The sequence below is a fragment of the Athene noctua genome, chromosome 20, assembly GCF_965140245.1.
Source record: "Athene noctua chromosome 20, bAthNoc1.hap1.1, whole genome shotgun sequence".
Lineage (NCBI taxonomy): Eukaryota > Metazoa > Chordata > Aves > Strigiformes > Strigidae > Athene > Athene noctua.
In genome coordinates, this window is record NC_134056.1 from 3,190,526 (window position 1) to 3,471,020 (window position 280,495).

Sequence of the window (280,495 nt, forward strand, 5' to 3'; positions counted from 1 at the left end):
TGACTGACGAGCTTTAGCAAACAGCTTATATCACAGCAAGGACATTATTCTAGTAGAATTATCTTGCAGTAGATTACCAGAAGCAGTATTTTGCAACACCTCTTCCAGTGTTCCTTTAGCTATACTGAGTGTTAGCAGCTAGAATAATGCTAAGTACTTGCTAATAGGAGTCAGCCTACAGAACACTAGAAAAGTTTAATAATAGTGCTTTAAAAATACCTGATTATACATCTTCTTGCTTTCTGTTTCCAAATCATTCCCTGGGAGATCATTACATTCAAAGTGCTTTGGCACACTGAAATTAGAATATATGTTTTCCGGGATCCATAATTCTTCTACAGCATATGCAGACAATTTTTTAACATATGAAGTGTAATGTGGTATCACAAGAGGAACTTCCACAGTTTTCTTCCAAGGAGCTGAGTGCCACTGATCTAATTTGTACAAGTATTGCTTTTGTGTTTGCCTGGCCAGCATATGTTGGTCAGAATTAGGCTGATCAAAATCTTCAGAGCTTCCAAAAACACCAGCATCAAGGATTTTTAAAAGGAACTTCAGTAGAGAGAAAAAGAAAAGCCAGGTGACGTACTCCATATTTCCCCACAATTTTTACAGGTATTGAGATTATTAGCAACTGATTAGGGTTACACTTTAAAGCCATCTTCATACTCATGTGATGAAAGAAAGGCTTACTGATGTGTCATTTAAAATACCTATTTTAACTGTATTTGGCAGAATTCAGAATTGTATAGAACTCCAAATTTGGAATTCTTTCTAAGTTTTTGACATTTTGAAGCATTTTTGTTCCAAATGTGAACTACTCTCCCCACTCCCCCCAAAGCAAAACCTTTAACTTTTTGTGTTAATACTTCCTGATGGACTATTTAAGTATAAATTAGACACTGTGGGATTGGAAGCAGCAGGTATCAAAAGCTTCCATTTCATTTGGAGTTCCAGTCTCCCAAGGGGCTGAACAAAAAGGGAGAGTCTGGCAGCTCTGAGGGTCTTGACTTTGCTAGAAGCTGCCTGCAGAGTTAATACCAAATTAAAAAGCTGAAGGTCTCACAGCCAGGAGCTGCAGAGGAGGCAGGCAGATGAGCTGACAGGTGTCCAGGTTTGCTCTGAAATTAATCAGAATTGAAGTTTGTGCAGATTTATCAGTTTTCACTGACAAATTCCCACAAAAAAAGTTGTGTTTGCTTTGTTTGGACTAGCTGTAGTCATGATCCCCCTGCTCAGCTCATCCTTGTCCCCCCATACACTTGCTGTCTACTGGCTGCAGGATAATTCCTTAAATGTGCCATCAGTCAGATTAAGTCGAGCAATCTGGTTCCAAATATTGACATGATGTAATTTTTATGGATAATAAAAAACAACTGGGCAATACAATGCATAGACCCAATTTCAGGTCCAATGCTTTAGACAAAAACTTTCTCACTGTACTTACTGGCAGAGCAGTTGGAGAAGTCTCTGAAGATGAATGAAATATCTTGTCTGCTTTTGATCCGTGTTTTCTTTTAATCTTCTTATATTCTTTAACTGCATCATCTACAAATTTAGTTACAATTCTCTCTGCTACCGTGTGACAACTATGAATGCTAAGCATATCAAAACCACACAGTAAAACATCAGAAACCTTTGCTGATTGTTCAGGTAAGATAGCAACTGAATTTTCTTTGAGGAGAAACAGTTTCTGATTGTCTTCTTGTCTTAGGCCTTTGCCATAATTCATTGTGTCTTTTTCAAAGGCACTTTTATATTTGTGTTGAGCCATTTCAGAAACTGCAATTAAAGTGTCAAACAGAAGCTTTGTACTGAGTTCACTTGCAATGTCATCAGCAAGTTTATTTCTTTTCTGATCCTCTACCAAGCAACAAATATTTTTGCTTGTGTTTACCTCATCTCTGTTGCTTTTCGTTAGAAGCACGTCTGCAAATATCCTTTGTTTTATTTGTGCCAGTTCTGTTTTTTCTTTATCTGATCCCAAGCATATTAAGTTATTTGGACAGAGGAACTCTTTACACTTACACAGGTCAGAATGTGGAAACTTTTGCCCTTTTCCGGACTGCAAGGCAGTATGTAACCTAGACTGGTTTTCTTTCACTTCTGATCCTCCTGCACTTTTTGTGTCTTCTGCTTTCTCCTCTGTAAACCCTGCTCTCTGCTCACCGTCTTCAGAATATTTGCAGTCTCCATTGAAGGATTCATCATCATTGGAGTCAGAGTCTTCATCCCCAGTGTAATCGGAACCATTTTCATTAGCCCCCAAGAGATGTGAAATCTCGTCAGGTCTGACAAAGATGCCACAGTGCTGAGCACACTCAAAATACTTCACCCCTTGAAAAGTTCCAGCGTTATCACCTTCAGCTTTGTCAAGTGCAACACCAGCCCAATGGCCACTATCAAAAGAAGTCTGTCCTTTGAACATCAGGGTTCCAGGCTGGGTCTGCTTTACTAACACCCTGTCCCCAATTTCAAAAGATAATAGTGGGTCATCACTGTCCTCCTCTGCTTTGGGCAGTGTTAAGGATGTTTTGCATTGTTTCATCATGAAGTCAGGACTTCTACTGGCCTGATCAGAAGAAACAGTGTTTGACGCAGGCAGAAACTCCAAACGCTGCAAAGCTGCCTCCTGTTCTCCTTGTTGGTATTCTGAACCCTCCTTTGCACTGGAAATAGTTTTAACTAAAGATTGTTCCAAGAGACTACCATCCTGAGTTGAAAAAGCATCAGTTGTCTCTCGGTTGAGCAGGGGAAATTCTTTAAGCAGAGTGTTATCGGGTAATGGGGGTAACGCATCCATTTTCAGTGATACATCTTCATCCATACACTGTCTAGTCTCTGAGACTGTCATTTGTTCTGGTGGAGATGGGAAATCATCCATACTGAAGGTAGAATCATCATTTTTCATTGCCTCTGCACCTAAAGGGGGAGGAGGAAGATCTTCACTTGGAAATGACAAATCCTTTTTATTAGGGGATGGCAAGTCAGCACTTCCATAGGACAATACTTCGTCAACAGGAGACAGGATTTCTGACAAGGTATCCTCATCAGTTGGAGGGAGACCCTTGTCACTAATAAAAAAGGTATCATCTTCGCCTTTGGAAGAGCAGTTCTTAGCTTGAAACAATTGCCTTTTTGAGGAGAAAGGAGAAAACAGTTCCCTCCTTGCTTCCTTTATGGTTTGCCTTTCACTTGTTGAGTTGTTTTGATTTCCTGTGGCCACCTTTTGCAAAGACTCCAGTGAATTGGTCTCTGGGTGGACTTCCTCAGAAATTCCTGGCACGGATGTGGGCAGAGATACAACCTTATTGAGTTTACTGGGTGTCAGTCTCTCATTCAGAAGCTGTGCATGATTATTTTTGCCTCCTGAAACTGATAAGTTTCTTGAAGATAGACATGTTATTAATTTGTTATTTGTAGTATCTTTGTCAGGAACACTGTCTCCTTGCCACCTAAGTTGGTCAGTAACCAAATCTAGATGTTTCAAAGAACCTGTCAGTGGAAACCCCGTTAGGTCTCTATTTTGATCTACAAATAATCTGTTAATTCCACCATCCTTTTTCACTCTGCTAGTTGTAGAACTAAGTTTCATTGTGTTTATTTTAGGTGAGTAAATATCATCACTGCCTGAAGAGCTGGCAACAGCATCTTTACCCTGTTTTGTGATCTGCTGAGAACAGGTTTTGTTTTTATTGTAGTTTTCAGAGGTACCCAGGTGTGCCTCATCCATTCCCTTGGCAGGGTTATCAGGTTGGGAGGAATCTGCTGACTTTGGTTTGGAGGCATTTATTTTGCCTGATGGAACGAAAGCAGGCAAATCATCCGTGCAGCCACGATCTGAAACATCTCCAGGGTATTTCTGGGAGTGTGATGAAGTCTCAGTGCTGTCATCATCAGGCACTTCATGATCATCATGTTTGTCACTAGGTAATGTTTCCTTTCCATTACTTATTGCTATTAGCATCTCTTTTGAAACATTAGGAAACACATCAGCGTTGTCAGAGACAAACTCTTCTGGGATGCTAACATCTGTGTTCTGTCTGTCTTGCAGCTCTAACTCAGAGTCTGAAATGGAGCTTTCTGAGATATCAATCCAAATTGCAGACACCTTCTGAAACTCTGGGAGTGAAGAATCTGATCTGGCACTTTCACATCTCAGAGAGAAGTTGTTGGACTTGGATGATGATTCAGTAGAAGCTAATCCTTCAGAAAATGCTTTTAAATTCAGTTCTTCATCAGAGGCTTCACGAGAAATATGGTCCAAATGCTTCAAACACTGACTAGCATCCACCTGATGGATCTCATGAGGAACAGGTATTTCCACTTCTTTAACTGAAACATTTAAAAGACATTAAAAAAAAATTTTAAAAAATCAGCATTTCAGAAAAAAAATGTTTAATAGAAGAGGTTGCCAACAGGTAGTTTAGGATGCAAATCCAGTAATCCTGAGCTGTAAATTGCATTCAGAAGACAGTAGCATTAAATACACAGCCAAGATTAGGACTGATTTTAATATTATTGTACCCCAAAAAAATTTAAAAAAAAGACATCAAATAAAGATGAGGAACTCAGTAATGTAGCAAATACAATAGTGTCCAGTGTAGCTGATCAGAAGAGTTTGAGTGCAGGATTTTTATAAAGATCTGTATTATTTTAGCCCTATAAGTAGCTTCACTACCTGGTACAAGTAGGAGGCTATTATCCTCTATGGACAAACTCCAGGAAGAGCCATTACTCAAGCTGTACATTAAATAACAACAGAAACCCTACTGGGAAAAGGTATTTCTTACCTTCTGACAAAGAGATTTCAGAAGGTGCTTTTTCATCTATACGTGCGATTTCCAGTTTTCTCTCAGAGTTTGTGCTAAATCTGAAAACATAACATTATAGTTGAATTACATTGAAGTTACAAAGTGTATGGTACGCACGGTCATTCAAGAATGTTGAGTAGAACATTAAATATCTTTGGGTGTATTTGCTACCTACAGACAGCGTAATGCAAAGTGTTTTACCTGTTACTTCAGATGCTTTCTGTCTAGCCCGCAGCCTTCTGAAGGCAATTCCACCCCTGCCCAAAACACCCCTTTGACTGTCTCCATAGAATTAAATCATCTGGTAAAGCTTGGCAGAGAGTGCTTGATGAACGTGACAAGAATTATGTCAAACTCCTTTTATAAAAGAATTTTTGGTGTTGGATTTTTTTTGTTTGTTTGGTTTGGCCTCTGTGTGTTGGGCTTTTGTGTTTGGTTTTGTGGGGGGGGGTTAAGCTCTACAAGACAAAAAAAAAAAATCCCAGGCTAATGTCATTCAGGTCTGCCTCTGCTTTCCAGAAGAGGACCACAGCCATGGGTATAAAACAAGCAAGGCAAGGTTTGCCATGTCAGTAAGAGAACTGGAAGGTAGGACTGAGGGTTTCAGCCTTGACAGGTACAGTACCTCTGTTCTTCTGATGACCTTTCTTTTCTTAACTGGGTTTTCACTAAGGTAGCTTCATTTGAAATCAATGTTGATCTTCTTTCCTCATCTTCATTATCAGAGGAAGGATCCTTCTTCTTTTTCCCAGCCTGCAGAGAGTAGGATTGAGAATCACTGAATATACAGCAGACCTAAAGAATACCAGTGAATTGCTACTGGACTTGCCCAAAACCTAAGAGCACTATTTGAACACGATACAACAAAACCTCAGTACAACTTCAGCTTCTCTGTCTGCAAGCTGAGTACCAAGCACAGTATCTCCATGACAGCCAGTACTGAGGATTTCTTCTGCCAAACGTTTATGTGAGAAAAACCCAGTTAAATTATAATCTTGCCACATGCCTGAAATGGGCTGCAAGGGTCCTGCTCTTCTCTTAGACTTTTATGACTTCTTTGATCCTCATGTGCTTTCTCCACTTCTTCCAAGGATGATGTAGCAACACCTGAAATACACAGATTATTGGCACAGAAGGCAAATACAGGGTGATTATCTCAGCTACACAAAGCAGCCATGACTACAAGGATCTAAGGCTTGCTACTGGAGTTTATGGCAGCCCACGGAAAGATTTCTCTTTGCCTGAGGTAAAGGATTTCTTTCAGGCAATTTGATGTCCACATGCTCAAAGCTAGGCTTAAGAATCTAGTTAACATGCAGCCTATGCCAGACTTCTGTCATTAAGACCGCTGTTTTTAAGTCTTAATTGCACAATTCTATAGTCTCCCTCACTGAGGTCTCTAGGAGTAAATACAGAAAGATAGTTCATTGAAAGAATAACACAAATACAAAATATTGCCACAATATGTAAATATTTATAATGCAGAGATTATGCATACCCAGAACTATGTAAATGATATAACTGGCTCATATATAAACAGCCAGTTTTATTTGTATATGTCCTACTGAGAGGAAGAAATATGAACTGAAGATAAAACCTGGAAATAAAAATAACTCCAGCGTGTCCTGTCAAAGTCTATCTTCGACTGATCTATGTTCTTTTAAAAAGAACACCCTTAAATTATTTTTAAAATGCCTCAAAAGAGAGTAAATTGTTAATGACACAATCAGAATAAGTTATGATTTTGTTCTGAGGAAACAGCGTAATCATATCTCATAATAAACCTTTGAGAGATCTCCACCATCTTGCCTAGCAGTGATTTATATATTGGGTCTAGTGAGCAAGACACTCAGGTAATAAATGAGAAGATTGTCTCTCCTTCTGTCTGGATTAAAGTTTGATGGAAGTGGTTGAAACAGATTGGACATAATAGCATTAAATATGATTTACCAGTTCCTTGAGGAGTATTTTCTGCCTGAACCAGGCATAAGTTACACAAAGTAGAAAGCATCCCCAAGCCTTTCACTGTGAACTTGCTGTCACACGGATTAATATCTTCATTGTCTTCAGGATCTATCTTTGGGTTTGAAATAAGCACCTCTTCCTCCAGCACAGATTCCTACAATGTAAATATTTAAGTGACAGAGTTCATGTCTTAAGGGAAAAGGACTTTGCTGGCAGAAAGAATAATTAAGAGATCAGAAATTAAATCTGCATGTCCACGCTGAGATATATAAGCACGTATGGACCCCTGGGCATACATACCCACACTGGGGCTGTGTCACTGGTGTAGGAAATAGGAAAGGGACTAGTCTGTGCAGCTGCTATGGGTAAATAATAGTTTACTGCACTTTTAGTTTAGTTTCTCCCGGAGCAGCACAGCACGTACCCACAGATGTCTTAAACACATTGTCACCAGTTAGCCACATGGAGAAAATGTAAGGGGCAGGAAAGTTGTGGTAAACCAGCCTGCGTCAAAATTGAGACTTTAGCTGAAGGGCACATCATCAACACGCAAGTCTGATTTTTACTTGATGTTCGTAACTGCCAAATGAGTCTTGTGCTGGTCCTATCTTAAGGCAAATCTAACCTGGGGCACCATTTCTTCAGGCAGAACTGGAGTTCCAGAGGTGATCCTTACTGGAAACGGACACTTTCTGCCTTCTCCTGTAATGGGGGTAGATGCAGGTTCATCCATTCTAGCTGAATTTGCATGTTCCAGAGGTAATAAAACATGATCCTGAGCATCAAGCTCTGAAAGATACAAAATTAAGTTATGATGTGTCCAATGCTGCATTTTTTTTCCCCCTGATAAATTTATTGTCATTTTGTGTTTAGCTCTGTCAAAAAAGGCTTAAACGTATTTATAGTTTGAGTAACTTGGTTTTACTCTACATGTTCCATGTCACACCAGCAGAAGCCAAAAGGACCTTAGGTATCATCCAGTTACATGGGAGCAACTGTAAAGCCCACTTCCAGAAACTTTTCCACTCTTTCTCTCTTTCTTCATCTATGCATAGCCATTACCTCAACAAAACAATTTACACCTTTGTTACACCTTCTTCTTGCTAATCCTGAACAGATCCTGGTACCAAAACCCACCCTGGTGGTAACCAAGGAACAGATCAACATCACAAGTTGCCTCTCGTGGGCGGATTAGCTCAACAGTCCTCTTCTGAGCTGTTCTTTGGAGCAGTTCAGATGATCTTTCAGACTTCAACTTTTGCCCCAAGTCATTCAGTCTGACTGAGTAGTCACAAACATGGTTTGCTACAGGAGTTTTCTTTATTGGGTACCTGTGTTTTTGCAGTCTTCAGACAAAAAGACCGAGCCTGTGGTTTGACTAGTAGCACCACACACTTTCTTGGCCATCATTTCAGATGCGTCAGGACCTTGTACACCAAGGGTCTGCTCCAAACCTGGGGACTCTGCCTGTTTCTGGTACTGTACCAGTGTTTTCTTGTTGTCAGTAGAAAAGCTGTAAACAGTTAGATGAGGAATTAATGATTGGGAGTTGGTTTTGTGTTCCCATGTTAATCATGACCAATCTATATGAAGTCAATAAGGGTATGAATTAAATTCTTCTGGTAGTGCTTGATAGTACTAGTAGAGTGCTTACATACACATATGTTTATAAACCAGCAAATTAGTAAAGCCAGAAGCACTCTGAATAGGGTATTTATTTCTCCATTACCCTCCCTCTCACTTGATACTGTATTTTTATATAGTCAGGTTTCTAATCTTTATAGGCAAGAATAGGAGAAGACTGAAGAAATCATCAGCACTGAAAAGGCAAAACCAGAGTCAAACTTTGAACCTGTGTGCCTCCCACATTTCCAGTCGATGATACCATATCAGATTCCAACAGATCTCGTTAAATTTTCCACTTTAAATACAGCATCACAACTTTATGGACATCAGCTACCTATTGTGATGGTGACTTTGAACTTTCTAAGCAGTCTCCTTACTGCAGAAGCACAAGGCAACACAATTCATACCACAGACTTTTCCGTTAGTGGTACAAGTTCTAGAATACACAGGTGAGTAAGTTACTCTGTCCAGAAAAAAACAGCAGTCTACATGTGGGCTTTTTGTTTTGGTTCTTTGATTTTTACTAGAAGCATACTTTAAAGAGCTAAATATATTCTTGAATAGAATATAATTAACAATATAACAGGGTCTAGAAGCTAAAACCCTATTTGTTTTTCTTTAATGTGAAAAAGACAGGCCTGTGTACTATTCAACACCACTAATGTTTAATAACTTCAAAATAAGGATCCCAATTCAGAAGATATATTCCCAGTTCTTAGCTAAAAGCCTGTCCATCTACTATAATCACAAGTTTCTATATTCCTTCTTTCTAGTATTTAACATCCATTAACAAAACCCCAAACCAGCAGCTTTTTCTGCGTATTGGTAATCTATTATTTCAACTTGCTTTCATTTTAAAAGTTATTTCCCCAACGCTTTCAGCCCTGATCATTAACTGTTCTCCTGATCAGTGTATGATGGGAGCATACCTGCGCTGGTGGATGGACAGTGTCATTACCACCCTGCACTCTTACACAGGAAAGATCTACCCACAATCACGGTGCAGCCAGAGTCTGGATGCATTGTGAGTTCCACCAGGCCCCGTCTGCTCTAGACTGACGCCAATATTCACTGTTCTCCTATGAGCAGCCTTGTCAGTAATAAGAAGTGAAAGCACAGCCAAGAAACCTTTTAAAGATTCCTGTGACTTGTAATCAATAACACCATGAATTATAGATCGGTTCCATGCAGGGATTTATTTGAAAGCCTTTCCCTGTGGGGACTTAAGTAGATGCACAAACCTGACTCACCAGTCTGCTAAAAGTCTGGCTAACACTGAATGAAAGGGTTTTTTAAATTCATATAGATATATATTTGTCTTTAACTGACTTTTTTTTTCCTGAAACAAACTAGATTTTTTTTTTTATCTGAGCCTGCTTTGGAAGACTGCTGTTCTGAGCAGTGTGGCTGCTGCTGGGTCCTCACCTGCACTGCTCAGCTCCTCCAGCTCAGCGGGAAGCAAATGGGGACGCAGGGGACACAGCACTTTCTCAGAGCAGTCTGACTGAGCTCCTGAATTACCTCTGACTGGAGCAGTTTACATGACACCTCCACGCTTCAGTTTAAGCATAAAATTAAGCCCTGTGTAGTACAAAAAGCCTTCCGTGGTTAAATCCTAAGTGAAACACAAACCTGCTCTGAGGGGTTAAGTGATACATAGGCTTAGAGCCAGAGGATGACAAAGGAGCCAATTTCACCAATTAAATCAATACATTGCTACTCATTCCTTATGGGTATTTTGAAGTCTAATTAATATATAGTTGCAAAGTGTTTTGAGTTTGTACTTAAAAGCCACCGTGAAAATGTGAACTATCATTAGCAGTTATGTGGCATCATTAAACAACATCCTGGTTATTAATGCTATGTAAATTAGCTTGCCTAGACCTGATGTCAAAGTTACACTTGTTCCTAACGTGGCAGCGGCAGTCCCCAGCCCCACAGACTGGTAACACTGCTTAACGTTTTACAGGGGAGATAATTGCAGTGAAATATGTTTACCTGCTTGCACAAAAATGCAGAGTTTAAAATTATTATATAAAGCCTGCAAGGATTAGCTTTCTTAAAGCATGGAGGATTGTGACACTGAATGCAAGAGCAAGGAGCCAGCCTAATGAAATCACAGCTGCCTGGGGAACAAATATTACTCCACCTTTATTAGGATTAAATTATTAGGATAGATATATTATATATATCTATATATATATTAATATTAGATTTATTAGTATATTTAGGATTAAATAGTTTGTTACCCCGTGTAGCCCCTTCCAGGGGCAATAAGCTTATGATGGCAGACCAACATGGCTTTTTTCAGCATGAATCAGACTTGTCCAACTTCTAATGATAAATCCAAATCACAGTACTAGATGATTACATATGCACATGTATAGACACAGACAGATATATGTGGATACACAGACTCGCTGAATTTCAGGATTAAGGCTCAGATTTAGCTTGTTCTACTGAAGGAGTTATTTGTGACAGAAGTACTGAAATCATAATTTAACCTATAACCACCAAGAGGTTTTGGAAGGGGTTTTTGGGTTGTTTTTTTTGGGGGGGTTGTTGGTTGTTTTTTCTTTTTTCTCTCCAATCAGAAGAGTCCCTGATAAACAGTGCAGTTGGTGTAAATACCAACTCAAGCAGCTTTCTGGTAAAATTGAACATTTCACTTAAAACATTTTTTCTCCTTGCAGAGGAGGGTGATACTTCTTAAAGAATGGAAACAACCTGAAATAAATACACTATTTATTACTGATATATTGAAATGATGAATGTATTTTACCTGAAGAATTTACTAAGTGATATGGAAAGGATGTCCAGCTATGGAGCCAGCCAGACACCTTAATTTACTCGATGCTGTTCACATACCTTGCAACAAGCTGGTCCTTGCCCTGAGGAGTTAACCATTTTGGACACCAGCTGGTAGGTTGGACATATGGAGGACACAAATAAATAATGAAGCAATATTGGTCAGAATGGTAAGCAGTGATCTTGATGCATCAACTGCTTGAACACAGAGGTTTTAAAAATTTATCATTATAAAACTCTCTCTTGGGAACATTTAAATACGACACAGTTATCTAGGGCATAACTGCTTCCATCTTCTCCACTGGATTGGTTATCTTCAGCTATTGCTATTGTTTTTACTTACCCCTCCCATTTCTTGCTTTGTTTACTCTTTAGCTGGACACAGCTCATGCTATTCCCTGAGAGATCAGGCCTTCCTGGGTGGACTGTAGACTCTGCTGAAGAGTAGTGTAACTTTGGACTAGAAATAAGTTTCATTGTCTTCAGATTTATTGCTTCTTCAGTTGCTGGGGTCCTTGCAAGCTAAAAGGAAAAGATAATACATAAGGTTTCAGATGGGTTCCTCGGCTGTTGTGTCAGCTCTGACTTCAGCCATCATCCACTCAAAAAACCCACTGAGACATCTAGTGACTGTGACTCAACAAGCTCTTGCTTCTCAGCCAAATTGTGCATCTTTTCCTGGAGTTGTGCTGTTGAATCCTGCATCATCAAGATTTCTCTTTGCTGCTTTAGTAAGAGTTTTCTTTCTTGATGGGCTGCCCTGTACATGTTTTGCAGGTGCTGGATTTCTGCCTAAAGAAAGTAGAAAAAGAAAGGAGGATAAGAGAGCTAAGATAAAAAGAGACCTACTTAAAAATGTGTATAATATTTCTTAATATAAGGCCATACTACTCATAAAATATCCTGAAAATTCAAACTGCAGGTTTTGTTCTTTTTTTTTGTAAACACTTTTTGCAGTTTTATTTTTCACTAATGCTGACTAGGGGTTACCTGTGAAGACTAATGACAGGTAAGGGGATATTTCACTGCCTGAGAGATGGGGTGTCTGAGAGCTGAGACCTTTAGAAATGAATATTATAAATTCAGGTCATCCAAAACTACAAGATCCTTGTGGTTTGCACTATGTTTCCATAGGAATTCCCTGAAGTAAAGGAGAGGCTTGTACTACATAAAGAGTAGGACAAATTTTCTGACTACAAATTGTAATTACGACCTCAGCATTCCTCTCAGTAGCAGGAGAACTGAGACTATAAAATTAGCTGTCAGATTTATTTAATATATTTCAACATCAGAAGCATAAATCTGCATAAATCAGTGGAAGCCTACATGATATAACCTGTTTGTTATGGCACAAATAGAAAAATCCACAATAACAGTGGAGTAACAGAAAAGAAAAAAAAAAAAGGTGTTTTCATGTTTCCTTTTCTCTAAGATTTACAGTGCTGACTTTGGCACAAAACCCACCTCTCTGAATGTAGGAAGCAAAGCAGAATAACACATGTGAAATCACACCAGTGACTTTTTTTTTTTTTTAAAAAATAACAAACCCCACTTGCTCCAGCAGCTCCAGACACCTCCTGTGCTGCATCCTCCTGCTGTTTGGAACATGAAATCCAGCTCCTCTGGCTGCAGTATTACCTGCTCCTGTCTCAGCTCCATTAGGACTCTGCGCTGTCTTGCGGCCATGGCAGAGGCTCCCTTACTATCTTGCAGGTTTTCCAGACAGCTGGAGACCAGACAAGGATGGGGATCACAATCAGATAATTAAATGCCATGAATTTTATGCCCTTCAGAAAACAATGCCGGGGATAGGAGCAAAGCTCTTCTCGGAGTAGCAATAGCTCCGGAAGGCTCTGCAGGAAATTCTGCTGGACTCGGAGGACATCTCACCCCCCTGGCGCCATGTCACCCCGACCTCTGCCAAGGCAGCCGCCCTTCCCCGAGCACTCGGTACACAGCACCAACCCCTCAGGGACACCATGAGCTGGGGGGGCTCAAACTGTACCTCACGGTGCCCCAGCCCACCGAGGCCGCCTCACACGAGGGGCCCTCAGCCCAGTCAGCGCCGGGGAGGGGCTCACACCCCACCTGAGGGAGGCTGCACAGGGAGCTCAGCTGTGCCCTGAGAGAATAAAACTGTGCAGACTCCTCTCCTGCTTCACCTGCATTTACTCCGTAAGAAAAGGATTTTATGTTTGCTCTCTTCCCCTGAGCCGGGACAGTTTTTCTTCCTTTAATCAGAGACACCCCCTCCTCCTGCTGGAGGACTCGTCCCCGTGAGGGCAGGCCTGTGGTGTCCTGCCCACGTGTCTCCCCCTCACCGTTTCTGGTGGCCCAGCCAGGCCAGCTCAGCTCTGGCTTTCTCCCGGAGAGCTTTTTTGCGGAGTTTGAGGAGGGCAGCCTGGTGTCGAGCTCGCAGCTCTTCTCCCCTCAGGCACTGCTTCACCATGGCCAAGCTGAAATGGCGGAAGCTGCTGGAGCCACCATAGTGCCGGCCGACTTCGCTCCACTGGGGACAGAGCAGAGCCTCGTGATTACCACAGAAATGCTGTGCAGATGACAAGTGGGGACTAGAAGCCAAAAAATCCCCCCAAAAACTCAACACCCCCCACACTAATCCAAAGGCTTGGCGTTACCTGGCTGTTGGAGCTGGCCTGCTCGCTGCTCCCTCCAGAGTCGTCCCCACAGGGCAGATTCACTGGAGGTGGCAACAGATTCAAGGTTTGATGATCGGTCAGCGGCTCCCCATCTTCTGCTGGCAGGGTCCCTAAGGAGAAGATTTAAAGTCACATTTCTCTGTAACAAGGAAAAAAAGACCCCCAAATGGTTCCCGTAGTACATGAGTTCAGTTCGCATCCATCGGTGAATTCAAGGCGCCGTTGCAGATACTTGGCAGCCAGGTCTGTGCATTGGCCTCAGCAAGAGCCTGAGGGGAGTCACCCCACAGCTGTTCACTTACAGGAGAAAATTATGAACACCAACCTCGCTTTCAAGTGAGATTACGGTAAACAGGTAAAAAGAAAAAAAAAAAGGGGGGGCCTATAAATAGGGTAAATAACTCCCAACTCCCAAGATTATTTTCTGTAGAAGGGTTAGGAGTACAAAGGGAGAGTGCTACAGTTTAAATCTGCATAATGAATATAAGTATTTAGGTGACAATTTTTAAAAATCAGTTAACAAATTAGTGAAATTTGTGGTTATGTGTTCCAGCCCCTGGATGCTGTGCTGTTTCCCGTGCTGTGCTAGGAAGTGGTGTTTGCTCAATACCACCAAGTTCTTTAACTTAGTGTTCACCTTCTTGAAGCGCTGAGCAGTAGAAAACCTCTGGGATGAGGGGGTTCATTTCTCCCCCTATTTTGGGATCCACTGGGCTGCCATCTCTTTTCATCTTCAGTGTAGATTTTTTCAGTGAATGCATCTCTTGACTACTGAGGTAAAAAAGAAAGGAAATATTTTCTTGTTTCAGTCAGATATACTATTTCTATTCCTAGCTTTCATAGCAAAGTGCTCTATGGGGGCTGACTCTTTCAAACTAACATGGTGCTCATTTTTATGCAATATTGAGAGTTTTACCTGTACAAAGGTGCCTTTCTGGTAATTGTATCTGTAAGACTCTAGAAGTAGTTCTCAGGTCTTTAATCTATGTCACTTTAAATGAGCGTAAAAATGTTCATAGGCCAAGGTATATTATGGTAAAGCAAAATGAGGAAAATCATATTGTCCCATAAATTTCAAAGGGGCTTCTAACTTTTAAAGAATGCAACATCTCCCACAACATTAGAAAAGTGTTGATACTATGGTTTGTGCATAAATCAGAGTAGACTGTATCGCAAAGATGGATACCTCACAGCAGAGATCTGAATGAATAAAACAGTTAGGCCATAGTTTTAAAGACAACTTGACAGCCATGTAAACTGTTCTTAAATGGCTTGAAATGAACATCTATTTTAGAAACACAGTGCAAAGGCTTTAGTGCCCCAAGACATTCCTATAGTCAAACCACAGGCTAAACCATCAGTGCCTTGTTGTATACTGCCTTCTGTACCTGCCAGCTGTGTTGTCACCTCCCAGTTGGCATCCTCTCCGTGTTTGCTCCGCACAGTCCAGTCTTGGCGCAGAAGGATAACTGCCTCTGGAGCTACTGCACTCCTGCAAGCACAGAAATTGTCAGTAGACCTGAATGATTTATTTGAAAGGCAGAATTTTTAAGCCTTCTTTTAAGCCTTCTTCCCTCATCCTCTTGGGAAAGCCCTCTGTAGTAGAGAATGCTTTTCACATGCCAATAATTCTTAAAGAGTTGGATACTACTCACAGTGAAATAACTGTGGGCATATGGAAGTAAGGTAGTATAACAGCTCACAAACTGTTGCATGTTTAGAGCTGCTTTCATGGGAGTCAGGGTACTGTGTTCATCCTAAGAGCTTTAAAAAAAAAGAAGACTTCTGTCTGAGGTGTTTAAACATACTGATTATATTAATTGAGCTAAAATATCCTCCAAAGCAAATACTCAACGGCGTTATCAAGAACTTGGAATTACAGATGAGATCTGAGCTTGTGCTTATGCATGTGGGGCTAAATTCTTACTCTACAAATAGGCACTGAAGTCCATAATTTCCTAGCTGACTTCAGAATCTGAGGTTGGAAACTAAATCACAAATCAATAGTATGCTAAAAAAGTTTTGTTGGGTTTTTTTTTTAAATGTACTTTTTGGTCAAGATTAGCATCTCACTAGGCTCTTGTGTCTGGGCAAGGATCACAGTAATTATCTCTTGAGGACTTAAGAGCCTTTCTAGATTTTACAGCAAAACCAGCTACAGACACCAAAAGCTGGAGTACCTGAGTGATTTCACATCAACAGTCCAAATGATAGCCTAAGAGACCTGGGCACTCCCAAAAGGTTACCCTGATCTACAGTTTTTATCAGTCAAAACCCCCCTTTTGATTAAGGCACTCTGAACGAGAACAAAAAAAAAGTCTGAATGAGAAAAAAAAATGTTCTTCTGAATGGAAGAATATTTTGCCGAATCCAGAAGCAGTAACACAGGATCTGAAATGATAACTTGCCTGGGAATTGTGCTGAAGCAGGTCACTCAAAACCCTCTGGCTTTCTTGAACCTCTAGCTTTGCTTTCTCCCTCAACACTGTAAGCTGCTGTTTCTGCTGGAGCTGATAGACCTGTGTTGGGAAATGACAGACTACAAATGATATTTTTTAATATCCAAATAACAAACTAAGGCTGGTACTTCTCCTTTACAGCTACAGGGATTTTATAAACCTGATGCAGAGGCAGCTGGTGCCAACTGATTGTAGCCTACGCACACCTGAATCGGGGGACAGCTAGCACCTTTTGACCTGGGAAGCAGAACTTGAAGTGCTCTTTGCTTGTTCTGTGGGTTGCTTACTGTACCTTCAGCTTGTGAGCCAGGAGTAGGGAGGTTTGCCTCAAATTGTCCAGGTGGCTTCTGTATTTCTCTTCCAGTTCTGTGCAGCTAGGGTCTCCCTCACCTGTAGAAGCTTAGGAAATAGATGGTAACAGTCACCATTTCTTAATTTTAAAAAATTGTGCTCTGTTTAATAGGTGCCAGCTGAAGAAAGTACCAAATTTAACCAGAGGGAGTCAGTGGCAGTAGATTCCAGTTGCTGCCCCAAAAATGTGTTTCTAGACTGGTAAAGTTCTTTGGGATTTCAGCATTTGCTGAGTGTTTTGACAGTAGGGCTGACTTGCTGCATCACCCCTGGACCAGTGTACCTTGTAAATAATCTAACACTATCATGGTATTTTCAATGGGGTGCCAGGACATCTGCTTCTCGGCTGCATTTCAGACCTGACTCTACTTCTCAAAGCATGCCCTAGTACTAACGCATAGGGATCACCGAAAGGGGAAGAAGGTATGTGTACATTGTTCCTAACTGCATTTGCCATTTGAATTCTCCCTGGGCTTGTCTTTGGAAGCCTCCCAAATCTGACATCTGCCTTGATTCCTGGAATAACTTCCCTGCATAAATTTACTTGTTCTACCATATCTGAAGAAGGAAAATGTCACTACCTACATCCTGTCAATCTGTTAGCATGAAATGCTGCAAGTATTGGGAGAGGGAAAGAGGCAGGACTCAAGACGGCCTGTGCCAGGAAGGAGAAGGACTGGCGAGCAATTCCCATTCCAAGTCTGTAGTTCAGAGCGTGGGTTGTGGTCACTCTTGTTCCCACTGCTCCTTCACACCAACAGGATCAAACCCACTAGTTCCAAAAGAAGAAAAGCTTCCCAACCTGGTCACCTCTTTGGGAACTCTGGCAGCATTGCATGTGCCCCCTCCATCTTGCAGCTTCTCTCTGTACGGGGGTGCAGGCTTGAGTTCTCTCTTTTGTCACAGGAGGAGACAAACCCATGTAAAAAAAGCTTTTGCTTTTAAATGGGGAAAACAACTCTTGTTCCAGAGGCACCTGTTTCACTGCTACTTCCTTATTGTAACTCTCCTGTCTGTCTTTTACAGTATAGATGATGTAATGTTTACCCGTGAGATGTTCTTGGCTGCTCTGAGCTTCTCAGATGAATTGCTAAGCTTATGCAAACAGGTTGTGTGTTTACTCTGTGCTGTGCCACTGTCACAGCAACCAGAGTCATAAATGATTTGAAGTGTGGGTCATAAATAGAAATAGGTTTGACTTGGAAACTTGAGATAAAAATCTGTATCCCTATCCAGATTGTCTGAATCCAAATTACCCCGTGCCTCAGGATAAGCCCACGACATGCAAAGTTTGGTTTTTGCTTTAAATACTGAAGGATAGTTAACATGGAAGGAGCAGAGACATGGGCTTCTTTGCATGCCAGGATGCTTTTTGTGTTTATGTGGATGTGAGTGAAATAAAATGTGAACGCTTCAAGCCTGATGCAGATTTTCTATTAGGATGCTGCTGTTTTTATAAACAGCTTGACTGCAAATTTCACTTACCTCTCACAGCGTTACTATAGGAGGCTTTTCTTAAACCCCTAGTTTTCAGAATCAAGCGACTGGATGAAAACCTCATCTTTTATTTCAGTAATGTGTATCTTCTGGTTCTGGAGGGTTGTTTGAAAAGGCAAAATCATACTGAATTACCTAAAAATCACATGCCCAATAAAGAGTTCACTCTTTTAAAAAGATTTTTTTAATCCCCAATCTTTCTAATTTTAAGGACTGATTCAGACTCTTTGATGCTTACAGTTACCAGAGATGATTTGGTGAAATGGTATATTTAGGGAAAATCCTGTGGGGAAAAGAGCGGTTATTTCTACGGGGAAGTTTTGCTACTGGTTTTAAGCAATGTAATAGAAAAAAGACAAGTGGATGGTTCTTCAGCAGGAATACAGAGAGCTCATCACTTTCAAAAGCCAGATGAGGATGCCTCCATCAATAGTAAGAAATATGGTAATTTTATTTTTCAAATTTACAAGCTAAATTTATTGATGCTAAGTTATCTGAGTAGCTTTTAATACTAATATCTGGGCCGTTCTGAAGTATGGCAATCTATTATGATATAGTTTAAAACTGGCAAATATTTTCAATTTATGCCTCAAACTGAACAATGTTATTGTTCTGCTCAAAGCCTAACCAATGATATTGATCTCAAAGTGAATAAAAAGTTTTCTGATCTGTTTTCACTCCTTTTGAAAATAATTTTCCTAATTGTGGCTATTTCCATATGCATTTCTTGTGTTGCAACATCCTGCATTAAAGAAAATACCATCTGGCTAAACTTCATGTCCTCTTACGTTATGATGAATGGCATTTTACTGCATACCCAGAGAGCTTCAATGTGCACACACTCAGTCTTTTTTAAAAAAATGCTATTTATTAAATCACTTTCCGCTGCACCTGCAGAATCTTAGTACAGCCCTGTAGAATCTCTGTGACATATAATTAAAAAAGCCAGGCTAAAAGTCTCATTTTTCTAATCACTTGAAGCTAGGCAGAAGCACTTACTGCTGCTTTACTCAAGGACAGCTTTTTCTCTTTCTGCCCACATCAGCAATCAGTCCAAACCAGTTATTACAAAAATACATACTTGCAGCTTTAGACATAAGCACAACTTTGACTACATTATTGCCTAGAGGTGTATGAAGATGGGGTGTAGAGCCTTGAAATGCTGCTGTGGAATGGGGCAACCCCATTTGATACCCAGGTTAGGGCAATCCTTCCCCTCTCCAAAATTACTGTGTTAGCTCAACTGCTTTATTATTTTAGGATGCTCTTCAGAGAAGGGGAGGGATGGGTGAGATACCACCAGCACTTCGGTACTTTGTTAGCGTGCAGGAACTGAGCTATAGTGATGGCAGGTGAATGGAGATACAGAAAAGAGGTTTGCTAGCTCCTGGTCACAGCTGAGATACGCAGCACACGTGAACAGGATGGCTGTTTGGCCCTTCTTTAGCAAGACCTGTGAGCCAAGAGCGATCCCTAAGCAAGAGACTCTAAACTTGAAGGCTATACTTGTTTACTCAGGAAAATCAATGGGCTGATCTGCATTCCTGAGTACCTTGGAGAATCTCTATTTCCACTCCTGCTGAATCAGTTTCTTCTCTATAAATACGTCTGTATCCCACTCGTCATTAAGGAGTAGCTGCTTGCTAAACAAGGGGATTAATGTGGCCTGTGCTGCTCCTGTCCTCCACATATTTTGTGTCTATATCTAAATCCCCTCGTGCAAAGGGTTGGCTAGAATTCAGCTTCCAACCAGATGTTGCAGCACATGGCAATACCTCACCCTGCTGCTGCCCCTTCCACATGTGGCATGGCACATAGAGAGCAGCTGAGCAGCTCTTGCCACAGGCTAGCAGGAGAGAGCTGGGCCTGAATCTGGACCTAACCAGAACCCTGAATTTCCATGGGATGTTCCTTCTATTATTCATCAATTATACTACATTCCCTCAGCCCACTCCACTTGCAGTATGGATACCAAAGCCCCAACCTGTGGCAAAGCATCACTAGACCACAGAGAGCGAGAAATGCACATGTGTGTCCACAGGCTTTGCAGTTGTATTTTACAAGGAGCAGCACCACTGTGGGGTAGCAGCATGGAGAGGGACAAAATCCTGACTTCTTGTGCACACGCAGGCTTTAGGGTGATTTATCAGCCCGCTAATAAGCAGTGCAAATACAGGCTCTGTGGGTATGGGAAGAAACTAGTTCAGAGAGAGAAAACTGGTATCAAAGGAAGTGAGAGGAATTCTCAAGAGCAGTTCTTGTGTTGCCTGTCACAGAGTTGAGAAGCAGGCTATGCTTCAACACTGCCATCCTTGCAGGCCAGAGATGTTTGAAGGCTGATGATGGAGCTCACTGAAGCTTCACCAGGCAGAAGCTTTGTAAAATACAAAAGACAGTGTAGGATTTTGAAGCGAAACACAAAGAGCTGTCTTATCTCAAAACTATCAGAGGACAATTAGCTGAAACCATGCTGTTAGACTTCTTTGCTGATTCCACTGATTTAATAATCTCTCTCTGCTAGAAGCAAGAAGGCAGCTCCCTCTAGTGACATGAGAAAATATGTCAATCAGCAGTTAAGGGGAAAGATGTTACCTATAAATACATTTTCTTTGTAATCCAGGTTAAAATTCTGCCTTTTAAGAATAATGAAGAATATTCCATTTGCTTTCCTAATGCAAATTACTTCAAACTAGTAGCTACACTTAAGCTTCAACATTTAGAAAATATCTTTTTTAACAGTACATTGCAGCTTAATCCTTGTTATCTCATATACAAAAATGAAGACAAAAGCCTGGCCCGATGAAATGAGATTATGGCTCATTTAGTCCAGTCTGGCTCATAGTCCAATCACAAGGAAGGGGCACGGGCAAAATGTTGGTTTTTTTTTTCAATCACCCAGTTCCCTTATTTAATAGCAATACAGAAACTTGGGTGCTGTGGGCTGTATTCAGAGAGTGTGCTGCAGTAGCAAGGAAAGTATAGCTCATCTTCTCAGCTCCCTGTGGAAGAAACCTGGTTCTCTGCCAGGAGTGATGGAAAGATTTTATGTAGATAAGTAGAATGTGCGAACCACTTCCTCATCAGCTCGCTTGGTTATACCAAGTTTTGTGCCTAAACTGATTAGAGATGCATGTAAGAGCTATGTAAAATACTTTCCAGTCATGCCTCTGAGATGATTTGTGTTCATCACAGCATGTGCTTACAGCATTTGCAATTCTGGATGTTATACTGGCTGCGTTTAAAAAGAAAATTCAACAGTTCAGGACGAGTTCACTGTCTTACTCCAGGCAGTAAATAATTACAAATATTTTGTGAATACCTGCTTTATTATGTGCTTTATTATGTTTGAAAATGAAATTTGTTATTTTGCCAAGTAGGTTTACTACAGAAAATTTTTCATGTCTTTGGCATAGCAATTAGCGGTTAGGTGATGCATGTATCTTTTAAAGGTAAATAGTTCTGGTTTGCAGCAGTTGTAGATAATTGCACATTATTATGCTGCATGTGCACGGTGACTTCTGTGTTCTGTGAAAGGGAACAGACTCAACGGCGGGTGTGATGCGTTACAGCAGACAATACAGCCTTGTGTCTGAATGCCCTTTTCCTGATAAGTGGTGAACAGATCCACTTGTGACCCATATTTCAAAACCACATTGTCTTCAGAATGACAGTTCTGTGCCTCATCTGCAGCAACATGGCTGGAACTGCTGGCTTATAGTCAAACCTTGGGCTTGAGCTCACTCAAACGCCGTCAGCCCCTGCAAACGCTCAGAGAAGGTAAAGGTTTCTCCTGGCATAGACATGAGGCAGCAGTTGCTATCGTTCATGTGATGAACAGTGGACGGCAGGGTCTTTTTGCTAGATAGCTTTCAGAATTCGGGCCCTTAGTTATTAATATTAACTAAATACAATGTCTTTCTCTTATGGTAAACACTTCAGACAACAGACTCACTGCCCCACCCTGTAAGATGCCCTCCTAGTCCCTGGGGGGGGTAGGGAGAAGCGTAGTAAACAATGCTGGCTTCTCCACCACCTCAAAATCCAATATTGCATATAAAATTTTGTGGAGAAAACAATGAAGAATCCTTAATAAGAGCAAAGGCTTTTTGTAAGTACCCTCTTTGAGGAAAGGTTATCTGATCTTGTTCTTTTGTCTCAGAAAAGCCCTTAAAACAATGCACCATCTGCTACTGTTTGGTGGAAGCAAGCAGAGATCTCCAGGCAGATCGGCATGCTACTGTTTGCCATTTAACCCCTTCAGCCACAAACTTGCCCCTGTCTCTCTGCAAACACGAGCTCTGAGCAGAAGTGGCGGTGCCACGCTCCCTGCCCTTGCCTCGGCCAGCCCTGCAGCATCCTTGAGCAGATCTCTCCGTTCAGCCTGCTGCATCCTTTGTCAACCCCTGCAAATGTTCTGTGCCTTGATGTCTCTTGCTGTCCAAATAGGATAATATCTGACACTTATCTGATGTGGTAATTATGAAGAGTTAATTGCAAGGTTCCCTGAGACTGTCAGGTGAAGCTGTAAGATGCTGAAAGTGTCTGTGAGCTGAGATATTTCAGAGACAAACAGCGGGGTTTGTTCCAGCAGGCCGTGTGGAGCTGTCGCTGTGTAACTCCGCACAGGAGCAACCTGTGAGGTGACGCTCTGCTGAATTCACACCTGTGAGACAGCACAGCGCTGCATGGAACAGGCAAAGCCTTCCGATTGCCTTCTTTAGTGGGGTGTATCTGTTAAATTGGGGACATTTTTGCATATATTCATTCTTCACCTTTGAAATCCGGAATACGAACCAGCTATTTGAAATTCCCCCTCACCCTCAAATGTTTTTCAGTCCTAGCCAGAATGGTTAAGCAAGAATTCTCTGGCAACGACAGACTGTACTTTCTTCTCCAATAGCATAAGAAGTACTTTGGGAAGTGCACCAAGTAACCACTATGCTCTGACACTTTAGGAAATGCCACCTTACCAAAGTCCTGCTTGAAGCCATCGTGAGCCTTGGCTCCAGTGCTCGGAGTGCCAGAGGGCTGTAATCTGAGGCTGTCCAGTGTCTCCAGGCTCTCTCTGGGCGACTGGTTGGAAATTTCCTCTTGGTTCTGAACTTTTGAAATAGTCTCACACCAGTAGTGATTCCTCTGAGCTGTGAGTTCTCTCTGTGGGCTGTGTCAAGGTAACAATAACAATTACTCAGAGAGTTTTTGCGATCATACATGTGTATAAGCAATCTTTTAAACTAAGAAATGGTTCATTTTAAAAAAGCTATCATTTATTAAATTTTATTAAATGGAAACCAAAGACTCACTGAAAAGTCCTACCTGTCAATGTGCAAAATTCTTTCTTGTACCTTGATGTTGTCAGGAAAGCTAACACCACTTGTCTACCTACTCTAAAAACTGCTCTAAAAGATCTGGATATTTTTCAGCCTGGTGGCAAATAGGAACAACAACCTTGCAGTTTTGAAGCTTAATTTATGAGGGCTGCATTGGACAATCTGTGCCATTGTTAGGACTTGGTTGCACAATCCAAGCTCTGAACCTTGGCAAAGGTATCTGAAATCTTTTTAGAAACACAAAGTACTGATCTCTGTTCCAGTGTTTCTGGGACTTGTGCTGAGCATGGCTGTGGTCCAACTAAGATTTGCTATTGATAAATATACTTTAATATTTCAAAACAATGTCAGCACCAAGACCTGCAGTCCTGATGAAGATCTCAGATAACTGGTTTTACTGTGTTTTGATCTGTAACTATCTGAGCTTAACTAAAAAGATTAGGAAGGAAGGTGTGAAAATGGGCATTTATTGATCAAGCCTCAGCTGAAACACAAGCAGGGACACTGAGACACAATGAAATGGTGACAGATGTTTTCTTTTTATATAGAAAAATGAACGTGGAATTTTTTTTTTTTTTATCGGCAATCAGCTTAGGGAAATCTTATTTCATTTTTCTCGTTAATAAGCTTTTCTTTGTTTTTCATGACCCAGAAACTGCTAAAATGATTAGAACAGCTTCCACTAACATGTCTTAGAAAGTGGGAGCAAAGGTGGATGAGAAAGAGAAGAGGTAACAGAGATTTCTTAAAAAGCAGTTCTAATATTTGTTGGGCAAATGAGCTGAGCATTTGCTCTGCATTTGTGTTGTGACAATTTTTTGGTCAAAGCCACTGTTTCCTTTGGCTCTTGAGAAATGCCTACTTCTCTTTGGAGAGACTGATGCTAAGGTCCAAATCCAACCCTGAGAAAGCAACTGCCAACATCAGTGGAAGTCAATGCAGATTCTACAGAAAATACTGGCATTACACAGGAGTGGCCAGCAACGCCTCTTCTCCAGACCCAGCCAGCTCTGCAGTGGGCATAAACCATCGCAATTCCCAGATGAGGCTCTTTGGATTTGCACTGGCTAAAGAGAAAGCATTATTGGGCCCGCGGCAGGAGGCAGGGCTGTGTTCTAACAACTCACTGTCTCGGGACGTCAGGCCTCTGCCTGGCTGCTTGCTCTGCCCAAGCCCCTCAGGCTGCCCGCTGCACTTAACTTATGGCACGAGCGGTATGATCTTTTTGATTCTCAAGAATGTAACGCAAAGCTACTTATATAGGTAACTGCAGCAAAATAAGGATGACATTGCATACACATTTTCTGGCGGTTTGGAGGATTCCCATCAGTGAGTCATCTGCATTAACAACAAATCTCCGTCAGCCGCCCCTGCGGACTGCAGAGCAGCCGTGCATGAAATGGGAACATTTCTTATGGAGATGCACCTGCGGGATTTCTTGCATGAACATGAGTCACTGTTTTGGCAGCTATAATTAAACATGTAAACACATAACTGTGCTGTAGAAACTGGCCGTGGAGAAGATCATGTTCAAGAGCGCTGATTTTGTAACACTGGCTGGTTTGTATTTGTGAATGAGGCCGGCAAACAGTCAGTTTTTAACAGGTGGCTTTGTTTAGATGAACTCTTGAGGAGAGTATCTGTTATAGCCAACTGTGGCCTCATAACTCATTATCACCGGTAGCAACAGTGGAAGTCAGAGCATAGTCCCAGTTCAGCTGCTTTTACTACCACATTCTCTAAGCTAGCTCTAGCTACACTGGTGATGGGCTGTACAGGCACGTGTTTACCAAGGGCTAAGAACACAGCGCTACCCCTGCCTGTCAGCACAGTCCTGTAACGTTTTGTATGCTAGCCAAGAGACAGGCTTCCTTCCCTCCCCACTAACACTTCCCATATGGAGCTCATGCACTCACAGTGCAAACGAGTCTGGAGCAGGAGAAATTATGACCCTGGAAAGTGTGTTCCTCAGTCACCCCCTCAGCACGCTGGTACTCCTTTACCATAGGGTCTGATCAGATTGTAGATGTATGCGCTCAGCAGGCGTGTGAATGGGTTGATACCCAAGCAGCTTCAGGAATAGCTTGATCATGGGGCGCTCCCGTTGTCCTTAACTGGCATGTGCTGCCCACTAGTGCGTCCAGAAGGACTCTCACCCCCTTTTGCTTCCCGTGAGTGAGTGTGCAGTCTTCAGGACTAGGTGCTAAATTAGAATCATGTGCAAATGAAAGCTGAGGACAATTCAAAGATAGGCTGTTACTCTGAATCTTTGTATTATCTACTTTACCAGTAGCTAAGAAAGGGTTAGACATAGGGTGGTCTTTCCTTTATATTGTCCCCTTACTGTCACTACTGCTCATCAGAGGGAGCCCTCAACCCACAAGGAGATGAGTCTGGAGTCATTCACAAAATAGCAACACTTTGCACTTCTAATCTCTAAATACAGTGATATTTTATCTGCAAGTAGCTCTCCTCATCTTTTGAAACAGCACATGCAAGGTGTTGTGATTTATTGTTTGAGAGGTTTTATTGGTGTTTTTTTTCTGTGATGCTCTGAGGAGTTTGCCTGACTCCGCTGCTCAAACACACGGGAGCTTTGCTTTCTCAGTAATTGCATTGTTCAGGAGATCAGTGCAATCTGTCTTATTTCTACTTTGCCTGATGCTTGTCCATTACAGCTGAGGGTGTATTTCCTCCAGGGCCCACGGGGGTTCTGCACCTACCTTCCATTACTGTGAATTAGAGTTGCATATAAACACACACGCATCAAGACAAGCGTGATGGATCCCACCCTTTCCTTCAGACTGGTGGGCTGCGCTCTCTGAGGTGCAGTGCATACGCAGCTCTGACTCTCTTCACTGCACACACTGAGTGCTCATGTTTTATACATTTGCCATCTTCTGCAACAGAACAGCTCCATAATCCTTGCAACCGATCTTTCGGAGCAGAAATCAGCCCAACCTTTGTGAATGTGGTAGTTGTGCACAAAGAACAGGGGTTTAACTCTCAGTAATTCCAGGAATTACTGTTCATAACTTTGGTAAGCTGAGCTGTCTGGATTTATCTCTGCAATTTTCATTTTCCTCTTGGTTACTTTGCACTGTAAAGCTGTAAACAATTTTCTTAAAAAGAATGCTGTGCCTTATATCCCACCTTCAGTTAAAAAACCCTGCTCTTCTTCTCACTAGAGCTTTCTGCAGTTTAACTGCAAGTAGGCTGGCACAGCCAGTTCGGTCCTGGGCTGCTGTTAAGGAGCCTCATCCATCCCCACCTGGGCAGGGATCCCACAGCCCCGGCACCTCATCCTTCACTCCGAACGGGAAGCTGGGGACACGGTGGCCAGTTTGCTGCACATATGTCCTTTCTTTGGTATTGCCTGGCCAGGTCATATTTAATCTTCTCAGGCTCAGGGGATTTATTCTCTAAGGGAAGACCTCTCTGCAGAGATGTGTGTCCCCTATGGGGGGGACTCTGGCTTTGTCCTCCATGGCTGGACAGGGGCACTCTCTGATCTGCAGATTGTCCCTCTGTGGTCCGTCCTGTCACCAGAGATGACCCACCCGGGGCAGTTAGACTAATATGTCTTTGCTCTCTAAGATACAGAGATAAACACAGAGGGGTTTCTGTTGACTGCCATCTACATTAAACATTTAATTAATGTAGGCTGACTGAAAACAAGCTGTGTTAATGTAATCCTTTTTTCAAAATTTCCTCCTTCAAAACCTATTTTCCATAATAATCACCATGCTCCGACATGTGCTCTGTTCAAGCAAACTCAGTATTTGTGAGTAGGTGTTGCTCCACAGATGCGCAACCTGTAAAGCTGCAGCAATCAGAATTTTTCACCCACTTTTGGAGCAAAGTGAGTGCAAACAATCACTAAAAATGAATTATAGTATTCAGTGGATTAAATCACTCTTTAATCTCCTGCAAAAAGGAGATCAGTGGAGATTTAACTAGGTACTCATAAAGATAATCAATTTTTTCTTCTGCCAATGCCACGTGGTAAAATACCGAGGGGTGTATTTGGCTGAGGTGGGGAGGGAGGCACGAGCTATGTGTTACTTCTCAGACCTGGAGGTCTGGGGACGCTGGGCCCCTCCATGCTCCTGGAGCCCTGTGGTCAGCAGCAGGCAGAGCCGGGGGGGACCCACCTGCTCCTGGGGGCTGCCCCTGCTCCCAAGAGGGGTGGAAAGCCAGACCTCCCTCGGAAAGAAATCTCCCATCGGCTCCCAGTCTCCTCACAGTGCTGGGAGGTTGCATCTAGGGCAAAACTCCTGTAGGGGAGATCCATCTCTCCAAAAAACCCCAGCTGAACCTTTCCTATTGATCTTCCAGCTCTCTACAAATAGGTGGTTCCCTCTTTCAGTATATCTTGTGTCAAAATCTGCTGACTTGGCAATTTGCTGGGCAAGGAGTAAAGCGTGGTCTGCCTCCATGCTGAATTGGTGCTATTTATTTTAACTACGTGTGTGCGTGGCGCATTTAGCAGAGAATAATATATCCAAATTTGTTTACCTTCTAGTGAGGAATCTGTGAGATGGAGAGGCTGGGCTGGTTATTGGCTTTTCATGCAATAGGCTTATGTCCACCTCAGAGTCCTTATTCACAGGAAAACCTTTTAAAAAGACAAATGAGGGCATTTAATAAATATGCTCTTTGTAGAAATGAAATGGCCCAAGATTTGGCATCTATTCTCTACCTACTTATGTTTGAGCACTTAACTTCCATATAGGTCTTCTTATGCAGAGATTTCTAAGTACATGGGGTTAGGTTTATAATTTCTTTCTTCTGGGAAAACCTAGGCACCAGGGAGTGAAGTGATGTGTCTGAAATCAGTAGCAAAGCCACAGATAAAATTAAGAGATGTAGTTTCACAGGTGCAATGAGTGGAGAAGAAAGTAATTGGATCATAGACTCACAGACTGGTTTGGGGTGGGAGGGACCTTAAAGATCATCCAGTCCCACCCCTCTGCCATGGGCAGGGCCACCTTCCGCTAGCCCAGGTTGCCCAAAGCCCCGTCCAACCTGGCCTTGAACCCTTCCAGGGAGGGGGCAGCCACAGCTGCTCTGGGCAGCCTGTGCCAGGGCCTCACCCCCCTCACAGTAAAGAATTTCTTCCCTATATCTAATCTAAATCTGCCCTCTTTCAGTTTAAAGACATTACCCCTTGTCCTGTCCCTACACCTCCTGATAAAGAGCCCCTCCCCACCTTTCCTGTAGCCCCCTTTATTTACTGGGAGGCTGCTCTAAGGTCTCCCTGCAGCCTTCTCTTTTCTAGGTCTAATAATCTCTAGATCATTACCCAAGTTAGCTCATTAGTTCTTAATGTGATAAGTTCTACCCCAGTCCCATCTCTCCTTTCACAGGGGGGACTGACAGACTTTTCAGTGCTAACCAAACAGACAAATAAGTAAAATCAGTCACTGCTAACATTCTGGCAACCTTCTGATCTGAGGAGATTTGCTGCAATTTCATGGTTCTGCCCTACTGATCTAAACATACTGAACAACATATGGAGTGGCACTCGTACTTGCTGCTGCCAGCGGGTCCCTAGGCTGCCTGTGCTGCTTGCTGAGGGCACCTGTGACTCTTCTTGGCATTAGATTTGTGAGCTGTGCAGAGAGCAAGCCTGCAAACACTGAAGGCTCCAGCAGCTGCTCCCTCTGAGCAGCACAGATACAGCCTAGGTGACCCACTGCTCGTGGATTTCCCAAGACACAATACTTCATTAGCCAAGGGGAGATGAGGCTTAAACTGCTTTGTAGCTTTGAAAGGCTTGGGCTACAGCATCGGAGTCTCACTGCTGCATCGTGTCAGTATGATCTTCCCTGGCGTTGAGATGCCTCTGTCCTGTGCTATGAGTGATCCATGGTAATTCTTTGCTTGCAGCATTCCTACCACTGGGTATTTCCTTCTGTCTGTCCAGGCCCGTTGCTCCCTCAGTGCTACCCACAAGGCTAATCCTGCCCAGTCTGTGAAATCTCCTACCTGGTGACACATGTAACACATCAGGATCTGGGGTGTCCAGAAGCATCTGTATAGTCATTGTCCTGTCTTGCTCATCCTTGGATGTCTCAGGTTCTGGGACAGAAGAAGACTCATTGTAAAGGTCCAAAGTTGTCCCTGTCAATGTTTTGTCAGCAGAGTCTTTAACCCAGCTTGCTGCATTCAGCCTCTTAGTTGCCACCTCAATCTTTTCTGCCAGTTCTCTGGATAGGCTATGTATGGCTTTCACTCGATCCTGTTTACTTTTGTATGGAGAAAGACCAGAAATCAAGTCCTTGGAGTAAGGTTTTGCATCTTTCTGAGGAAGGGAAAAGCTCAGAGGGGGTGTATGCAGAGCCGGGGAAGAGAAGTCCCTCAAATCTTCACATTTCAGAGGACTGAGAAACCAGCATTCAGATTCCAGATGTGCTGGAGAAGCTAATACCTCTCTTTTTTTAGGTGGTTGAACTGTTTCTAGAAGTTGATTCCTGTTTAAATAAAAAGAAGAAAGACCATGTTATAAAGACAAAGTAACAGTAGCTTTCTGCATAGTACAGTATCCTCAACTAAAGCGCTTCACAAAAAAAAAAAAAAACACAAAAAAACACCAAAACAGATTTCCCTGTCTATAAGTACATTTGTCAAACGATGGATTCAGGATGGAGCACGAACTGCTGACAGATGTGGAAAAGAATCAGCCTGGGGCTAGCAAGGAATAATTATTATTTTAAAATATAAAGCGTAAAAGTAGGCTGAAAAGTTTGCCTCAAGCTGGGGAGCCAGATCATCGGTGTCCTTCCATGCTCAAAAGCACTCCCAGGTGCTCCCAGGTTCCGTAATCCCTCTGGACTGGGTGCAGTGTGGCTTTTAAGGTGATTATAAGGGTGAACATCAGTCCATTGCTCTACTTTTTATAGTTTATAACAGAATATTATGAAAAGTCTGCAGTGTGTGCTTAGAAAGAGGCTTTCTAGGATGCTTTTTATGTCTGAGTACCTGTCTCTGTGATCTTTACTTAAGGGAGTACAGGATGTTTTATCCACCCAGGCCATGAAACTCCTCTCCAGGATTCCACCACTGGTTTGGTCCTGAAACAGAAGTGGCTATTAGTGTAAGCACTAAATAGCTAGGCAACATGAGGGTAATACTTGGCTTTTGTTCCAGTTAATAATTGGTTTATGGAACTGAAAAACTGCACGCACCAAACAACAAACCTAATCTTTTAGCTCAAGCAATGGAGACTTGCAGGCTTTTGGCCCTGAAATTAAGGGTTCCAGCCTTATTAATGAGCCCAGCAGTTCTTGCCGTAATTAGAAGTTAATTGCTCTATTTTTCCACATAAAACTTTTTCTCCCTGACACTTCAGAGCATGTGTATGAAGTCTTTCATCTCCTATGTAGTGCTGTCCTGATCAAGACCGAAGGGTTTTCAATCTGCCACTCCTTCATGACTTACTTGCTCAGTTTTACACTGAAGACTTTCTTTTGCAGAAGCTGTTTCCCTGATGAGCTTGTGCATCTGGCCAGAACACCTTTTTTTTCCAATAGCTTCTTTCTGTTTCCTGTATACTTCTTGCAATCTCTTATTTCTCATCTCCATGGCTTGCACCAAAGACTTTTTCTCTTCTATGCTTTTTTTCTTTCTTTCTGCATTCTTTCGATACATAAATTCCTGAACAATTTCAGGGCTGTAGAGGTGAGGTTTTTTAATGTTTACCCTCCTCTTTGAAGGGTGCTTAAGGTTTTCTTTCTCAGATCCTTTCTGTGCAGGGCTGCTTGAGCCTTTCTGTCTCTGAGGGGATGTGCTTTTTCCTCTGCTGCAGTTTCCTGAGCTGCTGGGCTTGGCTCCAGCTGTCTTTAATGAAGATTCTATCTCTTCCCCACTGAAGACAGAGCGAGTTCTGTCCCAAGGTCCAGGTGAAGGAGAATGGATCCCTAGATATCGCTGCAAAACTTGTACCTTTCCTTTTGCAGCATCTTTTGGGAGCCTGCTATCTCTGTGTTCATCATGATACTGGCTTTGCAAATGTAGGTTCCTGAGTATTTGTTTTTTATCCTTGGTTGGTGCATTGCTGCCCCTTCCAGTAGTTTTGCTGGGGGGAATCACGCAGCTTTTGAATTCCAGGCTTTTCCCCACAGGTTCATTTTCCTTTTCTCTTGAGCTGTTTTCCATCGCTGGCATTGCTACAAATCCTCTGTCAGGTTCTGGGAAAAGCATTTGGAAACAACAGTGGTGTTATTACTTCGGAGATGTAGCAGTTCCTGTATCTATTACGTGCATCTCAAAACCTGCTTCCTACTATAGGTCTGAGGACTCTCTGCATGTGTAGCCCAGGCTTGTATGTCTGTTGTAAAATCTGCAACGTTCTAGGGAGAAGATAAATCTGTAAGGGTGAAATTTGAAGTGGCCAATTGTACAAATGACGTGTAGTGTGTGGCCCTTCAGTATAAATAAAATGTAGTATACATAGGCAGTGAAACCCTTTAGCTCATAAACCTCTTATGCTTGTCGTTGTGGCACAATGAGAACTCAGTGGCCAGCCTCAGCTATTGGTAGACCCAGGGAAGCTCTACAGCCGTGTCTGGCAAACCAGCCCAGCTAAACAGCAGAGTGTGCTGGTATGTGCAGGACGTGGAGCTGATGCTGTATTGCTGCGGGATCACATAACCCGTGTCGCAATCCAGACAAGTCTCATTTTAAGGACACAGTGCATTTACATTGTCTCTTCAAAACCACAATGAATTCAGTGTGCCAGCTGACCACGGACAACAGCTTTAGTAAGTATTCTGGGTGGCTGTTAACCTGACAAGTGAGTTATTGCCAGAGTCATTAAAAATAGATGCTTAGAAGGGCCTTGAAACATTTTTTTTCAACTAGTTTTAATAAACCACTTTTTTGTTTGGGTGCCAAAACAGCTAGTGTGGTAGAGAAGCAACTGTACCAAAGGTTTTTGCTGTGGTCTGCTCTTCAGCTGTGCTCCTCAGATTTGGAAATGTAGGGGGTCGACCAAGCAACTTTCTAGCTAACTTCTGACCTTCTCTCCATGCAGAAACCCCAGGTAGCTTCGCACCTGAAACAGAGGATTTGTATTTAGTTCTTAAACCCTCACATGTTCTTTGAAAGAAAATTGTAACTCTATTATAATTAATGGTGACTTCCAGGAACCATACTCAAGGTGTGGGGAGATCTAAAATGTCTCAGTCAGAACAGGTTTAGAAAGAAAGTTGATGCTACTTTGATAACAAAAAGGTTTTAAAGCACTCAAACTTTGGAGGCTGTCACTCTGCTAGGGTCTATTCGCTGACTGACAGAGAGCCAGTTCATGAATCCGATGAGGGCAACAAATGAAGGTTTGGTGATTTCCTAAGGCTTTACCACTAGCATTTATATAATTTAATACTTGTAGCATGTTCACACAGTTCTTACAAGTTTTACTTAGAAACCATTGACTCCCAGAGTCCTCAAGAACACCAAGAAGAGGTCTGAGAGCATCTGAGATCATCCTTCTATGATGGGAACTGCAGATGGCTGGTACTTACTGGGTACCAGCAGATTTGAGAACTAGAGGGAGGGGGATAATGAAAATATTATTTTCCTTGTGTTTACTTCAAACTCACTAGAGTAAATTAATTCATTTTTAAACTGGTGAGAATCAGCAGGATGCAGTGTGGAAGAATCAATGAATGATACAGGATGAGGGACAATGTATAATGCAAAAATAAATGATCCAGTATGCAGCACAAACAAATTATTCTTTCCTAATAGGCAGTGTCACATAATAGACAACATTTATCACTGTTTTACTTCATAATTTCAGATTGCATTCACAGCATGCCGATACTTGCACAGGCATAATTATGTATTTATTGCAAACACTTCTCCAGCAGAAGGTGACTAAACAGGTACTTACTTGGGTTTTACATGGAAATCCTCCCTACTAAATTCTCTCCCAATTAAAATGTTCAAGGTTTTTTTTTAAAGAAAAGGTTTTACTCTTAAGTCAGTACCAGCATCTGCTCAAAGATGTGGTTCAGTACTCGGTCAACTGACTGAGTTAGGCTTTTCTAGCTTCTGTTGACTAAACTTGTCTGTGCTGAGCTGACTGTGCAGCACCACTGAGAATCATCCTTTGGACACGAAGCACTTTCAGAGACTGACTGGTTAATGGGATTGTCCTGAGATTCTCCTTGGCTTTGTGAACAACAGCTGTAAGGCAACACCTCAGCTAACAGCCCTGGGCTCTGAGGTGGCCACTGATGGACTCACAGCCACTTACATCGGCCGAATTGGCAGCAGACTCTGAGATGCTCTGGAGGCTTATCCTAATCGTGCAGTTTAGGTCATGTCATAAGTGGAATGTTTTTTTCAGACAAGGAAGAGCTTCACTCTCTGTGGGGCTGAAATCACTTCCTATAATCACGTGGACTTACTTGGGAGGCCTTCGGAGGAATTATTCACTAGGTCTATGCACTTTGGTGTCTGACAGCAGGAACCACAGATGGAATTGCCAGAATCTGTTCGGCTCAGGAGAGCTGAGATCCATCAGTGTCTTTAATGAAACACCTTGCTGTATTACTTTGTTTTCTACTTTAGCAGTATTAAAAATGCAGGATGCATTTATTTTGTATGCTGTCTTAGTTTCTCTGAATGCAGCTGACAAATTAATATGTAGATCTAACAATCTTTGCTTCACCATGTTGTCTGATTTCAATTAAATCTTTTTTCATCTACACAGTCTTTATTAACTAAACTATTATGCTAAAGTTCAAGAGCAGCCTGCATTTCTGATGAAAACGGTTGCTAGAAGAAAATCTTTTGATTTAAATATTCTTCTGCTTTTTCTACCTATGAACAGATGAATATTTTATAGCTGTTGTGACTTAATTTTTTGTTAACTACAGCAAATTTATAATTCATCAAATTCCTGAGTACTCTGGCTCTGACCCCTGCCCCTCATTCATCTCTTCGTAGCCCTGCCTTGGCTCTTTCACTGACAGAAACTAATAGCCAATAAAGACACCATGACACTGGCAGTTACAATGATGAATGCTTCATGTGGCATGGTCTTATTATGACCCACTCTCAGAGGAAGATCAAGCCATTTTTCAAACAATCCATTAAAACAAAAAAAAAAAAAAAAAAAAAAAAAAAAGAGGGAGAAGGAAATTATTATATATTTCATGCATTTTAAATAGTACTTAGGTAGTAGAGCACATGATTCCACTGTGCTCATAATTTCATCTGCATGGTATTAGATAGCTTGGGTTTTTTTCTTTCTGTTTCACACAAGTTGCACCCCTAGTACCTTGGCTAGTGTAAAATACAACAGCTTTGAGTGAGCAGTGCCCATGGCACTTTCACTGTGTGCCTTGTTCCCCACAAAGTCTGAATGCAACCATTTCCTATGCAAAGTAATAGCATTAAATGGGTAAAATTACTGCAGTAATTCAAATCTGCACTTAGCCATACCGGTAAAGACAACTGAGAACTAGTGATTTGGACTCCTGTTCCTGCTGCTGACTTTGTAGTAAGCCTGTGGATAATTTATCTGACTTTTCACTACTTTGATTCGGTCCCGAAATCCCTGCCTTTCGGTGGCACTCTTAATTCATTAGGGAACACAGATCTGAATAGGTGACAGACCATTTTTCGCACCTAGGATGTATGGATTATTTTTCATTTCTGATGATTTTTAGTCCTGTCAGATCTGGAATTCAACTTCTGCAGGCAATGGGGTGACAACCTGTGAAGGGTAACAAAGGCTGGTTCTTGGGTAATGCCTGTAGGCACAGGCAAATCCCTTGCACATGAAGTGCCTGGGGGGGGGGGGGGTGTATGTGTGCATGTGGAAGAGACTGGCCAAACTTCACCCAAAAATCCAGTGACAGACAGTGGTATCAGGTGGCCAGTCTGATACCCCATCCTGGGGGCCTCAGCACGATTCACCTGCAACTAACCCAGAAATAAAGCCTTGTGTTCTTGAGCTGCCAGTGGCCCTCTTCCACCTCCTTGAACAAATGTGGATTTTGTCTGTTCTCCCAGTGGTTTTCTTTGTTACCTGCTTTGTATAACTAAGCTGTGGTCCTTGACCATGGTTCCTAGGATTTGCTATTTTAATAACACGCTCAAGATTTTGGCAAGTGAGTGCCCAGATGCCACTGACCTCCTGTAGTTTTGTCCATCAGCCTGTGGAATTTCTCATGATTTTCATCCTTACCTTTACCTGTCACTGCTCTCTCCAGACCAGAGGACTTGGGTGAAGGCTGCCTCTGGCTTTCCACTTGAATTCTCCGTGCTGAGCTTCTCTCTCTTTGGTCTTTAGTCAGGAGGAAAAAAAACCACAGGAAATAATTAGTGTGCAGCTAAAATCAAACTTTGGACATGTCTGCTGTTACTAACAAACCCAACCCGGTCCCATTCACTTGGAACACAAAAGCAGGAGTCTTTATAATGACGCTGAACAAGCGGGACTCCTTTTTTTGTGGTGCTGGAGATGTCCCAGCAAAGCAAGCATGGGCCTGGGTCTCTGGGGTCATGTCTGTGACCCCATCTACTCACACAACAGTGTATCATGCAAACGGCCCTGACCCAACTGGCACATCCAGTGGGTGCAGGGGGTCACCCTCCCCTTGGTGTCCCTCTGGAGATCCAGACTCACCTTCCTCTGCAGAAACACTGCATTCTTGGGCAAGTTGCCTGTAAAAAGCTGTTACGATACAGCATTGCTAACCTGGGATCTTGGGGGCTTTTTTATAATTCTTCCCTTGTCCAGGGATGGTAAATTCTTCTCTGCCTCGTATTCTGTGCTCTTCATCAGACAAGGAAAGAGCAGACCTCGGGTTCACAGCACTAAAACCTAGACAAACAGACATTTGAAACCTGTTAGGCTACAAGGAGCAGTGTAAATGCTGGTACCCGATAGTGCTGAAATTCTGTATGTGTGAAAAGCAGAATCAGGTTCCCTAGGCCAGACTGCAGATATCTGACAGAGGTAATACCTAGCAAAGCAGCTGTGACACACTTTTTTTCAGCTGTAGAGTACAGTCAGACAAACTGAACAAGCTGCATCCGAACCAAGCGTCTGGAGCTGCTAATCTTCAGAAGCTGCCTCTGTTCTGCAAGTTGAATTGTTTGTCTGGTAGTTCCCTAGCTCAGTTATGTAAAATGATCTGGGTTAAAACCAAACTAAACTAGCCTTCCCCCTGAGAATGTTCAAAAGAGGCCCAGCAGGGATTGTGGCTTTGGCTTCTGGGTGTTAGGAGGGGTAACGCTGTGCAGCGATGACCGAAAGCACTGCCTGGTTCAGCTGAAAGGGGGAGATGGCAGCATGGACATGTGCTCCCGCAGACCCAAGGTGAGCACTGTGAAAAAACCAAATCTAAGGGAAATGCCCGTGGAAGCTGGTGGTGTGTAGCAGGGATTGTAGCGCCCAATGAATTAACGCTAATGCTATTATAGCAATAAGATATATTATGTACAGCTTTTCAGCTCGTCTCCTCTAGTCCCATACACCCTCAGTAATCCCCCACTGCCTGAAGGGATTGGCAAGCGGGCAGGCTAACGGGGCTAGCCGCAGGCAGTCCTTGCTCTGAGTCCATGCATTACACACAGCGACCTGAGATCTTCAATCACACTGAACTAAAGTGACAGCTGCAGATGAATGATACTTCAGGTCCAAATTTAGCAGCAAAGCAGGATAAGGCAGTCTAATAATACTCACTTTCAGATCCACACTAGTTTCACTGAATGAACTGCTAAATCCCTTGTAATGCCTCTGAACTACACAATTTCTGCTTTAAATACCTGTGATGTCTATCCACCCTACTGTGCTGCTATTTTCCACTTCATGCTTTCTATCTGGCAAAAACATACAATGTGGGAAGAGAGGGGAGGAAGGAATATATTTGTAGAAAATTCTTTACTATTACATGGAAAGAAATGTATGCATTTGTGCATGCTGGGGAGTAAATCCAGCGGAGAAGTGAACTCAGTGAGCAGGTGGATATGTACAGCGCAGGGAGGTTTATAGTTCCCCAAGGGCTGCAGAAGTAAATGAATTCATCACATGAACACGGTTTCTGCCCAACATATACCGAAGTGTGGGGTGGAAGCTGTGTGGCTGGCTATTCAGCTGTGCCAAAGCACTGCCAGATTACACACAGTTTCAGCCTTTCTCTGTAGATGCCAGACTACTACTGACCTCTGTAAACTGGAGCAGGAGGAACAGATGCCATTTTGCACACCTTTCTCTTCAAGGGTCTTTTTTGCAGTGGCTCTTTAGCGTAGGCAGAAATCAGGCACTTCGGCTCCTGAGAGGCTGCTTGCTGCTTTTGCTTCTGCTCTTGGATTCTCTTCTTGAGTTGCTCTAACTTTTTTGGGGGTGATTTTCTCCACAACTCTTCCCGTTTCTGATCCCTGGGCCTGCTGGCTGATGAACAGTGGTACGTAGGGAGCAGGACAGCTGAGAACGGACCACTCCCTGCAAGGGAGTGAGGTGAGTGATGCAGAGAGCAAGATTTTTCCTTTTGTACTGTGCAACCTCTTGATTCTGCCTGCTGCCTTCTTGATCTGTACAGACTCTTTGCAGGAGATCGTGTCCCAGGTGTGCCTTTGCCATCCACAGCCTCCCTCCTGGCAGGGCTGCAAGGGGCTGAGCGTGACTCTCCCCTGAGGGACAGAGGGACCATTCTGGAGGGGCCAGAGCTCACAGCAGGGCTTTCGAGGAAACAGGTCTGTGACCAAGCAGGGGAGAGAGCAGCACAGTTTCCCTTTCTTAAAAAAAAAAAAAAGACAAGTCTGAATATGCAGGGTGTATTATTAAATTATTCAATAGACTGCTAATGTGAATGAATGCTGAGTTTCTACAACATGCTCCGATGATGATCTCAGTGTCTCCACATATCAGCATTTTGCCAGTTACCAGCAGTTTGGCAAACTCAGATAATATTAGGAAAGTGCAAAACAAACTGTGGTCTGATAAGAGTTCTTACAAGCGTGGGCAGATAAACTTAACACAGAATTGATGGCTTGTTCCACTGGCTTGTTGGGCAGTGTTTCTGAGGGTGAAATTATTTGGTGACTTTTTCTTTTTTTGTAATAAATAGTAAGGTGCTAAACTTTTTCTGAAGTCCTGCTTCCCAGAATTTTAAATCCCTTCATGCGTGCCTTTGTCTCTTCATCCACCGAGTGCTGTACACTAAGGTTATTATTTACCTGCAGGCTGAAGGACTCTCATTGCTCTTTTCCTCGTTCAAAGCTGTTTCATCTTTGTTCCTCTCACCATCTACAGCGTAGCAAAATTAAGTCAGTGTCAAAATGTCAAAAAATGTTCCTTAACCATTAGATTAAACCAGTTCCTTTTAGTGTAGACTATTCCCCAACCAAATCCGGCCCTTTGGACACCCGGATGCAATTGCAGTCAAAGTTGGTAGGGAGCCTTGCCAGCATTGCAGTTCTGGGATGGAAAAGTGAGTTTGTTCTTGGGTGTAAAACTCTGTGTACGCTGTCTCCATGCCACCCAGGTCTGCAGGGCAGACTGAGTATTTGGTTACAAGCTTCCACAGAAACTCTTGCTGCCTTTAGTACCGTGTCCCAGCTACCTGAGTGCCGTAGTATAGGGTATGAAAATGTGCTCCAGCAGGTCACATCATGCCCCTGTCACTTGAACCCAATGACAAACATTCTTCTCATCTTCCCTTCCTTGTTCAAATAGCTTGGGAGAAAGTAAAAAGATTCACATGCAAAACCACAAGGTCGACCAAAGCTTCTAACAGATCGACTCAACACACCTCTCTTGTTGTCCTTGTTACTGGGGTCCAGGCAGTGAGCCATCTGCACGAGCACAGCGCAGAGCCCTACTGCTTGGGGAGGAAAAAGCAGCCATAAATACTAAAGGCTGGCAGCTTAAACTGTTCCCAGACAATAAGCCATCTCAAAAACAAATACCCAGCAGATGCAAAAATAATAAGTGAGGTCTGCTCTTGTCATTAGTTTCTAAAGAGTCTAATGGAATTTGGTTAAGTTTCCTGCTTTTTTCCTATCCCACTTTGTCTTTTAGGGATTATTTTAAACACATTAAGCATTTCCTGCAAAACTAAACAAACAAAACGCTGTATTTATATCACTTCTGCTGTGTCCAGGAAAAAACCCTCAGAGGACAAGCACAAGTAGCTTTTACTTTGCTGTAGCTAGTGGGTATTAATGCTGCATCTTTTGCCTGAGCTCTCTCCAGCAAGGTGTGACTCCTTGTGCATTGTGATACTTTTCTGGGAACATTAGTAGAAAGCTGATGAAAATACACACTTTCATCAGTAAAAAGGTCCTTTCACTTCTATCATCACCTACCTTTCCCTCCAGCACCAAAGCAGTTCCCCTCATCTCAGCAGTTTCCCAGTAACTCAGAACTCACCGAAGCGTTTTTCATGCCAAAGATTTCTTCTGGCTGCCTGTGATTTGGCACAACTCCATGTTTGATGATAAAATTTGTTTTCAATCCTTTGTAGCTGTGAAAAGGCAGATTTTTCTTTTGAAGGGAGACATATGTTTGTTATTTTTTTTTTTTTTTACGTGGTAGCCTTTTGCTGGCACACACTGCTTCTTTGATTAATTTTGCAGCTCCTAGCTACTCTGTAAATACTGGCATGTCGGAGCATGTTCCGTGTGGTATTTCCTACAGTTGGAAAGAATGCAGTTCACTGGAAAGATAAGAGATGAAATCACCTCTCTCCATTATTTAACTTTGTATGTATGCGTGCCTCAAATTTTAGCAGAGCTAAATGTTTCTAAAAACGGTGTAAACTGGAAGTAACCCCAGCCAACAGCAACTCCACCAGTGTGATACTGGTGTCAGGCCTTGAGTGCACAAGCAGCGCTGCGTGCGTTTGGATACCATTATGCATTCATCCGAGCAATTTCACTGTTCTCATTGCAGCTGTTGTGCCTGGTATAAACATTATTATCTTTTCTACTAAGCAGACAGTAAGACAGGAGGATTTCAGAGGATGTCCCAGCTCAGTGAGTATCAGCTATTACTCTGCTCAGGGTTGCAACCACATGCAAGGCAAACCTTTATCTGTTTGTGTCATTAATTCTGAAGAGTGTTGTGAAATTTGGTAAGATTCCTTGCTTTTCTCCTTGTCCTTTTTTTTTTTTTTTGTCATTTAGCAAATGTTTAAAGATATTATATGTTCATTGCAAAAGAACAAACAAAATGGCATTTTTACATTGCTTTCTGTTACATTATTTCCATGAAGGAAAACTCTGTGGAGGTGATGCACAGGTAGCTGATAAAGGCATGTGACAGCAAGTGGTCCCTGAACTGCACGTACCACTGCTTTGGCTTTCTGAAGACTCTTCCAAGCCAAGGCCACATCTGCAGAAGCAAGAGATAAAAGACATGTTTTAGCATCTCTTCACGCGTGTCTTCACTATAGACAATTTCCCCTCGTGCCCAAGACAGAACAGATTATAGAGCTGGTGGCTGAAACACAGAACTGCTCCTGAAAAATTGTGTCTGGACTGCTTTTATATGTGGCTTTTTTTCAATATGTGCTTAGTTCCATCAGAGCTGATGTTCTTTGAGCTATGTTAGTGCTTATTCAGCAAAATTCTCATTGATACTAGCTGCTAGTTTTGAATGTGTTTAAGAAAGACTGAACTGAATTTCCCAATTCAGTCCTATTTGGTAGCAGTTACTTACAAAAGAACTGTACAGGATTACTTGTGATGGCTTGTGTCTCTTTACAGAAGAAACAAAGCCACACCAGATAGAGGGAAGCTCCTAGAGTTGAACTTATTGCATACATTCAACAGTAATTGAGTCTTGATGACTTCAGGCTGAGGAAGATTCATAGAGCAGTTTTCTATTAGAAAGCAGCACGAAATGGGGAGTTTTGGTGTTGCTGTAAGAGCTACAAGCACAGTTATGAAACTGTCCAACACTATCCAGGCTTCAAAATATTTGCTCCATTATGTCTGAAGTCATGCAATCCAGATTAAACTAAGCACTAAAGTCTTTCAATAAGTGATAAATCCTTGGTTTAAAATAAAGTTATCCAAGTCTCTGCTATGACCGTACAGAGGAAAATGGAAGCTCATTACCCAGACACCAGATAGAGGATCTAATTCTTCAGATGCAAAACTGTTATCCATCTTTCAGCAATGCTAGAGCTCTGCTTACTTGATATCCATGTCTGAAATAACCATGCAAAAGGACTAGTCATTGCTGCCCTTTGAGAACAGCCTATTTCATTTTTATGCCTATTTTTTTTTCTCATCTATAATTGCTGACTGCCCATAAAGACCCTCATCATTTACATTTCTGTGGTGTTTGAAAACGTTACCTGTTATCATTAGTTTTCTCAGCCTTGTGAGAAGAGGCAGGGATATAACACTCCTGGTAAAAGTCCAGCTCTGGGGCAATACACCCCAAAGAGCTGCCTTGGGAGTTCAGGAGTCTAGCACTCTCACCTGAGGCAATGACTGTATGATCAGAGAGTCAAGAAAGTCAGCTCCTGCCCATGTTCCCCTGTTACTGCCTGGTGAACACTTACCTTTTGAAGCCTCATCCATGCATGGAACAAAGTCTCCACTTCGGAGCTGTGCAAAAGCGCCTAGCAAGCCCTTTAGAGATGATCTGTGGGAGGGCTGCAGTCTTGCTACAGGGGCTAATCCCAGAAGCCACTTCCAAAGGGAGATGTGAGAAAGATCTCAGCCCTGAGCATCCCCCTCGCTGCTCCTTCCCTGGGCTGAGCCATCCGCAGGCACCAGCTCCCTGGCACCAGCTGGGAACGCAAAGTTCCTCTGAGACAAGCACCAGGGCAGTCCCTGCCCTGCCCATGAGCACTGGGAGGTGCGGGAGGACATCAAGAGGAGTCTCAGCAGCCCAGCCAGCCATCAACCATCGCCACACCTTTGTTTGAGCCCCTCTGTGAAGGGCGACGGTAGAGACAGGACAAGGAGAGGCTGTTAGGAACAGAGGAGAAAAACAGCAACAAGAGGAGCCTGAAGGCTGATCTCAGCTTGAAAACACGTGGCAGGATGCCAGCAGCTTTCTTGACAAGCCCTTGCGTCCTTTCCAGGGTGTCTGGCATCCTGGCGATGACCGCTCCCAGGGCTGGATGGCTGCAGAGGAGAGGGCAGGGAGCAGAGGAGCAGGGTGACCAACCTGGGGTCACCCAGGGAGTGCTTCACCTGCGGGTGGAAGCGGCTCCACAGCTCTGGGATGGAGAGAGGATATAGTGCCAGAGCAGGGGGAGAAACCAGACCTATCTGAATCCTCATCACAGGACACCTTTCCTCACTGCAGAGCACCTCTTGTCATCCCAGGGCACCTCTCCTCACACCTTCCGCTGTCATCTCACCCAGCCTTTGGTCCTGCTCTCAGCTGCGCTCTCTGCCACACCTGAATCCCTGGTCTCAAGAGAGCAGTGGGCTTAATTCTGAATATTGGCAATTATTTAGTGGGAAATGGAAAAAAGGGTTTCTGGTCTTTGTGATTGTAAAGAAAAGCTTGAGAATATAAAGTGTCTGCTAAAGTCACAGAAAAAGATTTTCCCCTTTTGTGGGTGTCACTTTTTTTAAGTGTCACAGTTTTTAAACTTAAGTATCTGAAATCTAGGGGTAACCATTCTGGTTCTTCAGTTCTTGGTGTTGTTACCCTCCCTTTTTGGATTAACCAGAGGGAACAGTTTATCCAGCAAACAGCAGAGGGCAAACTCAGCTCGCAGACGGGAGATGAAGCACTCAGTGCTGGGAGGCTCCGGGCCCCAGTTTCTGCCAGGACAACCCAGGAGAACAGCAGTTGCCACCTTGGTCAAAGACAACCTGGAATGGGTAGCAGCAGAAAAACTCTTGCTATAGCAGTGATTCATTCGCTTCTTTGTTTTCATACTATTCACAGAGCATCTTTTCTGGTGGATTTCAGCAGACAGGGATATCCTGGACTGAGGCCTGCCAGTGCATTTCTCAAACCTGCCTGAGATTATGGCTGCAGATGGCAGATGGCTAAGCACCCCTTAAGGCATTTCTCAGTGGTGAATTTGCCTTCTGTTTGCATGCTGCCCGTGCATTGCTTTGGCAGACTCGGTTTCTGTAGCTCTTTGCGCCAGTTACTCACAGCTAATTCCTGGATTTGTGGTTACAACCAAAACGTGAAATTTTTCCATTTCTGAACTGTAAATCTGCTTCCTGCAAATAGCCTCTTGTAGACGCTGAAGTGCTGCAGGTCCCAAGGCTCTATTTGCCATTGGCTCAGATATTCATGGAAGCCATGTGAATACGAGAAAGACAAACAAATAGGTACAAAACTCATTTGTTGTTACCTTACAGCAGTGGTCGCCGCTTACTGCTGTCACAGGCTGAATTTCAGTCAGTACCCTAAGAAGAGGCTCTGTCTCCTCTTCTAGGTCCCACCTCACTGCAGAGCAGAGGACACTGATATACTGTTTCATCAGCATTTTGGTTTATATTGAATCTGTCTCTTTTTTCTGGTTTATGTCCTCCGTTATTTGTTCGTGCATTATAATTTTACAGATTTGCTTTAAGCAGCGATGTCAGCATTGTAAGTGTTCGTTACTACTGGAAAGTACTCAGATGGTGAGGCAAGACACCAACACCACATCCTTTCATGTACATGGGTCCTTGTGGTCTCTAGAGAAGTTCTCTTGAAGGAACAAACTTGGACGGCTAATCTAACAAATGTCACTGCAGTCTGCGCTCAGATATCCCCAGCATTTCAGCTTTTCAAGTCTAACCAAACAAGGAATTCCTGAGCTGCAGACTGGAGTCACAGAGTTCCCATTTCAAGCTGTTCCAAGCCAGTGTTTTGGCCTGATTAGAGGTTTCAGTGTGAGGAATGCAGAGATGGTCCAGAGGGGAGCCACAGATATTCAGGGTGCACAAGTGCTAAGAGCCCTAATTGCAGTCTTGGGGGTTCACAAGCAGCCAGCGTGCCAAGTGAGCTGGTCCACCGAAGAGAGAGAACAGTAATGTGAAGCCTCAGCAGTGGGAGGGCAACTTGCAGTGAAGATTTGGTAAGTTGAGAAGCTTCGACAGTAACCAGGAAAGCCCAGGGCTGGTCCCAGCCTGCTGGGTTGATGGAGGAGCCAAGTGGAGCAGGAATGCACGTGCTGTGACAGGCACAGCTTTCGGCTGCGCGCAGGCAAGGCTTCCCAAGTCCCTCAGGTCGGACTGGCATCTATTTTAGCACTGTTTTTTCTCAGCAAGCTGTTGGAGTTGACAAGAGCCAGGAGAGTGACAGATTGCCAGCGTGTTATGCTGCACATCTTGGAGTGTTAGACCACAAATCTGCTGAGAGATGAAGTGAAACCTATCATTGGGCCAAATCCCACTTCTGTGGCATGTGAAACTCCCAAGTCAGGGAGCCAAGTGTGAGGCGAGGCAGATAGGAGCAAATCCATTTGGATTTGTATTTTAGATCCATATGAGCAAAATGAGCCAGTCATGTACGGCTCTGGCCTGCTGACTCCACAGCTCCTGTCACATGGAGCTAAGACAGAATTAGGCCCCAATGTTTTCACTCATATGGCAGTTACGATGCATCAGCCCTCAAACACTGAGTTTCCCCTAGAGAGGTACTTAGACTACCACCTACTTGTTTTAGCACATGAGACTACAGGCTATCGCATACCCAGTGGAGGTTTTACAAAAGCCATTTTAGGCTTTTTCTGGAAAGGATATTGTGCAAAGTTTCTTGCAGCTAAGAATCTGCTAAGGGAGATGCTGCTAATCCATCGCATAGGATTATCCCACGGAGAGCACATTGCCTAGATCCGAGTCTCTGCTTTTTCCCAACCAGCAGTTTCAACTGTTGTTACACTTGCACGCACGGTGATGAAGTGGGACAAGAAGCGCCCAGCTCTGCCACACTGTGGCACTCGGTGGTTTTCTGGTGGTTTTGCAAGGCAAAGGCCAGTGGGTTTGGTAAACGCTCAACCCTGCACAAGGCTGTTTGGAGCCTGGAGGTTTGTTTGACATCGTTCAGGCTGCAGGCTCACCTCCCAGAGGCTTCACTTTCCACTATTTTGCACTGTCACTGTTTAGGAAATACTTAAACCAATAACCCACAAGGCCTAGAAAAATTCAGGAAGTGCATACATATGTGAACCAAACCCAGGAATTCCTCCCAAGTCTCTGTGTTTTGAAACAGCTGCATATCATACAGCTATGCTTTTGCACCCACCAGATATACTCCAAGGATCTTAAAAGATTATAAGTAATAATTTGCAGCTCTGGCAAACACACTCCTTTCTTTTGCTGGTTTGCTCTCTGTGCCTACCTCTGTGAGTGACGGGAGTTCCCTCACTTTGGGAAATATGTCCAGCTAAAAGGAAATTAAATGGTACTTGTTTGTTGATTTTTTTTAGTGTCTGACTAAGCAATTTACATTGTAAACCACTTTTCACAGCAATTCTCAGTTAGCAAACAATCAAAGCACAAATCTAGACTTCCATTGCAAGCTGGATGTGACATGAATTTTATAGTAAGCATATGGTGGGAAGAGGCAGTTGATTAAAAAAAAAAAAGTGTACTGCTCTGAAGTCTGACAGCCAAGGGCCTGATCCTGCACCCACTGAAATCCGTGACAAAACTTGAGCTGAAATTAAGAGGGACAAAGATAACAGCACTAAATAAATTGGGATTTGATTTGAACCTGCAACAAGCATAGGGCTGACTACCACATATTGAAGTCATTCTTGAGGGTACTTACCATCTCTCAAATCAGCAGCAAAATAAGACTGAGATAAATGGGCTGCCCCATGAATGATGCCTTGTCACAGTTCCTGAGATAATTTCTTCCTCCACAGGTAATGTCGTAAAATAGCTGTATTCATGTAAAACATTCAGATACACAGATGGAGGGGTCTGACCCTGGCTGTAGAGTTTTTGCTGATATCACTGATCTTATTTCCTCTTTTTATAATCCCAGTAGCTCATGCTGTTTCCCATGTTGTTAGGAATAAGCAGATACTTTTCCCGTGGTCTGTGCCATCCACTCCGTTACTGAGGTGTACTGAGTGCTGTACAGAGAACTGCTCAAATGCAGATGGGAGGGGACCGCGAGGCTGCCCCAAGCCTGGGGAGAGATGTGCTGCAATACAGAGATACATTTCTCTTGCAGTGATTACAGTCAGAAACACAAGGAAATGTTAAGCTTCTATTTTCCTATTGATGTCCTGAAATAACAAGAATAATGTGTGTCAGAAAAGAAGTAAACCTTCAGAATATCTGGATGTTATGCTACATGCTGAATGATGTCTGGAGAAGGGCAAGTGTTCTCTCTATGTGCTAAAATACATATATATCATCCACTTATTCAGAGAAAGTGTGTTAAGATAGGAAATAGCGATCCATGGCCCATTTGTGAGTTTTTTTCCTATCAATAGGAGACTATGTGAATGGAATCTGAAGTGAAGAAGGTGGGGGGGGGGGGGGGGGGGGCAGGGGGGGCTGCCTGCACTGTGCAGCTGAATGTGGGAGAGCGCAGCATTGCCATGGAAACCCGCTATAGTAAACGGGGCTCTCCAGCTGCATGAGAGGATTTATAGCACCAGGCTGGGACTAGGCAATTTAAATCAACAATCTACAGGTAAAATGGCACATTTCCTTGCACATTGTCTCTGTGCACTGTCAAATGAAAAAGGAAGGGTAGGTGGGTGGGGAGAATTACAGAAGTACAAAGTTATGAGGTGCCTTAAAGCCTGACCTAAACCCCCCAGCTGATGCAAAGATTCCTGTGGCTTGTGATGGGGTCTAGACCAAGCATGCAATGAGCAGGCATATGCGCCCTGCGCACCAAAACAGAGCTGTAGGCACAAGGAGGCACCATACCTGTGCCCAAGAAACTCAGAGAGGAGGAGCAGAGTCCATCCCCTGCTTGCACAACGCTGCAGGTGTAGATCCTGCAGCTCTGGAGTGCTGCCCGGTTTGTGCTTTTGGTTTGGAGCTGGGGAAGAGTCCACCTGGTAAAGGCCCCAAACCGACTTGTTACACCTGTAAGTGAGACAAAGCGTGCTGTGAGCCACAAACAGTGCTTCTGCAACAAGGGATCAGACAAGTGGGGGATGATTTACTGTTTTCAGATTCTCTCATTTATTGACATTCAAGCTCAGTGATATATGGAGTGGTGTGAGACAGCAACAACATTATTTTTGCAGTGCTGCCTTCATCACCATGCATTATCAAGACCTGAGTGACAGGGCCGCATAATATTCTCCTAGATCAGACACCACACACCTGTCTGATCCTGCTCCCAACTAAGCAAAATGGTTAAATCTAACTTATACGGAACCCCCATGGGGCCAGTGTGATCATTAGCTCCTACGGAACTCCTTGCGCTTGAGTAACTTGCCTTGTTGCCATATCGAGTAACAGAGCTCAAGATCTCCTGACTTACCATGTGTGTCCTGGGCTTAGTGTGACTGGATTTAAAGATGCAGTTTAGTACACACCTGGGTATATTTGTGACAATAAGCTTTTTCTTTAAATGTTACTTTGTTCTACTTCAACCTTTCAACAAAGCATCAAACAGTTACCAAGAATGTCAAGATTTCGGCCTCTTCCTTCAAGAAGATTTTTATCTTCAAAACCCAAACAGTGCAATCAAAATCTGTGAATTGGGTCCTCCTGTCCTTCCTCTGCTGCTGCCTGTTTCTTTGCCATCGAGTCCTGCCCACACAGAAGATGCTGCCAGCCAGAGCTTCCACTTCCCTTCTGCAGGTTTTCCTCTCCATAGGGCTTTCCTTGAACCCTCAGTGGCTTTCAAAATCCCTGCGGCCACCTTGCAGTTCTTTATTTCCACTCAGCAATTTGCAGGCCATTAATCTCAGAGCTGCATCATTTGCAAATGTCATAGTGAGAAGCTTATCTAATTACCTAGGTAGAAACTCTTGGGCAGGATCGTACACTGTGGTGTGTACAGATGAGAGCCCACCTCTGACGCGCATCTGTCTGGCGTCAGAGCTGATCTGCTCAGTCCTGGTTGGGACACCAGTATGGGCAACTAGAAGAGGTTATGAGAGCAGAAAAGCTTTATACAGCCCACTTGCTAAGAACCGTTCCTGGAGCCATTGACCCTTTGCTCATAAATTCAGCCAATTTCCCCGTGATTATATTTGCTTTACCACTAAGTGCCAATCTAGAATATTGTCCATGGAGAAGCAGCATGGTAAGCTAACACAACAGCCTGTCTTTTGCCTTGTTATGCTCTGTCAAGTCAGGTTGCCCTCAGATTTGCCAGAGTTTCACTGCTGCTATCCCTTGGGATGCTAGACAGCACAGTCATTTAACCCAAGATCATTTATGACTGTGACTGGAATTTGTTTGTTTAGGCTTTTGGTCTTTCCTGTCTCTTCAGATAATAATGTAAACCAGCAAAAATATTGCCTTATTATTGACAAGAATTAATCTATGTGGAGCTAAGTGCAAAGGAAAATAGATAATAGCTGCATACCCATCTCCAATGGAAAATAAACATAGCATATGTTTGAAGGATAAATTCTCTGCTGATGTAAAGTGGTGCAGCCCTGTGCCAGTAAATAGAGCTATCCCAGTTTATGTAAGTAGAGAAGCTGACCCTGAGGAACGTGTGTTTGCTTGCGGCAAAGTTGGTGGGCGTGTTACTTCACTGAGAGAAAGAACAGATCCCAGACACCTGGAAATGATGGTTATTTAGGGGCTGAGCCACGGTGAGCAAGGAGTGCCATCACGATGCAATAATTTGGTAGGAAAACGTGAACTCGGTTAATTGTGCTGTCTGGTAGGAAAGTGTTTAGTTTGTAGAGACCTAGATAGATGTAAGTGAAGTGTGCTGTCCTGTGCATAGCCCAGACTGGGAGGGTTTCCAGATGCCCCTTTTATGTTTCTATGACAACATAATTTAGCAGCTCTCGAGTGAAAGTCAAAAGCAGAGCCAGGAGACAGACACACTGTTCTGAGAAGCAAAGCCACTACCTTCACTCCCTTTGGTTTTCCAAGGAAAAGTCAGGGGATGGGATTGTAAACGTAGACTAACACCATTCTTTGCCACTCCCAAACCTTTCACTCAGAATCAGGACTCTGTTCTTTTCCGAGAGGCCAATGCAGCCTTCAGGCTGCAATCAACAAAGGACACAAATATTTGATCTCAATAGACAACTTGAGCAAACGTTAATATTCATTTTGTCCCTTAGGCAATACAGGCTGTTAATCACATACTGTGATCAATACTGGAGTACGTGTGACCCTAAAAACACGGCTGTCATGTCAACCATAATGTTGAGATTTGCCAGCCCAGGAAAAATATCAAATATCAGTAGATAAAACTGATCAATAGGTAAAACAAGAAGAGTGGTTTTACAGACAACAGAGCAGATTGTCTAATTAGGGTTCTGACATAACACAGAGCAAACACTCTCACCCAGTGAATGCTGCATCAGACCCAGAACTTGTGTTTGAACTGCAGCAGATTTAAACACTGTTCTTACAGGTATCAGCCAATGCAGGGCACACTCCGCTCCTAAGAATTTAGTTGTTCTGCTGTTGAATTATCTACATTTAAACATCACATCTTATTTCCAGTCTGAATTTGCCTAGCTGCAAGTTCTAGATGTGCCACTTTCTACTAGACTAAAAAGCTTTCTATGCCCAGAAATTTTGTCTGTAAAGTTAACTGCCACCTAAGATTAAGTGACACCTTAAAATTCACTTAAGCAAGCTAAATCAATTGACCTGCTAATTTTGCATCACTCTTGGAGCTGATATTTATGGCCTTTGCTACAGCGTTGCTTTGTGGTTTCACGCTTTGTTAGCTCCCAGTACCCCGATAGCCTTTCCACAGCCCCTTCATTTCAGCATTTGCATTTTCATCTTGTTCTTGTCATCAGACCTGTAAATGCAGTGATGTTTGGCTGTGCGGAATGCACGCTCCAAAGCAGCCCACCCCACCAAACAAACCAGTCCCACCTCTCCCATTAACTGTCACTGTTCTTCTAAATTTCATTTTTTAACACAAACTTTACTGGTAATGTCTTTATACTTATTCTCTAGACCATTGATAAAAATGTTGGATAACGCCGTACCAAAAGTAAATCCTTTTGGACACATGAGAAATTCCTCCATCAGATAATTGCTTTTAGATGCATGTTACCAAATTTTCCATCCATTTAATATAAGCTGCATTGATTTTGTTGAGTACTATTTTTAACAGAATGTCATGCAAGATTAAGTTAACTGCTTTGCAGAAGTCTAAGTCTATTATGTCAGCAGAATTACCTTTATCAACTGAATTTATAATCTCCCCAAAAGAAAGATTACTTGTTTGATGAGCAGTTTTCTGGAGGAATGGACTGACATTCCAGAGCCCTTTTGACTGTGTCCCATATTAGTATGGCATCAGTATTGGACTAATGAGGCTAAAGTTACTTGGGTCACCTCAGTAAATTTTTTAAGATGGTTCGTTTCACTATTAGACTCTTTTCAGGCCTTTGAAACTTTACTTGTATTCCGTTATTTGCTCAAAAATCAGCATTAATGGTGCAGAGAGTATGCTGTGTGCCAGTTATTAGTGCTAAAATGAGAATTACTACTTTTAGAAAATGCTGCTTAATGTTGCCATAATATTGTCCTAATATTTTATTAGAATGATAAGAACAGACATCTTCAGGTGAAAGAAATGTAGGAAAAAAGAAAAGCATACCCTGCCATAAACACTTAGCAGAGTTGAGCTGTAAAGGGTGATATTTTTGCGCTGGCTTTCATTGCTGATTAAGAAATTGATGGGTTTAGACCTGAGCCTGTGTGGTTAGACTGCAGCTTTGGTTATAACCAGAACGTGTTTCCTGTCACAAAGAGCTGATCTGGGGACTGTGAGGGGCAACGCACTCTGGTGCTACTGCAGAAGCCTCTGTGACCTTGTGGTGCGGTTGGCGACAGAGTCGCTTTGCCTGCTCCTTGTGCCCCTTCTGTCCCTGATTCCCTGAGTTGTTGGTTAGTTAAACAGAAATAAAGCTTGTCAGTCACATGGTGAGTGTTTGGAAAGCACTTGCAGAAGCTTGACTAAACAATGCAATTAAAGTGTAAATATTGGCAATCTGGTTTAAAAACAAACCCAAACACGGTTGCTTGTAATTAACAACATTACCAACAGTTACAATTTTAAAAAGAAATAAAGCCCCCTTCAAAGGTGAAAATGTGTATTTTCCCCCCTGGGCTTTCAACCATAACAAAAGATTACTTCTTATTTCAGCTAATGCTAACAGGAGGTTTTCCCAGACTTCCAGCAGGAGAAATTGGGTTTTTGTCTGTTGACTATTGGAAATTGAAGTTGGTTAAACAAACCCATTGCTATCATTGTAAATACGAACTGATCACGACTAGGAGCTCTGGGGTATTTACCCGAGCAATAAAGCTTTGATAAAGTGCCTGCAAGAAAAGCTCCCTGTTACTGCCATTCAAGTCTTCCAAGCCCATTAAAAAGCCAGCATATTTCTGACGAACCACAAGCAAGACTCATATCACTCTCTTGGGGTTTTGGCTGATGTCCTAAGAAGATCTCTTGAAGTCAGCACCTTGCAGGCTGTTAAACTCTCCTGCAGGAACGACGAGAGCATGTGCCCCCAAGCAGTGAGAAGCGATGGGGATTTACCAAGAGATGAAAAGGCAGCAGAAATCCATGCGCTGCTCGAGCATGTCCAGCTTGCTGCAAACATCACTGAGATGCCTGGGGGCATGTGTGACAGGCAATTAATAATGCCAAGGCTCTTCACATCCCCGTCAGCTGGTTATCAAATATCATCCATCTTGGTTGGCTATTGCAGGCAGCTCCAGCTTTTCCCCTAGGCCCATTAGTCGGGTCAGGTCTTGGGGAATTCATGGCTATGGCGAAGCTGAGCTGTATCGCAGACCATACCAGCAGCCGGTTTTGATTCTAGGAAAGGAGATAGATGAGTGCTGAGCACCCTGCCCTGGGGTCAGAGCAGCACTGGGGCTGCAGTGCCAGGATGAGCTGGGCCAGTGTCCCCTTAGCAAGCTGCCCCCAGAGAGAGCCATGCCAGCGCAGAGGGGGAGGCTGGCATGAGGGAGAACACTGTTAAAACATGCATCAGTAGCCTGGGCTTGAAACTTGCTGAGCTCAAAAGCCTTCCCAGGCACCCTGAACAAATAGACATTCTGCTCTGAGGTAACGAGAGACATTTTGGCTGAAGAGGAGGTGCTGGGTTTTTGGAAACGAGGCATACATGACAAAGCAGTTAAGGTAATCCTCTCTGGCCTTGCCTAAAAAGGTCCCCATCTACCAAGCAGGCCAGTGCCAGACCGTAGGGTTTCACTGCAAAAAAACCAAGCTACAAGGTTGAGGGGAAGGGAATTTTAAGGGTCTCTTGCTATTTCTTGAATGAAACATTTTCAGTCCAGCTTGAAAGCTAAAGGAAGTGGGTAAGTTCTGCCTCTTTGCCTCTTCCAAGGCAAGAGAAGTATCAATGAAAAGGAAATTCGGGACATCAGAGACACAGGATGTATAAATATGCACAAAGATGGAAAGGCCAAATCCTCAGCTGCTGCATGCACCCGGACATAAAGGAATGCAACTTGTGAAAACTGTTAAGGTCTTGATGTGTGTTTTCCTGCTGTACCAGGAAAAGAGGGGTGGGCATGAGGGGCTTACCTGGCGTGGGGAAAGAAAGTTAAGAGCACGCTTGCTGTGTTACTACCTAGGTTCTGAGAAGCAGTTTGCATTCAGCTTTACTGCCCGACAGGCGTCTTACCCACCACACCGCTGGCTAAGCTGGGCAGTGTAGCTCTGGGTGTGAATATGAGCCCCAGAGAGGGTTTCTTTGCTCAGCAGTTGTGGCAGTTTCAGGCATGCATGCACACAGCTAAATTATTCAGAGAAGCTCGTTACTCAGAGCTTTTACCGAGTCTCTGTGCTCCGGGAGGTTTTAAAAGAGACAACCACAGTCAGCAAAGCAACTCTTCACTCTCAGATGATCCTCCTTATTTCAGGTATGAATAATATTCCCGGCTGTGAGGCTCTATTACAGGTTATCTGGAGATTGTAATAACCTTTTGTGTTTCTACTTTGGAGAGGAAATAATGGTTCCTCACTGAGTCCCACCGTCTGAACAGAGGAGTTTTGTTGCCTTAGGACCAGATTCAGTGAAGAGAAGGATTGCAAAAGCCCTTGAAAACTCTAATTCTTTTCCAGATCCTGAAAAAAAAAGCAGTGTGGCACAGCAATTTTATTTAGACCTCTTAAATCTTACAGATGCATGCAGGGTTCTGTTCTCCAAAGAAAGATATTGAACCTTGGTTTTAATGTTGTTTTAAATAACAGGAATGGCTAAGTGCTCCTGCTGAAACCCATCCCTGTCCCCTCACGAGATCCTGCATGGCTCTGGGCTGTTCTGAGGAGACTGTTGTTGCAACTCATGTAATTATGTTTTATGAAAATCCCGCAGCCAAAGCAAACGTTTCTGGTTCAGACAGGCTGTGTGTGGCCGTGATTTGCACGACAGCCTTTGCGCCCTCCAGGCGCATTTATATTACTCCCTTTTTCTTTATCAAGGCTAACTCCTCTCTTACCCATCTTCACACTGGTTTCAGGCTTATTCGAACTATTTTGCTCGCAGCTCAGTAATACATTTCAGATCTTCAGACATTAATTCTTATTCCTCCCCCAGGAGGGATAGGTAGAAGTTATTTTATCTCCACTTTACAAAGCAGCATATGGCAGCGCCAACAGTGATGTTTCACAAGAAAGCAGTGCTGGCCAAGGCTACGCTGCCCATTGTCCCCTCCCTTCCAGTCCTGTGTCCTTTGCCTGGTGTCAGCATCTGTGCAGACACTTGTCCAACAAACTGGGAAAGAAATGGATCAGATTGAAAAATACCCACCATGACTGCATGTGCAGAGCATTTGCTGTGTTACTGGGACCAGTTCTCTGATTCAGTCCAGCGTGTGGCCACAAGAACACTTGTGTTGGACCAGTGCTCTTGAACCACAGGGACAGGCTAGGAGAAAAGGTGAAAGCTTTACTGGCTTAGCTGTTTCCCGATCTACACAAAGCTCGAAAGGTTAAATGACCCGTCTGTGGCACAGCCCTGCTCCGTGACTGAGAAGAGCAGAGGTGATGTGGATATAAATCTGCGTTCGGAACAAGAAAACTCACTTGTTCATTATGTCAAGGTCTTTTGAGATCTGTGGATATTTTACTCTACATTAAAAGTTAAATATAAACAACAACACAACACACACATGTTAGAGTTTGTCTGGAAAGAAAGAGCACGTGCACCAGCCTGATTTATCCTGTCTCTGCAGGGTTTTGTCTCTTTTCACCTTTACCATAGAACTGCTTTTTGACAGCCATTGCTGCTTGCTTGCTTATTCACCTCTACTCACTGTAAACTACTATTGTTGATTTTAAAGGAATTCTGCTAATAATAATTTGTCATCTATCCCCCCTCTCTACACTTCCTGCAACTCGAGCTAGCATTTATTTAGAAGCCTGCATACAAAAGGAAGTTACATCCACTGGGGTATTTTGACATTAAAAAGGTGCAAACTTCCTCAAAGATATGTTTATCTCCATCTAAATTCACAGCTGTAAAACCATCTGATATAAGCCAAGACAAAGTTTCCTGAGTTTCACTGTGTGACTTTTTTTAGGCTGATTTAAACCAGCAGTATTCTGTCTCTAGGCTAAGATCATCAAGTTGCCTAAAACATGAAGGAAGGGGGTAGGGAAATTATTACCATGCCCACACTGTTGTGGTTTTTCTACTTTGCCTGACTGATAGCAGATCATTTATAGCCTCTCTATCCTTCTCCAATATGATAGCCGCCAACTTTTAGCCTTGTTAATAGTTTCATGATATTTTGCAAGTGAGGGACTCTTTGTTGAGTACAAACTCTGAAACAAGCCCTGTTTTGTACCTGCCCACTAACATCTTCAGCCACATAGCAGAATTGGAGTTATCCTTGCCCCCTTGTCTCTTCATCTTAATATTTTCAGGAACCTCATATCTTCAAAACCCTTGTCTTTCTGCAAAACTTGCTGAAAGAGAGTTAGGAGTTAAGTGACTGTTAGTGAGGCAGAAATTGGATGCACCTGCCCATAGACAAGGATCACCTGTGCGTTCTTTCACACCAAAAAGAGCACAAGAAAAAATGTTCAGTTCTACGACCACAGAAACAGAGACCGTAGCCTGCATTTCCTTGCAGACTGCTTTTAAAGGTCTTTAGAAAACGGCAAACTTTTTCCAGCATGCTGGACAATAGCAAAGTGTTTTCAGAACCTGCCAGTTTGGAAAAAAGACAGTGCAGGGTGAGGGTGTTTAATTACAGCTGTTGCCAGTAAGAGCTGACAGTTAGTGCCAGTTCAGTAGGGGTTTCAGCTGGGGTCTGTCAGCTTTGGAAATCTGAATTGCAGTGCTCTCTTTGCACATAAACCCCAGCAGAGGCCACCAGCAATCCATTTCATGAGCTCCAGGAAAGCTTTCATGCTAATTAAGAGAGATGTTTGTGTTTTGAAGGAAGTGCCTGACTCCTTAGCGCGTCTGGGTGACAAAGACATCAAGGCAGCAGAGGAATATTCCTACATCCTAGTAAACCTTAAATGATTGGCAAAATTTCCTTCTTGACCATTGTATCATGGTTCTGTGCTGCTGTCTTCAGCTTTCTGTGCCTTACTGCTTTCATAGTTGTCTCTTCCAAGTGGTGGGAGAAGTGACAATAGTTAGAGCTCTTTCACATCATGTTGTGATAGTTTTGGATATTAATTTTTAAACGAATTGTTAAAAACTGCGCAAGAAGCTTTAGGATTGCAGGCTCCTTATTGCTTAAGCGTTGTGATTCTGCCTATGTGAAGATGTAGAGACATTCAGCAACTAGAAGGAACAAGGTGATGTGCCTTAAGACTGCAGAAACAAAAAAGCTGTTGGAGGTGCAGAGGTATGTGTTGTCTAACTAGAATGAACCCTGCATCGCCTTTGAAGGATTCTAGCCCAGCTATTTTGTATCCTACTCTTTTTTTTTCATGATCATGATCCGTTCTTCTTTTCTGCTGCTCTTCACAGCAGCCCTTTTCATGTTTAAAGATTACTACTCCGCTTCCTCTTGATTTTTATCTGAACAAATCAATTTCTTGTACCTTTTTCTTGTAGGTCACACTTGTCACATTCATCCAAGTCTTTCTAATTGCTCTATGTCCTTCTCGACACATGACACTGTGTGGACACAATTCACCAGATGGGTTAGTGGCATTTTTAAAGTATTGGGGTTTCTTTCTCTCTGTACTCTTGCAATTTCCCTGTTTCATTGCAGCTGAGCAATGGATCGGAGTTGTGGCTTAGGGCCAAGTACTTGCAGGAAGCTTCTTGGCATGAAGGTGTAGGGTTAACCAAACCCAACCCACAGCAAAGTAATTGAATTATTTCATCTAATAAATTCAAATCTATTGTGACCTGTTTGTCGCTTCCACAAGAAGAAAAAGAAGCTGAGTTTGTCAGATGAGATATTATCCCTTGCAAATTCATGAATTTGAAGGCCAAAGGGGACCATTATGCTCATCTTAGTCTGACCTCCTGCATAACCCAGGCCATGGAATTTGACCCAGCGATTCCTGTGTCATTAATGTGTGGGTGACCCGTTTGCCCAGAGCTCTGTGGAATACCATATAGCTGGCTGGAGCCCAAACTGGAAGCTGGCCTCCACCCTCCTTTCTTTTGCTCCCCTTTCCAGCATTGTTTCTCTGAAGGGCAATTATTCTATCTGCCCATGTTCATTAAATGTCGACCCGGCACTCTGGGCCTGGAGCAGCAAAGCACCCTCTGTCTCCTGCGGTTGAGGAAGGGCTGTAGCCAGAGGGAACAACAGCTGGTTTTCATCTTTTGCACTAGTATTCTTGACTTGAAGAGGGATTGGGGAGGGAGGAGGCATGGGCAAACACCCCCTGGAAATACCGAAATCTTGTGAGGATGAACAGATCCTTGTCTCCATGTGCTGTGAGGAGCTGCTTGCGCCAGGATGTTTGTTGCTGCTGGCAGCGAAACCACAAACCTGGGTAAAAACTGGCTGGTATGAGGCATGGTGTCCCAGCCTGGTGCAGATCTTTGCCTGCAGCCCCTCCAGTGGGGCCTCTCTAGTTGGTTCTTGGGGGTGCAGAGGGGTTCCTCTTCTTGGGGTGGCATGGCACGTATCCAAGACACCGTTGCACCTCCCTGGGTAAGAAGGCAGGTCTTGGCAGGATTGGTTTCATCTTTCTTTGCTGTGGTTTATCTATGGAATTGAGACTATTCTAAAGCTAAGACACGGATTCAGGTTTGTTTATGGGTTTTTGTTTTGAATTTAAATGCCCAATCAATTAGCTCTTGGGAAAGAGGCTTTTGTGGTTTGCTAGTGGGGTGTTACGGATGATGTTTTTTCCTGAGCTGGATCTCTGCTTGCTCTCGAGATGGGTTTTTGTGCAGGTCCCCAGGGTGAAACAGTCCAGTAAGTAGGGCATGGCTCTGGATTCCCTCTGACCACAGAGTTCTTGCATCTGCAGAGCAAGTTGCTAAAATCTGCTTAAACCCATGACTTACACCTGCACTTCCCCGGGGTATCTGTGACAATAATGCTGTTTAATTTGGTGTTGCTGGGTAAGTGGCACTAATTTACAGGCAGGCCTCTGCTCAGTGCCCAGCTCACTAACTTTTACAGGAGCATCTCAAGCCTTGGAAAACAGAGAGCTGGGTGCAGTGATTGAAGGTGATCTGCATCCACCTGGAGACATGTGGTTGACAATAAACTGTGAAAGCCCCAAGGTTCCAGAGGACACAGTTAACACAGAAAGCAAGCTGCTGCAAGCCAGAGGGAAACATCCCTTTTCCTGGGGGATTCCTTGCTGCTAAAAGTAGTAGCCAGACTTCACTTTGTGGCCCAGTCTGCTTGTGCGGACTTACTGGGAGGGCATGGGCCTCTGTGGCATCGCCCTCCTGCCCCGTGTAGGGCAGACACAGCTGTGCCAGGTCCCGCTCTCTGCTGCCCATCCCAACCGCCTCCAGCTGTAGGTGTTTACTTTTGAGGACAAAGGGGCTTAGGCTGAGCAAAACCAGAGTTTTCTTATCGTGGGACTCGGGGGGTACGTATGGCGTGGCTCAGAAATCGGCAGTGCTCTGCTATCTTCCTTTCTGCGTCCAGTTGTAGGTGTGGGGTGTGCGGGGGGCTCCTGCGGCAGGTCTGGGGGCAGGTGTCGAGGCAGGGCGATGGGGTGTGGAACGCGGGGCACCCGCAGCCCACCCTCCTGCCAGGGCGGCCGCGGGGCTGCCCCGCGCAGTGCCCGGGGAAGGGGGTTCCCTGCCCGGGGGCTCAGCCCCGCTCTCCGACCCCGTCCCACGGCGGGACCGCGGCCCCGGGCGGGCGGCAGCGCCGAGCACGGCGGGCCGGGAGGAGGAGGAGGAGGAGGAAGGGCCGCTGCCCGCCGCGGGGCTGACATCAGCCGGAGGAGGGGCCTGCCCGCGAGTTTCTTTGCTCGGTGCATCACTTCCCGCTGCTGCCATACTCCGCTGCCCGGTGCCGGGCTGCAGCCGCGCCTGCCTCCGCCGCGGCGGGCGGCTCGGCGGGCCGGTCCCATGGCGTGTCTGCCCGCCGGGGACAGCCCGGGCTCCGCCGCCCGCCGGCTCTACTCGAGGTGAGCGAGCGGGGAGGGGGGGGGAGCCCGGCCGGCCCCGGACCCTCCCGGCCGGCCCCGGAGCTCCGCGCCCCGCAGAGCCGCCGCGGGAGGGAGCGGGGCGGGGGGTGGAGGGGGGCTGGCGGCCGCGGGGGCTCCGGGGGGGGCACGGGGCGCCCATCCCTGGGGAGTCAGAAGCTGTTTCCCGCCTGGGGACCCGGCGGCGGTAGAGTGAGCGAAGGCGGAGGGGAGGGACGCGGTGTTTCCTCCGTGGGGCAGCTCCTGCTTCGTGCCTGGGGTGGTGGGGGCTGAGGCTGCCGAGAAGGAAACTGGGGTTTTCCTTGGCACCAGCCCGGAGCCAGCAGCTCCTCCTGTTAAGGAGGCTGATGCTGAAACCTGGTCTGTGCTGGGCGTTTGCATGGGAGGCTCTTGATCGCACTGCAGAGACTTTAAGTCTCAGCTTTAAAATCGGGCGCTACAGAAATTCACACAAGGCTGGAAAAAAATAGCTCCAGGCTGGCTGGCGTTCATGGAAATACCAGATCTCGCCCATTCTTTTCGTTTAGATTAAAAATAAAAAAAGTCTAAACTGGAGTCAAATCCGAGGCCTTACAGAACGTTGTTTGTGCTGTTCATCGTCACTGTGTTTTATTTCTCTCACAGAAGTGCAGGTAATGCAGTATCTGGACTAGAGGGGAAAAAAAACCCTAAAATGCTTGAAGTAGATGCAGTATAGTAGCTTTTCATCAAGTCTCTTTGCATGCTTTGCAATAATTAGAAGCTAGTGGGTTGCCTGGTTTAATGAGTATTGGTTCATTAGGACAGCAAGTGTTTCTTGGTTTTGTTGTGCTGTATAGCAACTCTTGGGAAAATGAAAAGGGAACGGAGAGTTAAAACCATTGGTCTGCCTACCCTGGTGGAGCTACAGCTGCGGAGACACACTGGTTTTTCATTGGAATGGATCTTTTTTGTTCTTTTGCTTTTGTTTTGCTTGAAAACTTTTTGGGGACTAGACTTTTGGTCATTTTTGTGAAGGAAATCTTAGCGGGGGGCTGTATACCGCAGGCGTGTGCCTGCCCAGCACAGTATGCTCTGCTGCCAGCTGTTCAGTGAAGAGAGAAGAGAAATGGGAAGGACCTCTCCTGTGGCTTGGTCTGGGTGGCTCTGGTAGGACACGTGGTGTTAAAATTCCCTGCAGTGCTCTTCAGGCTTGCTCTGCAGGCCTTTAAAGTACACATCGATGGAGCCTCTCTGGCTTTATTGCATTGCTCACTGGAGTTGTAACTTAGAGTTTCTTACTTAACTTCACTTGTTTTAAAGTGTAGAAACTTCTAGCTTGAAGTAAATGACTCTAAACTCCATGCAGTAGGCATATCTGCGGTGACAGGTGGAACCTCAGGGGCCTGTTTGGGTGGTAAAGCTGCAATGATTAGTATCAAAGTCTTTCTCAGTGTGTTGGTTGGTTGGTTTTGTTTTGTTTTTTTTTTTTTCTTGGGAGCACTAACTCAGGTATAAGAACTGCAGAAGGTGCCTGTGCCGGCAGGCAGTGCCAGACCCCTTATCTGGTGGGCTGGGGTGGAAGGAAGCGTGCCACAAATAAATAAAAGTGTTTGTTCATTGTACTACATCCCTTGGTATTTCCCTCAATTTCAGCCCATCCTAAACAAAGGCGTCTGTTCTGTTGTTGTGCTCGCAGCAGACGAGCTGTGTGCTGACTGGGCCAAACTCTTCTATTTACAGAGGCCAAAGTCGGGAGTATCTCTGCTACATCAGTAATATCCCGTGTGCATTTTTGCCGAAGGGGTCCTGCGCAGCTCTTTAGATCCGCTCTTGCTAACCTTTCTGATGCCATTTATTTCATTGCTGTTGCCACAGCAGACTGTTAGTCTCGAGGGAGACTTGTTGGAAGTACAGGGTTTTGGAAGCAGTTGAGCAGTCGTGACTCTCTACAGGGCTGGTGTGTCCGTGGGGCCCAGCTCCTGGTATTGACCGTAGGATCTCTGGTGGGGCTTGTTGGAAACATCAAGCTCTGTGGTAGCGGACTTGAGTTGAGCAAGCATTACGTGGGCCTGATTTAATGCTTTACCTTCCTTCCGTGGGGTTTGGATCTGGTACTAGTTTAAGTGCATCCAGTTCAACTGTGTGTAACCTCTGAGGGCTTTTTGTAGACAGAATCTGGGCTGTGGGAGCTGTGAAATACCTCCTTGCTGCAGGTGCCCTTCTCTTCCCTGCTGCTGCAGGTACGGTCTCACCTTTTTGCACCGGCTGCCTGACCTTGAACATGTAGGAAGCACCAAGCCCACCAAATGATTCTCGTGGACTGTGGTTCCTGAGAGTGTGTGCGTCAAGCTCATGCTGGGGGCAGGTCTGCCGCTGTCCGGAGAGCTCCACTGGATTTGGCCCTTTGCTTTTAAAAGGCCACGCTGGAGATTTCGGAGTCTGGGAGTGAGGCACGGGCATGTTCTGGGGAAACCATCAGCACTGACATCACGGAGACATTATTGATCACACACATTAGATAATGCTGCGATCAGACCAGAAACGTGTAAGTCTGACATGAAAACTCAGCTAAAAGTATGTGGTGTGCCTCCCTTTCCCTTCTCTTGCTGTTCTCTTGCAGTGCTACATGTTTTCAGTAGAGCTGTTGGCTTTGTAATGTTTACTAACTTCTCTTGATTGTGTCATAAACAGTCTCCATCTCGCTCATTAATGTCACTACAGTGGGTACCTGACCTGAATGCGCAGTGGGCAATTAGACCGTGCTCTGAGCACTACAGATCTTCCTAGAGAAGGCAACTTTCTCCTGTTCTGATGGGAAAACTGAGATGGAAGAATTGTTGGCCTTCTCACATGGAAGGCAGTGAGAGAGGGTGTAACTCGGCACGTGGGTTAAGGCAGAATAAACCAGTGTTTGCAAAGCAAATTGGGAAGAAAGTCCATTGTTGGGGTGGACCTTCCTCTGGAATGGTTCCTGGTTCATTTTGTACGTATCCAAGGGATCACACCACCGTGAAATATTCTGATTATTTTCCAACTATTAGTACTTGTAAACTTTTAAAACTTTAAGCCTGGACTTTATATAATGCTAAAAGCAGTGTTGCCTTTTGTTCATTCAAAAGAAAACCAAAAAAGTTACATATTGCTTTATTTTAATATACAATTAAATACCACCTCTTATAAAGAAGGTAAATATTTTTTATCCACCTCCGAGGTAAAACTTAGCACCACCCCAGCAGTGCTAGTTTTGATGTTTGTTGGGAATTTTACTGCGTACTCAAGTGAATAAGCCTTCTGGTGACAGCTACTGGCACGGTATTAACTTGGGCTGGATTTGAGCAGCAGTGTGGTGACAAGGAGCTTTGTGCCTTGCTGCAAATCCTCTGAGCCTGAGGGCTGGAGAGTTGCTGGCTCACAGGAGAATGGCAGAGGAAGAGTGTGATGAGCTTGTTCTGCGGGACTGGGAAGGGGCTCAGGTGAAGGGACGGAGCTTGCTGAAGATACCTCTGAACTACTACGGCAGCAGCTATCGCAGACCCTGGGATCAGCTGAGGGGGTGGCAGTGTTCAGGGGAAGGGAACGCACCTCCTGAGGCTGCTCTGCGTCGCTGGGGCTGTGTCTGTGTCCGAGCGAGCAGCCAGGCTGAGCGGGGGGCAGCGGGAGCAAGGAGCTGGTGGCACTGGCTGGGCTGCTGGTGCCGAGGGTAGCTCTTGATGGATGGATGGGAAGTGACTACTTGTACGTCTTTGCCTTGTCAAAGCTCTTGGAGTTGGTGCGGATGACATCTGTTATGTAAGCAGGACCTACATAAAAAATACCTCTCCGTGATTTTAACCTCTTTGCAGGCTATTTTACCTGCTGGTTGTGTCTTTGACTTCCTGGGAAATTTCCCATCTCCCTATTCTGATGTTCCAAATTGCCACAGCTGTTCTCTTCTTGTCTCCAGGCAAGGACTTTCCTGCTGAGAATGACAGTGCTGTGACTGAAGGTGATGGGTCCTGGATGGGCGGGTTTGTGAAGTGGGGGCTAGTTGGCATCACCGTGAATATGTGGTGTTCTGCCCTGCCAGAAAGCTGGGAATGACCATTTTTTGTCTCTCTTTACTCCTTAGATCAAACATGAAATTGCTCGATTATTACAGTTAAGAATGCTGGCTTAGAGGTTTCTAAAAGATTACAATTTTTCTCTTGTAGGCCTATGCAGTCAGTCTCCATTAGGCAGAAGGATGTGAAAAACGGGACAAACATTTCTAAAATAGCTGTGCTGCATAATAGGTGGCCTGAGCAAAAAAATTATATGATAGCTTAGCATGCAGCATTGGTTTTGTTGACATCTGTTTTGGGACATTTTGAACAACTCGCTTGTAGTTCCAGCATTTGTGAGTAATGTGGTCATCCCAAAGCGGAGCCAAGCAGAACATTTAGTCTCCACTGCAGTAGGAGGGGGGACCCTTGCGCTCAGACCTTGGACTGGGAATGGGTGTCTGGCTTTGCTGCAGGTTTCCCCAGGACCTTGGGCATCCTTTTTGATTCTTCTGCCTTTCACCTGGTGGGATGCAGGGAGAAAAGCTCTCTTTCCCTTCTCCCTTTGGTCTCTGAGGTTAACTGGGTAGGGCATATGCCTTGCACCTGTACAGTGCCTAGCACGGTGTGATCTTCATCTTACTTCTGACCTCTAGGTGCTGCTGCAATACAAACAATTTTCACCTTCGAGGCGTTAATTTGACTTGAATGTGCGCTCGTAAATCACGTTGAGATGATTCACGTTGAGATGATACGCTGCTTTTTCCCTGTGCTGACTTGCACTTTGCTGACTCAAGTTATGCCAGACGTCCTGCTTGTTGTGTCTACTGCTCCTGGGGTGAGAGCTGCCCCTCTGGATTTTTTTTTATTCCAAAATACTTCATATTGTATGAGGCTTTTGTGCCTAGAGATTAGAAAGAGAACTTTGTTCATTGGCCACATGTTTGTGGGTTATATGGTGTTTGCTGCTGTGTCAACTGAAGTCAGAGAAGTCTGTGTGACTCGTGTGTGGCCTGAGGGCACCCCTTGAAGCCAGTTCCCTCTGAGATGAACATTAACAGTCTATTTGGTCACCCCAGGGCCTAACTGAACGGAGAGCTGGGTCTGGAAGCCAGGCCGCCTTTGACCCTTCCCGCCTGGGATGATGGCTGTGAAGCACGAGTGAGCCGTGCTACCCGGGGCTCCATGAGAAGCTCCTGAGGTGCCTTTTGCTAGTTTTTGCATTAGTGCATCCCTCCTGGGAAAGTATCTAAAAGAGCTCATGGCTAACAAGGGCGAAAGGACATTGTCTGGAAAGGCTTCCTATAACAGATCGGTGAGGGCTTGGCTGGGGTACTCTGAGGGACAGAGAAAGTCCTTGGGGTTAGTGGTGGTAGCAAGGACCTTGTACCACCGGATCGTGGTTGGAATGTGGTGACCAGGTGTTGTGATTTACTTGCCTCCATGGGTGGTGGGTCCCAATCTGACTCCTGCTGGATACAGGTCTTGTCAGAGCTTTGGCTGGTGTCTGCAGCATGACTTGCTTATGCCACATGAAAATCTTGTGTGTAATGAGTTTCTGTTTTCCTGCTAGATGTAACTAATTAGGGATCTGCTGCCTTTTATTTTTGAAGTTAGGGGAGCAGTGCCTATTATACCAAAGGATAAAAACTCTTCGTGAAGGATGAGAAATTGCTTTGTTGTAGAAGAGTGATTTTAAAAATTCCTTTGTGGCCATTCCTCTCTTCAGCCGAATACAGATGAACCATGACCGCTCTGGTGACTAGAAATACCTGGGAAAAGGAGATGGGAGGGGGCTGCATGGCTCAGTTGGCATTCTCCTCCAGTTCAGTGATGAGAGTGTCCCAGACATCAGATTTATTCCTGAGACGTTGCATAAACCACAGGGGAAAGCCTTGCCTTAGTGTGTGTCTTAAGGATGAGCAAAATCTTGGCCAGCAGCAGGAAGGCTTAAAATTGGGTATGTTGGTAAAAAGATGGAGAATCAGCTTCTTTCCCCAGTGATCGAGGCCTGCAGGCTTGGAGGAAAACATCGTCAGTACGTTGTTCAGATTCGAAGGGATTTTTTTTATGGACTGAGGCTAAAAGGATGACTTGACTTTTTAAATGAAGCTAAACAGGATAGACGATCCTGCCTAGACTCAAACCAGGAGTGTGTGTGTATATGCTTCTCTTGGAGCAAGAGGTCTCCAGCCCTGAAGGCTGGACTGCCCTGAGGGGTGATGTTCCTGGTTCCCTGCACTGAGCTGGCAGCTGTGCTTGGGATGTTGGGATGGTGCTTTCAGCTGGAGGTTTGCTTGAAGCTTGAGTGAGGCCAGAGGAAAGGCAGTGGGGAGATGGCAGTCCTGGGGCAGGGCAGACTTTCTCTGGCTGCTCTGCAGGACCGTCCTGTTGCCACCTGCCCAGCCCTCCTCATCCTGCCCTGAGGTGGATCTGGGGTGACCCTGGCTTGTGTTCTGGGTCACCTGCACAACTGGTGACTTTCTAGCTTGTCCTATGGCTTCCTGCATCCATCCTGTTTGAATGTGTCCCCAGGGCTTTGTCACATGTGCTGTCTGTGCTCTCCCTAGAGCAAATACTGCGATGTCTCAAGCTTCATCTCCCCATACTCTTGTGTTCCAGCCCTGCTTTCTACTCTGTGCTCTCTTGCCTCCTCTCCAACAGATCAGGTCTTCTGTCACCAGAGAATATAAACTGTATTTTTTGTGCTGGTGTGGTTGCTTTTATGTTGTCTCGTATTTTTGCACTTCAGGTGCAAAATATATCCAAGCTTGCCTTCAGCCTTGCTTGAAGAACAGGTTTGAACTCTTACGAGGTTTTACGATGCAAGAAGCCACCAGCAGCAAGTTTCTTGAAGTGAAAGGCTGCATCTTATTTAACTCTTGATGCTGTTCTGCTTTAAGATCAATTTTATCTCCAAACTGCTTTCAGGTATGCCTAGTTTCCTTCCCTTCCAGTCCTGCTCCATGTATTGCTTTGATCAGCCAGCCCAGCTTCCAGAATTCAAAGACACTTCCCTGTTATAAAAAAACCATGCCAACTGAAGCCACAAAACAAAAATTCCTCCTATCTCTGGGCACGCAGGCTGTGTAGCCTTGACCACAAAGTGAGGCTGTTGAATTCTGGGCCTGGGCTATTTATATTGTCAGTGGGAAAGCTTTCCATTGACTGAGCTGCTGCCTCCCTGAAGATACTTTTAATTAAATGTTATTTAACAGACCTGACTTTCTAACTGGCTTAGATTTAACTGGTATAAATGGGATATTGTTTTTCCCAACTGAAAGCTAAAAAAAGTAGGAATAATCTTGTTGGAAGGCTACTTGTATTGAGTCACATCTGTCTGTTGTTTAATGTTGTAAGCTGATAGAGTATGAAAAAAACCCCACACAAACCAGAACACCAAACCCCACAATCAGAAAGGGGTCCTGCAGTGCTTGGTGAGGAGAAGGGGAAAGGGACACCAGCTGCCTCTGGCTTAGAGCGCAGCAGCTCTCTAAACAATGCTCAGCAATGTTATGCAACTACCTGGGGAAGGAAGTGAAAATTTATCATTACAGCGCAGTTTCAAGGGCAATATTAAATGAACAATTTGCAGCACAACCCTGTACTTAACTGACTTAACTAACTTCTCCTGGGACAAAATGACAGGGCTAGTAAGGGCAATAGCCATGGCCTCTGCTCCCACCATGAGTAGAGTAAATACAGGCTCTTTTTAGAACTGAATCTGAGGCACTGGGCTGAGAGCCCTCAGCGTTGGCAGCCAAACCCCAAACCAGTGTAATGGCCTCGTCCTGCAAGGGCCTGACTGATCCCTGGCCCATGGAAGCCTGGGAAAGGGGGAAGCAAGCATGTGTTGGAGGATCTTATTGCTCTTCCTTTTTTCAGTGGAAGCAATGAAAAGACCCCTCTGCAAGGCCCTAGACATTGGGGCAGCAACACAGACCCTGACCGAATTACTTGGAAGGCAATGCTACTATCTGATCACTACCTTCGGGGTACAAATAAACAGCTTAATCTTCCACTATTCCCAGTTTTCTTTCGGCAAGAGGGTTTTGCCCAAGGATGACAGGCACTGTAACCACAGGCCTTTCCTTTCTGATTCTGAGATTAGAAATGATGTATCTAAAGAAGCTTCCTCTGCTGCTGTGAGTCAGTAGCTCTGTGCAGCTGCTAAACCTGAAGGAATTTTGAATGAAGAATGTTGGATTGTCTTGTCTCCCCTCATGCTTTTCTGTTACCCTTTGCATTTACACCCTCTGGAGCAGCCAAGGAGGCTCTTCTCTGGGAGTTTGGGGCTTATGCATCTTTCCTCCAGATGCTGCAGGAGAAAGATTAAGAAAACAGATTTAAAAGGGGGAAAACACCTATGTTATTAGTATAACATAACTTAGTGTAGAAGCCATTTCACGCTGTGCCCTGGCTCCACCTGAGAGCGGATGTTTTGTCTTGGAAGCTGCTTTTAAAAATGTATGGATAAAACTTAGTGCCGTCAGTTGATGTATGCAGTTTGCTGTGAGCTGCAGAAAATAACGGCTGTGTGATGTTCCTGGGAAGGGCTTTGAACACGTGCTGTGTGACAGAGCTCCTTTCCTGCCCTGGGGATCCAGCTCCATTTCCCTCCCACGCTCTGGCTGCCAGGGAGCAGACAGAGCTGGCTCATGCGCCAGCAAAGAATCGCCCCTCTGAGCCCCTTTCCTGGACGCTCTGCGCTTTGCTGAGGACACAAGTCTGGCTGCTGATCCATGATGAGACCTGGGGCACGTTTTTTGATTTGCAGCCTCGCTGTGCTTGCCTGTCCTGTCCAGCCTCTGGAGGGATGACTTCTGCTACAGGACCGCAGCAGACTCAGCACAGTGAGACCAGCTTTGCCATGGGGTTTGCAAGTTTTGTGGCCACACAAATGATGAATAGTTGTGTTGAGTTCCCAAGGGGGGGAAGCTCCAGCATGCTGCTGGGATGGACAAGTTCCTCCCATGTGTGTGCAGTGGAGTTTCTCCATGTCCTGATTAATAAAAACCCATGAATGTTTACAGGTAGAATGGAGGGGTTTGCTGTATCAAACGACTTTGCCTGATCATCTGTTTCCGTGACTTTCTTGATGCCCCTGTTCTGCAGACTGCTGGGCTGTATTTGCTCTGTGGCGGGTATCCCAGCAGGTGCCTTTGCTGAATCTCTGCTCCGTGCAGCACGCAGGGGCTTGGCTGGTGGTACCTCCCTGGGCGCTTTGCTGTGAATCGCTACAATTTCTTCTGCTCTGGCTTGAAGCTGCTTGAGTGCAAATTCGCTGTGGGGTGGGTTTCTCCTGGGATCCACACTGCGGAGTTGAGGTTGTTCTTTGTGCACTCCCATCTGTGGAGTATCCGTTCATGCCTGAGGAGAGCTGGAAAGTACCAATTAATATTCATCTCTCTGGGGCTATTTGTTAATTACTGTTATTCGTGGTTTGTATTAGAGTACTTCCTAGTGTCCCACACTACCGTGCCAGACTGAGTGCATCCTGGTTGGGTTATATCCGTTCCAGGATTTCAGATTGCTTGGTAAACATCAGTATTTTATTGCAACCTTTCTGGGAAATATTGTTGCTGTTTTCAAGGGTAAGAAATTGTACAGTCTTCAGGGTGAAAGAGAATGTTAAGTGGCAAAGCTAGGAGCTGAATATCCTGACTCCCACTCCTTCCCTTCAGCACTTCCTTACCCGTGTTACACTGAGGTTAATTGTGACTTGAAGATCTTGGCTTTGTCTTTCACTGAATGGTCCAGGGCAGCGCAGCGCTTGCATTGCACAATATTACAATGGTTCTGCTGTTCTGCTTAATATAGGAGGGAGCACAAGGCTGTTTAAAAGGAAGTTACCAGCTAGTGAATTAAATACCAGGCTCTGCCCATTTACAAGGTGTGCCTCGTCAGTGTGGTGGGAACACTGCAAACCACAGGCCCCGGGAGAGGAAAAGGAGCAGCCTGGGTGGCTGTGGGGTCTGGTCACCGTGAAGAGCCCAAACCCAGGTATTGGCTTGAAGAAAGAACAGCCCTGAGTTGTGAGGATTGCTCAGGCACTTGGGACTCCACATAGTTATATGTCTCTCAGGCTTTGGGAAGAGAGCGGTTTGAAAAGGGAGAGAAGAACACAGACACATGTTTCCTGTTGGAAAATTGCCTGCAAGTTAAATCACAGAAGCTGAGTGGCATTCCTGGATGCCCTGACTTGAGGGGTGGTTGTCTTTGGGGCATGGTGAAAGATGGAGAGAGAAAAACACACATCTCAATTCTTACAGTCGGGCAGGAAGCTTTTGGGATGGGCAGTGAATGCCAGTGCTTTGGGGAGGGTCCTGTTGTTGCAGTACTCCAGCTATGCTCTTGTAAAGTTACCGTATCACAGGTGATACTGCCTCTGAAAACAGCCCCTTTTTTAGCAACTGTCTGTGGAAATTTGTATTGAGATTTCCACCCCAACCATGGCACTGGGGGTTGTATCTTGCTGCAAAACACAGAGACCATCAGATCTGACTTGTTCACTGGCCAAGCTTTCTGCAGCATGAAGGCAGGAATATAAACTATCAGTGACTAAACGGATGAAAATATCCAGCGTCATAAGCAATGTGTGTTTCCTCTCTGACAAGTAAGCCCTCCTGATTTCACTGAGGAGTAGCCTGCTTGTGAAAACCATGGGCCAGCATCTCATGGCGAGTGAACAGGGACTTACATACATAAACACAGATGAATGTCCTGGAATCCTAAGGTTCCACATGTGCATTATAGAATTTCTTGGCTTCTGAGTTCAGCGGAGCATCTGAGCTCCTGGTCTAAATAATAAAACATATGAGTTCACTGCAATGTGCCCAGAATTTTAAGGCTGCAGCCCTTGGCCAGCTCTTTCTATCAGTGGCTTCCATCAGGGCTGTAATCCAGGAAACTGCAAGCATGAGCTAGTCGGTTGATTGAAGACTGTGGTTTGGTGCTTTCCTGGGTAAAGGCCCTGGAGAAAGGGAGGTGGTTGCATTATCTGCATTTACCCGTTTCATGTGCACTACTGGGCATGCAGACAACAGTGTGCCAGCAAATACCACAGGCTCTGCGAGGAGATCGCGTTCCAGAGGGAGCTTTGACAACATGTTCAGGTGTTGAAGGAGTTAACGATGAAATAGTTGAAAATACCCACTTTTTTTCTCTGCTGCTCTGGAAGAAAATGAAAACTCACTCTACAAAATGTACATTTCCTTCAGTAAAGCTGTTCTTTGGCGTTAGTGTTTCTGGCCAAAAGCTGTCATCCATCATGCCATTGAGTGAGCATTTTGTGAGAGATCAGCAACGGAAAAAGGAGGAAGCCTGTGAAAGCTGCCCGGGTGTCTGAGACGCTGGCCTCTGACAGCGGTGTCCTGCCGGGCCATATGTCTGGGGGAAGGAGTGCTGGGGCCACCTGCAGTGGCTCTGTCTTGCCACATGGCTGCTGAGCGTGTTGGTCACCAGTGAGCAGGTTCCTCCGTTACTCTCTGCTCTCTCTGACCAGTCTGGTCCTGGCCCCAGCATCCAGGACTCTCCCTGTTTTAAAGCCCAATACAGTGACACAAGGATGAGGAGTGAGCAGAGAACACTGTTGTGTGCCCTACCCTTGGCTACCCCCCACTGAACAAAATGCCGTTCTCCTGTGGTGGAAATCTCTCTTTCTCAAGGACCCTGGGTGAGGGTGATTTCAGGGAGTCGTTTCAGGTTTGCTAAAGCTGGGGCAGCCTCCAGCTGGACTCGGTGAAGTTCCAGGCCCATGTGCAGAAGGCAGAGCTCACCTGCCCAGAGCCGGAGTGTCTGTGCTAACAGCAGCCTTAGGAAGGGAAGGAAGGAGATGCTTTCCAGACCTGGCTCCAAATGAGAACTGAGTCATTTGTCAAGGCTGACGGCTCTCTTGGAGCTGGTTGCCTGAGGCTAACATGGCACACAGACAGGAGACGTAAAAATATATCTATATACACACACAGAGGAGAGAAAAGTAACAGCTCAAAACATGTGACTGGAATTAAAATTTGAAAAAAAGAGAATTCCCAATTAAAGCCATGTGTGTTGGAGGATGTAACTGCTCCTGAAAGGCTCGTTGAGGCTGTTTGCACAGCACAAATGCAGCTATTCCATAATGCCCTGGATTAGAACAGGCAGGCTTCTCCAGCACACGAAATCGGTGTGGAAGCAGTGTCGTTCCTGTACGTCAGCCGTTTCCACAGCCCACCACCCTTAGTGGTTAAGGTAAGGAGCTGTCTTGTCACCTGTCTCGTCCTCCCAGTCACTGCTGCTGGTGCTCCTGGAGCGCGTTTCCCTGTGCAGCCGGCTGTTGTGCCATGTCTTTCTTTCACTGCTAGATGATGATGTCTCTATGCAGGAACAGAGATTTTTTTTCAGAAGACATGCATTATTCAGTAGTCAGGATAAATGAACTCCCTTGATTTGGGCGTGTGTGGAGCCCTGATGCTATGTTCTCCCTTCTTTCACCAGTGTAAGGGAGGAGGGGAGCAGTGAATTCTTCCCGTGCTACAGAGCAGCCTGTGTTCTGTATAAAGCCATTGCAACACCTCTGAGGTTGTAAAAAGGAGTGAGCCTAAACATAAAATAGGTCTGTGGAGAGATCTCCACTATCCGTTCCTACTCATTCTGTCTCCTTTAACTGCATGTTTCCATCAGGCAGGTAATATATGATATAACATTAAACTTTTGGCTTCATCTTTTCTGTGTGCACAGTAATAAATACTTGCCATGCCAAGGGGGACTGGGCAGCAGCAGGGAAGGTGAGGGTGAGAAGGAAATATGGAGGATGTGGGGCTAAAAAAAAAGTAACTGGGAGTCAAAGCCATAAAGGACACAGCCTTAGGAAGCTCGGTTTGGAAAGGGTGTCTCCTTTCCAAAGGACGTTGGGTGCTGCCTCTAACCCTGCAGGCATGGCCGTAGGTGTGTGCAGCTGCGTGGCTGGGTGCTGCTGTGCAGCGAGGGCAGGAAGGGCATCCCGGTGAGCTGAGGATCTGCTCCTGCGCTCAGCTGGGCTGGAAACCTCACCTGGTGCCCTAGGGATGGGAGAGCATCTGCTGTGGCGTAATGGTAGCTGTTGTGGTGGATGGGAGAGAGATGTGCTGAGGTTTGGAGGAGTTGGATGTGCTGCAGACCTTTACCCTACTGTGTGAGGAAAACAGAAGAGGCTTTTTGGCATAGGAAAGCTTAAAAAACAGATGCTTCATCCTTTTATTCCCCTTACCAAAGGCTCAGTTCTAAGAAACTTATAAAAGGACATAATTTTGTTATTTTTTTTATAACAACTTTTGCAATTTGCTTAAGAAGCAAATCATTATATGAACTAACATGATTTTGTGATAGCAGTGGAGAAAATTATTAGGGAGAGTATTAGCATTCTTGCTGTATCCAGGGAGACTTTCCAAGAAACAAAATGTTTATACGAATTCCTTCTATGGAAGAACAGGACCAGAGTCCGTTTCACAGATGCAAAGATGTATCATGCTTTGATCTATGTGGCAAACTCCTATCATGATATTTCCTTCCCTGCTCTTTGCCCATGTTACACTAACACCACAGCGTCGGAGCAAAGCCTGGTGTGGTGTCGGGGAGGAGTGAGGACTTGATTCATACAGTCATTCTGTGCAGCGGTGCCAAGCGTTTCCAGGGTAGATGTTATCCGTAGAGCTCTACTATGACAGAAGTGCTAAAAATTTGGGAAAATGTGGTGGAGGACTAAGCCACGCAATCCTCTGGAAGAAGTGAAACCAGCTTGCAGGATGCTGGAGCTCCAGGGTTCCCCGCAGAGGCAGCAGACACCCGCTGCTGACTGTGCCGCACGGTGCTAGACGGTGGGTCTGTTCTCCCCGGATTAGCAAAGCAGAGCATAATTCTCACCTTGAATGTGAGCGGTATTGCTGTGAGGAGATGGCCTGGCCGCCTGGGAATCCTGCCACACTCTGATTTATAGGCTTGCAGATTAATCTGATGGCACACATAGATTTTTTTTTTTCCATAATGCCATGAGGAACCCAAAAGCACTTTTGCTGCGGTCCTGCTGCATCTGGGTTTGTACAGAGGAGCTGCAGAAACTGTCTAGAGATGGTGGCAAGGGCAGGAGAGGACCCCTGACTGATGTCTGAGCTCTTGGGGAGCCTCTTGTCTCCTGTTTTTTCAGACAGATGTGGAATATTATCTTTACAAAATCCACAGGGGTGCCCTATGGCAGTGTCCTGCACCTGAGCTCTCATGCTGTTTGCCAAGGCAGCCTTTTAAATGTGCGAGTGTGTCTGGGCTTATTTCCGATTTTAAGCACCCCTGAAATTTTCAGGGAGAGCATGACAATGCTTCTAACAACCCTCGGAGCATGAGACAGCTGCAGAAAAACAATATAGAATCGGTTCAATCTGCTGTTACAGCTTTGCCAATGAAAATCTGTCCTAGTGTCTGGCATCGCTTCCAGCCTGGACGGAAGCTCTGCCCACCAGCTCCTCGTGACCTCGGAGAACCACCATGGCTGTTTTCCTTTGTGGCTTTCTCTGGTTAGGGCACAGAGGACTGTAATCTCTGAGGGAGGAACTATCATGGGCTCTCACTGATGTGCTCTGGCTTGATGTCATCCTCTTTACTGGCTTTACCAAGTAGAAGTTTGAAAAAGGAGTCGCTGGTTGTTTGGATTTGCTGGACTTGATCACTTGGTCCTCCTAATCGCTTTTCTATGAGTTCTGCAGAAAGTAAAGAAGGGCCACGTTTGTGCTGTTTCTGTCACTAAGATCACGTCCAAATCCCTTTTAGATGTGAGTGTTGGTGCAGAACATCCTGAGCAGTCTCTTGGTGAGCTGCAGTCGCTCAGCAGCTTCCTGGCTCAAAGCCTGGATGGCCCAGGAGCATGAGATCCTGGGGTGTGTGTTTTCAGATAGATCCCAAAGGCCTCTCTCTTGCTTTTAAATACTTGGCCTGGGGCTGAGGGGAAGCAGATGAAGCAGGAAGGGAACAAAACCAAATTGGCTTTTGGTTGCTGAGGAGTCAGTGGAAAAACTGTGGTGTGAACTTTGTCATCGCTGCCTTTTACCCTGCATCCCGACGAGAGCCCATTTGCGGCGGTGTTTGTGTGGGTAGGGCAGAGGCAGCGTGGGCAGCCTCCCCGGCTGCTGGCGCTGGGCAGAGGCAGGGCAGGTTTGGGATGAAGCTGTGCATGTGGAGGGGGCATGGGCAGAGACGGGGTTGAACTCCTTAGTGTCGCTGGGACTTGGCAGCATCTTTTCAATATGCAGTTGTTTTCCTGCTGCGTGCTCCAGGGCAGGAGCAATTGGCAGGTTGAGAGAGGAAGGAGAAGTGGGGGCTGCAGCTGGAGGGGTTTCCAGGCAGCTTGAACTGAGAAAAGACTTGGGCCTGTGGCCTCTGTATTTCTGGGAAGACAAGACTTGCTTTCACTTGGCTTCAGAAAAGCAGCCTGGCTGTAGAGGGAGGGAAATCTAAGGCCCCTCAGCCTGTGCAGTTATGAAGTGCAACTGGAACAGTTGTGCTGGGTGGCATCTGTGGAGCTGAGCGTGACCCTGCCGGCAGCTGGGGGGTGGCAGGATCCTGGGGCAGGAGTTAGGGAGAGGCTGCGATGCCTCCCAGTCAAAGCTGTCTCATAGCTCGAGTCCTAGGCTGCACGGTCCCTTCGGCTCGCCTGCGCGGGCACCGCTGGCTTGCAGCTCCGCTGTGGTCCGTGAGGGCTCATCTCCAGCTCTGATGAGGAGGACAGGACTGCCTGGCCCCTCTCATTCTGGGAGAGCAGCCGGGCTGGGGGCCAGGCAGTTGTAGGGAGGAGGTGTCTGAGTCTGCACATCTCTCGTCTCATTTACAGCACTTCTGAATTTGGAGAGATAATTCCCCCCAACCAGAATCCAGCCATTTTCAGTAACAAGTTTGGCATGAATGAACCCCTGTCTATTGGTGGGTAATAGAAGTTGAACAGCATAAATAAAATGAGTCATAAAGAAATAAATCAGCTGGTTTCATTGTATAGCTGTTGATGACTGTTCTTCTACTGTATATCATAATTGTAACCCAGTGTATTTTGTAGCAGGAGCAATATGCTGATTTAAATCACAGCATATATTTTAGTGACCTAATTGCCAAAGTAATGTTATAATGAAAAGCCATTCAGACTGCCTGTCCTCTCTTGCCCCTCTGGTTTCTGGAAGTGACTGAAGGAAATAGCACTTCACTTCTGGTGAAATCATCCCAAGAGTCTTGTTTCATTGCAGTGTGATGGATTAATTTCACTGAAGGCACTAGCATTGTACAAGAAAGCAAAACGCTCTTGGAAAACTCAGGAAGTTTTCCTCCTTGTGCTGAGCTCATTTCAAGCATCCTCAGTGACATAAGAAGAATGCCCAGAAGGCCATCCTGCCGCGGGTGCTGGCTTGCTCGGCACTCTGTGTGGCAGATGTTAGAGCTGGTACCTTTGACTGCGATCCGAGGGAATGAGACAAACCACTGACAGCACAGATTGAGCATCCTCCTTTGTGCCTCCTGGGGAGGAAGGAGCATCCTCAGACACGAGAGCATCGTTAGTCCACTGGCGTTTGGCAAGCTAGCGCTGTGGCCTCTTCGCTTGTTTTCCTTTAGCTGAACTGGCTGGTGGTGGTGGTGGTGGTTGGGTTTACACCCTGCTGCTGAGCCACGCAAGGAGATTATGTTCCAGGCTCTGTGGAAGGTTTCACACTCTCTCTACTTGTGGGTTCTCCGGCACAGTCCCGCTTCAGAGGCATTTTGATAAGTTCCTGTTTGGTGTGTTTACTTTTTTTTTTTTTTAAATTTGGGAGTCAGAACACGTTTTAATGAATTAATTTTTCAAATTGGTATCTCCTTAATCATAATTTCCTTAGAACCTGGAAAGTATTTGCATCTTATAATTTAAGTGCTTTGAAACTGGGCATCAAGTGAAACTGTTAACCAGGATGAGATGAAATTCACATTTGCACCTTAATCCCATTTGAGCTTTCTCAAGTGCTGCAAGGTAATTACATCCCATCATGCTCCTTTGATAGTTGAGTAATTTTAGAGCATAAAGGCTTAAATTTGTGCTCATTGCCTTTTAGAGGTTTCACTCCTCAGATGACACAGAAAAATGTCATTGTATTCTCTGTTCTTGCTATGGGTTAAGCTGTATTTGTGGGAAGGATTTGGTACACGGATTCAAGATAATTATTACCAGTGTATAATTTATTGAAAGCTTGATCCTTCCAGGTGTAGAGAAGGTTTCTAGAGGTCATGAGTATCTGAAGCTCCTGGGGTTAGGGGCATTTCTTTGGGCAGGATTAGATCTTCAGTGATTGTTTGGCATCACGTTTAGCTGGTGGCACGAGCTGTGCGAGCATCCTTGCCTGGGTGGAAGATGCTGCACCTCATCCCCAACAGAGCAGCTCTAGTTTGAGTGGTTGGCTTGGACTTGCAAGGGAGGACCTGGCAGAGGTGCTGGGAGCCAGGGCTCCTGGCTTCCTTTCCATCCTCTACAGCTGGCTCACTGCAAGCAAGTTATGTCTTGCTGTATCTTATCTTCCTTTCTACAAAATGGGGTAATAGCTACCCTCACACCTTTGCAAAATATTTTGTGGTCCTTAGGTTGAAAAGTTTCTATGCATACCAGTTCAGCATGATAAATTGCTTCAAAAAACTCTACTTAAGTGAGCAAATAACTCCCATCTGCCTTCAGTTCTCACTGTCCTCATGGATCAGAGCCACAGAGGTAGTTGTTCTGCGTGGCCCTTGGTCAAATGGGGGAGTTGCGTGCAGCCTCAGGGGAGTTGTCAAAGCAGCGGAGTGCTGGATGACTTTTGCTTTCAAGCAGGCAATGGGGAGTTTGAATTTGAATTTCTGACAGTGACGCAGCTTGTTGGAGCCATTATGAATTGAAATGGGGTCTTATTCAGCTCTGCTAATAAGAGGGTAAATGCAACTAAATACAGCTGTCTTCCTCACTGTCATTTGGTATTTATTAGCAAATATGCAGTGGAATTGAATCCCTTGTAAGTACTCTGCAGCTAATGGTAGATAGCAATTAACTGAAATGACTACTGTTGAGCACTGATGCTACCATCAGTGAGTGAGTGGAAGAGGAAATCTGGAGCCAGCACACAGACCCAGCGGCTTCCAGAATTCCCTGTAGTTTTCCCCACTGGATTCTCTGTTTTATGCCCTTATCAAAGACTGTCATGAAAACTGCTTCATCTTGGTACTCCCTGGAGCTCTAGCTTGAGCAAACACTTCTGAAGCAGCAGTAAGTATGTGTGTGTGTATATATATATATATATATAAAATTTAATTATTTTCAGTACAGGGGTCACTGAAAGGACTCACTAAAATACTACCAGTGAAAATGTGTGCAGTGGAAACCTTCTCCCCTCCGGATGTGCTGGTGGAACAGAGCTGCCTCTGCAGCACCTCATGTTGTCAGATGTGAAGGAAACTGGCCCAGGCACGTCAAACTAATTCAGAAGCTGAGAAGGACTGGGTGCAGCACTCGTTGTTTCATCTTTGACCTTTCCTCTCCAAACAAAATAAGAGGTTTTGTTTTCTTCCCCTCACTAATAAGGTGACATGTAGGCCAAGGGGCCCCTGAGGTTCTGCCCTCCATTGACTGGAGGGAAACCACCTTCCGTGTGCTGGTTTCAAACTACCAAAAATAGCCTGAGCCAGGCGGATTTCATGTATATCTTGATTTGTTTGTCACCCTTCCCTTCCAGCCTGTATTTGATACGGTGCCTTGTGGGGAAACTGCTTGTCGGGAGGGGATTAGTGCTTGAGTTGTGACGTGGGTGTGAAACGAGGGGCCGTGCTGCAAGGAGAGCTGTTGGCAGGGTGGAGAGGCAACGCCGGCCACGTTGCACAAGAACTTGTCTCAGGAGTGAGCTAATTGAGTATTTTCATTAGTGCCCTCCCTGTACAACAGAGCAGGTTGCTAATGGGTGTGTTGGTGATCCGGAGGTACGAGCAGTGCAGGGGAGGATGAGTATTGAGTAGGAGGAACTGAATGACTGATAGGTCTGGTGTCACGGCAATGTGATGATATGTAATGGTAGGAAGTTGTAAGCACGTGTGCTAGTAATAAGATTTTCTTCTCAGAGATGGAAGCTCATCATTTGGGAGCAGGTGAGAGAGAGGCAGCTGTGCGTGTGCTGGTGGTACAATGAGGTGAGCCCCAGCCTTGCTTGACAAGGAGCAAGGACCCTGCCTGGGGCAGAGTAGCCAGAGAGAAACTGCCTGAAACACGTTGGGAGAGTCCCCCAGGCAGAGAAGAGCGGTCTAGTCCAGCTTGCAGTGCTGGGCCAAGGCTAAACAGGTATAAATCACCACAAGTAAATTCGGGCTGTGCGTCAGGAGGATCCGGGATAGCTTTTCTCAAGCCCTGGAAAATAGACCCTTTGTGATACGCTGTGCGGACCTGGGCACTGGAGAAGCTTCGTGAGCTGTTGGTGTGGGATGGGAGCTCCCTCCGTCGTGGCCCCGTGCAGTGAGGGGGACAGTCCCTGGGGAGCTGGAGCAGCTCCTACCTGGCTGTGTTAGCTGGTGGATCAGAGCCATCGGCTGCTTTTCATGTGCAGGAGCTCTGCAGCGCCTGGGAGAGGAAATTACTAAAGGGGAATAATTCCTAGCTTGATTACTTTCTTTAAGGATGTGCTGCCAGTTAATTATTTAAATGTATATTTAGTTAGTTAAGCCAGAGAATATACATTTACACTGAGCACCTGATAAACTTGATCCCTTTTTGATTGGGAAAAAATGTTTAATTGCCCCTGTCATCAGTGCTCTGAAATCACATTTATTTTTGTATAAAATTCAATCAGATTGCAAGTAAGATGCTAAAATCTATTGCTTCATTAATTCATATCAATAGATGTGAATTATTTTTTTTTTACTATGGTTGGGTTTTTTTGGTGGTTTTTTTTTTTTTTTTTCTGCTTTACTTCCTATCTAAAAGCTTGGGTTTTATTCCTGACTTTAAAACTATAGCAGCTCTGATTGGGAATGAATTTTGCAATCGCCCCCACTAATATGAATCAAATCGCTATAAATATATTTTTCTTTTTTTTTTTTTTTTAAAGGCAGTTTCACCTTGAAGGCAGGAAGAGGGTCTCTTGCCCTGCGAGATTTACAGTATTTTAAGGCAGCAGACAACTGTCTCCTAGCTCTGTCTTGTGACATGATTATTTTCTGTGCAGCTTGATGGATTTGTTGTCAGCAGGGTTAAGTGCTGTGAGCAAAACAGTCCAAACAAGGCAGCCCTGAATGTGTGAAAGGTGGGTTTGGAGTAAGACAGGTTTAACTGCTGGACACTGTATGGTCTCTCCTTTTTCTGCCCACCTGGAGCAGACACAGGGCTGAGGTGCAGACCTGAGAGGTGGGATGTCACCGTGTCCTACTCTGGCTTCTGTGCCCCTATCTCCTGGGCTGCAGGAGCTGCAGCAGCCCTGAGCTTCAGGTCAGCGCGTAGCCCGTGAGCCTGCAGAATAGCTCTTGGCTAAAGGCAGCCTGGACTGTTGTTTTCCAGCCTAGCAGCGGGAGGACAAGTGTGATGTTGTCCATGCAGTGTATTTTCTTGGAATATTTGGTGAGGGTGGAGCAAAGATTTGCAGGAGAGCGTGGTGTTGGGAGGTGTGACAGTCGCTCCAAGCTTCCGAACACGCATTATGAGTAGCGTTCCCCCTTTGGGGACCTACATCATCACCCAGGTCCTAATTATAGTGGCTGTTTTGACAGCAGTCATGGTGATTATGGTTAATGGCACTGATTACACCTTGTGCAGTTTGCTTTGTTTCTTACTTGGCAGTGTTGTCAGCATCCCCAGTGCTCCCAGGGCCATCACTGCCTTCTCCATATTGCTGTGTTGCTTGAAAATGTTTGATGCGTAAGAGTCCTCACATTTTACCTGTGTACCTTTTCGTAAAGGAACATTTTTGCTCTTAAGGCAAGGCAGCCAAAAGGCAATCTGTGATACAGATCATCATTAGCTGCTGTCCGACAGTGATGAATGACCCTGGGAAATGTTAAAGGCAATATCTGCTCTTCTTGTTCTTTTCAGCTCTTTCTGCCTTCAGATCATTTATCCTTTAAAGAAGAAGTTGAGGAGGAGGGAGGGTGGCCCTGCCCTGTGCTGTATTGGAAAGAGACTTCCTCATCCCTGTCACTGCATGGTGGAAGGTCACCCTGTTCTGCCTCATATGAGTGTCAGAAGCAACATCCATTCTCTGGTTTGAAATATCGCAGCTGTCGCATTGATGGGGGCCAAGTGATCTGCCAGCGTTATGCCACTCACTCACTCCTCTGGCAGAATGCTGTGCAGATTGTCTAACTCATTTGTGGCCAAACACTGGGTTTATATTTGGCCTCTTACTGATTCTGAAAAACTTGTTCTTTCTGTTGTGTTTGCCCTTTTTGAAGTACCTTTTGCAAAAGGATCTCAGAATCACAGAATCATCTAGATTGGAAAGGACCCTGGAGATCATCTAGTCCAACCGTTCACCTAGCACAGTTCCCACCTATAGCATATCCTTAAGCTCCAAATCGACCCTACTCTTGAACACCTCCAGGGATGGAGACTCCACCACCTCCCTGGGCAGCCCATTCCAACGCCCAACAACCCGTTCTGTGAAGAAATGCTTCCCAGTATCTAGTCTGAACTTTCCCTGGCGCAACTTGAGGCCAATTCCCTCTTGTCCTGTCGCTTTCTACTAGGCTAAAGAGGCTCAAACCCAGCTCTCTGCACCCTCCTTTCAGGGAGTTGTAGAGGGTGATAAGGTCTCCCCTCAGCCTCCTCTTCTCCAGACTAAACCCCCCCAGTTCCCCCAGCCGCTCCTCATAGGACATGTGTTCCAGACCCTTGACCTGCTTTGTAGCCCTTCTCTGGACATGTTTGAGTAACTCCGTGTCCTTTTTGTAGTGAGGGCTCAAAGTGCTCTGGGAGCCACCTTCATTGCTGTTTTACAGATGTTGTGTAACCCAAGGTGTGGAGAAGCTGCAGGACTTGCTTAACGCTGCAGTTGGGAACTGATGCTGGGACTCACTGCTGTACACTCCGGCACTGTTCTGATTTCCAGATCACAACTGCTGTCTGTGTCAAGTCTGGCTGGATAAGAACAAAGTTTTGAAGACATGTCATCTCCACGCATTCAGAAGAAAACATTTTGCTATACGTGGTATAGTCTTGCTTTGGTCTGGGACTTGATCTGACAAGTTTGTCAGACCTTCCTGGCTGCTTGTGGTGGGCCTGGAGTCTGGGATGTGACTTCTGAATACTTGGAAATCCTGCTTATCTGGAGGAATGCACAAATCTGTATGAGCGGTTTGCACTGATTTAGGGTGAGGCTTAAGGGACCACTTCAAGTGAGCTTCCCCCACTCCCCATATCTTTGTTCAAACCCACAGTCAGGGACATACTGTGCTGTTAGCTGAAAGGTTGAGCGTGGTGGGAGAATTGCATCAACAAGCCCCAGCGTCTTAGCTGTGGAAAAGCAGCTCATGTTCTGCAGTATCTCTCTTCTGAACCACACCATATGGCCAAGCCCAGCACCTTCATCTTGTCAGCAGTAATTTGCTGGCTCAGGAAGGACTGAATCTTCTTTTCTGGTATTAAGATATGAATAGTAGGTGCTTGCTGAGGTGGTACAGGCCTGTGTGTCAGCAGAGAAGAAACTGAGGGGTAGAAGGCTTTGCCTGCACAGATGGGGATGGTTTGGGGCCCATTTAAATGGGCAGGGATGTGCTCTGTGGGATCTGCCATCTCCTGCTTTTCCCCAGTCTGAGAACAGCTCAGATCATTTCTGGAACTTGCAAAGCTTCCTGGGTGGCAGGTGGATGAGGCCTCTTTGGAGTCTGTCAAGCTATGAGTGCTTCTGCCCAAAGGTGACCCTCTTTTGGAGGAACCCTGAGCTCCTCACCTGACAAGGAGAGGTTTGTAGCAGCAGAAGTCCTTCTGCTCTTGGAGCAAAGAGGCGCCAACAGAAATAACTGATGTGACCATAGAGGCAAAGTGCTTTGGGAAGACACCAATTCAGAAAGGAGGGAGCTGCTTGCCTTTGACCATCTTGTGGACTCTTCTAGGGCTCTTTTCCTTTGGGCAGCACTGAAAATATGTGAGTGAATCAAGATGTTCCCTTGTTCTGGGATTTCAGCTGTGAACTCGCCCATCTGCTGCCTGAAACCAACAGCGGATGAAGGATATTGTGTTTGTTAGAGGAAAGAAGACGTTACTTTCTGTAGGTCTGAAAACAAAAGCAATGCTCCTTTCCCCTTCCCTTTCAAGAGCAGTGTACAGAGAGAAAAAGAAGTGTCCCGGATAAATACAGTTCAAGATTCCAGCAGCTTAATGATGTTGCCCACACAGATGGAGTGAAGACTGGAAAACAGCTGAAAACTGGAGAGCAGTGCATGTTGTATGGACATAAAGATGCCATCAGCATCTTCAAAACCCTGGGTCCTGCCTGTGAACTTAACAGAGAGACCTGTCTGCAAAATTGTTCCAAGTAGACCTCAGCCCCGCTGCTTCCTTCTGCCAGTGGGCTTGGAACTCTGGGTTTATGTTCAGAAAATGCGCAACCTGAAGAAGAAGAGGTAGGGGAGGGCTCAGGCACGTGCTGTGGGAGGTATTGGGGCTTGAGTCTGTCCTTATTGACTGTTTTCCCTTCCCTTTGCCAGTCTGTCGAGGTGCTTCAGGTTGGCTGCCTTGAACAGCAGATTCCTATCTTCTGCCTAAATTGCCCTTGTAGTCTTCTTCGGGACAGTTGAGCTATTGGAAGTTGTTGTAGGTGGCGTCTTTTAGTGTGCTTGAGTTGTTCATTGACCTTTAGTTGGATCTTGTGTTGTGTGTCTGAGTGCTTTTAAGCCTGCAGTGACTGAACTGCATGTGAAGTTGCTTCTCAAAACTAGCTCTGGCTGTGGGGCCCCAAGGATGTGGGAAGGGCAGGTGGGTTTTAGAAGTGGGTTATGTTTCTAATAATAATTACTATTCTTGACTCTTGTCCCTTTACAGGACAGCAAAGGCTTGGCAGAGCACAAGGTGGAGAAAAAGCCTCCTCTCTCTTCCCCTTGTTTGCTTAGGTCCCAAACTGAGCAGTGATGTTAATTAGATAAGTCAGATACTCTGCAAAGCAGCCTGGTCAAGGACAAACAGATTTTAATAAAAGGCTGTGTGCACTGGAGGGTCAGGTCACTGCTTTGGGCCTGAGGAGTTACTGCGGGAACACCAGGAGAGCACCCAGAGAGTGCAAGAGTGTGCAAGTGTGTTTGAGTGTGTCAGGCCCTGAGGCACAGATTTCATACCAACTGATGGGAGTTTGGTATCATCCCACAATGTGTCCCTCAAATTCAACATCCTGTAGCAGAAGCTCATTCTCACTAATTTTCCTGTGGTCTGGCAAGAGGATCAGTAGAGAAAAGTTAAACGTTTCTAGTATTAACAGTCTTAATATTTTTATTTCCTCTATCAAACAGAGGTTGAGGCAGGGACTGATGCTGCACTGGCACTGCAAGCAGCGTTCTTGCACAAGTAAAATAGCTGCTCACACGTAGGCTCTGCAGTGAGCTTGAAACCAAATATTTGTGTGGGAGTTTAAGGTGGGAGCTCAAATGAGGTGCTTCACAGTCCCGTTCTCCCTCTTGCTACTCGGTGGTTTTGGGGACAAATGAACAGTGAGACAGGGGAGGTCACAAGTGTGTTCGGAGGGAGAGTCTGAAACCAGCTCTTTCACCTGTTTTTTTGTTTGTACAGTCCTTGTGGGTTGTCCTGCTTTGGAGGATGCTGTTGGGCTGCCAAGTGTTGGGTGTTTGGAGCCATACAGTGCCAACTCAGCGGGGAGATTGCCAGGGATATGGGGTTGGATTTTACACAGTTTATGCACTACTCAAAAGAATTGGCTTTGTTTCCTGGCAGCTGAGAAAACACCATTCTGCCTGTTTGTAGGAAAAATGTATCAGGATTGATATTTTGTACGTGCATCTCCCTGTGCCCCTTTGCAGCAGGACGCAGCGAGTGCTGGGTGCAGACTTGGGCAGAGGGTGCTGGAGCACAGACCCGGAGTGGGGGGAACTCTGCCCTGAAGTCATTGTGCCTGGGAGGTGTGTGGGTGCACGGTGGCAGGTTGTACCCTCAGGAGGAGAGGCCAGAGCAGCACAGAGTGCCCTAGTTTGGCCAGCACACCCCAGTCTTGGTCCCTGGGTGCAGGGGCTGGGCTCATGGTAAGGTTGGCTTTGGGGGGAGCATCTCCTAGGGCTCAGTGTGAAGCTGCTCCTGGAGGTGTCAGCTGGGCTGCTGCTGTTGCAGTGGTGATGAGAGAGTTGTTCTCTTGGTCTGGCTACCACAGTCAAACGTCCTGCAAGTGCTCTTTGCCTGAGAACAAATAGAAAACACCTTTGGACACTTACTATCTTTTTTCTGACCCTTGCTTTTCTGACTCTATACAAGTGAGCTATGTTTTTTGTGAGCAGATAGCCACCTCTGACCTAGATAGTTTTGACTTTTAAAAATGCATTGAGCAGAAATGAAAAAGCCAAAAAGAGCAAAGAGAAGCATCTGAATGGAGGAGCAGGAACATGCTGTGTCCATCCGCCTCACGAAGGGGCTGACTTTGCAGCTGGCAAGATATTTCCAAATGTAAGCTTTCCAATGTGTGCTGTCCCTTCTGAGAACTTTGGATACGCATGGTCTAGCAGGGACAGCTGTAGCTTAGAGGACTTGGAGCACTCCAAGGAGCCCGTTTCCTTTCTCTTGAAGCAGCATTGCTGGTCTTGCTCCTCTCTGCTGGCTCACAAAGCGTTCACACTGACAGCACAGCACTGGCCATTGCCAAAGGTGTTGAGAAATGCAAGAGAGGAAAGCTAGCCCGGAGGCTAATGTGCAGAGCGCCTGTGGAAAAAGTGACAGCAGGAGAGTTAATGAAAAGCAGACATGGAGCACTGGAAGCTGCATAGCCAAGAAATTCTGCACAGTCCAGGGTTTTCTCTGGTATCCAAATAAAAATGTGTTACAAGTTGGCTACTGCCTCTGTTACCCAGGGGAAAGCGGTGCAGGCATGAATAGCCTGGGTACGTGGCTTCTGCATTCTGCATCACCTGAAGAAAAACAGATGCCATGTTACTCTTGTGGTATGAGTGTGTGTCTTGAGAGCCGGGAGCCCCCAGTTTCTTGTCCAGGTTCCCACTGGGAACCCAGGGGCTGCCCTTGGCCACATGTAGATGCTGTCTGTAAATCTGTATGCTCCTGTGTCTCACGCTTGGGATGCTGGTTTCACAGAGGTGCTGAGCGCCCACCATGCCCACTGCAAGCTGGTGTCCACACCTCTAAGGTGCACTAGCTGCATGTCCCCAAGTTATTATTGCCCAAACAGTGTTAGACCCGGGGCTGGGGCCATGGTGCTTGAGCTGAACGCAGAGAGGCAGCTGCTGCCTGGAGGGTGGCTCCCTCCAGGGTTTTGTTTTTTTTAGTTTTTTTTCTGGTGCAGTGAATAATTAAAGGTGTAAAAAGTAAACTTTTTGCAGTCTAACTCCTCTAGAAATGACGGTCTTGCTTTTGGCAGAATGGAGGCGTCCTGCTTGGAACTGGCCCTGGAAGGGGAGCGCTTGTGCAAGGCTGGGGACTTCAAGGCTGGGGCAGCATTCTTCGAAGCAGCGGTGCAGGTGGGGACAGAGGACCTGAAGACTCTCAGTGCCATCTACAGTCAGCTGGGCAATGCCTATTTCTACCTAAAGGAGTACTCCAAGGCCCTGGAGTACCATAAACACGACCTTACCCTGGCCAGGTACGCACGTCAGCAGTGCTTCGTCCTAATCAGGCTCAACCTGTCTGGGCTTGAGCGAAGGCAAGTCTGTAGCGTCTGAACCCAGCAGCCTGAGGGAATCTGCCTCAGAAATAAGCATCAAAAAGTAGCCCTGAGGCATGGGGTGACTGTCTCATGGAGAACTCTGGAGGCAACAAGAATGGGCCAGCTACCTTCAGAGCAGGAAGGTGGAGAAAGGGGTATGGATGTGGGGAGGGTGCTTGGAGCAAGCGCAGGGCAGCGTCCAGTTCTCCCATCCCCAGGTACTTGTTGTGAGCACACTTGAAGTCATTAGAGCGGTTCAGATGAGACCGCAAAACAGGGAGCAAGGATCTGCTTCAAAATTTGAGAGTGCCTGTATGAAGCACCCCGGCCAGGCGTGTGTGCTAGGAACTGCTGGATGTGGTGTACATTCCATGCAGCGCTTGCTGCAGCTTGAATTCTGCCTCCAACAGTTGGTGAATAGTAGTCTGTGCCTCTCTTAACACCTCTCCTCCCTCCTCTGGTCATCTTGTAGAACCATCGGGGACCGCATCGGAGAAGCCAAGGCAAGTGGCAACCTCGGGAATACATTGAAAATCCTCGGGCAGTTTGATGAAGCTGTTGTTTGTTGCCAGAGACACTTGGACATTTCTCAGGAGCAGGGAGACAAGGTAATTAGTTCATAGCATCCAACAGGAAATATTTCCTAGCTTGAAAAATCATCTGTCTGCAAATGTGATATGGTGAAGGTGGGCTGTGGAAGGAGGTGGAGTGTAAAGCTCTCCCTTCTGGCTGCCCTCACAGGTCTCATGCTGCTGACAGTAACAGCTGCCATGACAGTGAAGATGGGAAAGGAAAATGTGGGCCTCCTGGCTTTGACCATCTCTGCCCAGCAATGGAAAGGTCCATATTGGGATGTGAAGTGTAATACCTTGCTGCTCCCTGTTCTTCCTCCCTTTAGGTAGGTGAAGCCAGAGCACTCTATAATATAGGAAATGTTTACCATGCAAAAGGAAAGCACTTATCTTGGAACATGGCCCAGGATCCAGGCTACCTGCCTCAAGAAGTCAAGGAGACGCTTCAGAAAGCTTCAGAATATTATGAGTAAGTATTCAAGCTTGGCCAGCCCTTTCTCCTGCAGGGAACAGAGAGCTAGTCAGGCATCAGTGATGGCTAAAATGCATGCTGGCACACCTTTGTTCAGCTTATCCCACTCGGATCATAATCTGCATTTGTGCTGTTCCTGTTCTGCTGACAGCTTTCAGGGTCTGCAGGTCAGCTGAGCTCTGATAGCCATTAGGCTAATGATAGCTACTGGAGGTGCAAGATGACAATTTTACCAAGTCATGTTGGAAGCATTTCTCATAGGGGGAACTTGTTTCCTGGGCCACTGAGGATGTGGGAGCTCTGGAAGATGTTTTTTGCAAAGAATGAGACTGTGGGCTCAGCATTGTTGAAAATCAGGTCACTGAATGAGATTTTGCACATGGTAATGAATTAGGAATATTCCCCTGAGATGCCAAGTTACAATGGCAAATTAATCTCAAGGAAGGTGAGGGAGGGACTGCAAGCTTCTATAAAATTAGAGCTGAAATTCATCCTGGCATTGCCTTGGCAAAACTCACTGTAGTTTGAAGCATGATCATGCAATTAAGGTCAGTAGTCTGCTCCTTCTCAGACCTAAGGAAGCTAAACTGTTAGCTCCTGTAGCCCCTGCTGCTCTCTGCTGGCCTTGAGTAGAATGGATCCTTGCGTGTCTCCATCCCTGGGGCCACCAGCAGACTCCTTCACCCAAGGTGTGGTGGTTCCCACAAGGCAAGAAGCTTCCACTTGAAGTCCAGGTTGTCCTTCTCATGGATCTGTAGTTTATCTTGCTTGTAATATCCTTTCTTAAATAGTTTTAACAATCACTCTGATGTCCCACAGAGGGAGGTCATCACTAGACTTTTGGGCTAACATTTTTCTCCTCGTACTTCAGAGTTTTGCTTCAATAATGCAGGCTTTTTAAAGTAGCCTTTTTAAGTTAAGAGAGTGACAAGATCTTATATCAATCTCCTTATATCTGAGGATGTGACAGCGTCTATATAGAGCTCGCAGTCCTTTTTACAAAGGATGGTGCACGTAGCATAGCCAGTGGGTAAATTTGTGCCAGCTGGGAGCTCTACGCTTCCCTCTGTGTGCTGTATATGTAAAGGGGGGAAAAAACAGGGTAAAGAAATGCTGGGAAGCTCCATGAGCAGAGCCCTGGCACGGGACTGTGGATCTTGCCCCTCTCCCAGGTTTGTCCCTGTTCTGCTGTAGGTAATCCTTTCTCCTGTGCTCCTGGCTCTCCCCCGTACAGTGAGGTGGCCATTTCATATTTATTGTGGGATCCTATCAGCCCGTTGGGGTGTGAGGACTTGTGCAAGCAGGAGGGACTTACACCACTGGACCTGCAGGAGCTCCCAGAGCTGGAGCTGATCAGGCTTTCACCTGCCAAGGGGTGACCGCGCACAGGACAGGCAGCTGGAGGGGGGAGAGCTCGCCTTTCTTCACCCTGCAAGTTTCTTCACTGCGTCTCCTGCAGGCTTGGCTGTGTCTCACCAGATGTAACTGCTCTGATTTCTTCCAGGAGGAACCTGTCCCTGGTGAAGGAGCTGGGGGACAGAGCCGCGCAGGGCCGCGCTTATGGCAACCTCGGCAACACCCAGTACTTGCTTGGCAACTTCAGTGAAGCTATAGCCTTCCACAAGGAGGTAGGAAACCGCTGCACCTTCCTCCTGGGGCAGGGGCTGGCTGGCTCTTGGGGAGCTGCCTTTCTTCTCACCACATCCCAAGTACAGGGAGATGTTTTCCTCCAGCTGTTTCTCTCCCTCGTGTGTGGTCCTTCATGTCTGGCCCTGTTGTACTAACTCATGCTAAGCAACATCTTACTCCAGTCCCCATCAGCACCTAATCAGCAGCTTGAGGGAAGGGTGCTGTTGGCTTGGAAACCAAAGGCGATATCTAAGGGCAAATTGCAGCTGGGCCTAGCAAGGCTTTTCTGCTCTTAATTTTCTGTCAGTCTAGATTTTAATAAAAGCAAGCCATGAATTTAATTAAGCTGCTGAAAGAGCTGTTGATCAGGAATAAATATTGCTTGTAGAACATAATAACTTTCTGTAAAGCTGTACAGAGGGGTGAGGTGACAGCCCCTGCCCCAGTTCAAATGCAATTCAGCTTCTATACCAAGTACATAACAGGTTCCTTGCAGTGGAAGGTGCTCAGCACCTTGGAAAGTCAGCCCTGTCGCGGCTCTTCTGCTTGGGGAACGCTGGGGAACAGCAGCCAGCAGTGCTTTGGGAGAAGGGGCTGGAAAACTCCGTGCAGGGTTTGGGACCAGGAGCAGGTGCTGCAAAGTGGAGGGTGAGAGGTGGGGGAGCAGGGGGACATGAGAGGAGAGGCAGGACTGAGGCGTGGGTGAGGGCAGAGGTCTGGGATCAGCGCAGACGGTGAGATGGGGACACGCGTGTGCACGCTCGTTCTGTGCCACAGCACCGTGCAGGGACAGCCTCGGTCCTGCATCAGCCACATCCCTTCACAGCCTGACCTACAGCTCTCCATTCTCCTGTTTATTCAGCTGTTAAGTACGTGTGTAACTCCTTTTACACTTTAGCTAAAGAGATGTGTACTGCCCAGGCTGGAGTAGGAGTTAGGAGGCTGCAATATTACTCCCGCTTTTCCAGAGGTCGTTCCTGAATTGCAAAAGAGGGAGAGATTTCCTGCTGCGTCCGGCCCCGATAGGCACGTCCACTGCTGTCTTGCTGGGTGGGAGCTTTGCAAACCAAGAAATTAATCTCTCAGAAAAGTTGCTGTGTCAGAGAAACGTATCAGTGGCCAACCTGTACTCACTAATCCGTGTCTGCTGCAGCGCCTTGCTATTGCGAAGGAGTTTGGGGACAAGGCAGCCGAGCGGCGAGCCTACAGCAACCTGGGCAACGCACACATCTTCCTTGGGAGGTTTGACATCTCTGCTGAGTACTACAAGTAAGTGCTGGGGGCTAAGGCAGATTCAGGGCACGTGTTCCCTGGAAATGTTGACCTATTGCAGTGAATTTGTAGGCTCAGAGGGATGTGACAAGGGACCCGAAAGCTGACTGCCTGTGTGGCGCTCAGCAGTGGCGACTAGTACGGGCACCTGACAGCCTGCAGCCTGTTACAGGCATCAACTCCAACGCAGCACGTGCCAAAGCTGTGACTTTACTGTCCCCTTGCAGAGGTGCCCTGCAGTGACCAGGTCTCTTCATTCCCACCTGTTCCATGCAGGAAAACACTCCAGCTCTCCAGACAACTCAAAGACCAAGCAGTAGAAGCCCAGGCTTGCTACAGTCTTGGAAACACATACACACTGCTTCAAGACTATGAAAGAGCCATTGAGTACCACCTAAAACACCTGGTGATAGCACAGGAGCTGGGAGACAGGTAAAGCACTGCCTCAGGAGACGGTGTCTGCACTGGTGGGCTCAAGAGCACTACCCTTCCCTGTTGTTCTCTGCTGCTGGGGTTAAACAGTAGTGACATCTATTCTTGCAAAATCTTTAGAAATCTCTCAGAACCCAGGCCTTAATCCAGTCATCCATCAAAAACATAACATGATTGGCACCTTTATCATGTCATTCAAACCTGGAGATTGGTGCCCTTAACGCTACGCCTGCGTGGGCTGAGTGCGATTTCTAGTAAGAGGGGCTTCAAGAAAATGCTTTGTATTGAGCACTTTGCCGTGTGGCTACTGCTGTTTTAACCCAGAACGGCCCCTCTAAAGCTCCCTCAAGTTCATAACAATTGTATCTTCCTTAGAAGCTGTGTGGTTAGGGCGGACACACATGCCACTTTGTTCTGTTGCTCCAAGAGGATGCTGGAAACTTCCATGTAGAAACAAATGATGTTACATAGAGCATGTGGAGATGATAGATTCTGCTTCTCATTCCTTCTTCTTTAGGAAGTTTAGCCACTTTTTTTTTTTTTAATTAATATATATTTTTTTGAGTGGTGGGTTCCTTTCTCCTGCATGCTCTCTATGATCTTGCAGCCTTCTTGCAGCTGAAGTGACTGCAGCCACCGTGTTCAGTGCCACTGCTGCTGGCTCTTGGGAAACTGGGTGTCCTCCACTAGGTGGAGCAGAGACATCAGAATGGGAGATTTGTGGCCCGATCCGGGCAGTATCTGCTCAGAGAAGGTATAATCCCACCCAAGGGTGAATCATGCTGTGGGGGTGCAGGCCTGTGGGCTCCTGCATTTCTGGGAACACACCCTATGAGCAGAAGGTATTGAACAGGGTGACAAGAAAAATGTTTAAATGCTGATCAACCCGCCCAAACCTCTGAAGAGGGAGTTGCAGTCATGCCGAACCTCCCCCTGCGCCCCCATGTGCTTTTTTTATCCCATCGCCCCCCACATCTGCTCGTTTGCAGAGCTGAGCAGGCTCTGATGAGCGGTAGGTCTCTGCCTGCTTGTGCAAACAGGTGCTGAAACCTGCTCCAGAGAGACCCGAGTGTCTGGCTCTGGCCGGCCGCACTCAAGGGCTGGGGGTGAGGGCTGCCCAGGGCGAGTTTCACAGTCCTCTGCTTCCCCTGGCTTCTGAAAACAAGCAGCAGTGCCCTGGAGACCTTGTGGAAATAGGTCAATATTTGCTTGGCTGTTGCATGCAGTTTCAGCTTGTGCGTGCTTCCTGGGCGACGCACGCTAGTATTTAGCAGGAGAACGTTGCATGCCTGCAGCGTTCTCTCCTTGCCACATTCTTGGTAGTTTAGCTCTGGGCTGTTGTGGAATAAAAAGGCTGGATGTGTGTCCCTGGAGAGGAATCCTTGCTGTGTGAGGTGGAAGCTGGACGGGAGCTCTGACTTCTGCTCTCAGGCTGGCACTCACAAATGAAGCCAAACCATTCTGGGCCCTCACTACACTGCTTAGCTTTTTGCCGCTGTGGGTGCAGGCCCATTTCTGAGGCTGTTGCTCATCCCCTGATCTTACTGACCTAAGCATAAGAAGCGTTTAAGATGTGCAGTGCATTTTTTTTCCTTTGTAGACCCTTTCTGTAGGTGAAAGCATAGCTAGGAGCTCTGGCAGTTGGTGCTCTCGAGAGGGAGGCCCTGAAAGGGCTGCTGTGCTCCTGGGTTTTGCCCAGCATTTCTGTGGTTGACAGTTTCCTGTTTTGCAGGGTGGGAGAAGGAAGAGCCTGCTGGAGTCTCGGAAATGCCTATGTCTCCCTGGGGAGCCATGAACAAGCTTTGCACTTCGCAAGGAAACATCTTGAAATCTCCCAAGAGGTAAGAGAAGCTGGTTCAGATCAGAGGGAATCAGTCCTGCCTGTTGAGAGGAAGACTTTGTTTTATGCCAATAAGTTATATTAATGTATTCTTCTCTTGCTGTCACCGCTCTGAAAAATCCCTTGTTTATGTGCTTTTTCAGTGGTGTCTTTAGGAATTGCAGAACTTGGCTGGAAAATATGGTTTGAATGGGAGGCTCCCAGCCTTCCCCTTAATTACAGCTACTACATTTGCTGGATGTTGCTCTGAACTGATATTCCTGAGTGAGAAAGGACCTGAGAGGACTAAGCGTCTGGTCTGGCCAAGGTGGTGTGCACCAGCCAGTGTGAAGGAACTCAGATACCTTTTGGTGTCTAGTCTGTTGTAAGACCTCGCTTTTCTGAGCACAAGGCTGTGAGATCCTGAGATGGGCCTTGTGATTTTAGCTGTGGTCTGACCCAATTTGCCGGCAAGCTAAGTACCTGGAGAAAACAAGGCCAGCCTCTAGTCACGGGCTGGGTGCTCTGAACCTGCCGTGTCTTGCACTGCAACACAGTGTACACTGGAGAAGTTATTTCCCCTCAGTGGAGCTGGCAGGGGGTCCCAGCTGTGAGGTGGTAAACTCTGGCACTGGCCTGATGAAATCAGTGGCTGACACTGGATGAGCACAGCCTGCAACTAGTCCTGTACCGCTGCTGCACCGTTTGGGTTTCGTGTGCAGAGCTACTCTGGTTTTCACAGATGTGCTTGCCCAGCTAGCTGCAGCTTTCCTAGTGCAAGAACATATGGCATTTTTAGGTGGCTCAGAAGTACAAAAAGCAAAAATTCCATTGTTTGCTCTTTCCAGTGTATTATGAGGAAATTGGCTGTGGCCTCTTTAGTCTCCCCCAGATGAAGAAATTGCCCTTTTGAAGGACTAATTGAAATCACCGTATGTAAGTGCTTTGTGTGTTCTCCTGCCTATTAGGTTGGCTAAATCTTCGGGGTAGTGCTGACATACCAGCCTAATTATGTGTTTAATTATACTTATCAGACACGCAGAAGAAATACTGTTCTTTGGCCCTGTACATTTTGGGAAAAATTAACTTTTCCAGCTTTAGTCTGGTAGGGCTGCCACAGCGTGGGGCTGATTGCGCGGAGCCGGCTGGCAGCTGGCGGTGTGCGGGCGAGGGGTGACGGGGGGACAGGAGCAGGAGCTGGCCTGGTGACTCCTGGGGGTGGAGGGGAAACCCAGCAGGGCGGGGGCTCACAGTGTTCCCATTCTGGGGTGTTGGCTGTGACCGCGGGGCATGGCAGGAGTAGGTTACTCATGGCAGGTGGCTAATAAACTCCCCCACATCATTAATTATAGAGCAGTGTAGAGACTGTCCATTTGTGAGGAGAGCCTGCAATAGCTTCTAGTGGCTAGTGATTCTGTTATAAAGCTGGTGTTTTATTTTAGCTTTGGGAACGAAGTGAGCTTCTTGTGCTGTTGTGGCAAGCACGAGCTTTTTTCCCAGGGGAAAACGAGTGAAGTTAAACCTTTGCACACTGATGTTTGTAACTCACTTCCCATCACCATTTTCCCCTTCAACCCCAACAAAAATCTGGTGGTGACATTTGAATCCAAATGACATCTGCTCAGGGTAACCACATTAGAAGCTGCTGCAGGGTGATCGGAGGTTATTGAAAAATTTCCTCTGGATCAGGTGGAATAAAGGATGTTGTACCTAAGAAACCTTGGAAGCTGCCCCAGCTCTCAGACACCACTCTGGTGTGCCTCTTCCATCTCTGCATGTGGCAGGGGGCTCCTGGGAACCTGAGGCATCTGAGCTGAGGGTGGAAAACTGGGCTCTGCTGTGGTGTGTGTGGTAGGTCCTGCCTAGGATCCTTGTCTTGCCAGTGTGTTTCTCTGATGTTAATAGGGCCTTGGAGAGGATCTGGAATGAGTGGAAATAAGGGAAGCATTTAACAGAGCATCAAGGACTGCGAGACCTAACCAGGACATAGTAATTTCTCTGGAGATGATGTCAACAGCAAATCTCTTGTAATTGGCAGGGGATTTGAGCCTGATGATAAGCTGTTTGATCTGCCTCCCTTTACTAGTGCTTGGGGCTTTGTCATAAATAATGTGCGGATTTATGATTTTGTTCTAGGATGGCTCACACTGCAGTCTATCTCAGAGGACCACAAAAGAGCTGTTGCAAGGCATTTAGTAGGGAGTTGCGCCTCTCTGAGGGAACAGCTGAGGTCTTCCTCTGTGACAGAGGCTGCTGTTCCTCTGAAGATTAGGGGCTGTTTCTGAGTGACCTCTCTGTGTTCGCTGGTGATGTGCAGCACAGTAATTTTCTTGTCTGGTTAAACTTTGAGATGGGCCCAGCAGCATGTCCTACAACTTCCCCTCTTAAGTAGCAGGAGCTGTTGGACAGATCTCTTCCTGGACACCTAATATCGGCTTCCTTGGCCTCAGGCCAGGGAGAGATGGGAATTTGGAAAAATTTGGGCTCTGAAAGATTTTTGGAGTCTCATGTGGGTAAATCACTAGGACCAACTCAAAGCTGTATGGATCTGAGCCAGGAAAGAGGGGCTTTTGGAGCATGCAAGCCCTGAGTGTGACACTGCCCACGTGGCTGATAGTAGTGTGGCTGTCTGATGCTCGGTAACTATGGAGATGCTTGAGGAAGGGGGCTGAGAGTTTCAGGGCTCTCTGCCAAGCCATATGTGGCTACAGGACAGACCAGACGTGCCCGTTTACCTCTGTCCCAGTTCGGTAGCAGTGGGTGAGCTGTGCCCCCTCAGTTCATTGTACTGAACTCTGCAGAGCTGCCTTTGGAGATGCAACCAGTGCACAGCACAGCATGCGTGGACCCTCTCCCAAATTACCACTGAGGAGGAGATTTGGAGAGTTGCTTTGGCGTTGAAACCTGGACTGTATGGTCTCTCCGGGTGTCTCCAAGTTCTCTTTTGGCTGGCTGTATGTTTACTTATTGATAAGGGACTCGGCAAACCGTTTGCTAGGGGCTGTTTTCTTTAAAGCATGTTGCCTTCTAACCAGCTGCCCTGTTGGTTTTCACCCTGTAGATCGGGGACCGGAACGGTGAGCTGACGGCACAGGTGAACATGGCCCAGCTCAAGTCAGCCCTTGGCTTGGGCCCCGGGGATGAGGACATGGGTACAGCTCATCACTATTCTGGCTATGAAGCACAAGGTGAGTTTCTGGGCTTTTGCTGGCACTGAAGGGCCTCATGAAAGACGGGGTGTAGTGCGTGGGGAGAGGAGGTGTTTGTTTGCAAGTGGACGAAAGAGGAGGGAATATGAATGCCAGAGCAGGATGAGGCTATCAAATGTCTTTACCAGAAAGGACACTGTGGTATGTTTGCTCGGTGCCTTCCATAAGCTGCAAGGGCAAGGAAGGATCCGCCCCAAAAGGGGCACGGAATGAGTTAATGGAATTAATCTGCATTAGGAATGAAATTCCATGTGCCAAGCAGCAAATCAGCTTTTGTCTCTTTTAAAGCTCTGCAGGGCCCTTTTAACTGATTTGACTGATAAAGCAAGCTTTCAGAAGGTGACTGGCAGGGATTTTTGGCTGTTCTGTTCTCATTAGCACCCAAGAACAAGCCTACAGCATGGGCTGAAGGCAGGTTGTGAGCATCAGCACGCCGGTTGCTGCCTCACCCCTGGAACACCTGCAGTAATGCCCAACCTGGAAACAAAGATGTGGCAAAACTTGGTCCACGGTGAACGAAATGCCTTTAGTCACTTCACTGGGCCCTGGGTCGTTCTGCCTCCGCTCCTCAGGGAGCAGGAGAGCAGAGCCGAGTTCTCACCGCGGCGTGCTGTCAGCCTGCCAGCCTGACGTGTGTCCCCGGCTCGGGGACCGTCTGCCTGTCCTGGAACTGCCCGCTGCAGACACTGGGGGTGCCTGGCATGGGGCACTTCCAGCTGGTTGTTCTGTCGCTGTGGACAGACTTATTAATTCACACAGACGAAACTGCATCCCGGGAGGTGCTGACTGATTAAATATGACCTTGTTAGTTGCAGACACGTTTTTCTCAGGCCGTGTGTCCTCTTTCCTGGTGGTAGAACTGACGTAGAGAAGATGATGCTCGAGTTGAGGCACGGTGTTCTGGGAGGAGGAAAGGCTGGCTGCTCGTGTTTGCTCTCTCTGTTGGTTTTGAAGGTGTAGCCTGCTACGTCAGCGCTGAAGCTTTTCCCGAGAAGTTGAGGTGTGGGTGAGGGAGCCAGCGTGCCCTGCCGTGCCCCACTGGGGCCTGAGCTGTTTCCTCAAAGGTCATGTGGGCCACAATGGCTGCCCCAGCCTCCTCTTGCACCTCAGGTCCACCTTCATAATTGCTGAGAAACCTGGGCCTTCTGCTCCTTCCTGGCACCCTGTGAGGGGCTTCCTTTTGGCAAATTATTTTCCTTTGAAAGGGGAACAGGAAATTAACCTTGATGCTGTTGCTGCTCCTGGGACAGAGTGAAGTGTGGAGGAAATGAGCTGATGGGGTGCCAGGTCCCTCAGGCTGGGGAGCGGAGGGGTGCAGGGCAGTGCCAAGGACCACATGGGCACGAGCACGCTGCGTGCCCAGGCCTGTCTGCATGTGTGAGCACGTTGGGTGAAGACCTGCAGCAGAAGGGGTCGGGAGGGATTTATCTGGGAAAGGGGCTCTGCAGCTCTGACTGCGTTGCATAGCCAGGAGTGCGCAACCTTTTCTTAGCTGGGAATAATAAAAAAAATAGAGCAAGGGGGCCTCTGCTCCCATAACACACTCCCCATTGAATCTGGGCTTGAATGCAGCCTGCTATGGGCTGGGCTGTGTCCTGCCGCTGGCAGGACAGTGAACCTTGGGGATCAGGAGGGTCTTGGTCAAAGCAGAGCCCTTCCTGGGGAGAGCTGAGCCTGGTGTGTGGCTGTGTCCCCCACATGGGTGGTGGCACAGCCTCGCCACCTCCCTGGCACAGCCCCACCGGCCACATCTCACAGTGTGAGACTCACAGAGCGTGTGGCACTGAAGGCTTGGGGTTTTTTTCTTAAGGCACATCAAGCCTGGTCAGTCCCGGGGCTTAACTCTGAAGGTGAGGCAGGGCAAGGCAGAGCCAGCATGTGTCCGTGGGCTGCTCGCTGCCCTCCAGTGATCCAGATGTGCCTGTGCTGTGTTAACATCTGGAGCCAGTAGTGATTTTTCTCTCATCTGACAGCCAGAGCCACGCTGGTCTGTGTGTGTGATCGCTGGAGGGTGGGAAGAGGGGCTGAGCAGCTGTAGTCAGAGCCAGTGTTCGCTGAGGTTGCAGTGACCTCGTTAATCTGCGGTGCCATTGCTCACATTCCCAAGGCTGGGGCTGTTGTCAACAAAAGGACAAAGCGTTCTCTGGAGGAAAAACACCAAATGACTGGGGCCTGCAGTGCAGAGGAGGGAGGGACCACAGGACCCCGGGCAGGTTTCCTTGCAGAGTAGGACTTCCCCAGTTGGTGGGACATGGGAGATGCTGCCCCTTGCTGGGTCCTGGGAACCTGCTGGGGAGGTAAAAATCAGCTGCCACTGTCTGTCGTGGGCTGGGGCCGTGCAGCAGCATCTTGCCAGAGGAAGGGAGTGCGAGTCTTGCGGCGCTTAGCCATGTGCATGCTTTTACACATACATCTCGGGTGGGAAAGGTGCTGTCCCTGTTGCGTAGAGCTTTAGAGAGAGGGTGGGTGTGCAGGACAGCCTGTGGAGAGGAGCCTGGTTCTCTTGATTGCTCCTTAGCTTTTATTCTGGCTTCAGCTCTCTTATTCTGAACTTCAGTGGAGGATAAGAGAGGCCACCAAGGTGTCTCTGAGCTCTTGAGAAGAAGGGAGATGTATTTAATGGCTGCAAGGAATTCTGGTACCCTCCTGTGCATCTATTAAATGATTAGAAAAGCGTAATTATTTATATTATTAATAGCAGCAATTTAGAGCAAGAGGAACATCTGTTTCTGTAATAGGAAGCAGGTGAGAGAGTTGAGATTCAAGTTGACTTCTGAACCAGCCGTGCCTTTTGATGTCAACAAATCTTGTGGTAAGGGGAGCTTTCAATTTTTTTCCCCTTCAGATTATTTTCCCTGCTTAAGGTTATAAAATGGTTGCATATTCAAAGGATGCTAAAATCATCTGATAAGGCAGGCATGTTATAAAACATTAATTTCAACAAGCAGGTAGAATAAAGTTTCAGAGCAAACTTGAGTTCTGGGAAAATCTGTACCATTGGCTGAGAAACCCTGAGCCAGACCATCAGACCAATGTCCTTCACAGGTTACCTTTGCTTCGAAGTCTTGGGCATTGCCCTCTGCCGGGGGCCTGGGGGTGGAAGGAGTGTCTTGATGTTTTCCTCTGCTGTTTCGGCTCCTCTTGCTGAGCTCTTTGCAATTTTAATTAATATTCTGAGAGCAATTGGACGTCAGAAGACAAAGCTGGAGGCCAGGGAAGTGGGGCAGTGCTGCAAAAGCCTTGTGAAAGCAATGACCTTGTCAAGAAATGCAAACACAGAGAGCTTAAAGCAACAAACTGAAAGAAGCTAGAGAGTAGCTAAAACATGGAGCAAATAAACAGAGGTTCTGTTTCTCCAAACAACTGCAAACGTGGCCCTGAAAAATGATCTCGTCCTCTTTCACGCACGGCAAGTTAAGAATTGAGTATTGGTGGGCTCTTTGCCTTTGGAGAGAAATCAGGGAACTTGCTGGGGCTATAAGGGAGTTGATTTGTAGGGGTGAAGGCAACCATGAAGAAGCAGCAGTGCTGCCTGGTGCTGGGAGATGTCCCTGGGTGCAAAGAGCCAGCTGTGCCCTCGGTACCGCTGCTGGGCCTGGGCTGGGAGCACTGAACGTCCTTTTCCAGATCAGTTGGTTTGGGCTGAGGCTTCAGCATCTGCTCAGCAAGGACTCGGCTGCGCCTGGCGCTCCTCGGGCAGCGATGAATGGCTGAGCTGAGCCCTTCCTAGGCTGAGCCTGGTGGCAGTGCCTCCCTGGGCGGGTAACTTGTGTCTCTGGTGTACACTAAACAGGATGCTGCCTTGCAGGGTTCCCCTCTTCAATCCCTCCTCGCCAGCTCTCCTCTCTGGAGGCTGGCACCGGCTGGGGCTCACCCACCGCCAAAGGGGTGGAGGGTGCTGGACAGGAGGCAGAGAGCAGCCCGGGCTGGCCTTATTGCCTCTCCGAAGTGAAAACCAGCTCTGGGCTGCTTTGCTTTTGCTCTCAGCAGCGTGGCAGCTGCTGATGGCAGTGGTGGTGGTAGAAAACACTGAGCAACAGCTCTCCTGGCAGCTGGGTGTAGGTGGGGAGGGATGCAGGTGTTCCAGGAGGCGTTGGCATGTAGATGCTTTCAGAGCATTGTAAGCTGGTTCCTGGCATGGTTTCTGTGCCGTTTGCTGTAACGCAGACGCTGCTGCCCGCTCAGCAAGCTCTGAGGGCAGGGAAGGGCTCGGCCACGAGCCTGACTTCCTCCACTCTCTGCACGTATTCTGCTGAAAAAGGGTAGGCACAGGGCTACTCAGCTTGTCTGGGGTTCAGGAGCCTCTGTGCTGGGTACTGCTTATCCCTGTGGGAGAGGCAGCCATGCTTCAGGTGGTATTCTCAGGTGGTGAAATGGGCAGCTGAGCCTGGGTGGGCATGAAATCCCACTCCTTCCTGAGCAGGGATCGGCTGGGTGGCTTTGGATGTGGGTCTTTGTATCCCCAGTGCAGTTTTGAGCTTGCCTCCTTCACAGGAAGCTTTGAACCCTTGGATCAATTAGACAGGGATAGAAGCAATCTGCTTTTATGTTTCCCAGCCTGTTTGTTTTTGTTTGTTTGCTTGCTTTAAATATCTTTGAAGTATCTGTTAGAGCTGCTGAAATATGCTCGACTGACCAGCCCTCTCTCGATGCAGAGCAGGGAGGCAGCAGTGCTGCTAACCCATGTCAGGCTGTGCCTCGGGCCGGGATGCTGCCCAGGGTCAGGGATGTTCCTTCTCTGTGGTTTGTGCAATCCTCCTGCGAAGGACAGTGCTGGGTGACAGCCGAGGGATGTGGCCCTCTGAGACCAGCATCTTTCTGACAGCGGGACAGCCCTGCTCGCTCAGCCTGGGATTGCAGCGTCAGGGTAGCCTTTGCCTTCTGCTGGCAGATGGGTGCAGAGATCACGTCGCTAATGGCGTCAGCGGGGAACGCGACCTGTGCTTACTGGTCAGACGGAGTGAGCACAGCAATTGAAATGGTTTAGTATTAAGTATCCTCAACTGTATTTGCTTTTTCCCCGAGAGCTGATGAGCTGCAGCTCAGCCTTTTTTCATTCTGAAAATGAAAGCCCGAGGCTGTGCTGGTTAATTGTACCTGCTTATGTGGGGTTTTGATGGATGAGGTTGTTGACTGAAGCAGAGTAGCTTTTGGCCGAGTGGAAGGCAGAATGCAAGGTGGTCTGGTTGCTTTATTGTGCTCTAACAGATGCTCAGTGGAGCCGTAGCTTCTGAGATCAGAGGAGTGCTAGCACCAGTGTTCCCCTGTGCCTCCCAGTATGGAAGGTGTCCAAAAAGACCCGACTCTGTGGTGGTCCTTGCTGTGGTGCTTAAGGGAGCAGTGCAGGAAGGACATGGGGGGCTTCTTGGGTGAAGATTTAGGACTTCTAAAGGATGCTGCTTCATTATCTTTATAATGAGTTTTTTCTAAATCTGAGTAACCTCTGCAGTTACAGCTGTTAAATCATCCCAGTAGCACTGATTGGGGGGATGAACTTCTGAGTCATTTGGATTTAAACCGAGTAATTTAGCACTCAGTTCAGACTGCCCCAGTATTGGTTTTGTGAAGTTTTAAAATATTCCTCTCAAAGCGTTAAGAAGTATTTAATGTTGTTCTCTCATCTTGCTCTGTACATGGACCTCCTTTCCAGTGTCAATGTAAAATACAGCAAGACTTCTCAGCTCACAGCAGAGGAAATACTCCAGGACTGGAGGAGAAGATATTGTGCTAATGAAACTCAGGTGCTTGTTTTATCTTGATGCCAAGGGAGACGGCAAGTGCTGGAAAAGAGGACGAGGAAGAGGCCAATTCTTGAAGCCTGTGGCGGAGAAGGTACAAACGTGGCTTTTGGCAAAGCCATCCATTAAATCAAAGGATCTCTTGTTGTGGGGAGAACTTTTTGGAAATTGTTAGTTCCTTACATAAGCTCCTGCTCTGAGCTAGGGAGCCTGAAGTTCCCTCTTGGCTGCTCTTCCAGGCTCCTGCAGCCTTCCGAGCTCTGGTGTGTGCGGTCTGGTTCCCGAGTGCTCTTTCCAGAGACACTTTCCTTTGGTGGCCAACGCATAGGAAACGCCTATGGTTATGATGTTCTTCTGTCTGACAGTACAGTATTACTATTAGGAGCAAGATGCTTCTGCTTACTGATTTTCCTTGCAGCACAGAGCACAAAAGGGACCGAGAAGAAGAGAGTTGTCTTTCTCACCCAGCTACAATTACTTTTTAATCTTTTAAAGGTTTTTGGATGGATGACTACGGTCTGCTTTGGCACTTCAGTGAGCAAGGCAAAGCCAGACCCTCAGCGTGAGTCACCATTATCTCTTGACTGACCTCGGGAACCATCCTCCTTCACTCAGCAGCAAGGCTGGCCCCCAGCCTGGCAGGGACAAGCACTTGGGCAACAGTCCTTTGCTTAGCAAAGAGTCCTGGCTCAAGCAGAGACAGAGCTCATGAATTCAAAGCCCAGCGTGGCCAGCCGAGTCCCAGTAGCTGGAAAGTGCCTGGCTGCTGCAAGCTGTGACATTCACAACAGCATCCAGGGGGAGGGATCAAGTACATTGCTCCTCTTTTTAAAAGATTTTACTGTGAGTGTTTGATCAGCCCAAGGCTCTGACACGTGGGTTGCTCTTTCCCTGGCCCTCCCTGAGTCAGTGTTTAGGACACAGCTGCTGTAATTGGGCTTGTCTGGCTGCTGGAGATGTTGCCTGTGTTAATCACTGTGTGTCACTTGCTAGCTCAAACTGAGTTTCTTTCTGATCTCTGCTTGTTCAACACAAGCTGATAATGGAAGGTGGGAGGTCGGGAGGCTCTGCTGTATACTGGCAGAGAAAATCCTGCTTTTAGAAGACAGCCAGGTGTTCCTGCCAAGCCTTTCATGGCCGTTCTTAAATTAGCCCTGAGGTTACATGCCTCCTCCCAGCCTGCTCCACCCAGTTCAGTTTATCTTCCAGAAAATCCTCCTGTCCCCACAACTGTTAGTCTATTAAGCAGACCATTGCCTGGGGGAGGTTATGGTTATAGGAGGCCTCCTCTAGCACGGCTCCAAGCTTCCCACAAGCTCCGAGGCTTGTATCTGACTGTTAGGTGTCGCATGATTAGGCGCTCTGCATTTTCTAGATCCTGCAAATACACCCCAAAATACTTGATTCTTTGGCCTGAGTTGCCAGCACTTTATTTGCAAATAAGCCTTATTCCAGCCTTGCTCAGTTAGAGAATCGCTAATACCTGTTGCACATGTGGGAAAAACTGGAATCAAAGATGTGCCCATTGTGGCAATTCGTAATAGTTTGCAAAGCTGCAAGTTGTAAGATCACCCGGTTACTCAAAGACTGAAGCTCTCCTGAGCTACACTGGTTCTGCCCTCTCTGGGGGAAAGTAACTCCCTTGTGCCATCTCTGTCTCCAAGGAAGGACTTTTGCTCCAGGCCTTACCTCTTCCACGTGAATGTGAAGGCTCTTCGGGGGTGTGGTTCAGAGTGTCTCCTTATTCCTTCTCCCCATCTGAGAGGCCTCTGTGCTGGCTGCTCACCCTGCGTGCTGTCAGCCCAACGGCGAGGGGCTCCTGGTGCCGTGTGGACGTGCAATGTTGCTGTTATTTTCAGCCAGTTGTTCAGCTGTCAGACTGGATTCTGGAGGATGCGAAACTCGGGTGACACATATGCAAAGCATCTTCTGCCAAATCAAGCAGACGAGCATCTTGATTCAAAAGTAACTTCACTTTATTACCGCATATTGTATGTACTTTTTTTTTTTAATAGGAACAGTTTTGCCACAGAGAAAAAAAAAAAAAAACCTGCAAAATTGTTATTCTGGAGAAGGTTTTTGTAGTGCTGAGGATCTGTCTGGAAGGTTGATATTTGCTCAGCTGTGTGCTGTCTGTGTGCCAATGAATACAGCATGTCAGAGCAAACATGCTGGAGCCCGATCTTCCCAGCAGAAGAGGTTTCATTCCTGTCCGTTTGGCTCCCAGTTCTGACACTGGAGAAGTGAGGACGGAAGGTCTTGCATGGCAGCAAAGCATTCCTGAGGAAGTCTGATGTATTGAATCTGAAGATATTGAAAACAACCTCCCCGCAGCTTTTCCTAGCCCTTGGCTATGAGTTGACTTTATTATTTTCATGTCTACAATCCTTTCTGCTGTAAGCCATACCTGCCCGTGGCTGTTGTCTAGACAGTGCAGCCAGAAAAACCCTCAAATAACTGATGGAGAGAAAAATGTTGTTTTGCCCATCTAGCTGTATCCTCAGACACAGAAGGGGCCAGAGCTGTTGGGATTCCCCTGGTCCTTTCCTCTCTAAAGGATTGGGGGGGGTAAGCAGATGGTCCTTCCCATGGATTGACACACAGCAGCTCAGTGCCAGCGTTTTATGGTGCAGTCATCATAAATAACTGATATTATTTGCTTTCTCTATTTAGAGAAAAGTATTGTTCTATCCCAGTAACAACTGGGAAAACAAATGCCAGCATTTATCATGCAAGTGCTGGCAATAATAGAGGTCAAGTGGATTTATAGTGCCAGAACCCATTATGTGTTTGAAGACTAATTAAAGCCTTAAATGAGATGCTTGTCCTACCGGAGGCTGCTTTTTATTTTCCTCCTTTCTTTTCTTGCTGCTGTGATTGCTTTTTTTTTTTTTTTCCTTCTCCTCCCCCCCTTCCTCTTTGAAGAGCTTGCTATAATAATGGAGCACTAATGACAGAGCTTTCCTGATTAGATGTCAGTGTATGATTTGAGATCCTCTGTAAGCATTCAGATTCCTGGACCGTATCTCCAGTGTCACTCCCGAGCTTGGTGGGGTTTACAGACCAGTCTTCCACCCCAAACAACGGCTGGCTGGTCTAATTTTGAACAATATTTAGAGTTCTCTGCCAAAATCAAGGTTCTAAACTGCTGGGGTCTGTACAAATACAGGAAGGCACTGTCCTGGGCTGAAAGAACTTGCCCAAAAGACAAGCCAGTATCTCAGTTAATACAGGTGCAGAGAAAAATGACCTTTTCATGAAAATACAGTAAGAGTTTATGCTGAGATTTGTCAGGTTTGGGGTGCAAAGCTTCTGCTTCTGTGTGTGCTGCTCAGCCAGGAGCGCTGGAGGCAGAGGGGGGACAATGTTGGCCGTACAACCTTTTCCTGTTGGTCTTCTGTGGAGTCCACTGTCAGGTTTAATTCTGCTTCCTCTGGTACAGCCACCCCAGAGGGATACAGCGTGTTCCCGGCCTGCAAATAGAACTGTCGCTTCATCTGCGTCAGGGGGGGGGTTTGCTTCATCTCAAACAGGGATGGAGTAGGCAGCTCTCCAAGCTGCTGGAGATGGGGGAGAGCCTAAGAGTTCTCAAAGCACGTGTCAACTTGATGAGAGCTCCTGGCAGGGCTCCCTGAGTCGCTGCTACACATGTTCTGCTCGATCTTGTCAACTCCGAAATCTCAGGAGCTCCAGTTGGATATGGAGACTGGCCGTAGAGGAACAGAACTCTGCCCACACTGTCTATCCAGCTTTGCCCTACTGCAAGCTTACATGGAATGATCCCATCACCATCCTACAATAAAATGCTTCCTTGTGTATTCTGTGGCTGCATCTCCCTTTGTAGAGGGTACTGCTAGAGAGTTTTTGCTGCGTGAGCATTTCTTCTCTAATTACACCCTGAAAACCGATGACTTGCCTGTTAGAGGGCCTGCCTGTGGCACAGGAATAGAGTCCTTCCCTCTGGAGTCCATTCTCCTTGGATGGAGCTGGTGACGGATACCAAGGGGATAGGAGAAGAATGGGGGATGGAGATGCTGTGCTTGCTGCGTGCACTGTATCAGCCCTCTGGGTTAGCCTCTCCATCAGACATGCAGGGTCCGGCCCAGCTCTACACTGGTCATCTTAAAAAGCCCAAGGCAAGTAGGGAGTGTGCACTCCCAAACTTCTGGCTGTGATAAAGAGATTGTAGATTAAAGGTTCCTGTATCCATGTTATCACAGGGAGCACAAGGATGTGTGGAGGGGCCATCCCTGTCTCTGCAGGGTGGAGATGTGAGGAAAAAAAAAAACGGATCTAGGGTGGGTATCTGACATGGATATATTGGGTTAGTGTCCCAAAGACAGAAGAATAAGAAGTGTTTGTGAGATGGGGGGATTGGGGAAGCAGGGGGAAGCAAGGATGTCTCATATGCATGCCAGACAAGCACACAAGCATCGCCCTCTGCTCTGTTACAGTGAACTTCTCCTTCCTCAGAGTCCGTTGCTCCCTTCCAGGGAGGGAGGTGACTGCTTCACTGAGTTTTAAAATACAAGAATGTGAAAACCGTTAAACTTGCCTCAGGAACCAAATTGTAAAAGCAAAAAGAAAAAAAGAAAAAAAAAAAAATTTAAAAAATCCCCTTGGTTTGTGGTGGTGTTGAGATCACGGATGGGGAGGGAAGAGATTTTGAAAAAAAATATTTTAAAAAGAAATGACAACCCTGAGTCTGAGCAGCGAAAAGAACAACATCCGAGGAGCTCCAGGAAATCAAGGCATGAATACAGGCAGTCAGTCGTGTTGCTCAGCTGATGTTCACAAGAAGGTTTCAGCTTGCTCTATTAGAGACCTCAGTAAACCTTAAAGACAGAGAGAGCATTTAGAAATGCCCCTGAGGTTTTCCGTTACTCTGCAGTAGACTTGGTAAACATGCCAATAAATACTGAAGGGAGAGGAAAAAGCCTTCCAGAGGAACAGACCCAGGTTTTCAGCTGGTCAATCTTTTGCATCCACGACTGCTGCTGCCGCTGTTGATCGGCGCTGAGGAGAGAGACAGAGTTGAACTTTTGCTGAGTATTAAGCGGTGCTGCAGATATTTCTGGGAAAAATAACTTCAGGAGGCTGAAAGTTACATCTGGAGCCATCTGAGGGAATATGTCCTGGTCGGAGTTGGAAAGTTAATGGGACTCCTTGTGTCGTGGGGTACTTGTGAGTATGGAAATCTCTCTGCTCTCCTGGAAGATGGGTACGTGCAGGCTACCGAGCCTGTCTGCTGGGGGGTAAAGGGGAGAAGCTCCCACACATGTGCTGGGAATTGCTGCCTCTATCGATCCGTTTTATGACAGCCCGTAGCCTCTTAATTCTTCTAGCTGCTTGTTTTAATGGTGCTGCTCACTCCACCTGTGGCTCATGGTGAGTGGGGATGGCAGAACCGTGGGCTTTTGCGAGGCGAGCGTTTGGCTCCGGTGCTGGTTGTGTTCTCTTCTGGAAGAAAACAGCTGAGTTGGGTGGCTCTGAAGTTGACTTTTTAACTCTTAACTTCTTCCTCTCTTAGCTCAAACTGAATGTGAAATCCACACGGTAACAGAGGAACACCAGCATCAAAACCACGGAAAAAGACAAATTGTTCTGCATGCCCTAATTGCTGGGGTAGTCTCGGCTGACTACATATATTAAATTAACAAAAGGGAAGGCAGGTTTTCTCAGATCAGAGATTAATGGTTTCTGGCCAGCGGTCTAATGCTATTGCAAACGTACAAAAGCACCTGAGGATGGAGGTGTATAATTAACAGCTCTTTAGACTGTTGGAAATTACGTGTGTTTATCTAATCAGGCACACTTTGCTTCTTTCTTGCTTTCCTGGAAGTGGCCGTTAAAAGCCGCTGTGACGCACGATCACTTCCAGATGCTGGCTTTGCCTCTTGGGCATTGCTTTGAAACCCAAACCTGCCATCTGATTGTTTGTAGGTGGCTTTTGTTCCAGACCCACCTTCCTGCTCCACGCATAAGCCTGTAGGTTATTCTGAGAGAAGCTGTGAGCAGCTATAGCAATGTCCAGAACGTCACCGTGTGTAACCAGGAGCCACTGGGCACAATCTGCCACTGCCTTCCCCTCGCTGAGCTCCTGCCTGACCAGTGTGGCAGCAGCCAAAAGCCCTTTGCTCATTTGGCAACGTGGGAGGAGACCTGGGGCAACCTTCTCCACGGGTGGCCGGTGGGAGCACGGTAGAGAGACGGGAGCTGGGTGTGGGGTGTCTTGTGGGTCCTCCCAGGTGGTATCACTGATACCCTGTGGGGTGCAGGCTTGGGTGGCATTTAGCACATGGAAGGGGAGTCCTGTGTGGAGTGACCCGCTCTCTGTCAGGGTGATGGGTTCTGCCTACCCACCAAGAGTGGTGCAACACTTTCTATTTTGTGGTGGGAGAGGGCTCAGGCTGGATGGTTTCAGCTGTCTTCATGGCTGAGCGCACATCCAGCCTGTGGATGTGATAGGAGATGTGCTCAGCCACCAAATAACCGTATTGTTTCATTGGTATCCAACAGCACGAGCCTTTCCCAGCCTGCTCGCAGGAGGTGCTTAAGATATGTTAGCAAACATGATACCTTAGATAATAGATCTTAGTGAACGTAAGCAAAGACTGAAAGAAAAATGATAAAATCAAGAGTTCTGCCTGCTTTGTTGAGGGCAGCAAAGTCCTTTTTTCCTGCCTGCTCCAAAGGGACAGCAGCCCCGTGTCTGAACCCTTGCCAGAGTCAGCAGCAATCGCTGACCTTCCGGGATCAAATCCTGTTGTTACTGAGCCGCTGCCAAGTGAGCGACCGGCTTTGCCGTGCGGGAGGGGGGAGACTTTGGCAGAAATAACGACTGCTTATCATTACGGGTTCTCCTTGCTCTCTGTGTATTCGCATCAATATCTGTTCTGCCCCTATTCACCAGCCCTGTTGTCAGTGCCTGCTGAACTCAAAGCCTGGTAATGAAATCACCTTAAAATGAAGCTGGTGCTAATGTGCTTTTTGGAGTGGGGGGACAGGAATGTGCAGAAATATTTTGCTGATTTGAGTTTTTATGGCTGCAAGAAGTAAATCACTTCAGGGTAAGGAGGGGCAGTGAAATTAACTTTAGGTCATTTATAACTAAAACGTGATATATGTGCGTGACCCGTAGTGAAGTCCCAGCTGGTCTGAGCTTGTCTTGTATCTCACGAAGCTGAGCGAGGTTGAGTTTTTTGTTGGAGTTGGTACAGTTTAGATTGAACTGTGCTCGCATCTGGAGCCCTGACTGAGCTGGATGTGCGTTAGTGAAGGAATCCCTGCTACCTGGTGGCTTTTTCCATTTAATCACCATGTTCTGCTTACAGTCAGCCTTGAATTGGTTTATGAATTTTGTGCCTCCTCTCTCGTTAAGTTTGTCCAGTGAACAGCTCGGTGACACCTTGGGTTTGAGCAAGGTCCTGGGGGGCTGCTGTAACATCAGCAACGGTGCTGTTCGGTGGTGGGAAACTGGTGAATCTTTAGGTTTGGTGAGTTTGCTGTTGCAGGAACCGCACAAAGCTCAGTGGTTTCCGTTCTCAGGGCTCACCAGGGGGATGGGTTTCAATCCACATGCATTCATTCACCCTCCCCCAGGATTTCCCCTGAAGCTTGGGAGTTGTCATGGGACCCTGAGTCCAGAGCTTTCGTTTCTGCCCTGTTCGGTGTTGCTGCTGTGGGGTGTCATGTGGTGCTCAGCTAAACTGAACTTTCAGGAAAGATCAGGGAAGAGGAGCAGTTTTACCAGGTGTGGTGAAGGCATCCCAGGGCCATTTTGTAAATCCTGGCTGTTAGTGAGCAAGGCAATAGCAGCTGGAAGCAGGTTGGAGGGAGACACGAAGATGGAGTTTGGAAAGCAGGAGTCAGAGCTGAACTGTGTTTCACCAACTCTGTTACTGCTGGAATACTACATTAAAATGAATTTTATGAAGTCTCAAATATCATGTATGGTGCCAAATTTTGATTTATTTATCAGGTTCAGGGCAAGGTGTCTCTCCCCCTTAAGGCTGGGCTTATTATAGTTAGAAAATATTTGCTCCTTCACTTAGTTTTATAGACCTTGTGACTGTAGAGAAGAGCTCAAAGCTGTGTCCCAGACACATTCTTTAAGTTAAAAACATGAAGATAAAGCAACAAATCCCAGATGTATTAAACTATATTTTTGTTATGATTTTTCTCAATGCTAGTCCCATGACTTGTGGCTTAGAGTGGGGTTTGTAACTCCTGAATTCAAGAGACCTCAGTTGAGATCAGGGTCATAGTGTGACCCAGCTACTGGTTCGATAGCAAAAGCTTCACGCAGCCCTTGCCGTTGCTGACTGTGCTGTGATAGTGTTTTGAAAAAGACCCAAAACAATAGAGAAAAAAAACCACGTTTGAACCTCAAGGACAGCACAGCTGCAACATCCCGTCCTTTTGACTTTGTCGTTAACAGGAGCAGAGGGTCTGCCGTGGTTTGAATTTTATCTGTGTGACATTAGTGCTGTCGGTGAGTGACACCCTCCTGATGTGCGAGTGCGTTGTTTTGCAGGAGCCAGGCCAAAGAGACTCCAAAGGAACAGCATGGACAGCTTAGACCTCCTGAAGTTCCCTTCTGAAAAGGTAAGCAAAGATGTCTGGCCTCCGAGATTAAGTATCAGTAGGAATCTGTAATGGCTTGTTGACTGGCTTCATTTGCAGGGAAGTATGCAATTAGCAGATATCATTGGAGTCAATGGGATTAACCAGAGAGGGTTTCTAGAGAGCTTGGAGGAGAGAACAGCTGGTCTAACTAAAAAGGCACTTAACAACTGAAAGCTGAAAAAGCCACTTCGATGCTTTTTTGAAAAACCAGCCCTTTATTGAGAGGATAATCATTAGCATTTTAGCCCCTTTAGTGGCTGGTGGCAAATCTCAGGGCCTTATTAGCCCAGCGGAGTGCTGCATTCAGCACAAGTAGGGAAGGAGAAGTCAGAAGCCGGAGATGGTGCGTTGCAGGAGGCAGAGGGTTTTGGTCCAAGGGGCTCTCAGGATTGCCTCTGCTCTGGTTCGCTGCTGGAAATGTCAGATCCAAGCAGATCAGCGTTTTCTCGGTCTCCCTTGGGCAAATGCTGTTTCTACAGTCAGCTGGGAAGCACTGAGCCTTTGTACCTACTGGGATCACTTAAGTTTTTCAGAAAATCCTGTGCAGGATTGCTGGGTCTGCCCCAGAGCAGGCACTGGTGCTGCCATGGGGCTCAGTCGTTGCCAGGCAGGCAGCTGGGCTTTGCCTTTTCGGAATATCTTTGGCACAAATAATTTACTTTCATCCAGCGCTTTCCAGGCACAGCCTGAGTGTCCCAGGGAGCATTTCCCCTTGTCCAGAACTATCAGGGAGAGAAAAAACCTCACCCATGTTGCAGGTAAGTGCAGTCGGTCAGTGGGGAACAACCTCAGGCTTGCAAAACCATTTTGGGTGCCTAAACCTCCCAGGAGGCTCTGAGATGGCCAGACAAAAGCTCCTCCCTGAATCGACTCGCTTTGGGAGTTAAATGCCAAACACATTTATGTATTTTTATTAATTCTCCCAACTGCCCACTGGCCATTTTGGCTCCTACCTGCTTTAACCAGTGCAGCCCCATCTCTGGGGTGCTGGTAGCAGGGGTGGTGCCCAGTGCCAGGGAGACATCCGATCGTGTATCCTCATCGAAGCGGCCTGGCCCAGGGGATGCCGGCAGGGAGAGTTTTGCTGATGTTGTGATTTGCTGCTAATGCTGTTGGTTTCCTGCTCTTTGCTGTAGGAGCTCAGCCTCATTCAACAGTTCAGGCAGGGTTATGGGATTTCAGGGATTTCACAGGCAGGATGGAGTAAACAGGAGCTGCAAGTAGTCTGTAACTGGAGTCAAGACAGGACTTGTCCCGTTCCCCCTGCAGTGGTCCTGTGGGGTTTGTGTGAGTTCATTTCTCCTTGCAAGTGTGTTTTGGATGCAATTCCCCTTCCTCTGCTGCTGAAGCTCCTTGGGAGAGATGATTACAGTCATGGGAGAGTGTTGTTTGCTTCAGGCTTGCTATGGTGAGGGTGATAAGATTTTAAAGACTAAATCAGTGGCGTGAAATATGATCTTTCCAGCACCCTCTCGTTATTGTTTCACCCTCTCTGCCCATCATCTCTGCCAGAGATTGCCTTCAAGGTCAGCAGAGACCCCTGTTGCCACAGAGGCCAGGAACTTTTGTCCGATGCCTCTGCACAGAGTCAGTGTCGGGGCAGAGCGTGCTGCCAGGACGCACCCATGTCAGCTCTGGATGCCCCAGCGGATGGTGGGAATGCTGCTTCCCTGATCATCCTGCTCTCTTCAACCTGTGCCTGGTTCCTTGTTTTGAGCTTCTCTTGTTTTAGCTCCCAGCCGTTGGTTCTTGTTTATTCCTCTCTCTACCAGACTAAATATCTCTTTATCACATGCTGGTTTTTACCCTGAAGGTGCTTACGTGCTGTAATTGAGTCATCTATTCTTTTTGTCATGAACTAAACAGTTTGAGGCCTCTAACTAAGGCAGTAAAGCATTGTAAGGCAGTTTCTTTCCAGTTCTGAAATCCACTTTTGTGGCTGCTTTTCATAATGTGGACACCGGCCTGGCTGCAGTTGATCCCATCAGTAGCATCTGGGGAAATGAATCTCTCCTTACTTGTTCTCACTATTCCTGTTCGTATTGCAGCGGTTATTTGGAAAAGTCCTTTTGGCTACAGCATCCCACTGTGCTGTTGAACAACTTCAGATCTTGTTCGGTATCCTTGACTTTTCAGTCTGTGTGCCCTTAAATCCCAACCTCGTGTGCCCTTGGGTCATCTCCTGAGCTGTGCTCGAGCTTCTTTCTCCTGCATGTAGCTGCTGCAGTGAGGACACCCTGGGGAGCCCCCTCAGTGCTTTATGTATGATAAAGAGGTGGTTTGCAGCCTGGAAACGCTGGAGCCCAAAGCATCAAGCAGGTTTAGGCACTCAGTTCCCACCGGTTATGTGTAAAGGGCCTGATGCCTTTAGTAAGTATCTCTGGAGCTCAACCCTGAATACTCCTGCTGGTGCTTCTGTACGAGGGCCTTGTCCGTGTGACAGCAGTGATGAGGCTGTTAGGATAATCCAGGCAGGGCCATTAACTTGAGTCTTTTGACAAAGAAGGGATAAAAACTAAAATTCAGGAGATGTGTAATCTCTGTCACCTCAGTTTCCCCATGTGTTACACGGGAGTGATAATCCTGTATTTTTATGTGAGCACTGAGCACAAGCTCAGTGAGGCAGCAGTGAGAGAACAGGGGATTGCTTGTAACCATCTGCTGCAGTTAGTCATGTTACCCTGCAGTCCCCACATGCTTTGGGTAGCAGGAGCAAGACAACTGAATGGGACTCCAACCATTCACGTTAATCTGCCTTCGGGAAAGCCTTGGGTAAGGGCCCCTCTTGCTGAGGGCAGTGGGAGATGCTGAGGCAGGCAGTGCTCCATCTGTGCCGGGAGCCAAATCCTAGAGGTGGGAAATGCTGTGGAGCATCTAGCGTAGCCGTGTTCCCTGGGGTGTGGTTGGGCTATCGGTGTGGGCTGCGGCACGGCCGGGCGCTGGGGAGAAGTGAAGATACAGCAAGTGGAGGGACTTGTGCCAAGCGTTTGGTATCCTGGGTGAGATGAGCTTGCCACTCTGTCCAGAAGAGCTTTTTATGAGTGTAGTTGCCAAAAATCACTAGCAGCAGTGACTGCTCCCAGACCTTTCATCCATCATTCCCTATGTCTGTAAATAAACCAGCCGTGCTTGTACCTGCACACTTGAGGTTTTTAAGAGGATGCTCCTTCTCCCTGTGGAGAAGTTGACTGCTCTGTGTTGTTTGGGTGATGCTTCCTCTCCGCTTGTTAAAATCACACACTGCAGAGATAGACAAAATGTCCTCATTCAACCCCGCACATGACAGGCGTTAACTCACACCATCTAAATTCTGCATTAACTTCTTGCTTCTGTGTGTCTCCTGTTCCGTAGATACTTGCCAACAGATCTCCACGTAAACCTCAGACAGGCAGTTTGTGCAATGACTGTTTCTTGCTTTCCCAAGGACCAGAATGGGGACAGCCATCATGTGGGAGACATGAAGATCTCAGGAAAAGAGTTCTTGTCCTTACCTGCGAGGTCAAAGAAATACCGAGAGCACCAATCCAGTTCAGAGAGAAAGTCCCAGGGGTCAAGTACATCGCCACTGGATACCAGTGAAGTCCGAGTCCAGGTGTCACAGTCGGTAGGAAGATGATTTTTTACTCCAGTACTGATCTGAGAGGTTTTTATAGCATATTTGTTCTTATTTCATTTCTAACCTGGTATGGGGGTGGCATTGGAAAACAGCCTGTACCTAGCTCTGCTGTTGACTGTTTGGGCAACTGTAGGCAAATCTTTCCGCCTTTTTGAGCCTCAGCATCACTGTCCATTTAACAGAACAATGGTACCAACCTCCATTATTAGCTGGTTTGTGAGAGCTCGGTATTTAGTGGAGGTATTTGTAACCTTCTCTTGAGGGACGGGAGTCTAGACCTGAACTTTCCCGAGTTTGGGACTGTCAGGATGTGATGCCTTGAATTCCAGAAGAACACAGCACCTTCGGACCCTTTGCTTTGTGGAGCCTGGCTTGATCAGCCTCCCAGTGTTCACAAGGAGTGAGCTTGTTGCCTTCAAGAAACAGAGCACTTCTCAGGTTTTTGATGATGAATCGATGTCGGTTGCCTTTGTCAAATCTGGGACCTTAGATCCTTGTTCCCTCTCAACTCCTGATCACATTGATGGTCTCCAGAGCGGCAACGTGCAGAGTGGTCTCTGAATTCATCAATCATTAGGCAGAATGATAGAAGATTGTTGTCTCAGAGCTCCTCTTTGGAAGCAAGGTAGGTGGAGCGTGATTCCTAAAGAGCAGAAGCTGGCAAGAGGAGCTGGCCCTGCTGTCAATGATTTATGGGTTACTGGCATGCAGCAAGTCCTGTGTTGGGTGTTGAAGAATTCTGACTCAGTCTCTGCTTGGCTCCCTGGAAGGTGGTGGGGATCCGTGCCCTGGAAAGCTCTCCACATGCCTTTTTGATGTCTTTAGCCTGAACAATCGAGCTGTTTGTTAGGCCGTTATGTTTGTGTTTGTTGTGACATGTGGCAAATACAATGTACTGGGGAGGCTTCCTGCAGCTGTGTTGGCTTTGTTCTCAGTCCTGGAGACAGGGAGCACACCCACAAACGATGGCATGTTTCTGGGTCGTGGGAGGGTCTTGGAGGTATTTGAACTTGGTGATCTCCAGCGAGAAGCCCCAAGTCCTCAGCTTGTTGTTGCCAGGAGATGGAGGGTAACAACAAAGATCTAATGATCACGCTGGTGTTTGAAAGTATTTGGGCTCTTGCTTTGTACACTATCACAGCCCTGTGATCATGCAGTGATTCCAGATGGAATAAATCCAAGCCAGGAAAGATGGGCCTATTTTTTTCTTGGCACTTAAGAAAAGTGACATAAAATATTTTGGTGCTGAGTAAGAAGGGGTCTGAGCTGTAGAGCTTGGGATGAAGCCTGTCTGTAGAGAGGGGGTGCATGGCAGTGTTCTAGCATTGAGTCATTTGTTTCTGGTCTGCAGGTCACGGGGGGAACATATCCTGCTGTACCTGTGTGCATGTGTGCACATACACATCCCTTTTTGACCACAGACATTCCTGGTTTCCAGTTCTCTGACCACTGGAGACAGGATCTTTACACCAACTGGGTTTTTTTTAGACTTCTCTGAGCTCATTCTTCATTCCCAACAGTGCTCATGGAAATGTTCTAAGACGAAAAGCGTTTCCTACTGCTCGTCGGTGCAAACATGATCATTGAGAAGGAAAACAAAGCTCATCTGAGCCAGAAAGGAGACAGCAGCACAGGGGCATCCAAGGCAATACAAAGGCAGAAAAAAACCCGACTTCTGCCAGAAATAGCCCTGTATTTTTAACTCAGACGTTCAGCCAGAAACCAAACAAAAGCCGTCAAGAGCAAGGCAAAAAACATTCCTCGGGAGTGTAGTTGCGAGTACACGGGCTTGTCTAAGAAAAGGCCTCATGGGATATTACCATCCACCAGTGACCTCGTGACAGTACACGTGGGGTCTTGGTGAATGTCCGTGAAGGAGCAAGTGGAGACATTCACGCTCCAGTCACAGGAGGTGCCTCTCGGGCGCCTGCAGTTCGTGCTGTTCCCAACCCTGATGGGAGTGTGTGAGCAGGAAAGGGACGTGCTGCTCCTCTCCCCGTCAGGGCATGGGGGACAGTGCAGCAGGGCTGCAAAGCCCAGGGTTTGCTCGTGCGGAGGGGTGGCTCAGGCTCTCCCTGACTGCTGCAGGCAGATTCTTTCACCAGCTCCTCTCACAAGGCCTCTTCCCTGGGTGCCCTGACTTTGCAGCGTGCGTGTGTCCACTCCTTCTTACTCCAGATTTGTGAGCTGAGCCCCGAGAGTCCATTTTTAGTTCAGTTCCCAGGCATGCCTGGTGCATGTGGTAGGAAAACAGCGTGGAGTGAATTCAACGGGATATGCAGAGCAGCAGCGTGTGGGTAAAAAATGGTATCTTCCTCCTTGTGGACACTGAGCATCCCATTTTATCCTGAAGGTTAATGCACTCAACAATGCTCATGGCTGGAGGAGAACGGTGACTGCCTGTCTTCTGTTTTAAAGAATGCCCCTTATTTGGCGTCTGATGGACCATATCTCATAAAAACGGCAGGGACAAGTGTTCCATTGCGTTTTTCTTCAGGCCAATAGCCATGCAGTTACCTAGCGTGGTCAGGGTTGCGGTCTTCGTAGGCAGATGCTCGGAATGGCAGAGGGGAGTTTGCTTGGCAAAATGTAGGTGGGACACCGAAGCCTCCTGGTGTGGCTCTCAGTGGGGCAACCTGCCATCCTTCCTTCCTTGCCAAGGAGACTGGAGCTCTCAGCTAGGTTTTGCCCCTGCCTGTGCACCCCCAAAGTGAAGGCAGGTGTATTTATATCCCTTTTCCTATAGTTTTCTGAAACAGCCTCAGAAATGCAGAAGCTGGAGGGGCTCGGGAGGCATTTGAAATTCTGCCCTGATCCCTGCAGTGCCTGGCAGAGCAGCGTGCGTGTTCAGGAATAAACGGTCCGTCACCCCTGTTGCAGGCTGAGTCTTGCCGGCACATGGCTTACACCAGCTGGTTGTCTTCAGCCTGTGCCCTGCCACACACGAAATACCCTCCAGAAAGGGCTCTCCTGCCAGCAGAGCGTCTCTGCAGTATGTTCTGGTGGACGAGGCTGGGTCACTTCAGGTGAGTTTCAGTTTGTGCTGGTGCTCCCAGCTGACAGTTACACCAGCCTGACTTTGCAGCATAGGCCAGACCTCAGAACCTTTAAAGTCAACGTCGCCTTGCAGGTACTTGTCAGAAGCGAAGCGTTGTCCTGTGTTCTGCGTTTGTCCCCGTCTGTCAGAGGGCCACCAGGGCCACATCGGTCTGTTGTATGGGAGTGTGGGTGGGCTTATTTGAAAAGCTGTAATTCCCATCCATGTGAGACTCATTAAATCAAATGTAGCAAACCCCACCCAAGATGGGAGAGAAGCTTTCCCTGGTCAGGCTGTTCAGACAAGAATCTCCCCAGATTCCTCATTTGTCACTGCTCAAAGGAAAAATCCTCTTTAATTCATCAGTAAACAGCAAGTCCTTAATTAGAGGTGAGCTTGATTTAAGGTGCTTTTATGGGATGCCACAATACCCGCTGTCCCATCGGAGGCGTGGACGCAGGCTGCACAGTCCTGTGTGCTGCTCTCCCACGGTCCTTCTGCAGAGCTGTGCTCAGGGATGCCCGGGACAAAAACTCATCCCAGGACTCCCCAGACTGTGCAGGATAAGTCCTGCTGTCAGCACAGCCACTGGCCTCCTTCTGAAGGGGCCTCTCTGCAGCGGGCAGGTCCCTGGGACAGGGAGTCCTGCGGGAGCGGTGCCTGAGTCAGAGCTCCCGGGTTTGCTGCCCGTCTGCCACCACTGCCTCTTGTTTACCACCTCCTTCCCCATCTGTGCGATGGGGTAATGCTGCTTCCCTGCCTACCCCGGGGAGGTTACAGAGGCGGGATGATGGTTGTAAAGTTGTTTGAGCTTTGGATGGCAGGAGCTGTGGTGGTGTTATTAACATTGGTGGTGATGATGCTAATTACTGAGCTGCTGGGAAACTCCCTATGGGAGGAGGCGGGAGAGGGGAGGGGAGGCAGGGAAAAGTAAGGGAGGCAAAGTGAGCTTGGGGATGAAGAGGAGCCTGTCCCTGCTGGCAGCTCTGTCGGGCCCTGGGAGAGGGGCTCAGCCTGTTGGCAAAGCCGTGGGCATGCTGGGATGGATAGGAGAAGCCATGGCCCAGGTGCTGCATAAGGTAGGAGAGCGTGCCAGGGCCTGCGGCAGGTCCCTCTGTGCAGCTGAGACCTTCCTGCCGCTGCTGTGCGAGAGCCTGGGGTTGCACACGATGGAGAGCTCACGCCGGGAGGGTTGTGTCTCTGTGGAGCAGAGAAGTGGGCTTTCTTACCCTCCTGTGGCTCCATGAAGTGGGGACATTTCCCAGCTGTAGCTGATGGTCGCCGGGAGGAGAGGGACCGGCACTGCCTGGGTCTGGGGGACGGGCAAGGGCAGGGTCCTCTCCACCTTTGGGGTCAGGTCTGGAGCTCCTGAGAGAATACTCAGGGCTGTGGGTGCCTGGTTTGGTCTGGGAGAAGCTGGTGAAGGTGAGACGCGTTTGGTCACATTTTCTCTCCGTTCCAGCAGAGCCCAGGGAAAAAGTAGCTGCATTAGAGCTCAGTCCCTGTGTCTGCAGTCGTGAGCAGCCAGATCCAGGTTCTCCCTGGGACTCGTGCACTGCACATCTGAGGTTCCTCTCTTTTAAAAGTAACATCAAAGCAGGTTTTTGTACCACATGAAGCTTGCAGACATCAAAGGTTAGCTCATAAACGTAACCCCTCTGCTCCGCTGTGGAGAAGGTCATAACGCTCCAGCTCTTGATTGACTTAGTAACAGCTGTATTTTAGAGGGTTACTAGAAGGATGGGATTTTTCTAACAGCTCAGAAATAGCAGAGGTTGTGTCCCCCTCACTCTCTCCTCTGAGAGAGCAACCACTGTGGAAAAAGGCGAGGGTCTGTGAAAGAAAGGGGCTGTGTATTCCTGAAAAGACTGCCTGGGGAGGGGCTGGGCACCTGCCCCAATTCTGGGCCTTGTGTTTAAGGTCAGCACTAAGCTAAAGTCTGAGATCAGTAGGATGTGCGTGTGCCAGAGTTTAAGGGCTAAAGCACTTTACTGGGTCCAGGTCCAACAGCTGGAGCTAAAAAATCATGGAGAGAGGCAAGGATCAAACCCAATTCTCTCCCCTCCTTGGGGATCTGTGCTCTGGAAATGGTTCTGTTCATCTGGACTCTCCTCTTCCCAGGGGAGTGCATCAGCTCGAGGGAGCACTTCCTCGCTCCTCAAACCTGTCCTCAGCAAAGACCATTTATAGTCAAGAGAAAGAAGAGCTGTGTTTGATTGCAGTGACGACTTGCAGAGATGGGTTGCTGATGTATTTAGACACTGAACAATTTGCAAGCATGCTGCATCGCCAAACATTTCTTAGGACAAATGTTTTTATTAGACCTTTTTTATGATTACAGTGAGAAGCAAGCATAAAAGCAGGGAAAATTTTGTAGATCATACCTCCCCCGCCCCAAAGGCAGGTTACCAGAGGTCTTTTGATGGTTTTCTCTCTCATGATTTCCTAGGGGACTGTCAGGTTGCAGGAGCGATGCCCAGAGCAGATGCTCATGGTTGACCCTCCGCCTGCCCTGCACGTTCAGTTCCTGGTGTCCGTGGGCAGGGAGCGGAGCTGGAGGGCTCTGTGGCAGAGCCGGGCAGGGAGGTCCTGCCTGTCCCTGCTGAATCTTGTGTTGTCCAGGCAGCGCTGGGATGTCGGGTGCCCCCATACACCCCTGGTGACTTCACTGTGGCTGCAGAATTGGCCAGATGGATGCCGGGGTGCAGGGATAAACACAGCCTCGGGGGCTTCCTCCCAGACACTGGCTCCAAAGCATCTTTTCCCTGGTTGTCTTGTGTTGTTTGAGTGAAGAATAAACTGATGCTTCCTTGCAGTCCCTCGGGAGCTTGAACATGGTGGGGGGTTTGCACCAGGCAGCCTTTGCTGCTCCGTGGTGGCTGTCTGCATCTTTCCTCTCTTATAAGATGAGGAAGCCTCTTTGTCTCATTGATGTGTAAACTACTGCAAGGCAAGGGCAGCGCAAATGCACGCCCTCCTTTATCCCACAGCCTTTATGTTTTGTTTAACTGCACGGGTATAATTATGCCATTATCGTTGGTCAGACTTTCTGGTGTAAACGTGCTCTGAGAATCTGAGAGAAAGGGGGATGGAGAGGAAGAGAGAAGCCAGAGTCAGGGAGAGGGAAGGCGGCTGCTGCTAAATTTAAGACTGTTCCTATGACACCTGGAGGCTGCTGTGCTGGTGTCAGTCCTGTTGGAACTGAGCAGGTAAACACTGAGCTCGTTCTTGTAATGCTTTATCTTCCTGTTCAGTTTGTGGGACCCTTCTGTAGCGTTTGGGCCAGACGCAGGCCTGGGAGAGAGGCTGCGCTGAGACATTTCCTAGCTGGAGGCAGGATGCGCTGGAAAACTTTCTGGAGGGCTCAAGTCTGACAGGTACTGGGAGGCTCTTCCAGGGAGTTGGGCTGTTTGGAGAAGCAGCCAGTGATCTGGTTGGCTCCCCAGCGTCACCTTAAATTGTCTGACCTTTCTTTCCATACATCTATATCAGTCCTTTTTTTAAGCTCCAGGGCCCTTCTTTTCTTCGGCTCCTCTTTTCTGACTCAGGTGGGCTGATTGCACAGATGCTGCATGAGCCAGGAGGGTTTTAAGAAACAGTCTCCCAAATCTTGGGGTGCAGCAGAGCCAAGACTCCGAGTTTTGCAGTGCAGAGCCCTGACACACGCTGTTTCTTGCTGGGACTTTGGTGCTAGTACGGGAAGCAGGGAGCTAAACAGGTAGATAGAAAATCTCTGCAGAGTAACTGCACAGAGACGGGGGGGGAGGCAATAGCATTTTCTGGCTTGCACTGCCTCTTCTGCATTCATTGCCTCAGAGGTAAATTATCAGTTTCTTCCTTAAATATTAACAGCTGCCAGGTAATGAATTCCCCCTCTCTGTTTTATAATGGCACTAAAATTGGGATTTGCCTTGGTTTTCTCTGTAATTATCCAATGTGAGTGTGTGAGTGAGAGGGAGGCACGGCAGAGCTGGGCCTTGCAGGCTCTGCTGCAGGCAAGTGTCGTGCCTGGGGGACTGAGCCACGCAGCTCCGGCGTGTGGGGCTGGGGCTGCACGAGCCCTTATGTGAGGCTTATGGTTTTATGATCCTTTGTTAAATTACTTTTTCTCATGCAGAGGGGTGGGTTTGGGAGGTAGGCTAGCGTACACAGTTGGAGTAAAAGCCAGAATACCTGCCAGGCTCCTCAGCATCCCAGGGAGGAGAAGCTGGTCCTGGGATGAGGTGTGTGGGAAGGGAGCAGCATCCCCGGCAGGGAGAGGTGAGGCAGGAGCCTCTCGGGGTGACCCCCTACTCGCTGGGGGTGGCACCTGCATTTCGGACAACTCTGTGACTTGAGGTTTGGTTTTGTGAGAGACCAGCTGTCTTCAAGGAGCTGTGCACAACAGTCTGCGTTGTGCTAGACCAAGGCTTTTCCTCTGCCTTCCTTATCTGGGTGGCCAGAGGAGGCTTCCTAAAAATTAGCCCTGCAGAGTCCAAAATGGAGCCCAGAGCCTCTGCCTTGGGCGCAGTGTAGCCGGCTTGATTTAAGAAGCAGCAATCATCTCTTCTACCCACAGCTTTTGCTTATGAGAAGGGTACGGGCACTGGGTGCTTTAACCACCCTTTGCAGCTGAGTCCCAGGGGTGTCTCTGCTCAGAGCAATGGGCTTTTCAGCACCGAGGAGCCTCAAGTTGATGCTATTTTCATTTTGGAAATATGACTGCTCTGCTATTAAGTCCCTGGAGGTGCACTGGATGGTTTTGACATGTCTTAATTTAAGTCAGAAAAAGGCCAGACTGTGATCTCTGGGTCTGGATCCCTGTGAATATTTGACCCCCTTGAGTGCTGAAGCAGGAGACTTGACCCCTACAAGATGTGCTGTGCAGCACAGGACAAGTGTTAACTACTCTCTCCCCTTTGTCCTACAGATGATATGGGGGACAAAAGCTAAGCAGAAAAGAGAACCTGTCACCACTTAAGAGGCAGATAACTCCCACGCGCTCTGTGGGGCAGGACCAATGTTGGCAGGGCAGATGGTATCTGTATGGGCTGCAGCGTGCTCAGTGGCCTTTATCTGGGGCGGCGATGGGTTGAGGTCTGCTTGCTCAGAACTGGTCCCAGAGCTGCCCTTGCAGCGTCCTGCCCACATTTTCCTCCAAACAGAAGCAAGGCAGAGGTATTGCCGCCTCTGTGCCTGTGTGTCAGCCCCTAGGCCTTGTCCTTGATGAGTTGCTTTAGTACTCAAGGTCCCAGAGATAAAGCTGAATTCCTTAGCTTCCTGTCTTCTGGATGTTCTTGCTGCTTGGACACCCTTTGTCTGCTTTTTCCTCGTTAGGTCTGTCCCTTGTTTTTCCTCCTCCCAGACTGAGATCAGGTTGTGAATCAAGGCTGTGCTGTGAAAAGGAGATAGGACGCAGGATTTAACACAAGCCTGTGCTTGTGCATCAACCACAGGCAGAAAAAAGAAGGCACTGGCTGCCACATGTGTCCGATGGCTGTCCAATCCCTCAGCTTTGCAGAAGTTACACCAAAGACCCCCAAGGTCTGGATGTTCTTTGGATCCCTTGGGCTGAGGATCAGGGAGATGTATGAAAGCATGTCTGAGACCCCATATTCCATCCGTAACTGGCTAAGTGTGAGGTTTTGGAGCTAGAAGACTGTAAGAAAGAGCCTCTTACCAGAGGAATCTGCTCTAGGAAGGAGGTAAAAGCTGAACTGGTTGTCTGAGGTCCCCCACCAGACCTTTGTTGGAGGTTGCGACAGAAGGACTGCAAACAGGCTAGTCCGGTGGTCTAGGCTGGAGCTGACTAACCAAGCTACCAAAATACATTCTTCTTCTCTTGACTCATTGTAACTGAGTTTTCAGTTATTGGTACTTTGAAGCCATAACTGAGGTCTGCTTTCCTCCTTGCACAGCCTTTTCTCCCGGCAAATTGTCAGCCGTCAAGTGGTTATGAGACAGTAAAAGAGATGTTACACTCACCATTTCCTAGAAACTGTCACTTTAAAGAGAACAATACTAAAAAGAGGGATGAATTGAAGCCAGACCCAGAACAATAAAACTCCAAATGTTTGACTTCTCTCAAAGTCTGGAACTTTTCATTCATTTCTAGAGTCTCTGCTGTGCCTGGGGCATTTTGTACATTCACAGTTCCGGCCTCTCACATTTAATAAACTGCACATGCCAGAAGAGCTTAAAAAAAAAATCATAGTCCAGGTTCTCTTTGGATGTAAATCAGCGTAACTCCACTTAAATCACTGGAGCTAGGATGACACCAGATGACACAGGGGTGTCTGGTGACGGGGGATTTTGTTTAATTTTTCTTGCACGACTCTCTCTTGCTCAGGCACGGGCGAGTACAAGAGGCATCATGGCTGTGCCGGTGCTTCCGTGGGGTGCCAGCAGTGACCTGTACCCCTGCCAGCGCCAGGAGCTGAGCTCCCGGCCATGGCTGGTGGGATCTGGCAGGTCAGGCAGCACCTGATGGACCCAGGCGGGGAAAGGGGCTGTGCGTGCTGGCGCCGTGCTGTGTGCTTTTCCACCGCTTGGTGGGTCTGCGTAGATAATCTTTTCTGTACCAGTAACATGTTTCTCTTTATACAAAGTATACTTAAAACCAGGGAAAGGCACCCTAATAATGTGGGGCACGATCAGACCAGTTTTGTCTGTACCTTATCTTTGACAGCGGCTGTGAGCAGCCGCTGGACAGGGCTGTGACGCTGGAGGCTCTCCCAGAAGACCCAGACACAGCACAACCTTGAGGCAAGTTTGGCTTTTGTCTGTTATTGCCCAGCTTTGGGTGGGCCTGGATCACAGCCTGTGAGCAGCGTTGGTCACCTGGGCGTCCTGCCCAGAGGCCTTCGTTCGTCCCCAGCATTTGTTTGTGATCAGGCAGGAGAGTTCAGTGATGGGCAGTAGCGTCCTCTGGTAGTAGGTTGTTCTCTAACCCACTGCTTATGGATAGACACGGTCTCAATCCTCTCTCCTGGATTTAGGATAGCCTCGGGGTGAGCAGAGATGTCAGGGTCTCTCTGGTCTGTGTTTGGAGTAGGTGTGGGAAACAGGCTCCCGGGGAGCTGGCTGGGGGTCCTCCACGGCTGTGGGAGTAAAGAGAAGGTGTGAATCCATAAATCAAAAGAGCTTGAAACGAGGAAGGTTCAAGTGCTGATTCTTGGAGCTCTCACGATAAAAAGGCTCCCTCTGCCCCTGTATGAGTGTGAACGGAGCTGCTGGGGGTGTCAGGGTTAGGGGTGCAGGTGACAGGAGAAGGTGTCCCCGCTTTCGGCAGTCGCGCTGGCTGCCTGCTGGGCAGGGCACAACCTGCGTCCGGGGTTAATGTGGCAATCACGAGCCTCTGCTCACACCTCGCCTTCAGCCTGCCACCACGTTTCCCATTAGCAGTGCTATTTTTGAGCCTCCCAAAGCAATTAACACCAATTAATCTAAAAAAGCCTAAATAATGGTTTTTCAGAGCCCTCGGCTCCTGCCTGTTCTCCATGTGGCCCCAGAAGACTGCAGCCCGAGCCTGGCAGAGAACTGAGCCCAGTTAAGTGCTTCGTGTGCTGGGACTGCTGGGGAAGCTTCTCGGGGAGATGTGCAATTAGGGAAGGGCCCCGAACGATCCCACAGATCCAGGTTTTCCATCCTGGATCATGGTGTCTGTGCCACAGGAAGAGCTGCAGTTACCCACAGGGCTCATTATGCTGGAGGAGAGGGGGAACCGGCTTCTGCAGATGGGTGCAGCCCTCTCCTGAGAGCCAGCAAAGAGTGAGACCACCGAACGGGCTTGGGTGCAGGAGGTGCAACTCCCCTGGGATGTGCAGAAAAGTCCCTGGAGGACTTTTTGCCTGTATCTAAAGCCGTGTGCATCCTGGTATTCTCTGGGCACTGTCCTGCGGAACAAATCAGCGTCCCCATCTTTGCCTTCCCCAGACAGGGCGTAGTTTCATCTTGCCCTTTTAAAATAGCACGTACCAGAGCAAGAGCTGCTTGCTGCTGATAAGGAGAAGCTGTTCTTTCAGCGTTTCGTGTGATTTTTTTTTTTTTTTTTTTGTCTTACCTGTTTAAGCTCTTCTGAGCAGGGCTGTGTCTGACCATCACTGCAGTGATAAACCCACTGGTACCGGCCCCAGGATCCTCCCTGCCCCCAGCAGGGCCAGGATTTCGTGTTTTGTGGGGTGCCTTGCGTAACAAGGCCTTGATCTTGAGCGCGGCCTTCAGGCATTACTGGAATACGAGTAAATAATAATTAAGATTTGGGCGTTTGCTGCAGCGAAGGGTGTTTATGTGGAGGGTAGATGTGCGTTACGGGTGCTAATGTAGATGGGTGTGTGCGGATCCACCAACTTCACCCGATCGCTGCCACCCCTGGTAAAGGTGCTGCATCTGTTCAGCTGCTTTTTAAAACAGCGCTGGGCTAAGAGCAAGTAGGTGTCTAAATAAAAAGTACGTTTCAAGAAAGCAGCGCAATTTTGGCAACCCATAGACAAGTAGGCTTTTTTTGCGAAGCGTTTTCAAAGCAAATTGTCGCTAGGTTCCAATTTCAGAGGCACCGAGCGCAGTATATTGTGGGGGGAGGAGGGCATATCTGCTGCTGGGGGAGCGTTGGATCATTTCCATCGACGAAGAGGAGCGTGTCCTTCGCTGGCAGCGGGCTATAGGCACCTGTCTCCTCCATCACCTCCTACTCCTCGGTAGGGCTGGAAGTTGGGAAGGTGGTGGTGCAGTCTAGTGGATAGAGTAGGTGACTGGGAGTTAAGCACTATACATTAACCTTGGCTTCTGTGCTAATTAATCAAGAATATGGGTTATATCCTTTAAAGCAAGGCAGTTATTTCGATTTAGCAAATTACTGCTGCTCAGCTGAGACTCAACAGCTGAGCGTGGTCCTAGTTCCACCCCCCCCTCTAACTGCAAAGTAAATCACTGCAACTAGTTTCAGCTAAAACGTTGTGCTTTGCTGCCTGGGTGTGTTACAGTGTGCACAGCCCTGTGTGAGGGGGAGCATCAGTTGTGCTCCGAGAACTTACTGCTTGCTGGCGTCTGCGTATAACCTGGGTTGTTCACTCCCAGTGTTGGTATTTAAGGGATGCTCCAGGTTTCTAATGGGCTAAATTGGCCTCCGGAGCTTCCCATCTTCTTCCGTAGACTGGAGAGACTGACCTGGAATACTAATGCTTTTAACTTGTCTCCTTAGTTAGTAATTTAAGCTTTAGGTGCTAAATCTGGGCTTGTGAGTTTCTGTTAAATGGTGACAGGAAAACCCAGCCTGGCAGGGTAAATGCTGTCAAAACCTATGTGGAAAAGTTGCTACATTAACTACAGAGTATTCCTGTAGCTCTTTGAGGACTGTTTGAATACACTGACTAAGACCGTTGCCTCCCAAAAAGAAACCAGAAGTAATTTCCATGCTGTGGATGCGCCGGGCTCAGCAGCGAGGGCTGGCTACCTGACCTGTGCTTTCAGGGTAGGTGACGGTGTAGCAGGGAAAAAAGTGTAAATCCAGAATTAATCAGGTGGTTGCACAAAGCGGCCAAATCTGAGCATGGTGGCACTGGCTTTCGGGCAGTCGGATCGACGCTGCGAGTAGCAGAGGTGTCGGTAACACTTCAGCCAGACACCCACACAGGCACGCTACGCCCTGTCTCAAAATAAAATAAAAAATGGTATTGTCACCTGCTGTTGATTTAAAGGCAGGGATTTAGGCTGAGTGTGGCAGTAGGGCACACTCCCAACAGGTCAGCAGTTACTGTATTAGGGAAGGAGGGCGCGTGGGTGAGTTATTTTGATTTTGTTTGAAACAATAAAACCCAAGTTACTTGAAATCTTAACAACAGAACCAGCTTTTAGCACTGGCGTTTATAGGGATGAGTGGGTGAGTTGTTTAAAGGGAAAAAAAAAAAAAATCTTTGAAAACAGTCCAAGTAAGGGTGATAATTTCATCCTACAAGGGAAGCGCCGTGTGCACGTCCTGTGTTTGAGCAGCGTTGTCTGGTCTGCACCAGGGGCTGGGGCTGGGCTGTTTGCAAAACACGCTGAAGGGCCCACGTGTGCCGAGGGCACACTCGGGGCACACTCGCAGCTCCCTGGCACGAAAGCTGGAGTCTGGAGTTGCAGGTGATGTCTCTGCAGATCACGGACATCTCGCTCACTCCCCTCTGCTGCATCCTAAACCCAGATGCAAAAAGTCAGTTCCTCTTGCTGTTCCAAGCACTGATCTCTTGTGCGTGGGCTCTGCTCCGGCGTTGTACCGGTCTTCTCCGTTTCACCCTCCATACCAGCTTCAGATGCCCCGTTTCGTAGCTGTCCCAGCTCTTCACAGAAGGGGCAGAGTCTCAGCTCTGGTTCATTCCCCTCTTGCCCCTCTCCACCCTTAGCTCAGCCCCCAGCACTGCACCAGCTCACAGGAGCTGTGGCAGCGTCTGTGCCCCCGCACCCAGCCTGACAGCAGCAGGTCGGCTCTGCCGGCCCCTTGCCCTTCCCTGCCACTTGTTTCCCTCAGTTGCTGTAGCATTTCTGAAAATTAAATCACAAACTAAATTGAAGTTTAGTGTGTGAGCTCCCCAAGGCAGCAGCTTAGTTTGAGGCCAATTCCCAATTGTCTTTTGCCTTCCATAGCCTGTGGCACCAGAACAAAATAGGTGCAGAGTAATTGCCTTTTGCCTGCTCCGTCCTGGTATTGGGATTTTGCAAGCTCCTGCGTGATGGAGAGTTGCCTCTTCTCCTGGCACATGACAGATGGGGCTGCCCCCCAGCACAGATCCTGGCTGGCGTACTGGTGCTCGGGGGGGTCCATCTTGCACGTCTGCAGCATCCCCACCGTGGCAGTTCTGCCCGTGTCTTGTCAGCACAGGGCGTTTTATCACTTGTTGCTTTAGAGCTTGTGTTTGCCCCTGAGCACAGCCCGACCCCCTCCCCGTCTGCCGGATCAGCCTCGTGGGCACCGATGGCTTTGCAGTCCCCAACCGTGGCTGCCCCAGCCCTGCTGCTCTCCTTCTGGAGGTGCTTTATGCTTCTGTCATCCTTGCCCATGGGTCTGGGCTCGTTTCACAGCCCCCCCGGGGACAGGAGGGGTCGGGGGGCTGAGACCTGCTGTGCCCTGGGCACAGCCTGGCTGCGGGCAGGGCCAGGTACCGAGCCAGGAGTCCTGATCTCGGGCCCCACACAGTTTCCATGTTTCTAATTACTGTGTGACTCCTGGAAATAAATTTACTGGCATGGAAAGGCACAGCCAGTCCCTAAAAACTGCATTTGTTCAGGATAAAGGAATTTCCTACTTTTGCAATGAAAAACAAAAATAAAGTGTAAGAGGAGAACGTGGACAGAGAGCCGAGAGAGCCAAGGGGGCTCTGTCCCCATTTTGCCACTGCCCTGCCAGGTGGCCTTTGGCAAACTGCTTCTCTTTCCAGCGACCCATTTCACTGTCAGAAATTCACATTTCACAAATGGGAGGTAAAAACAGCTCTTTGGCTGTTGCGTAGCATTTCCATCTTCCCCTGTTTAAAACCTTGTTGCAATTAGAAATTTCCCCTTTGTTAACAAACACTGGTACGTTTTAAATTAAGAGATGCTTATGGCTGAGCATCCTTGGCTCTTGCAATAGGACAAAAAAAAAAAAAAAATCATGTATCTAATAATATGAGGAGCAGGAGGACTATCGGGAGCTAAAAATGGTCCTTCAATATTTTGGTGCTTTAAATCGGAGCGATCATATTGTGTCTGTATGTGCACAGTGCATTTACTGTCGTGGTGCGTGTGCCTGTAGAGCTGAGTGTGTTTGCAGATGTAGTTTAGGAAAATTGATCCCAATCTATTTTTAAGGTAAAGTGTGTGTGGTGGGTAGGAGGTGAGGAGGTGGAAGGAAAGCTAAATATTCACATAGCTCCACTGTGTGTTTAAGAGCATCATCTAATAACACTGGGATCGTGGCAGCGAGGTGAGGGAGAGCCGAGCGCTTCGCTGGAGTCCACCCCCTCGTACAAGGGCACGGGAGTGACGCCGGGAGGAGCGTGGCGAGCCGGGCTGCTGCTTTAAGCTGCATCTCGCACCCAGCGGGTCACTGGCGCTGGCGACGTTCTGCACATGGCTGCGCGCTCCGCATAAATCTCTGCTCCGGCAGCCGGAGCGGAGCTGGGGAGAGCTCGCTCTGACTGCTAGCGGGAGCTGAAGAGCATCAAAGCGGCAGCCCCGCATCGCCAGCCTCTGCCCGGCGAGGAGAGGGTCGTTCTCAGCCGTGGACATGTGAAAGCTGGAGCCTGGGGAAGAGCTGGCCGCTGAGGTCAGTAAGTAAAACTCGTTTTTTGTTTGTGTTTCCCTTCTCTCTGCAGTGAGAGGCTGGATCGGGAGTGAGAGGAGGAGGTAAATACAGAGATACAGCAGAGAGATTTACTCGGGCCGGGGCTTGGGTATTGCCTGTGTACACTTGTTTGTTTTAAAGTTTGCAGGTAGCTTCAGTTTGAACTTTCTATCATTAATATTTTTGCAACTTTCTGAGGAATAGACGCGAGCAATGCACAGGCTGCTCGAGCGCCTGCCCACGTCTCGCAGCGGAGCGTGGTGAGTGCGGCTGGCGGGTCTCTGCCCTGGCCGTGGCTACGGGGGGAGGACGGGGGGGGCCCTGCCTTTCCGAGGGAGTGTGACAGCAGTGCTTAAGGACTGGCATTGAAAGGGAAGTGCTGTCCTCAGCAAAGACTGGACGAGTTTAGCAGCTTTTCTGACTCTGAAGATGACGGTTTCATCAAGGAGCAGAGACTCTGGCCGAGGCGTTGGTGGCCAGGGACTGGGAGAGCCCCGCTCCCGAGCCCAGAGATGATGCTCCAGAGATTTCACCTCCTGGTAAAACAGGCTGTGGGTTTTGGCCAGGGGTTTGCTTCCACTCCTCTCCTCCAGCCCCCCCTTGCCTGCCAGATCTCTGCAAACCCTGCTCTGGTGCCTTTCACCGGGTGAAGCGATGAAGGAGGGAAGTTGGTTGTGCCTGCTGGACCTGCGAGGTGAGGGTTTGGGGTTGTGGTTGTGTCAGTGGAACTGGCCCCCACGGTGGGTTCCTCCGAGACAAGGTGTTGGGGTGATGCAGGGATAAAGAAAAGCCACGTGCAGGGGACTGGCAGGCAGCAGGAGAGTGCTCCCAGCACTGGCGGACACCACAGCTGCCCCAGCCCTGCTCCTGCCTGGCGAGTTTGAGGTCGGCTGCCTGGGAAAGAGAGGAGGTAAGCAGTTGTGATGTATCTGGTTTATAGAGGGAGAGACAGATGAGGCATGGCACATGGGTGTAGAAGCGTTGGGATGAATATTTGCCAGGCCCTGGGCAGATAAGCGCCTGATAGATCAAGGGGTACAATTTTTCTAAGGCCTTTCTGCAGTCGAGAGCTTGGCCCTGGGGACCGATTGCTGGGTCCTGTCCCAACTCTGCCACGGCGGCACTGCAGGACTTGGTCAAGTCCCTTCATATCCAGGTTGTCTCTTCCTTGAAATAAGGCGAGGAGGAGGAGGAGGAATCATGGTGGACACGTTTAAATGCCAAGGCAGCGCGCTCTGAGGGAGTAACGGTGAAAACTGCTGCGTTATCCCTGAACCTGCTGCCATCCTCACCTCGTCCCTGACCTGGCCCAGACCTCTTTGAGCAGCAGCTCCTGAGCTGGACACTCTGTGCCAGCCCTGCCGGGGTCCATCCGCTGCCGAGCAGGTCCTGCCCGCAGGTAGGGCAGCACCGTGCCCCTCGGAGGGCTGGGCAAAGCCAGTGTGAGTGGTCCTCGAGCTCAACAGCTCCTACCCGCGTTCAGGGCAGGTCTGCAAGAAGCTGAGCCTGGAGGAGAGGGAGGGAACTAAAGGCGCCCTGAGGGGACACCAGCTTCTAGAGGAGAAGCTGATCTGACAGAGGAACAAGGTTTGGCCTTTTGGGTAGCTCGCAAGAGCATCTGTTTGGTTTGGTGGGCGAAGCTCCCTGCAAAGGGAACGTTTCCCCCATGCCAGTGAACATTTCACCTTTCGGCCTGTGGCAGCGGCAGGATTTGCTGGGAGACGTGCCGTGGCTTTGCCAGCACAGGAATCATCAGCTGTGGTCCTTGGGAACCTCTGGAGCCCCGTCCCAGAGTGACCCAGGCACGTGTTGTTGCGTGGCCGTGATCAGGCTTTTGGTGGGGCTCAGCAGCGAGTGCAGGGGGAGCTGGATCCCACCCCGGCTGCCGCCCTCCTGGGAGCCCTCCGGCTCTGCCCCAGCTGGCCTCAACCCCTGCGGGGCAGCAGGAAGCTGTGGGAGAAGCTGCTGTCGGCAGAGCCGTTGGGTTGAGGGCATTTCTACCACAGGTGCTGGTGCGCAGCGGCGGGTATGGGCTGCTCGGGTGTTGAAGTGAGAGTGGGGCCAGGGGGCTGCCTGGGAGCTGGAGCAGAAAGCCACGGCCCTGCGCCAACCAAGGACCCACTGCTGCTGGCCCGGGATGTGTGCGCCCAGGCATGAGGACCCCCGATCTGCCTGCCAGGGAGCACCGTGCCCTGCTCCACAGGACCCCGGGGGACCTCAGGCATGGGAAGACCATGTAAAACTAGCACGGAAATAATTAAAATGTCCTCTGCCAGTGCCGGGATGGGGCGCGGGAGCGTGACAGGGAAAGGCTCTTCTCTGCAGAGACCCCGGTGGGCAGTGGTGTCCAAGGGTGGAAACACTGCAGGGAGTTTGTGGGCTGTGGCTTCACGAGGTGTTGGGGAGCTGGAAAGTGGTTTAGTTATTGCAATTGGGGCTTCTATATTTGTTTAATGGCTTTCCTGAATCTGGGTGAAAATGGCCAAGGGGGTTTAGGCACAGGACTCTGTTCTTGTTTTGCTTTGCCTGGGATTGCTTCAGCCTTGGCCTTGCCTGCGCAGCCGGAGCAGCCAGTCCGAGGGATTTCCCCATGAGATGCTGCTCTGTGCCCTGCACTCCTGTGCTGGGGGGCAGCGCCAGGCAGCCCAGGACCTTCTCGGCCAGAGACTGTGAAAGATTTTATTTAACATAGTGAGAGTTTATCACACTTGTGCTCCACAAGGCAGTGATGGGCAGCCTGGCAGGCAGGAGCTTGGGGCAGCCCCAGCACTGGGCTCCCCCGACCCAGCCTGAAGAGCCACCGGTCCCGGCTCAGCAGAGGGGCTCCCGGGGGGACACAGCTGCAGGGAGAGGGGAGAGCGGCAGCAGGTTCCCTGTCCCTCCCTGCAGCTGCTCTTTGCTGCCTTTCCAAGGCTTCAGCTGTGTTTTACACATCCTGGATCCAACCTGGCAGGTTAAACAGCCTGCTCATCCACCAGCAAATAAGTGTATGCAAAAGCCTGGATGCCTTCCAGTGCGGGAGGCCTGTTTCAGGTGAGTCCTGCTCCCAGGCTGTCCGTAGCCAGGTTGCTCAGCTCTCCAAAGAGCTGGCAGTGTCCATGTAGAAATACCACTCACAGAAAATGGGAACAGAGCTCTGACCCCACAGATGGGACCTCCACCTGCCCGGGAGCTGGAGCAGAGGCTCCACGCTTGTCCTTGTCCCGGCGTGAGGACAAGGGGGGTGTGTGTCGGAGGGCGAGTGTGTTTGCAGCCAAAGCTGCCCCAGGGGGGATCCCTGCAGTGCCAGCAGCCCCCAGGTCCCCCCGCCCATTGCAGAGGGGGTTGGTTTGCCTCTTTGCCCATGATGGAGTCTGGCAGACCAGAGGAAAATCACAGTTGGCAGAATTTGGGCAGTTGCAGTGCTAGAGGCAGAGGATGGGGGGTGAGGCCAGGCAGGGGCACCAGCCATGGGGCGGGAGGTGGTCTTGGGGCTGGAAACCAAAGCTCTTGCCCAGGAACCATTGAGGGATCTGGGGCTTGGGCCCATGGTGACTGGTTGCTGTGTGTCTGTGCTGTGGCAGGACCGTTGTCAGCCCCGTTAGGGGATGCCCTGGCTCTCGGGAAGCCTCCTGACCGACCTGCCTGTGCCAAGCCCTGGGCAAGCACAGCTCGGTCGCAGATGGTGGCCCCCAGGGTGCAATTGTGCATCCATCTGCCCTCTCTGCTCCTTCCTTGGGGCTAGGAGCAGACTGAGGGGAGGGAGCCAAGCGCTCCTTGCCTTGTCATATTTGGGCATTTTAATTAGAGAAGTGCAGGCCTGGGGCAGCACTGGAGGGAGCCTGGTGTCAGCGGATGCTGCCATGGGCCCTGCGGCACCTCCAGTCCTGGGCTAGTGCAGCACGTGCAAGCCCTCACACTGGCCCATGGGCACCGGCCTCCTGCCCCTCTGGGTGCCACCGTACCGGGAGGCACTGGGCACGCTGCCAGCCCTGTCCCACACTTCACACACACTGGCTGCTCTTCCTACTGATTCAGAACGTCCTTTCCTCTCCCGGGCACGTTTTGAGCAGAGATCCTGACAGGTGAAATCGCAGGGTCCCTGGCAGGATGCACCTCAGGGGAATCTGGTCTCTGCTGGGAGGGAAGCCCCGAGCTGGGGGCTCTGACCAACGTGCTGCCCGGCTGCTCCCTGCAAGGCAAAACTTCTCCTGTGGGCCCACGATTGCTCTGATTTACCCTCTGAGGTTGCAGGGAAGCTAGAGGGAGGCTTGGTGTGAATGAGCCGGCTTCCTCCTCTAGCCCGAAATTTAGGTCACGCAAACCAACACAGCAGAGCTGTGATAGATGTAGTTCGTCCTTGGTTCAAGCCCAAGCAGGCTTTGGTTTCCAAGGTGCAACTGTTGATGGTTTGGAGGGTCCGTCTGAGCCACCGTTTCATTAGCGATTGGCACATGGAAAGAGGTGAGAGGGGTTTTTCCCCTCCCCGATCAGCTCCCACATTGCTAATGTTCCTCTCTGGCCCGCTGCTAATTTTGACGCTGCCCTAAATAGAAGCTGAGTGCATCTCATCTGCTTCGCTTAGCATACAGGAAAATTGTTTTCCTTCATTTACTGAATCCAACTTGCGGCTTTAACCCTGTCAGCACAAGTCTCTCCCCGTTGCAGACCTCCCTTGGAGGGCTTCGCCTGCCTCTGCCCCGGCGAGGAGCTCCCTGATGGGAACTGGGAATGGCACCGCACGTGGTAGGAGAGGGAGGGCTCCCGGGCCGCCCGGGGTGGCCACCAGCAGAGGTGGGAGAGGGGCTTTGCTTCAGGAGCAGCCAAGGAGATCCCTTTCTCTGCTGAAAGGTCTGGCCTCTGGGCCAGCTCTCCCTGTGCTCTCTCCGGCAGGACCCAGTGCCCCTTCCCAGACCGGCCTTCCCCAACCCCGTGCTGGAAAACAGCTCAGCACGGGCAGATGCAGTTGTAGGAGTTCTGGGTTGGTTTCTGTTGTATCTTTTCCAGCAGCTGGTGGGACCAGCTCAGCACACAGGGACCCTTCCTGAGCCTGGCAGATGCCCCTCTTATCACTGTCTAATTTTATATCCCGTCCTGAGTAGCTCCTTGGAAAGATCTGCTGTTCCTGCTCCATCACAGGACTCTGGGTTCCCCTCGCAGCTCAGGGCACGTGGCCCCTCTCCGTGCTGGAACTGGACACAGCACAGCGCCTTCGAAAGGCTGTCGTGAGCGTGAACCCTTCTGCGGCATGACTTAAATATATCACTGTCTAGTGCAAGGTGCTTATTTGGGGCTCTTGTGCAAGAACTGTTTTCCTGAAAAACTTGTAATTTTGTGGCATTTGCAGCTCGGTGACTGTTAGAACAGGCGGTGTGCTGAGGACATGGCAGCACCAAAAGGAGGCATTGGGGGTGCAAGGGGCAGCGGCCTGCAAAGGTTAAATTTAGCTGGTTAGAAAGGACGGCTGAGTGCTGGGTGCCTGAGCTGGAGCTGAGCCTCAGCTGGACACACAACAGCACTTCAGCCAGGGCATCCACACCCTCCCCTCTTGTCCCTTGCACTCCTGGCTGTGGTCTCTCTCTGAGCCCACCCCTTCGCCAGCCCGGCTGCTCCTCTTCCCCGCAGAGCAGCGCTGGGGGGATGCTGGCCCTTTTCCTCCCCTCTCAGCTTCCAGTTTGTTCCGAGTGCTCAACGCTCTGTGCAGCCACAGAGGCTGCTCTGCACAAGGCTCGTCTGCTCTCTGGCAGGAGCCCAGCTCCGGTTTCAGCTGCAGAAGTGCCCAGAGCCTCTGGAGTCAGCCCCAGCATGAGTGAAGCTGCTGGAGGGGCTGCAGCTCGCCGGGGATGTCCCAGTCTCACAGAGCAGCTCTTGACCCCGCTCCCACTCAGGGGTACCTGTGGCACAGGCGACCTTCTGTGGTCCCATCCAGGAGAGGGTGGCATTAGATTGTCCACAAGAGAAAAAAGAGAGAGGTTATTGAGAGCCAGGAGACAGAGGGACCAAGTGGCAGTGACCCCCGGCAGGCTCCAGGCCTTGGCAAACCTCTGAAGGGAGCTGGAGCGGCCCCGATGTGTCACTGAGGCCACGCCGGACGGAGCGACGGGACACAGGGAGTTGTTTGGGGCGTTCTGACTCTCTTCTGTATTTTATTGTCTTTTCAGAAAATCAACCGGACCCCTTCGGATGAGGAATGCTTCTTTGACTTGTTGAGCAAGTTCCAGAGCAACCGGATGGATGATCAGCGCTGCCCGTTGGAGGAATGCCCATCGGAGGCTGCCGAGGCAGCTGCCACACCGGTCCCTGCCCTGGAAGAACGGATATGTAAGCACCGATGCGTTTATAAGTGGCTATTCCTGTGGGAGCGATGCTGCTCCCGTGCTGTGGCCAGCTGTCGTGGTTTTACCATGAATCTGGTGATGTTTTCCCCAAGCTTCAGCTCTCTGAACTTAGCAGTGCTTTGGCAATCTCCGTCATTATTTAAGGAAGAAAGAAACATTCTTATGTTAATGGTTGCTGAGGGAAGGGCTGGAGAATATGAACTAAGGCTTGGAGAGTCAACCAGCATGAGAAATGTAAAATATACTCGGGACTTTTTCAGTACAGATCTTCTTTTGAAGGTCTGGCCTTCTGAACAGTGAGGCTGGCACGAGTTGTTCTGCCTCTGCCAGCATCTCCAGGAGGAAGATGTTGATGGGTATTACTGGGAGACCTTGTAAGAGCCTGGGGGGCTGGGGTGGGCTTTCACAGGCAGGTTAAAGTATCACCAGTTCTTCTCATAGCGTTGCCATGGAGGAAAAACTTCTGGATTTTGTATGATTCTTGGATGCTGTGGTGATAGGCGCTGTGTAAGAACGGAGGGGCCAGGAGGATGGATAAACAGGAGGAAGCTCCAGCAGGCAGACAGCTAGCTCACCCATAGGAAGAACGGGGATAAATTGAGGAAGCTGTCTGACAAATAGATGGGACAGGAAAGGCAGGTTTAGGTCTGTGTCTGCACTTCGGTTTTGTGTCTTCTTTTTTATGATGCAGTGTTGAGGTCCTTTGTTTAAACCGAGCTGGAGAGAAGCACTAAAATGTGCAGGTCACACTTACACAATTCAGCACTGCTGCAAAGGGCTCAAAACCCTTCATTTGAACTGACGGATTTGTTTATTGGTTTTCAAAATGGATGTGAGGTACAAACAGGAGAGGAGGAGACCCCCGACATCCCTCTGAGCACAGCAAGAGCCGCAGCGTGAGGCCGCTCGGAGCAGCGGGCGCCAGGAGCAGGGGCTGGAGCGGCAGCGAGAGCAGGGCGGTGCGGGGGGGCAGGCTGTGTCAGAGGGCAGGTTGGCTCTGAGGTGAGCAGGTTTTTACCTTCTAAAAATAGGGTGGAAACGAGCATCGCTTTTTCAAGATCCACATTTCTGATACAGAAGTGCGTTTGGCTGCAACAGCTGTGTAATTTAGGAGACTGAGTTTAAAATACGAAGCTTTATAAAGAATGTACAAGTAGGCACACGTTCTGTTCAGCTCTCGTTTGGGCTCTGAGCCTTTTGGACACGTTATTTTCAAGGTTTCTTTGTGAGCTGCAGGGGAAGAAACTCATCTTTGCGTCAGCACTGAGATTTTTATGCATTTCTGCAACTCCACGAGCTGGGGCTCTAAAACAAGCACGTCGTGTCGGGAGGCTCGGGGCACCCTCTGCTCGAGTGCTTTATGCTCACTGGGACGGTAACACCCATCGAGCCACGTTTCTTACAGTTTTCTTTTACTTGTCCCTGTCCTGAGTGCAGTGTCTGTTGTTCAGGAGCCTTTCACTGCACAGCAGCTGCCGGGAGCCAACAGGCTCTTTCCACTGAGCACTGCCCGAGGGGTGTTTCCAGGGCTGGGGGGCGGCCTCGCTCGCTCTGCCCAGGTTCTGGCATCGTTTCTGGGCTGTGCTGGAAAATCCTCCCTTTGTCCCATGGTCGCTGTGACCGGCGCGGGGCCCGACAGATCCTCCAGCACGCCGTGGCTAGAACACACCGGGCGTGCTGGGAGCCTGGATGGGGGGCAAACTCCCCCCTCCAGGGCTTACAGAGTGTACATTATATGTACAGGTTCTGAACTGGGACCTCCTGACTCCAGCTCAGGCTGGCCCAGCCCCACGAGTGTTTTCCTCACGGTGACACAGGTCCTGCAGCTCGTGATGGGGCTCCCAGCTCTGGAGCTGGCCTAAAAAGGCCGGGCTTCCAGGGGCCTGGGACGGGTTTGCTGCCAGGTGAGCAGCTTAGCCAGGCCTGAGCTGTGCGGGTTACCTGCCTGTCCTCCAGGGAGCTGTACCGCCTGTCCCCGAGCCTACAAGCGCTCAGCACTCCGCGCTCGCCCACAGTTGCCGGTGGCCGTGCCCTGCCGAGGTGCAGGTCGGCCCCTGGCAGCGCGGCCTCTCGAGGCAGAAACCTGAGTGGAAGCAGCGGCAGAAGCTGCCTGTAGCGCTGGCAGCAACAGCACTAACGTCGGGGCGCTGGGTCTTCGGTGGCACCTTGGGTGTCCTGCCGGAGCGCAGGAAGGCACCCGGAGCCCCCTTGGGAGGTTCCAGCAGCACCAGACGTGTAGGTGAGGTTATGCTCTCTCCCTGTCGGTGGCAGGTTTGCTGCGGGAGGCCGCTCTGGAGCTGGCCGTGCCCTTTTCACGGCCCAGCCCCGTAAACCAGCCGTGTCTGTTCGCTGGCCAGGGGTTGTGCTGGAGGCAGCACGGCCCTGGGGAGTGGAAACTGCGGCTCTGCTGAACCGGAGCTTTTCCGCTTCCCCCTGGGCAGGGCAGGGCAGAGGGTCCCGCTGAGGGGAGCTGGGGGCAGGTGGGTTTTGCGCCCTGTAGCTGGCGTTGCTGTGGTGGCAGGGGTTTGCTGGCTTGTGTAGCTGGCGCTGGCGTTGCTCCTGCTGCCCGGGGTCCCGTGGCTCAGCACTGGGGGGGCCCAGCTGCACGACGAGCCCCTGGGGGCCGCAGCCCGGCCGGCTGAGCAGCGCCTGGGCGAGGGGAATTTGGGTTCTGCGCCGCGCGGGCGGAGCCGTGACCCCAGTGTGGCTCCTCTTCCCCCCTCACAGCACAGTCCTCCCTAATGGCGTCTCCGCAGACGGAGGAGTTCTTCGATCTCATCGCCAGCTCCCAGAGCCGACGGCTGGATGACCAACGCGCCAACGTGGGCAACTTGCCTGGCCTGCGGATAACACACAACAACCTGGGGCACCTGCGCGTGGAGGGGGACGCCCAGGAGCCCGGGGACGAGTTCTTCAACATGCTCATGAAGTGTCAGGTACCGGCGTGGGCTGCCGAGCTGGAGGGGGGAGACTGGATTCCCCCACCTGAGCAAACACCGTCCCCTGATCCCCCCCCGCTGCAATCAGGGAGGGGCCGTGGTCAGTAGTTGCCCACCCGGGGCACCCAGGCAGGCGCTGGGCTTTGCCTCCCCCCGCAGTGCCCGCGCCCTGGGCTGGGTCACTGCTCCCCCGCAGCGGGTGCAGCACTGCACGGGGGCAGCCTGTGCCCTGAGCCCCCCCCGGGCACTGGTCCCAGCCCTTTCCATCCCGGGCAGGGCTTTGGTGTCAGGGCTCAGTCCTAAGGCCTATTCTCCTCCTTGCACAGTCCTCCAGGATCGATGACCAGCGCTGTGCCCCCCCAGACTCCATCCCCCGCGGCCCCACCATGCCGGATGAAGATTTTTTCAGCCTCATCCAGCGCGTCCAGGCCAAACGCATGGATGAGCAGCGGGTGGATTTGGCCTCAGCCCAGGAGGAGGCAGCAGAGGAGCAGCAGAGGCCTGGTTCCAGCTAAGAACTGGGGTTTGGCTTGGGGAGGGGGTTGTTTTGGTTTCATTTCTGTTTTTAAAAAGGAAAAAAAAAAAAAAAAAAAAAAGGTGTAGGTGGTTTCAAAGCCGAGTGTCCCTGCGCTCCAGGAGCTGCCCCCGGCCCCCAGCACAGCAAGGCCCAGCTGCCGGGGGACGGGTTTTAAACAAGGGGGTTCTTAGGACACGCGGCCGCTCTAACACCGGGCACAGCACAAGGGAAGACAACTTTGGCAGCCCCTTTGCTGATCACCTAAAAATCCAGAAACTTCTGTTGATGGCCAAAGGAGGAGCCCAGAGTGGGTGGTTGACTCCAGCCTGGATGTCTTTTATTGCCACAACACTTCTAAGTTAACAGGGGAAGGGAAGAGCACCTTTTCCATTTTGAAGTCCTCCTGTCTTGCCTGCAGCACAAGGTGACACAAATTGCTTTGGATCCTTCCCTGGAACATCTCGCTCAGATTTGTTCTTCCTACAGGAGGAAATGAGCCCAAGTCAGAGGCCACACCAGTCCTTTTAAACCTCACCCCAGCCACAGTCGTGGTCCTACACACCTTAAAAGTTTATTTTAGGTTTGCTGAGGCCTCTGCAGCAAGCCCTGTGCCACCCCCGCTGCTCCCCAGCCACAGAGCTGAGCCAGGGCCCCCGAGCAGGGGCAAAGCCTCGCTCCCCCCGAGCTTTAGTGAGCTCTGGTCACCTCTAGAGAACAGCCCTGCAGCAAAGCCCAGCCTCTGCCTGGGACAAAGCCTGAGGGGCCTGTGGGGGGCAAGGGGGCCTCTGCCTGTCTGCTCAGCACCGGGCAGACGGGGGCAACTCACCTGAGGGTGGTGCTGAGCCCCCAGCCCCGGCAGGACTGTCCCGGGTGCAGGTGAGCGTGCCCGAGGCTGGCGTTCAGCAGGGACCCGCTTCGGGAGCCAGCAGTTTTCTGGCCAAGGACTATCGGGAGAGCAAGTGGAACCAGCCCCTCCCTCCTCCCCGTGGGAGTCAGAGCCCTTCCCTCCCCTCGCTTCTCCCCAGACCAGCACCCCGCAGGCCCTGGCTCTCGGCGCAGCACCCCGGTTCTGCCCCCTCTGTCTCCACACACGGAGCCTCCCGAGGGCTCCAGACCTGGTGCTGGCTGGGAAGTCGGCTCCACCCCCAACACAAGCCAAGAGTCTACATTTACTTTCATTCCTTCTCCTCTTGGAACAGTTGGAAAAGCCAAGCCCAGAAGGAGGGGAGCAGGAATCTAACTTCAAGGAGGTGGAGTATTTTTTCTTTGCTTGACCAGATCTTGGACTTCAGAAACTCCAGTACCGAGTCTGCCAAAGCAGATTATGTTCCTTTAGAGAACAAATCAGCACTTTCTATTTGAAATGCATTTGATGGAAACATTTCCAACCAGCAGTAAGATTTTTTTTTTTTAGACCAGTGATGCTGCTCATCGGGCATTTAACCTGCCTGCACTGACCCTGAGGAGGGGGAGCTGCGTTCTACCTGCTGCCAGGGAGGCTCACCTGCTCCAGGCTGCCTGGCCAAGGCCCGGCCTCCTCCCTGGGGCTGGCAGAGCTCTGCCCCAGCTCCACTTTGTGAGGAGGAGGAGAACAGTGAAGATGAAGATGATGACGTGACCAGCTGCAGGCTCAGGCCTGTGCAGCTCTCGGCCAGGTGGTGAACTGGAATCTGACCGTTAAGCTTTCAGAGGTGTTAATTATTTGCCATATACTTGAATGTATGAGCTTATTTATTTTTTACATGTGCATTTGCTAATGTCATTTTAATGGGGAATTTCCAACCCACAGGTACTTTTTTTTCTAAAAAATAATCTGCCAAATGAATTAATATATTAGAAATGAATACAGCGCAAGGGGAAGGGGAGGCTGTGCTTAATAAATATTTGTGTCTAAGCTTCAGTGACAGCTAATTTCCCTTATTTCTTGGCCAGCCTGCCTGCTTTGCTGACCGCTGCCCCTGGGAACGGGGCTGGGGGTCTTGTGTGTCAGTGTCGAGGGTTTATGCCCCCACCTGCCTTAAATGCAGAGCGTGGCTGTGGCCAAGGGGCTGGGGCTGTGACGGGGACACAAAGCCCTGAGCATTCCCTGCCCCGAGCAACAGCCCAAGCCTAGAAGTTACCAGGACGACCAGACAGACCCACAGCCCTGCAGTGTCCCAGAAAAGACCCGCTTGTCCCCGCTCGAGGCGCGTGGCTGAGCCTTCCCTTTCAGCCCTGCCCGGGGGCTCCGGCTCAGCCCAGTCTCGGTGCCTCGGCGGCGCCTGGCCCAAACCCCAGGTCTTGTTTCCCCGTTGGCAGCTGCTGGAGGAAAAGGGCAGCGAGTGCCGCCGAAGCCCTGGCACCAGCCCTGGTGAAGGTACTCACATAGCAGCAGGCAGCAGCGCTCGCACGTTCCAAGGCGGCAGGCGTGAGCAGGCCCTTAGACTTCGCTAGAAAGTGGCCCGAGAGCAGCAGATTTTGGATCCTGAGCCCTGTGAGGATAAAGCCAAGTCATAGCTGGTCTTCCCACGCCTGACTAACTTGTGCTGGCCACTGCCAGTCCTGGTCAAGGATTAATGAAGAGCCACCAGCTCCTTTTCCTAAGGCAGTCTCGTGCCTCTTGGTGCCTGGATGCAAGAAGTTTGGTGCTAGTAGTCTCTGTGTGTGACTTGGGGACAACTCTGCCCCCAGGTACACAAAGATTCCTAGGAAGAGGTGAAACCCTTGTGTGTGTTGGGGTCTCACCTGCTGTCCCTGTCCTTCTCTGGGGAGGGAAGCAAATGCTCTGTAGTAAACATTGTCCCCTCGAGAGCCCCTGGGAGCAGAAGGTGACAGCTACAATGCTGTCCAGAGCCACCCACAGCCCGTCCCCTGCAGTAGCAGTCAGTGGCCAAGGCCAGCCCTCTCTCCCAGCTGCAGATGGACACGGGATTGCCAGGGCCGAGGTGCTGATCTCTGCTGCTCGGCTCTACATGTGCCCCGAGAGGCACCTGCAAGCCAGGGCTGATGGCAGGCCCGTGCAGATTTTTGTATCGCTCTTCTGCCGAGTCAGGCCAGGGCTGCGTCTCCGCACTTACCTCAGCCCTCCCCAGGGCCTCGTGCTGCTCCTGCTCCTGCCATCTCTGCTCTCCAGCTGTTGGAAAGGTGCTCAGCAGGAAGGGATCTGCTGGCCCCAACACCCAGGCACTGCACATCTCAGTCTGGAGTTGGACAGCTTCTGGCTGCTCTCCATAGCAACCTCCTGGGACTCTGCTAGGCCAGGACACAGCCCGTGGGCTAAGTTAACTCCTGCTCGGCTTTGCAGTAAGGCAGAGCCACTCTTGCAGTGAAAAGCCCAGCCCAGCCCCCCCGCACCGCCGTGAGACCCCGTGTGAGTGGTGATTCACTTCACAGCCCCCAGACCCTTCCTCACAGCCTGCGATGCTACAGGAAAATAAACAAATGTACCTGCCCCATCGCCACTTCAGCGAGCCAGGCAAATCCCCGAGAGGCCCTGCGGTACAGCTCAGCCCTCCGCAGCACACCCAAGCGTGGTGGGGTGTAGAACAGCCACCTCTGCGGGAGGCAGAGTCCAGCGTGGCGCAGACGACATGTTCATGCACGCTGGTAGCAAAAAGCAGCGGGGGGTTATGTCAGGAAGCCCCAGCAAACGAGTCCCTGCGCCCCAGCCACCCTCTCGGGCCTGCGCAAAGGCCTTCCCGCAGCAAGTCCTGTCACCACTCGCTCCCCCAGCCCCATCTCACCCACTCCACCCAACACTGCTGCCTTCCAACCACCAGTAACCCCTGCAGCTGACAGACACAACCCACCAGAGTCCCACACCGGCCAGATTAACTCTGGAATCTGGCTGCACTACAAAAGGAGGATTTGCCTGAAGAGGCAGAAAACAAGAAGCAAAGTACTGAACTACAAAGCTCTAACGGGACAGGATTCAGGAACAGGAGCCTTCCCTTAACAGCCACAGTGAGATGCTTCAAGGACCGTGCAAACGAACAGCTTTATGTTTGGTGCCCACCCTGTGAATGCTGCTTTGCCCCTCCCTGGCTTGAAATCGCCACCTCCCCCCCACACCGCAAAGCCTTACCCGGGTCTGCCGCACCCGCAGTGGCTCTCCCCTGCACCAGGCCCTCACGTCACGTTTTTCCCACCTCGACACACCCCAGCTCAGGAGAAAGGCTCCTTCCCTTCTCCCCGCTGCCCCGTCTCTGCGGTGCTAAAGGGCTGCTGGGCTCCTCCTAGACAAGGCACGCTCACCTCTGTCCTCTTTCAAGAACAGACACGCTTCTCTGTGACACATTTGTCAGAAAAACCCACTTCAAAAGGGAGCACAAAAATCCTTTTATACCTGCAACCTATGAGCAGCAAATCCTTCTGTATTATATGCAAATTCCCTCTCCCAGATAAAAGCCCCAGAATGTTTTGTCATGAGAAGCAACAGCTCGGGAAATTGGTGTTCCCTGTAATCTGCTGCCTCCTGTTCTGTCCAGATGTTGGCCTGAACCTTCAGAGAAGCAGCGAAAATACACCCCCCTCCAGCCCCCGACGTGGGTGCTGCAGGGCCAGGCACACTGTCCTGCCTCCACAGCACCTGGTGCCAGAGGACGCTGGGCCGAAGGAACAACTAAATTCTAGTTAACAGCCATCACGGATGGATTTTATGACAGTTTTTACTGTAATGCAGCAAAAACAAGCCCCACCTTTCTGTAGCTGGGGCTCAGTAACAGGTAAGAAAGGTAAGGAAAACAGTACAGAAAGTCAGGTTGTAAATGTACCGTTTCCGAGGCAACACAGATCCTGCAACAGCTGCTCAAAGGCGTTAGTGCAATGGAAGCAGAATGTCGGTTTTCAGGTAAAAGGCACTAAAAATCTTCCAACAGAGTGCTAATACGCGCCAGCAACTCACAACAGGGTGAGCACGCAGCAACGTTCCAAGATGCAAGACTCCTGTTTCTTAATTATTTCATCTCTGGCATGGAGCTGTCTCGGGGTGTGCTGTACTTCACTGAGATCTGAGCACACACAGGGATGAAGTTCCTGACCTCAACGCTGCCTCATCACTCTGAATTTACGTACCAAGAGGAAAACAGGACCGTTGTCCTGCCGCTCCCATCCCAGCTTATAACACAACACGCATAAAAAGATGAACCAACTCATTACTACTCATTAACACATGCAATACTCTCACTGAATACTTTGCTGATTAAGGACACGAACACCTGGACACGTTGGGCTTAAAGAATTGGGTCTGTTCAGCTCTGAGACACAAAGGCTAAGAGGGATTTTACTGCTTTCTGTAGCTGGCTAATGAGAGGGCGCAGGGAACAGAGACAGGCTCTCCTCAGAAGTGGATGGTGTTCGGGAAGAAGGTAACGGGTGCAAGCTGAAATGCAGGAAATTTCAGTTAGGTGTTGGTTTTGTTTGCTTGTTTTCACTATGGGATTGGTCAAATACCACAACACAGGTCCAAAGAGGTGCTGGGATTTCAATTCTCTGAGATATTAAGACAAGCCCTGAGCATCCTTATCTAACTGGACCTTCTTTGAACAATAGGGTTGGACTAGAAACCTCCAGACATCCCTTCCAACCTGAATCATTCTTTGATTGCAAGTTTAAAACCAGAAGAAAGCAGACACTTCACTGTACTTCAGGCTAACAGTCCTTGAGAGAAGTTAAGCTTTCATGCAGGCAGAGGAAGTAAGCCCTAACAAATGCAATATGATCACTCACTGCCTGGTCCATCACTACCCGAGCATTATACGCTGGTAAACCCCAACGTCTTTCATGTATGAAATTATTGTTTTTTTCTCTAACTGATCTTAACACACAGCAGTGGCGTTAATAAGCACCTCAGTGTCTATCAAGTAACTCCAAGACAACTTTATAGGTGTTCTACTTATCTCCGACATGCTTCACAAATACTAATTTTGCCTTCACGCCCATCCTCCCCCTCCCCAACCAGGCAGTTGCATAACCCCAACACTGCTCACCGACTCACCGCCCGAGCGTGGCGGGTTGGGGATGACGCTCCCACCAAACCCGACGGCTTTCAGCCCTGATGCGAGGGGCACGGAAGCGAAACTCTGGAAGATGACACGGGAAAGAGAAAAAGCAGCACACGACTGCAGTTAAGAGCTACAGATCTGACCCTCCCCGCAGGGTCCTTCAGGCTCTGCAAACGCACGCAGGGCGGGGTGGTACCTCCTCAGGTGGTACCAGTTGCCTTGTTTGCTCTGCAACCAGCTGGTGCCACACACAGCTGGGCCAGGCCAGGAGCCATTGCTAAAGCCTCTCCAGCCACAGCTGCACCTCCCCAGGCCAGAGCACACGGTCTGGCTCCCCACTCAGCACAGAACAAAAAGGGCTCCTAGCACTGCTGAAGCCCCGAGACTTATCTTAAATTCAGCAAAACAAGCACCAGGAAAAATATCTACGCTCCATCTCGAAGAGCATTAGCCTGATCAAAGGCAGAACTACACAAGACAAAGACAACAAGAGAAAGACCAATGCCCAAGTTTATTTTAAACACAGAAATTTCCCATTGAAATCAGAGAATAAAGATTAAGAGTCTCTCTTGCCATCAGCAGAACGACACAAATCCCATTTGTCAGGTCTGTCCCTTGCCGCCAGTCTCAGGGGGGGCTTCCCCACTTTCTCCCTCTGTGGTCTGGCCTTGAGACCCGGTATCTGCCGAGCTTTCCAGAAGCAGTTCCAAGGCTTCCTCACCAGCCACACGTCTCACCTTCTCCCCTTTGGCTGCCAGGATTTCCTCGATATTCCTTAACAGCAGCGATTTGAAAACCAACAGTGACACCACAGCAAAGGCCAGACCTAAGAGTTGAGCCCAGGCTCGCTCTCACACTTTACTCTCAGGATTAACACACCCAGTGAATCACACACAAGCATCACGACGGTATTTCTCCACAAAGAGTCTGGAAAGCAGATAAAACCACCCAAACCTTCCAGGACTATTTTCATCCATGAAGATCAATAATTTAGTAATTACAGCTAAAAAGAAATTTTCAAAGGTATCTGTTGGAGTTAGAAATCACTGAAATTCAGCAGCAGATGAGCTGACACCTTTGAAAGGCTTAGCCATGGAAACCTAGCGGGGATCTGACAAAGCCCAAGGGAGAAGAGAACCCCACACGCAGTAACTCACCTCCTGGCACTAACAAGGATGCCTGTGCATCACCCAGCTTCTGCTGCTTTACACACCATTTATTTGGATGCTAGGTAGCAACGGTCAAATTGCAGGAGATTATAAAACGCTGGTTGTGTTAAGAAACCAGATGAAACAGAATTACACCCATCAAAAACTTTGGTTTTCTATGAACCCCATTTTAAAAGCATCAAAGAAATAATGTATCAGCTCGGGAGGATCCAGCTGTAACTCAGCGGTCCCTTCCCCTTAGCAAGAGCCCTGCCGGCACACCCACCTCTTTCCTTCCAGGTCCGAAAACCAGCCCAGGTTATCGGCAATGACATGGTGATTCCCGCAGCCCGGACACTTCACTATCACCACCCCGTTATGGTAGGCTAACTTGGAAATTGTTTTTGCTGATCGGGTCTGGCAGACCTACAAAGCAAACAAAACGGATTTTATGACCACGGTAACTGCAGGTTCTAAATCTTTTAAGAGAAAAACGTTGTATTTACCTGATTAAAAGGTTTCCTTCCCCCTCCCTCATCTCTAACAATTGCAAGGCGGCTTTGACCGTGTTACGGTGGTTTCGTACTAACGTGCTCCACGGACCGGATCCCGGCGGAGGCCCCGCGCCGCGCCCCGGCCGGGGGATCTTTCCCTGGGAAGAGCCGTTTTACCTCAGCCCGCGGGCCCGGCGCCGCCCCGGCCCTCACGCCGCCCCGGCCGCGCCCTCCCGCGCCCACCTTGCAGGTGTACACCAGGCGATAGTGCGTGGCCCGCGGCTGCCCCGGGGCGGCGGCGCTGCAGGCCGGGCGGCGCGGAGGGCGGCGGAGCGGCGGGACGGGCGGGGGGCGGCGGGGCCGCCATGGCGGAGAGGCGCGGAGAAAGGCCCCGAGCAACGCCCGCGCCGCGCGCTGCATGGCGATGGCGCAGGCGCGCGGGGACGGCGCGCGTTGAGGCGGCGGCGGCCATGTCGGGTGCGGGCGGCGGCCATGTCGGGTGCGGGCGGCGGCCATGTCGGGTGCGGGCGGCGGCCGGCCCCGCCCGCCCCCCCGCGGGAGGCCTGACGCCAGGAACCGAGCAGCAACCCCGGCCCTTCGGTCCGTGGGACCGGCGGCCGCGGCCCGGCACAGGCCGAGATTTCTCCAGCGGCCGGTAGAAGCGGGGGCATCACACACCAGGGTCCTGCCTTCAGTGACAGAGCAGCGGACCCGGGCCTTGTGGGGCACAGGGCAAGTGCCTCAGACCCTGCCCCAGGGCTTCGGACCCACAAATATTTAATCGTGTTTTATTTGTGCACCACCCGCCTCTCACATCAGTGCAGTTCTAGAGAGGTGGAGCAAAAAAATGTCTCATTCCCAGATAATGTCTCATAATGTCTTATTTTACCAGAGCAAAAAATAAAAGTCTCATTACAAACATTAACTTTTGATAAGTGTTCGTTTAGATGGTATTAAAATGGAAGGAGTCCATGGAGAGAGAAAGACAGAGGCCAGGGCTGCCTGGCTGCTCTTCCCCCCGCAGGTCGGCTCCCGCTCTCAGGAGCCTTCGGTGTCAGTGTTGTCGCTGCCAGTGGTGTTCTCCCAGTCTGCCTCGTGGTGTCGGCCCTTCAGTATTCTTCGCATTGCTCTTTTTCTGAAAACAAGACTAGACGTTTCATTTTTAGAAGATGTTTTCTGCAAACAAGTGGCGTTTGAACGTTTTGGGGAGTTGAGGGCGGAGGGGGGGTATGTGTCAATGCACTGAGCGTTTAGCCGAATGCGATGGTTCGCTCACACAGCCAGCAAAGCCCTGACTGGTAGCAGCATAAAGAGAATTCATCTAAATTGGTGAAGACATTCTTACATTTCTTGAAGTGTGGTGTATTGTTGATATTCAGTTGAAGCAGCCAAGAAATCCTACCCTGAGTCCGTCCTTTATATAAAATAGAATTGTCAACAGCCAGAAGAGTAGTTTACAGTGCCATTATGAGCACTTCCAGCTAATGCTAGAACTATGCTCCTAGTTTCATACTGTTTTCATCACTCTCGTGCTCCATAAAGGCAGCAATCAGTGAAGACACCAGGCATTGAGAGAACGGGCCTTCAAACGAGCATTTGAAGAGGACAGAGGGTGGAAATTGCTCCCATTCACAGTCCTGGGAGTTTGGTCTTGAATGTCAGCAGTATGTCAGATGGATAGTGAATGTCAGATTTCACTCACACATGGGAGAAATCGATCAAATTTACTAAACTAGCAATTTTTTGGAGCGCCCTCCACTGCCTGCTGTGGAACCATCTGCATCATCAAGAGCAAATGTGATCATTGCTATCTTGGCTACCTCTGGTACTAAAAGAGGAGTCTCAACCAGTTCAGCTAGAAGTATAAGCCTCTGAAGATAAGATCTGGAAGGCATTTATACCCTCCATGAATCAAGGTTGGGAACAGGGGAGGGACAGAAAAGAGGAACTACATAAAACAAGCTAATCAGTTCAGTCACACAGGTTATGTCTACATTAGTCCCGCCTACTAAAGTCCAGACCTTCGGTAACGCTCAAAGCAGTCCTTCATCCTCCTCCGCTCCTTTTCTGCCAGTTCCTCATTGGCTAAACCACACTCCTTGAACTAGAAAAAAAAAATCCACACAAAAAGGAACTTGATTCTTCTGAAGATCAGATCAATGTTAGCACCAGGTAACGCAAACCTGCGCTGCAATGGTGGCTGATTTTGAGGCTGATGTACTGCAGCTGGTCTCTGCAGAGTGAAAGGCTGCAGACCACCCAAATAAACTTGATCATTTCTCCTGGCTTGTTTGTGCAATGAATCCGTTTACATTTAAATGAAGGAGAAAAAAACCCAATGTGAACCTATGCCTTCAGATGACCGAGAACAGTGTTCACTCCCCAAACCCGCACCCAGGAAAGCGGCCCACTGCACACAGCTAGCTTCCCACAGCTGCTTGGGCCTGCAGAATGAAGTACAGCATGTCCATTTCTGTAATACACCTGCTTCACATAGTTTTACTATCTTTATTCTCTCCCATTTGTAACCTTGGGACTCTTTCCTGTACCAGCAGTAATACTGCAGACAATTAAACTGGAAAACATCCATACCCAGAAATGAAGGCCAGGAAGTAATTAGAAGAGGTTTCTAGGCACAGATGGAGAAATATACTCGTAAGTGTTCTGCTGTTCAGAGTTCACCCTTTTTGGAGGTTGAATTCTGTACAAAGTGCTCAGATTTTGGAAAAGCAGTAGCTGCTTAGATGCTTCTCAAAGCTGGTAAATCCATCATTAACAAGAACATTAAAGGTCACAAACCCCCGTCATGGTAAAGAAGAGCCCACAGAGATTCTCTTACACTGGGTGACTTCGGAGGCAGACTGCTCTCTCGAGTGCTGAATTGCTGGTTTTGTCCTTCAGGGCAATCTTCTAAGAAAAGGAAAAATCCCAGCTTTAGTCATAGTTGCCATTGTGAAGTCACTTCTCCCTCTACCAGTTTGTCAAATGGCAATAGCTGTAATGTAAGAGCTGCCCAGCACTACACAGAGACAACAGCAGAACTGAAACCAAGCCTCAAGACGTTCAGGATTCAGTCCTGTGATCAATGCACGAGTCACTTCTCATTTTACTTGAGCCCCGATTCTTGCTTAGGGTGATGGAGTTCCCCCTCAGGCTCAGAGATATCAGCTTTCTAGTTTCTGGTTATGCAGGAGCCAAACAAATTGCTGCAAAGCAGCACCTCTGCTTAGTATTGTTTAAAAAAAAAAAAATAAATCATGTTAGAGGTCACCACAAGAAATCACGTTAATCATTATTTTAACCATAATTTGTCCCTGTTCCCCAACAAGTTGTGCATCTAAGGCAGTTCAGACCATATTTTAGTGAAACTCCTTATGTAGTGATCAGGTATCATGATACATGTTTTTGAACTGAGTGAGATAGAATAATAAAAGGTTTTTTGGATCAGTGTTGTTTAGCTTTTGTGAAAAATCTCCCATCTCAATGAATAAAGAGATCATTCAGATCTTCTAAGAGATCAGAACAGAAAGTTTCTTCTACTGTGCTAGTTTGCTTCCTTTCTCAACGTGTTTTGAAAGAGAATTTCAAGTTGTTAGAGGAGCCTATTAATTCCTTTCCACACTGCTGAATCATTTCCACTGGGGATGCTACAGAAACAGAACCAGTGACAGTGTTAACTACGTGGTTCTGCTTTTGTGAAAATAGCCTGCAACATAAAAGGGAAGAGGGGAGGGAAAAATCCCTGGAGAAAGCCACGTGGTCCAGCTGAAGTGGAAGGATGTTTGCTCTGTTCTCAGCTCTGCCACAGATGCAAGAAGAGTTTAAGGGGAGGATGGGGGAAGCACCATGTACCAGGTGGTTTTTCCTGGACAAATTCAGTAGACAGATTGTCTCAAAAAAAAAAAAAAAAAAAAAAAGACTTGGAGGTCCTAGGATTATCTAATGATACCACTTTTCCCACGTCATGCAGCTATATGGAAGACCCTCTCAGAGACCATGTAGTAAAAGGTCAGCCCACAGAGCTTTTTTCTCTCAAAAAAGCTTTATAAGCATTCACTGTTCCCAGCATCTGGGACATGTTCTGCTTTTTATAGGCAAGAAAGATGGTGGTATGGCAGAAGCCTTGATTTATGGGTACCTGTTCTGAGTCATCTCAAGGAGGTTTTGCTCAGAGTGCCAAGCACACCCCGCTGAGAAGCATTTCTCACAAACTGAGTCGCCAGTCAGACTACCTGTTCTTCGCTAAAAATAAAACCCAAGAATATCTTTTTCTGTCCCTCTGAAACACTGTACGAATTCCACATTTCCTCAAGAAAAGCCTTACTTTTAGTTGGTTTTGTATCTTCATCTAGATGACTGTGAAGAGTAATCTATGGAACAGAAACAAAGCAAGAACATGAGAACTGCCCCTTACTCTGTCTCACACAGTAGCTAGGAACAGATGGAGGAATATAAGAAACAGGACATGCATAGAACTAACCTCTCCTTAGTGCACCTTGCTGCCAGCAGAACAGCAGACTGAGCCAGAAGTTGCAGATCTACCCATGGATTTATCCTCCATGAATAGATCCAGTTCCTTTGGCCTCCTTTATACTTTTAGCCTCCAGACAATGTGACAATCGCTTCCACACTGAAGTTATAAACTAAAAACTCTTTACTACAGATGTCCCCAGGGACAGGCTTATTTTTGTCTGTTCTCCCGCAGGAGAGGCAATTAGAAACAACACAAAATAATTCAATTCCCCCAATTTGCTTAGACTCAGAAAATCTTGCTGATTAATGCCATAACTGTGTCCTACACTTCAAAATCTCAGGACATGGGGATATTCTGTCACTGGTCTATTTTGTGGCCTCTGTTCTTTTTGGTATCACCGAAATGAGTCTGAGCCATGGATTGAAGACTATCTTAATTAGGTAACTGTGCAGGAGGGAGGAATTTGAAACCATCCCAAAAGAAAGTAAAAGGTAAACAAGGCACCCTACTCACTTCCTGGGAATCTCTAGAGGAGGTATCATCCAGGTCAGAGGTCTGAAATAAAACCAGTATAAATTAATCATTCCTCACAAGCAAGAAATTGGTAATAAGGGAATATACAAGAGACTGAAAGCTCCAGAAAACAGAGAAGTGTGGACTTTCTCCCTCCTACACTCCTGCCTGACCACTTGGAGAAAGTACATAAGATGCCACATTAATTAAAAGCTCATGTATCTAATTTAGGCCCAGAAGCCTTAGCACCCTTATGCCCTGCTCCCAGTTTCATCCACGTGGCTCATATACAGTCTCGAGACTCTTTGGTGGACATCATTTCTGGACATGCTCCAGACACAAACACAGAAGGCCTCAGCCTGCCATCAGTCCAGTTCATCCATGCCTGAAACAAGAGTGAGGTAACAGGAACCACCAAGTCTATCATTTTTCTAAACTCAGCATTTGCATGGAAATGGCTACCCACAGAGCTGGCCCTGCCTGCTGGATTCAAACTGGTTCGGCGCAAAGGCCTCGGACCAGCCCCACACTCAGCTCCCCAACCCACCCCACAGATGACAACCCTGCAGGCCTACCGCTGTGGGCAGCTCCAGCTGCAACCTTTTCAGCTTGGCTTCAGTAGCCAGTAACTGACTCTCCTTTTGGAAGAGCTGCAGTTGCATTTCGTCACATCGCTCCCCCAGTTCCCGAATCTGCTTGCGGTGAGCGTCCCTCTCAACCAGGTTCTTGGAGTACTGCATATAGAACTGTTCTCGGGTCAGGAGCGCCTGGCGTAAGGGACAACATGTTGTGGCGTGTCACACAACAGTACATTCAGGGTTACAGTACTTGCCCACTCCAAACAGCAAAGCAGGGATTAGTGGCAGCTCCAAGAGGAATGTTTTATCACCTGGTCTCTTTCTGAAGCCACTTCCTCCATCTGCTGCAAGACAGCTTCAATCCGTTTTTTATACATCTGGGAGTCCTTCCTCAGAGACGTGCACTGTAGTTCTAGCATCTCTTTCTCCTCTGCATACTGTAGAGAAAAGGTCAAAAGCACCCTGCTTGTGGGCAGAGCCTGAGCTAGACTCTCACCACTTTTTTGCTCATAGCCAGACTGCTACAGCCAGACCTCAGTGCAATGTCAAAGTTCAGCCAGACTGGCCAGTCCGAGCAAGGCCAACCAGAAGGTTGGTCAACACGACTAGGAGGACTGCTAACATGATGGATTTGTGAGTACCCGAGCTGTTAATCATGATAAAAGCTCCCATTACCCTCCAGGCTGAGGCAGGGACTGTTAATTAACACGGGCATTAACAGGTAACAGTTAATGCCACAGACACAGAATGCTACAATATTAGTGTGCCTTTTTTCAACAAACTGTAACTCCTAGAGTAGGAGCAGCAAGGATTGCTGCTGGGCAACTCCCCACTTCATCTGCCTGGCTTCCCCCCGACCCCCAGCAGGAATGTGCAGTGCATCACGTACTTTGTCACGGAGCACCTCAGCTTGCCGCAGCTCCTTGCGAAGGCTGTAAATGGTGTTCATCAGCTCCTGGCGTTCTAGTATCTGGCTACAGTCATTCTCTAGAGTCTTACTGGAGAGGCTCTTCTCCAAACTCTGTTCCCTGGCTACCTGCTGGACGAAAAAAAAAAAGTGAGATACAGCAACCATCTAACTTCATATCAACGCTCTTCCCACAGTCCTGTGTGCTCTGTTTGACTTGGGAGAACAAGACCACAGCTGACCCACACAATCTTCAGTGCAGCCTCGTCGCTGGCCTGGCTGCTACAAATAATCACTTCTCAGGAGTCCATATCCAACCACCCCCACCAACCTGGAGAGTGTTCTGCAGCTCCTGGTTCTTGGCCAAGAGCAACTCCTTCTCCTGCTGGATCTCCCACATGACTTCATGGCTTGGACGCTGCTCTATGGCGTGTTTCAGTTTCATCGTGTGCTTACGCTCCAGTTTGCAGTCATCCTCAGCCTTCATGAGGCTGTGCTTTAAGTGATCGATCTACAAGAAAGTTCAGAGCTCACCAGTAACTCTGGCCTGCAAAAGCAGTTCTCACTCCATTCTCCAGACAAACACGGGGCAAGTTTCTCCCCATCTTTGTTTTCCTCAGGACACCCGGTCCTCCGGGGACCAGAGTCCTGCCTGGGTGCTAAATGGATACAACATGTTTCTCTTGTGAGAGGGCTTAGTCTTGAATGAGAGGAAGCCTGATAATTCTTCACAGCATAACTTGTAATACATGGGCCTACTGGGATGAGCTAGAGACCACCAAGACATGCCACCTGCTAGAGAAGAACCTCATGCTGGACTGGTCCAAGACCATCCTGGGCAAACTCTGGTGCACAGCACAGCCGTCCAGTGATCAGGTAAGGAGGGAGAAGCTTTAAAAGAGGGTGACTGACCTCTAGGATCAGGTCCCGATTCTTCATGAGGGCAGCACTCTTCTCCTCGCTCTGTTTGGCGTAGCTCAGTGCCAGGTTGTAGTTCTCGTCCTTGCACTTCCGCAGCTCCTTGCTCAGGCTGTCCCTCTCCTCCTTCATCTTCTGCGCCCGCTCTTGGTGCTTGCGGAGCAGGCTGTCCCTCACCCACATCTCTTTGATCGTGTCCTCTTTGGTGTGCAGCCACACGGTGAGCTCCTGGGCCTTCCGCCGCTCCTCCTGCACGGTGCTCTGCAGCTTCATGATCTCATTCATCAGGAGCTGGCTCAGGCCAGATTCCCCAGCAGTGTCTGTTTGGTGGGCAGGCATCACCCACCGCTGTCCTGTCTGCTCCCCAAACACACAGACAGCACAGGCTCCCACCCACTTATCAAAGCAGATTGTGGTTGTCACAACACACAAACCCTGAAGACACGTGTGACCAAATTATCCCGGCCATTTCCCCCCTGCTCTGGGCTTTTCTATGCCACAGCGTCACTGACACAACAGGCAGAAGGAAGAGTTGATCCTCCTGCTTCCTCTGCCACCCTCCCAGGTCCAGCCCGTGACACCGGACAGCAGGGCTGTTCCTGCCAGAACCCTTCTGAAGCAGACAGGGGGCAAGCCAGGGAACACACCGAAGCTGGAGAGAGGCAAAAGCAGAGGTGAATCCTCCCTTAATTTGCACAGCAACATCAAGCAAAGAGCTGTTTTTTCAGAACATAAATGTTACCTATAATCATAGAGAAAACCCTGCTGGGCTCCTTGCCAGTTATTTTCTTATACAGCTGTGGATAATAAAGCTCAAGACTCTCCAGAAATGCCTCAAAGCCCTTGTGTCCCGTTCGCTGAAGAATGTCCAGAAGAACACCTGAATAAATAGCAATGGGATATTCTATTAATTTATCTATCTCTCTACCTATTTCTAACATAACAAAATATTGCTCCACCTTCTCCACATGAAGATTAAAGTCCCTGGGATCAAATCCCCCAGCCAATCCTATACCAATTCCCCAGTAATTATACAAAAGTATTTACCTGTGAAGGAACAGTTAAAAACTTAACCCTTATACCTAGCTCCTACTACAGTGGGTGCAAAAAGCAGATCTCAGAAGAGCACTTTACGTTATCCTGCTGATAATTCCAGAAAAGGGAAGTTAAAGCAAATCACCGTGACAGTTTCTGCAGCTCAAGGCTCCACTTCCAAATACTGGAGGCAAATACGGGAAAAAAGGAGCACTAGTGTAGGAACACTGCACATAGCGAGAGAGGTAGGAGGGACAAGCCTAAGAGACCCTGGACTAAAAAGACTTTGATCTCAGTTTTCTACTTTGTCTAGAAACACTCTGTACCAAATCAAGCCCAGGGGGCTTCTTTTCTGTGTTCTACAGTTTCCCAATATGGAAAGCAAGGAAAATACATTTTTTTTCCATGAATCTCAGTAGTTTATCAATAAGAGTTAATCCAATCCAAAAGATGTATTAATAGCATAATGAATCCTGTCATTCTCTCTAGTTGGAACAAGACCAGCACTGCATAGAACAGTCACAAAGAGTTTACTTAATGTGCTGCCAGCGTTCCCTCAAACACCAGAATATAGGAACAAGGGACAATACACACGCTGAATTAATCTTGGAAATCTCCCCCTGCAAAACTTACACAAGAATAATCTTGTGGGTCAAACCCAAGCAACTCCCTCCTTTATGGTAGCCTAGAGATAACTATGCTAACACCAAAAGGCCACACACCCTCTGTGCTCCCATTACCCTTCCTCAGCTCAGGAAAGCATTGACAGAGCCATCTCCATTCCTCCTCTCCTCACAGCAATGTGCTGGGGAAAGGGGCAGCAGAGCAGTGCCTACAATGTTTGTGTCCAGACACAGGCAGACAGTAACTAGAAGCAACGTTCCTTCAGGCCCAGTCTGTTAGCACTCCGCTCCAACCCGCACGTCACCCACCTGCCTTCCGTTTGCGCATGACCAGGCTGGGGTCATTAAGAACTTGCTCCTCATCATCGTGGCTGATCACTTTGCACTGGCGAAGATAGGGCGTTATACGGGAAGGATCGATCACAGAGATCAGCTTCACCCGGAAGTTCTCCAGGTTATTCCAACACGTCTCATCACTATCTTCTTCCAACATGTTGGTTGTGTGGAGTGAGAAGTATTAGTGAGCAGCGTTGTCCTGTCTTGAAAAAACAAAAATAGAAAACAAACAAGCAGACTCTAAGACTCCCAGACTAGTGAGGGGGTGGGTGTGGGGAAACAGAGTATGTTAAAGAGGCTGAGAATAGAAAAGTGTCTTTTAGATACAGGAACACATCTCTCAAGAGGTTGTGAACTCAGCGTTTGCAAATCACCTGCAGAACAGGGTGATATGCTATAGTCATACCTGAAAGAGCAGTGCAGTTACCAAACCAAGATACCAGCAGCTGCGAGACTAGTGCCAGTGCTGCTGACACAGATGTGAAGGAGAGCTAGTGCCAAATTCTGAGAAAACAGAAGTCATCAAAGCTTGATGACCTCCCTCCAACCAGCTGAACACCTCCCAGATCTCACTGCAAGAGCTGAGTGAAACTATTTAGCAACAGGTCTGCTGACAGTGGGCAAGTCATTGAGAGCCCCACGAATAGAGGAAAATCCAACTAACTCTAGATTCCCAATAGTGTACCCCAAGAAAGTGCTGTAAAATCTCACTGACTTCACCACGGGTTCTCCAGATGCTTCACTATGCTTAGAATTAAATCTTTCATCCCCATAAATAATACAAACAAGGGTGGAACACAACACAGAGTAAGCTGATGGTCAACCACAACTTTCCAATTCAAAACTAAGCATCCTCTGAAGAAGTGAAAATGTCTTTAAAGCTCTCCTAATTAGCTGGTTTTTCTGCTTTATGAACAGTTCACTCTTCCTTCTCCACCTCCCAGCACTCGAGACCCCTGTATTGTGCCTGACCACACAGTCACTAAACACCCACAAAAGGCTCTGTGAAAACCCCCGATGGCAACAGCCTTAACTGCATTCAGCTGTAATCCTACAAAAGCTGGTCTTCTGCATCCATGTGCAAAGAGAGGGAACACCATGCTGTATGTAATTTTCCCCGTAAAGACAGAGGTAAAAATCACACGGCAGGCAACCACGAGGTCAGCTGCCTCTCACATCCACCTGACAGATCCCACCTGTGCAGCTTCAGCAATTTGTGCTGACAAACACCAACCTGCGTGGCTCAGCCCGAGGCACCCCGGAAGCCTCCCACTGATGAAGAGTGCCTCCGTGTGTTTGTTTGGTGGGAGCCTGCAGCAGTGCTCAGCTGTACACTGTGGCTACCAGTTACCTGCAGCCTGACAAGAGCCTGCTGTTACCCACAGAGTCAGAAAAACTTCTTCTCAGCCTGAGAGTGTGCAGGTAAACAGATGCAGAAAACCCAACACTTCTATACCCAAGGCTTCTTTCGAATGAGAAACTGGCATTATTTTATTTCTTTGCCCTTTTGTGGTCAGACTGTTCCATACTGAGTACCTTCTGAAATGCCAGTCATTAATTGCTATGCTTATATCACATGTATGAGTTGAGTGCAGTAGCCATTGTCATTTCCAGGGGCTCAGGAAGGCTGCCAGAAACCTTTGTATTCTCATTTCTAGTCATCTTGTTTGGGGCAGGGAGGGTGGGAGCAGAGTTCTGACCGTCAGCAGCTCTACAGGGGCTGGGATCTCACATCTCACTGCATTTCTCTTCAAGGTCATCTCAAACCTTCACTGTTTTTCTGCTCCAGCAGAGAGAAAGACTTCAAAACTCTTCAGCACAGATTCGTTACACATTACATTGTCAGTTCACTTTAACGAGCTGGACTGACATCGAATTAATCATTACTTGTCATGAAAAAAATACTCTGCTCTGCCTGACAAACCAGTCCCAGATCACAGGAAACGCATTCCCCTGTTGATAAATACCACATCCTTACCTCAGAGCTGTAAAACAAAATTTTTTTCCCTATTAACATAAACCATTCTGCATTACATGGACCAACCTGAGCCTGTGCGGTCAGAAGCCTCCTTGTTTCCTCTCTGGTCTAGTAACGCTCGTCTGTGTCGTGTCTCCAAGAAAACTTGTCATGAATGCAGTCTCCCTTTATGTTCTAGCTAGAGCAAAGATCATTCCAGGAGCAAAACTGGCTTGAGAAAAGGGGAAACTACTCAGCTATACTCTGAGACAGGAAAGGGAAGAGAAGGAAAAAAAAGTTTTTTTAAAAAAGGGGAAGCCTGAATGGGTGATAGGGGAGAGGAGAAAAACGTTAGTTGCATGGCAAGTCAGCAGCATTACATATGCAGTGATTTTAGACTCATTCTGGCTTTGTTTTCCAATCTGTAATACTCAATTACCATCTAGAGTCCAGAAAGTTTATTTGTGTAGTGGTCAGAAAGACTAAGAAGAGTGAAGGTCACAGGCACAGGTCTGTCCAGCTGATTTCAGGGGACAAAACGAGCCAGGGAGAAGGAAGAGGCTCTTCAAATGGCCTTTCAGCTGTTAACATAACATCATTATACAGGAAAGCAGGTGGCAGCAAGAATCTCTTCTGGTTTAGAGTTCAGCTGAAAAGGATGATTTCTATAATGATGCCTCTAATTTTGGATGTCCTTAAGCTTCAAGCATAATTATGACAACTCAGTATTTTGAGGGAAAGGGAGTCAAGTCTTGGCAAAGCAAGGAACATAACCCACGATTCCCAAATTACAGGCTGTGGCTCTAACAGTAATTAAAGGAGCAGCACAGCAAGCAGCATTGTGATTATGTGAAGCATCAACATCATACCTTTGACTGCCTCTCCGCCTTCCCACAGTCCTAGAACTGTAGCTGCAACAAGAACTCACTAACAGTCTGTTTTAAAAAAGTCTCAAGAACATACACGCTCTGATACCATGGCAGCATGACACATTTTCCCATTAGCTTCCCACTCCACTCTTTGTTCTGCTTTCTAAGTTTCTGGAGAGTTTCTCCATGTTATCATTAGGAGTAGGGCAGAGATGCTCCAAGATTTTTTAAGCTTGTGCTTCTTGTTAGGCATTAAATTAGCTTTCCACTAAAAAAAGATACAATACCTCTATTAGCTATGCCCTTGCTGAAGGTAATCAGAATGTCTGCTAATTGACCAATCTAGCCTCAGCAGTTTTTGTTCTATAGTACCAGATCAGTTTAATCCTGAAAAAGAGCACAAACAGCTGCTTCTTATAGTTATACAAAGTTTTTCTACAAGCAGTAAGATTACGGGGGCATATCAAGTGGCACTCAAAGGACAACAATCATTTAGAGCACAGATCACATTTACCACCAGCGCCTCACAGTAACAGCGCTGTGGTGAACAGCACACAGAACTGTATGGCAAAGCTTCTGCCACATCTGAATTTCTTGGAAAAAAGTTATCTATACCAGCTTACAGAAAACAGAGTACACTGGAAGAGGAAAGCCACTTAAAAATAATTTGTTTTGCTCCACGATGTCTTGAGACCCAATGACAGCAACATTGGTACCCACCATCCCCCCGCCCCCAGCTCTGCCTAAAGGGCCCTCGTAGAAGAGTTGCAACTCTCAGTGCTCTAAACTCATCACTGCGCTCTCGGGAAGCTGAGCCAGCACAGCAGAATGAAGCTGTCTGCAGCACTTTCCCACTAGATTTTATCAACTTTGACTCAGCTAGCCTCGCACCTCTCTGTAAGAAAGAAATTGCTGGTTTATGAATGAAGAAACAAGTTTTTCTTAAGTGATTTGCTAATATCTGTATGGGGCAGGCTGTGGAAGAATCAAGAAAGAATCCAAGCCTAATTCAATCCTGCAGTTTTAGCCACATGCATATTCATTTTCCATATTCTCCCTGGTTTTCATGCAGCTTGCAAACTTCATTTTTCTCATTAGCAATCACACTCATACACACATTATTAAAAGCACTATTTACCAGAAAAAAAACCCACACAGAATACATCAGTAATTTTTAAGTGAGAAAAATAAAACATCTGTATTTCAACAAATACTCAAGACTCTTTTGATACAAAATTAATCTGCTGCTTATTCAGCCAGTTAGCTATCAAGCAAAACCACTGTCACAGCACTAAAAAAAACACTCAATGAACAACATATTCTGCACATGGATAAACATTCACATGAATAGGGGGCCAACACAAAGGGAAATAAATAACCATCATTACTGGTTTCCCCAGATCTCCAGCAATCTTGCCCCCAGAATCTATGGCAAGCACTAGTTTGAAAGAGAACAGAATTGGTCTATGCACAAGACTTCCCTCCAGCCATTTTTTTTGCAACTTGTCTAAAGATGCAGACTGTTAGGTGATAGGAAAACCAGTCCAGTTATTCTCCTCTCTTCCCCAGGTCCATCTAGTCAGTTTGTTGGAAGTGTTAAAAGTGAACAGTGCAAAGAGTATCTCCTACTGCCACGTAGGAAGGCAGGCCTCATTCAAGTGACTCCTGCAACAAAGCACAAAAACCTCCTATTAGTCACAGCATTTTTATAGGGAAGCTGCCCTTCTGGAGTTTCTAAAACCAATTTTAAAGAAAAAAACCAAAGTCTCATCTGACAACCACACAACTCAAACACTGTTCTCGTTCACTATTTCACCAAAAGCCTCAGCAGATACCAAGACGTCACAGACTTGTACCCTAGAGAAGCTGTCCTCTTGTAATGTAGAGAAATGAAGCCACGTAGGGGGAAAGAAAAAAACCACAAAGCTGTTCAAAGATGAAGTGTTAGAAGACAAACTCCCACTGGTCTTAAGCTCCAGCTTCCCAGCAGCTTTTAATACTACACTTCAAGAGTCACCAGACAGGCTGCAGAGGGCAAACTACACAAAGAGCTGCTGCTACCTGCCTGCAATGATCTAGAACCCCGAGCAAGGACACCTTACCACCACCCTGCTGGAACCTGCAGCAAGGATTTACTTTGGCTTCTGCTGCAAGTGTTTAGCACTTGCACACAAACCCTCTCTTCAGCACTAGCTGCCCAGGCTTTCCTGTCCCACCAGTTAGGACCCTCTACTAATTTCATTTTAGCAGCCAAGCCTGTAGAGTGCTACCAACTAACTAGGCATAAAATTAGTAGGCGGTAGCATGTGCGAAAAGGCTGCCAAATGGTTGAACTTCATGATTTTTGTATCTGATTTTCACGCAGACATCTATTTTCCCTCCCCCCAAAAGCCAAAGTATTCGCCTTAGTCTATGATTAATGGGTGACTGGAGAACTCTGTGCCCTAAGGGAACAGAGAGATCATTTCAGTTCTTTCCTAGGGTCAAGATTCATTGTCTAAGCTGTACAAACCCAGGTTCTCTTCTCAGGCAAGAAATACAAGATTCACTGAGTAGCTACTAACACATTTCCTTCTCACATCCTCCTCCTCTTCCTGAAGCGGGCACTCCTCCTGACTTGAGGAGCACTGGCATCAGCCACATCAGTGCAGGAGTCCAGGACAGACTGTGCAGCATTCTCTTCAGCTTCCATACCCTGCAACGTAAGCAGAAGAGACTATCAACACCATGAGAGCTGCCGTAACTGCAAAAGAACCCCTTCAGCCATCTTTTTATTTTGGGGAGCCTAGCGAGATTGCCAAAACAATCTTCCATTTACCTTCAAAATGAAACATGGGACAACATTCTATTACCTATGTCACAGCAAGCACAAAACATCCCAAAGTTTTCACCCAACGCTGGCATTTCTTCCTACCAAACTAGAGCAATTCCTGCTGTAGTCTGTCTGGGCACAACCAGTTGTTAGAGCAGTTGTGTGCCTGCTACAAGCGACCCTTTAGTTTCCACTGCTGAAGACAGACAGCGCCCCAGACAACCCGGGTCAACACAAACTTGGTTTCTCATACCCCTACCACAAACTCTTCACTGAAAAGCACCACGAAAACAACCTGGCTGTAGCATTAATAAAAGGAGCAGGACGGAGCCTGGTGGAAGATGACACAATACAGAGGTTGGCAGTAAGGCAATCGGACAGTGAAGAATTGCTGGTGACTTTTGGACTAGCTGCTCACAGTTCAAACTACACTAAACCTGGCCCAGACCCAAAAGCCAGAGCCAGAAAAAAAAAAGATAACTGCTGGCTTTTACTAGGGAAAGCTCTGATTTTTAGGCAGCTTTGGCATCTTTCTGTAGAAACAGCCATTTACCTTGTTTATTCATCTTCATTAGTGCTTTGTTTATTTTGGAGCCACAATGAATTGAAATGCAAGTCTGAGCTAGACAATTTCCTGGCATGTTCTGCAGCAAACGGTGCTGGGCAGTAATGGATTTAGCTTAAAAGTCAGAGACCAATTTTAGGTTGGCATTATGGTTTACATCGATCCATATACTCTAATCTAAAACAATTCAGGACTAAGGCCTCAAAGGGCAATAGGAGCAAACATACACAATTCCCCTGATATTACTGGGATTTAAAGGACACAGACGATGAAAACCAAGGCCCTGATTTCAAAAACACAAGTAGTGCAGCAGATTATAAACTGTAAAAGGAAGGGAGCTTTGATACCCACTTCTGGGAACTATCATGTCAAGTTTAATGTGCTACATAAAACATGGACTTTCACCCTTGTGAGGACTAATGGCTGCCTGCTGAGCTAGAGAGCTTTTCCCTTTATCAGCTGCAAAACTATGCTTGTTCAAAAGGGACAAATTTCAACTACACTTAAGAACAGTGGGGTTTTCACCTTAGATTCCAGTGCAGTATTTACCTGGCAGTGATTTTCTGCTTTTAGTCCCTGCCATCTCTGTTTTACCTGATCTAGTAAATCGGCATCTTTGTCTCCAGGCTCGTCACCAACCGTCCAATCCAACCGTACACCTGTTAATTCATTCCCACAGCTCTCTTCCTCAGACACTTCCTTCTCACTCTGCCACTCCTCTTCGTCACTCTCTTCATATTGCTTCCTGCTGGCTGACAGAGTTGTTGTCACTTTTGGAGGAGGCAGAGTCGCTAGTACAGCTGGGAGTGTAAAGGCTGCTAGGAATCTGGCTTTCAGTAGGAGGTAAGCAGGGTTATCGCCAAGTTTCTGCTGCACCAATTCTCTGATAGCGTGCAAATCGGCCCTAGTGCCCTCATCCTGACTGGCATCAGAGGGCAGAAGACACGCTGCTTGCTCTTCTAGAGCTGCTTTCTCCAGAAGTAGCTTCGAGAGGGTTTTTAAGTTGCACAGAAAAGGTGGCAAATAAGGCAACCTGGTTTGCAGTGATGGTACCTGGACACCTTGTTTCCCATTCAGCCACTCCTTCACCAGCCCTTCATCTTCAAGGGAAATCAGGCTAAAGTCAGGTAGATTCTTCTCTGCACTGGAAGTGGTTGGCTGGGGCTGACTGTCAGCTGGCTGCGCAGTCGGAGGTTTGGAGGCAATAGGTCTGTTTTTCAGTGCTCGTGCAGCAAAGCAAACGGAGTTCTTTGGGATGTCGTTATGGGAAACTGGATCGCCTGGGTGAAGCACAATCCCTTTCGTGACGACGCCTGGACTGGAAGATGACCCGTTTGTTGTAATGGAGGCAGAGCCCTTTCCCAAGCTAGCGAGAGTCGACACACACTGGGAATCAGACCCCTGAGTACTTGCAGGTCGCTGTGCCTGGGGCAGCAGCACAGCCCGCAGGGTTGGTGCATCGGGGGGAAGAGCAGCCTGAGCTGCAGAGGAGTCGGGAGCCTTGGAGAAACCATCTGAACATGCAGGCATTGCAGAAGAAATGCCGGATGCGGCGCATCCAGGACTCACTGAGGCCACAGGTAGGAGAATTGTGGAATGGGTGGTTGCCTTTCCCAAAGGCACTCCTCCTGCCGACTGGGCACTTGGGGCTTTTGTCTCTGCACCGCTGGGGTGAGCTGTATTTGCTCCCAGGCTAGAGATGTTGCCAGTGGAAGTCACAGTTGTCTGACACTGACTTCTGACAGCAGCAGGTGGCAGTCCTTGGGGAACACCCACCACAGTTTGTACAGCGGTGGGGAGCAAAGCCTGCGGTGTTACGACCCACGTGAAAGGCAGTATGTTGTTGGGAATCAAACGTGAACCAGTCTGTGGAGTTACAAGAGCAGGCAATAGATTGACTGCCCTCTGTTGTGGCCCTTTACTGTTCAGTTCACAGGTAACTGGTGTGGAAAGAGACAATTTGTTGGTGCCAGACTCAACACCAACGGGCACCACTGTAATCTGACGTGGCACAAAAGCTGGGTTTTGTAACACTACCGAAGCTGAGCTACCAGCTAGGACCTGACCATTGCACCCTCCCTGGTTTGGGGCCTTCTCTGCTGTGGCTGGATTCATGCCTGGAAACACCCCTCCTTCAGCGCTGCTTTCCAAACCCTGCTCTTTTAGTTCCTTATTGGACTGTAGTTCTGTCCCTTGTGAGGAACCAGGGCTTTCCCCAGCTTCTGGCACTGCTGAGGAATGGCTTTTGAGCACAACAGCGGTAGAAGTTGAACCTGCAACAGAAGCAGGTGCTGGCAGTGGAGCTGGTGGGCGCTGTACCTGGCTATTTGCGCAGCCAACTGCTGCAGATTTGCTCCCTGCTTGTGCAGAAGGAATGATTTGCTGTGGTGGGTGCTGGATTATCAGAGGTCCCGAAACCAACATCTGTGGGGCAACAAATACTGTCCTCTGCATAGCTTTCTTATCCCGGGCTTCTCTGAGCCGCTTCTCTCTCAGTAATTCTGAGACAGTTTTAGGCTTCTGCCTTTGCACCTGGGCTGGAAGAGCTCCCTGCTTGGCAGGAGTGCTGCTCTCCAGGACAGCAGTGGAAGTCTCCCTTGCTTTTAAGGCAACACGTCTCCTGACAGTTTTCCTTCGTACGCCCCTCTGAGTACAAGATTGTGATGAACTGCCTATAGATAAGGGAAAATTAAATTTTAAAGAAGTAAAAAAGATTGAACAGCCGTTCCTTAGCTATTAAACATCAAGTACACTGCACAGGAAGTAACAACATCCCTGTCTATGAGAGTTCCTACCACACTGTTGTATTGATGTAATCAAGCCCCGCCCTGACATCCTTCAGATGACTGATGCAGCAAGCTTACCACTTCTTCAGTAATGACATAATTTTCCCCAGAAATCACAGATGGGCTAGGAACACACCTTAACACCACACGCAAGGAATTGTACTGGTCAGCACTACACAGGCACTTTGCCCCAGCCAGGGAGACAGCAACAAACTGGGGTTTTGGTTGGTGGCAGCATGTTCACTACAGCCAGCACCTTGCTGCAGAAAAGCGTAACAGTGATGCTTTACAGTGCCACTGGTCCCCCAGCCCTTCAGTACTTTTTTCCAGTCCTTACCAAAGGGTAACACATTTAGCCAATAACTGAAAGATCCAAGAGCTAGCAAAAATGAGCATGACAATGTAGTTTTGTTCCAAAAGTTCTCCTTCAGTTAAATTGGTCATTAATGTAACGGTGATGAATTAAGGGAAAGGTCTTGCACATCATAAAAAAAATAAATGTTCTGGTAGGTACCTGAAGAAGTCTCCATATTTTGGGAAGCCTGCCAAAAAAATTATATTAAATTATACTTCTGATATATATTAAAACAGTTCAGATGTGAATCAAACCCACATCTGCCAACATCCTATACAAGCGGCCACACAGCCAGCATTTTATTATGCTTCTGAACCAAAACTGGTAACACATGCACACAAACAGCACCACCGGCCACATGATTAAAAAAGAAAGTATCTCTACTTTAGTCAAGACTTCAGTAGGAAAAGTTAGAGACAGACCATGTGCAATACCTGCTGAGGCTTTTCTGCATTAGCCTCTAACTGCCTGAGCCTTCTCTCACGAATGATCTTCATACAACCATTGGTATCAATCTGAAAGAGCTGTAAGATGAGAAATTCATTAAAATTTGTGGCAAAAAGGTGCTGGTAGGGCCAGTGACAATAAGATAGATGGGAAAGGCTTCACATGCAAGATTCTGGGGATATTTTTTACACTTACAGAAAAAGTCCTGACGGTATTAGATTTTGGACACAGGATTTACTTAAGAAACATCATATGCAAGCCATGAAGTCAGATTAATCCAGTAAGGAGATGATTTTTAAAGAAACAAACCTTCTCTTTAAACATCAAATACAGAAATAAAGATTACCACTGTCTGAAAGCAGATAATGCTGTTAAGGCAGTAAAACCTACCTGAATGAAAAGCGTGAACAGAGGAGTACTCATGAGACTGACCGACTTAATCTTCTCTTGAATCAAATCAGCTAGAAAGAAATCCAACATCAAAATCAGCTGGGCATTCACTTACAAGATGTCAAAACTAGGGACAAAAAGCAGCAAAGTACTGTCCCTGAGGGGTCACCACTACCTTTTGTCTGACGAAAAGCCATCTTCCCAGTTTGCAAGGTGCAAGGCAGTAGCACGTTGCCCACCCAAGGTGTCACTGCCATCAGAAGCTTTCTGTCAAGGTTCATTCTTCTCAAACGCCTTCTTTCTTGACGATTAGTTTTCTCTGTGATGTTCTGTGGCCCCTGAGGCTTCTGGTCAACAGATGTACTAACTTCAGATACTTTTGTTAAAACGGTGGCAGAAGGTTTTAGTATCTTTGATTGCTGTGCATGAACAAATACATAATTAGATTTCCAATTAGAAAGGTTCTACCATAATTGGTCCCAAGACGAACTATTCATGGGGCAGTTATGGAAAAAAAATTACAAGCTTTTCTTCTTGAGACTACAGTGCAAGAAGATGTGTGATTCTATCAAAAATCATTTCCCACTAAATAGAGCCTGGCAGTGCTCACATCGAAGAGCAGACAAGGCAGAAGAGGCACTTACAAGTTTCCTCTGAAAGCATGTATTACTTCTTAGTACTCTTCTCACATCCTCCAGGGTAACCTGCAGCACCTGCTTCCCACACCTGGAAGCCTTAATACAAAAGCGAACAAGAAAAGATAAAAGGTGAAGTATCTTGCAGAAAATTACTTGCACTGACCATACACTGAAGGTACAAAAAAAGTCTTCAGCATTCCTGCTGTTGAAAGTATCTCATTAAATTAAATCAGCCCTGAAGTGCAGACACTGGCCTTATCTTTTAGTCCTTGTGCATTATCACACCAAATTCTATTGTGCAAAGTATCTGCTAAAACCCACAGGACAGCCAGAATTTATTGGATCAGTCTCTTTGCATTTTTTGCCTTAACAGTACAAGGGAAGGAACAAGAAGTTTGGAAAAGCCACTGACTCTTTCCTGAACTTCTACTAGTAAAAATAATGCTGCATCTGCAATCAAAATTAAATCTGATTACACCAGATAAGCACTTACAACCCTTGCATACCATGACCCCCAGAACACACCATTTCTGTAACCAACAAACTTGTCCCTGGTGCAACTGACCCCGCAGTCTAGGGCACACGGGTAATTCTTAACACAAAAGTCAGAACAATTTTGTTTCCTTGAACTTATGTAGTAATTCAGATATTTAATATTTTGCTAAAGAGTATCTTTCTGCAAAAATGTGCTAAGGGGGTTTGTACTGTTTCAGTACCTGATCTGGGGTGAAAAACTCAGCTCAGAATCATACAGATGTATAAATAACTTAGTTCTTCCAAGGTCTAAGCCAATATACCCTAGTCATTAGAGTAGAGAGACATCACAATTCACTGGACAATTCTCCTTTATGAAGATCTAAAAAAAAAGTTTCATTTCTGTGACACTATGTGTAGGAAAGAACACAGCTATTTTCTAGGTGATGTATGGGGAGGCAGTGCTAGAAATTTCTGTTTAATCCCACAGCTCGGTTTCCAACAGCACCCCCCAATGGCACAGCGAGAAAGCAGCCAACAGAGGCACAAAAAAAATTTTGCCATCTACTCATCACATTCTTTACTGCAACAACTGTGCTTCCCAGTCACTTCTGATCTAAGCACCAATCCCATCAAGAACAGACTGAGAATCCCGGGATTCACCTTGTTCATTACTTCTATTGGATTCTTCACAATGACGTCCGTTGAATGTGGACACGCAATGCCCCTCAGGAGGGTGTTCAACTCTGACGATTTACTGGCACCTCTGTCCTTGTCTCCATCACACGTCGCACTTGGAACTTCACTGCTACTGATCTTTGCACCAGCACTCGCAGGAGAGAAAAGGGAGGGAGTTTGGTATCTTCCTTTGTTTGACTCCTGCGTATTTGTCCATGTTGGTACCCACAAATCAATGCTGGGAAATGCACACTCCTCCCTGATTGCTGTTTCCTCCTCTGAACTGTCGTCTAAATCCAGTTCTATGTCTTCACTGCTACTCTCTGAAGAGCAGGAACTCTCTTCTATGTGTCGGCGTTTTGCTGGCCTAGATTTTTTCTTCTCAGTCAAAAAAACCACAGACAAGTTTTAACCAGTGTTCACCCTTGACTTGCAAATCTCTCAAATCAGTAAGTTAAAGTTTCATGGGGCAGTATCATATCAGTAATGTGTGGCTTCCAAACGGATAGTTCTGCTTAACTTCTGCTAAGACTAACTTAATCCAGTACAACTGACTATTGTCTTTGGATTCAGATTTTTATTGATTTAGATTCATGTCTGGAAAGAAAAAGCTACAGATAGGGACAAACTTGTGTTAAGAACTGGTGCACATGGAAGTACAAACTAAGTAGTTGCCCCATCTCAACATATTTGGGTTTCCATGAACCCCTCCCTAGGGCCGGTGCTTTGCCAATGGAAACAAGACTAACTTTAACATGGTCTTAAGCAGCCAGAATTTCTGGAGTTCCTGGTATCAAAATTTGCAATGCATGAGGTACTTATTGAAAACCTCAGTGTATCCCATTCTTATAGGCACTTCAAGGTAATGAAGAAATTTCTGGGTAATATACATATAGCAAATTAACCTCAGACCTTTAGAACAAAGGCTGCTTTAACACGTGAAAAATTAGACCATGAACATCATGACAAAATCCAGATTGACACAGATTTCACACAATTTTTGCACTGATTCCACAGGATTTTGCTTTTAGTTTAGAGAACCTTAATTAAAGAGATGGGACCGTGACATAGCAGGATTCCATACAATACCTCATATCCAATCATGAGTTTCCACTTGCTTAGACATTGGGAACCAGTCCGGTGTGGCAATTCAGAAGCTATTTTACTCCAGTGACCTAAAAAGGACGCAGAGTGGACCATAGCTATTAACGCAACACACTGAGCGACAGGCCTTTCCAGAGCAGAACATCCTATCTTTCCTTGTATAAGAGACAGAGTTACTGGGTGAACAGATTTCAAAACCTTAAAACTCATTAGTATTAGTGTTCTTCAATCAGACTTTGCATCACTATACACTCAGCTAAGTTAGAAACTACAACAAGTGAACCAGAGATGAAAACCTTTGCAGAACTACACACGCCCTTGCAGCAGTAAGAGCACTTAAAGCTTAAACTGAATGCTTAAAAGCTTCTATTTGTTAAGAAAAGTTCTCTTTGATAAAATCAGAGAATTCTTTCACAGGCTGTGAACTGTTATAGCTCTGACACCTTGCTAACACAACTACAGAACTCTTTACTACACAATTTCCAGGAACAGACTACACGGTATAAGGAAGGCTGCAGTCACCAGTACGAAGCAGAATCTGCTAGTACCAGCTGAAGGGCTTAGGAGAGGAGAAAACTTAAATGATCAATTCCTTAGTAATACTTACTTCTCTAAAGATTAAGCCACAGAAACACTTACCCAGGCCATGTTTTTGAACCAGTTCAATTAGCTGCTCCTCTTCCCTTAAACTCCACTTGCCCTTCTTTACATCACAGTGCAATGCTTTTAAATACCTTCAAAATGAAAACATTAAAATAAGGAACATTCAACTCTGCTTGTACAGCTTCGATCATCACCACACATTCTGAGGCTGAACAAAACCAGCATTCCTTATCAGATCTTTCCTTTTTGTAAAGGGTCCCATCCCTACTCCCTTAATACAGCAGAGCTACAATCTCCTCGTTCTGAAAAATATCAGACCACAAGTTTAAGAATTACAACAGGCAGCTGTAAAATGGGTCACTGAAATTAGGACATACTGTACTCCGAGTCTCCTGAAGATGAATCCAAGGCTGAAAATCACTCAGCACCTCATTACTGGTGTTCAGTTACAGGAAGTCACTGACTAGATCATTTTCAGAGGCACAGATAATACACAGATAACAACCTCTCCTCCCTACATGAATTCATTCATCTTTAATGACCCCTTTGCTTTATTTTGAACAACATCCTTCCCGACTTCTGCTAACAGGCAACTATAACTGAGGGAGTAGCACACCGCAGGCAACAATGCACCGTTCTCTCTGTTAAACTCCATCTCAACCGTTTGACTTCTGTAACTACAAATGCAGGGCTATGTGGAGACAATGGCAATGATTATATTTAGACCATAACCACTTTTTACAAAACAGTCTTTAAGGTGACACTGGTTTAAGCAACTCAAACATACGTGTGAAACTCGCTGCATCTTGGCTCTGTGTAATGAACCTGGACGCGCAGTTGGTACGTGCAGGGTACTCACCGATCCCTGCACTGAGCATCGCTCCTCCCCGGCACCTCGGTCCGAATTTTATACCAGTCACGCTCTCCGTACTTCTTCACTGCAGCCAACAGCATCTACGTTAATCAGACAAAGCAAGAGTTGATATTCTCATCAGTAATAATCCTAACAGGCCTGAGACAGAAGCAGTTGTATTTGTTTCCACAGCGTGGTACATCTCTGAACAGAAGCGTTCAGGAGCTTCTAAGCCTTGTTAACTTACAAACTACCCATCTTGGTCCATTTTACATTCCTTTGTGCCACTGTTAAAGCTCAGATGGATGTAGCCATGCAACATCCCGACAGCCTAAACTTCCCACTTCTTGCACCCTGCAATTCCAGGCATCAGAGAACAGAGCTTACAGCATCTTCCTCTGGTGTCCAGGGTCCTTTCTTCAAACTGGGGTCCACGCTCTTCGTCCATCGGTAGATCAGCTGAGCAGAATCTCTTCCTTCCATGTAATAAGCAACTAAAAATGCAAAGGTGTATTTTAAAGTCTGTTGCAAACAGTGTTTTTTCCTTTACTCACATTGTAACTGTGATATTTTCAAGCCGTGGATACCCATAAGCAGCATTTTAATCTCAGTTTAAATACTTAAGTAACGGTACACAACAAGAAAGAGCGTGACATATACAAAATGTTACTATCTATAATGGCATTATCCCTACTAGACCCAACAATCCATTTCCAACAGCAGAGAACTAGGAAAGGTCTCAGCTCCAATACGTATCTGACAGGTTCAGGACACCAGGTGTTACACTCACAGGCTTGGATTTAGGACTCCAGATACTCAACTGAGGGTCCTAAATCCAACTCAACTCTACTCCTCACTAGTCATGCTGCCTCCCACACTTCTGAACAGAAGCAGCAGTACCAACACCCTGGGAAAGGCTCCAGGCACAGCACTGGAAACTGTTAAAACAGCTGGCCATGAATGAATACTGGCTTTCTAGGGAAGCACTCTGATGATTTTGGTACAAAAAACAAAGCTCACACAACCATCAGTACTCGTTAATAACTCTCAGCCAGTTTCAACCAAATTCCAAAGATGGATAAAGGTTCCAAGAGATACTAAGTTCTTGCTAATATAATGAAACTTCCAGGTAGGTACAGGAAAGGCATATATCACTGTTCCCACCAAGAAAAAAAAGGGAAAATTCAACCATCCTCTTTCATTCATTGCACCAGGGGGGAGGGTTTAGAAACCAGTATATCTGCAGTTTCAGATGAGCCACAGCACTTTTGCGCCTTGCCTAGATCACAGGCTAGACGCAGAACTGTGACTATCCCGGAAATGGAAACTTTCATAGGAAAACTTCATTAATTCCTGAATCAGAGCAGGCTAGGTGCTTTAGCATGCAGAAACATTAACAGACACAGGCTGGGAGAATGAAAGAAAGCCACCAGTACAGGTGAATGGAAGACATTTTCACTTGTAGGTCACTTACTTTTCTTGTATGGGATATGACTCCCCACTCTCATCTCTTCAACAAGCTCTAAAAGCATCTGATCTTCATCTCTGGTCCATTCTTTCCTTTTCAAATCTTTGTTATAGACTTGATACTTCTGCAAGCACTGGAAAGGTGTCCTGTTTGTCTTAATACAACAAAAACAGAGCTATTCAGGTAACTGGGTATTTATGATGATAAAAATCAAAAGGGCAAGGCTAAAGTACCAAACTTTTGGTACTGTTCTTGAATGCTTCTCAGAAAGGCATTAATTAACAGTGAATTAATTCATCGTGTTCTGAAAACTGGCACAAGGCACAGTTAAGTCAGAATTAACTTACTTGTCACCTCTTATTTTTGAGCTCAGCAGACCTTACCCCCAGCTCCTGGGCTATAGTCTGCCAGTCCAGATAACCATGTTCAGCAGCTACAGTCTTTAGCCTCTCTATTTCCTCCTCAGTCCATTCCTTCTTGTTGATGCTTGGATGCTCCCAATTTTGCCAAAACTTCCTCAGTTCTTCTGAACTACGTTGCCCATCAAACTAAAAGGAACAGCAAAAATCTGTTTCGTCTTGTAGCTGGGACTGGAACACCCAGACACACAGGAACACCAACACAAAGAATATATTTTGCATTCCACTTATGTCTTATTGGTAAGTTTTCCAGAATTTTCAAAGTTTTCAAAGTAAGTTTTCTAATTTAGATCACATAACAGTTAATTTTCAGAAATGCATGATGGGAATAGTGGATGCAAACTAGATCAGGTCAGATAATTCTCAAGAGAAGGGGCACAGATATCAGAAGTAATAAAACAGCTGATCTCCCAACTTACATGGATGTTTGAAATTTTCTCCCAGTCATGCTCATCAAATCTGCTTCCTAACAAGTCAGTCTCTGGGAGTTGGCTAAAGCAGAAGGTACAAAGAGAAAGAACGAACCACATTAAATGGTTAATTAAATAGTCTTCCTGATTTTGCTTCATCTTACTCCTCTCATCTCTTACTGATTTCCACAAGAACTGAACACTATTTCAAAGCATCAGGCTCTTTAGCATAGTAACTTTGCTCAAAACAATGTTTCTTCTTGAAAAAGTCCCCTACAAGATGATATTGGTTAGCATTGCAAACCATTAATGCAGTATCAAAACACATTGCTCCAGATGGGTTAATGAGCAAAAGCTCAGAATTACTGAGCTCTCTGCTTCCTCACTGCTAAATCAACAACTATTTAAAACAGCACCTCTATATTGAGTATGGATAATACATTTGTAGATCAACAACCAAACCACAATTCTTCATAAACAGTAGAGATGAGAGCTCTACAGAGTCTGAACAGTACTTATTTTTATGCAAGCCCACAAAAATAAAACTGTCTCCAAATGTCCTATCTAGCAGTACTCAAGGAAGGAGGGAATTTTAAGAGGTAAATTCCAAGAACTGAGTTCCATTCATTTTCACCACAAACAAACAGCAGACTTCTCACTTAATTGCCTCTATTTCTTGCTCCACTTCTTTGATTTGCTTTTCCAGGATCTGTTTCTCTGTTTCAGTCTTGACTTTTTCCAGTTTCTGATTCCAGTAACTCATCCTATTCAAAGACATTGTTATCATTACTTAATATGACTAGATGGCAATGAGGTCAATAGCATCAGAAGACATAGACAGTTTCCCCCTCAGTATTCTTCTTTCTTTCAAGTTTATTTCCATACCACACAAAACTGTTGTTCTTCCAGGTTTTCCCATATGGCACACTCATTGTCCTATTTTTGCCCTTTCAATGCAAATCACTGACCCAGAACAGGTCTCAGATTAATCATTTTGGTATTTACAGAGAGAACCAACAGTAGCTGCAACAGCAACAAAGACCGTACCAGCTCCAGTCACAGAAATTTCTCACTGGACACATCGTTATGACTTGCTACATATCACAACTTCAGCTTCAAGCCCTGTAGACTACCTAAGTTATACCACTGCATCAGTGGGAATAGATGGCCATAAAACGCCACTATACAAAACAAACCTCTCCACCTGCGAAATACCCACAAAGCAATCATCAACCTAAATGCTTATGGCCAGAACACTGCAGTCTAAGACCCTTTGGTACCACGTGCACACACAGATAACACAGATGTCAACAACAAAGGAAAGATGCTGCTAGCTACAACAGTGTCACCCTCTGCACCGGTGCCCCCAGGAGAGGGGAGTGTGAGGAGGACTGCTGTAATTCAGAGCGGCTCTCCCAGACCCAATGGTGACAGTCAAAGTATCTTTCCTGTGTTTTGTAACCTTACCGAAATTGCAAACGGTTAATGCAAGAACTTGCTGAAGGAACGTAGAATTTCCACATATATCCTCTCCTTCCTTCATACACAAGGCTCTCACCAGGAAAAAGAAGATTTTTTTCCACAGTACTTACTTCATTAACTTCGGCTGAAGCAGGCGCTGCAAGCGGTCACTTACTACTGATTTCTGCAATAATGTTTTCTCTCTGCTTTTCCCTGGACAAAACAAGGTAATCGAGCATTCAAGACATTAGTGCAAAACCACTGCCAAGAAAAGGAGAAATCCACTGCTTTCAACACCACTGTTACAGCATTCCCCAGATCTTCAATAACAGTTCATCTTCATTAGCTACACAATTCTGTCGGACAGAGCAGTTGCCAGAGGCTAGGTAAATTGATTCTGTTCTTCCCCCAAGTGACTAATGTCATGTCTGACTTGGGCAAGTCGCAGCCTCTTGCTCAGTTTAAGTTCCAAAGAGATCTCAATAAACATCATCACCCAGGTGGCTGTAACTACACAGAGCTGTAAGTGTCCCTTGAAATTCTCTCATCTGAGCGCTGCCCTTGCACAGTCTCATTTGGTTTTGGAGCACTCACAGGACTTGTTATATGATGCACCAAAACAAATGCAAATAAAAGAAGCAAATCATTAATCGCTCAGTGAAATAATTTACAGAGCATCCCATTTATTTTTAACTCTTTTTTTGTGGAGTCAAGTATGAAATATCAGAAGTGTTCAGAATTAACTGCAAACAGTGGTGGTGGGGAACTAACAATATGAATGTATACGTTTGTTATAGCTCATATAGAAGACTGAACTACACACAGAGTTACTTACATTTTTTTGAAATCAGTTGTTCAAAGGATTTTATGCCCTGAGCTGCCTTTTCCTTGGCCTCTTCATTGAAAGGAGGGCCCTAATGAAGATTTTATAGGTTAGATGCACTAAAAAATTTCCCCTTCTTCTTAGAACTCAAGCATGAACTACTACAAAAAAAAGACTAGTAACTCAAACTTGTGCAAACTGTCACACTCAAACTGCTAAGTTACCTTTATTAGTGCTAGCTCACATATATATCAGAAGACATAAAAGAACCACATACAAATAGATATTTCAAGCAAGTAAGTTTGTCCATGGTTACACAGCACATTCTCAGTTCAGAGCCAGGCCTGCTGGCATTAGCTGACGGTTGGTTGAAGCAGCATTTGAAACACGGGGACACATATTATGCATGTTTGTACCTTCTTAAGATACACTGCCAACTTGGGTAGGATTTAACCGAAATATTACCAGCCATCCCTTGAATATTATATTAATTTATGTATGGTGACAGTTGACATCTTAGCCACAACAAAAAGTCAAGATCTCCATTTGCTAGCGACCCTTTAAAAACACAGGAAAAAAAGTAGTGACATTTGCCTCAGAAAACTGTTTCAAAGACAATCAGATTTTAACGAGTACTGTAAACAACAGCCTGGAATTGGATTGTGGAGATGAAGACAAACAATCAAAGTTAAGTTCAAGTGCCCCATGGCTGAAATGCCATTCCTCAGAACTCACTTGCAGATGTCACAACCAGACATGGGTTGAACAAACGTTTCCCAAAGAGGGTAAGTAAGCCACAAGTGAGGGGAAAAACGGTTTCAAACTGAGGAGTGACATTCACAGTCACACAGCTGAAAGCTAACTCAGTTTTAATGCAGCTACAGTTTAAATCTATCACCAAAAGACATATCTGTATGTAACCTCGTTATATTTACTCACAATTCCTGTTGCTTTATCCTTAAAGTATGGCTTCATAAAATGACCCAAAAAGATATTTGCTGGTAAATTTCTACCATCTCCTGCCTTTGCTGTTTTTGGACCACCAAGCTCGCACATGATTTCGTTCTGCAACATAAGAATTAAATAAACAGCATCAGTGTCTCCTTCCATTTCCTAATTTCAGAGAGCAGTGGCTGAGCCATCACAAACATCCCAGGCCAGGTTCTAATTTGCAGTACCAGACTGCAAATCAGTGTACGTGTTAAAGACAGGATTTGGAATTTCCTAAGTCTGTATCGTACAGTGCAGATGATTTAAAAAATACTAAATTGCTACAACAAGCTAAAATATAAAATATAAATTACCCTAGTAGCATTTTTGGTGATAAGACAGCATGAAAATATCAGTCAAACAAGCCATTTGAAAGGCCAGTCAAGTGACATCGGTTTGAATTGCCACAAAGAAAATGAACCTGATTCCTGACCAAGCAGGCTGAGCACTGCATCAGCATATGAATAAGGGACTACAACTGCTGCAGCTGATTCCACTGGTACCTGTGATGGATGAGGAATGTCCTGGAAAGTTTTACTGGGCTTGATGGACAGGGGAAGATGACAAATGGCAACCCAGCAAAGAAGAGGAACGAACATCTTACTCCCGTTTCACTCACCTGCTGTTCTTTGTTTTGTGCAATGAGAAGCTTGACTTCCTCAATCTTTTCCTGGATAACTTCCTGGTACACATGGTTCATCTGCAGACATGTTTCTGGATCCTGTGGCAGACTACTTTCAATATCATCATCACTACTGTCATCTTCTCTTTCCATTTCCTTGAAGCAAATAAGGCATTTGAGGGGGAGGAGGAGGGAAAGGAAAGCAAAAAATGCTTGTTTTAAAAGCAGATAGGTAACATAATTATTTTTGTAACTTGATACTTCTATTACCTTACAAAACTGATTTTCAAAAGATCTGGAGGCACATAACTTTGTTTCTCCACGGCAGTTGTCCCGAATGCCCCCAGAGGCAGAGTTTGCAGCCTCACCTAGCTCCCCTTTGCCCTGTTCATTAGTTCAGCCTGCTGCTACCTGAACCAGAGTGACTCCAAACTTTGCCAACACCTGGTCTTGTGCCATCAACTACAAAACTGTAAGTAACTCCAAAATAGTAGCACTTTACACTGGAGCACTCTTACTTGCTAAATCTGTACTTCAGAACCACCCCTCCAAAATTCCATCTCACTGGTGCTTCTACTGAAGCAATTCTCCTCTTACACGATTTAGTACCACATACTTTGGACACAAAGCAGGGCCCTGTTTTATGAAAGTGCTCTGCACCTGGGTGCAGTCTGCACCAACAGATCTGTCTTTGGAAGCTAGCTTCTCCTTTCCTGCACTGTACAGGTTTTAAATAATTCTCTGCTAAATGTTTTTACGTGAAGTCTAAGAAAATATTATGTTTAAAACAACACCAGAAGTAAACAGATTAGTCAAATTTTTAGAAGTAGTTTCCCCCTCACGTACAAACTCCAGGTGCAAAGTAAAAGATTTCCTGATGAAAAGCTGCTGATTTCTTTCTCACATTAAACTGCTCTGAGCTCCCCAGAAGCTGGTGTGTTCCAGTGAGATCAGCAAGCACTAGAAAAGGGAAGCTTCTGATGCCTGGCATTTGTTTTCACATGAAGAAACGTCCTTATTACATGTGCATACCAAAGTCCTGGGCAGAAATAACTAAACCTCCAGGTCTATTAATCCTTCCTGAGCTACAAACCCAAGCCAGATGCCTAGATTTCCCCAGAAACTTCCCTTCCTCCTGCTCCCTTCAATGGACAGATGGAAAGACATGCTTAAAGAGAAAATGGTTACCATTTCAGCATGGGAATCTGAGTCATCATCTTCACCATCATCTGTCAGACAACAAAAATACAAAAATACTGACTGCAGTGAGATTAAAAAAACCTCAAAAACCAAAGACTTTTCAATTAGAACATACAGAATAAGGCACCACATAGTACCTCTGACACAACCATTACAGTTTTTGGACACTGACAATATTGTCAAGTAAAAATGGTATTTAGTTATACTCCACATACGCAGTTTTTTGGGGTAGAGTAGGAAAAAAAAAAGCAGCTTCTGATAACTGTAATAATAAAGCCGCATCTAGGTCCTACACATCATGGCAAATTACAGGCCCCAGACCATGAAGTGAACATTCCAACCCAACGGAACCCATGAACCTGACAGTCCTTCCACACTCTTCAGCAGTATTAGGTTTTGCATTCAGTGTGGCCACAGACTTCTGACATACATTATTCAGACTTGCATGATCAAAACATAGGTGGCTAAATTGACTGTGAAGCCACCATAGGTATAAATACCCACTATTACCACCCTCTCTTTGCTTTGAAACATTAATTTTGGAAGGCACAGGCAGGCCACGAAACAGAGTGGCTCACACAGCAGAATTTGTGTGGCACCATCAGACGGCGTGGGAACAGCTGCGATTTAACCACTGACAATATTTGGTGGGCTGTTAACGTTTCATGAGTCAGCTCGTTACCACCTGCCCTGACTAGAAACCTCCATCAGAAGCGTGACGGCTCCCTCTACCTTTCCCGCGAGCTTGCCGTGGGTTTCACCATGAAAATACGCAAACCAGCGGTGTAAGAGGCTTCTCCTGCAAGGACGCTTGATAAGGAAAGCCCTAAGGAGACGCCTCGCCATAAGTCTTCCAGAATTCGTTCAGAGCGCCGAATATGCGCAACGTCTGGCAGAAACGGTGGGGCTAAGATAAAAACCGACGCGAGCCAGACGCAAATCTGGAGAGCCAGAGCAGAGGCACCAGCGGAGGCTGGAGAGGGGCGAGCCCGCGCCCCGCCGTACCCGTGCCGGAGCTGAGGCTGCAGTCGGACACGGCCACCTCGATGCTGCCCCCGCCGGGCTCCAGGCTCCGCTCCAGCTCCTCGATTTCCCGCCGGATCTTCTCCCGCTCCGCGTTCAGATCGAGGGCCGCGGGGGACAGCGCGGCCTCGACGCCCGGAGGGCGCCGGGCCCCCGCCGGGCCCGGCCAGCGGGACATGGCGGCGCCGCAGGCTCCCAGGCCTGCCCCACACCTTGCCGCAGGCCCCGCCCCTCTCCCTCCGCCCAATCGCTGCTGCGCACCTCGGTCAGCTGAGACCCCCCCGCACGTGACACCGCACAGCCAATCACACACGCCGCGGCGGGGCCGGGGTACGTGGCCGGCGAGAGGGCGCTCCCGGGTCCCCGCTCCCACCCCAACCCCGGGACCGCACACCGGCTGTGCCGCCGCCCCCGCCGCCTTTAATAGCTCCACAAACCCCGGTACAAACCGCTGCCGGAGACCGGGCCCCGCCGCCCCCCATCCCACCGCGGCCAGGAACGCCCGATGGGGAGAGAAAGGGAAGCAGCGGGGGGGGGGTCCCAGCGGCAGCCCGCGGGGGCTCGGGGGAATGTGGGGTGCCCGGGGAGGAGGGCCCGAGGTCCCGGCCCACGTACTCTTGTCCGTTCGGGTTTTAGTGATCCGGCGGCCGGACGGTGGGTGGAGATGGAAAAGCGGCTCTGCAGCAGCGCTAAACAGCTTCCCGTGTGCTAATGAGGCTGAATGTCAGGAATGAACTTTTAAGTCATGGTTTCTGCATGAAAGCAAAGTTCTCCGTCGGAGTCCGTTGTGTAGTTTTACTGTCCCTCTTCTGACATTTCAGAAATTCTGTCTATTGACTTAAGGATGTCAGCGACGAGCTGCAGTGATTCTGCTCCAGAGACCAGCTGCCTGGAACAGGGGAGAGAGACAGAGTGAGGCTGAGAGGATGAAGCAGCCAGGCAGTGATTTGGTGGTGTTTACCCACACAATGTAGGTTGTTTTGTTTTTTTTCTCCAAGAAGTGGTTTATCTGGACTGAAGACTTCACTTCCTGAAGCCTTAGAGAAGTGAAGTGTTAGACTTTGAGAGTCTAAACGTAATGGTTTTACATCAAATGAAAAAATTAGACTTACTTATATTTAATACCTAAACTTGGAGGAAAATACATTGCAGGTAAGTAAGGACACGGACTACTTGATCTGGCGTACAGAATACAAGAACCTGAGTTTCAATTCTAAAAAGCCCACTGGGGACATTTAGTTGTGACTTTGTGACATCAGGGACAGCATTAGGGGAGTCTTAAACCAACTCACTTGATTGAGGAGCGGGAGTTTGTAATGACCGTGAGGAGGTTCTGCAAGGCAAGGTCTGCATTTTGCTTCACCACGGACAGACTTGCTGACTGGCCCGACCTCAAGGCTTCATTCTCTGTCTTGTAATTCTTCAGCTGAACCTAGGGAGGAAACAGACAAAAACTTTAAATGAAAACAGAACAAAACTATATAAAAATAACCGCAAAACTCCAGTAGATGCTCTACAACGAAAGCAACTAATGAATACATTCATACTGCAATTTATTAGGTACACAACTAACGAACAGATCCCCTATCCAGGCTGTCTGAGGAGAACGTCTTCTCCGCTCTGGAGAGCAGTTTCTGACAGAAAGCTACAGCTTAGAAGTTTTTATTAAAGCTGAAGTTGCACACAGCACTTTTACATCAGCCTGCCAGCCAGCAGCCCTCAAGTCTGCCTGCTCTGCAGAGCCCACCCAGCGTATTCCAACGGGGTGGCAGGGGCAGAAGCCGTTACCTGACGGAAGCGCCATCACCTTGCCCTGCACAGGTTCTGCTGAGCTCTATGCAATATCCCTCCAGATTCTCCCCCTCCTCTGTCTTCCCCCAGCTAAACACCCGTTTCCCCTGTTGCATTACGGCATTCACAGGTCCCAAAGATCGAACAGCATTTGAACGTCACACAAAACTTCAGCAAAATTGTAAGTGAAGTACCACATGTTGCAGAAACAAAGTTAACAGTCTGAGTAGAGCTGAAATGTTCTAGTCTAGAACATCTTCTACAGCATTCGCTAGGAAAACGGAGGTGTAGTTAAAATTTTTCAATATTTCTTATTTTCAAGATCTCTGCTTTCAGCCCCAGTCCATTCAGTGAGGTTTTAAGAATACTGCTTTGTACCTGGAGTAACGCATTTTCCTGTTTCAGTTTCGTAGCACTGTTTTCTGCTTTAACAGCCCGTTTCTGAAATAAAATAAAGATTATTTATACCATAGCAATACTTAGGATGCACCAGTCTGAGCTACGTGGAAATGCATGATTCCAATACATAACTTGAGGCGATATGGCTTGTGTTTCACCACCTTGTGTTCCGAGTGCTTTACAAGATGGGGATAGTGCCCCCAGGCACGTCTGACCAGCTGTCTCCTCCCCATTTCTGATATCTTCATTGCGTCTGGATGTTACTCTTTTTTTTTTTTTTTTTTCTTTCTTGGACAAGGGGAAAAGGTACTCAGTATAAATAAGCAAGCAGGAAAAACAACTCTTAGTTCACATAGGAGGTGTTTTCAGAAGGCTGCAAAAAAGCAACTGAAGTTGTTGATAAATGCAGAAATGGTATTAATGCAAAGACCTCCCTGATTCTCAGTAATGAAAGGAGTTCTAGACTAGGACGCAGCCTTGCTACAAAGGAAGAATCTGACCCCACGTCAGAGCTGTTTAGTGCTCACACAACTGAAGGAGTCACTTCAGCTTCCCTCACTCTCCTGAGGGAGGGAAAAGGAACAGAACTGCACCACTTCCACACAAGCTTCTGCCACTACGGCAAATGCCAACACTTACAGTCATCAGCTGGAGGTTTTGTTCCACATGCTGCACCATTGCTTCCAAATCCTGTGCTTCTTTTTCTTCTTTAATTTTGTTTTCCTCAAGCTTTTTTTCAAGCTTCCTCATCCTTAAAAAGAAGAGACAATGTGCAGTAAGCACTTGTAACATTAAGTACTTCAGGGAGAAAATTTGAGGGAAGGACAAAGAAACACATTCTTTCATGTTATGAGAAAAACTAAATCTTCCCACGGAACTACACTTCTAGGCTGTGGCTCGGGGGGGGGATTTCTTTGTTCAACATTCATCAGCATTAACGTGAACTATACAGTTAAATGCAGGAAGGCTGTACAGAAAACAGGCTGTTCACAAACAGTCTAGATAAGGGTAATTTTGAAACAAATGGTTACCCCATCACCATGAAAGTACCAGCTGCCTCACTGAGAGGAGCAGCAGAATCCAGAGGGTTCAGATGGGAACTTAAGAAATTGCCACCCTAGATTGGTCACCAGGTTGTTTAACCTCAGGAAGTTCAAGTCTCCAACAAAAACAAATAGACTTTGCTTCCCTCAAAGGAGAGAGATTAAGATTCATTATTTTGTTAATCTGAAGCTTTATGAAATGCATCCTGTCAAGCTCTACCCTCATTTTCACTAACCACCTAAACTGCATGAAGCATAAGCCACACACACGCACCCATCAGATGTCAGCTTGCTACTTCCTTTCCAGGACTTTTTCAATAAAAAAAAATCAGGCTTGCTAAAGCTTTTTAATAAATAGCATAGATTTCAACTACATTTTTCTTCTTTAAAGATGTTGACTGTTTCCAGTGAGCACCTCTTCTAATACAACTCCTTGCTTATGTGGTTACTTTCCCCCATACTGTGGCTTACGCACTTGTCTGCTTGAGTTTCAGAGAAAATCTGAAGCTTATTGATCTTGCTTCTCAAACTGGCATTCTCTTCTTTTAGCTAAAAAATAAAAATTCTCATTAGAAATGGAGCGTGTGGTTTCACAACACCACTAGCACTCCAAGAGCAGTATGAGAAGTAATATTCAGCTTTAACTCTAGTGCTGGAAAGTCTGGCACTTTCTATTACGTTCAAGCTTTTTTTGCACCTGGTTTTCCCCTCTCAAAACCGCTTAACTTCACTAACCCTGTAGGGCACAGAAATGTGGCACTGAACAAGCAGTATGTTACTAATCAAATGCTGTTAAAGCTAAATTAATGACCTCAATGGGCAAGAGCATGAGGCAGACACCTAGGTCACGGCCAAAAGCAGTGAGACAGACAAGGTACTGGATCTGACTCATGCAGCAGAGCAGTTTTTCAGAACTACTTCTCTTCAAGCTGCTCCAACAAGCTGCCACATATCGCAAAGCCCTTGCTGACAGCACACTCGGGCACCAGGTTTCCGTAATAACCTGATACACGAGCTCAGAGCTCGCATGACAGGAGACGGAGCCCGCAGGTAGTTTTTGTGTCTGCCCATGGGAAGGGTGCCAGGGGGTCGGCCGAGGTGCTTACCTCCTCGTAGCTGGGCTGCCTCAAGGAGTGAAAGCCCAGCCCCGGGGGGACTCCGAGGGAAGCCACACTCGGGTCCTCGCTGCCTGCCAGCCCCGCGCCCTCACAGAAGAAGGAGCCGGCGGAAGGCGAGGTAGGGCCCGCGGCGGCGAGATGGGCGCGCTCCACGGCCAAGGGCTGGTAGCTCCCGCTCCATTCCTCCTCGTCCTCCGCCTCTCCGTGCGGCACAGGATCCGGCAGTAAGAGGGGGCCGAGGCTCGGGCTGGGCCGCGCCGCCTGCGGAGGGGAGAGCGGAGCAGAGGGGCTGAGGCGGGCGCGGGACGGGCCCCTCAGCACGGCAAGGTCGCGCCGCGCCGCCGCCCGGGCCCTACCTGGTGGGCGCCGCCCGCCTCCTCGCCGCTCCGGGCCTTGCTGCGGACGAACTCGTGGAAGGAGAAGGGGTTGGGCTCGGCCGGCCCCGCCGCCGGCAGCCCCCCCGCCGCCATAGCGCCCGCCTCGGCCCGGGCCGCCACCGACCGCGGGGCGGGGCCTCGCCTCAGAGCAAGCCACGCCCCCTCCCAGAACGGACCAATTAGCGAGCGGTTACCACAATCGCGGGCTCCTCCGAGTCCCGCCTCTCCTGTGCGGCGAGACCACGCCCCTTTCCCCGCCCACCTCCGCCTCGGGGTCACCGCGGCTGCGCAGTGCCGCCTGCCCCCGGCACGCGCGTGACCCCGCGCCGGGCGGCAGGGAGGCTACCGGGGCTCGGCAAGATGGCGGCCGCCATGGCGTGGCTGCGGCGGGGCGCCTGGGGCCCGGCCCGGCGGTGAGCGGCTCCCTCCGTCACCGGGGGGGGATGGGAGGGGCAGCGCCCGGTACCGGCCGCGGGGGAGGTGCTGCCGGAGCGCCCGGCATCACTGACGGCGGCTCCCGCTGTCCCGCAGGTGCGGGCTGGCGGCCGGTCGGAGCTACAGCGGCGGCGGCGCCTACCCCAGCGTGTCGCTGACCTGCCCGCTGCCCGGCGTGCCCAAGGCGGTCTTCGCGGCGGCCGAGAGTCGGGAGCGGTTCGAGACGCGGGTGACGGTGCTGGAGTCTGGGCTGCGCGTCGCCTCCCAGAACAAATTCGGGCAGTTCTGCACCGTGGGCCGTGAGTACCCGCGGCTGGCAACGGGGGAGGCACCGGGCCGTGTCGCTGCCCCGGTCTGAGCTGGCCTGGCCTGGGCAGGGACGTGGCGGTGACACCTGGGAGCCAGGTGCTTGGCCTGTGTGTAAGGACCGGGTAGGGGGGGTTAAGGCTGACTTAATCTCTTCTTGACGCTAGTTCTTGTAAATTCGGGATCAAGACACGAAGCGAAATACCTCAGTGGCATCTCTCATTTCTTGGAAAAGCTGGCCTTCTCTGTGAGTACCGCCCTGGTCGTAGCGGGGTCCTGGAGTCTGTGTGAAACACCCTAAATCTGCACAGCAGTGGGCGACCGGGAAGTGAGAGAGGCCGAGGGCAGGGCCTGTGCCTCTGGGTGCGCTGTGGGGTTGATCTCTTTAAATAGATGGTGACGATATTCCTAGTTAAATGTTGTGACTGTAGTTCTGTTTTGAAAGTCTGTTGTGCTTTCATTTCCCAAGTTAGTGAGTATTTAGCAAACCGTTTGACTTAAGGAATGTAGAAGATGCTGCTTGTTCTAGGCTACGCTGAGATTATAAACAGTTATTGCTTTACTAATTAATAACACTGATACCTTCTTTCTTAGTCCACAGCTCAGTTCGGCAGCAAAGATGAAATTCTCCTCACCTTAGAAAAGCATGGGGGCATCTGTGACTGCCAGGCATCGAGGTACGATGCTTTGTCTCTGCGCTCTGTTACATGAGGGGTTGTGACACTGATGGTAGCTGGAGTTGCTTTTCCTGGTGTGTGGTGGTAAAAGTCACTTTTTGCTGCTAAGCAGCAGAAATCCATTTGTGGCGACTGCTGAGAAGTTACAGAAGTGAAACTGAAAGGGCTACAAAAGTCAGGTCTATTTCCTTTTGAAAACATTTAATGAATAATGGTCAAGCAGCTTTATCTGAGATTTCCTGATGCATGTTTACGGAATGACTGCAGACACGACTTTTCGGTCAGAACCTGTTTGCTCCTGTTGCAGGGACACCATCATGTACGCTGTTTCTGCTGACGCCAGAGGCCTGGACACAGTGGTCAACTTGCTGGGTGACGTAGCTCTACAGCCCAGGCTATCAGGTTTGAGAACACAGTCTAGTCTCAAAAAAAGACTCCCAACACATGTTTTGCTGTTGGATTTCAGAATTCTTCATGAGATTACGCTCTTCAGGAGGTTATTGCGTAGCAGTTGGGTATTTTGCCTGGTGGTTGTTACCCCTTGCGTTCTTTCTTTTCATAGATGAAGAAATTGAGATGACTCGAATGGCTATACGATTTGAGCTTGAAGACTTGAATATGAGACCTGATCCAGAGCCTCTCCTCACAGAAATGATCCATGCGGTAAACCACTGAAAAGTCTGTCTTGTGTGCAGTCCCCTGTATGACACACGCTGCATTCTCTTTCTCAGTTTTTCCTCAACTTCAGGGCTAATTTTAGACTATTTTGAAACCAGATTTTTCTGTTATTCAATTAGATTTCAGTGGTGAGAGGGAGAATTTTGCCATCCCTCCAGCCTGAAATTCTACCTTCTACACACATGAAGGATTTTAACCTAAACCAGAACTACCTGTAACTTATCTTTGTTGACATGGGGGACAACATGTTGTTGAATTACGCTGACTTTAATGAAATAATGCTCAGCCTTTCCTCTCTTACATGTCTCAGACAGGTAGGCATAATTCTAAACCAGAAAAAGGTCTAGATGGCGGGGGGTGAAGTAATATTTGTTACTTTAATGTATCTGTTTCCTTTTAGGCAGCCTACAGAGACAATACAGTTGGACTGAACAGGTTCTGCCCGGTGGAAAATACTGACAAAATTGATCGAGAAGTCCTGCATTCGTACCTGCGTAACTACTACACGCCAGACAGGATGGTGCTTGCTGGGGTGGGAATCGAGCACGAGCAGTTAGTGGAGTGTGCCAAGAAACACCTGCTTGGAGCAGAGCCCGTGTGGGGCAGTGGGCAGACCAGGGATGTGGACAGATCTGTGGCTCAGTACACAGGAGGCATTGTCAAGGTAAAAGGAAAGAGATGGAGGTGGCATCGTGCCTCTTCCTGTCTGTTGGAGCTGCAGTTTGGATTTGAGCTGGTTTCTCTATAGGTTTTGCTTTTCTATAATTACATACTGTTCATGAATGAGTCAAAACTGGCCCTGACAGCCGTTACCTGCACGACAAGTTAATTATTGGGAATGTATCAAGATGGATACAACAGAGGTGAAAAACAGTCCTAATAATTTGTCTGCCCTTCCCACAGGTTGAAAAAGATATGTCAGATGTGAGTCTGGGCCCTACTCCCATCCCAGAGCTTACCCACATCATGATTGGGTTAGAAAGCTGCTCGTTTTTAGTAAGTATCAATCTAAAATCCTTTGGTTTGGGTGCCCTGTACTTGACAGATCCCAGAATACTGTATCATTACGTAAACATTGGCACTCTTGCTGCTGATGCTACAAGTACAGACAAGCAGCTTTTTCACTGACAGTTTGATGAAGGCACTGAACTTTATGCTCTTCTCGTGCCATGTTTCTGATTCTTTTTCTCCCTCCTTACTCATCCCAGACCCTTGAGAGCTCTGACTGAATTTCTTGTTGCAATTCAGGAGGAAGATTTCATTCCCTTTGCGGTATTAAACATGATGATGGGAGGTGGTGGCTCTTTTTCAGCTGGAGGGCCTGGCAAGGGCATGTTCACCCGGCTGTATCTCAATGTGCTCAACAGGTTGGTTTGTCTTTCTGTTTAAGGGGTTGCAGAAACAGTCTTTTCTAGCAGGTTCACATGGAAGGCTTCATCTTCTGAAAGCCAACACCCCTGTCTTATTCAGCTTGAAACAAGCAGGACTGATTTGTCAGTGGGCATTTTGGGAGGATGAAAGTAAAGGGCAGGTGTGAGCAGGAGTCCTGTCTTCCTCCACTAGCCCAATCCATCCTTTGATCAGGGGTTATTAACAGAATTGGCAGTAGGTACCAGTAATATTGGTCTGTACTGCTCTGGGCTTGGTCTTGAGGATGCAAGTGGAGAGAAGGAAGCAGATGGCACATGCAGAAACTGCCAGATGCTGGGATTGACATTTCTCATTGGCACTGGGGAGAATCCTGAAAATGCACTAGGATGGGACTGGCTGTCCGTGTTTGTTGAATTTTTACATTTAAATTCTGTTTTAAAAATTTTAAATACCGTTTGTATACTCACAGACACCACTGGATGTATAATGCAACCTCTTACCACCACAGTTACGAGGATACAGGCCTCCTGTGTATACATGCCAGTGCAGACCCAAAACAGGTGGGTAGTCCTGTATTCATAGACAGGTGTCCTTAAAAAGTAATTGCATCACTTACTACTAGACAGTAATGTTAACAGAATAAGCACTGTGCTAATGTTCTTTCAATTATTTGTTTTTCCTAGGTTCGAGAGATGGTGGAAATCATCACAAGAGAATTCATTCTAATGGCAGGAGCTGTAGGAGAGGTCAGCAGCCTATGCAGATGGTCTTTGAGCTGAAATAAGGCATTGCACTGGCCTTGCTAGAATGAATTTTTGTTAGATAAGTATGTTATGTATTTCTGTAAAAGAATATCGCAACCTTAGCAACGCATTCACAAAGAGGAAGGGGTTTGCAGAACTCTCACGTGGTTTCTTGTATTAGAGAAGTGACCAGATGTGTTTGAATGTCTATTTATGTATTTGCTGCTCATTTACAGGTAGAACTTGAGCGAGCAAAGACGCAGCTGAAGTCCATGCTCATGATGAACCTCGAGTCTCGGCCGGTTATCTTTGAAGATGTGGGAAGGCAAGTGTTGGCAACAAACACGAGGAAGCTACCTCACGAGCTCTGTGCCCTGATCAGTGAGTACACAATGCTTCTCCTCCCCTTGATTGAACTGTAGCTACAGATTCTTGTAGCACAGATGAATTGCCTTAGAAAGCCTGGGAGCATAAATACTACAGGTAGGTATTTCAAACTGATCTTCTCAATTGCTTGTAAGCTAGTACAATGCTTATTTTGTCAGAAGGAAGGAAAAACCAGAAGCATGGTAGAAGGTCTAGAGTTAGCGATTAGTTTTCTGAGCAGAGAGTCTGGTTCAGCCTCGTAACAAAGCTGCTTCGTGCTATGTAGAATGTAGTTGTCACAACTCTGGCTTTTTTTCTTTTTTTTTTTTTTTCTTTAGGTCAGGTGAAATCTACTGATATCAAGAGAGTGGTCACTAAGATGCTTCATAAAAAACCAGCAGTGGCTGCGCTGGGTGACCTAACAGATCTGCCCACTTACGAACACATCCAGGCAGCGCTTTCCAGTAAGGACGGGCGGCTCCCTCGGGTGTACCGGCTCTTCCGATAAAGCAGCGCATCCCGCACGTCTGACAGACTTGCTTCTTTTTTTAATATATTTTTTTTTGAGATTATAATATTACTGGAAGCCCTTCCTCCCCCATCTTTCCAGGCGTACTGTGCAAACACGGAACTACAGCTGAACAAAGCTGCTTCAGAATATGGGACTGTGAAGAGCTCGTTATGCTGGGCTTAAAGGTTCTCCCTGGCTCTGGATGAGTACTTTGACCCTGGGGAGAATGCAGCAAGCAAAAGTCTTCATCACTACAACTGCAAGCATCTATCTGAGGAGCTGTCAGTCACTGCTGTATGTAACCCCTTCATCACAGCAGCAGTAGCTGTGGGGCTGTTGTACTGGAGGCCCTCACGTGTGCCCTTCTTGAGGAGTGGGGTGGCACGTTAAAGAGCTTTGGCTTACAGAGCTGAATTCAAAGAATATTTATAGCTGTTACCAAGGTGAACAAAGACTCGGTCAAACTGAATTAGGAAAATTAAGTTGTGAAATTTAGGCAACAAGTTTCCTGTGGTCCAGGTTTTGTTACAAGCATCATGGATCCACTTCATCAGTGAATTTACCATCTCTATACTACTAGAAATCACATGTCTGAAATAACTTCTGCTAGAGCTCAGGGGAAAGTAGACCTATGGCATAACTAACAGTTTCTGGGGCATCCATATACAGAGGTGCTATGCACAATGCTACATGGACACTTATTATAGAATTAAATCAATCTTATTCTTTAGGTTTTTCACTTGCAAGTGAACTGTTTTAAAGAATAAAAGGTTTTTTACTCCAGAGTTGGTATTCAAACAGGAAGTTATTAAAGGAGTTGCTGCTGCAGCCTACTTTCTTCAGATTGTCAGGCAAATGAACTTAAGGCTTTGCAAAAAGAAGACATAATTGTCAGTCTCAGAGCAGAGATGGAGCTCAGCTAGGAATCAATGTCACCAAAATGATGTTCAGAGAGCTCATGATCTTGAAAGCGACTGACACGAAGCCTAAGTGCCACGCATCTGATGTACTGAAGAAATGGGAGACCCAAAAGAGAGGAGATAAAATGTCTGATTTACATAATCCCCTAACATGGGTTTAAAAACACAGAGAGCTGCATTGCAGCACTTCACTGGCTCAGTGTGCACTGTAAGGAGCGATCAGACTGGGAGCAGAACGCTGGGAGGCAGCTATTACTGGCTTTATCCCCATACCCTTCCTCATGTAACTACAAGAAAACGCATCGCATTGCTTCTTGTGGAACCCACAGTATGGAAATCCTGTTCGGTTGTTGTGTATGTTTTTAAGAAAATAAAGACTGGAGCAAGTAGTTCATTAGCTAATTGGTGGGTTTCTTGAACTGACCGGTGAAACGTGTTTTGTTCAATGCAAACGATCCCAAAGAAAACTGTCCCACTTTTCCAGCTGAAGACAAATGGCTCAGGTCACCCGAGCGGGGAGCATGCACCACACAGTCCAAGAACCCTGCAATAAGAGCTGGTTCTCATTTCAGGTATTGCATTAATTTATTTTTATTCCTTTAAAAAGAAAGGAAATCAAATACCTGATGGCTACAGACAGGTCAGTGCCAGAAATGTTTGTACCGCAGAACAGAAGCTCTGTCTTGGACAGGTTGCATAGTTAGCAGCACTTCCTCCGAGTTGTTTGCACGGTGTTTTATATATTAAGGTGATTAATGATCCAGCTGGTCTGTGCCCGTGAAGAGTTTTTAAGTATTAGCTGTACTTAACATTTTACCAGTACCATACTGGTCCACGTAGTATGTTTAGCCTTAAGACAACACTACTTCAAAAAGAGCAAGTTATTCACAGTTCACTGAATTGGAAAAATAAAACCAAAAGGAATTGACTGTAATCAGAGGTAATGGAACTGCGCTGGTCTGACCTGCTGCAGTTTCTCTGCATACTTCCTCAGCGTACTGATGACATCGTAATCACTTTGGTGAAGCATTACACAGCAGCTGTACTTGGACCATTCTTTTCAACTCACGTGTCCTGCTGCTGAAGGCAGGCAGTGGTTTATCACCCCTGGGCAGGGCAAGTGAGTTAAGGAAGGGATTATTTCAAGCAGCCTCAACAGCCCAATACAGGGTATGAGATTGGTATTTACCCCCTTAGTAACAGAAGGCCTATAGAATAATTATTGAAAGGCAATGTTTCTACACTTCAAATGTACAGTAGTACATTCACACAGATTGTGCTGTGGAGGACCAAAAAAGCCCAACACAGGAGCACCATCCTCACACAAAACTGCCCAAGTCCCCTAACTGGTCCCTGTTAGCATTTTACAGAATACCATACACTTGGCTACAGACAAAAAAACTCCACAACATAGGTAAGCTAACCAGATCAAATCAAACAGACAAACAAAAATTTTTCACCTTTCTGCAGTCTTTTCTTAGGTCCCCTGCCCCCATCATGCCAGTTCCAGAAGCTGTGCCCCTGTGTGGAGTCATCTTAGAACCAAGAGACTGCACCCAGTTGCTTCCAGAGATAGCGTGGTTAAAAATAAATCAATTACATCTGTTGGGATGGATGTCCTAAATAACTGACTTCTTTTTCTTCAGCAAAAGCACTTGAGCTACATGGATTAGCTCATGCAAATGAATCCAGGATGAGGTTTAAGACACTGTTCACAAGCCACAGCAACTGCCAGAGGTGCTTAAGCAGACAATTCCCTGCAGAGTTTGCCGTGGCCTGAAATCCTCCTTCTGGGCACCTCTAACACAAGCACTGCAGAGTTCTCAGCTCAGGAAACGCTACATACGCTGCTGGATTTTTGGTCCTTTTGCTCTTGCCGTTTCTGAAGTTCCCTTGTAATCCGCCTCTTTATCCCGATTAAATAGAGTTCTCTGTCAAACTGCCCTGCAGCAAGGGGAATGCTACAACGTAAACACAAGCAATTAGATCAGGGCACAAATACATTCTTCTTGTTTGCCCAACATTTCCCAGCTAGTTGATACAACAAAGGCCAGAAACCTAATTTTTACATTCTTAAGGCATTCAGATACCGCTGTGGGAGAAAATGGGTACAACAAAGTTGTCCTTCCACATCAGTAAGTTAGGTTTTTTCACAATACATTTAAATGAAGAAAATATTGGTTGTAAAAAGCAAAGGTACTTTCAATTTAAGCATGAACATGCCTGTATTCATAAAGGGCATACATGGAGGGCATTCTTTATGACCCTAAACCAAAAAACATTCATCTGAAAGCTAAATTAGCTGTCAGCTTGGTGTCAGCAGTTCTTACCTTGCTCTGCTCTAGAGGCCAGAAGCAGCCCAGCTTCACAGACTCCGCAATACTTCTATTTAATGGGTATTTGATAGCCATAAATGAAAAAATCCCAATTCTAACTGCACTGCTGCTCAAGTGCTTTGAGAAATCATCATTTTCCAGATACCTGGGTCTTGAAATCCCTGACCATGCTACTCACAGAAAAGAGACTAACTAAATTTCAGTCACTTAACTGAATTTTCTAAGGACTCCTATTAGCATGGCAGCCCACAGTGGGACATTAAGAAACTTTGAGGATCTCAAAATACTCCACTGACATAGAGCTATGTTGAAATGCAGCCACCACTGAGGAGAGAAAACTGCATTGATCCCAAAGAGGGAAAGAGGAACAGAAGAGGAAAGCTGATAGGAAAAACAGAGAGCTGCATCTCAGATGAAACACAGATTTATAGTCGACTGCAATGGACTCTGTTTATCTCCCTCAGGAGGATTAAGGGACGTGGCAGCAGGGATTTCAGATGTCAGTGCAAGGTTTAAGCGCTCTTACTGCTCTGACCACTGAGAACATACATTGGGCAAAAACCAAACAGGCTGCAGAGAACTACACGGGATAAACTCTATTTCAGGAACTCTCCTAAGAGGACAAACTCTGAACAGGAGCATATCCTCAGGATCACTGGAGCCATGTGCAATAATCCAAGTGGCATAAGGAGGTACTAACTTGTCTCTGCCAGGCCTCACTTTCACACGAAACAAGGCAAATACAGGCCGGTGGTCTGAAGTTTTGATCACAGGACAAGACGAATACTTGACAGCATGGATGTCATCTCTGTATCGACTGCGGTATACAACTCGATCCTGGGAGGCAGAGAGAGAGGGGAGACTGATGGTCACTCCCTTTGCACATCCACCCCAGAAAGAAGCACTGAGAGCTCTTCACAAGAGATGAATGCATTCATTTATCACACTCTGTGAAATTAAGTGTCTTGGACAGGGATACATTCATGAAGAATGTTTGATCCCAACAGCAGTTCTGTGCCCAGCTCTGAGCACAGGGGAGAATGCAGTGGGACAGGACCTAAGGCAGGGAAACGAAGATCAGCAGCCTGTGCCAAACTCTGTGCTCACAGGCTCAACCGTCATTTCCTCCAAGCCAGTTCCACATGCCCCCTTGCCCTTAAGCAACAAATCTCAGCAGGATCTCATGCAGACCAGCTGTGGAAGGCAGCTTTTTCTCACAGGTGAGAAGCCCCTTTGGAGGCAGATGTGAGGCCAAGCAGTGCTTCTGAGTGTGCTGCTCTGAAATAATCCCTTACCGTGTAGGAAGGAGTCCTTTGTTTGGAAGTGGTGTCATAGCTGTCCTTTCCTATGTCAAACTTGTAGGAAGGACGGAAATGAATGTCAGCCTCTTGGAATCCTTTGAAAATAGACCCTGGAAGGAAAGGGGAGAACAGCATAAACAACAAATTCCTACTTCCTAAGAACCCAACACACTTTCTGCGTTTATTCAACACTGCTCAACTAATGCTGGCTAGAAACAACAGTCATGTATATACATGACTAGAAAAACCTGGTCCTGGGCTCCAGAAAGGGATCAAACTCAAGTTCTTACACAGTGAGGATTAAAAATAGCCAGTGGCTATTTAAACAAAGAACACTTGGTGCATGCACTTCCCCTGCCACTGAAAGCTCAGGATGCCTTGCAAATGCTAGCTGTTCAAATCTAAACAGCCTAGAGAGTGACAGAATGATGTCCAGTTTGTAGAGGAGTCAGATGAAACAGAGCAGTAAATGGTTGGGGAGATTACACTATCTATAACAAAATGCTATAGCAAGAAGTCCCTGGTACAGACTGCAACTGTATTTAACAACTGCTGACTTCCTTTTTAGGGCAATTTAACATGAGAAAGCAGGAAAGGCCTCTAGGAAATAGGGATTTGGCTGTAATTATTTCTGTGTGTAGGTATCTTTGATCCTGGAGACTAGGGAGGAAAGCAGCTGTCCCTCACCCCTACTCATTTCACTAGTAAGCTGGTCATATGCCAGTAGCTTGGAGACGTCTCTTTCTGGGTTCTGGTTCAAGATGGAATCCACCGTCTCACGATCCTTATTCAGCCGGAAGTTGAAGTCACCAAACCAGAATACTTCATCAAACCGAGTCGTGACATCACCTGCAAATTCAAGCCAGAAGCATCATAATGAAGGTAAACATCTCAGAAAGTTCTGAAAGCAAACAAAATGTCCCAAACTCTTCTTCCCTGAATCTCCTTTAGACTTTTGAGGAAAACTAAAATGTATGATGTAGCTACATGCTCATTAAAGTGAAACTCAATTCTTTCCAAGTGACAGCTGTATGATGTGTTACTGACAGTGCTGCTAGATATATTCAAGGAACAGGAATAAATTTTTTCTTTTTACTACCAGGAGATATAATACTTAAGCATGTTTTCTGTCTGTGAGCATCACAGAATGTGGTAATAAAAAATAGTAGGACACAGAACAGAAATTTAAAAAATCATAGAAAAAGCTAAAAAGATACCGAACTATCTATAGGACCTAAAAGCATATGAACACAAAAACCTAATGCTACACTGCAGATAAAGAGTAAATTCATCTTTCTAGAAAGAAGTCTTAGCTACATATCTAGATGTCATGTTAACAGCACAGCATTAAGAAACAGTAACAGAATTTGGCAAACAATACTCTGACCTGTATATATGCAAATTGAAATACTGTTCTTTCTCTTAAGTTTTTTAATAAAGTAATTTCTGCTTGTTCTAGAAAACACTTGGAAAGTGAAACACATCCATAATGTTGATAAAAGTTACACCAAAATTATCTTACTGCTGTTCTGAGAAAAAATACGTCACATGAAAATTCCTTTTGAATTTTCTCTCTCCCCTTCCATTTCAACTTTTTCTCTCAAATTCCCCCCTCCCAAATTACGCCCCACCTAAAAAAACCACAAAAGCATGTGAATAATAACCATCCTCAGAAAAAAAGACCTGTGGTCTGTTTTTATACTGTTTCAAATTAGCACTCTCATTCTCCCTCCCTTAGTGTAGACTGAAAGACAGTGCACAAATGCTGTTCATTTGGGCTCCCATGCCAGCGTGGTTTCACACTTACTAGAACTGGATCGGTACGGGTTTGTGTCCGGAACATTCTTGGGAAGTGTAAGGGCTTGAATGGTTTTATTGTAGTCCAGTTTCCTCTCATTCACCTTACTGTCCCCAGCTGAAAGACAGAAATCCCATTACTGCCAACGATGCATCATTTTCATTCAATTGCCATTTTTGGTTGTAACAGGAGCTTCCAAAGGACATCGGACATTTTCCACATGGAAAACGTAACACTCTGACCCAGGGAGCATACACACTGAAAAGTAATGACAGAAAGTGTGCAGAAAGGGATATAATTGTGCAGAGTTCCTTTCTGTTTTTCTAAACACAGTTCTTTTGTAAGTTTGCTACCAAAAAAATCCTCCTCCCTTATTGTTCTCAGCTCAGCAATCCCAAGCTCTGACTTCTGTCTGTCCTGCTCCTCTATCCCCCTGCAGCTTTTTTACCTTTGTAAAGCAACTCCCCTCCTCCCTCAATCAGGACACTGCTAACAAGGCTGTAAATGTCTCACATGTGAAGTGGGAAGTGATGAAGAGAAACGAGGTCCCAAAAAACGTGAAGCAGATTCCCAGAGCTCCCTTGGTTTTGATCTGAGACACGATTCGAGTTGTCACCGTGGCATACTCCACTTCTGGAAGGAGAAAAAGAAGTTACTTTCAGTGGAAAGCCTCTAGAGACAGTGAACAGGGAAGTTAGGTGATGGACAACCCTGAAGAAAAGGCCAAGATGGCCGCACCATTCACCTCCCCACTTTCCAGCTCTTACTGGACCACAGACCTGAGCAGAACCAGATCAGGTCCCTCCGAATGAAGACTGACATGTACAGCACCCCGTGAGCAGCAGAGTAGAGCATGACGTAGTGGGGGCCTAGTGTCTCTTGCAGGCGGATCTCCCACTCCCTTCTGCAGGAAAGAACAACAGCTGGATCACAAGGACAGTACAAGAGACAATAACGAGGAAAGGAAATTAGCATTGTGAGAACCGAGAAATCCCTCTCATAAAAAACATCAAGTAAGTGTGAGCAAACCCTCCACTGCCGCAGCGATGGCTGGTCAGTTTGATGTGTAACTCCACACATGCCACGCAGCAGGTTCTGCATGTTGGTGAGAGTATTAACTGCCACTGCATGGAGCAGCTGGCAGATCTGAGGAAAAGAGAGGCCCATGGGGAAGACAGTCTAAAAAAAAGCAGTCTGACATGAGGCTTCAACCTGCTCTTCTAAGGTGGGTCAATCTCAGACAGGCTAGAAATTTGCAGCAAATGCATCAATGAGCACGTGGCTGCTAACGTGAACAGCCAGCCCCTGAGCGAGCTGAGAGCCAGCTCCCATCTGCCGTAAGATGTCCACAGAAATCGGACAGGAGTTTTGCTGTTAGCTTCCCTGACAACAGGACCAAGTTCTGTATTCACAGATTTTTGTCACATTTTCCTCTAAGACCCATTTCCCCTGATGCTCATGCAATGGAATTCAGTCTTATTAAATGGGTTGTTTCTTGGAAATACTAAGAATATGATGGAGACTGTTTCCAGACTAATTAAAAACAAAGTAATTAGTTAACAATAAAAGAGGATGGTTCATTACATTGTTTTTGCTACCTGTCTGGACAGCCTTCTTGAACTCCAATGACATACATGTCCTGGGCATAGTCAGCATCTGTTGGCAATAAGAAGTCATCCAGATTCACTGGAAGTTCCTATTATTTAAAAAAAAAAAAAAAAAAAAAAGAAAGAAAAGATAAAATACCAGTATTAGTTATGCAAAGATTTACTAGAAAGGTCTAAGAAAAGTCCAGGCTATGAGTTCCACAGCATATGCAAACAATTCAGGCTTCAAAAAATAGGTTAAGTGATAATACTAAACTTTTCCTTCCCAAAGGCAAACTTCAACTGCTGTCGCTGCAGCAGCAACCAAGATTCCACAGTTCAGCCACATGGGTCAGTAACGTGACGTTTCTGATTTCCTGTGACACTTGCTTTTTACCAGGCTCATAAGCTATTTACTGAACACCCCAGGGGTTGCTTGTGTTCTTCCAAGCACAGCTTCTCAGTTCGCTGGTAGAATCAGTCTTGAATTGCTAGGCTACACAAAGATGTAGGCAGGAGGCTGTGCTCTTTATCAGAGATGTTCTTGTCAAGCACTACATTGTCAGCCATCTCCATATGACCCTAATGGCAACGGAGTGTGAAGGAGCTGCCACAAAAAGCCAGAGTGGCCCTAGCAAGATCACAGTTTTCACACTTGATACCTGAGTAACCCCGTTACAATGACTCTCTCACTGAGATGAACATGCATGAGAGGGCCCTGTAATTTGATAAAGACGATGAACTCAGGTTGATGAAGAGCGGTCATGAACAGAAGAAACACACTGCACCACTGCTTGCAGTAAAAATGGGGTAACTTTACCACTGCCAAAAGACCTGTGGAGGCTGATGTGCACATACCTTCTGACCCTGCATGTTCCAGGTGGCCACAAAAATTCCAATATTCCGATCCGGGAAATACCTGCTAAGTTCTTCTGCTCCCAGTAAGGCACCACTTGCCAGAAGGCTGCCTTCCAAATAGCTTCTGTGAACAGAAGACCCATAAAAGAGCATCTCAGTAAAGAGCATGAGAGTTAGAATAATGATTTGTAATGCTTGAATCTTGAATTCATCAAGAACATACCTTTAGCTCAAAAAATTGGCATTTATTATTTATATATTGTTCTGCTTGTCTAAAATTCCTTATACAGTTCCAACCCCTACAGAGAGTTCATGGATCATATGTAATAAACCAAAACTATTGTCATAAACTGGCCTTTCCAAAGCCAGGACACAAGTATGATGGTGAAACTGATGCTGCACAAGTTCTGTGGTGACTGAAGCCATCCAGAGTCTTCAGTCTCCCTAGTACTTACCGCAGACACAAAATGAAGAGATTGGTTTGATAGTCGAGTATCTTGAAGCAGCTCAGTGTACTTAAAACATGAAAATAGCTCCACCCTTCCCACTGTTCTGGCACCAAGTTGCTCCTAATCAAGGATTCAAACTCACATTCTTCCTTCAATTGAGCTCATCAAATCAGCTTGCAAGTAAACGATTTATTGAGGCTGAGGTCTAAAAGAGTATCACATTTGAAAAGGATAGATCCTCCCCACACCGCCTGTCTCTCCAAAGTATGTACTCCTTACAAAATCAAGGGCATTGGCAAAAGGACTGCAAGCTGAATAAGCATTTTTAATCTTGCTTAAGATCTGCAAATAATTATGACAGCACGATGTCAGGGAATGCTCTGCAACGCAGTGGGTCTGCCCAAGCTGCTCACCTGACTCCAACAGCTTTGCAGAGGGAAGTGAAAGAAAACCTTCACGGCAAACTAGTAACAATCTATCTTTAGGGCTTTTTAACCAGTTAGGAACAGTTTAATTTATCTCAGAATTATTTGCCCCTGTACCCTGGCCCGCTCTTTGGGCCAATGATCAGATTTATCCCTCGAGGTCTTGCAGTCTGTTGTGTGTCTAACACGTACAACCTTTAGCTGAGTCCTTGGTCTCCTTTACCTTTTAACACGTTTCCTGACCTGCGGTATTATCAGTAACACTCCTTGCAGTGTTTGTGCTGTGTGCTGGCAGATCTTCACAAACAGAGGGCCTGCAGCCAACATAAGAAGAGGATTCGATACACTAGCAAGCAGATTAATAATCCCACCTCGGTTCCCTCCAATCAATAATCTAAATTTAACTAAGAATGAAGACAAACGAGCAACCAGAGCAAGAGGTCAGGGCCACGCTAGAGGAGAAAGTGCTGAGAGCTGAGTGGAATCACACTCTTCCTTAAGAGATTCCTGGAAAAGCTGGGGCAGGGGAGCTCCTGCGGGGCACTGAAGTGGTTCACAGCACATGAATTGATCCTGCCAGAAGCCAAACAAACTCAACATCTGCAGAGGACCCACAGCACCTTACAGGATTGTGACAGCACTGAATGACAGTTTCAAGCTAAAATACTTGGGTGTTTTTCCTGCCGTTTAACATTGCAGTTCAAACCCAATGTACTTTTAGATTTTTTTAAAAAGTTATTCCCAACTGTTAGTGTGTAGCAGCCACTTTTTCTTAATTTTCAGAACAGATTACTTACAAGCTGACAGCAAATCAAACTTACGTTTATGAAAAACAATACTCAGCTGAAAGGAGCAAATAAAGAGTATTTGTACTAACCTCCCCATCTTCAAACTGTTTCCAGCCTCCACAGCAGGTTAAACAACACAGAACAACTTTTGTGCTTTACCAATCGGTTTGAACTTCCCTGCCTCTGCCCAGCAGGACTCTGCAGGGCCGCTGGCTCCCTGCTAACACCCCCCAAACTTGGCCACAAGAAGCTGGGGGACATACCTGCTTCGAACATCCTTGGAGCGAATGGGAGTGAGCAGGCTGAACGTAGATTTCATGGAGTCTGTGGAGCAATTATCATAGACCATCCCGTTGCCATGCAGCCTGGTATCGCTCAAGCTGCTGCTTACCCTCCCAAACTTGTGCTGAGAATAATGGCGATAATCCAGACAATCTGAGTCGATCCTATTAGCTGTCCTCAGTGTGTGAGAGGCCACATTGAGCTCCACAGGTGGCAGAGGTCGAGCCGGCATTATTTGGGACAGCCTGGGTTTGCCGCCGGCAAATGCTTTCCCCCGCAGAAGCCCACCAAAGGCACTGGAGATCTCGGAGGCTCGTTTCCCCAGGTCAGAGGTGCTTCCTCTGCTCTTCCCCACGGGACTGGCTTCCAGGGCGTCTGGTGAACCGTGCAAGGAAATCTCCTGGCAGCACTGATGGCAGGGGCTTGCCCTACTCCTGACGGGAGGGCTGAGGGACGCCTCCTGCAGAGAACCGTTTGAGGAACTTGTCTCATTGGGATCAGTCAGACTTTCCTGACTCGTTCTAAACCGTCGCCATCTCCTCCAGCTTTTCTCATCCAGAGAGGCAGCACGCTCCAGCCGGGGTTTCCGAGGAGGCCTTGGAGTGACCGATTTGATTTTCATATTAGCTTTGAGTTCATCTGGTAGAAGCTTTAAGGTTTCATTTAAAGAGGTGCCTACACTTGGAGGATCTTCGAAGGTAAGCACCCCATTGCTACCAGCCGCTGCCTTTGCTGCTTTGCCAGCTTTTTTAGCGTGTAGGTCCTGTACTGCTCCACCCTCCATGCTCTGAGTAACACATGCCCCTGAGTGCTGTGGAAATCCATTGGGAGTACTCATTCTCCCCCCGGTACCAGCTATGGACACCACTCCATAGGAAAAGTTCCTCACAGCATCGTTTCCTTCCCTTGCTTACCCCGTAGGTTCACAGGGCTTTAATAAAGCCAGAAAGACATGGAGATTGAAAATGGCTCAGTCTTTAGTCGAGAATGAAGGGCAGGTGTATGCGTGGGCAGATGCATTGTCTGCAAAATTTCAAGAGGTGGGATACCTGGATTTCCCCAAGAGAAACATGTCAGAATGAAAAATTATTGAGCTGCAAACTCTGCTCCTTAACCAGAAAGCAAGCTCATCACAGGACCTCCCTCTAGAACAATTCGAGCCTTAACGTGGCCTTGTTAGAAAACCAAACTTATTTCCTTTTATTTTCAAGAGCAAAGCAGTGAACTGACTTCCTCGCGGCTGTAGGCATCACGGCTGCATACGGACTTCTTTAAGACAAGGTTGTGCATACTGGGAGCGTGGAAGGAAATTAAAACTGCACATAAACCACAGCTTGTTCTCCTAGCCGTACAGTGAATCACCAGTACAACCGGCCTCCAGGCTGCCCACGGCCACTCTGTGCCAGAGGCCAGGAAATTTCCAGTGACCTCAGCTTCTACCGCGATCACGCAGCGGGGACATCACCGCCACCTTCACTTGCTTTGTGCCAAGCCCTGGCCACTGCGGCTGAAAGCGAGAAGATACCTGAGTAGTTTTAGGGATCCTAAAGCGGGGTTCAAGGCAAACTCCTACTTGGGGCGGGGGGAAGCACTTTGTTATTCTGCAGTCACCACAAACCAACCTTCCCACCCGCAGTGGTACACTCCGTAGCTCTACACTAGAAACGCAAACTCCTGTAAAAGCGCCCCAGAATGCTCTTTTTGGACCCGGGGGGAGGCCGCCTGCTCTCTGCACTGACCAGACAGCAGGGATAGCTCTGCCCGCTCCTCACACCTCGCTTTCTCACCCGCCCGCCTCGCCACGGCGGCCGCAGCCCTGAGAGCGGCCGCGCCAGCCCCCGGCGAGAGAACGGACCAGACTCCCCAGGGCCGCGGGCAGCGGCGGCCCCGCAGGCACCACCCCCGGGCCGCCCCCCACGGACGCGGCCGGGACACGCTCACCTCTGAGAAACCACCGACCTCCGGGCTGCGGGGCCCGCGGCCGCACCTCACACGCCCGCCGCTACGGGCGGGAAACGCGGCCCGGAGCCCGCCGGCTCCAGCCGGGCGCGGGCGCCGCCGCCCCTTCCCCTCACACGGGGCCTCGGAGCAGGGCTGGCACCTGCCGCGGCCCGGCGGGCAGCGGTGGAGGCCGCCCCGGCGGCGGTGAAGGCGGAGGCCGCCCCGGCCCCGCTGCGCGCCCGCGGCCCGACCGTAGCAACGGCGGCGACGCTGGGCCCGCCCCGCCGCGGCAGCGCCCCCTGGCGGCCGGAGGGCCGCGCCGCCGGCCCCCGCCCTGAGCGTCAGAGACATAAACAAACAAACCGATCGGTTCTAGATTAAGGCGGTATTTTGACAAAAGCAGTTTAAAAGCAAAGCATTTTACACATTAAAAAAAATTGCTTCTATTAAGTCGACAGCTCCATATTTCGAACGTGTCAATGAGGATACTGGTGCACAAGCGCAAGGTTGAAGCCGGTTCCAGCACAGAACAACGTGCTCTAGTTCCCTTTCTCTGGGAATATTCTGTTTAAAGTACAGTGCTAAAGCAATAACCACAAGAAGAAGTAAAATGTGAAAGTGCTCCAGAGCGCAAAATATTTTATTTAAGAATTTACAGTGTCAAATCTTACACTTAGGAAAGATAGCTGCTCCCAGCTCAAAGGAAGCCTTCTTGAATTAAGTTGTTTGGCAGTCTCTACTGAAAGGAGAAAATAATCAGCAGCCTGGCTGAGCTAGAGGAAAGCCGAGTGTCCGACTAGGTTTCAATTATAGAAAAGTAAACCACACTGGCTGCTGCTGACCATGTCTGGAATTGAGTATGGACCATTATTCAAAGGTTTCTAACCCTCCCCAAAGAACATTTTGCTTCAGCTACATACCAACCTTTTAGGACATACGTAAGGCTATCAAGATCTCAGGAAGGTGGCATTATTTGGGAAAAGAAAAAAAAAAAAACAATCGGGGACCAACACTGGCAATTTCACATTCACATTTTTTCTACTCATGGGCAGAAATTCAAGTAAAATCAAATAGTTTGGTGGCAAGTTCTAAATAAAATATGGCCTAATGATTTAATAAATATTTAAAGTTTATTTCTCTCTTTGCAGATAATTCAGATTCTTCAGTGAATATGAACGTTGCATATTATGGTTTTCAAGATTTCCTATATTAATAAACCTAAAGATTTTAAAATCCATCGGTAGAGGTTTAATCCGACTACTTTTAGTACATTTGAAATTCAGCTGTTAGCTATTTAAGACCTTGGTTATTTTAGTAATGGAAATTCAAGAACAGAGTATTACACTGATTCTGGCACTCCACAGGAATAAAAACAACTTTCAAGCTGTTACCACCTTAACTGAACAGTGCCAGCAGTTTGAGAGAAAGCAAGTAACCGTATTGCACTTAAAAGAACACTCACTCGTCAAATAGTACAGCATTGGCTATTATACAGAGAGCTTCTTTCGGACTATACAATTTGCTTTACAAGTAGTCTAAACCACAAACTACATACATACTAGGTAAGATCCAAATCAAATTAGTATTAGATTACAGTCACAGTTTTCATTCAATATAGGTCAATTTATTTGGATGAGCTGTGGCCCCCTCCCCCCTGCAGAAAAACACACCAGCGCGAGGCATTTCCCAGATGAACGTCTCCGATTTCATACACTGACAAACCAAGTCCTGTTTGATAAGCATGACAATTGTGCATGGTCCTCTTAAGGCCACAGAGTGTTATGTTACAATGTGGACATGTTTTTCCCCTGCTGGGAGGGGAGTATCCTTCAGAAATTAAGGAATCCCTGAAACTATGTCTTCAAAGGTCACACTAGTAGGTTTAAAATAAACTTAAGGAATAAATTGCCTATGCAATTTACAAATAGTTTTTGTAACAGACAGCAACTATTTCCTCCCTTGTGTCTATTCTTTATCACAGCAAAGCTATTTCTAGCCATTTTTTTTTTTTAAAAAAAAGGAAAAGTTACATATATTTCATGTTTGGTAATGATTTGTGTAGATGAGGTGCAAGAAGGGAGACCCATGAAAAAAATCACCCATCATTAAATTTCTGTCATGTCAACCTGCAGCTAGTACTGATACCACGTGCCGTAAGATTGAATAGTTCTTGGTATACTCAGAACACGAGTGAGAATTCCAAATACAAAGCCACTGTACTCTACTTCAGTGTGGGATACTTCCTCTGTCCAATTCTTCCCAGTCTTGAACTTCCAGTGACTGCAGGAGACTGAAAAAGGAGAACAGGAATTTTTTAAAAAAAAAAAATATATTCTGTGAAAGTGTCATACTGGAGACAAAATACTAAAAGCTGGCAATGAAGTTTTGAATGCAAACCTGTCAAACAGGTGCTTGACTGCTCTATGTGAAAATTCAACACTCTACATGCAACAGTCCAGATTAAGCCAGTAAAACATAAAATGATGGTTTTGTTTAATAGTTTTCAAAGTAAAGATGAGGCCTTTACTCACTTGTGCAAATTGAGAAGGATTGTAGAATGGGACTGTTCCTGCTGAAGGTCCCCCCGGAGGTGGTACAGCAGCAGGCTGGAAAGTAGATAATGCTGAAGTTACAGAACTGCAGAGCTTCGCTGCCTCTCAGATGTGGTTTGCTTAGTCATACAGAGCAAATATTCACAGTAATAATGCCAACAGTATGGAGAGCACAGCATATTGTAACAACTGCAAAAAGTGCTGGTACAGTTTGCATCCATATCTTTAATATTACTTGCTTAATGTAGGAATTGGCAAAACAATGTCACATGCATAAACTGTAAATAGCTCTGAAAAATCCAAAGCATGCAAAACCAAAACAAGACACCGGTGTGACTTCACTGAATTAGTACCTTCTGCTTTTGTTAGTAGACCTTAGACTTGCCCCAAAATAAATATTCTATGTCAAGTTTTGCTTTACTAAGAAGTATCAGAAAGAGTTTGTGTCACCCCTTTATGGGTACCCCACAGTACTGGAACTTACAGCAAAGATGAAGCATTCCTTTAATTCCTACAGGGGCTTTTGCACATGAAACAGGTGATGATATCATTACTGATTTGTGACTGGCAGCAGCAGAATGAGAAGGTTTTGCTTATGTGAGTCTTTTTTTTTTTTTGGTTTTCATTTTGATTTGTTTGTTTGTTTAAAATCAATGGACTTCTTTGGTATCCCAGGAAAGAGCTGATCAAAATTATTAAGTGAATCTTGTAGGGACATGAACATAAACAAAAAGCATGCCTGGATTACATGCATTCTCATAAATACAAGAAACTCTAAAGACCCTGTTTCAGTGTTAAAAGGAACACTACATCATTAGTTACTTTTAATGTTATTTCTGTGAAATGGGCAGAGGGGAAAATAACTAAAAGCAGCATTAGTAAGTATTTGAGCAAATGCAAAATAAAGAGGGGAAAAGTAAATAAGTTAACATAAATGAGAATGGCCAGCCACATGTACCTGATTAAAATGCTGGCTTACTTCACGTGATAATGAACTCATTGAACTAGAGCGCGAAAGCTACAAAACAGCAAGAACACACAAATACAAAAAAACACAAATAAAAAAGTCGTCATGCATGTCACTGCCCCAAGCCTTCAGTTGTTTTATTTCATTTTAAAAGTCTCATTGCCAAAGGTTAAACCAACTTCAAGTTAAAAAAAAAAAAATGTAAAGCCAGAAGTTAGTTTAAATCAAAAGGACTTCTTAAAGCACAAAATTATGTAGATATAGAAAACATTTAGTAGGAACAAAGGTAATGTTACTCTGCCTGGCACATAGCAATCTATTCTTCTGATTGTCTTGCACTTAGTATTAGTGAAATTATATGCATGCATGGAGGCAAGAAGACATCCTCAAACTGCTATTGACATTTTACTCTGAAAAAGGCTCATAAAAGTCTACTTATATAGAAAAAGGAGATCACGCCACAGAATGTAGGACACGGAAGCTGAACTCATATGGGCTTAGAGGTCTTTGCTGTACAACTTGAGGCAGTCATACGATTCCATCTTGGCTAGTCATCAGCAACTGAATCAGTTACTTGTTGTTTTAGATGGCCCATGTTAAGTCCACTACAAATTAATGGTTAAAATATGCTGCAAAAGTCATTAACTAGCTACTTTGAATCAAGCCTTACCTCGCCAGATTGGGAGCCATCAGGGTTAGAAACAGGAAGTCCAGATCCAGGAGGAAGGATTGCAGGGTTTAAATACTAAAGAAAAACAATGTGCTTTTGTTTATCTTTGTTACTATAATGCTATGTCACATTTCTGCTATATTGATCCCACTGAAGCAAAATGTTACAACACATCAAGCCAGGTGAAACATGCAGTGTTGGACTCTCCCTGTGTTCTTGGTCCCTTCCCTAACACATACTGCAGACGTAGAACCTGCAGCCCTGACAAATGAGGAAATGCAACTTTTCATGGGTTTCCTACTTCCATCTTCACACCAATTCCCCTTCTCCAGTTCTTTAACTACAACGTTACACACAAACATAATCCCTACAGCAACATGCTTTGATTGTACTGTGGTTATGAAGCTACTATTCAAAATCATGAGGTTTTTTAATCAGAAGTTTGAATTATATATACACAAGACATTCTTTCCAACCCACCTCTGGTTCAACAGCTGCCGCAGGATCCGGGTTGGTTTGATTTGCAGGTGGTGTGTGCTCTGCTGCACCACTCCCTTCCAATGGCTGGGGTTCTCCTGGAACTACAAAGGAAATGGGATTTAGCCAGACACACTCGACCAGGGACATCAGCAGAACTGAATTACTACAATACCCATCTTCTCCCACAAAAAAAGATAATTTAAAGAGCACAGTGTTAATGTCTCTAGATGCCCCAGTCCTGTTACAAGTCTGCAAGCAGGAGATGCATACAGTTCATACACATAACCTTGGTGCAACACAGCATGTAGTGAGAGCAAAAAACCAAAGATGATAAGCAAGGGTGCAGGTAAGACCTCTCCCTTTTTTTTTTTTCCAAAAAGGAATCCTGGAACTAGGAACATGTGTCAGATACTGAGCAACCCAGGAATACTACACAGTTCAAATTTTGCTTTTTGGATTGCTTAGTCACTCTGTGACAGGGGAAAAAAAAAAAAAAAATAAAAAAAAAGAGAATCCCTCTGTTTGCAGCATGCAGAACTGGGCTTTAGCAACTTGTTTGTTTTACTGCAGTTCCCAGCCTGATTCTACTTCTAAAACAAACTGGAGTTAATGAGAGACTGAACATTTTAAAGTGCTCAGCAAAGGCTACATAATACACACACACAGTCCAAAGTGACTTCGATAACCATATAACCATAAATAACCATACAACCTCCTTACAGTTTTATCTACTCATGACACACCTGAGTTTGGAACAAATACATTTGCAGGAATTGGCATTGGTGCCAAGGGGGCAAATAGGTCTGATGGTGCAGGAAGAGCACCACTTGACTTGGTTCCACCTGGATTCAGAACATCAACATAACGGGCTCTGCTTCCAGCTAAAACAGAAAAATCCAGAAATAACAGAAATAAGCCTTGTGTTAGTCATCCCCATATCTATTTTGAACAGTCTGCTGGTTAAGCCATCTTTCAGAATCAGAAAATAATGCTCCAGGGATACAAACAATGATACCCAAGTCACGATACAGTCGTGACAGCAGTCACAGTGCAGAAGCTAGGCACAAGCAAAGCCAGGAGCAGCCACAGCTCCATGGTATAACTCCATCACTGAGTTGTCAAATGTTCCCAAACAAGTCCAGAAAAGCCACAACTTCTGTCTTCACATTTTATGCAAGAGAAAAATCTGAAGTCTTTCATACTTGTTGTCTGTTACCTGCTCTTCTGGAGAACATGTTGACAGGGGCACTAGGTGGGCTTCCAGGTCCAGGTGGAGCAGTCTGAGGAACTTTAGGAAACCCTGTTGGAGGTGGTGGTGGAGGCTTACTCTGCAGGGAGAAAAAAACCCAAAAATCCAACCACATCATTCACTGAGAGTTTTAAACCAAGTATCCATTTGACCTCTCCTTTTCCTTACCTATTCCTCAACACATAAAACTGGGTATACAGGCATACATCTGGTAGTGCAGACCATTACTCCTCATCTTCCATCTGATAACTAATGTCAAGGCATTTCTACAACCCATCTACACCCACTCTAAAAGGAAACATCTACAACAGTGGTTCTTATCATTTGTGTGTGTTTTGAGACAGATCCTTGAATGACAAGGATGGACAGGTTATGCGATTTTCTTTGCTACGCAATGCATTACATTTTCAAAACTCTAGACTCTTCTTACCTTTTTCCCCCTATATTCTTGTTTGTAGTAAATCAATTAACAAGCAATTGTCTAGGTGATGCCAGCCTCTATGAAGAGATACACTGGACTAAGTTTAAAGCAAATTCCCTTGTAAATTTGATTGTAATTACTGGATCCACACCAGCAACTAAAGATACAAATGGTCCCAGAAGAATGAAGACTATAAAAACATGTAACCTGTTTATTAGTTTCAAAGTGTCCCACATTTTAATCCAAATTCAGTAAAAGGCAGCTCTTAAGAGCCAATAGCAGATTAAAGAAAACTGCATGCCAGTACAGTTTTCAGTTTTCCACTTTGAGAAATAATGACTACTCAGATTTTTACCTCTTCTTCTGGTTCATCCAGGTTAACCCAGCGCTGTTTCTGTTCATCCCAAACAATCTACAAGAAAATCACAGTCAAAGATTAAGGGTTCAAGGTAAGATGATAAGCCCCAAAAAATTGTAACAATTTTTTTAAAAAAGCCAGTCTTGGAATAAGCATAATCTTGAAAGTTTTACACACTTTTGTTTACTTGTCAAAAAAATGTTCATCTGTCATCCAGGAAAACATTTTGAACAAATTAAAATGTATAAAGGTTTTTGTGATTTAGGGGCCTTACTGATTTGTTCTTGTCATCTGGAAGGTGAGCTTCATTCTTTCCTTTTCCCATCAGCCAGCGGAACCAATTTGCACCACTCTAGAAATAAATTCACCTATTCAGTTAATTCTCTCAACACTGTCTTTACAGGCAGATTGAGCAGAAAGAAATAGTTTAGTCAGGACCTCTTAAATCAGTACCCCAGACCAGGAGTTACCACACATATACTAACAAATCTCCTCCAGCTATTTCTTGGGAAGTTTACCTTTCTAGGTGTTGGCTCCTTTTTTGTTTCTTTTTTAATCTCCTTCCCTGCAGGAACAGAGGGAGGAGGAGAGGGCTGTTTTGCTGCAGAGTTGGATCTCTCCCGTCCCACAGAATGAGCAGAGGACTCTGAAGTTGTTCGGGACCTTCGCCCATAGCCCTGTGTTACAAATATACAGGAAAGTACAAAGTTGTCACTGTTGGAGTGGTAGATTACATTTCATCTTGCTAAACAAATTCCTTCTTTGAAAAATTCATAATAGGAAGAGGAACAAAAGCACAGAAAAAATAAACATAAACAAGACTGAGGATTTAGTGAAAGAAACAGCCTGCTCATGGCATACCATATGTGCTGAAGACTGAGATGCAGATCTGGATCTTCGTCCTGGTGCCTGGTTAGATATAAAGCCAGGACATGCATAATAAGCAAGCAGCTAAATATCTGACACATCATTCACTTTTTATCAAGAATTCCCACACAATTAAAGATATTCAAGCCAGTTATTTGGGTACTTCTATCTACTCAAACATACAGGAGGTACAGGAAAAAATGCTGAAGGCTGGCCAAGTAATTGCACTATCATGTAACTGGTCCATTAAAAAGAGTTAAATCAGGGTACTGCTGTGCTGGCTAACCAGCCCACAAGGGGAAAGATAAAAATGGTGCTACAGGAAGTGATTGCTGCATTTTTTTCCCTCTCTAACATTAGGTTGTTCTTCTAATATTTGTAGAGCAACTTGACCGTAAGAAAAAATTCACTGTTTCTTCTATAAAGTATGGTTAATTTCTAGTTAAAAAGTCTCCTCCACCCTTTATCAGTTGCCAAATGTATCCCTACTAAAAATGTTTATATTAATTCTCTCAAACAACTGTCACTTCAGGAGACTAAACTAACTTCCAAGGAGATACCAGCTTCAGTGATATTTAAACAGTGAAAATACTATATATTTTCAAAAAGGAGGTTGGTATTTTGATAAACACCTTCCACATTTCCAGTCGTAGCCAGGTGGTAATTAATGCTGTGCTTTTAAAACTCACAGAACTGTTCTTTAGGGCCTGCTTGCCTCACTTGCTACAAGTTCTTCTGGCTATGAAGAATCATTCTGGGAGGTGGGAGAGGAAGCCAGGACAGAGAGATAAATTAAACTCTGATATCCCCCCCTCCCCTTTTTTTTAAAAAAAAACAAAAAAAAGTATTTTTAGAGAAGAAAATTCTGGCTAAAGTTTTTCTATTAGTTCTTTGTTATTTATTCTACTGAAGGGAAGACAGTGGGAAAGAAAAACTAAGCTTCAAGTCTTGCTGAAGAGCAAGCTAGAGCCCCATTATACTCTTGTGTTTGCAAAGACCTGCAATGCAGCTGACACTTGCTTAAGAAACATACGAAATAAAGATACCATGCTAGCCATTCTGCCATAGAAATCTTCCTCTCTCTGTTCAGGGAAAGAGTTTTGTGAAGGAGACTCCGGGGCAATTCTCTGAATTCCTTAAAAAAACCAAGTAAGATTATGTTAGTGGGACGGGACACGCACAACAAAAAAACCCCACAAAGCCCCCCAAACCCACAGCAACACTTTTAAGGCAAAACCTTTCACTAGTTATGAATTTTGTGCTAGAAAGAACCTGGTCTTTTAAAGAATGTGAATCAGAGTTGCTGTATTTTGTTTTTTGTTTCTCCTGCATGGGTATTACGTTTGTTCTAAACACAGGTCAGAGCAGGCTGAGGGATGCAACCATCAGTATGGGGCAGTTTTAAGGATCTTTATGCCTCACACAGCTCTGCCAAGCCTGGGTATGTCTGTTTTCACAGGTATCGGGTTCTGCCATCACAGAACTACAACTTATCAGGCTGATGTGCAGAGGCAGAAATCCCTGAGGCTCTGATCACAGACCTTGCAAACAAAACTGCCAGTCCCAGTGCACTCAGTGATTACCTGTTCGGCTCTAAATCATAATCTGCTGACTCTGACCTCTTGTTTAAACTAAGACACATAAACAGGATGAATACTATAACTTCCCACAGTATCATCTGTATCATCAGATGGTGGCTTTAAATTTCATTACCCAAGACTTGACTTAGTATCTTCTAAATATTGAGATAATCTGTATTATTCCCCCAAATGCTTCATTCCCCTTATAAGGAAGGAAAACTGTTTACTAAGCTCCCAGACCTGTTTCCAGGTTTGTCTGCTCTTCTGACCGGGATTCAACTTCTTGTGGTGGCCCTCCAGGTGGTAGTGCTGACCCCATATACAGTGGTGATGGTTCAGCTCCATAAGGATTTGAAAATCCTGGAGGTGCAAAGCCAGGCCCCGGACCAATAGGCTGAGAAGCCACTGAATAGAAAGGGACACTTCGGGCAGCTTCCTGGTCACTAGGAGGGATCATAGGAGCTGACCCATCAAGGACAGCCTGAGGTACTGCAGCACAAAAAAAAAAAAAAAGTTAAAAGAGTTATAGCTAAACAGGAATTTCAGTGTGTGAACCTTTTACCCTATGAATAAAATGACACAATGCAAAAGTGAAATCTCACTGTTTCTACCACCCTCTTAAGTGGTTTCTTAGAAACCCTGAAATGTTTATTTTCTCTCTGTCACGAAGAAGGATACAAAACACTAACCTGAAGGCATCAGCTGCACACTTTGCATCTGTTGAGCCATATTGGGTAATAAGGATGCTAATAATGCATTTTCAGCACCTGGACCCATGTCACGGCCAACTCCTGCTCCATCACATTGACTAGCATGGTCTAATTCAGAGCTTGGTGTACTACATGCATATGGTGGTGGGGTGGATCTGTCCGTGTTATAAGCTATTGCACCCTCCTGCACAAAAAAAGCAAGATCTTATTAACTGTACCAGACATTAAGTTCATAACCAAGGGAACAAATAGCAAAGGAAATCTTAAGAGTGAAAACAGCACAGGTTTTTTTTTAGCATTTAGTCAAAAAATTAGTTGTCAGCCATTTGCAGACCAAGTTCAACCAAAAGATTTAAAGTTTTTGTTAGGTTAGGAGGGGTGAGTATGTTTGTTTTTTCATTGTGGAGTTTTCTGGTTTGTTTTGTAGGTTTTTTTAAATGGAAGCTTAGTTAATTAGCTCGAGGTTCAAATTTCTAATAGATCTCTTTAAACAAACGATAATTATTTCCACTCTTAAAATCTAGCTACACTAATTCACACACAACTTTTTTTTTTTTTCTAGCAAGAAGTTTCTCTGCTTACAGCAAGAGTTATTGCAACCTAATGAGCCTTGCAATTCTCCTTGCATGACAGTACTAAGAAAAGCCTGTCTCATACAATGTACACCACCCTCTGACTATTTTTTTTATTGAATCTTTAAAGTGTGGTAAATCCACTTGGTTTAAATCATAACACTTGCACCTTAGGACATGAATATACCATAAGGTCACTTTATATGTTTCTGTACTAGCAGTATAAGCAAGACCATTTAAAAAACTGGATTCACACTAATCCTTAAAAGAGAATACTTCATGTTGAAAAGTATTCTGTACCTTGATCTGTCCATCCACATGTCGAAGCCTTACTAACCATGAAGGTTCAATAAAAGATTCCTGTTCTGGTTTTTCTTTTATCTGTGGGTCAAACAGTCGTAGCTGTGATGACATCTAGAGAAAGGAATCATTGAGAATTTAAATTAACCAGCCAACAAAAGGCAACTTTAGCCACAGCCTGCCATCTACAACACGAATCCACAAATACTTAATTCTTCCTTAGGTTACCTGGATTAGCTGGCCAATAAGTACAGGTGAATAGTAATGTGGATCTTTAAGGACAGTTCTGGAAATCACTTCACAATAATGGAAAGCCTGAGCAGCAAGTCCCATTTCAGCCAGTCGGCAAGCATAGATGAATTTGAAAACCTAGGGAATGGAAGCAGATGAAATAAACCAAGTGATCAGAACATCCTTAGAAGTATTAAATGAAAGGCAGTCTGTCATTTCAGCTGAAAGCTCAGATATCCATTATCACATCTATACTAGGCAGGAGAGAAAAAAAAAAACACCAAAGAAGGAAAAAGCATTCAATTCTCCTCTTCCACCCGATGTATCCAGTGGAAGTTCTCTATTTGTCTACAGCTAATGTCAACACTTTCTGCTGGATTTTTCTCTTGGAATACAGTTACGGTAACAACAAAAATTTAAATTCAAAAGTTCAGAACGCACAGATGAAAAATGTGAAAAGGAGATTTAAGTGACAACAGGAAAAAAGCTATCTTGCACTACAGTATCCAGGAATATTTCATGTTACAATGGATAAAATATTTGCTGTGCTGAATACAGCACATGAAAGATTAAAACTTTGCATATAACCTGACAGACAAATGAAAAAGAAACAGCTCTTCACCTGGAAATTGGGCAAGCAGCCAGGCTGAGTTCCTAGTGACTGTGCATATTCATAGGCTTCTGTTCTTTGAATGGCTTCATTGGTAGCAAACTTTAAAAAGGGCAAGCTATTTGGGAATGGGAGAGGAAAAAACATTATTTAACATTAAGATTATATATATGCTGATAATAAAGACAATCAGAAATAAAGTCAGAAACACAGCTCTATTAGACACACAATACCAGTAAAATCTACTCCTCAAACAAGGACAGGGCATCAAATAGTTATCTTGAAACCAGCTGTGACTAGTGATAAGGGGAACAGTGCACCTCAAGTCTCTCAAGCTATTAAGCTTTCATTTTTGTATCTAAAAATTTGTGAGTTGGTTTTTTTTTTTTTTAATAAAAAGGAAAGCCAAACCTATGATTTGATCCAATTAGGACAAGCTTTGTTGTCTTCCTCGTGTAAACTCCAAAACCAACTTGGGCCATAAGGTAACAAAAATGAGCAGCATCCAGCAGGCCTTTAGAAGCTGTAGAGAAACAGGTGACAGAGCTCAGGGTATTTCCTCTCAGTGGCACACTATTTCAGTGCCCCACATTGTTTTGGTTTTGCATTAAAATACCTTCACAACAGAGACAGCCCCATACAAGACATTTCCACTTTACATTTTACAAAGCAATTCCTTGTTTTCAAAAAAAAAAAAAAAAGCTAAGAAATTCAAGCTTTCAGAAAGTTCTTCCTTCAGCCATTCAACCCTGTTCACTCCCCAGAAGTTACCAAGAGTGTCTCCCATGGTAGCAATGGTCCTGGATTCCAAGTCCACATTATTGGTCAGGTTGGATAACACCATTGCAAGATGAGGCCTCCAGTCTCCCCATTTTTCATCTCCACAACACTAAAATTAGAAGAATTACTTAAGTCAAATCAGTGACTGGAGTTCTGCAAGGGTGTTTCAACTTAAAAAGGACTAAAACAACTTATCTGACAATTCTAGGAAAAGCACATGGAAAAGATTACTGTTGTGAACTCCACCACTCACTGCAGCTCCCACGTGAATCTTACCGTGGATGCAGCTGGCATCCTTCCAGACATGAGCTGGTAAACAGTCTGCAGAGGGTCATTAATTGGGAGACTGTTGGCAAATCTACAGAGACATTATACAGAAAAACAAAACAGAAACATGGGGTAAGCAGTGTACCTGAACAGTCAGTGGCAGTTAATCTAGCTTAATGTATTTTCAAACAGCAATTCCTTCTCTTACTACACTGAATAAGCAACTACCCAGTGGATAATGTTCAAAACCAAAACATTACTAGTTAACCTGATCTGCCACATGTCCAAGCTAGGAAAAACCTCAGGGTTCTCCCCATGCTAGCTGACTTGGCTTAGTACATGGTTTCAGGAAGCTGAAAGTTTTTGTGTCTACAAGACAAAGCACGCACAAACACATCTGCTGCTTTCAGGCAAAGAGAATGAAGGGTACAACAGAGTTACTTGGCTTTAACAAGGTTGGCAGTTGGGTTTTTGCAGAGTTTTTTCACAGCCTGCCAAGCAAGCTCACAGATAACACTGTTCAAATACCCCTTAAATGGAACAAGTTGCATAGAATAACTTCTCAGGTTTAAGTTTATGGCCAGAAGGCCCCTGAATAAAAAGTCACAGATGACAACTGAATATGCAGGTAAATGTAAAGCTTAGTTCTTGCATGAGCTACTAAGGATAACTCACAATTTTAATATTAATATTTCTGAGCATCAAGTCTCTACCTCATTAGCAGACTAGGTAGTCGTGTTGTAGTACTCAACAAGCAAAACAGTACCTGGTCATAACTCTTGCATGTGTTCTGCTGTCCATTTTGCTGGCAAGTAGCAGAGCATGGCCCCATAAACCATGCTTCATGGCAGACTCCAAAGCATCCTAATTAATACAGAAATTAGTTTCCTGGGAATGGCTTACCATCTACTCAGATAAACGATTGTTTTACAGTAGAACTTTGTGACTGAATGAAAAAAAAAAAAAATGTTTGTTTCGATCAAATGCTAACACATGAATATAATTGTTTTATATTACAAACTGTAGGGCATAACATTTTTCCGTATCGGTGTAGTGCAGTGCCACGAAATATTATACGCACTGCAAGCTATAAAAATGATTTTAACTGATGCCTAGAGCTTTAAGATGTGTGAAAAATAAGTAAACAAAAAGACACATGCAGTATTTGGAACAATATAAGCATTCACCTTTTTGCGGCCATAAAGCAGCAACTCTCTGAATCTCTCTGTCTCTTTCTCAAGACTGTCAATTGTGGTTATAAGACTATCAGTGAGAAATGAGAGTTGGGCTTCACCAGATTCCTCTTCCACTTGTTCCAAAGCCTCATTAGTGAAATCAATCAAATTCGCCTCATTAGGGGACTTCCCAGGAAGCCACACTGTTTTATGATCTCGGAGCAAAAGTTCAGCCAGGTCTGTTCCCACAACAGTCTATACATGCAGTGGAAAAAAAAAAAAAAAAAAAGAAATCCATTACTTAACGCTGCCTTCATTTTATTTGTCACTTCAATAACAACGTGTGAATATCAGCACCTCAGGACAAGTGACCAGTTTACCTGTTCCAACAATCACAGAAGTATTCCAAAGTAAGTCACTATGCACATGTTACTGTCTTTTACACAAATACATTTTGCATATAAAAATATCTTAGGATAAATAAAAATTCAAGTAGTAAGACATACCCCATTCTGCCTGCACAACAGTACAATGAAGTCCCAAAGCAGACTTGCAGATTCTTTGTCAATTAAATTTTCATTCTTAAAGCACTGTGTAGCTTTATTTTGTGCAAAATTAATCACATCCACTTTATGGGTGTCATCCCTGGAAAAAAAAAAAAAAAAAAAATATTTTTAAGGAGACAAATGTAAACATTCAGATCACTACTGTGATTAGTATGAGGAACATTTAAAGCTTATGTATTAAGCAGGTGAAAAGCCACAAATACTCTTATTTGTGGTTAATAATTAATAAATACAGTTTAAGTCCTGTAATTTGCATGCAATTAAAAGTGTGATGACGAAACAAATTCTGAATGCATGGAAGTTATTTCTGAAATCTGTAAGAACATACTTTGCAAGAGGACCAGGAAATGCTCTCATCTCTTCTTGCTCTGAAGAATGTTGTAACATCGTCTGAAACACAAATATAAACTATAAGAAACACTTATAACTATGAATTTTGCTTTTCAACAATAAAAACCCCAGACCTGAACATAACCCATAGTGTAATCAAGCCTGTTGCTCTTAAACAAAATACATATGGTGACTTACAACCTGCACAATGGTAATAAATGATGAAATCCACTTCACATGCAAGTCATTCTGCAGCAAAATGTAAAAATCACAATCTCCCTAAATCATAGAACCACAGAATCTTTTAGGTTGGAAAATACCTTTAAGATGATCAAGTCCAACCACAAACCTAACGCTGCCAAGTCCAACGATTCTCCTGATGCTGTTCTAGTACTGGTGTACAGTTCTACTCTCTCCTAGTGATATTTTACCAATGAATTCTACACTCATCATGTAAGCCCGACCTTCCATATATTTTACGTGACTTGAGTATTGCATTTCTTTGTAAAGGCACAAGAATGAAAATATACCCATAAAATTTAACCCCCAGTCCATCTAGATGACAAGCAGTCCTTAGCCCTGCAGAGAATGCACAAGGACAATGCTGCATCTATGAGCAGCAATACCTTAGAAACAAACCAACACAACTCCAGCCCTTCTAGGAGGTAAGGATTTTACCTGAACAAAGTTATAAGGAGCTGGATGATCTGATCATGACATCATCTTCCAGAGAAAGAGACTTTTTAAAGTTACTGTTTTACTCATGATTACAGCCCAAACAGGTAAAGATATGTGCACTGACATATAAAACAAAAGTCAGGAAGCTATAGATCCAAATTTCCTACTCCCCTTCCAAAAGACAGACCTGTATTCCACCACCTCCCTTTTTTCTTTTAAACTTTACCTCCATACTGTGTATTTCAACCAGAGCTGGCTGTCCTTCTGATGGCAGGTTTGGCAGCACTTTTATTAAGAAGCCCCCAGGACCAAACCTAGCACAGATATGAGGCACTGAAAATTTCTCAGGCGTTGAGGGCCTTAAAGGTGCTGAAATGAGAAGAAAAGACAAAATAAGAACAAGTAACCTGTCCTGCAGCTAAGTAAACTTTGCCGATGTATTTATTCAATTCAGTAATCCTGCATCCCATCCTAATTCAGTAGAAAAATCCCTGCCATTCAATTTGGCTAAATTTATAAGCAACAATTAATCAGTCCCATTATAGACTCAAAGATCTGAGAATCTGCAACAACAAGACTAGACTACAGAACTTTAAAAGCCACTTATTTTTTCCATGCAGGGGCTTTGACTGTATCAGACACATTTCTGTGATCTCCATATAGATATATGACACACATTCAAAGAGCTGATAATACTGTTTCTCTGGAAAAGCTTTTCCAGAGAACAGTGTTTTGTCCCACACCAAAAGGGTAAGAAAAAGTTATGGAAAAATCTGAAGTTTAAATTAAACTTTAATCATTCCCCATGAAGCACAAGCAGCATAGTAAAAAATCTACATAAAGACATTTACAGATGGAAGCATGCAGTATTTAACAGCAAACACTGTCTAACTGCTACTGTTCTGATACACTCAGGTTTCAGTAAGCAAGTTATGTTTACACTGAAAAGGAAACAAAACTTTGTTCCTGTGCACACAGACTGTAAAACAGCTTTTTTTTTTTTTCCTGTTAACAGGCTCAATGAATATAAGAAAGGCATCTCATACGCTATAAATACTAAAAGAAGTGCAAACTACTACTGGTAGACAGCCTCAGCAGCACAGTGCCAGCCCTCCTCCTTCCCCCACGGTGCCAATACCTTGTTCTACAGCTGACCATCCAGTCTCAGTCGGGTAGCCATAATCTGTAAAAGGCTGTTGTCCATCAAAGTTAGCAGCATATCCACCATACGGGTAATCTGTGTGCAGCGACACTGCCTGCGCAGTAGTTTCATACGTATTAGCCGTTAGATCATGATTACTTCTATACAGCTGGCTCTAAACAGATCATATTAGTAATTGTTAGCAGAAAGCATGAAGTTACACAAAGCAAGCAATACTGCAAGCGTGACTCGAGACAGTAAGCATTCCCCTCCCAGCTTTGATTTTTTTTTTTTTTTTATGCTGTTTGCCAATCAGGCTTACTACATCACCTCATTTGAGAAAGCCACCCTGCAAGACACCTGCAGCAACAGGCTGGAGAAGATAATTAATATTTCTTACTGCTCTTCCTCAGTGTTTTTACTACCATTTGATCTGTTCATATTCACGTACGTTCAGTTCTCTCACGACAGAATATCCACGTGCTTGGGTGGATTACAGAATGAGTTACAGGTTCAAGTGTTGCTGTATCAGCAGCTATGGATCAGAATCAATTCACCTCTGCTGTAATACTCTGGCAGAAAAACCTCAATTGATTAAACCTGATGAATGCCTAAATGACTTCAGGTGCCTAAAGATTAATGCCTAAACAATCTCCAATATTACTTGCAACATTAATAAATAAATTGGGAGTTCAGATTGGAAAACCATCTAAACTTCCAAGAAACATGATGAATCAACACATGAGACTAGAACTAAAATGACATATTCCACTAAAGACAGACAATTCTCTGTGCTTTTCAGGTATTTATACTTATGGCATAAGTAGATGAGTAATCAGTTAGATTTGGTTCTTGCCTTTAAAGTCAAAATAGCATCATACAAATATGAAGTTAGTCTTTCAACAGATCCCAAGTTCAGTAACAGCATTCATGCTTGTGATGAGAAAAATGACATAACGTGGGAAGCCAGACACATTATCAACTACAGCCAAGCACAGTAAGGGCAAAGTTCTCACAAACAGCAAATGAATTCAGTAGAGGAAATTTTCCATTTCTGTGTGTGTGGCAACTTGCACAGCTGAGTGCTGATTTTGGTTAAAGTTCTCTTGACAACTGTGATAAATATTAAGTTCAAAACTATATTACAAAACAGCCTTAAACTTACAGAATAAAAATTTTCAAAATACATATACCCCAAGCTAAACCTAGAAATACTTTCATATTTCTAATGTTTCACCCACCCTTAACAAAGGCCCAACTCAGCTGAAAGAATACTTGATGTGCCCATTGGAAACTCACTTGTTGAGAACGAGAGCTGAAGCTACTCTGGTGACTATGAACACTGCGGGAGCTACGGAGACTGTGACCAGAATGCTCACTGTGGACACTGCGTCTGTCAAACTCATCACCATAAGGATCTCTATGGGGTTCAGATTCATCATCAAAACTTCCAGTAAAACGAGGATCGTATCTCCAGTTATCTTCGTATCGGTCATGTCTGAAGAACAGAGAAACACACAAAGCAAAAATGAACATAGCCACCCATATCCCTGAGGGAAGTGACTTCACCGCATACCTGTCACAAAGAACACCGTACCTAACTTCAGACAGGCTTTTAGATTCTTTCCTAGATCGAGGTTTTTATTACAGTAAACAAACTGACATTTCTTCACGTAGTTTATCCAGAATATTCAAGATCAAGACCAACATCATACTCAGACTGTTCTAGGAAAACTCACAGAACATTCATCTGATCTGAAAACAAGTCATACTGCCTTAAATCCTTTCCTTAAGAGTGACGTGACAGTTCATCTGTTTTTCCTCAATGACCTATATTAAAGCTACAGAAGGGACTAGCAACATACATCTGTGAAGTACATGTAATACTGCACTTCAATAATCTGTTACAGGATGCATCTGCATTTCTAGAAGATACTGAGAGGATTTTACTTGCAAAGCTGCTACCACACTCTGAAATTCCGGTGCCTGATACAACTATCACAACAGTTCATATATTTTGAAGGCTTTGGGTCAGATCTTCAGCAAATAAAGTAGTATTTTTGCTACTGCACAAGCCTTTGCCTTAACAATTACTGCCGTAACTTAATTTGACACATGACACATTTGACTAGTCAGCCCTGAAAAAAACAATACCAGACTCTCTGCCTCCACTCGGACCTATGCAGTGGATCTCTGACCATCAGGAGCACGCTGGCCCCGTGCTGCCCTAGATCTGGGGAGAGCATCGAGAGAACGTGGATCCAATGAACAAACCTGTTGCCATATTGATACGCTTCTCTCTTCTGGTAAGGGTTGTGTTCAGCATCATACCAATACCTCTGATCGTAACTTCTAGGATCTCTGTATCTGGGGTCATATGCTGATGAGTAACGATCCCAGCGACTTGGATCTTTGGGAAATAAAAAATAAGTGGTTTAGGTATTGGAAGCCGTTGCCTATAACCTCTTTGTACTGCTTTCTCTTTCATTACATAGTGATTTAGTCCTGAAGCATACAGCAAAACCAAAATAACATACTTAAAGCTTCATAAATATGTTCACTGTTTTTTTTAGTTAAAAAAACAAACAAAAAATAACTAAAAAAAAAATCAATTTCACACCTTTCAGAGAAGCATGGTTACTATAGTTAGAGACTCTTGAAACGATGGTGTTTACCATCAGACAGATCTTTTCTAACATCTTTAAAGCTCAATCACAACACAGTAATAACTCAACATACTTAAACAGAATCTTTGTGATCAGTCTTCAGAGCATCATGCTAAATGTCTCAGGATGTGGACAGATGTTGCTTAAAACCCTCCCAGGCACTATGCAAGCAATCATCTTCAGATTACCAATGCCAGTATCTCTTTATGAGCATTCAGATAATTATGGACAAAACAAAATTCTAGTCATGAGTCAATTTTTGTTTACACCCACCTAAAATTTACTTTGGAAGTCCACCTGCAGGTTACACACCACAGATACACCCCAGTGAATGACAGGCTTGCAACATGTTGAAGAAAACTACTCTCTAGACTTACAATGGTGTGCTTTCACAATGGAAAGGCAAATTAAAGACTGGTAGGGAGGAAAAAAAAATTATTTTCTATTTACTACTTCTACTGAATTAAAAAAACCATACAGGAAGGATGGCACGGTATTAATAACTGAAGTAGGCCCAAAGATCCATTTTTAGCAAGTATAACTTTATTCTTGCTTGTTGTAGAAAGGATATCAGTTCTATTAATATGGAAAAATATAATAATTCTCTGATCTTAAAGTTCCTCTTCCCCATAAACTTCTGTTTAAATGTGCATTTTTCTATAGAAAAAAATCAGAGTTCATTTGACACCTTACCTCCATAATCATATGAGTTCGGGTAATAGCCTGGATAATAATCACTCCATCCACTTTTTGTATAATAATCTTCAGTATACCCCTGCCTGAAGGAAAGCACAGAGATATAAAAAGTTATTAGTCCTCCTCTGATCTCTCCTAAAGTCAGAAGGAGATATGAAGAAGTATACGCCAGAGCTGATTAGGTAAGAGTTTCATATTTAAAATAACTCATTTACAGGAAATCAAGGAATCATAAAATTAAGACTTTACAAACCAATACATCACTAAATTGTTGCGTGACATAAAAAGCTGCCAGCCCTTACTATACAATAATGTAGTGATTTTTATGAACTGCTTTGGTGATAAATTTAATTACTTACAGACAATTAATCACAAAAACTACTGCTCTAATTAGCATCCTTTGAACTGTCTCAACAGATAATTCAGTTACTTAACAAGCAATTAAGTAATTGCTCCCTCAACTTTAACAGTGTCTTGTTATACATCTTTTGGTGATGAAGAGAGGACTATGGTCTGGAGAAGAGTCACGAAAACGGGTCAGGACATGAACTAGCACTCTCAGATAATTCTGAACAGAGGGTTTCAGCCCCTGGGGCTGTCATTGTGGCATCTGTCACCAGTGTTAAAATACAGTCAGAAAAGAAACAAAACCAAAAGGCACTACACCTTTCTCTGGGTACCTGGCCAAAGAGCTCGATGCTGTTATCACCTTGTACGACCTGGAGCTGATGCCAACCTGTGGCTGGCAAGTGTTACAATTGCTAGCACTGGAGGGACAGCACGCCCGCAACCCCAGCGCTCTATGCGCATTCTGCGCTCTCTCTGTTTCTCAATCTCAGCTTTTCAGTAGATGCAGCAACGTTTCCAGTGTTGGCACATCCAAACAGTTAATACTTCAGTGAATAAACGAGCTAGCATTGAAACGCCACTGTAACACACCACATCACTACACAACTAATTCCAGACATCTTCTAGGCTATTACCTTTCTCAGTAGGCTTGGATGGACAGTAGCCTGTAGGAAAGGTTTGGTTTTCATTTGAGCAAACAGAGAGGACTGAATAGAAGAAAACACTAATTTACAGAGCCCGTGTTAGAATTCTGATTGCCCAAATGAACAGAGCAAGCACAAGAATCTGACTAAAACCAACACATCAAAGTAAGTCAGTGCATATACAAAAGATAAATTACAATATTTTTGATAGAAAAAGAAAGATGTGGCCATTACTTGAAAATTATGAGCCTTTATTACATGCCATTTTTAGGACACCATCCCACAATTTCTGAAAAAAGCCAGAAGATGAATCTTAGATGAAGAATGTAGCATGTCTACAAATGTGTCGATACATGTGCATATACATGTATTTTTATATCTACACGTGTACATACACATGTGTATATGTGCACAAACACACATTATGTATACATACACGCACGGGAGGTAAAGATATTTAATGCCAATGTGGAATGATGGGAGCTTTCATGCTCCTCTACAACTGATCACAAAACTGATAGTGCAAACTCCGAAGTGGCCAAGCGAGTCAAGTAATGCTCCTCAAGTTTGCCAACACAGCACCTACCTCTGCAGAGGAGGAGCTTTGATCTTATCAGATCAGGTTTAGCCACCCAACCAATATTCTTAGTCTCCATCAGAAAGGTGTTATTCCATTCCCCAAAGAGAGATTACAAGGCTGCATCAATAACACTGGTACATTAAGGGCAAGTTTCAGACACACTATGACACTGACTTTGCCACTCAGGCTCTGCTGCCCTGCAGTACCATACCACAGTCCACATCCGACTGCACTGTCACGTCACACATCAGCACTGACAGGCTACCCCTAGCAGGCTTTGATCTGCCTAATGCCACCTGTAGGAATTTCAACCTCTTATAAAAACAGTACCTAAGAAGAGTACACACCAGGAAGTGCTACTAGAGGTTATTATCTCATTACAAGATCTCACAGTGCACTTAACTTTTATCATCATCTTAGGTGAATCTATCACATGTAGCTACAGCCATTTTTTTTACTCCTCAAAGCCAGGATACACCTCCTACAATCTTCTGGTGGTGCTAGGCAAAATGTTATGGTTTTAATTTGCTCCATGAGTGAATTACCAACATCAACGGACAAATATTACAGAGGGTTTCATCACTTCCAGACAGATGACTGTGGTTCTCTCTTGGAAACCTGCAAACCTACCCACCAAGTTAATGCAACAGTAATATTTTGTCATTAATTTGAAGCTCACAGAAATCTATTATGCAATAATCATCAGAAAGCAGTAATCTCTGGAAGGTAATTTGCTGCTTCCTGAGAAATGCTAGATTTCACTTCTGCTTTTTCTTTAATATTTGTAGATAGCATCTCACCCCATTGCTGCCCTCTCTCAATTTTTTTATTTCAGATAATCAGACAGACCAAGGCTTTTAAATCTTCCTAACTCATGTGCTACCTGCATCAAAACCTGGAGTGAAATCAGTGAGTGAAACATGCCCACACAGCACCTTTGCTATGTGGACCACAGTTTGGGAGTTCTGTGAGAAAACTTATCCACACAGTTCAAGTAATCATCAGAGAAATCAACCTGACACAGTGCCAGGATGTTTTCACTCGATTTTCTCTTCTGAACACCTGAAGCACCATATATCAGTAGGCTACACGTACTGCTGTGCTTGCAAGGCACATCCCAGAGCAACGTGTAGAAATGCCATTTATTACCAGAACTAGGGGCCACTTGCTTAAGCACTAGCCAGAAACTAAACTAGTATTGATTAAGGGACCCGAGGCCAACACTGCTCTTTCACAGCATGTGAAAAAGCGAACCTCAGCGCCGAGTCCATCGCAGTGACTTCCTGCCTGGCAGAAATGCCAACAACCACCCAGAGAACTGAATGAAAGGAGTAATAAGCCTTCAGCAACAGAAAAGACTGCGGAATTGTATCCTTTTCAGATGTGGCATTTGATACTGTCCGTTCCTATGGCAGCACACAATGAGTTTTTGAGCTTTCTCACTGTGGCTTATGCTATAAAACTTCAATAGGCATCGTGACACTGACTGCTTCAGGGTATACCAGGATCTTTACTCAATTTTGGAATGGCATACCTAGAAGGTGGCCTGTCAGAGCAGTGACTAGCTCTGGAACTGGGACGTTCAGGCTCAGAATACCGATAGTTCCCAGGCTCCATGTAAGCAGTGCTGGTGCTATCGTAGTGTCTGTACCGTGGGTCATACTGTCCGTAGTTATCCTCCTAGAAAAGAGAGTGACACATAAGGTAAGAGGCTTCCCACCTCCAAGAATAAACCTTTAAAACCAACCAAATCACCATACACACCACAACCGTGATACGTGAAGAGATGCAGACCAATAGAACACACAGAGCTTTCCATATTGGTTGTGGCAAGTTATATTCAAGTCTATTAATATCCTAAACTTAAGAAAAAAACATTATATCTGGACTACAGGAAGTTCAACCACTATGCTGGCCACTCTGCTAAACTGTCAATAATTCAGGGAGCAGATGGGAACCAAATGTGAACACCTGGGCAGGTAAGACTGTTATAACTGCCAGCTTTTTCCAAAGAACCAAATAAACTGCTATCAGCTGACATCTGTGCCAACTGGAGTTGGTATTATCAGCTACTTTAAGTTTTTATAATCTTATAATGTAATGCAAGTTTTTATTATATATTTTTATTATATGATTATTTAGATTTTATTACATTATACATAAATATATATTTATATAATATATAAAATAGAATGTAAAATTATATTTATATAATTATCTAATTTATATTATATATTTATTATATATTTTTATTATATATTTAAGTTTTTATAATCTTATAACGTCATGCAAGTTTTGTTACTGCTATCTGGATTGTCCCTAGAATTAAATACTTAACACAAATGCTACACAATGTTGATCATGACAACTGCTTACGCTCATAACTCGACAATGAAAATTACTAACACATACCAAGGGGGGGAGGAAGGGAAAAATAACAATTTACCATGTAATAAAGATGAGCTGCTGTTCTGGGGTCTGCAGGAGGGTAAGGCGGTGGATATGGAGGCTGGTAAGCATCGTAAGGATGTCTGTAGTAGTAGTAAGGGTTCTGGGGAGGACCAAAGGCATCCTGAGGAGTCTGAGGCAGGGATGGACGCTGCAGATCTTGCTGTGCATTTGGCATGACTGACTGACTGGTGGTGGTAGCAGGAGCTGTGGAAGCAGGAGCACCCGATGGCTGTCCAGATGCTGGTTGCTTCTCAGGACTCATCTGATCATACCTTGCTGTCAGCTGTGCTGAACCTGCCTCCTGGGGACCCACAGGCAGAGGATGGTTACTCAGCACCTGGTTCTCACACTGCTGTGATGCCTGCATGGCTTTAGTCCCTGTGGCAATCTGGTAGTTTGAAGGAACTGAGGACTGCCCAGAAGATGGTGGCTGCTGCATTTGAGCTGCCTGCATTTGTGGTTGAGATGGCAATGCTCCCTGTGCAGCTCTGTCTGACACAGCCTGACGCTGTACATCTTTTGTCACCTGTTGATAGAAATGTTGTTTGTCATGCATCTCCGGACCCACCTGACCAGTACTACCAGCTGACTGTTGAGGATATACAGGACCACCAGAAAGTGACTGATTATGCACCTGTACAGAATTACTTGCACCGCTTTTCTCCAATGTCCGTGAGACTGTGAAGTCGAGCGCTCCAGCAGCTTCTTCTTTGCTATTTGAATGACTTGCAGAATCATTAGCCTGTACTAGAGAATTAACAGGGAGGACTAGTGCACTTGCACTTCCACTTCCACTGGGGAGATTCGTCCCAGGAGAAACAGATGAGTTAGACCCTGGCTTGCTAGCAAATTCAGGAACAAAACCTTCCATATTAACATTCTTTTGCCCTTCTGTAGCCAAATTAAGCGGAGTTTTCATAAGCAAGTTTGCAGGCTGATTAGAAGCACTATCAGAGGAATTAACAGGGCTCTGTAATAAATTATGCTTTAACAGATTAGTATTTGGAAGTGCATTAACTAACAGAGATCCAACTTGCATCACAGGTAATGGCACGTTTTCCCCAGAAATGATCCCACCAGCATGTGAAGTCTGAGGACCCATTGCAGGCTTGTCCCCAACCCCAGAGTCCTTCATTGGCTGATTGTTTTCATTGCTGCTTAGCTGATTAGATAGAGAAATAGAAAAATTAATTGGCTGAGCCAAGTTATAGTTTTGATTAGGCTGAGCAATCAGGATAGGCTGATTTTGCAAAGATTCTGTGGGTGGAGAAGACAACAAACTTGCATAACCAGAACTTGCCTGAGACTGAAGTGCCTCCTCTTCTCCCATTTTGGGAGGATTCTCAAGATTTTCAGAAGATATATTTCCATCTTGGGAAAGCTGCACAGCAATAGTCCCTGGTTTACTGGGCTGCTGATTAGACAGGCCTTCTTCTGGTGGCTGAATGACTTCTACAGTTTGTTTGGCAGGGACGTACACTGCAGGAGCAGCAGGAGCTAGAAGAACATTTCCCCCAAAATTAGGTAACTCATTATGAGCCCACAAAGTTGTTGCTGGGCTATCACACTTCTTAACTGCTCCCTGAGCTCTTGTGGAGGACCTTCTTTCAGATACTGATTGTATGTTCTCTATCACAGGTCCAGAGAGCAACATATTTCCAGCTTCGCCAGGGACTGCAAGAGGCAGTGGGTGTACCTGAGGCATGAAAATAGTCTCCAGGTTATCTGGTGGCTGTTCAAGATTACCAGGGGACGCAGCTGGCATGGCTGTATTCTTCTTGATATTCTTTTGGTTTGAGTGGTTCTCTCTCAATTCAACCACCATCTTTGCTTGGTCAATCTCTGCAGGTTTTATACCAACACCATGGGACCTCACAGGTTCAAAAGAACTATTTGCGCTTGTCTGAAATACTCCTGTAGGCTTAGGAGGACTTGGAGTTGGAGGCTGGGACAGATTACCATGGTAGTTCTTGCCCAGGTTTAGCTCGCTTGAATCGCCTCCCAGAGGAGAGGAGTCAATCTGTTTAAAGAAGCTAGCAGAAGATTCCTCATCAGGCTTCCCACTTTCCTGTTGAATAAACGTACCGACTTGCTCTTGAGGTCTTGCTGAGCTAGAAGCACTCCTATGGCTAATGTTGCTATAGTTTGAAGATACACTATCTGGTCGGACTGGGTGAGGTAACGAATCAGGTGCCTCCAAATTTGGTCCTCCTTCAGCATGGCTGACAACAGCGTTCTTTGGAAGCATCTGACCTGGAAAGGATGCGTATCTGTACAGATCAGGACCAGCAGTAGGGGACGAAGCACTCATGTTCTGTGGTTCACTTGGCAGGACTTCTTGATTCTGAATGCACTCCAGGTTCTCAACATTTTCATACTGTGACCCACCATTCCCAGATGCGTCACCTAGACGTGCCTTGTCGTCACAAACAAACATCGAGTGCTTAGCGGCCTGTGTCTCTTGATGACTTACAATTTTAGGAAAGTATTGGACATCCATTCCTTTTTGTACCATCTCATTGGCTGAACCCATCTGTGCCTGAGAGAGAACATTAGTTGCAACCCGCTGAGGATGCGCTGGCTGGTGATACAAGGATGTTGAATTTGCTTGACAAGCATCAAACTCCGCTTTCTCGACTATGTAATTTTTTTCAGATGAAAGGATTTCTTCATTTTCTGCTTCATCTCCTCTGAAAAACATGGAGAGAGTTCCAGAATCTTGATCTGTAGGAATAGGTCTATTTGATGTTTCAGACACATCTGGAGACAGGTTTTGGGGGTTATTTTCCTGAGCTGTGGGAATGACAAAACTGGAGTCCTGCAATGGTGGCTGTGGGTAGAACTGTTCCTGGTATGGTTGACTTAACCAAGCATTAGTCATTTCTGTGTTCTGCCTAAACACATTTCCAGGCTGGACGTTGTTCATGTGATGACTGCTATTTGCAGAGCTGTTTTTCCCATTCTTATCACAACCAACAGACAAAGGCGCTTGCATGATATTTTGTGGAATACCTTGGTGTACAGGACTTTGCTGTAAATTTGTCTGTGGAGGAGGATGAGAAGTGCCAACAGAAGATTGAGAAATGTTATGAACGTCAGTCTGAGAAGACGGCTCAGGATAGGGCACAAAATTTCGAACTGAAGACTGCATGTTACCTTGAACAGGCCTCCACTGAGACACGGGCTGCTGAGGAGGTGGAGGGAAGAGCGTAGTTGCATTGAGTCCTGGAGGAACATCATTTGGATCTCTACTAACATCTTGTCTACCTCCAGGTTTGTTGGATGCAGACACCATTCCAGGATGCATGCCGAAAGAATTTTCAACTGCTGCTCCTGTATTATAATGCAATGGTACTGCAGGCCCATGGAGTCCAAGATCTGCATGTGGATGCACTTCTGCAGTACTATTTATAACATATCCTGGGGACGGTGAAGGAATCGAAACATTAGAAAACGTACTGGTATTTATTCCTGGTTGAGCTACAGGAGCCGATAAAGACGTATGCAGTCCATGAGGATTGTCCCCTGCACGTGACTGTAAAGTATGCACAACGGCTGGTTGCGGAAACACTGCTGGGGAAGAGCTTTGCATAACCAAAGCATTGCCCTTGGATGGATTATCTAAAGAGGAACCCTGGGGAGTTTGCCTGCCAAATGCAAAAGGGTCTGTCACAGGCTGCACTGGGGCAGCTGTTGCACTTGCTCGTTTGCTGAGGGAGCTGTTTCTCCAGTACATGTTCCGAGCAAGGCCTGCAGGAGGTGGAGCTGCCGCTCCTGCTGGAACAGTCTGTGGAGGCTGCTGCATGGTGGCCTGGAAGGGTCAGATGCCAGGTGACAAACTAGCAGTGGATGCCGTAGACAGATTCCTTCTTCCGCCCTGTTAAGGTAAAACAGATGACAAGTCAGTCTCCTTGCTCACAATACATGCAGCACTTCAGCAATTTTTATTTTAGAAACAAAATTACTCAAAGAACTTGGAAGTGGAAAATATCTCTCTCTTCTCCAGAATGCGTTAAGAAATTTACACAGGACTTTGTATTTCTAAATCCAAGTCCAGTATTAATGAAGTTTAATGGTGTAGGGTAACAATGCACACTATTTAACAACGACATTAACGAATAGCTCTGAGTAAGTGTAATTAAACACAGTTCAGTCCTGTACAATAAAATCTCAGACTATTAAAGCACCAATGGTGACATACTGTTACGTTTCCCCGGATTTGTTTTAAGCAGAAGTATACATCATAGACAAGACACAGCAGCAGTCAGCCTACAACAGAACCTGCAAGCGCTATGGCAAGCTCAATTTAATTATAAAGAGTTGAGAAATTATAACCTAACTCTAATTCTGTCAGAGACGATCTTCAGCTCTGTTGCTCAGTGTGAATGGATCTTTTCACAGGTAAGACGAGAAGTGAACATCTCAAGAAAGAATTCATCAGATGTTACTCTCTTCAACAGAACACAGTCCATTTTTGTTTTAACAAAGAAAACATTGTGTAGGACAGTAAAGTTACTTATTTTGAGAAAGGTGACCGTGTTTTCATCACAAATCTTCTCTCTTCTAGATGAATGCTGCATAATAGTAAAACTGTATTTAAGAATATAAAAGACAATCAACTCCCCCCCCCCCCAACTACTAATTAATCAATGTTCTTGCTTTAACACTAGTGGGACTTTGGCATAGTATCAGAGTTATAGCTATATTTCAGGGTGGAAAGGACAGGCACAGAAGTATTCCAACTCTGTCAGCAAGAACTCCAAACAATACCAGTTAGGAATCTGGGACATAGTAAGCTCAGTAAATTAATTAGGAACACGTATTTTTCAATTTTATTACCCCTTAACAATCTGGGGAGGAGGGAAGTTGACAAATCTAGAGTTCTTCAGTACTTGTTCAGTTCTGCTCAGCGAAGCTTTAGCAACGTGACAGTCTTGTTCTCTAACAGCACACAACAAATATGGTTTATATCGTGTAGAGTGAAGTACCCACAGCAATTGTTTCATACCAGCTGCACTTCTGTTTATAGAAGACAGACAAAAGCTGTGCAATTTTTAGTTGGTTTTGGTAGTTGTTTTTTTTAAGATTCAGCATCTAGTCAGTAAGAGTAATAAAACGGGAAGCCAGAAAAGTCAGATGTTTGTAATCAAGCCAAAATTTTAATAGCTATAGAGAAGTTCAAATGTGAAATACTCCTGGTTTCTATTTAACAAAAATACATACTGAGTGAACACTGTGTAACTACATGTATTTCATAAAGATTTATAACTAAAAAATTCCAGTAAAAAGCATACTGACCAGTACCACAGCATGATCTATACAGATTTTACTGGACATGAGTACAATTTACCCCAGGGAAAAATCTCTCCTACTCATCACTGCAGAATCCAGCCGTCTTACATATAATCCAGGTCCCTCACTCAGAGAGCCTCAGTCAGTGTCTCCCAATTTCTCCCCCATATCCATATATTTCATAGCCATATCTTAAGTTAAGACCTTGTAAATTTGTTAAAAATAAAATGGGGAAGAAGACCAGAAACTGTCTTCAACAGAAAAGCATTAAGTAGAAAAAGCTTCATTAGTTTCATGCATTACTTCCATTTGTCTTCAACATTTTTTAAAAACACAGCTGCCTGTTGAATTCCTATCAAGAATACATACAAAAAGATTTCAGTGCTTTTCTCCTATTATGATACCGAGGTGAAGGGTTTCTAGCTGGCCATGCTTACTGCCAACCATGTTACCAGGAAACCCTGCCCAGACACCCACCTGTTTCCACGTGCTTAAGAAAATCCAGGCTGTTCTGGATGGCCCCATTTATTTTTCATCACATTCTTTAACTGTATTAACTGCAAAAACTCCTCCTTCCCCTCTAAATAAACTAGTGTTTTTGTGCGACACACTGGGAAGTGGGGAGGAGAGAAAGCTAAATAAAACATCTGCCAAGACAGTCACCTCCTGGAAAGCACTAACTTAACTGAACAAAATCTTGGTGTCTGCCTAACAGTTCTGTTCTTAACAGAAGAGTTGTTTCTAAAATACAGTTAGGCACAAACCCCAACTGTTCCTACAACTTAACTACTCACTTCCAAATTTCCAATGTGGACTCCATTCCTTACAGTGTCTTATCAGATGTACACAAAGAAAAAAAAAAAATCCTAATACTTTACCACATTTCTGTAACAACCAGTAATAGTAATTAGCTAACTGAAGTAAGTGTAGAGTTCTACTTTAAAGTGCTGGCTTGCCATTCCTATAACAAGATCTCTACTGTTGCGTTACAGAAGTTCAATACGAGGATATCAGATTCCTTACAGGAGGAAAGTTAATATTAACAGACTGCACACAGCATACAAGATTTGAAGAATTAAGTCCAAATAAAATGAACATGCCCGTGTCAGGTAATTTAAACAGAAGATATCAACTCAGTGATACTGACCCTCCCTGCTCCAATCCAGTATTAACAGAAATGCAGATTTTAATAAATTTATAAATGAGAAATAACATAAGTTAAAAGCAATCCATCTCCGCTTTATTTAATTTGAAAATTCTTAACTTTCGGCAGGTTTATAATACATAATGCAGAGTAGCCTGCTAAACATTAGTCACCAGAAAGAACAGCAGCAGAAGGTGTTTCCAAACACGCCAAGAAAACGTTCCCAAAGAGGAAAAAAAAAAAAAAAAAAACCCAGACTAAAACTACCGTCTACACAAGGCCATCAATAAGTTTCACCTGACAAGCTCTATAGCCACAATTAGTTTTAAACTCCTCTGTGAAAATTTATCCGCACGGAGGAATAATTTATATGGAGGGAATTAGTTTAATCCTATCTCCAAGGGATATAAGCTAAATAAATTACTCTTATACAAGAGTGAGTATGCCCACGAAGCAGGTTACAGAGTACTAATATTAATTCTCATATGTGTGCCTGCCTACATATATACACACATGTGTTTGCACACATGTGCACATAATAACATGTTCATGTACACGGATTCCTACCAACGAGAACAAAGTGAATTAAAAAACCTGCTGCAATCCCAAAGACAAAAATAGCTGGAAAATTAGATTTGTATCTTTGAAATCAGTATCTGGGACACTGTTTTTACAGGGTTTTTTTCTTCCATGCAGGCAGCTGCACATCTGCACACATGTGGATGACACTCAGACTGAATATATTCTACATCTTTAATACTGCTGATAGCTTCCTACCAGCTTTCTCACCAACGGCAGCCACAGTTACAAATATTACTCGACAAAAAGAGCTCTTTGGGAATCAAAACAACGAAGCTTAATACGATGCACAGCCAGCAGGAGCAAAAAACATTCCCATTTCTTTTGTAAGGGAGACTTGACTACCAGTCCATCACAACAGCAAGTCCTAAAGACTTTCAGGCAACTGTACTACTGAGTCAGCACCAGTTACTACTCCAGTAAAGCACAGACCTATGACACTTGACAAGTCGAAAAAACAACCCTGAGTTGCGAGAAGTATTACGTCTTGTCAAAGGAAACAGATGGTAAATAACGTCAGGCGATACTTCTGACGGCAGGATCTCTTTTTCTCCCCCTACCCCATTAATTATTATTCGTAACGCCTGCAGCGTGAGCGCTGTCCCACCGTGGCACTCGAGGCGACCCCGAACAACCCAAATCCCGCAGGAAAGCCGCCGCGGCAGCACAGCCCCGCTGACTGCGGCGGTGCCTCACCGCTTCGCCCTTCCTCGCCGCATCACAACCCGCCCCAACCGGGACCAGAGGCCGAGACCCGGGACCGCCAGCGACCCGCGGCCCCGAGCACCGCCGCCCTGAGGCGCAGCGGGCAGCCCCAGCTGCACCGAGGAGGCACCGGCCGCCGCCAGCCCCGGGGCCCGCACCTCAGGCCCTGCGCTCCTCACGCAGCCCACCCGGGATCTCCAGCCCTCCCGGCCCGCCGCGGCCCTTCCCTCAGCCGCCCCTGGCGCTGCGGCAGCGCCCAGCCCCGCCCCGCGGTACCTGGCAGCCCCCCCCGCCGGCGGAGGCCCCTCAGCAGCGGGCGCCGCCCCCCCTCACGGCCGCAGCACCGGCCGCCTCCGCCGCCGCCATCTTGGAACATCCGGCTCGGAGTTCCGCCACCGCCGACGTGTCACGCCGCGTCGCGCGATGACGTCACGGCGCGTGCGGGACCCGGCGCCGCTTGTTTGTGTTTCTCCCCGGCCGGGCTCCCCCCGCGTTCCTCTAAAGGGAAAAGGGGAGGGCAGAAGTGTCGGAGGGTAAAAAACCGAAACCAGCCAATCACAAGTCGCCCCCAGCCCTCCTAAGGGCGGAAGCGGCTTCTGCAGCGGCTGCTGCGCAGCGTCAGAGCTTGGCGCAGGCGCAGTGCGGCGGCGGGCTCGGGCGTCGCCGGTTCGAGTCCCGGCTGGGGCGGCTGCTGCCGCGGCCCTTTCCCACCGTCCGTCCCGGGCCTCGCTCCCACCGGTCGGGGTTTGGCGGAGCGCGGCCTTAAGGGGATCCCGGTCCCCTCAGGCAGCCACCGGGTGCGGCCCGGCCGAGCGTCTCCCGGGATCTCCGCGGGTTTCCCGGGGCGGGTGCAGTGGCGATGGCGGCCGCCAGGGCGGGACAGAGGACCGCGGCCCCGGCCCTCGGCCGCTGCAGCAGCTCAGGCCCGGTTCTGTCAGGGCGGGGCTGAAGACAGAGGGGGCTGGGGTGGGAGCAGGGCGGTTCAGGAGGCTGCCACGGGTCGGTGAAGCTGGGAACGAGAAAAAGTAGTTTTTTGGAGGAAGAGACAAATGTAAGATGCTGTTACGTGCTGCAGAGCAAGGGCCCTGTCCCACAGGGGCTTAATCTGTGAGGGGATGTTAACTGTGTGAGGGAAGGCCGGTGTACAAGTGTCCAAAAGCTGCAGGTGCCTCGGTTCAACCCTGCTGCATGGAGCTATGGGATGAGTTAACTTAAAGGCTTATAAAAGCACTTCTCCAGAGAATCGTGTTCGTCTGTTTGGTTTTCTTTATTAAGACGAGATCGTGACGTGATATCAAACAGTTAGGTGCAAGTCTAAAGGTTTTACTCCGCTCTGTGCTGTGCTGAGGGTCTGTTTCATGCAAACACAAAGCGCTTAAGGGGGGGAGTCCCCGTCACCCCCGTTACAGCGTAAGGTTGTGTCTCATTTACAGGCGGTGGCCACTGTGCTGATATTGTCACACCCTGCACCCAACAACAAGCCTTTGTGGGGAAAATACAAACGACCTAAACAAACATCTTAATCAAGGGTCATTATCAGCGAAAGAGCTGTTTCTGCACGCTTGATCATTAAAGCAGGGTAATACCCTCAAAGCCCAGTCCAAGCAGGAGAAGCAGCACTTTGATGCTGGTGTGGGAACCAGAGGCAGCGCTGTGATTTTTAAGGTGCCTTTCATCTCCCTCTTTTGTAGGAACATTCTTATAAACCAGCTTGTCAAATACAATTTCCCTACACCAGCATGAATTGCAGATAAAGCCCTGGGCTTCCCTTGGTATTTCCCCCAACAGGTGTAATCTGAGGAAACATGATTTTAATGAGCCTGACTGTCTTATTAAAAATACATCTGTAATCTGTAAATATCATCAGCATCTTACATCTGTATCTATAGCTATACATTTACACTCCGTAGCTAACCCTCTTCTTACATACATACACAAATCAAAATACTAATGACAGGATCTCACCTTTGCTGTTCTCCTGATATGTGATTGTGAAAAAATGTCACATTAAGACATTCATTCCCTTTCTACCTTGAAGCTTTCTAACTGATTTGCTGTACTCAGCAAATGCAGCCAGTTCTGGACTTGAGAGTGACCCATGACAAACAAAAAGGCTTGCTGGCGGGAAGAGGACAGCGTGTGTCCTTCACTCCTGCTTTATCAGCTTACTTGGGGTACAACACAAATGACACTGACCTTTTCCTGGTAAATTCAGATAATTTATCCAGCGTTCAGGTTGCAGGCAACCATAAAACATAGCTCTGCCCCAGGAGCTTGCTATTAAAAGGATCATTCTTTGAGTCTAGAACCAGGAACAATGGCTAAAGGAGAGTTTCTCTTAGGAGTGTTGGTTGGTATTCTCGATCAGGTTAGCCAAGCCGGAAAAGCTGAGCTTTATTTATCCATTAAACTGAGCTTTATTTATTTGTTACTGTGATTATTCAAACTACCCCAGCCACATTAACCCATGTGTAATTCGAGAGAGGCTACACCTTAGGTGAATTTGGCTCCTTTTGTACATTCTTAAGGGGGTGAGTTGAGCTGCAGTAACAATTCAGCAATCAGGGTTCCAGCAGCTGTTAGCAACTTTCTGAGCAAACACCAATAGCCTGGAGGTAAAAGCAATACAGAGTAGCAATTTCTAAATGTCCCATCTAATTGAGCAGGAATAATGAAAACAAAGAATAAAAAAACCAAGCCCTCCAGCATGTAAACAAATAGTTCAGGTGCACTGATTCCTCATAGCATCAACATACTTGCCATCGGAATAGCTGGGTGCTCATCTTGTCTTATGCAAACACTTCCTAACCCTTCCCTTGACCTGGGATATAATTTTGGTTCTTCTCAGCCTTTTTCACTTGGAACGCTGAAACAGCTGTGCTTGCCATGACCCATTCATTCCTCGGCATCTTCTGTTGACGTGAGAACTTGAAATTCAGCTCCCAACATCTTTATCCGGATGAGGTAAGGATGAGCTTGCGGTTGGACAACGCGGGTTGGTTGGAGGGGATTGGGACAAGGCAAATCCTTCTGGATGGAGAGTTGGTGGGAAAGCCCTAAGTGTGGAGGGAGCGTTTGAAAGGGGGGGGCCCGTTCCTCTCCTTTCTCTTGTATCTTTGCCTGGATCCCGGCTGAGGATCCCGTGATCATCTCGTGTACCCACTCAGGAAAGCAGGAACAAGGAACTGGCAGGAGTTTGTGGGTCCCCAGACATCTTCATAAATGTAAGAGTCACTGGGGGCTAAATGCTTAAAACCAAAACTGTGTATCCTTACTCCTCTACTGCCTAGAAAACCTTTTCTGACTTCTAGTTTGAATTACCTTGTGGCTAATTTATTAGTATCTACATGTGCCAATGCAGACATTTTAGTTTTGCCTCTTTCCTGGTATTTAGCCCCCTCTCCTCCTTCCGTCCCTCCAACCCACTCTCATGGAAAAATCACATGCTTTGCAGCCCCTCACTTTTTAAACGAGCCACTTGCATTTAGTTGCCTCTTGCAATGTCACGGTGTTTCACGCATCCTCATAATCCCTTTTTTTAATCCATTCCAGGCCAAATTCCTGCCTTGACCATGAGTGACCGTCTCCCAGTCTCAGTGGCAGTGCCCAGCCACGGGCACCAGCGCTGGGATGTGTACGTGTGGGAGAAACCTGTAAGGACGGGCTGTGTGGGAACAGGGCTGGATGTTCCAGACCGGTTCAGGGACAGCACATGATCAAGTCGTGGTGAAGGCAGACATACCTCGTCTAGTGTATCCCAGATGGGATGCAGCGAGACACAACTGGGGAGGGGGGAGAGCATGTCTCAGGAAGCCCAACTCTAGGGTGTCACTTGGAGTAACGAGATCCTCACCGGTGACCCATATTTTGCAGGAGAAAGAGGCATTTGTCCTCAGTTAAAATAACCCTTTCCACAGAGCTTGCAGGGAGCGTGCACTGGCACATCACCTCCCTGACCTCTGAAGGGGCCGCATTTCACTGCTGCCGCAGCACCAGCTTCTGACTGGTTGTACAGCAAGTGTCTGGCAGCCCCGAATCCATCTGGGGCTGGATACCGGGTACATGCACACACATGCCCATTCCCTCCCCGGCTGCGGAGTGGAAAATACCAGCATTCCAGGAGTTATCAGGCTTATCTGATTTGGGAGGAGGTCCATGACTTGGCTATTTATATCCAGTTATTTGGGGACTTTGCAGCTGCATTTGGACTACAGAGTCCCTGTGGGGAAGAGAAAGAATTAAATTAAATTACCTTAAAAATCTTGAGTGCAGCAAGGAGAGCAAACGCTCCTGCGCGGTGTTTGTGCCCGGAGTGGCATCAGTGAAACCTTCCCTCGGGTGCTGCTGCCCCTCGGCCGTGCCATCAGATGGCTTCCCAGTTCCTATCTCTGCAAGCCACCGCATCCGAGAGCCCAGCCGCGTGCTCAGCGCCGTGTGTGCAGCAGTGAAGCTCTAGACACAACCCTTACCACCCCTCGCAGAGGGCTCTGTTTCCATCGGTGCTGTGTAATTCAAAGCACATGGCCATTTTTTACCCTTGGCCGCCTCATCAGCCAGAGAATGCTCCTAAAAAACCTGATCAGAAAGCAAAGTTTTAAAGCGACAGAATACAGTACTTTGAACACGCGTGAGCGTCGTGCTTTAAAACAACTTTTCAATGTTTTCTCTAATGGCAGAGGCCTGAGGGGACATCAGAGCAGCCACAGCACAGGTAAAGGGCTACCTGGGCAAAGCCCCTCTTGCCCTGCTCAAACCAGATGTTCCAAGTCAGTGAGAGTTTTGCACAAGATAAGGAGAAAGTTTCATTGTCCAAAGCCCTGCTCCGAGCTTTGACACAGAGAACAAGACATTCAGAAAGTGCCGGTACTTTGTGCCGAGAGGCAGCCCCTGTGGTATTGAAAGACAGCAGTTAGCAAAGCCCAGATTTCAACCAAGCTGTAACAAAAACACTAAGTTCCAGTTTTAGTAAAATCTAGATGCCCAGAAGCATCATTTATTGCAAATCAGTTAACCAAAAAAAATACATCATTTTTGCAAACTACAACTTTGCATGTACATAACTTTATTACAGAAGATATCTTTTCTTAAACTACACTCTAGTTTATAAAACATAGGAAGATTCAACACCACGTGATGTTTTTATCACTCATATTAGGCATGTCACAAGAACAATGGTCTGAAATGTTAACTAAGATGAGTGCTCAGCAAGGCGTTGTGCCTTGAGAAATATCCATTTTATTTGGTGTTCTAATAAAAAGGAACGAGGAAAAGGAACCCTTTCCTTAGGTTTTCTTGATTAACTGCTCTCTATTTGCCTGTCCCATACACATAATCTAGTCTTAGGGTGTCTGCTTGCCTTTGCACCCGAGTGAGTGATATTCCAACACCTCTATAAGGTGATAAATTTATGATATATTTAAGACTTGCTCATTTAGATTTTTGAAACAAAATCCACCTTTTCTTAAAAAAAAAAAAAAAAAAGATATTTACAAACATTAAATCTGCCACAGGCTTATACTATATTTTACATGATACACCAGAAGAGTGTACATCAATATAAAAAAAGATGCATCACTCCGGACTAACAAGAACAAAATGTTAACGTTTCGCAGCACAGACTCGCCTGTGCTGTCCTTCGCCCTCCTGTTTAACCAGTCCAGCCTCCCACCAAAACCAGCAGCGCTTTCCACTGAGCACCCAGCAGTCACGCCGCCAGAGGAGCTGGATACGGGCGAGCACGCGGTGGTGGCAGTGTTACAACGCTTTGTAATCTCACTCAGGTTGTCTGCATTAATAGACACGCCTTCTTTACAACAGGCAGGCCATCCTTAAAATAAGGATGTGGTTTACAAGTTTATATTGGCATTTATTTCTTAAACAGTTACTCAAATGCAAACACGAAAACAAAAAACAGTAAAGATACTCAAAGTAAAATTAAGTCTCCTTTGTGTATAAACTCCATGGTTATGGGTTTGGTATATACTCCATAGTCATGGGCTCGCTCTCTTAAAAGTTTGGCAAATACAATTGGTGGGGGACAGTATTCATGTTTTGTAGGGTTATTCTTTTTAGCTTAGAACCTGTTCTTACAGGTCTATAATCCTGATTTTATTTTTTTTCTTTTTAGATCATAAAAATCATTTAAATATATATATTTTTATATATATATAAAAACAAGAGAGAACAAAAATTTCTATTATCAAGGCAAATGTACAACTATATAATACTGAAATTTAAACAAAGATTCATGACTGGTACCATAAAATGTCCTATCAGATATAATAGCAAAGGAAACATTTTAGAGTACATTTCAAAAATCCATCCATACTTAATTTTTTTGTTTTCCACCTAAGGAGTAATATTTTTAGTCAATTTTTCCCTCCCCTTTTCTTTCTCTCCTCTCTTTCTGAGTTGAAAGAGAAAAAAATAAATTAATGGCATTTCAGAATCACAAATTGCTGCTTATAGCTTTACATAAACATTTCCTCTCCAATCAAACACAGCGAACCCCCCCAAACAAAAAAAGAATGTCCTATAAAAACCTAATTTTTTGATTTCTTGAAACACAACCGGTGTCCCACATTGAGTTCTTAACAATAGAACATATAAATAAAAAGGCAGTGTTTTCATGTAAAATAAAAAGTACATAAATAAATACTAAAAAAAAAAGGAATTAATTTGTCTTTTATTTTTTTTTTTTTATAAAAACATATTTAAAAAGGATCCTTTAATAAAAGCATCCAATGTCCTTTAAAAAAAGATCTCCCTCAAGCTTTTAACTCCCACTGAGCACCAGCGTCTCTGAAACACCGTCTTTTACTTGAAGGCTTCGGGGATGTGTCCCATCTGTGACTGCATACTCGTGGGAGGGCTGGAGATGCCCTCGGACCAGTCGGACACGTTGGAGTGAGGAGACGAGCTGGACCACTGGTCCGGCGACTCCGGAGATGGCGTTAGGAAAGGGTGGTCGGGCACCTGGAGCTGGTGGCTGGGGGTGTTGTCCAAGGGGGAGGAATAACTGTGCTGGGAAGGTGGAGTTAGAAACTGCGTGGTGGTCATGGGCTGGGCGAGGGAGGATGGCAGAGACGTGGGCAGCATCTGGGAATCTTGAGGCAGGATGGTGTGGACTGCCATGGTGCTGCTGCTCACAGGCTGCATGTCGGGCTGGCTCAGCTCCGTACCGAGGAAATTTTGGCCGATGTGGCCGCTCGCATTGGAGCTGGGGTTGTGATGCTGCTGCGCCTGCTGCTGCTGCTGCGCCTGCGGCTGGGGTTGCTGCGGCTGCTGCTGCGCCTGCATGTTTTGCTGCTGGAGCTGTTGTTGCTGCATCTGCTGGAGCTGCTGGCTCTGCATCAGGTGAGGCTGGGAAGCCAGCCGGGTGTTGGGCATGGCCTGGTAGCTCATCATCTGCGACAAGCTCGTGGTGGGCAGGCCGTTGTGCAGGGAGGTCATCATGCCGTGTTGAAGGTTTTGCGTCTGCTGATGCGCCCCCGGTTGCATGTTGCCTCTCATGGGGTTGTACTGGTTCTGGACCATGCCGTTCTGCAGCCTGGTGAGCCAGTCACACTGCCCGTTCAGAGCGGCCGCTCCGCCGACCGAGAAATTCATCGGGGCGTTGCTCATCACCGTGCTGGGGCTGGAGACGGGGAGGTGGGAGAGGCGCGGCGGCACTGAATCGAAGGCCATCCTGCTGGAGTTGCCCATGGCCATATCCTGCTTCCCCGCCATGTTGAGGTGATTGATGCTCATGTGGGCATCAGGCATGCCTGGCAGATGATTCAGAGGCATGGAAGGGGACTGCTGAAATGGAGAGGTCATCAGCGGAGGAGAGGCAACGTCTGACAGGTACCCATGGGGCGACTCCAGGGAGTCCACTGGCGACAACACACTGGAGTTGTCAAGCAGACATCCTTTTCCATCTTGTGATTTTTTCCTCCGGGCTTTGAGGTCTTTGGCATCCTTGCCGTTGCAGCTCAGGCCCTTGGTACTGGGTTTCCTGGCTTTCTTGCCCTGGACGGCAGGTTTCAGGTTGCCGATGTAGCTGTTGGGAGAGCAGAGAGGAGGGGACAGAGTGGGTGCTCCCAGCGGGCCGTTGTGCAGCGGTGGGCTCCGCACCAGGTTGTACTCGTCCAGCAGCCTCACGATGTCGTGGTGCATGCGCTCCTGGGCGATGTCCCGTGGCAGCCGGTCCATGTGGTCCGTGATGTCGCGGTTGGCAAAATTGTCCAGCAGGACCTTGGCGGTTTCGTAGCTCCCTTCTCTGGCTGCGAGGAACAGTGGGGTCTCCTCCTGGAAACCCAGCAAAGATGGTTAAGGTTTAAGTTCACAGATTGTCCTGGCTAACACTATTGAGAGCTCCACGCCCAACACCGTGCGGTTGGGTGGCAGAGATGGTTATTGTCTCTCCTCTGGTGAGGTCTTGCTGCTGCTTTTTCCTACTCTGCTGAGCCATGTCCTTACACTGGTATCAAACCAGGAACCCTATGGGTGGCCCAGAATATGCAAGGAGATGCCCACACCAACACCGTATCACACAGTTCACCAAGCACCGCACAGCCCCTCAGCATCACCTGTAGGACCAAATCCCACAGCGCTTCTTGGAGCTAAATCCAGCAGCTTCATTCACAGCAGAACAATGTGATCAGTCCCAGTGCCAGAGAGTGTTGTACTTTAGGCACAAACTACCCTTTAACAGACTCCCCAGATGGTTCTTTCCTTGCCTATGTCAGCCCAGGAGACCCCTACCTTATTATTCTGCATATCCTTATTGGCACCGTTCTTCAGGAGGACGACTGCAGCTTCAACATTATTCACAGCAGCTGCCCAGTGCAGTGCTGACTTGCCTACAGAGAAAGATCATGAAATAAAACTCACATTAGTGAGTGGTAAAGAGTAACAGCAAGCAGCCCTTTCCTTCCACCCCTGAGGGAGCCAGTGTTTTAGTTGCCTGCAGTACCTAGATCATCCACGGCATTGACGTCTGCGTGGCAGTTGATGAGGTCGTCCAGCATGCCCTCCACAGCCAAGCGAGCAGCCAGGATCAGAGGAGTGGTCCCGTCGTGCATTCGGGCGTCGAGATCGGTTGCCCTGTTCCTAATCAGGATCTACCACAACAAGGGCCAAAGCGCAGGAAACACAAACGTCAGGAGGGACAGACAGCGGACACTCACCCAGCTCTCAGGACCTGCCACCCCCTTTCCAGAGGCTGGTCCCTCCAGTCCTCACTCCCAGTTTGGGGGTGCACATCTGAGGGGTTGCTGCTTTGCTGTGCCCTGCCCTGAGACAACAGGCACTTCAGTTTTCAAGACTTTCACCCCGCACCTCACCAGGACAAGCTGGAGACCCTGCGATAAGCTCAGTCGTGTGTCTGACCCAACACGTAGCACCAGTATTTTCCCCAGAAAACCCCGAGACTGGTGGCGAAAGGATCAATTACCTGGAAGACTCCTTGGGCATCGGCAGAGACGGCGGCGTGGAGGGGTGTCCTGCCCATGTTATCCTGGATGTTTGCATCAGCACTGGCTTCCAGCAGGCGCTTGGCAGCGTCGGAGCGGGAGTAGCGGGCGGCCAGGTGAAGGGCCGTCTCGCCGGTGCGGTCAGTCTGGTTGTGTAAGCTGGCGCCTTGGTAAATGAAATCCGAGATGACAGCAGGAGCATCGTCTTCCTCCTCGCTATTACCGGTCTCCAGCCCTCCTCCGCTGCACGAGGCGATCATCAGCGGGGTGAAGCCATCTGAAAAGCACAGGGGAACTCGGTGAAAAAAGGCTTTTTACCCTTCTGTAATGCAGGCGGCTCAGCAAAATGCTCTGTCTGCGATAGATGCTTATTCTCGTGGGTGCAAGACTGAGTTCCTGACTGGTTCTCAACATCAAACACGAATATCCTTCCTCTGATACCGATCTGAAATTCCTTAGTGGTATCTCACCACTCATGGCTTTTCCTATTTCATCTGCTAGCTTGCACACACTTTTAAAGACAAGGAAAGTGTTAGAACGTGTGAGGGGCAATTTATAAGGAAGGTTGCTCAAAGCAAACTTGAGTACGGTACAGCACAGCCTTAAATATTTTTATTATTTCAGATGACAATTTCACAGATAGGGGGAAGACCAAATGTTTGTAATAATTTAAAAGCCTATTAATTGTTAATAGAGTTAAAAACCTGAAAAGAAGATTGTGAAATGGGTGGAGAGGAATCTAGGAGTGGCAGAGGGACGGGCTGGATGATTAAATAGGCACTCCTTCTGTATTGTCTAATTTCCATCTCAGTGATTAAACAACAGAGATCTCGTGTAAAGCCAAATGTGACAGGGTCTAATCCTGCACGACGGGACCCACGCGCTGCAGAACGGCTAGCAGTGACTCTGTACTAGAAGTGGAGACAGGTAGGGCTGCCTGGGACTGCTCATCTGCAGGGGTAAGGGAGGGTTTTAGATGAGCAGACAAGGAGTGCACCTTACCAGGACCTCTGACGTTGACATCCATGCAGTCTGCATCGATCTCCCCCTGTGGCGGGGTGGGTGCCATGGAGGATATGCGCAGGTCGGCGGCGTCCAGGTGCTGCTGGGTCCACTGCCTGTGATCCGTCTGATCGTCCGTGTCAGGCAGCATCGCCTGCTCCTCGAACTGCGGAACGACGGTGGGAAGTGAGCACCGAGCAGAGGAGGGGGCTGAGCTCTGGCGTGGGGAGCTCTGCGAGTCTCAGAGGGGCGTTTGTCACACGCAGGGTTGGAAAGGAGCTGGCAGCAGCGATGCATCGCGCTGACTGGGCCCCCGAGGGTCCCCCCTGCTCTGCTGCTCCCCGCAGCGCTCGGCTCCTTCCGTGACAAAACCCAGCGTGAGGCTGCTGCCAGCACAGAAAGGGAATGTGGCAGTGAGCTTACCCTGAACTTCTTGGTGTCCAAGGTCTCCTCGTCACCCCACTCATTTTGGTTGTCATCCATCAGCGTGCCGTCTGAAGCATTTTTGAGGGGTCTTTAAAAATGAAACCATACAAAAAATTAGCTAGCTCCTCTGCAGGAACGAGTCTGTGATAGATGGTGTTTATCTACATGCACAAACTCAAAGAAGAATCAACAAGGCATTTGCAGGAGGTTCCTCTCGGGTTGCCTTTCATTTTCTACCAAGTGCAAACGGACCATGAAGCGTTTAAAAACCTCCTCCAGATGGGAACACCGTTTCCCCCATGCAGAACTGATTTTTTCCCTCCCCGCTATGCCAATACGACGCACCAGAGAACAAAACTCCATGGGGCTCTTTCAGAAGAGCCCCGAGCAGCCCCACTGCACTGTGTTTAACGGGTTAGCAAGCAAATTACTCACTTGAGTCCAACAGAATCCTCCCCAAGTGGTTCTCGTCGCTTCTTCTTGCTCGACTCTGTCACTTTGAAGCCTTCTGGGAACCAAAGCTGCCCATGCTCCCTGCGCCGCTTACGAGACACCAGTACTCCCACTCCAATGAAAGCAAGCAAGACCAGCACAGCCCCCACCACGTACATAGGATACAGCTGGGAGTTCTTTGTGGGCTCAGCTGTTTCACCTACAAAACAGTGGGGCACAAGGAGATGCTGAGACATTAAGCTGCATAGCAAACCAGTGACAGAGTGGAAATGAAGGAAAATTAGTTAATAGAGGTACCTAAGTCTGATCTAAATCAGCCCCCCCCCCCCCAAAATAAGGTCATTTTATACGCTATTAATCAGAATTGCAAACTATCGGCAAATTCTCGGCTGCACAAGCCAGCCTGCATCAGGAGACAGCTTCACTTTTTTCTCCTTTAAGGAAAAGGATTAGCAAACTTCAAATCATTGCGCTTGCATTGAGCTGTTAAGACAAAAGGATTTAGGGGGGATTTTCAAGATACAAACTTCAACTCCTTGCATGTCACTGATTGATTGGGGCCGGTTGGGTTTTCTTTTTCTTTTCTTTTTTGTTTTTTTTAATAACTTTTATAGTGATAATGATTTTGAAATAAACCTGAAATAAGCAAAAATAATAAACTGGGTTTTGCAATTTTTTTAAAGAGCAGACTTGAAGAAAAAAAAAACAAAGACGCAACGCGATTAAAACCAAACTGTGCTCAAGTGCAGGCAGCTGACAGATACCTAAACATGGATATGGCTGGAAAGTTTTGGCTGTCTCTCCTCTCCAGCCGACCAGCTGTACTTACTTTTAACTGCTTCTATTTTGTAGGGTATGTTCAGGTTGCCAAGGGAGGCCAAGGCACCCAGGAATGCCGCCACATCAGTTGCACTCTGGAAGCACTGGGAAGATGACTGGATGCACTGTCGGTTATCAATTTCCAAGTAGACGATGGATCTGTGCAAGATGAGTCAATGAGAAACACGGAGAAATGACCACACTGACTAGACAGATGAGCCCTGTCTCCCCTCCTTAACCCTCCATCAGTGGGAATTAGGAGGTGGGAACCCATCTCCTCTTTTCCCTGTGGCACAAGCCCTGCAGCAGCTCGCGCTCATGGTCTATGGGATTTGCCTCGATGAATACTGTGAAATCTAACTCATCTACAGGAATGGGAGGGAGTCTCTGCTTCACAGTGTTTTAAAATGACCCAGACACTACAGTATCTTAAATAATGCTGTTTGGGAGCCTTCAGATCTTTTCACATCAGTTTCGCTGCTCTAACTCCTTTGCTTTCAGTGGCTTTTGATTGAGCCCACAGAGAGGGAGAAGGTTAGATCTATATGTTTATACCGAAGATCTCCAAACACAGTTTGCAGTAATTGAGTTTTACAACAAAGCTCTAGAAAGCATTTCCCAGGGAGAAACTGAGGCTTAACTTAACAACTTCCTGAAGTCAGACAGTCAGCCAGGCCAACCTCTGCTTCCAGGTCCCACCCAGCCCAGCCCCGGCTCCCAACAATACACAGGACTCCTTCAATCGTGAGAGTCGGCGCAGCATTGTGTCAGGGATTCCTGAGTGATCACTCGCTTTTCCCACATGAGAGCAAAATCCGGTTTCTATTCACACAGAAAGCAACGTCTAAATACAATTATCTGGCCTACATCCTTCCCTTTATAGTGTGTTACTATTATCAACACAGAAAACAAATGCTGCTCAGTGAAAAAGGAACCCATTGGTCCCCCTTACCCTCTGATGTCCATCTGATCGAGCTCTCGCTTCTGCCTTCTGCCAGCCCTGGAGTAGAGGCTGCTCTTTACTTTATTGATGACAGCACTAGACATATCTGACCAGTCCTCTGTTGACCTCTTGATGTAATGCTTTTTCAGCTCCTCCTCATTGCCATAGTATGGGAAGATCATATACTCTCCCTTGGGGTTTTTCTTGAAGACTACGTTGGTGTGCAGCACGCGGCTCAGCTCCCGCAGGAAGTTGAAGGAGTTGTTCTTCAGGTTCTCGGGAGTGATCAGGACCACCACCACCAGCGTGCCATCCGCAAGCTTCTCTGGCATGTTGTTTGCACAGTCCAGACCATCCCATTCGCACTCAAAATTATTGCAGCCCTGGTCACAGTGACCGTCTGAGAAGTGATCTTTGCAGTACTGATCATAGAGAGGGCTGGGCAGAAGAAAAAGAAAGGCAGAAGAATGAATTAGACCAAGTGCTGCGTATATAACCTATCTGCTGAGACAATAAGTGGTGGTCCACAAGGCCCTCTCTTTTGTATAAATATTCTTCACCCTGATAGACACTAAGCCAGTTGACACAGAAGGCAACTGTTTCATGCAGTTCTGTGAAGCTTTCACCTCTCCAGGTGAAAAATGATAGCAGCTGTTAAATTACAAGTTGCAGTTTAGATGCCAGAAAAAGGGACAAATTAACGTGACTCAGAGAAGACATGGGGACACGGAATAGTTACTCAGACAAGAGTTTGTCCAGGGATCTGGGATTATGCTCCTGCTGTTGCCAAAGACAATACTGGGTAAATGCCCGGATGTTAACATCGTGTTTTCTGGCTGCTCCTCCATCCAGGGTGGATGAGGAACCGAAACTCACAGTGTTACTACTATGAGTTGGAGAATTCACTTCTATGGCGTGATACAGGCAAGCCACCAGGAATGAGCCAAAACCAGAGAGCTTCCAAGTGTATGTAAACTTCCAATTGTATATAAACTTGGTAAGACCACAGGGAAGTGTGGCTGCTTGAGTTGCAGCCCTAGAGGCAGCAGAACAGAACGCAGAGAGTGAACAACAGATCTGCCCTTAGGAGCTTTAGCAGATGCAACCAGAAAATACCCCCAGACGATCAGCACGGAGGTCACAGCTTTAAAACAAGAGGGGCAACGAGCAAGTCACTTACTTGCACTGCCCTTCGTATTTCTGGCAGTCAAATCCATCGTACAGGCAGCCAGCATTATTGCACTGAGAGTCGCACTTGCCATCGTTGAAGTACTTCCAGCACTGCAGAGACTGGGAGCAGTTCTTCCAGGGGTCATTGAAATTGAGGGAGCAGTCGCCCCCGTCCCAGCCGCAGGCGTGGTTGTTGCATTTCCCGTCGCAGATCTTGTTGCCCGCGTACCCCGCGCAGACGGCGATCTCGCACTTCTCCTCGATTTTGGGTGGGATGATATCCTGCCCGATCCCACCCTGGAAATCAAAGTCGAGGATGTGGCAGTTGAGGCCGTTGAAGTTGGCAGGGCAGTTGCACCGGTAGTAGGGGGAGGCATCGCTGAAGAACTCGCAGGTGCCCCCGTTGTAGCAGGGGTTGGATGTGCAGGGGCTGCTGGCCGGGTACTGGCACTCGGGGCCCGTGAAGGCCGGCGTGCACATGCACTTGGAGCTCTTGTGGATGGAGATGCAGGTGCCACCGTTCAGGCAGTGCAGGTTCCCGCAGGTGCGGGAGTCGTTCTCGCAGGTGGCACCCACGAATCCCTGGGGAGGTGACAGCAAGGTGGGAGTCAGAATCACTGACACTGTCCTACGAGCAGCCTAACACACGTGTGTGTCCTGGGAAACTGGGCACAAACCCAGTGAATCGGGGCACGGTTCTGGCACGTCCTCTGAAACTAGCGATGGGCAAGAATAATCTAGAATGTAAATGCTGTTAGAGCATCCCCCTCAAAATGAAGGGAGCTCTTCTCCGTAGCTGCCTGCCCCACCTTTATGTGGTGCAAATAATGGTCAACCAGGCAAGACTCTGTCCTACAGAGCTGTGCATCATACCCGCAGGGCTGAGCCACCTCCTTCTCCCTGACCGTAACAGTCTCCTTGCCAGTGAGGAGGGTGTGCATACACGGATACACCTCCCTCCAGCGAGCACCCACAGCAAAGCATCTTCCCCTCCACGCTTACCCCGGCTATCCCAGCTGGGGAAGCCTCAGGGGCTAACCTATCCCCTTGTCTGCCCGCAGGACCTGTGCAACACCCCAAGCTCAGCACTGGAGAGGAGCAGGGACCTACCGGGGGGCATTTGCAGATGAAGCCACGGCCGGTGTTGCTGGCAACGGCGCATGTCCCGCCGTTCCTGCAGGGTTTGCCTTTACAGCCGTCCACCACGGTGTCACAGCGACGGCCTGCCGAGGGAGAGGAGCGCGTGAGGAGCAGAGGAAGGCGGGCGAGATGCTTGGAGGGGACTGGGGGATGCAGGGCTGAGCGCTGGGAGCTGGGGGGGACACGGTGCTCACCTGCGTAGCCAGGTCGGCACTCGCATTTGTAGTCATTGACCCGCTGCACGCAGTTCTGGGTGCCGCGGGCGTCGCAGGGGTTGGACAGGCACTCGTTGACGTCTCCCTCGCAGCGCTCCCCTACAAAGCCAGGGGGGCAGATGCAGCTGTAGCCACCTACCCGATCCGTGCACTTGCCATTGTTAAAGCACTTGGGCCCCAGGGTGACAGGATCAAAGAAAGGGCTGCAGTCATCCACATTGATCTCACAGTGCACCCCTAGAGAAATGGGGGAACAACCCACACAGCTCATCAAACAGTATCGGGGTGCCTGGTGGTCCCTCGTGTGAACCTTCCCTGCGAAGGGGCTGAGCCTGACCAACTCAATGGCAGTCTGAGCCGCTGCTCCGGCAGGAGGCACGCGGCACCGCGCAGCTCACGTCCAAGGTTGCGTGGCCTTGATGGCTAAGCTCGCAAGCAAACACAAACCTCGACTGTTGCATTTGCTTCTGCTAGCCCGAGCAGCTAATGAGCAGATACCAAGGATATCTGCACTCAGCCCACTAATGCCCCAGCCTGGGGAATTAATTTACCTTGAGTTCCTCTGGGGCAGGAGCATTTGTAGGTATTGATGAGATCGATGCAGGTTCCTCCATTCTGGCATGGGTGGGACAAGCACTCATTGATCTCCTCTGAGCAGTTAACTCCATGATAACCAGCCACACACTATAAGGAGGGAAGAGGGGAACTATCAGTGAGGTTCACTCAATTCCCACACGGCTGCAGGAGCACAGCCAGCACCCTGGCCTTCAACTCCGTGAAGGGACACCGAGCCAGCCTGAAGCTCCACGGGCAGCAGAAAGGCAGGAACTGGTGCTTTCTCCCTGTGCGTCTCTGCCCCCCGTAGCACCCACCTCGCAGGAGTAGCCTCCCAGGTAATCTGTGCAGGTGGCTCCGTTCTGGCAGGGGTTGGGGGAACACTCATCCACCTGCTCCTCGCAGTAGCTGCCGGTGTAGCCGGCCTGGCAGCGGCAGAAGTGAGTGTTGCCAGTGTCCACACAGAGCCCTGAATTCCTGCAGAGATGTGCTACATCGATACCTGCCGGGGAGGGAGAGCAGAGTGAGATGTGGGGACCTTGGTGACACCCAGGCACCGCAGTCTCATGGGGTGCACGTTACAGCAATCCTTGAGACCGCTCTGGTTGTGCCAAAGACCCTCACCAGGAGAACTGAGCGTGTCCCTGCTCAGAGCCCACCACAGGGACATCTGGGGACCCCTCCCTGGCCCAGTGAGGCTCTAGGTGGCAGGGACTGACCTTGCTGCTTAGCAGCCACCTCGCAGGAGACACTGGGGACATCGCAGTACAGCCCTGTCCACCCGCTGTTGCACTCGCAGCGGTACAGGTTGTTGGTCTGCCAGCACTTCCCTCCGTTTTTGCAAGGAGAGGAGTCACACCAACGCACCAGGTTCTGGGGGGAGCAAAGCATGAGATGGGAGTCAGGACCCAGCAGGGCTTCTGCAGGAGTAGAGACTGCAGTGACCCCCCAAATCCCCACAGCCAGCATGCACGGATGGACACCGGGTTGGCAGCCAACACCCCAAGGCTCCTCTACCTGGCAGTTGAGGCCGGTGTATCCCTGGGGACAAGTGCACTTGTATGTCCCGTAGCTGTCCTGACATGTGCCCCCGTTCAGGCACGGCTTGGAGTCGCACTCGTTGATGTTATGCTCGCAGTAGCTGCCCGTGAAGCCGGGCGGACAGACGCAGGTGAAGGTGTTGATGCCATCCACGCAGGTCCCACCGTTGAAGCAGGAGCTGGGAACAGAAACATCCCATTGCAGTGAGTCACCGCTGGTCGTGCTCCACGCCAAAGCCCCCCCAGACCAGCCCAGGGCTACGGGGCAGCGCAGGGACCTCAGCCCCTTGCTCCAGCTCAGACAGGCTGTGCCCGCAGCAGGGGCCGTGCCGGGCTGTACCTCTCCGTGCAGTCAGGTGTGTTGTTCTCGCAGTGGATGCCGCTGAAGCCGGAGGGGCAAGTGCAGGTGTAGCTGTTGACACAGTCGGTGCAGTTGGCACCGTTCTTGCAGGGGTTGCTGGCACACTCGTTGATGTCCTCCTCGCACTTGGGCCCGCGGAAACCAGCCAGGCACTCGCAGAAGAACGTGCCGACGCCATCGGAGCAGGAGCCACCGTTGTGGCATGGATCTGGAGAGCAGGGATGTGTGTGAGAAGAGGCAATGGGTCCCTGCCCGGGAGCTGCCCCACAGCGCTGTCCCCACACACGTCCTGTGGCTGCGTGGAGGGATGGGACAGAGCCCGTGGACCAGACAGAGGCCAGGCCAGTCCCACCAGGGGACTGGGAATGAAGAGGACACATGGGACACTCTTGTTCACTGCCTGCACATCACTGTCCCCCCCCCGAACCTCCTTCCTGCCAGCTCCCATCTGGCCTTGGACTGACACAGCCCATCTGGGACATGCTGAGGTGGCCTTAAAGCCTGAGCAGGGCTTGCAGCACAACCCAGGCCAAGGCAGCGGCCGGGGCTCGCCCATGCAGCCCCAGGAAGGGCAACGAAGCTGAGTCGGGGCCACATGGCTCCGCAGAGCCCCTGCTCTTACTGGGCTTGCAGTCGTCGATGTCGGTGTCGCAGTTGCGGCCGGTGAAGCCGGTTCTGCAGGCGCAGCGGTAGCTCCCGTTGGTGTTCTGGCACGTGGCCCCGTTGCGGCAGGGGCTCTTCACGCACTCGTTGATGTCGATCTCGCAGGTCTGACCTGTGGGACAGAGACCGTGTGGGCTGGAGGTGCTGGCGAAAGCCCCGGGGATGACAACGATGCCTTGGGCACCGCTCACACCAGGGCAGGAGCCCTCGCAGCAAACTGCCCTCGCCCCAAACCGCCACATCCCATCTACCCAGCTGAGCTGTGGGGCAGGTCAGGACCCTCCCTGAGGGTCCCTGGTCACACTCCCTCCCCTCCATCGTTCACTCCCCGGGGAAGCTGAGGAGAGCGGGGTGTGCTGAACCCCCAGATGGGCCATGCCCCTACCTTGCCAGCCAGAGGGACAACTGCAGGAGAAGCTCTCGTAGTCCTCCGACTCCCGGCACTCGCCGCCGTTCTTGCAGGGGCCGCCAGCACAGGGGGCCAGCACGTCCTCACAGGTGGCTCCTGCACAGGCACAAGCACCCGCTGACACCCCATCCAAAACGAAAGACCCCGCTACCCCTGTCCCCTGCCCTGGGCTGCTGCCAGCCCTGGGGCAGGCTCTGGGCTTCCCCACTGCCCTGGTACAACCCAGCTGGAGCCGTCTCCTCCATCCCTGGTCCCCCGTGAGCCCGGGCCCCCCATGAATCCTTTAAGGCCTGACAATCTGGGCTGCATTAAAGTGCCGCACTTCATTTGGCAGGGAAGTGCCGCTCGGGGTCTCTTTCCCCCCTTGCACTCCCCCCACTGTCCCTCTCAGCTGCTTTTCCTGTTTACGTCCAGCCAAGGGACACATTCCCTCCAAACCCTTATCTTCTCTGTCAGCCAGTATCTCCCGAACTGGCCTTTGCTATTTTCCAGAGCCTTCCCCTCCCCGCCTGCCCCGTCCCCGTCCCCCCAGGGTTTCTATGGCCACTGCCGAGGGCAGGAAACAGCTCACGGCTTCCTGCAATTGTGCACCGGCTGCCGCTCTGCGCGAGCGGAAGCGGGAGACCAGCAAACAGGAATTGGCTCAGCAGAATCTCCCGACCCCTCAGCCTCAGCTCGCTTTTTCCAGCACGAGCATCGTGGCAGGAGAACGGGGCCACCGGCAGCGCCGACCCTGTCGGGGCAGCGGGTTGTGAGTGGGGTGGCCGCCCGGTGCTGCTGCCCCGGGTGCAGGCTGCGGCAGAGCCACCGCCTCGGTGCCCTCCAGGAGGAGGAGGAGGAGGGAGGAAGCTCTGGCTGGCTGCTTCCCAAAGCTCCTCCAAATTTCCTCCAGCTGCCCGTGACACAGGGAGGAGGAGCCGCAGCCACAGGCAGCCCCATGGCAGGGCAGGGCGAGGGAAGCTTCCGCGCTTGGTGCTGCCTTGCTGTGTGTGCAGAGGGACCCATTTGCTGTCACACCCGAAGCAGCAGCCCCGCACAGCCCCAGCGAGGGCCTGGGGGGCACAGGGTGCTCCCCCTCACCTGTGTAGGGCAGGAGGCAGTTGCAGGTGTAGCCAGCAACATCGTCGATGCACGTGCCCTGGTTCAGGCAGGGGTTGGAAGCGCATTCGTTGATATTGGTCTGGCAGTTGGGTCCTGTGTCAAGAAAATCAGAGAAAAGTGGCTGTGAGGGAGGTGTGCTGGTGGGAGGGGGCCGAGGGTACAGTGGGGACATGGGGACAATGCCAATGGTCCACCCATCACTCTGGAAGAGCCTCCTGCCCTCAGCTCCAGCCATGGGCACCCAAACTCTGCGCTGCCACATCTCCCCGCCAGACCTGGGGTCTCCACCACCCCTACAGCAAAGCCCCCAGCCCACCTGGCATTGCAGGGACACCCACCCCACAGCTCTCCCACCCAGCGCGGGGGGGACGGGGCAGTGTCCCTGGCTGCACCCTTACCACTGAAGCCCTCCCTGCAGGTGCAGATGTAGCCACTGGTCATGTCCTTGCAGGTGCCACCGTTCATGCAGGGATTGGATTCACACTCATTATTATTAATGTCGCAGTTTGTCCCACTCCAGCCTGGGTCGCAGTCACACCTGTAGCTTTGGGGAAAAATTGGGGTGTAAAGCACACGATCTTATCCGATCTGGCCCTCCTGGCTACACCAGCCACCATTTGCCCACCAAACCCCAGCTCTTAATTGTGCCCCTGCAGGGAAACACCCCCCGGCACTAGCACCGAGCATGGACAAGCACCAGCACAGAGCTGCTCGCCCCACCTCTAACCCCAAATTTGTTGGGTGACCCTTTGGTCCCAGCAGCCCCCCAGCAGCCCCCGCACCCTCCAGCCTACCCATTCAGCCCATCGTGGCATTTCCCATGGATGCAGGGGTTGCTGTTGCACTCATTCACTTCAGACAGGCACTTGGGGTCGTGGAAGCCCTCGGGGCAGAGGCAGGTGAAGCCGTTGATGCCGTCCTTGCACGTGCCCCCGTTGTGGCAAGGGTTGCTGGAGCACTCATCGATGTTGATGTTGCACATGCGCCCTGGGAAAGGGAAGGGGGGTGTAAGGAAATGTTACCCCACAGGGCACAGCATGGCATGGCACAGTGGGTGCAAGCTGCCTCCTGGGGGCACCCAGTGGGCAGGTCCCCCTCCAGCCACCCGGGGAACGGCTGCCGGAGGCTCGAATCTCTGGGCACGTGTGTGCCGGCCACATAGGAGCGGGCTGCCCTCCAGGTAGGGTGACTTCACACCCCTGCATCACCCACCTGGCTTAATTAAACGTGACTGGGAAGAGGCCGTGCCCTGGGCTCGTTTGGTCCAGGGAGGAGTAACGAAGGGAGCTGGTTTCAGCCTGTAACTCTACCTGCCGCGGCCGACAAAGCCAGGCTTTATTGTGGCTCCCGGCGGGCAGGAGGACAAGGGGCTGTGCAAGCGGGGAGAGGTGGGGGCTGCTCCCATCAAAGGCCTCTGCCATTTCCAGCAGGGATCAAACAAACCAGTCGGACAAGGCGGCAACCTGATACCCATGGGAGTGGGTGCAGCAGGAGTCGAATTCGCAGCACCAGACACCCCTTTGATTTCAGCCTAAGCCAGGGTCACTCTCCTGAACAAGCAGGAGTGCTGAAGATACAAAACCTCTGGCAAGTGGGATGGCAGCATCTCCCCTCCTGGCTGCACCCTTGCCCCAGCTGTGTGGGGCACCGCCAGCTTCAGGCATCCCTGCACCACTGTAGTGGGCACAGGGGACGTCCCAGGGCTCCCGGACGCAAGGATCCGGACCAGGTCCCCGGGGTGCTGCAGTGGCCACCTGCTCTCACCCGTGTATCCCGGCTCGCAGGTGCACTCGTAGCCGTTGATCTTGTCGATGCACTTGCCGTAGTCACAGGGGCTGCTGGCGCAGTCGTCCAGGTTGATCTCGCAGTTGGGCCCTGGGGAGGAGAGTGGTGCTGTTAGAGGGTCTCCAGCCCCACTGATGAGGCAAAAATGAAGCCCGCTGGTTCCACAACAAAGCGCCTCTGCCACAAACGACTCCCCAGCTCCTGGCTGGGGTGTGGTTCCTGCAAGAGCTGGGCACCAAACCGGGAGAACTTGTCCTCACCAAAGATGCCCCAGGACAGCCCCGGCACCGGGCCAGCCTGCCCGGGGACAGGGATGGGACTGGGCTGCCATGGCGCAGCCGACCTGGGGGAGCCTTCCTGCTCACCTGTGGTCCCTTTGAGGCAGAGGCAGTTGTAGGCGTTGTTCCTGTCCTGGCAGGTTCCCCCGTTTTTGCAGGGCTGGCTCTGGCACTCATTGATGTTGATGTCGCAGCGGTGGCCCATGTAGCCAGGCTGGCAGAGGCAGGTGAAGGTGGCGATGCTGTCCTTGCAGGTCCCATAGTGGCACGGGTCGGGGTCACATTCGTTGATGTCAACCTCACAGTGAGCACCCGAGAAACCTGCCACCAGCACGAGGGACACACAAGGTCGGGATGGGGGACACGGGGTCAGGATGGGGGACACGGGGTCAGGATGGGGGACACTGGGACACTCCTTCCCACCTTGGCCAGGCGTGAAGCAGCGCACCAGGGTGGCTGCAAGCCCCAGGACCCCCAGGAGCAGGGCACAGGCAGGGGAGCACCCCGGCACGCTGGCGGTGGGGCCGGTCAGACCCCAGCTCATGGGCTTTGTCCCGGGGTGCACAATGACCGGCATTAAGCCGCCTCGGCTCAGGAGCGGGGCCCTGCGCTCGCCTGCGGCTCGTCCTGGAGCGCGTGGGGAGGAGGGGGCCGGCCACAGGCACCCCCGAATAATAACCCCCCCAGCAGATCCTATTCTCCTGGCCGGCTCCCTCCCCGCCGGGTTTGGGGGTGGAGAGCTGAGGACAAAGTACAGCTTTGACTAGACCCCGCCAAGCCCACATAGCAGCTTTTCATCGGGGCTTGGCATTAGCAAGACACTAATTAGAGGCCATTCAGCTGGAAGATTTCTGGCGGGAGCTGCTCCACAAAAGAGCCACTGTTTGCCACCAGGGCTCAAGTCATCATTTTGTGCAACCGCTCCTTGGGTTTCGGTCGGCGAGCCCCCGCAGCCCTGCACCTTGCGTCCCCATAGAGGCAGCTTTATTCCTTCCTTCCTGCCTTCCCCCTCGCTGCCGCCCGCCGCCGAGGCGGGGAGCACGGCGGGACGGCTGCTGCAGGGCCACACCTAACGAGCACCAGGCTCCTGACGCCTGGCTCCGGGGCTGGCGGGCAAGCAGGGCTCGACTCGCTCCGCAGGGACAGTCCTCGCCCCATCAAGCAGGGACCAACCCCACTGCCGGGGTTTTGGGGACAACCCCTACACCAGGTGCCTGGGGAGGTGGGTCTTTGTTGCTAATTAATTTTATGGCACATAATGGGGCAGAAGGTGGCTTGTTCCCACCCGGTGTGGCAGGACCCCCGCCCCGAGCTGCAAGGGACCCCTCACCCTCGGTGCACTCGCAGCTGTAGGTGTTGGGGCCGTCCACGCACTTGGCCCCGTTCTTGCAGGGGGTGCTGGCACACTCGTCGATGTCGAACTGGCAGAGGTGCCCGTTGAAGCCTGCAACGGAGGGAGAAGTCACGTCCCCACGCAGCGGCCGGAGCCGCCAGCCTCCCCCCGCCGCCGGGCAGATCCCGCCGGGCCCCCCGCGTCCCGGCCGGGGCGCCGGGTTTCCATGGGGATGGCTGCTGGGGGCCCTGAATGCAGGGCTGCGACCCGCCATTGAGAGCATCTTATTTACATCTCTAGAGGAGCAAAGTCTCTGAACTTCAAAACCTCCTTTCACAGATTAACCGTCTCCCCATTCTCCGCTCCACCCCGTGACTTTGACACCACATTCAAAGCCGCTGGTGCGGCCCCCCCCGGCCCCCAGCCCTCCTTCCCAAAGAGGGGCCTTTTCAAGTGCAAAGCCGTGGGGTTTAATCCTCCTTCTCCTCTCCCATGGGCCCGACCCAGAGCAGCATCGCCTGCACAGGGCTCAGCCCCTCGCTGCAATGGGGGAACCTCCCCACCACGAGCGCTGAGAGGTGCTCAACCCCCTCTCCCTATTTCGCGGGGCTCTGAAATTTAAGCAGCCCGTTTTGGCCCCTTCCCGGCTCGAGACGGGATGCAGCACGGCTTTGTTTCCGCCGCGATGGCAGCGGGACGGATGCCACGTACCAGTGGGGCACTCGCAGTGGAACTCATTGATCTTGTCGAGGCAGTTGCCGTTGTGCAGGCAGGGGCTGCTGGCACACTCATCCGTGTTGATCTCGCAGTAAACCCCCTCGTAACCTGCGGAGAGACCCGGCGCACCGTCAGCGCCGCGGCACGGGGCCGCCACAACGCACGGGATGGGGAGGTTACACCAGGGCACAAGTGGTCCCCCCATCTTTACTCTCAGGAGCTGAGCCTTTACTCTCAGGTGGTGGGACCCGATGCACAAGTTGCTCCATGGTTGTCCACCCTGGATCTCCCCACCCTTGGCTTGACCCAAGCCAGCCAGGAGGAGTCCAGAGAAGGGCTGATGGTGCCCAACTCTCACCTCCCGTCCCCACCACTGCTGCGGCAGATGGATCTTTACCAAGCTCTTTCTTTTTGGTGTGTCCCCAGACACACACCCCTCCCATGGCTCCTCACCCAAACCAACACTGAGCTGAAGCTCAGGGGCACCCACAGCCTGCACTCAGCACCAGGGCAGGGGTCCTGCCCACCCACCGGGCATGCAGATGCACTGGAACTCCCCAATCTGGTCCAGGCAGGTGGCATCGTTCTGGCAGGGGTTGGACAGGCACTCGTTGACGTCAATCTCGCAGCGAGGGCCCGAGTAGCCCTGCAAGCACTGGCACTGGAAGGAGCCCTGGGTGTTGATGCATTTCCCTGCGTGCTCGCAAGGGTTGGCTCCTGCAATACACAAGCGTGGCTCACAGGACACATTCCCGGCTGCACCAGCACCTTCCCCAGCTGCTCCTCTACCACCTGCGTGAGCTCAGCCCCGATGCTCACCCAGCGAGCACTCATCCACGTCCTGGTTGCAGGCCGGCCCCATGTACCCCGAAGGACACGTGCAGATGGCTTTGCCGTTGACGGGGTTGGTGTCGCAGTTGGAGCCCTCGTTGCAGGGGTTGCTGATGCAGGCGTCGTCGAGGTGGCACAGCAAACCTGGGCAGCAAAAGGCGGGTGCATGTCAAGAGTGATGGGCACACAAGTCATCAGGCACCAAGACCTCAGACAGGGGACACGCGGGGAGCTGCCACCCTGATGGGACGGGGCCTCACCTGTGCGGCCGTGGGGGCACTCGCAGTAGAAGGAGGCTACCCGGTCATGGCAGGTGGCCCCGTGGAAGCAGGCAGCCATGGCACAGTCATCGATGTTCTCGCTGCAGTCCTCGCCCGTCCAGCCGTTGACGCAGACGCAGTTGTAGCCACCGTGGTTGTTGTGGCAAGTGCCCCCATTCTGGCAGGCGTTGGGCATCAGCTGGCACTCGTCCACGTCCTCGGTGCAGTACTGACCTGCCAGGGGACAGGACACCTGTGTGAGGCTGGTGCTGCCCAGCTCCCGCGGGCCCCGGCAGCATCGTGGCGAAGGAGGACGGCTCTCCCTACCCGGTCCCCGGGATTGCCCAGGGCAGGGTCCATCCTTTCAGCCCAGCCCCGTGCTACCCGTGCTGCCAGCAGCAGCGTTACCTGTCCACTCCGGCGGGCACTGGCAGTTGTAGGTGTTGACGCCATCCACGCAGATGCCCCCATTCTTGCAGTTGTTTCCTGGACAGTCATTGATGTTCTCCTCACAGTTCTGGCCTGTGAACCCTGTGCAGAGGAGATGTCTGCCATGATGCTGACCAACCAACCAGCCATGCCACCGCCTCGGCCCCCCGCCACCCCCCCGCGAATGGCAGGTTGTTCATTATTGGGCACCGAGCCTGCGCCAGGTGCTGCCAGCTCAGCTTTGAAGCCAGTCGCATGGTTTCATCCCCAGCCCTGTCCTGCCTTTGCCAGGGCTTGGTTCTGCCGTGCAGGTTTCCCTGCCAGGGCACCATCGCTGGAGCCTGGCAAGTGGCGGCAGCTTCCTCTGCGCAGGGCAGACGAGGCGTCCCCGGCGCAGGGCTCGCCTGCCAAAACCCCCAGCTCTGGAGACGCTCGCCCTGAGCGGCGGAGGATCTGCCTCCTCGTCAAGCCAGGATGAACCAGAGCTGCTCTCACGAAGGCTTGCGGCACCCGGTGCTGAATCACCAGCTTTTAATTTCACATGGAAAGAGCCTCATCAGCAGCGCTTCCCCCGGAGGGGGATCCCAGCCCCTGGCAGGGTTACGCACCACCCCACGCGGTGCTGCGCCGCTCCCAGCCCGCCTCTCGCGCGGTGAGCGCGGCCGCTCGGGTTTATGTGATCGCCTCCACCTGATAGCATCGCACGCATGGAAACCCGCCACCCCCCTTCCTCCCCGCCACAGAAATGGAACAGCCAGGCCCTTCCCAGGGCCTCTGCCAGGCCACGCCATCCCCCTCCAACCACCGCTTGGGTCGAGAGCTGCGTTTACCCTAACACCCTCAAAGCCCCCAACCCTGAGCTCAGGGCCGGGCCGGCGATGCCAGCCCGTGGCAGCTCCCCGCGGTGCCGCCGTGCACCTGCAGCTCCCCCAAACCCCCCAAGGCATTCTGCAGGTCCAGACCAGGCTGCTCCCCCGCACAGGCAGCTCGCTGCGTCACCGCCGCCTCCGCCGGGGAGAGAGTGGGAGCCCAAGCTCATCCTCTGCGGGACCCCAGACCCTGGCCCAGCTGGGGGTTCTCCCGTCACTCTCTCCGAAGGGTTGTGGTTTCCTCTCCCCCCCCGCAGCCTCAGCCCCATCCCATGAGGAGCAGCAACAGCTCTTTACGATTGATGGTAGGAGTCCAAAGCAGATAGTGTTGAGTTGCACCTCATTTTTAAGCAGCTGGGCTGAGACTGAACAGCAATAACTGGCAATGTCCTAGATACCAGGATTAACTCATTTTGAACCATCCGAATGAGTAATTAGTACTGCAATTACTTTAAACTCAGGGTTACATTCTACAGCGATGGCATGATAAAACAGCCCAGATTAGTTTAACTTGAAGAAACCCGGTACGGCCAGGCCTCTCCGGGAATGAAAAGGGGACATTGTTTCAGGTCTGCTGTGCTGCATACCAGCGTATCAATCACCCTCTTATCATGAGAAACAGCCCCTCTGTCCCTCCTGCCTCCACCCAAAGCCAATGCAGCTCCTGCAACGAGCCATGCCGGATGGCGGAGGTGCCGAGGGACCCCCCCCGTCCCCCCCAAATCAGGGGCCGTGCCGTGCCACCCCGCAGGAGGCAAACCAGCTCGTGCAGCATGCAAATCTCCTGGAAGCGGCCCACGAAGCCGCAGCTGGGTGTGAAAGCGCTGATCCCCCCCCAGCAGCAGGGATGCTCCCCCGGGGCCCTACCTCATCCCGACGTGCCCGACGCTTGGGCTGCTCTGGGGAAAGTGCCTCGTCAGCAGAATGGCAGGGCAGGGCCAAGCGCTGCTCCTCCTGCCCCCTCCACCTGCCCATCCCTGTGGCAATGCCGCTGCATCGGGCCTGGGCTCGGAGCTGCTCCTGCAGAGCATCGCCCCTGGGAGCTCCCAGCCACATCGGCTCATCCCAGAAGGAAAAACTTCCTTCCCCAGCACCCCGTCAGCCCCAGTGCCTCACTGCCCCTAAGGGCAGGAGCTTTGCTCCAGCCTGGGTGAGCAGGTGTGGAGGGGAAACAGGAGAACCTGCAGGACCCTGTGTGTTTTGGGTCGTTAATGAGTCTCTTGAGTTCTCGCAGCCAAAAGCTTCAGGAAGGGGATTGAACCTCTGAGCCTGTGTCAGAGACCAAGACGAGATGCCCCATGTTGCCCCATGGGGATGGTGCATCTTCCCCTGGTACAGGGCTGGGCTGCCAGCAGGATGGGGGTACGTCTGTGCCAGCTGTCCCCACCCCAATGCCACGTCCCCAGCAGTGATGGGGCAGGAGTTTCAGCAGAGGGAAGCTGGAGCTCCCCACAGCAATGCCAAGGGCACAGAGCAGAGAAGCTCCTGTGGGGCTACAGGTGACCAGAGGAGATCAAAGCAACACCAAGAGAGATTTCTTAGGCAGCTTAGCACTGCCCACAGCTTCCTTCCAAGGGAGAGGGCAGATGTGTCCCCTCTGCGTCTGCCACAGCCGGCCAGCGTGGCTGCCTTGGCTGAGAAACAGCACTCGCCCCCCCCCAGTCAGCACAGCCTGGAGGAGTCAGCAGGAAACTCCACTATTTTATTTCCCCAGCCCCTTCCACTCCCTGCTCCGACCCCGCTGCCGGCCGCTGCCAGAGGGCAGAAGCGAAAGGGCTTGCCCAGGTCAGGGGGCCCTTGCACAGCTGCTTTTCTCTCCTCTGGCATGGAGGGTGCCAAGCTGTCTTGCAGGGTGCTGAGCTCCTGGAACAGCCCCCGCTGGGCCCCCTCCTGCAAAAGCCCTTCAGAGCTGTAACTAGGCTGGGCTGCTCCAGCGCTTGCCGGAGGGAGCAGCAGCGAGCACGGAGAGGGTCTCCCTTCCCCAACTCCTTTTGCACTCGGAAACTTTCCAAAACAGCTATTCCAGGCTAATTATTCCATTCTGGAAGTGGATTAAGCTAAAGCGGAAAAAGGCACTCTTATTCTGGACTATGAGCATCCGCACAGGGGCCTCTGCTGAAACAGTTGTTTAGGAAGAGCTATTTTGGTGAATCACCAAGTATAAAGAGCCCTCAGACGACCTCTCCTCTTCGGGCATCGCTGCCCAACATCTTCCCAAACACACATGGCACAGCGAGCCCACAGCCCCTTGGTTTTGTCCCTCCCAGAGCCGTAACTCAGGGGAAGCTCGGGCTCTACTTGCTATGGGGGGCAAAGGGGCTGCAAGAGGGTCCCCCCCATCCCCGTGCCCCGCTCCGAAGCAGCCCCTACCTGGCAGGCACGTGCAGTCGTAGGTGGTGTCTCCGATCTGGCGGCACGTCCCCCCGTTCTGGCAGGGCGAGGGGTTGCAGGGCACGTAGAGGTGCTCGCAGTTCTGCCCGGTGTACGCCGGCTTGCAGGAGCACTGGTAGGTGCCCACCTCGTTGGTGCAGCTCCCACCATTCTTGCAGACGGGCGGCAAGATGTTGCACTCGTTTACGTCCTGCTTGCAGTTGGCCCCGTGGAAGCCGGCGGTGCACCGGCAGATGTAGTGGGCTTCGAAGGGGACGCACTGGCCCCCGTTGGCGCAGGGGTTGGAGGCGCAGGGATCGGCCTGCTGGCAGGTTTTGCCTGGGGAGGGCAGCGAGGGAAGGAGGATGAGGATGCACACTGCAGCTCAGGCTCTTTGCTGGGAGTGATCTTTGTGCTGGAGTGCAGTCCCAGCTCCGGGACTGTGTTTGCGGGGGTTGCAACTCACTCCCCCCACCTCTGTCCCCGTAAAACCCTCTCCCGTGCAGGAAGATTGCAGCTCACCCAACCACGGACCCTCCCGAGCCCCGACTTGGGTTTGCCGACCACCCCCCCACCTTTCCCCCAGCACCGGAGGAAGCCGAAATCAGAGGCAGGGCCCTTCCCCATCTGTGGGGGGTGTTTTCCAGGAGCAACCCCTGTCACAGGTTGTCCCTCTCCCTGTCCCCGCCGGGTCACCGTGTCTCCACACCACGCGGTGACACCGTCTCACCTGACCACCCCGGCGGGCAGCGGCACTTGTACTCGCTGAGCGTCAGCAGGTCGCAGGTCCCCCCGTTGCGGCAGGGGTTGCTGAGGCAGACGTTGTCGCGGGGGGTCAGGCAGAGCTCGTCGGTGAAGCCCAAACGGCAGGCGCAGGTGTAGTCCACGGTGCTGCCGCGCACAACCGGGATGCAGGTGCCGGCGTTCTTGCAGGGGGAGCTCAGGCAGGGGTTGGGCAACTGGCACCGCTCGCCCACGTAGGCACCGCTGCACCTAGCAGGGGTGAGACAGGCCGTCAGCGTCATCGGCCCCGAGGGGACGGGGGGCACCCAGGGACCTCCCCCGGGCCTGACCCCCACGGCATCGCGGCTCGCTGGGTTTGGCACTGGCAAGGCTCTGCCCTGGCCGCGCTGGGCTGAGAGGAGGAAGATGAAAGAGGCGCCAGCAACAAAGGCGTTCTCCACGGAGGGGCCTGCACCGACTTGCAAAACCGCAGCCTCCAGCGCCGCCGTCCTGCTTCTCATCGCAATGTGCTGTTTTGGCACCCCCCCTGCCACTGAAAAGGAAACCGAGGCACAAGGGGGGATGTGGTGGAGGCAGGAGGTGCTCTCTCCCCCCCCCAGTACCTGCACCCACCCCAGGGCACCAACAGACCCCATGGGAGGGGAAAACCTGCAGTGACCCGTGGGGTCAAGCGGCACAGGGACAGCCCTGTGCCCTGCCCATCCCCGCCTGCACCAGAGTCCCTGCTCCACCAAGGTGACTTTTACCCTCCCTCCATCCTAAGAAATCACTCAAACACGATCAAACACAGGCTTAGCGTTGGCTGGTGGCAGGTGGGACACATTCCTGCTCCTCGCAGCCGGCTGAGATCTTCCACCCGAAGACAAACTGCGCAAGGAGGGACGAATGGCCCCGGCTGCTGCGTCGCTCTGCATGGGGACCCTGAGAAAAGGCCCCCTGCCACGGCCACCGGCTCAACCATCTGTCACCGTTGGCCAACCGGGCTGGAGCAACTGTCTGCTGCAGGGCCAGGGCAGGCGACAGGGACAAGCTGCAAGGACAAATCCCCATGGCCACACCGGAGAGGCTGAGCAGGACACGAGGCCAGCAAAGGACCACACAAAGCGGGGAGCTGCCCCCCAGGAGAGGGAGGATGAGGCAAAGCTGTGCACAGAGAGACCGAGGGCACCCGACATCAAAAAAATATCCTGGGGATGAGGCCCTTCAGCACTTCCCCAGCGCAAACCCTCCCACATGGCATCTCCTGCATCACGTCTGCAACATGAGATGCCACGCGTTTTGTCCCCAACCAGCTCTGCTCACGTTACACCGCTTCCAGAGGGGGATTTTCTGCCCTTGGCTGGGCTGCACTGAGCAGCCGTTGCGAGTAGGGCATGGGAGGGGTGAGACAGTGCCGGCACGCTGCTGTCCCACACCGCGATGGCAACGCCACCGCAGCAGAGCAGGACACGCCACGCTCAGCTCATGAGAGCTGCTGGCTGCTATCAGAGGAAATATCAGCAGAAATAAATCTGGGGGTGGCTGCATGCATTGCTGCGAGCTCGGGGTAAGGCAACTGCTGCTGGAGGTGATGGCTGGGGAAGACGACAGCACCCAGGGACAGTGGGGCTGGTCCCCACTGTGCTTTGGCAGGTTGGGGCTCCAGGCACCCACCACGTCTTCGCACCCGTTGCCACCCGAGCTGGCGGGACCTTGAGTCCGTGAGCCTCGTGCGTGGCCTCCAAGGCTCCCACCACATGCAGCTCCCCTGGGGCAAGCAGGGAGGCTCCTGGGGAACGTGGCTGTGCCACGGCTGCAGAGCAGACGCTCACCTGCAAACCTCGAAACAAGAACGTGGGGTTCCCCTGGTGAAGCACAGCCAGCAAGCCCCCACCCTCAGCCGGCCCCAACCCGGAGTCACCACGCTTTGCCGTGCCGGCAGCAGGACCACGTTTCGGCCCTGCTCCCCCTCTCCTCTTCCCCTACTTTTTTTTTTTTTTTTTAACCCAATTCTGATTTCATTGTTGGGGATTGTGTGAGAATTTGTCAGGATTCGGAGACATTTTGAGTTAATGAGATGGCATTATCCAGGCCAAATGAAAAAGAAAATGTGTATAATAATAAATCAGGGCATCTGCTCGGCACACAAAGGGCGGCGGGGAGCAGGTGTGCATCCTAATGAGCCAGAGCAGCTGCCGGCGCCCGCGGCCGATGCCCGGCTCGCCGGCGGCTCCGAGCCCAGGGCGCCGTGGCCATGGGGCGACGGCGCTTCTGGGTGGCTGCTCGGCGGCCCCGCGCCGGGGAAGGCGAGGGCTGGGGCCACGGCCGCCTGAGAGGGGCCATTGTGCGGGGCTGGGCGGCCGGCACAGGCACGCCGCTGGCGAACCGCTCAAGTGTGCAGTCATCTGTTAAAAGCACCGCTCTCCCCCGCCTCCCCGCACCACACACGCTTTTTTTCTTAAAACAATCCTCCGGGCTCTCGCGGCGGCTGGCGGACAGGGAAGCGTCACGAGATTCTCCAATGGGAGAAAAAAAAGGTGGAGGGGGAAGAAAAAAAAAAAAAAAAAGATGGAATAAGGGAAAAAAAAAAAAAATCATGCTGGACAAAGAGCCTCGGGGGCAGCGCGGGAAGCGCCAAGCGTGTGGGAAGCGCCATGGCGCAGGTTTTGGCTCGCTGCGGGGCCGCTGTGGGCAACCGGGACTGGGACTGGGGCTCCTGCACCATGGGGCTGAAATGAGGCTGGAGCCAGGAGCCGAAAGCCCTCCCACCCAATTAGTTTTCGGACCGTTTCCAATTTCAGTGCAGGCAAGTGGTGGTTTGAGCTCATGGATGGGAAGCCGGAGCAGAGCCCAGCCCAAGGCCCCGGTTATTAGCCAGGAGGTTAATTAGTGATTGGAGAAACTTGCCCGGGGGGCTGGGGAGCCCCTGCCTGAAGGCACAGCGGGGTTGGGACCACGGGCAGTGCCCAGGCTGGGGGCTGCCCCACGCCTGGCTGGGCTGCTGGGTGCTTTCCAGGATTTTGCTTCAGGAAACCCCTCAAGTTTCATGGAGTTTGCAGGTTTTTTTTTTAAATGGCTTTCTATTTGTTTGCTTAAGAGCTGGTTTATGGAGGCAATCAGCTCAAGAAGTGAGGGTGTGACAGGCACCGGGGAAAGGGCTGGGCAAGACAGAAGGGTCTGTGCTGAGCGATGGGCACACGTGGGCAGGCGGGACCTGGGGTACACTCACGCGTCGCATCTCATCTCTCCTCCCTGCAAGGAGGGTATTTCCAGGTACTGAGAAGTACTGGTGAAACAACTCTTCAAAAAAAAAAGCAATACAACACCCTTAAAATCCTGCAGGCACCACTATAACCACCAGCACAGCTGCGGCAGGGACGGGGACAGCCCTCGCGTACCCACTGCACACCCCACACCAGCTCGGGGAGCCTTCGCAAACTCCTTCCACGGTTTCTAAGTCATCTCGGTTTCTTTTCAAGGTTTCAGAGCGAAAGGTCTCTGACAGCGAGGATATCACTATCGCAACAGATGAACCAAGGACACCAGATGCTTCTCTGCTTGCACAGGGCAGTGCCAGGGACGTGCCCATGAGCAGTGTCGCCCCCGGCAGCTTCGACACCACTCCTGCATCATCGGTAGATGTTTCTGCACAGAAACGATGCTATTCCTGCCTACATTTGCAACAGCAAGTCTGAGACGAGGCAGGGAAGAGCACGACTGCGGACCGAAGCCACAGGATGAATTTTGGTGTTTCCTCCCCACACGAGTCCCGGAGATCACTCACAGCCCAAGACTGTGGAGCTGCATTTAAAAGCCCAATGACCGCAATAGCTTTGGAGAGGCCCAGCTGCAGAGGGAAGCCTGGAGACAAGGCTTGCATGCAAAGCAAGAGATCAAAACCAGGTGAAGATTAAGGCCAGCCCAAGACATAGTTATTTTTCAGCTCTCTCAGGTCTGGAAAGGCTGGATTCAGCAGAGTCAGGTTCAGCTTCCAGCTGTGCGGCAACCTCATCATGCGTCCACCTACTTGTCCAGAGGCTAAAAACCTCTCCTAGAGTTCAGCCCAGGGAGCTAAGCTTTATTTTCTGTAAAAAACATACCGGCGGGTAGTGGCGTCGGGGCTCCAGGTGAGCAGACGTGGAGGATGCGACATCCCCGCGGGCTCAGCCAGGTGAAGATCACCCTGTGGTTTTTCCTTTGGCATTTCCCAAGCGAGGGTTACCCAAACCAAACCCCAAGCAGCTTATGGAGATTAGCATAAGAGACATTAAAGCTATGCTTTAATTATAGATATATGTGTTGGCAGAGGACAGGGCGGGTGCTCCAGGATCAAAACAGCTCAGAAAGGCCATTAGAAACCAGCTTCGAGGCGGTGAAAGGCGGCCGAGCTCCCTGGGGTCCTGAGGAGCCTCCGTGAAATCCCCGGAGAAGCCAACACGGCCACGCTCCCAGCCCCACGCATGACGCACGCCCGTTCCCGACCTAGGCAGGAACGGCTAAAAATATTGGTGTCTCTCCCTCCCCTGAGCATGCAGCTGAGAAACGTTTCCGTTGATTCATTAACCTGTTGAAGAGGCATCAAATGCTCCAGCTGTGACCCACCCTGCCATTTTAAAGGGTGACAGCATCCTGACCCTGGGATGGGCCTGCTCCAGTCCGTGATGCTCCCTCTCTCAGCACTGTGCCCACACAAGGAGCAAGTCAGGGTGGGCAGTCTCACAACTCTTCACTTCTAGAATATTTTCTACGTGACCTAACCAAGGGACTGGGGCTGTCACTGAAGCACCAGGCAGGACAGGGGACAGCGATACAGCAGCTGGTCCCCATCCCTGCGGATGGGGATGCTGTGTGGGCTCCTTGCAGGTGCAAACACACGAATTTACACCCCCTGAGCATCTGGGGCTGTGTCCATCCTGGTGGCTTTTTGTTTCCGGGGGTCAGGCAGAGGCTGGGGGCTGGATTCCCAGGACACCGAACTGTGAGGGATCTTCCCCCTCCACGCCAGCCCCGAGCGAGCACCCGCACCCAGAGCACAAACTGCTGTGAGGGGGGAGGCGCAATTAATAATGCACCGCGCTCCCAACCCATAAATCTCTGGCACGATTCACGGGTGATGTGAAGGGTGATGGAGAAGGCCTTGTCCAAGGTCAGACAGCGAGTCCCAGGAGATGGCCTGGGAACGGGAACAGCGGCCCCAAATTCCCACCCCGCTCCCAGCGCTGAGCCCAGGCCAAATCTGGATCTGCTCAGCGGGGGCACGTGCATTTGTTGTGTCTGCTGCACATCCTTAGCATCGTACAAACAACAGCCCAATGCCGCAGTTATTTCAGCAAAGCTCTCGGAAAACTCGCCAGACCATAGGGTCAGAAGCACGAAGGAGCCACAGAAATATCAGAGAGCGCACAAGCTCTGCTGGCACGCCACTGCCCCAGCTTTGCCTTGCCTGGGCACCGCAGCTTCCAGCACCCCTTCACCCCAGGAACAGCACTGGCAGAGTTGGGGTGCCCAACCCGGCCCCCACTAGCCCACAGTCCCCACGTTGGGTGCTCTGTGCCTGCTGCCAGCCCTTTGTTTGCTCCCTCCCTGCTTGCAGCGCGCGAGGCTTTTCCTCCAACCCACCAGCAACAGGTTTTGTCCCTCCGCAGCAATGCGGACACTGAAAGCATCCCGAGGCAGATGTTTCTGCGACCTCTGACCCAAGACTAATGTTTTCCTTTCTGCGCTAAGCTGCCATCTGCCACGGCCGACACAGATGACACCCAGGCGCTCCCGCAGCCCATCCTGCCCCGGCACGGCTCCCGCATGGCGGCACGGGGGCTTTGTTCAAATTTGGGATGTGTCAGCCCTGCACAAATGCAGCCCAGGGGCTGGGGGGTGTTTCAGAGGGGCATGAGGGATGCCCTGGATGCGGGGGGCTCAGCTTGCATCACCCCACAGCTGAGAACGGCCACGCTTACACCACCCACCACTCTCCTGCCCAGCCCCAGGGCATCCTCCCAAGGGCTGACATCGTGGCAGGGCTGGAGGTAAAACCCACCTCAGGCTTAAAACACACAAAAGAAACCAACAAGCAAAATGAAAACCAGGTGTAAGCTGGAGCACGGCCACCGGAGACGCAGGGGCTGTCCCCCATGCCATGGCAAGGGCAGGTCTGGGGGCAGCCCCACGCTGCGGGAGGAGATGGGGGGCTGGTGGGGAGCCCCATCCTGGTCGCTGGTCCCACGTCCAGCTGCCTCTTATCTGCGCTGTTATCACATAACCTCTTCCTCACCCTCATCTGCTGGAAGCATAAACGGCCCATGGTTGTTTTCCCCAAGGTATGAGCACCGTGGGAAAGTTGAGGAGGGGAGGCTCAGGCCTTTACTCAAGCCCCATTTTGGGGGTACTTGAGACTAATGGGGCCAGGAGAGAACCCGCGGCCTCTGGGGTAGCAGCGAACCCGGGTGCTGGGTGCAGGGTCTGCCCCGCCGGGGAGGGGGAGCAGCCCCCACCCCGACACCCATCCCCAGGCGCAGGCTGGGCTGTGGGGGATGTGGGTCTCTGCTCTGCGGTACCTGCAGCCCGGAACAGTCACCCCCGACAAACCGCCCTCCCTGCGCCCCAGAGACCCCGGCAGAGCCACGCTAGCACAGAGGTGGTTCAGAAACCACGACCGTGACCTTGCGTGGTGCAGAGGGTCCCCACCGAGGGACCATCACCCCCACAGAACCCTCTGCACCAGCAAACACGCTGCGTGACCGAGCGGACACCTGAGCTAGAGCAGTCCGGACCCTGAGGAGCAAAGCAAGTGGCCAAACACGAGCAGGACACTCAGACTTCACGTGTTTGCTGGCAACCGCTGAGAGAAGGAGAAAAAAACAGTGGGAGAGTCTCCCTTAGCTGCACACAGGGCCACAGCCACTGCACGCTGCTCCCAGCCACGGAGCGGTGACACGACCCTACCCCCTCGTCCCCACACCTCCTGGGGTAACCGTCATCCTTGGGCTTACGAACGGGAACCACAACCACCGGCTTTCACCCCTTCCCCTGCACACCCCCAGCACCTGCAGACCCTGGGCGTTAAGCTTGCTGCTTTCCATCAGGCATCCACGCACAAGAGTCACTTTTCCAGTTGTGCCGGTGGCTTCCCGCCTGGCACAGCCTGGAAGCAACACCCCAGCTTTCTCCTGAAGTTACACCCTTCCCCCTGAGACAGGTCTGCTCAGCGCCAGCCCTGGGGGGATCCTGATCTCCACCACCTCCAATCCGACCAGAGAAAGGGCTGGTGCTCAGGGATATGTCTCCATTACTCCATCTTCCCATTCCATCCTATTCCATTCCTCCTCATTCCACTGCCTCCCCATGAGCCTCTCCTGTGTTCCTGCATGGAGCATCACCGAGGAGCGCAGGTACATACATTCCCAGCGGTGTCAGCCCGCCTTGGAAACACCCCGCTGAGCACAGGAGCACGCTCTGGAGTCAGGGGAAGGCAAAAAGGCCTGGAAAATGGTCCCACTGGGAAAACAGAGCTCCACACCCTGCGCTCCAGTCTCACCTCCCGCTCAGCTCCTGGCCTGACATCGCCACCCTGCTCGGGGTGGCACAGCACCCCTGGAGCCAGCAGAAGGAAGATGGGTGCAGGGAGACAAGGAACACTTTGGGATGCTATCCAGACCTCGCTGGGGCATGTGGGGCTGGGAATGCTCCCTCCTGCCCTGGCAGCCAGGGGCTGGCGGGAGCCACTCGAGCCCCCTCCCAGCAGCAGGGAGCACAGACGAGCTCACCGCACCTCACCTGCAGCTTCGCTCTGTGGTTTCTGGCACACACGTCTGTTAAGAAACCAAAAGTTTTGCCACAGCTTCCCGGAGAGCCAACGCAGAACTGCCCAGCTCCCCCTCACCCATGTTGGGCACCCCGATGCACCCCAAACCTCCTGCCAGCTCTGCCACACTCCCCCGGCGCCGGCATGGCCCCACAAATATCTCCGGCAGCTGCGACGCCGTTCCCAGCACCAAAAACCAGTGCTAGATCAAACCGGTGGTTTTTTTTAAGAAGTCCCATCTAGGCTCAGCTTTATTAAACACTCTGGGACACCAGCCTGGGAAAAAAACAGAGTTTCACACAGGGAGGGTGGTTGGCAAAGCAGCAGGTTACTTCGAGTGACATCAGGTTAATAAAGAAAGAGCAGATCTCCAGTCTTGTTTAATTAAAAAAAGCAAACTGCAATCCGAAGTCTTTGATGTGTTTTTTTTTTGTGTTCCATTTCATTTTTGACCTAGCCCAAGCCATCTAATTGAGATTTTAAGACCCAGACTTTCATCTGGAGAGAAACTAAAGGAATTCCCAAAGCTGGATATACTCATGGGCAGGAGTGGGGAAAAATGTGCTAGAGCCCTGTTCCTCCTACCAGCACGAAGGGGAAAAAAAAAAAAAAAAAAAAAGGCTTTGTTTCTTAAGCAGACATTAGTCAGGACAGTTTGGGAATCAAAGTTCCCATTGTAATGAAAAACAATATAATTCCATTACTAAGCAAAGTGGCCAGGCTATTCACCGGGTGGTAACCGGCTACCTGGGAAGGAGCTGCCTTTCAATGGAGCTTCATTCATAATAAACATGAAAGATGTCGAAGGAAGAGACCAAGACAAAACTCGCCTCATTCCCACCCTCAACAATGGCTGCTATGAAATATTTTTTTGTGCCCAGTTGATGTTTTTTATATCCTCTGCCGGCGTAAATCCGCACAGCCCCATTGTCTGTGGGAGCGGGCTGCCCTGCGCCGAGCTCTGCTCTCCCCGCTCATCCCAGTCCCTGCTCCTTCTCTTGGAGGAGCCCGTTTATGGAGTGAACATGAAGGATGGAGGATCCTGGGATCCAGGGAACACAACCTGGGCCAAGGCTGGCAAGTGGTCTCACCACCCTCCCGCAGGGCAGGAGAGAGCATCCTGAGCCAGCTCCTCAAGCAAGTGCCTGTTAGACACCGTTAAGTTACCCGGCTCTTCTCCCCCACGGTGCTGCCCAGCAGCTGTGGCATCCCAGAGCACCCGCTGCAACTGCTCCCTGTTTTGACTTTTCATTTGTAAACATTTTCCCTTCAAAAATGTTTTATTCTTTAAGCCAGAAGAAGGCAAAGTTGGAATCTGGGGGAGATGAGGAATTTCCACCTCCTTGGGCCACCCGCCAGCCCAGCACTGCTGGTGCCTGAGGCCACTCTCCCTTTTCTCCATCTCTTTTGGGGTAAGTGCCTGAGGCCACTCTCCCTTCTCCATCCCTTTTGGGGTAAATGCCCATTTTCACCCACTCTGGACACTGCTGCCCACACTTGCTGCCCGTGCAGGGTGAATCTACGCTGTCTTGCTCCCGGGAGCTCTGGCACGTACGCAGTGCTGGTGTCACCATCGCACTAAGCAATGAAGAACTCTCTTACTTTTCTTTTTTTTTTTTTTTTTTTTTCCCCCTTTTCCCCCCTCAAACCAAGTTTCGGCTAAACACCATGCTGCCTGAGAGCCAAATATGGAAAACTCCCACCTGGGACACGCGTGACCCCACCATCCTACTCTTCTAATCCTGAACATAAAACCCAAGATTAGGATCTGAACAGCCAACAAGAGTTTATACAAGCTATATTTAGCTCCGATATTTATAAACAGGAGGAGAGGGGGGGTTTTGCAGAGCACACGGGTGCCCCTGTGGCACAAACCCTACCCAAAGCCAGAGCAATTTGTGCCAGGGGTGTTTCGGTGAGGCAGGGAGTGGGCAAAGATGGCAACAGCCAGACAGCGATGGATCCAGTCCCCCCCAACCTCACAGCTGTGAAGCTGCTGGTTTCTCTTTCCAAAGCAAAGCAAAGCTCCCAAAAATAGTTATCAGCAGCTAAAACCTCAGCCCCTTGGAAAGCATGGTCTGAGGGATGTAAAGCACCTCCGAGCAGACGGGTATCTGCTCCCGGGATCTGTATCCTGGGATTTCTGTTGCTGCCAAGTTTAACCAAGGAAACGGCGAGGGAGGGAGAGAGGGAAGACTCTGCCTCCGACACCTTTTGCCGGCAGAAATCCCTGTGTCAACATGACGCCCTCGCCGAGGGAGCGGGGACAATGGTGGCGGCTCTGCCCTCCGGCCGCAGCCCGCATTCCTGCCCCCCTCCCCTGGAAACCCCCCTTTTGTGGGGAGCAGCAGGCCCTGTGAAAGGGCCGTCTGTCGCCCTGCCTTTTGACTTGGAGGTCTGTGTCTAACATTTTAATAGGGGCTGGGGGCCGGAGAGAGACACCCCCCCGCCTCCTCCCGGGCCGCTCCCCCGCGGGGTCACTCTCCCAGCCCGCCCCAAAGCCGGCGCGCGGGGCTGCGGCCGCCGACGGGCAGCGGGTGTGAGGGCGGGAGCTGTCGATGCCGCACATCCCGCTGCCCACAGCCACGCTCCTCCAGCTGCCCTGAGAGGAGACATTCCACGGGTTAACCGGCCCTGAGTGCCTTTGGGAGGGTGTTTTTCTGATCCCTCTGCGTAAGGATGCACCGGTGGGGCAGGGGCGCTGGGGTCGTGCTCTCCTCCATGGCTGTTCAATCGACAGCAGATAATTTGTGTCTTAAAATAAACCACCGCCCGCTCAGGAACACTCAGCCTCTCGGCAGTGGTGCTGGCGGGGTGTGTAAGGTCCTCGGGTCCCCATCGCCCTGCACGGGGCAAAGAAATTGAGAAAGTGAAGACCCTCCTCCGGTTGCTCCTCGTGGTGGACGCAGGTAGCGTCACATGGCACCAAAGAGGAGGATGAGGAGGAATCCCTTGCAACAGCCTTGGGCCTGATCTTCCACAGCCCTGGAGGTCCTAGCAAAGCCTGACACTGCTCTCAGCTACACTGCCTTTAGACCAAGCCCAAAGCCACAGGCTCCCCAGCCCATCGGTGCTCGTCCCGGCACCCAGCCCACCACCACATGGCCGCGTGCCCCTTCTATTAAATAAGGGCAACGTTATAGCATCATTAAAACTTAATAAATCCATTTCCCATATAAATACCATTAAATTCAGATTTCGGGGAAGGGAATTAGGGTGAAAACTTGTTAAAAGAAAATGACTTCTGCGCAAATAAATTTTTGCAACTTGACTGAGCGTGAAAGTTTCCCATTAAGATGCAACTCCGCTCCCTTTGCTGGAAATGTGCAAAAGCCTAATAACCAGGGCCTAAACATTAACTGTTTAACTGACTTTTCCAATATTAACTCCAGCTCGCTGTGGGGGAAGGGGAGGACGTGACGGGTGAAAGCTTAAAGCAGACATCAATTACTGCTGTGCGAGGGAAGCACCGCTCGCATCTCACCGGCATCATGCTCCCGACAGCTCTTGGCAGACCCAGATTTGGGACATCACGGGCCACGAGCACAGCACCAACCCCGCTGTGCGTGGGGCAGCGGGCAGGATGCTGCCCCATCAGATGGACTAGATGATCATTGGAGGTTCCTTCCAACTGAAAATATTCAATTCTGGGGCAGAGGTCCCTATAGGGCCCAGCCAAATGTCTCCCCCCCTCATCCTCAACCCCTCACACAGGCTTTAGTCGTGCTCCTGATCCTGCACCGCTTGCACCAAGCCCTGCGTTTACCAAGGGGAACCTCCATCACCTAATTCACCTCCACCAGCCAGGATGCACCTGGCAGGTCGTGCTGCCCCATCTTGCACCGAGACAGGTTTTGATGTTCAGATAAGCACCAGCAAATGGAGGGAAACTGAGGCACTAAGCAGACCTCACCTGATGTATGTGGAAACCCCAACACCACCCCAAAGACCCTGGCCTGTGGGGTACTTGCCAACACGGGGAGGTGAGAGGAGGGGACCTGACCCACTCGACACGTGCTAGAGCTGTAGATGGAGGCACTGCAACGGGTCTTGTCGCTGCCACACACCGAGGAAGGCAGAGCCCAGACAAGGGTGTGCAAGTCTGAACGGGCACCGTCACACCTTGGCCAGGTGGGCAGCTGGAAGCAGCGCCGAGCTGCTCTACCAGTGAGACTCAGATGTCAGAGTAAAGACTGGGGTGTCCCCAGGGGGGCATCTCTAACTGTTGGGGCACAGGCAGATGGGAGCTGCCATGGCCTGGCGTCACTAAGACCTAGCAGGGTGCTGCAAAGACATCCCAACATCACACACAATAGATGGGCAAAGAGATTTGTGATATTAAGTTCAACTGGGGCTTCCTCGGCCCTTCAGAGCCCCTGCTCTGCAACCCTGATCAGGATCAGGCCCTGCTGATGCCGACAGTGCCAAAGCAGGGCCCTGACCCTCCCACCTCGCTGCTCCTGGATGCCTCCACGTACAGATACCCAAGAAGCAAGATGCCCCCCTCAACACCAGAGTAGCATTTCTACTCCTCATTCCAGATCTTTGGCCGATGTGAGTAGCTGCAGTTTTACCCCAGACCAAAGCACGAGCCCAGCGCTAGGCTGGTGAGCGCCCAACACAACGCCCATGGCCAGCAGCCCTTGGAGGGTGGCAACACCGACCTGCCGCTGCCAATACGTGTTGAGGCCAACCCCAAGGAGCTCGGCACTGCAGGATGGAGCCCTTCTGTGGATGGATGGACTGGAGAAGCTGGGCTGCCTCTTCCCCCAAGCAAATTCAGGCTTGTGAGGGCACCAGGGCAACTCCAGGGACCTGCAGGATTTCGGCACAGCCACTTCCAGGCTCTGGGGCTCGGCGCTGCATGCCAAGGGCATGCAGTGAGATGAAAAGACAATTCAGAAGGCACCTGGAATCACCCCAAACCTTCCCCTCTCTGGCCTGATGGTCCTTCTAACCCTGGTCCCCGAAATGAAGAGCTGCAGGAGGAGGTCGGCCCAAGACCAGCCTGGGGAGCGGTGAGCGAGCAGCCCAAGTGCCCCGTGGTGCTGCCCCATCCCGGGTGGCAGCAGGAGCTGGCGGGACACAACCACAACCCCACTGCAGGTTTGCTTTTCCAGGGTGGGGTTTAAGTTGTATCCCGGAGGGTCTTCCACTCCACAGCCCCAATACATGGTCTAAAACCTTCACCTGGAGTTTGATAACGCGTTAACCACAGAGAAGTCTCTATCCAGAGCTTACCAGCTCTCTATAACTGCACCCCGAGGCTACTCCCTCGTTAAACACACTGATGCTCTATAAATTTCACATTCCGCTCATGTACACACGCCGTTACCATTTGGGACACCTACCAACATGAGCAAAACGAGGGTCACCACCCCTCCAGGCCTGGAAAAAGCAGGTTAATTTCCAAACAATGTTATTTTAAAACTTGCTAACTGCCTCCTGATTATGTTATCCAAGCCCTTAATTGGTGAATACCTTGGTCTTGCAATGGCTTATACGTGTCTCCCTCATGCTACATACAATAAACTGAAACAGCTTTGGAGGTGAAACCAGGGCGTGTAGTATCAGCTGGAACAAATGGACGTATCGTGGCTTCTAGCAGGCAGGAAGACAGCAAGTCAGGCGGTTGAGATGGAAGAGATTTTGGTGGAATAAAACATAGCCTGTATGGCACAGTGAGCTTCTGTAGAAGCTGTACAGGGAGCAGAGCCCTGGGCACTTCATCACACATTTAACAGCTACAAGTACCCGGCAGGGAACGGCCCCTCTGATCTCAGGTGATGACGGCTGCTGCAAATACCTCACCTCTTCTGCATCCTGGGGAGACCCGGAGCAAATTCATCTCAGCAGGCATCACCCCAGCTCTCCTGCTCATTCTGTGCTGCAGGTACTGCTGAGGACCTACTGAGACATCTCTTGAACGTGACCCACGCTGGCCCCTGCTCAAAGGCAGCACAACCCTCTGGCCATCACGAGTATCCAAGCCATGAGAAAAATCAAGTGAAAAAACTCAGCCCAACCAATAAAATCCCAAGGCAAGTTAGCAGGAGTCAGTGGGACCACCTGAGACAACTGATAACCATCAAGACGCCTTGCAGAGAGGAGAGATGTAAACAGAGATTCTTCTAGAAAAGAGCTAAAAGACCCCGCTACTGTCCCGGTGACCTCACCAGCTGGGCTTCTGAGCTAAGTTTCTCTTCCACTGGAATCTGTAACAGGTGACGCTTTTGTATTTTTAATCTACCCTCTTACCCATTTCCACCTTGTCCTTTCCGAGAATGAGATCAGACTCGACAGAGCCATCAAGAGTTCTCAACATGGCTGAATCACCGCTTGTCTACTTCTTTAAGAGCTTCCTCTGGTTGATTGTTCAACACTCCACCCTCTTCCTCTCCAGCACGGAGACTGCATTTTTTTTTTTTTCTTTGTTATTATTTCATGGAAATAACGTTGGGTTAAAGCACATGAGAAAAACCAAACCAGAAGGAAACTTCCGCCCTTTACAATGAGATAACAATGACCGAGCAGTTGAATAACTTGAAGGGCACGGAGAACTGCAGGGCTCAGATCACTCCTCTGCCTTCCTGGTTGTCTCCTGAAAAAGTTTTGAGCTAAAATAATCATATCTTCCCACTACGGTCCCCCTCTGAATCTTTCTTCCAATGTTTCTGGCCCACTGCCCATGGAAGCTGGTGGTGGCAACGGGCACCAGCTCAGGAGCCATCGCCCTGGCTGAACTACAACGCCACGCTGATTCATAAACAGAGGAAGTACTTTAGCAAACTGACTTTTCCCCCTTTTCAGCGCAAGCCTTGTGATTAATTTAACTTATTCTCTTCCTTTGCCATCTCTTTTGCTTCTCTGGGCAAGAGTATGACAACCCAGACGCAGCTCCTCTGAGTGGTGAAAGGCTGGCGGAGCGGGGGTTGAAGCTCAGCCCCCTCTCATACCATCTGCTTTTAACTAGCGGAGCAAGGGAGGTCCTGGGAATAAATGTCACATGGCACAGCAATCTAAAATCAGCCCTACTCATTTGCAGGGATGCCAGTCAAAACTATAGTTATCCAACAGTCTAATTAGGAGTTATCACTAGAAGTCAAAACGATCTTTTGGAAAACCTTCTCATTTTGTCTGGGAAAATGCTTTAGTCAAAGGCAAGTGCCTTTTCTGGAAAGCCACAGCTCCCCAGCGCCACGAAACCACGTGTCAGCCGCCGCAGCAGCCACCGTCTGCAGACCGGACCTTGCAAAGCTCCATATCCGGTGCAAGAGCCACGCGTGGGACAGAAACACCCCGCGCCATTCAGCTGGGGTCGGCGCAAGGTCCACGAAACTCTGCTGCTGCTCTTCCAGCCCTGAAAGACCCAGCTACCCCTGCCAAGATGGAAAGCAGCTCCAAAGGCGGCTTAATTAGGCCACTTCTGCCGCGAGCCCTCCAGCCGATCGAATGCTCAGTCCCCTCCATTCAATTAAAGCTCTGCACGCCCCGGACCGCCTGGCAGAGGGACAAGCAAGATAAGGCACCTGGAGTTTTACAAACTATCGCTGTAAAATAATAAAGGCAGAGAAAGCTCCTCGTCTCACACCAGCGATTCCCTTTCCGTAACAGGGCTGATAAACTCGGGTTTGGTGTTATCAGAGTCGTCTTCACGTAACCCAACTAGCTCTCTCCCGCCACAAACGCCGGGACGCTTGTCCGCTGGAGTAGCGTCTCCCTCGTACGCTATTTATTTCACTCCACTTTCTAATTGGATTTGTGGGGGCAGCACAATGGGGCTTTATGGCCAAACTTTGTTAAGTGCCAGGCCGAGCGGAGATGTGGCCAGCAGCCAAAATGGTGCATTTCACGCAGGCGCCAAAGGGCAGTGCCAAGCTTTTCTGCGTCTGGTATCTGTGTTCTTGGCTCTGCTTTGTTTAAGAAGCTTGGAAGCAAAACTCCTCGTAAAGAGATATTCAAACAAGTGAAAAACCGGGATTTTGCGAGCTGCTATCAGATACCTTGGAAAGTTGCACCTCCTCTAGTCTGGCAGCGCCTCTAATATCTGCCCCCATCGCCCACAGAGCCTACCCTGCATGGGGCAAGCGCTTTAACACACTGAGAGCACACACCTTGCTTTCCTGCAAAAGTAACCCACGAAGCCATCCCGGCGTCTGCGGCCAAGAGAGGGGTGGCTATTCACAGCGAGCAACAACAAAGTTCTTTAAAGTTAACTTTTTCTCTTAAAAAAACCCTCCATCCCAAGCCTACTTTGGAGGCTTCTCCTCCAAATAGAGCTCGCACACATCAGATCTAATTAGATTCCATCACCATCTGCACATGAAATGTAAATCAGGAGTTGCAGAGACTTAAGAAAAAAAGGGAAGAATGACCACAAGGAAAAGGAGGGGTGTAAGGTTGGGGAGGGGGTGGAGGGTTGGGCATTCTGGGAAGCCATACATGATTAGTCACACAGCATTAATCTGCCTCCCTTAACAATAGCTGCCGAATTTCGACCGAATCCCAGCTGTCGCTCTTTGAATGAAAGAAAACAAGATTTAGAGCGTCAAGCGTTGGTAAGGGCTTCTGTGCAAAAAAAAGTGGCGTGCATTCATTAGTGGCTCACAAAGGGACCCAGCCTTTGTCCATTAAATTGCTCATGTGCCTGATTGATTTGCTGATTTATTTGCACCAAAGGGTTGGGGGGCTCAGCTTGGAGAAGGGGGCGGGAGGTGCCCAGCTACTGGGCAGAGTAACGGCACCCAGGCGGATTTGCAAAAAGCAACACACATTGTCAAGGGAAACTGCCATTCAACAGGTTGGGATTGGAAATGCCTTCAGGTTCCTCCGCCGAGGACTTCCTATTTGGAAATTTGGGGTGGGTGGGAACGTCTCCCCGCCTGCTCTCAGCCCAGGCCACGTTCAACAGGCAGAGGGGAAATCTGGCCGGAAAACAGAGCCTTGCCCATTCACATTTCTTTTATGGAATAGTTTTAAAAAGGGAGCTGGAGTCTTATTCATTTCTCTTGGTTATTGTTCCCTGGGAGCCTGGAGTGAATCGGCCATCGCTGCGGTGGGTCGGTTGGTCCTTCAAAGAGTCCCAACACTTTACACATCCGTTTCCCCACAACCAGCTTGGAGAAAGCTCCTGCCCGGGTGCCAGGTCCTGCCAGGAACGCCGGGCTGGACCGCAGCTTGGCACTGGTGCTGGCTGGGCTGCAGGAGGAGGTGGCCCTGCTCCCCCGCTTGCCCTGCCCAATGCCCCACAGACCCACGGACATCAACGGAGCAGCTCCAGGGCAGAGCCACGCCACGAAACCTCTCTCAATTGTTTATTGGAGACGGACTGGACACCACGCCACGAAGTGCCAGGGTGTCAGGGACTGAAAGGCAGTGCTTCAGGGCCAGGAAGGAGCAGCTGGAGGACAGACAGACAGACAGCCTCCCTCCCCGCCTGACAGTCCAACAAACGCCGCGGGCTGGCCCTACCTCCTGCTCCATCAGCAGGGCAGTCTGCATAGGTTAACACCAGAAAAACATGGCCCTTTGCCCATGTTTTTCCACCCAGCTAGGAACAAAGCCCGATCCTGCCAAACTCGCGGCGACTCCTACACAAGCAGGTTATTCTTGCCACTCAAGGAAAGAAAACGCATCTTGCCCTATTAAATCCAGAGCCTTCAAAGCAAAGTCAACATGCATGTCAATACTTTGGTCGGGGAAGATGAAAATCCTCTGGCTCCTCCATACTTACTGGCACACCTCTGTCCCGTTGAGAAAAGTTTCACACTTGCCCCCGTTGAGGCAGGACTCAGCAAGCTGCGTGCAGCGTAAACCTGCAAACAGAAGGAGCGTGTTAGCCACAGCGCAGGTCCCGGATGGCAGTGGAGGGGGGGCTGCATCCCCTAACGTCACCCAGGCCGGGGACAGGCTCCTCGAGACCCCCCGGAGCGCGGTGTCCCCCACCCGCAGGGTGACGGCGTCGGGCAGGGACCACGTGGCCCCAGCGCTGAGAGGTTCACCTAAAAATAAACTCAGGGTGGGCTTGGGGGGATTGGGGGGAGGCTCTGCCTTCTCCTCCGGCGGGAGGATGGACAGAGAGGAACCCCCCATCAGGCCCTTGAGGGCCAAACGCCAGCGGGGAGAAGCCACCCGCCTGAGGGCCCGGGAGTTACCATCAACTCGGTAACGAAATGAGTCGCCCGTCACAACTTGCTATGAGTAAAGGTTTCATTGTCTGGCCCTCAGAGCCAAATTCTGCACAGTTACCACAGCAACTGGCTGAAAGTACCAGAATCGCTTCCGATTTCCACCCCGGCTCGCTCTTCCCGTTCTCTGCCCCGCTCGCTCTTCACGGTAACCGGTTCTGCGACCCGCGTGTGCAGCCCGAGCAGTTTCACATTGAGCCACTCCAGCTTCGCACCGCCACAACCCAACTTCTCCCCCGGACGCCTGTCGAGGCCCAAGGCAGCCCGGGGACACCCCGCTGGCCCTCGGGGCTCTGTCCCCAACCCCGCAGATCCCGCGGGGGCTGGGAGCGGGGCGATGGGGATCACTCCGGCCACAACTTTTTGCAAACTTTGGTTCCAAGAGGCCGGTGCCTGGCACGGTTCTGAGCCCGGGAGGAGCGGGGTGAGGGCAGCCCCGCGGCCTCCCCTTCCCAAAATCCTCCCAGGACACTCCTGCTCCGGAGGAGGCTGCTTGCTCGGCACCGAGGCGGGGAGGGGGGGGGGGGGGGGGTGTTATCGCAGGGCCCCGGCCCCCCCGCCCCGGGGCGGGCTGCTCCCCGCTCCGCCCCGCACCTCCGGCCACTTTTCAGGCTCTTTCCCTCCCCCCCCAGTCCCGACCGAT

At 48.0% G+C, this 280,495-nt stretch overlaps 10 protein-coding genes and 1 long non-coding RNA gene across 25 annotated transcripts in view; 3 read left to right on the plus strand and 8 right to left on the minus strand.

Annotated features, from left to right (window-relative positions):
• LOC141968736 (centrosome-associated protein 350-like) overlaps positions 1-3,030 on the minus strand; it is a 5,749-nt gene extending 2,719 nt beyond the window's left edge. The window contains exons 1-2 of one of the 2 annotated variants that reach the window (XM_074923792.1): positions 1,448-3,030; positions 220-552 (exon numbers count right to left, since the gene is read on the minus strand). In XM_074923792.1, coding sequence (XP_074779893.1) covers positions 220-552; positions 1,448-2,911 — 1,797 coding nt within the window. In that variant the 5' untranslated portion in view covers positions 2,912-3,030. The remainder of the gene's footprint in view (positions 1-219; positions 553-1,447) is intronic. The other variant, XM_074923793.1, reaches the window with a different exon arrangement.
• A 56,005-nt stretch (positions 3,031-59,035) lies between these two features.
• GPSM1 (G protein signaling modulator 1) lies at positions 59,036-140,355 on the plus strand. 4 transcript variants are annotated; one of them, XM_074923936.1, is made up of 14 exons: positions 59,036-59,157; positions 85,697-85,918; positions 86,454-86,589; positions 86,880-87,022; positions 88,530-88,653; positions 89,808-89,923; positions 90,203-90,358; positions 92,091-92,199; positions 95,239-95,365; positions 109,661-109,731; positions 113,177-113,356; positions 134,823-134,982; positions 137,727-137,935; positions 138,265-140,355. In XM_074923936.1, exons 1-14 carry the CDS (start codon positions 59,099-59,101, stop codon positions 138,451-138,453), a joined length of 2,001 nt encoding a protein of 666 aa, XP_074780037.1. In that variant the 5' UTR covers positions 59,036-59,098; the 3' UTR covers positions 138,454-140,355. The 4 variants fall into 4 exon arrangements, with proteins under 4 accessions (XP_074780037.1, XP_074780038.1, XP_074780036.1 ...); XM_074923937.1 differs by lacking the exon at positions 59,036-59,157 and adding an exon at positions 61,507-61,681; XM_074923935.1 differs by lacking the exon at positions 59,036-59,157 and adding an exon at positions 81,825-82,736.
• Positions 138,836-146,501, minus strand: DNLZ (DNL-type zinc finger). 2 transcript variants are annotated; one of them, XR_012634933.1, is made up of 7 exons: positions 146,322-146,461; positions 146,091-146,236; positions 145,871-146,010; positions 141,882-142,037; positions 141,512-141,683; positions 140,820-140,926; positions 138,836-138,935 (listed from the first exon to the last, which is right to left on the minus strand). XR_012634933.1 is itself a non-coding variant. In XM_074923939.1 (6 exons), exons 1-5 carry the CDS (start codon positions 146,496-146,498, stop codon positions 140,885-140,887), a joined length of 690 nt encoding a protein of 229 aa, XP_074780040.1. In that variant the 5' UTR covers positions 146,499-146,501; the 3' UTR covers positions 138,836-138,935; positions 140,820-140,884. The 2 variants fall into 2 exon arrangements, 1 of the variants encoding a protein (XP_074780040.1); XM_074923939.1 differs by lacking the exon at positions 146,091-146,236 and having other exon boundaries at positions 141,512-141,686; positions 146,322-146,501.
• A 460-nt stretch (positions 146,502-146,961) lies between these two features.
• Positions 146,962-157,870, minus strand: CARD9 (caspase recruitment domain family member 9). 3 transcript variants are annotated; one of them, XM_074923943.1, is made up of 13 exons: positions 157,507-157,870; positions 155,436-155,665; positions 154,211-154,348; positions 153,463-153,788; positions 152,882-153,061; positions 152,533-152,679; positions 151,955-152,080; positions 151,641-151,832; positions 151,066-151,107; positions 150,403-150,448; positions 148,918-148,988; positions 148,100-148,182; positions 146,962-147,213 (listed from the first exon to the last, which is right to left on the minus strand). In XM_074923943.1, exons 2-13 carry the CDS (start codon positions 155,617-155,619, stop codon positions 147,117-147,119), a joined length of 1,632 nt encoding a protein of 543 aa, XP_074780044.1. In that variant the 5' UTR covers positions 155,620-155,665; positions 157,507-157,870; the 3' UTR covers positions 146,962-147,116. The 3 variants fall into 3 exon arrangements, with proteins under 3 accessions (XP_074780044.1, XP_074780043.1, XP_074780045.1); XM_074923942.1 differs by having other exon boundaries at positions 152,533-152,682; XM_074923944.1 differs by lacking the exons at positions 146,962-147,213; positions 150,403-150,448; positions 151,066-151,107 and having other exon boundaries at positions 152,533-152,682.
• Positions 157,871-159,456: 1,586 nt separating this feature from the next.
• On the minus strand, positions 159,457-179,125 carry SNAPC4 (small nuclear RNA activating complex polypeptide 4). Of its 2 annotated transcripts, none has more exons than XM_074923510.1 (23): positions 179,025-179,125; positions 177,375-177,415; positions 176,184-176,342; positions 175,514-175,639; positions 174,587-174,665; positions 173,883-173,964; positions 172,950-173,054; positions 172,300-172,372; positions 171,845-172,009; positions 171,468-171,615; positions 170,381-170,487; positions 170,000-170,094; positions 169,177-169,271; positions 168,523-168,608; positions 167,419-167,811; positions 166,288-166,377; positions 165,819-166,062; positions 165,644-165,714; positions 165,241-165,330; positions 164,966-164,993; positions 162,260-164,337; positions 160,853-160,983; positions 159,457-159,953 (listed from the first exon to the last, which is right to left on the minus strand). In XM_074923510.1, the coding sequence occupies exons 2-22, from the start codon at positions 177,375-177,377 to the stop codon at positions 160,864-160,866; spliced, it is 4,437 nt and encodes a 1,478-aa protein (XP_074779611.1). In that variant the 5' UTR covers positions 177,378-177,415; positions 179,025-179,125; the 3' UTR covers positions 159,457-159,953; positions 160,853-160,863. The 2 variants fall into 2 exon arrangements, with proteins under 2 accessions (XP_074779611.1, XP_074779610.1); XM_074923509.1 differs by lacking the exon at positions 179,025-179,125 and adding an exon at positions 178,392-178,645.
• A 32-nt stretch (positions 179,126-179,157) lies between these two features.
• ENTR1 (endosome associated trafficking regulator 1) lies at positions 179,158-183,267 on the minus strand. The gene is made up of 7 exons (XM_074923511.1): positions 183,117-183,267; positions 182,749-183,021; positions 182,118-182,191; positions 181,239-181,350; positions 180,579-180,641; positions 179,702-179,841; positions 179,158-179,298 (listed from the first exon to the last, which is right to left on the minus strand). The coding sequence occupies exons 1-7, from the start codon at positions 183,228-183,230 to the stop codon at positions 179,205-179,207; spliced, it is 870 nt and encodes a 289-aa protein (XP_074779612.1). The 5' UTR covers positions 183,231-183,267; the 3' UTR covers positions 179,158-179,204.
• A 179-nt stretch (positions 183,268-183,446) lies between these two features.
• Positions 183,447-189,541, plus strand: PMPCA (peptidase, mitochondrial processing subunit alpha). Its single transcript, XM_074923344.1, has 13 exons — positions 183,447-183,550; positions 183,669-183,871; positions 184,046-184,125; positions 184,473-184,555; positions 184,863-184,957; positions 185,118-185,218; positions 185,634-185,897; positions 186,137-186,229; positions 186,482-186,600; positions 187,074-187,164; positions 187,288-187,350; positions 187,584-187,728; positions 188,052-189,541. Exons 1-13 carry the CDS (start codon positions 183,498-183,500, stop codon positions 188,219-188,221), a joined length of 1,560 nt encoding a protein of 519 aa, XP_074779445.1. The 5' UTR covers positions 183,447-183,497; the 3' UTR covers positions 188,222-189,541.
• A 184-nt stretch (positions 189,542-189,725) lies between these two features.
• INPP5E (inositol polyphosphate-5-phosphatase E) lies at positions 189,726-200,169 on the minus strand. The gene is made up of 10 exons (XM_074923343.1): positions 198,949-200,169; positions 197,024-197,147; positions 196,178-196,275; positions 195,359-195,483; positions 195,093-195,212; positions 194,589-194,696; positions 193,469-193,630; positions 192,776-192,891; positions 192,181-192,317; positions 189,726-191,105 (listed from the first exon to the last, which is right to left on the minus strand). Exons 1-10 carry the CDS (start codon positions 199,803-199,805, stop codon positions 190,973-190,975), a joined length of 1,980 nt encoding a protein of 659 aa, XP_074779444.1. The 5' UTR covers positions 199,806-200,169; the 3' UTR covers positions 189,726-190,972.
• Positions 199,552-201,912, plus strand: LOC141968556 (uncharacterized). The gene is made up of 2 exons (XR_012634900.1): positions 199,552-199,665; positions 200,179-201,912. It is a non-coding gene; the product is annotated as an uncharacterized LOC141968556 (long non-coding RNA).
• On the minus strand, positions 201,522-232,866 carry SEC16A (SEC16 homolog A, endoplasmic reticulum export factor). Of its 6 annotated transcripts, XM_074923342.1 has the most exons (33): positions 232,794-232,866; positions 226,098-228,674; positions 224,793-225,323; positions 223,881-224,026; positions 220,772-220,857; positions 219,687-219,822; positions 218,712-218,910; positions 217,410-217,587; positions 216,498-216,640; positions 215,592-215,653; positions 215,204-215,342; positions 214,710-214,952; positions 214,289-214,386; positions 213,532-213,613; positions 213,247-213,364; positions 212,887-212,998; positions 212,488-212,593; positions 211,863-212,003; positions 211,635-211,748; positions 210,742-210,946; positions 210,293-210,541; positions 209,519-209,607; positions 208,467-208,514; positions 208,124-208,282; positions 207,880-207,957; positions 207,603-207,659; positions 206,794-206,905; positions 206,321-206,458; positions 205,578-205,678; positions 205,098-205,172; positions 204,419-204,478; positions 203,440-203,514; positions 201,522-203,198 (listed from the first exon to the last, which is right to left on the minus strand). In XM_074923342.1, exons 2-33 carry the CDS (start codon positions 228,600-228,602, stop codon positions 203,130-203,132), a joined length of 6,654 nt encoding a protein of 2,217 aa, XP_074779443.1. In that variant the 5' UTR covers positions 228,603-228,674; positions 232,794-232,866; the 3' UTR covers positions 201,522-203,129. The 6 variants fall into 6 exon arrangements, with proteins under 6 accessions (XP_074779443.1, XP_074779442.1, XP_074779438.1 ...); XM_074923341.1 differs by having other exon boundaries at positions 217,410-217,527; positions 224,793-228,674; XM_074923337.1 differs by having other exon boundaries at positions 224,793-228,674.
• Positions 232,867-237,487: 4,621 nt separating this feature from the next.
• The window catches only part of NOTCH1 (notch receptor 1), a 43,863-nt gene continuing 855 nt past the window's right edge, over positions 237,488-280,495 (minus strand). The window contains exons 2-34 of one of the 2 annotated variants that reach the window (XM_074923347.1): positions 279,399-279,480; positions 261,872-262,134; positions 261,142-261,480; positions 257,882-258,004; positions 257,474-257,707; positions 257,202-257,357; positions 256,914-257,099; positions 256,377-256,490; positions 255,663-255,776; positions 254,420-254,653; positions 254,034-254,144; positions 253,064-253,256; positions 252,668-252,813; positions 252,249-252,362; positions 251,145-251,264; positions 250,719-250,871; positions 250,076-250,304; positions 249,713-249,914; positions 249,415-249,568; positions 249,013-249,197; positions 248,692-248,824; positions 248,120-248,239; positions 247,896-248,008; positions 246,796-247,367; positions 245,625-246,053; positions 244,683-244,831; positions 243,836-244,052; positions 243,398-243,488; positions 242,975-243,140; positions 241,954-242,249; positions 241,474-241,621; positions 241,263-241,360; positions 237,488-240,806 (exon numbers count right to left, since the gene is read on the minus strand). In XM_074923347.1, coding sequence (XP_074779448.1) covers positions 239,334-240,806; positions 241,263-241,360; positions 241,474-241,621; positions 241,954-242,249; positions 242,975-243,140; positions 243,398-243,488; positions 243,836-244,052; positions 244,683-244,831; positions 245,625-246,053; positions 246,796-247,367; positions 247,896-248,008; positions 248,120-248,239; positions 248,692-248,824; positions 249,013-249,197; positions 249,415-249,568; positions 249,713-249,914; positions 250,076-250,304; positions 250,719-250,871; positions 251,145-251,264; positions 252,249-252,362; positions 252,668-252,813; positions 253,064-253,256; positions 254,034-254,144; positions 254,420-254,653; positions 255,663-255,776; positions 256,377-256,490; positions 256,914-257,099; positions 257,202-257,357; positions 257,474-257,707; positions 257,882-258,004; positions 261,142-261,480; positions 261,872-262,134; positions 279,399-279,480 — 7,457 coding nt within the window. In that variant the 3' untranslated portion in view covers positions 237,488-239,333. Of the gene's footprint in view, positions 240,807-241,262; positions 241,361-241,473; positions 241,622-241,953; positions 242,250-242,974; positions 243,141-243,397; positions 243,489-243,835; positions 244,053-244,682; positions 244,832-245,624; positions 246,054-246,795; positions 247,368-247,895; positions 248,009-248,119; positions 248,378-248,691; positions 248,825-249,012; positions 249,198-249,414; positions 249,569-249,712; positions 249,915-250,075; positions 250,305-250,718; positions 250,872-251,144; positions 251,265-252,248; positions 252,363-252,667; positions 252,814-253,063; positions 253,257-254,033; positions 254,145-254,419; positions 254,654-255,662; positions 255,777-256,376; positions 256,491-256,913; positions 257,100-257,201; positions 257,358-257,473; positions 257,708-257,881; positions 258,005-261,141; positions 261,481-261,871; positions 262,135-279,398; positions 279,481-280,495 lie in introns of both variants that reach the window. The other variant, XM_074923346.1, reaches the window with a different exon arrangement.

Bases quoted from the DNA above. Each gene is read 5' to 3' on its own strand.
- INPP5E (XM_074923343.1), bottom strand. From the start codon at position 199,805: ATGAGTACTCCCAATGGATTTCCACAGCACTCAGGGGCATGTGTTACT. The intron at 196,276-197,023 runs GTATGTGCACAT...TTTAAATAATAG, and splicing joins GGAACATGCAGGGTCAGAAG to GAACTTCCAGTGAATCTGGA. The intron at 194,697-195,092 runs GTGAGACATTTA...TCTGTCTTTCAG, and splicing joins CATCACTTCCCACTTCACAT to CTGGGGACAGTAAGGTGAAT.
- ENTR1 (XM_074923511.1), bottom strand. From the start codon at position 183,230: ATGGCGGCGGGGGGGCTGCCGGCGGCGGGGCCGGCCGAGCCCAACCCC. The intron at 182,192-182,748 runs GTAAGCACCTCG...TTTATTTTTTAG, and splicing joins GGCAGCCCAGCTACGAGGAG to CTAAAAGAAGAGAATGCCAG. The intron at 181,351-182,117 runs GTGCGTAAGCCA...CTTCTTTTTAAG, and splicing joins TCTGAAACTCAAGCAGACAA to GATGAGGAAGCTTGAAAAAA.
- CARD9 (XM_074923942.1), bottom strand. From the start codon at position 155,619: ATGTTGGAAGAAGATAGTGATGAGACGTGTTGGAATAACCTGGAGAAC. The intron at 151,108-151,640 runs GTAGGCCTGCAG...GTTTTATTTCAG, and splicing joins AGCTGGAGCTGCCCACAGCG to ACCTCTGACCTGGATGATAC. The intron at 150,449-151,065 runs GTGAGTAGGGTG...TCTGTTCCATAG, and splicing joins CCTCTAGAGATTCCCAGGAA to ATTACTCTTCACAGTCATCT.
- PMPCA (XM_074923344.1), top strand. From the start codon at position 183,498: ATGGCGGCCGCCATGGCGTGGCTGCGGCGGGGCGCCTGGGGCCCGGCC. The intron at 185,219-185,633 runs GTAAACCACTGA...GTTTCCTTTTAG, and splicing joins TCACAGAAATGATCCATGCG to GCAGCCTACAGAGACAATAC. The intron at 185,898-186,136 runs GTAAAAGGAAAG...CCCTTCCCACAG, and splicing joins ACACAGGAGGCATTGTCAAG to GTTGAAAAAGATATGTCAGA.
- DNLZ (XM_074923939.1), bottom strand. From the start codon at position 146,498: ATGCAGCGCGCGGCGCGGGCGTTGCTCGGGGCCTTTCTCCGCGCCTCT. The intron at 146,011-146,321 runs GTGGGCGCGGGA...TTTGCTTTGTAG, and splicing joins GCCTGGTGTACACCTGCAAG to GTCTGCCAGACCCGATCAGC. The intron at 142,038-145,870 runs GTGGGTGTGCCG...TTTTGCTACCAG, and splicing joins TCGGACCTGGAAGGAAAGAG to CGTGCATGAACATGTCGTCT.
- SEC16A (XM_074923337.1), bottom strand. From the start codon at position 228,602: ATGCAGCAGCCTCCACAGACTGTTCCAGCAGGAGCGGCAGCTCCACCT. The intron at 213,614-214,288 runs GTACTGTTTTGC...ATGTCTCTGTAG, and splicing joins CATGCAAGAGTTATGACCAG to ATTTGCCAACAGTCTCCCAA. The intron at 203,515-204,418 runs GTACATGTGGCT...TCTACTTTCCAG, and splicing joins TAAGCCAGCATTTTAATCAG to CCTGCTGCTGTACCACCTCC.
- SNAPC4 (XM_074923509.1), bottom strand. From the start codon at position 178,587: ATGTCCCGCTGGCCGGGCCCGGCGGGGGCCCGGCGCCCTCCGGGCGTC. The intron at 166,063-166,287 runs GTAAGTGCCTCT...GTTCATGCACAG, and splicing joins CATGCTTTCAGAGGAAACTT to CAATCAAAGATACTAAAACC. The intron at 165,331-165,643 runs GTAGGTTTTACT...CTCATCTTACAG, and splicing joins TGTTCACGCTTTTCATTCAG to CTCTTTCAGATTGATACCAA.
- GPSM1 (XM_074923935.1), top strand. From the start codon at position 82,561: ATGGACATAAAGATGCCATCAGCATCTTCAAAACCCTGGGTCCTGCCT. The intron at 87,023-88,529 runs GTAAGTATTCAA...GATTTCTTCCAG, and splicing joins AAAGCTTCAGAATATTATGA to GAGGAACCTGTCCCTGGTGA. The intron at 109,732-113,176 runs GTAAGCAAAGAT...TGCTTTCCCAAG, and splicing joins TGAAGTTCCCTTCTGAAAAG to GACCAGAATGGGGACAGCCA.